A 267,320-nucleotide genomic window follows, 5' to 3' on the forward strand; every position below is an offset into this window, starting at 1 on the left:
TGTGTTACTTGTTCCAATTTGGAATCCATCTGTTGTGTCATGGAATTCATTTGCTGTCCTAGCTGTCGTAAAAGATTAATTACATCCGTTGAAGTTTCAATTTCTGGAACATCTTCAACTCCTGTATTGGTATTCATTTTAGGTCTTCGGTATATTTTTCTTTTATTACGTAGTAATAGATAATCCGTGATGCTGAGTGAGATAGTTTACTAATACTTCTTACTAATCTCAAAGTTCCACGGTTTCGGCACCATATAAATATGTAACATTAATTTCTTTTCTTTACGTTACATTCCCTGATTCCAAATGTATATATGAATATTTATACAGTTCACGAGATTATCATGAATCACACAACACAGTTATGCACTTTTAAATATATGTATATATCGTGTTTGTCACTTTAAAATATTATACATTTGGTCTTTACAGGATAGTTTTTCGTTCTATTTTTCTTAGTTACCGTAACAACGATGTCAAACAGATAAACAAGTCGTTATAGCAACGAAATTAAGAAATATTTTGATATGATACAAATATTAAAATTATTTCTTTATATTTTTCTTCTTCTTCTTCTTAATTGTTAGTGCCTTTAAAATAGCACTTTTGCCCGTAAATATTTACAATACTTAATAATTGCATACAAATTATACATCATCGTTGTACAGGAACCGTATTTGCTTGATGATGGTGCATAATAATTCTTCCCACAAAATCCACATGACACTTAATCTTTTAGCAACACCTGGCCTTTGGGATGTTGGTTTAGAAGAAGCAACAGCAGTGAAAGATTTGAACTGTTTAACTGAGTACTGAAGGCGATTGAGACCTGTTTAAGGATGAGTCTGATGACACAGGAGAGGAATTGTTTTCAGCTACTGGCGGATCATGTTCATTCGACAAAAGAAATTTATGTTCCCAAACTTGTTGCGGATCAAATGGGAATATACCAGATGATGTAGCGATTCAGTAGTGTAGAATTTTTGAGCACCTTGTGATTAGCATTTTGTAATTTAGTTATGTTTGTAGATCCTAAGATAATTTTATAGCTTTTTCTGGTGATTCCTCGGAGTCCATTTATGGCTAAAATGAATAGACGCTAGATATAGGCAATAGACCTCACGTACTATTTTACACTCATAAACGTGCAAAGCGAGAGAGGAGAGAGTGTTCTGAATCCTCTTAGTTCATTAATCACATTGTCCCGATTCAGCTTAACCTAATAAACGTGTCCGAATTTACCCTTCTCTAAACGTCCGGATTCGCCCGTTTTGAGCACTGTAAACTTGTGCACGCGTTTAGCAGGTACTAGCAAAGTATAGAATTCTTCCAATATGCAACAAGTAAAGTAGGGTCTTCGCTTCGATATATGTCTTACTTAACCATTTGCTGATAACCACTTCTGAGTAAAAGCTTAACATATTCCACTAAAAAGTTACGCATCAGGTCAAAAAACGTGCATGAACTTTCCTGTTTCTTCTTCTTTCCCCCACCATCCAAATTACGTATAACACTCTTTGCACTTCCTACTCAGCACTGAACTGTAGGAAGGTACGGTGCTTCAAATAGGCATCACAACAAGTCTCCACATTACACATGCGAAGAGCAGTATTATCGTAAGCTTAGGATGTCCGGATTCAGCGACTGTCCAGAATCACCCAAACTTACTATACTAAGAAAAAACGTGAAACTCGTACGTCAGTGGAGGATCTTACCCCCCCCCCCTCTAGACAAATCTGAAATGACGCTTCTGCAAACACATGTTAAATATTTGTGATCTCATTTCAACTTATTTCATTTTTGAAAAAATGGAAATATTCAGTTTTACCTGCGTACGTTTTCACCTGAAAGAAAATGTTCAGACAAGTTGAAGCTGAAATATACTGATTGCAGTTTTAATGGCAAGAATTAAGCCTGGTGAATCTTATGTGATATGATACACACAAAAATTTAGCAGTGAATCTAACCTTTTATTTTATTCATAGAAGAGAAAGGAAGTATCCTCTTGGCCTACTTATTCTAATTTCCCGGGCTACTTATTCCCCCCTCTAGATTTTCTTTAATTCAAGCATTTACCTTTCTTTATAACTAATACTAAAAGATGTAAATATTCCTTTGCTGTAATAACTAAAGTCCCGTTATGTTGATATCTGTGCAAGTTGGTGTGGAACACCAGTTTCGCTTATCAGCTTCTCTTAGTTTTGGTGTTATTGACGAAGGCCGACTTGAATCACAACTAACAATGATCGAAAGTATGATAGGAGAAGTGAAAGACAGTAACAATTTAAAAAAAGAGTAGAGTGCACCAATGGAAGGAAGGAAGAAAGAACGTAGTTCTTACATGGAATGAAATTTAACAAATGAGGCGTCTACGTAGTATCAAAAGCCGCCAAATCAATTTTTTTTTTAACCGAAATTGAGTTATATATCACTTGTTATGTTTGATCTAAAGGAATTCCATGGAAACGGAATTTTGTTTAAAAACTTAATATTTCATACTAAAAAACTAGTTCAAATATGGGACTTTGTACGAGTGTATATGGAGCTTCACTGTACGTTTTGCGAGATTACTCGAAACTAAGAGAAATGGATGTGGTGGATTTTGATACGAGGCGCCTCAAAGACAGTATTATTTCTGAACAAATAGCATAAGAATATGGAAAGTCAATTAAATTCTCAGAAATTGTAAGAAGGATTATTGTTGTAGGTACGTGAAATGCGAAAAACTAACAAATTTATTTCGTGGAGGGGGGGGAGGAGCTTCAGCCAATAGCTCCATAAATACGCCAGTGGTACAGGGGTATTTTCCTACGAGTAAAAGTTTCTTTTGGAATGCGTTGAGAAATTACCGCCTAGTCTGCAAGAATACTCCCCTAGTACAAGTATATTTTAGGCACACACTAACTCCCCCCCCCCTGAAAGAGCTTTAATTTCCACTGGTCCAAATTCGCAAATATATTCCACTTGGTGGGCCCGTAAGTTCGCTCTTACACCAGTGCAGACAAAACACTAATATATTATGTAAAAAGAGTTAGTTCACCTCGCTGCTTAGGTCCTTAGGTTACAATAGATGTTTATTCTCTTCAGCTGGTAGTTTGTGGAAACGTCGTGTTGCTAAGGTTTAGAAGTGTACCGGTATTACTACGTCATTGTTTTGGGAACAAGTTTTGCTATATTAAACAGGACAGCCAGCTGTTTTTCTCTATCACTACTTCCATCAGCATGAAATACTACTTTTTAATAATTTGTATTATATCGTGTGTGGGAAAACAGAAAATATATTCTTAACATTTTTCGAAAACTCACACTAAGATACTATTTTCAAATAAAACTACTCAGAAACCGATTTAATTAGAGACTAGTTGATCGAAATATATTTTTAAAACTTCTATACTTGCTTATATAGAACAATCTAATAGCCAATGTGAAACCATTTTGTTGTTTCAACCTCCATAATATTTTCACCTATCAACTGCAGAGGTCTTCAGTTGTTGCTTAACATAAAGAGGTTTAAAACCTCACTAACTCATAAGAATATTGCAAAAGTAAAAACTATCCCTTTTAATGCAAATTTTATAGTTTGACTGTTTCATTTTTCTTCTTCTAATCCATTAGCGTAAACTCATTCATAGAGTATTTTCTAGTGTCAAGTTCGGTACAATCGCCTAATTACTACATCCTTTTATCAAGACAACTTGGGAATGTATGGATGAATTAAGAGTACTTTTTTTCATAGTAGGAAGGTCGTAAATCTGCGATGCGACATAACAAAATTGTGCTCAACTTGACACATTCATTTTAAAGTGGTTAACAAAATAATGTATAAAACTGAGTTATGCATTTTTACTACTGAGGAACTGTTCACGACATAACAGCGATGCACAGTACAGAGATTACGCAAATCAGCGGTAGCCTATTAGACTAACAGTTCTTAATATCGCGTTGCTGATGCTGAGTATTGTAGTAACATACCGTTGTTGCTTCTGATTGACTCCAATGTTTTGTATGTCCTCTCGTCTCTCTTCTGACATGTAACTCATACCAAGATGCTGGCTTAAAAACTCTCTAACATTTTATACTACAATAATTATGTATTTGCTTTTCAAAAAAGCTTTGTAATACACGTGAAGAAGTTGATACTTTAATATTCTCGTTAACTGAAGAAACGTAATTTAATTTTAATTAATTTCTACAAAACCAAGAATACATCATTAGCTGTAGTATAAGATTGGGGAGTAATACGACAGACATTAGCTACACACACACACACACATATATATATATATATATATATATATATATATATATATATATATATATATATATATATCAGCATTATTAACTAACGTAACTTTATCAAAAGTTGCCCTCCATAATATAGACTTACTAATATAGACTGGACTGACTGTCCAGCTTCCTAAAAATGTAAAAATGAAACGAAATAAAATTTTAGTGAAACGTCGCACGATTATGCCCTTTACGCTAAAAGAGATGAATGATTGATGAAAGTGTATGATTGTGATTTTATTGTGCTATCTAAACTGGAAGCAAACCCGGGACTACGTACACCCTTAGGTCAACGGGGAGTGGAACTATAACTGATTACTTAAAAATACATTATTTTCATTTTAAAAAATATGAAACGTGATTTCTGAAGGAACTATTCTTTTATTGATGACAGTATGTGACTATAAGCTACCCCTATCTATATCAGTGGTGCCCACCCCCCCTCATGTCCATGACGCACCCCCCTCAATTGTCTATCCGTAGGTGTTCTTGCATGAAAAAAAAATCTTTTCGATTAATTTTTACACCCCCTCAAACATATTTATATAGATTTTTAACCCCCCAAATATTTCAATGACGCAGTTTGCGTCATAGCGCCCCTTTGTGGGCACCCCTGTCTATATACAATCTAGAATTTTTTTGCTTCGTTATACGTAACACCTTTGAGAGTTGTCCTATCAACATTTACTCCATAGCTCGAAAACCAAATAGTTTGCGCAAAGATGTAAATTATTGATAATTTTGCCCGGCACTAGAAATACTTTCTAACTATATATATATTTCAATGTACGTAGTATTTCAGTCTTAAAAGTCAGGACACAAGGGGTGCCTATATTCATCGTATTGGGCCATTGGATCTGATGATTTCTTAGGCAATGCACATCCGTAGATGGAAACACAATAATACTCGCACCGGCCTCTTGTGCACGGGTAGTAGGCAGGATAAAACACCCCATCAACAGTATCAATCTTCACATCAATGTTCTCTTGATCAAGGTCATTTTCATCCAGCAGCCGTCGAAGAATCTGCAAAGATAGAAAATTAACATTGTTATATGGAAGCAGTTCTCATCACACATACTCGTATCTTAACATGTATTGGCATACAAGATAAAACACCTCAAATAGCAATGTACGGCTTCCTAATCATTCATAAGAAATATTTGCCAACCAAAATAAACCTGAAAAAACACTCTATGAGCAATGCTTAATGCACATGATTCCAGAGTAAAACAACAAACGACTTAACCGGGGCTTCAAGTTTTTCCTATTCAAGATTCGCCTAATACCTTCTAGCTATGCAAACGTCAATCAATGCGATGACACAGAGTTAATTTTCTTATTAGGTGAAAGTTGAACTTTTTTTTAAAAAAAAAACTTGGTTTAGCTCGCATACGTTGATAGTCCTGCACCCCATTAATAGTTAACATTTCCTCTTGAAACTATTTTCGCGCTCTCATTAAATAGTTCAGTATGTAGCAGAAAATTTTGACAAACCCAAGGAATTAGTAGCTCAATGAAACTTACAGGATAGTTTCCTTTCATCAAGTATAGTAATAGTCAAAAAGGAAGTCACCAAAACATCCCTCTTAAGCTTCATCTAGTATGGCCGCCATCGTCTATAGAACAATCATGTTTTCCTTGATTTCTTACCTTAGTTTCAATTCTACGGTCTTGGAACTTATAACAAAATATTTTGTAAATAAAATTCCCTTTGTTTGATATATAATTCATCTCATCTGTAAGTTAGGAAGATATAAAGTTACAAGTGGTAGAGTAGGCTTATATTGCTTAATCTTGTACCTGTGTTTCTTACAAGCGTATTTTTCTGATTTCCTTGTTTACATATACATTTATTTATACGTAAACAAGGAAATCAAAAAAAGTTTTTCTGTTAATAAACGACAGAAATAATTTATAATACATAAAAGATACAAAAAAAAATTAACCCATCCCTGGCACTGTGCACTGTTATGACATAAACGATACCGTAGGGTTGGATCAGACTCACTGCTACTTAAGATGAAAAAAAGTTGTGAACAAACTGGAAATGAAGACCACAGGAGAAAAAGGAGATAAGTCAAGAAATGATCCAAAATGTGTTAAGAGCTAAATTATGTATCCTGAAAGGTAGTTTCCATGGGCTAAATCAACAGTAGAAAGGTTAGTAACTAAGAAAGTTAATGCCAAAGATTTCGCCTACAAGAAAAGGAGGTAAGTCAGTGAAAAACAGGGAAATTGTGTAAAGATATGAAAGACTGACTTGCCTTCTTTTCCTCCTGTAGTCTTCAAATCTTATCTCACTTTTACTAGTTCTTCAGGATTCGTAGTAGATTTGTTGAATATACTCACAACCTGTTGCAATCGACTGTCTGTCCCTCAAATAGTTTCTAACAAATTTTCCTCCCTTTCTGGAACAGACAAAATCGTATCAATTTCTGAAAAATCATGTAAAAACAGTGTAACATCATCCGTGTTTCTTCCTGTATTTTTATGTATCGGTATTTAAACATTTTGCCTGGTTGATGAAATCTGCCTTCTTTATAAAAGAGTTTTTCAAAAATCAGAAAAATATGCTTTGTTTACAAGTACATGGCTCACTGAGTTTGTTTTATGTTTTAATACTATATTATCGAAAAATCTAAACCTGGTTAACTCAAAAATAAACTTTTAAAAATTGTATTTCTTACCAACAGACTAATATGTGTGATTTTATTGCCCCAAAATCGGAAGTGGGTGAGAGGAAATTCCGGCTTCTTGATGCAACACAGAAATTGTCGCATGCCTATATCTGTGATTTGGTTATGGCTTACGTCAAGCAGCTGGAGCTTGGATGCTGCTATCGTAAAGCTGAAACTCCTACAATACATTAAATAACACTTTTACTAAAATATTCTATAAAATTATGGTAACAAATTCACACATTACAAACACAGAGATTCATTTTAGTTTATAATTTTATAAAATAACATACGCCAGAAAAAGCAATTTAAATATATATAAAAATATTTGTTAACTATAAAATATAGACATATTTTTACCTAATTTTGAAATAATCAACACACTATTTCGAATTACTTAAGTGACAATTTCGTATTCTGCGAAAGTTTAGTAAAGTTTTGCCCTCAAGGTGAGCAATGTTTCATTTCGTCTTGATTGTCGCCTCGAAAGCGAGGAAAGAAGTGCATTATAAATTTGAGGCGAGACGAGACACATAATAGTTCTTGTCTTGTTTCAGAGATGAGAAATTTCTCGAGTCTCGTGGTAGCACTAGTTCATACAAGGCTTAGATTGCATTGTTTTACTGTCATATAATTCATAGAGAAACACTGTAAATTGATAAAGAGAATGTATGACCACAATGAAGATTATTTATCAATATCTAAAGATACGTAAACCATTACACAATATACGATACTCCAATAATAAATATGGTTTAAGTGTTATTATATGACTCCCTTCGTGATCCTCTGGTGACGTGAAACGTCTCTAAAGTTTCAGTGCACACACATATATATATATATATAAGAGAGAGAGATTTATATAGATGTAGATATAAATTTATGTATATCTATATCTATATATTTATAACTACATAATACGAAATGAGAATCAAAATGAAACGAAGCCAGAAAGCATTATTTTTCGTCTCGTCTCATGGGTATAAGTCACACTGTGATTTATTAGTCATAATTTCTAATAATCATATTATTTACATCTACATAATATTCTACTCGTCTGTGGTTCATATTTTAGATTTTTATATTAGGTTTTAGATAGATAGATAGATAGATAGATAGATAGATAGATAGATAGATAGATAGATAGATAGATAGATAGATAGATAGATAGATAGATAGATAGATAGATAGATAGATATAGATATTAATATCCAAATATGTCTAATGCTTACTCAATGCCATCATCCCTTATCTTATTGTGGCTTAGATCCAAAGATCTAATAGCCGGATGAATAACAATAAATTTACTCAAATAATGAGCTCCATCATCAGCAATGTCGTTGCAGCTTAAATCCAACATTTCAAGAGATGTGTTCTGTTTCAAGCCCAACAGGAGGTAATGCACATCAAAATCGGTGAAAGTAAACTTCTGCAGATGAATTTCAGTCAACACGTTATTAAACTGGAAATAAATGAAATTACATTTTTTTAAAATTTTAGATTTCCAATTAATTGTATACTTAAGAAGAAGAAATAATTGTTATTTTGAAAGTAAAGTAGGACGTCGATAATCCGAACGTCAAAAATCCGAACGTGGTCCCTAGAAGTTTCTTACATTTTGTCTTAGCGTTAGCGAAAATAATGATTTTTTTAAAAATGAACTTTTCAGTGTTTTCGTCAATATTACAGTACAGTACACTAATTCAAGATTCTTTGTGTGAAGTCAGTGTTTTTCCAAAAGCTCATTCACATGTAATTGTTTGTCATACATATTTTTATTTTCCCTTAGTTAAGTTTTAAGTGTGAGTTACAAAAACAGTGAAATTTAGTGTACGAACAGGTTCTTCAGAAACATTAAATGTAAGTAGCCTTACGTACGATATAATTACTGTATGCACTATATAACTACTGTATCGATAAAAGATCATACCGTACAGTATATTTAAGCCTAAATGGCATTTTCTTGATCATTTTCGAAAATCCGAACAACTTGAAAATCCGAACTGCCTGTGGTCCCAATTAGTTCGGATTTTCGACTTCCTACTGTACTTAGTGTTCTTAATGCAACTTATCCAAAGCTTCATGACACGTATGTTTGTTTATAGTACTGTATGTAATTGCTTTAGTTCCGTTTGATACATAGCCAAATACCGGTAGATTGAAAATCATTCTAAAATCTGCTGACAACTCTATGATATAATGAGGTCATGTTTATTGTATTAGAGGTTTGTAATAATTCTCTTTATAGTGTGCATAGCATGATACTACATTTCCAGTTTCTTTCTTGCATATCCATGGAAAGTATTTCCATCCGTATCTGGGAGGAACTTTAAATACAAGGAAGATGAAATGTAGAAAATACTAGAAATCTACTTTGAGCACGATCAGAGATATATCTTTGATATGACATCAGACCCGTATCCACGAGGGTCTAGCGGGCCGCCTCCCTAAATTTTTACTGGCCCCAAAAAATTTTCACGGTAGGTTTGCAAATGAACTATAATGTGGTGATAAACTACAATATGGCTGCATCGCCCCCCCCCCCTACATTTTTGGGCTGGCTACGAGCCTCTATGACATGACCCTGGAAGAATTTTTCCTGGGCCAGCTCCTGAAATCATCATCGGTACTTAATATTACAAGAAGCTTCCTCGTGGCTAAGCGGTTAGCGTACGTGTTTTTGGTGTGAGAGACCCGGGTTCGATTATAGGAGGGAGCTCATGTGGTTTGGATCCCACGCTAAACTGTAGGTCCATATCTATAGCCTAGCTGCTGAACAGGATGCTAAACTCAAAATCAAATCAATCAAATTAATATGATAAGACCTGTTTTTTTTTTTTCCTTTACCTGAATGTATGGATATTTTTTGAGTATGATTTATGACAAATGTTGGAAGGATTTATGTCATAGTACCTAATATCACTCTGGGTTTCAGATGCCTAAAGTGAAGTGCTCTAGGAGGGTGAAGTTACTTTTTTTAAGCAGTACTGGCATTTCATCGTTTGCTTTTATAGAGGAGGGGAAGGCATTCCGATGTAAGAGATTTCATTTTTTCATTAGTATATGATTATACCATTGATTAAAATCTCTCTCTCTCTCTCTCTTCCATATAAATGCATGCATATTTTCAAAAATGTTATAGAAATCCGAGTCCTAGTGACCAATATTGAACCCGGCCATATCAATAAACTGACTTTCGTTATCTCTTGTCGTAGGCCTATATGCTCTGACACCTGTCGACAGATGCTTATGGAGAACATAGTTTTGAATTGGGGCGTAATAAAATAACGTCTCTCTCTCTTGTAACACTTATAGCTTATTTATATCCAGAATCAGATGCTGTTCTGAGTCTGAAGAGGCTTCGTCTGTCTGTCAAGCACTACGGCTGTAATGAAATTGGCACGCAAATTAAGGTCAAAAAGAAAAAATCTTTAAGTTCTTTCAGTTTTACGTCCCACAATTATGCCGGCTGAGCTAAAGGAGACGGTGATGATGAGAAATGAATGAAATGGTGGAATGAAGAAAGTGGCAGGAAACGGGAGATCCCCGAGGAAACCCACGCACACGGTGTTTATCTACCACAAAGTTCACTTAATGCGAGCTGAGATCGAACCAGGAACCCATGCACAAGAGGTGAACGCTCTACCCCTAAGCCATCGCGGCCCCGAGGTCAAAAAGAAGTTCCAAAACAATTGATACGCTTTCAAAACGAGGCTTTTCTGTTGATGAGATATTTCTAAATTCGTGGATTTATTTTTTTGAACAGTATCAACTTCCATTTCAAGACGGGCACAAACTAATTACGGTTTCTATCGAGACACCCGCAAGTTTCGCATGTTGCTTGTAAATGTGTTGTCATGCGTTCGTCGTTCAGAACTTATTTGCGTAACACAATGACTAATCAACTCTTTTATCAACTATTTGCTGTCCTTGCTGACATCACCAAGGCCTTGGATGTGGAGAATGTACAACTTCATTTATGGAAGTCGACTCCCTCTTTTGCCACCATAGTGGCGGTGCTTTCTGCTTTGTAACATTTATCAATTATGTTTCCTACAATTTATTTCTAAATAACTATCAATATTAACTGGCAGTTACTGTTTAGATCTAGTAGGCGGTTACCAGTCGTTATAATGTCAAGGGTACCTCAGAGTATATTTAGACTTCATAAAAATATGCAGAGTCTGCTGGCTCTACCATATGTCCAACACGCACATTTGCACATGGCGGCAAAATCTGTCATAAGTATATTACTTAAAAGTGAAAACAAATATTTCCTGTTGGAAACAGACTTCATGATGATTATAGTTAAAATTTACTAAGCTGACCTTCTATTTGAATACTACCTTCATAAATCATGTTTAGGTCACATTAGTTTAAGGTCACATGAACAGTGCTAAAGCAAATGATCAAACAAATCCCAGCATGAATTGCTTGATTGTTGTCAAATACAAGCACTCAATCTTCGAACAGTAGCGAACACCATCTGTAACATTCATTTAGTTATCACAGTTTTGATATGAAAACTAGTCTTGCTTTAGTTATGAAAACAGAAATCAGTATGGAGCATACGTTATCTATATGCTACATACGCACTGCCCTTAGATGTTACATCATGTCGTTTTAGGATATAAGAATTTTCCGTATTTCACATGCATGTACTTATGTTACATTCCTTAGCTATATGTTACATACGTCCATTTGTATGTGAGATCCTGACCGTACAACTGTATCCCTCTAAAAGAGAACATATCTCCATTTTCGTAAAAATCCGCCTGGAACATTTTTAGGGCTAGAAAAATAGGATATATCTGGGTAAAAGAGAATATCTAGTAACCGTACCTCAGATAATTGCGTAAGATGATTACGAACACACCCTCGGATGATTACGAACCAAACAGTTTCAAAGTTAGAACTTGTCATTTTAACACGAAATAATCAAACAACAACAAAAACATTCACTTTGTCCGTCTACAGAACTCGAAGTAGCGTACATATACACACAAACGTGAGTCTATGCAGAAGTTGGCTTCATGAAAAGCACCTGCTACTGATACTGTGCGCGGGCGGGCATCATTGAGAAGGTTTTCATATCAATTATTTGAAGAGAGGAATGGAGTATTATACAGCATTAATTAGTATGAATGTGTGTTGCTATAGATATGTTATATTATCTCTATAACAACATATGATTTTAACTATAACACAAAGCATAATTTCGAAATAAAGATACATCAATAAAAGTGCTATTTAGTTTGATGTTTGAATACTGCAGCGCCCTGGCAATATAGGTGTAACTTCGGCGTTGGTCAACCTTACAATACTTTCAAAAGTTATTACTACAGTAACCCACATTATGCTGTATTTTTCATTTAATTATGCTTTATTTTTTTTTCAAATTATGCTTTATTATTAGTTTCAATCGTTGTTTTTCATTAATCGAGTATAATGTATAATATTTACTATACATTAAATATTGTAAATATTTTGATCTATTTATTAATATTTTATGCAACCAGTTTCTTTCATATTTAACGAACTTTCTACTTAATGCACTGTAAAGAGATACTTTACTCGAGTCAGTTTTTTTTTTTTTTATCACTTGTGTGCGCCTTAGAGGTGCATATATACAGAAAGGGGTAGTAAAAGATGCCACCAAAAAGTACAGAAAGTGCTCAAGTTCAAGAGGTACACCTAACATTATAGTGTGGAGTTCTTGTGTACTATTCATTGTTGGCGGAAAGTTTTCTTCATATTCTTCTTTTTCTCCACATCAAAGGTTTACACCAAAAAATTTACAGAAATAAAAATAAGCTTTTCATTGTGGCATTGTTATGTTCTCAATGATTTTGTATTGTAAATATTGGTTTTAAAAAATATTAGTACAATATGTTAAACTCGTAGTTAAAGACATTTTTTGTAAGAATTGTGCTATATATTTTAAATTATGCTTTATGCTTTATTTTCTAAAATTATGCTTTATTATGCTTTTAAAATTAGTTTCTTCTGGACCTTTAGACAACCACAACCATGTTTAAGGTACCAACCATATGTGTAAACTGCTGTTATGCTTTTTATGCTTTGGGGTTGCTCTAGTTATTACTAATAAAGATTCAGTAAGATAGTTAAAAAAATATTTTGTATATTATTAAAAAAAAAGTCATGTAAATATTTCAGGGAAATGTGTTCATTTTATTTTCGTTATTACATGTTTTTTGGAGGGGAATATAAAGAGTAGAGTGCATCAGTGTTTAGCCTGCTTTCCTGGCTGGTAAGTCTACCCATACCTATGTGAGCTGTATGTATATATGTATAAACACCCCATCTGATATTTGCGCATGCCTTCAGCATCCAGAATTTTCAACATTTTACGATGTCACTGACTATAATAGGAAGGGTAGTGATAACGAGGATTGCGGAATGAAACGTTTAGGTGTCATTCGATAGAAATCTTTGCGGTCTACTTAAAGCTACTTTCAATTTCATCCCGTAAAATTCCATTCGAATTTAAATAGTTTGCTTTGTTGCCCATAGTTTGGACGCCAACTACTTGACAATATATCATGAGTTATGTGCCAATAGTAAATAAATTGATACAAGAGCGGATCAAGAAGGAACACATAACAATTTATGTGAAAGAAAGTGTAATAGATAACATAACAACAATATATACAAAGTAAAGACTCATATCATAGATACCTTTTCGACGAAACCACCAAGTCCCTCAAAACATTTCTCCCACTTTGAAACAAGTTTTAAAACACCCTGTTCATAGCATTTTTTGTTTTTCGAAGAATACATGTAGACATATTCCCACATTCCATAGAGCCGAAAAAGATGTTAGATCAGGTCTGAAGGTGTCAGATCAGAATCGTACAGCGCTTTCTCAAACACTTCCCACCTAAACATATCGAGTTTCTCACAAACAGAAGGAGCAAAATGCGGGAATGCATTGTCATGAAAGAGTTTGGCATTTTCAGCATTATGTTAGAAAATTTATCACTAATCACGACGCAACTTCGTTACTGTTGTTTTATATGATACAACATTTACAGTGGCACCAAGTGAAAATCCACCCGTACAATTCTTTACATGTCCCACAATACATCACTAGCACTTTTTTTTTTTACAGATCGAGTATCCCTGAATTTCTTCTTTAGTAGTGAATCGGTATGGTTCTGTTAAGTCTCCCTATCATTCCTGCTCAGCTTAACAGAAGGAATGTTTTTATATATAAAATGTCGTAATGCTGTCTGAAATTATTGTCTTTGCCTTTCTCTTGAAGGATCGTGAGATTTTTAAGGAAGATCTCATGTGTCTTCAAAGTACTCTCCGACGTGAATGAGTGCTGCAGCCGAAAGGTGGTCTTACCTAATTATATGATACATTTTCTTTTAAAAAAAAAAATGGGGATTCTAGATGCGAATTAAGGCATTCTCAAGAGCTCGAATTATGAGAATTAATTTATTGAATCTAGCTTTAATACTAGGTCAATTAAACTCAGTGCATACCCTCAACATTTCTCCATATATTTCAGCAGCGTGATTCTGGCTTCGCATGTAGTGCAGCAGAGGTTTACTAACATCCAAGCATTTCAACATTTCATTCCTAAACTTTACAATCACAGACACATACACATGGCTTTCAATGCTGGAGTCTGTCTCGGCCAAGTCCAAATGTTCCAATGTCTTGCAATTTTCTAGGAAACGTGCTATGCATTTAACACCCTACAAGAGAAGCAAAATTACAATAGAGTTCAAGTAACTATGTTGTTCGAACGCATTAATAATTGGATTACTGATCGAAAAGTGAATATATTAATAACGAATACTTGTTCAGGTAATGAATATTCGAGAAATTAGAGGAAAATTCATTCAACCGCTTGTTAGATTTAAAAATGCTCTAATAATTAACGTCCAGTTTAGAGTACCATTAAGTTACTTCGAAAACGTTCTATATAACAAAAAATAATTTGAACTTAACTCTGAGATCATGACCTATCTCAGGAAGAAAGGCACTTAGTGTCAGATCAAATTTTGGTGATTTTACTTGATTCTACCTGTCTGAATTTGATATGTAACTAAGGGGAAGGAAACAAAATTAAAAAAGAGTGCCTCAACCAAATTCTACAGATCTCTCCGGATGAACTTAGAAGTTCTACTGAGAGCCTAGGATTGAGGTAAATAGATCATTTCTATCAAAGGACATTTATCGATAGATTTATCGTAATCTAGCTAGATTTATCGATAGAAAGTGAAACAAAGAAGATAGGAAAGGGAGACAAGAGTTTTACTTTGAGAAAGACGACAAACCCGTTTGAAGAAGTAAACAGTAACTACCCTTATAGGAACACGCCAAAAGAAGCTGATAAACAGACACGATTAGCTTTCAAGTCAGGCAGGTAAGAGTGGAAGTATATTTTCATGCAACGCTGTGGCCATAAAAGATGACCCCGAATTGGACGACCAAAAATCTGTCGCTACAATAGACATTATTAAAGAAAAGAATAGGGCCTACATAGTACGGCATTTCAGAATTTCTGATTAAAGATAAGTGATATTCCAGAAGACCTAGGCATTTCAGGTAATTGAAGATTGTGTGTGCTGCTTTTGTAGGACGGTGGTGCCAACTGCCTATACAACTACTATCTTGTCTCCTGTTTTTGCCCAGAAAATAGAGCATCGCCTCCCCAGACCCACAGACAATTACAACCCAAAAAGCTGTTCCTTCTCTATGTATCGTTATTTGATGCTTTCTTCTAGTACCGTATTTAAAGATAAAAGATCTTGTGATCTGAAATGGGTCAAACAATAACTAATTTTATGCAATATGGAGCCCGGAGTTCAATGCCGCATTCAGAAAAACTCTCCATTGACTTCTGTCCTTAGCCAACTGGATCCAGTTTCCATTTTGTATTCCTATTTCTGCGAGATCAACCTTAATATCGTTCTTCTATTCGCTCCTAGGTCTTGCTAATGGTAACTTTTCGATTGGATTTCCGGTTAAAATTTTGAAAGCGTTCCTACTTTTTTTCATTCTGGCCCTCTGCCCACCTGAGCCTCCTAGACTTAATGACCCTAACCAGGCACGTAGCCAGGATTTCGTGAAGGGGGGGGGGTCCGTGACATGAAATACTGTGGTCATCACGAAAGGTGCTCGATCACTCTAAACTATTTTACTGTAACATATATTGGTTCGTTTAGCCAGGATTTCGTAACGGGGGGGGGGGGGGGGATTGACATGAAATTGTGAAGGCCCAGGAGCTCGATCAATCTAAACTACTTTACTATCAGCATATATTGGTTTGTTAGGACAATAAAATGAGGATATGTTGGCAAGTATTTTAATAACAAACTATGAAGAAATTTCGAGCATAATAATGATAAAAAACAATAATGAGCATAATAATGATTATTATTATGAATAATAATAAGTATTGAGAAAGATTTTGCAATATTTACGTCCTTCTCCTGTTTGTTCAAATATAACAATTTTCCTTTCGTTATGACCTCAATTATTATAAAAAGTACATACTGAATACTGTCTTGTAAACTATCTTCTAATATAAATAAAATAAAGAGTTTGTTTGTGTGTTTGTCTGTCTGTGTGCGGCCTGGGGACCAGACGAGTGGACCGAGAGTTACCAAATTTTGGTCAGGGGTACCTTGGCCCAGGCCCCAGATCAAGACGAAGCGGTTTTTTTTTTCAAATTTCGAAACAGTGGGGTCTCAGGGGGTCGTTTACGGGAACCGGCTTGGGAACCAGACAAATTGACCGAGAGTTACCAAATTTTAGTCACGAATACCTTGGTCCAGGCTCCAGACCAGAGTGAAACGTTTTTGTCGAAATTCGAACCAGGGGAGTCTCAAGGGGGGCGTTTACCGAGATATGTAAAAGTAGTAGAAAATGACCGATATTTATTTATTTAACAATCGCCAGATACAGCTCAGAGGCCATTTTACATTGGATATCCAACAACATTAACAATGGAAAGGATTTGGAAGGTATCGGCCAGAGTCTGTTTAGTAGGTGCCATCCCGGCATTTGCCTGGTAGGACTGAGGGAAACCCAGGAAAACCTCAGTCAGGATGGTAGGCAGCGGGATTCGAAGCCACGACCTCCCGAATGCGAAGCCAACGCTCTACCACTTGAGCTATTAGTGTCGAATCCATATTTTCGCGGTCGCTGAAATCAATGGTGACACTTAGATTAGCGATGACTTGCAAGCATGCGGGCCGGGAGTCAGCGGGGGGTGGATACCGGGACATGTAAAAATAGCCCAAAATGACCGATATTAATATTAAATCCATAGTTTTCGCGGTCCCTGAGATCAATGGTGAAACTCCCACAGGCGTTGACTTCCAAATACAGCCCCTGTGCGAAGCATGTGTATATTCAACTAGTTTTACAATATATACGTTCCTTTCTCTGTTGAATCAAATGCTAACAGAACTTTCTTTCAACATATTTGTTTTTTTGTTTTTATTATTCCGTCAACTACTGTCGGTTCGAAATGACAGGTTAAAGGAGCAACAGAAAATTGTCCTTGAAATAACATATTTGATACTGCAAGGATGCGATGACGAAAAGTTATGATTAAAAATGTCCACGCTGTTAGAAGCTTATGCTTTCGAAAGCTTGAAATCTCCCTGACTAGTAGCAGGAATTCTGAGAATTCCATAACTTTTCTTGAAATTTCAAATTCCCTGACTCTTCCAGAATACCCGCTTACCTCGCCACCATATTGCAAGTAATACAAATCTCCTCATAAGAAAGAGTAAGCAAAAGCTTCCTGTAGTTTCCTTTTTAATTTTTAACGCTGATCCTTCTTTTTGTCATTTCATTTTGTTTTATCCTTCCTTAATTTTTTCATTTCTGGTCTCGAAGGGGGGGGGTCCGGACCCCCCGGACCCCCCCCCCTTGGCTACGTGCCTGCCCTAACAATGTATGGTAAACGCTATAAATTCTGCAGTTCCTCATTATAAAGTTTCCGCTATTATCTATTCTCGTTCCTTTTGGGTCCGAATATTCGTCTCAGGATTTTATTCTCAAATACTTTCAGTCTGCGTTCTTTCTTCATGACCATGTTTCACAACCATACAACACAACATGCATAATTATCGTTTTATATATTTTAAGCTTCAAATTCCTAGACAGAATTCGCGAAGACAAAAGAGTTTGAACTGTATGATAATAATAATAATAATAATAATAATAATAATAATAATAATAATAATAATAATAATAATAATAATAATAATAATAATAATAATAATAATAATAATAACAAAAAATTATACTTTTAACATGAAGTTAAAGAAAGCAATTTGAAAAGGAAATAATGATGAAAACAAAACCGAGAATATTCTATACTTTCGGCATTTTCTTCATGTCATCAGAGCATAAGAGAACACTATATAGTATTCATTTCATTCTATTTCTGCCCTGCTAAGGCTAACCTTATCTAATTCTAATGTTGTATTTATTTTTTTTTTTTTTCAAGAAGGGCATTAATTCTCTAACATGTTTTTCTTTTTGGCTCCTATATGTAACCTTGAAATAAAGAACGAAAATAAAGAAAATCTTTGAAGTCTCTTGAGCACACTCACCCTCAACGCAAGCGGGACTAAGGAGAGCCATACAAGGTATATACTTTTCCTTTCAGGTTCTTATTCTTATATATATATATATATATATATGTTGGGAGCAATGTTCGAAAACGGCCATTGGCCGAAGAAAGTGATCAATTCTAAGTTTGGACAGATGCAATTATCCAAAGTACGAAGAAGTCTATCATTTCGGGGTTTGGTCGCTTAATAGTATCCAAAGCTAGGTTTGGATAATTACAGTTCATCCAAAGCTCAATTTAGTTATTTCCAGTTGTTCTTGCGAGATGTCATTGCAATTTTTTATTCGTGGCGCATGCGCATTCGGAGAATATAGGGAGGGTAAAGCAGAAGTCAGTCTTCAGTCAGGCGGTAGCTTTATGTGTTAACGTGTATGCTTTCTTTGCCACTCACAATTGTTTATTCGTTGAAGTGAAATTGAAGACCGTGCACAACAATGAGTATGGTTGCAGCAGAAGACTTCAAAGCAAAACTAGACGACTACGTTCGAGCTAGTACAGCAGATAATACGTTCTTGTTATCTCCAGAGAAGTACAATGAATTGCTGTTGGAGGTGAAGGCTTCGCAAGAGAAAAAGAAAAGAGGTGAGTCACTGACGTCACTGGACTATCGTCGCCTGAAGAGATATGATGTTTTAAGTATTGGTGGGGTTGAGAAACTTATCGAAAAACGTAAAGATGGTGATAGTGTTATTAGGTATTTCTGTCACACCGGAGAATTATACAGTGTCATTCATAAAGCTCACATTGACACTGGCCACAAACGTTTGAGATGCTTGGACAAAGAACTTAAGCTAAAGTACTGTAATGTAACACGAGAGATCATCAATATTTATCTCAAATTGTGTGGGCAGTGTCTGTTGAAAAAGAAGCAAAAGTGCAAAGGACTGACTGTTAAACCTATTCTCAGTAATCTGCTTAATTCTAGGGGTCAGGTTGATCTTATCGACATGCAGAGTGAACCGGACAAAGGATACAAGTTCATATTAAATTATCAGGATCATCTCACAAAGTTTCTGTTTTTGCGCCCATTAAAGACAAAAAGAGCATCAGAAGTTGCTTATCATCTGATGGATATATTTTGCATTATTGGTGCACCTTGTATTCTTCAAAGTGATAACGGACGTGAGTTCGCAGCTGAAGTTACAAGTGAGCTGGCCTCAGTGTTTGGGTCGAAAATAGTGCACGGCAAGCCGCGCCACTCTCAGTCTCAAGGAAGTGTTGAGAGAGCGAACCAAGATGTTCGAGACATTCTTATTACATGGATGGCAGAAAATAGCTGTTCGTCTTGGGCTGAGGGTCTTCGTTTTGTCCAGATGAAGAAAAACAGGTCCTTCCATAGGGGCATTAACCGGAGCCCCTACGAGGCTTTGTTTGGCGTTCCCATGAGAAATGGACTTTCGGATTCATCTCTTCCATGTGATTTATTACGAGACTTGACCAATGAGGAAGATCTACAAGAAATATTGGCTCGTGATCCACATTGTGACACCATGCAGGAAGGGGAAGGCTCAGGACAGGATGTACAGAATTCATTGACTCGTGATCCACACTGTGACACCATGCAGGAAGAGGAAGGTTCAGGACAGGATGTACAGAATTTATTGACTCGTGATCCACACTGTGACACCATGCAGGAAGAGGAAGGCTCAGGACAGGATGTACAGTATTCATTGACTCGTGATGTACAAGAAGACACTTCAGGACAGGACGCACAGCATTCATTCGTTCGTGATTCCCTTAATAATCTTCGGCAGGAAAGAGAGACTTTTCCAGAATTTCCAGCTTCTTTAGAGACCATCAACACTGCAATTGTGGAAGCAAATGAATCTCCATGTCCGTGCGCAAATCAAGAAAAAAGATGCAACATCTGCACAAGAAGTGAGAGTATACGAGAGGCACGTGAGGGATCCAAAATACATTTAAAGCGACAAGCAAATGAAATGTTAATGGCGTCAAGTAAAAAATTCCCTCGTGCAGACGTAGGACAAACTGTTCTAATCAAAATCCCAGAATTGGACAGAGGCAGAGCTGCTCCGAGGAACGTCATGGCTGTGGTTATGGGGAGAAACGATAACGATCTCTACCAGTTGGGGACTTCTTCGGGAATTATTAGAAAGCTGTACGCGCGCAATGAGTTCCAGTTCGCAGATGAACAGTTTCTTCAGATCAGTGATGTTCCGCAGAGAGACATTTCACTTAGAAGTGTAGCTGAAGCAGAAACACACTCCAGGCAGGGGTTTATTAAGTGCGGCTGCAGGAACTTCTGTTTGAACAAAAAATGTAATTGTGTAAAGAAGGGTGTAAAGTGTAACTCAAAGTGTCATTCCTCAAGTGCGTGTAGGAACAAGTAACTGGACAGTTGACCTATTACAATGTACTTGAAGAGCCTGTATATGTGGCGAATCTGCATTTCAGTTATTCCATTTTATAACTGTAAGTTCATTATATTTTTTCGCACTTACAGCTTAAATTTTCAGCACACGTTTTTCAAATTCTTCACTGTTTCATTGTGTTAATAACTGAACTTAAAACATTTAACGCACTTTGCTGTTAATGCTTAATTAATTATTGTACTTATTTTTATATGGTGCATATTTTCTAAAAGTCTTCTAAAAAAGAAAGTAAGCTGAATTAGAAGGAATTAATACGAAGAACTATTTTTATTCATATACGAATTTCATACTTCTTATTTGACAGAATTTTGTGATATACATTTTCATTTCTTAAACATTGAAAAATAAAAATCTTGTAAAATGTGTAAAATGTGAAAAAATTAATAAATTTTTTTCTTATTTTCCTTTCTAAATTGAGCTTTGGATGAACTGTAATTATCCAAACCTAGCTTTGGATACTATTAAGCGACCAAACCCCGAAATGATAGACTTCTTCGTACTTTGGATAATTGCATCTGTCCAAACTTAGAATTGATCACTTTCTTCGGCCAATGGCCGTTTTCGAACATTGCTCCCAACATATATATATATATATATATATATATATATATATATATATATATATATATATATATATATGTATGTATATATATATATATATATGACGTTCTACACCAGCATGTCAAAAAGAGCGTAAAATATTTATTTTCTTGGGATAAATGCGCTTCAACTATATTCATGGTGAATAATAAGAAAAAAAATCACACCGTGGATATGAATCTCTTCACTCTTACCCAACCAGTTATCTCAAATTTTACGAATTTTCTTCCGGTTGTAGCTTTTAAGTGTGTTGGTAAGTAATAATCAAATTACTGTATAAATCTTCACTATTAGCAGTTCAAAGGAGATATTATTTTGCAGAACTATTGTACAATTTTGCAAATGCATTTTGTTATTTATGTTGTTACACCCAATTTGTAAATACGCAATATACTGAAAATATATGGCATTTTCTGGATATGCATGATACGGAACATTTTGTGCTACTTCCTCAGAAAAATAAATAAGATAAATATGTACTTTTTAATTGAAATAAGTTTCATTCTTTATTAAATTTTGGGAGCTCCTTCGTGGCTGAGGGCTTACAGTATGTGTCTTTGGCGTGGGAGACCCAGGTTCGATTCTCGGCGGAGCTCATGTAGTTCGGATTTAACGTTAAGCTCTAGCCGCACGTCTCACACAGCTTCGCTGCTAAAGAAACACAAAATCAAATCAAATCAAAACACATCGTCGTTTCCAGTGACATTTTGAAACACAGTGAAATGCGCTTACGCTTCGTAAACAAGAGTTAACTAGATGAATTGTGCGCACTTTTCTCTATAGTCAATTTTTAGTTCAATAAAAGTTAATAAAAATATAACAAAATGCCATTTTTCTTCATTACAAAATGCAATTAAATTAATTTTATAGAAAGAAAATTGACGTGGGCTTTGTGATGGGCAAACACTGTGTGCATGTGTTTTCTCGGGGTTCTCGTGTTTTCTCCCACTCTCGTCATTTCACCAATATCACCTATTTCATCATAATCTTCTCCATTAGCCTTGGTGCCTAATAATGGGAGGTTAAATTCAAAAAGAAGAAAATTAATCATGAATATACATTATAATAGAATTATATAAATAAGTTGAGTTACCTCAGTCCCACATTTGTTACCGTTTACCCGCAAAGACTTCAAGGAGCATTCACCAGCAACTTCCTCAAGGTACGCCATTCCAGCTGCACCTATATTATTACACATTATGTTCAATTTTTCAAGTTGTTTATTGTCCTGTAAACATCAAAGAAAGACGCATTTCAAATAGTCAATTGTTACCTCATCTCATAACCACTTAATGTATCATTCAGAGAACAATATTAGTTCCAAAATTTAAGAAAAATTTATCCTCCTAGAGTTGGAACTAAGGTTGAGTGTTAGTTGCCTGAACTCACGAGTTCACAGTCGCCTCACTAAGTTGAGCATTGTTGGTAGGAGGAAATCTGACGTATTGAATGAATAAAGCATTTCAAAATAACTCTATGGAATAAACTTTATATGTCTTTTAACTTGTTTAATAATAGAACTTGATACATGTTAATTTAATAAAACTTGCCATGTACCACATTTCACTATACCATACTATAAGTTTCATTCTTTATTAAATCTTGGAAGTTTCCTTGTGGCTATGTAGGTGGCGTATGCGCCTTGGGTGCGGGAGACCTGGGTTCGATTTTCGGTGGGAGCTCATGTGGTTCGGTTCCCACGTTAAGATGTAGGTCCAAGTCTCATGTGGCCTCGCTACTGAAAGAGACACTAAGCTCAAACCAAATCAAATATATTCTGCTCTAATTTTCCTTAAAAATTTCGACAGATTCGTTTGCCATCATCGGTAAGTTGGAGTCATCTTAATCTCAGATCAAAAAAATTAAATGGCATCTTGCACTTTTGTATCTACAGAATTGAGGAATAAGGACGTGGCAAATAACCTTCAACATATTGGTAATCAACGTTGTCTGGAATAATTTATTCATAAATTTTATTAAAGTAAAATTTACGGCAACGATTGTGTACTAGGAGTATTAGAAATCTCAAAGAGAAGTAATGTTAGGTTTCGTTTTCAAGATTTTACGGGAAGACGTATTCCACTTCGTTTTTTTTTTTTTTTTTTTTTAAGAACAATATTAATGATTATTAAGATTTGATATCTTTCATAATCAAATCCGTACATAAAAAGTGCAAGGTATCATTTCAATTTGTAATGTGAGATTATTTTCCAGTTAAAGATACCAACCTACCGATGATGATAGGCGAATTTGTCGAAACTCTTTAAGAATATAATAACAAGACGCGTGAGTTCAACTAATTATTAGTTTTTATTATGATTATTATTATTTTAATGCTGTCTACTTCTAAGGGAAGTCGTGAGGCAAAATGTCTGTTAGAGGGGTTGAGAAGAAAATAATGGAAAAGTTTAAAGCAATTGGTAACTAAAAATGTGTACACAAAAGCATATAAGTAAAACAAGAAAACACATTTCAGTCTGGACTACAGTTGAGGGAGAGGAAGAGAGACTTAACGAAGGTCAGAACAAAAAGATTTAAAAGTAAAAATTACCTTTTCGGAGTTTAGGCGTGTCAAGAGAATTTGGAGGGGAAGTGTCTGGACTACGGGGAATGAGCACCGCTGCTTAAAGCACATACCTAGGTACACATAATCAGTGGTAATTTCAGGAGATATTCACCAGAAGGGGGCTTTCAATACAAAGGAACTGAAAAGTAGTACTGCGCAAATACTGGTAACCCCATTGAACATGGGGATATGGCGCTGGGGGGGGGGATTTCGTAGCTCCTAGCGCATTTCTCCAAGATCACCCCTGAAATTATTACTATAACAACAAGAGCTACTACTACTACTGTAACTATTACTATTGCTACTACTACTACTACTACTATTTGGTCTAGGAATTAATTCGTGCGGGTGGACAAGAGATGGCGCAACGAACGGAGCGTCCCACAGTTCCGTGTATCCACACATGTGTTGCAAACCCCTGTCATCGCGTATCGTTCGTAGTATAGGGCAGTGGATTAAAGCGTCAACAACACCAGTTTGTAGTTAAGTGAACATGGCACAATTTGTGCCTGATAAAGTGTTTTTGCGGGGTGTCCTGCTGCATTACTTTAACATGCAGAAAAGTGCGACTGAAAGTCATCGTATTTTGGTGGAAGTGTATGGTGACCATGCTCTAGTTGAGCGAACGTGTCAGAAGTGGTTTGCACGGTTTAGAAGTGGTGATTTCGGCTTGGCAGACCAAGAGCGAGCTGGACAGCCAAAAACATTTCAAGACGAAGAATTGACAGCATTGCTCGAGCAGGATTCGTGTCAAACGCAGGAACAACTTGCAGCAGCATTAGGCGTTGATCAAACAACAGTCTCCAAACGCTTGAAAGCCATGGGAATGATTCAAAAGATGTCACATTGGGTTCCACATGAATTGAAAGACAGAGACGTTGAAAGACGAAAAACCATTTGCGAATTGCTGCTTCAACGACAGAGCAGAAAGGGGTTTCTGCATCGAATTATTACGGGTGATGAGAAGTGGATCCATTATGAGAACCCTAAACGAAAAAAGGCCTGGGTGAAACCAGGTGAACCAGGTCCATCACAACCAAAACGAGATATTCACTGTGCAAAGGTTATGCTGTGCATATGGTGGGATATGAAAGGTGTGGTGTACTATGAGCTGCTGCAACCGGGTGAAATTATGAATGGAGAACGTTATCGACGACAATTAATGCGTTTGAAGCAAGCTCTGGCCAGAACACGACCAGAATGGGAGAACAGACATGATAAACTTATTGTTCAACATGATAACGCTCGCCCACATGTCGCAAAACCGGTCAAAACCTATTTAGAAAATGTCGGATGGGAAGTTTTACCCCAGCCGCCGTATTCACCAGACGTTGCTCCTTCGGACTACTACTTGTTCGATTGCATGAACAACGATTTGATTGGACAGCGGTTTACTTCTTCAAAAGATATCGAAACATGGGTCTCTGACTGGATCGCTTCCAAGGATGAGGACTTCTTTCGCCACGGAATCCGTACATTGCCTGACAGATGGGCGAAAGTGGCGGCTAGCGATGGACAATATTTTTCTTAAGGTATTTATGTATTTTGTGTTTGTACTACAGCTTCAATGTGTGCGTACCAACCGCACGAATTAATTCCTAGAACAAATACTATTAATAATAATAATAATAATAATAATAATAATAATAATAATAATAATAATAATAATAATAATAATAATAATAATAATAATAATAATAATAATAATAATAATAATAATAATAATAATAGAAAATTATGACCGTTATTGATAATAGAAAATTTACACAAGAAATAATAATCAAATTTCTACATTTTCTATATCAATTCTCATTTCTATTCCATATCAATTTTCATGCCGGTACCACCCATGCAAAATATGAGCTTTCTCTCAAAAAATATTATTCAGAATTGTAAACTTGATTTTCTTTGTTTATTTTTACTATTTTTAAAATAGAAAACCAGATCGTATATCAAAATTAAGGTTTTATTGCGGTCTAATTCTTAGAAATTGCTATAAAACGTTGTAATCGGCGCTTTTATTGTCAAATTACGCATTAAAAGAAGTATTTTAAAGATGCAAGTCCTAACCCCAACTTTCAATCCATCCGTCCATTCAGTTCCTTCAGTGTTAGGTATGGACATTATCGTGAATCCAGGGATAACAAAAGGCAACCTTGCTGTTTCCCTGGTTTAGACGTTGTAAGTTTTCAAAAGAAAATTTTCCACTGACAACACAAATTTCTCTTTTTTAAAAGTTATATTTCTCCTAGTTTTCAAACGGCGGCCTTCTTGTACTTTTAACGACACTGGTTTGCTTCATTGTTTCTTGATTGGAAGAGATTATTGAATTTGAGGAGGAGAGCAACGTTCAATATTAGGTAACTTCTGTGATCTAATATCCTTTCTCAATAAGAGATACAATTCTAAAGTTCACTCGTAGGAGAACGGAGACAAGAAACACAATTTAGTAAATTTATTAACATCTCAAAGAGATTTTGAAGGGAACTGAAGGAGACTTATTCGATTGTTCTTAATACAAGGTAGGGGAAAAATAGGACCATAAAATCCCATCGTCAGTTCAATCCCACTACGACTTTGGCATTTTTCTTAAAATTTCCTTTTTTGCCTATTTGCTAAATTTGCTATCAAATTTTTCTACAGTAGGGAAATTTCCCTCAATCCATTAATGATATGAGACGTACGTCCAGTGGTAACTTCAGATGATTTTTCCCGGAGGATACTTTCAATACGTACACAGGAGATGAAAAGTAATACCGGTACTGCAAAAATTCTAGTAATCCATATTAAGTATGATCGGAGAAAAGATCCCGGGGAAAAAATCCATTGCTCAGGAAGGAAATTTTCTTCTGGCCCACCGTCTGCCGTCTTTGTTTTTCTTTAGCTCATTGGTTTATTAGGATCACGCTAGAAGGCCTTTGGAGATCGTAATGTTAGGCTGTTTGTCCATCGGTCCATTACTCTACACAATAACTCGAACGGAAGCGAATTTTTTTAACTTTTTTTGTAATAGATCTCTATAGTTCTTTAATAGGGTACATCCGTTAACATCTTAACGAATAACGGTAACTTTAACGGTGAATATCCATATCCCATACATGTAAGTTTAGAGTGGTCCTATTTACTGTCTTTAGCAGATTTTATTTTCTCCGTTTTCTTTGAAATGAACGAAATTTTAGTTATGTATTTTTTTGATTTGTTCTTTTAAGTCTAGTTAATTAATTGTTCTTTGCTTTTACAAAATGAATTTGCATTACATATAAATTTAATATCACTTAAACTACGTTTAATTACACAGCCACACACAAAAAAATCAAAGTTCTGTTTACCGAATCCCAGGGTATGAATTCGATGTATTTTGTTACACAGAATCCAAATTTCAAAACCCTAGGACAATCGACAATGTCAATTTTTTGTTATGGGCGAAAAGCTTGAGCAATATTGGATAAAGAGGATATACGAGGTGTGATTGGAAAGTTTTAAGACTGGGCTTGTAATTTAAAAATGGCAGTACTTACAGGCTATTATGATGGATCTCCTTCAAAGTAGTCCCCTGCAGAATGAACACACCGATTCCAACGATGTTTCGACTTCTGAAAGCATTCCTGAAAATTATTTTCCGTGATGGTGTGAAGCACTCTCTCCGTATTTGCTTGAATGTCCTCAATTCAGTCAAATCTCTTCCCTTTCAATGACAAGAGGTAGAAGTCGGCCGGGACCAAATCTGGGGAATTCAGGGGTTGCGGAAGCACAGGAATGTTGAATTTGGCCAAAAATTCCTGGATCGAGAACTCACAATGCGCTGGTGCATTGTCGTGGTGGAGAATCCAATTCTTTTCTTTCCAGAGGGCAGGCCTTTTCCGACGCACATTTTCACGCAGAGGCTGAAGGACACTTTTGTAGTATTCCTGGTTGACTGTCTGCCTCCTAGGTTCAAATTCATGATGCACGATACCCTTACAATCGAAAAAAAAATACCAACATTGTCTTCACATTCGACCGAATTTGTCCCACTTTCTTTGGTCTTGGTGAATCTGGGCTCTTCCACTGAGAAGATTGGGCCTTTGTTTCTGGGTCATGCCCATAAACCCATGATTCATCACCTGTTATTACCTATTCAAGAAATCTGAGTCCATTTTGGCTCGATTAAACAGTCCTTGGGACACTTCAAGTCTGTGTTGTTTCTGCTTGTGTGACAACACTTTTAGAATGAATTTCGCGGACATTCGACGCATGTTCAAATCATCAGGTAAAATTGACTGAACCGCATAGAAACTTAAATTAGGGTCTTCAGCCATCTCCCTAATTGTAAGTCTACGGTTCGAGTGCACTAAATCGCCAGCTTTCGCAATGTTTTCGTTAGTTTTTGATGTTGAAGGCCGTCCAGTACGGGGGTCATCCTCTACTAACTCGCGGCCATCTTTGAATCTGTGAAACCAGATAAACACGTTTGACCGGCTCAGACATTTGTCTCCAAAAGCTGTTTTTAAGAATTCGTAAGTCTCCGAAGCAGGTTTCCCAGTTTTAAAACAAAATTTCACACAAACGCGTTGTTCCAATTTTTCATCCATTTTGCGCACTTAAAAATCCGCCAAGACACACACACACACACGCCGGCACTCAACTGGTTGCTACCCCGTACTGAATGAACATACAGTATCTCGGTGCGTGTTTCAACATGTCTCAAGGATACACCAAGCCACCGCTTCCATTCTAACGGGTGATTATATCTACTCCTCCTGAGCAGTGTTGCCAACTGTCTTAAAACTTTCCAATCACACCACGTACGTAACAGAGCTATACGAAAAAAAAAAAAAAAAAGTTCTGTGCACCGAATCCCAAGATACGGATTCGATGTATTTTGCCGCAGATAGTCCCAATTTCGAAACCTCAGGACGTTTGACCGTACCAATTTTTTAGCCGAAAAATTTGAGTGATTTTGGATATGGATAAAACAAAATTGACACGGTGAATCGTTCTGGGGTTTCGAAATTGGGACTATTGTAACAAAATACATGAAGTCCGTATCTTGAGGTTCGCTGCACAGAACTTTTTTTTTTGGGGGGGGTATAGCTGTGTTACGTATTTACCCTATTCTCCCTATCCAAAATTGCTCTAGTTATTAGCCCAACAAACTGAAATGGTCAATCGTCCTGGGGTTTTGAAATTTGGATTCTGTGTAACAAAATACATCGAATTCTTACCCTGGAGTCCGATGAACAGAACTTTCGTCTTTTGTGTGTGGTTGTGTTATTAAGTATTGCATGAACAAAATGTATTTCTCATGAAGCAAGGGATATTTGAATAAGTTTAAAGAAGAAATCAGTAAAGTTAAACCATTATTATTCAACTTAATTTCAAAGAAAGCAGAAAAGTAATTTCTCATGTAGAATAATGGGACTAAAAATAAAGATGTTGCAGGTATTCAACATCGTTAATGGTAAGTATATTACTCTATCGTTGTCATGTAGCTGTATGCACTTAATAATATTCTACTCTTGTTAATTGTTTAGAACATACCGCAAGAAGCTGAGCAATTTCCGCTGCGCCATTGTCCCTTATTTCGTTATAGGATAAATCCAGGGTAGTTATGTCAGGATTATTCTGCAGAAAGGTGTTAATAGCTGGTATATCATATGCCTTCAGACGACGCCTAAAGTAAGGAATAAATGCAGAACTAGTAAAATTTTTGTCTGATTTATTATTGGGTTAGTCCAGTGGTTCCCAACTTTTTAACTGGCGACACGCTTTACTGTATGCCTACGACATCGCGACACATTTGTTTGATTTTTATTAAAATAATATAAACTATAATATTCATTATTGTACACAACAATCAAGCTGGTCAAGAATTTAACCTCATATCCTTTCAGTACACTCATGATAACATATATTAAGTAGCATTCTTTCAGACTTTTTTAGTCTCCATCAATATACCGGTACTAAATTTCAGGTCGACCGGCTGAATACTTTTTGCTACAGAGAAGCTACATTTGTCATTCCCTGGAAAGAGTCTCATTGCGCTTGTGTCAATCGTGTCGTACTGTAGTTATTAATGAAATACTTTCTTCTGAAAGACGGAACGTTTTGGAAAATAAGATGTTTTGTGAAAATTTTGCCCTAAGAAAATTCACAACCAAAAGTAAACTGCGCCTGTAGATTTTTTATAAGACTGATGCTATATATTAGGGTGATTAATCAACATATTTATGAAACATGGACAAAATCATGTGAATGATTTTTGAAAAATCGTTCGAAAAACCTCACCCCTAAGACTAAATAAACCCTCGTCGATTTTTCAGGAAGACTTCTGCCATATTGCCGGGTTACAGGCCCGTATCCAGGGGGGTCTAGGGGGCCGGGCCCTCCCTAAATTTTTACTGCCCCCCCTAAAATTTTCACGGTAAGCATGCAAATGAACTATAATATAGTGATGAACTATAGGCCTAATATTGTTGGATCGGGCCCCGCTAACTTCACCCGCCCCCGCCCCTACATTTTGTGCCACCAACGTATAAGTTATATATATATATATATATATATATATATATATATATATATATATATATATATATATATATATATATATTTGTGATTTATTAACAATCTCTTCAATTTAACGTCTCTTCAATCTCTTCAATTTCCGTAACGTCCTCTAGCCCTAACATTTTTAAGTCTCCATCTGTGTACTAAATTTCAGCTCGGTCGGCTCAATATACGTATTTTGCTGCCGCGAAGCATAATTGTCACATTCATCATTCTCTGAGAAGATTCTCCTTGCAGTCGAATCAATTAATATAGTAAATGTTATTTTTCCATAACATCTTGCTCAAGTGGAATAAACCCGAAACTCCCTTGCGTACACCATTGATAATAATGTAAGCGTATACATTTCTATAAAGTAGTGGCTCTATGCATAGTGGGCATTGTTGCTACAGATAAAGGTATTGACTGGTCAGGCCTATAGTCAGAACACTAAGACAGGAGGGCGTCAACATCATTTTGGGGGGTCTCACATGAGAGAGTCTTACCGTCTCTTGGTACCCTCTAGCTATGAACCTCTGACTGGCACAATCTGTCCCAAAATTAATTCTAACTAATTACTCCATTAAATTCTAAAATTTCGAGATACACCGGTTGGGAACAACTGGGTTAATCTACTGTATGTAATCAAGTATCTACATTCTTAAAACAATCTCTAGTCTTAAAATATTCTTAAAATAATCTTTTAAATTCATTCTTCTCAGTGTAAAAGGACATGAAGTATAATTATTTAATATCAATAACATTATCAGTCAGTATCCGCTATCTCAATGTCAATAAATTTGCTCTACAATTTGTTAGAAAAATGGGATATTTAGTTAGCGTAAAGTCTGTAGCATAAAGTAAATTGTAAAATGAAAATGAGAATAATGACGTAAGAATTCTGAAATGAAAATTATGGGAAGGAAAACCTGGAGAAAACTCACGATACGTTGTTATTCACCACAACTCACATGGCTTGGGATCATACCAGAGATCTTCGTAGTGAGAGCTCTTCACTGAGCTATAGTGCCCATTAACTTGTTGAAGTTATATTATAGTAAGTTATTATTCCTTATTACAAAGATAATTAGAGCTTATATATCCATATTAACCTTTCCATAAATAAAACCGTATTAACGAAATAAAACATATTTATATTGTTATTAGTAATAGTAGTATCACGTATTATCCAAATAGATAAACATTACCACAGAAAACTATTGACCATTACCCATTTCAGCGGTTGTCCACTAAGTATGGTTACTTTATAGTAACATCAAGAGGTGGCTAGCACGAAATCTATCTGATTTCCAACTCACAATCAGTCGTTCTGTGATTCTTCGATACTAATTTAGTACGATGGAATTTATCTCAGTTTGTGGAATTTGTAAATAAGAAAAAAGAAATTCAAAATATTTACAAGAATTTAGAAAAGATACGTTAAATAACTCAATGCATAAGTAGTATATATTCTAGATGGAATTTGAACACTCAGTTTTCCGACCTTGTGAGCTGAGGCAACATGCAAAGGATGAAGGAAAGAAAGAAAGAAAAAGAAGTCGCTAAACCTTTGAGATAGGGGGAGCCATCTACATTCAGTAAAGATAAATATTGCAATAATAGCTTGCACGGTCAAGCGATCTAAGGCCATGCAACATCGGCTATCTAATCCGACTCATACCAAGAGTTGTTGGTTAGATTTGGAGTTTAGCGTTCCAAAATAAAATATTTTATCTTTTACCTTCCTATGGTTTTTCCTTTGAGGCTAAACGGAGATGAATGATTAATAGAAGTAAATGACTGTTAAATGAAACTCCACCAGGAATCGATCCCGGGATCATGTGCATCAAATGCGCACATACATAGCAACGAAACCAGCGGGAAGGGCTTGCTTGGCATCCTGTTCAGCACCGAAGCTTTATAACACATGGACCTATAGATTAATTTGGGATCCGAACCACATGAACTTCCACCGGAAATCGAACTCAGATATACCAGTCCAATTAAACTGTGAGCATTACGTATTATTCTTTCACGATTCATTCATTACTATTGCTCATTTTTCATCGTCTCCTTCACCAGCAAAAAGCAGAAACGTGGCACGCAAAAATTAAAAATTATTATTATTTTTTTTTTTAAGTTTAACGTCTTACAGTTATACCCTTTGTGCCCAATCAATGAATTTCAAACATCAAGATCAAAATATCATCAAATTTTTGTTCCATCAAGGGAAGCCACCGAAGCAAATTCAGGAAGAAATCAGTGAAACACCGCGGGACTTTCCTTCGTCATATGCGGAGATGAAGAAGTAGGTGTGTAACGATACACGATGTACAAATGTGTAAATGCTGTTATGGACAATGGTCTGGCACAGAAAATATTATATTCTTTTATGGCCAGACTTGCATATTTATGTAGTTAGTTTGTGTGGACACACAGATTTCTAGGCAGTTAAGATATAATCCAAAAAGCGTCATGGTGAAGACATGTATGTTCAATTTAAAAGGAAGAAATATTGTAAAAATATAAGGTAAAAGTGAATAAGTCTTCGGAAAATACATACACAAGTTTAAATTTATTTTATTTTGTGTTATCATTGAACATTCGTAGGGTGATTTACATCATAAGTAGTTAAATAATCTTTATATACAGTGTGTTTCAAAACAACACTGACAACGTTTGGGAGGTGATTCCTGACACCAAGATAAGACAAAAAGTATAGACCAACCTGGGTGCACAAATGCTTCCTTTCGGAGTTATAGGCTGCCGAAAACATGAAAATATGAATTTTAAAGGTCCATAGCTCCAAAACTGTGGGACATACCATAGTCGGGCCAAGACTTCACGTAGAAACTAGTATGTGTCCTATCCAAATATTCATGTTTCAGGATCCTAAGGTACTCAAGCAACATTTTCTATAGAGGTAGTTGGGCTATGGGCATATAATTTGAAGTAGTTACCAGCTACCTCTATAAAAATTGTTGCGGATGTACCGCAGGATTCTGCAACATGGAATTTGGATAGGGTACATAGTAGTTCCTATGTGAAGTCTTGACCTGACTACGGTAGGTTCCATAGTTTTGGAGCTATAGACCTTTAAAGTTTATTTTTCTCATGTTTTAGGCAGCCTATAACCCCGAAAGCAAGCATTTGTGCACCCAGATTAGTCTATATACTTTTTGTCTTATCTTGGTGTCAGGAATCATCTCCCAAACGTTGTCGTTGTCAGTGTTGTTTTGAAACACCTTGTACATTATATATACAGGGTGTGGCAGCGTTCATAGCAGGATATTAAAAACACACCATCAGGCAGTAATTTATTTATTACCTCTTATGTCAATTAATAGTTAAAGGTATGCCATTTACTGTATAAGTCTTTGTCCATTGCTTGGATTACTTTTTGAATATGACTCCTGTCAAATGATGCCCCCTCTGCACAACACATTCATGTAGGCCGTATTGGAAGCTTTCCATAACTCGGTGTAACTTATTCCCTAGGACACTGCCGACGACAGTTCTGATGCCATCCTTCAACTCAGGAATGATGCCACAACGTGTTCGGAACACTTCTTGCTTCAGGTAGCCCCAAAGGAAAAAGTCTGCACATGAAAGATCAGGTGAGCGAGGCGGCCAGGAAATGTCACCAAAACGGGAAATTACTCTACCTGGAAATGTTTGTCGCAAGAAATCCATGCAAATTCTGGCTGTATGCGAGGTCGCTCCATCTCGTTGAAACCGTAAATGCCCCACATCCACATCGACCATACCTAATTGGGGAAGAACGAAGTCTTGCAGCATCTTTAGGTAGCGTTCAATGGTGACAGTTACAGCCACACCGCTATCATCCTCAAAGAAGTAAGGGCCGATAATCCCAAAGGAAGCAACTCCACACCACACTGTGACACGAGAACTGTACAAGGGTTTGATGTGCAGTTCATGCGGGGTTACATCACTCCAATAACGCATATTCTGTTTATTCAATGAACCACATAACTCGAAATGAGCTTCATCTGACATCAGGATGGTGCGCAACATTTGTGTGGATTTTGGCGAAGAAGATCACGCATGGTTAAGCAGAATGTTTCTCGTGAAACCAATCGCGAGGCCTAATTTCCTTAACAATCTGCAGCTTATATGGGTGAAAATGGAGATCTTCGTGCAATATTCTCCTGAATGAGTGATCGGATATATGCACAGTTTGCGAATGACGACGAGCAGATCTTTTTGGGCTACGCAATATTGCAGTACGAACATTTTCCACGGCTTCTGGTGTCCGCACAGTTCTTTCCCTTCTTCCCGGTTTGCCATTGCAAACAGAACTTTTTGTTGTTCGAAATGCGCGTACCCACCTCACAATGGTCCGTCAATCTGGAACTTTTCCATGACGTCCCAAGTTGAAATGTTCTGAAATAGACGCTGGGGAGCAATAACAGTTGTTATTCTTGAAATAACTTTCAACAGCAAAGGCACGATGCTGTGCACTCCACCGCTCCATATCACTGTCACATTCGAAGTGGCAGCTCGTTAGTACACGAAGCGGCACGAGCACGTCATTGTACTACGCAAGTCAAATTACGCTATGAACGCTGACAAACTGTAAGAGGTGATTCCTCACATCAAAATAAGAGAAAAAGTTCATATGGACCTATGGCGAAAAGTGCATAGTTTCAGAACTAGGGCTGTCCAAAATCAAGAAAAAGCCAAATTTCAAGAGGCCCTCTTTCGAATTCATAAATGAAGAAAACGTGGAATATACCGTGACGAAATACATCGCACCACGTTATTCCAAACACATAAAACATGGAGCTGCCGGTTCCTAACACTTCCGACTTCCCTCCGAAGCATTGGATGTCCATTGTTGTCAAGACTTACCTCCTGCCTACTTTGGATTGGACCCTCCTTGAGATCAAGGTATATCTGAAGATTCTATTGAGAGCATATCTGAGAATTACAGCCTGTAGAGAATACCCTGTACATCTATTGAAAATTGACGAAATATGCAATTTTGGATTGTGTATGCGCGGTTTCCTTTACGCTGATACGGAGCACCATCCACCAGTAAGTACGCCAGATATTTTTACTTGGTGGGTGTTCAAAACAAAGGGAGGGTGCTCTCAGAATAGTGATACACATTTTTAAACAAACTCAAAGAAAACAGTATATTTTGTTACGCAACTATTGCAATATTAGTACTACTATTACTATTACTACTACTACTACTGCTACTACTACTACTACTACTACTACTACTACTACTACTACTACTAATAATAATAATAATAATAATAATAATAATAATAATAATAATAATAATAATAATAATAATAATAATAATAATAATAATAATAATAATAATATCAGCTCTTCGCAGTGATAAGTTCAATATAGGAAGTTCACACATTTGAGCACCTATTATTATTATTAAACTAAGTAATACAGTGAAACCTCTCAAAATGGACATGGCTGGAACACGATTATTTGTCCGTAAATGAGAGGTGTCCCTAAAAGGAAGGGTTCTCTCTCATAACACCACACCACACATATATATGACATGGAAGAATAAGAAAGTTTGTCCTCTTATGAAGGTGTCCACTATTGTGAGATGCCCGTTAAGAGAGGTTTCACTGTATTAGGGATTAACCACCACTATTTTACCCAGTAATTACATATGCATTGACTGCATACGGATCATTGTAATTATTTGCAAAATTCTGCCATTATTTCAATTTATTCACCCCCAGCAAATTTTAGTGGGTGATTTTTTTCCAAAATATTAATTGGGAGAAAATTCCCTCGTCCCATGCTGAAATCACATTCGTTTAGTAATTAATACTGTACATAGTTGGAATTTCATTATGTTAATATTCTAACCCAGATGTTGACGATAATTGTTGTAATATTATTTGATCTCTTTAATCTCCGCTCCTGCCCCTTCCTGGTTACGTGATCTTTCATAAGAAAATTATTCATTGATTTAATTGTTTTCCAGAAATCCAGTTTTTCAATTTACAAATATTTTGTATCTTTCTGTTTTGACTTTTTAAATGTAATTTTAATAATCCGCTCAATGAATTTACGTGAATAAAAATATACTTTACAAAAAAAATTAGGCTAGCGACAAATGCGTTCCTGCATAACCCTAGACTCAGTCTTAAATATATATATATAATTCTTACCTCGAGCAATCTCTTCATTTCTAAAAAACGTTTTGACTACATCCTTCTAACTTCCGTCCGTTGATACACCCCTTTCAGAGTAGCACTTACCAACTGAATCTGGTGGTATAGGCTTATTACTATATTGTCACATTTTTCCTTGACCGAGCGAAGTAGCTGAAGTGGTAGAGCGTTGGCTTCGCATTCGGGAGGTCGCGGGTTCGATTCCCGCTGCCGACCATCCTGACTGGGATTTTCCAGGGTTTTCCTCAGTCCTACCAAGCAAATGCCGGGATGGTACCTACTAAACAGGCATAATTCATAATGACTTGTCATGTGTAAGTTCTCAACAAAATAGGTTCCAAAAAAAATCTGGCAGCAGATAAAATGTGTGAAAAGGTGAGGGAATCAAGTAAATTCCTCTCCCATTTTGACCTCAATTCCAATTAACTTCTGTCACGAATATTAACATTGGACAAACATGGTTGTACCACTACGAGTTGATGGAGTGGTGGCACTCGGGCTTCCCTCGCCCCAAGAAGTTCAAGAGACAGAAGTCGGCTGGGAAAATGTTCGCAACATTTTGTAGGGTAAGCATGGAGTCGTACTCATAGATTACCTCCCCAAGGGGCAGCATTAATACTCAAAGACAAATTATAAGTGCAACGCTGAGGATTTTTTTTTTTTTTTTTTTAAGAAAATCTTTTCCTTCAGGACAATGATCCTGTCCATTGAGCATTGCAAACAGAAGTGGTGTTGCATGACCTAGGATTTCAGTGTCTTGATAATCCTCTTTATCAAGCACCACCAGACTATTACTTATACCCCAAACTCAAACAATACTTGAAAGGATGCCATTTTGGATCTGATAACCGACCAGCCGGACACAGAATTCTGTACAGATGATCATGAATAATGCTGTTCATAATAGTTAACTAAATTTTGAAATTGTTGGTAAATATTTACTCTGTTAGCAATACTAAGCATTTAAGGTGAATCCAGTATATTGAATATTGAGAATTCGGTCACAACAAAAATACAAAAGTGAATTATTAATATATTTACTGAATTCTTGGTTCCAGATCACTTCCTCGTAGAATTAACTCCTTCGCTCCTTCCTTGCCAAGTTCAACAAATTGGAGTAGAAATATCTTTGTAACTTTGAACCCCGGCCTAAACATGATCCTCTTATAAATTTATTCCAAAGAGAAAAATTCACGGTATGAAGAATAACTGCATATTCGAATAAATTTAAATATCGACTTTTATACGTGCTTACACTCTATTTTATGTAGCAAGGTCATTAACTTTGTCGATTAACATTTGTTTTGTCTTGTCTTCTTCACTATGAATAGTGCTGTTTTTTGTTTTTCATCAGGTTTTTTCCACCCATGTATGCTTCTAATGCTTGTTACTGATTATTTCGTATTAGCTGTATCTCAATATCTATTTTATTGATTAAGTTTTTGAAGCTATATGAAGTAACCATTTTTTTTTAACTGTATAGTTCAATAATAGTTTTGTCATATTTTTTATATGTATATAAATATATGTATATTTATTTTATGAATGTTTGAGTCTTCCTGAGTCATATAGCTTCTTGAATGTTGATGAATAATTTGTATTTAACAATATATACATATGACGAGTTAAGTTAATAATTGTTATAGATTTATTTTCTTCTATCTGTTAGTATTGATCTTCTGTGTGCGTAAAAATATTTTTATTTATTATTATTTTTTTTAAAATATTAATTCCAGTAGCTATCAAAAATTGGATGATAAGTCGTATCGAAGTCCAATTATTAGTGGGCAATATATATTTGTATGATAAAGGAGTATATCCATGAATTTTAATTAATTGTTTTAGTAGGTCCATCCTTAAGTCTTGATATGAATCGCATTGAAATAATATATGATTAATTGTGCCGACTCCTTTGTCGCACCAGCAATGATACGTTTCCTTTTTTTAATTTGAAATAATTTGTAGGGAGTTAAAGCCGTTCCAAAAATTAACCTATAATATGTTATGACCTCTCTCCTGTTCCATGTTTTAAGAATTTGTTCTTTTTCATTTTTATTAGTATGAATATTCTAGTATAATTTTCCTGGAAGATTTGGTTGATGATTTTTCCATTCATTTAAATCTATTTCTGATATTTTAGATAACTCTGGATAGAAATTTTTTGGATTCAGTTTTACTAAAGTTTTGTTTCCTTCTTTACATGCACTCTTTGCAGCTCGGTCTATGATGTCGCTATTTTTATTGTTTACATGAGCTCTCATAAAACCAAGTATTATTGAGTAGTTTTGTTTCTTCATAGTAGCGTAAAGATATTTGATGTTAAGTATTGTCCAAGAAACTTTGTTGTTCCAATGCGTGGTTGATAGGGCGGTGATTACACTTAGAGAATCTGTGCATATTATTGCTTTTTTGATTTCATGTTTTTTAATGTATAAGAAAGCTTGTCTTATTGTGAATGCTTCACCATCAAAAATAGACATATTTTTTGGTAATTGGTATTTGATGGTGGTATTTGTCTCGGCTATGTAGATAGCTGCTCCAACATTGATATTGGGGTATTTTGATGCATCTGTATATATTAAAGAATGATCTTGAACAAATTTTTCTATGTTGTACTGCCAAATGTTTTGAAATAATTGTTTTTTTCAGACCTGTGTTTTTGATATTGATATAAGAAGGAATCAATGCTTCTATTTGTACCATGTTTACTGAATATTTCCATGCATAACAAGCAATAGATGGTAATTTATGTATATATTGATAGTATTTATTTAATTTAATGTAAGCTTCCACAATCCATGGTTTATTTTTCGAATATGGCGTTTTCTAGTAAGATGGTTATTTTCTGTAATTTAGTAATTAATGTTGAGTTGGCTTTGCTGAAGCTATTTAAGATAAACTTGTTGGTTATCTTTGAGATTTCCAATTGGATTGGTGAACATTTGGATTCATTTAATAAAGCTATTTTCGGACAGAATTCTGGTTGTGAAAAAATAATTTTGGCAATTTTGTATAAAGTTTGTTCTATTGTGTTGTAATATTTGTTGCCTTTATTGTAAAATAAGCTTCCATATAGAAGTTTTGCTTAACTTACTAGTTTTAATATTTTGATTAAGGTAAGCGGATTGATACCCCACTTTTTTGCAGCTAAACATCTTAGAAGTTGTGCATGGTTTTCTAAGCTCCTTAATAGGTTTTGCATTTGTTCATTCCAATTGAGTCTCTTATCTAAATAAATGCCTAAATATTTGATATATGGTTCCGGTTGTAATTTAATATTATTATAAGTTAAGTGATGTTTAGGATTGTTTTTTCGTGAAAAAAAATCGGTATTTGGTTTTGTTCCAGTTCAGTTCAAATCCATTGCTGTGCATTCAGGAAACCACAGCATCGTATTTAAATTGTATTCTGCAATTTTAATTCCTTTTTCTATGTTAGAAGCAGTGGTACTAAGTAGGACATCATCAGCGAATGATATTATTGAGCTGTCCTTCCATTTTGTATTTATTAAGTCAAGAATATATATATTGAATAATACTGGACTAAGTTTGCTTCCTTGTAATAATCCTAATGATGTTTCTCGAGGTTGCGTGTATGTATTGTTTATCTTTATAAATATCTTTCGATTAATTAGTGTGTTGTGTACAATTCTTATAATTTTTCCTGGAATTTTTAGGTTTGCCATTTTTCTGATTAATATATCCAAAATTACGTTATCATATGCTCCTTTTATATCGAATGAGATTGCTAACATTAATTTCCTTGTGATGAAAGTTTTATATATGTCTAAAGTTAACAATCCTAAAGCATCGTATGTTGATTGTTTTTTTTTTTTTTTTTTTTTTTTTGAATCCAGTAATGTTGTATGGGAAAATTTGATGGTATTCTAAAAACCAATTTAGTCGATTTAGTACTAGATTTTCAAAGATTTTGTATGTGCATGGTAGCAATGCTATTGGTCTAGAATTTTCAGCTGGATTTAATGAGTTTTTTGATTTCGGAATTGGTATTATGAGTACCTTTTTCCATTCCTTCGGGATATTTCCAATATTCCATATTTGATTGTAATATCTTAGTAATATCTGAAGTCCATTTAAAGGTAAGTTTTTATAGTGTTTATACCCAATACCGTCAATTCCAGGAGTTGAATTCCGGTGTATATTATTAAAACTAGCTGTAATTCTTTCATATTGAATTCTGAATCTAATTCTGTATAGTTATTGCTGAATAAGCAATCTTTCACTAGGAGCCGATTGTTATTCACTGAACAAGGAATGAATTTTTGATGGAATATTTCTATCCAGGTTGAGTCTTGTAAATGTAATTGGTTTTCTTGATTATATGGGTAGTTTTTAAATTTCTTTCAGAATGACCAAACCTTGTAAGAAGAAGTACGGACCGTTAGAGTGTCGCAAAAGGTTTGCCAGCTTCATAGTTTAGTTTGATTGACTATCTTTTTAATTCTGCTTTTTTCTTTTGATATTCAAAAAATAATTTTGGATTTTGGTTGTTAATAAAGGCCTTGAATGAAGCTTGACAGGCATTAGGGCTTTGTTGACAAATTTTATTCCACCATATAGGTTTTCTGTTGGTTTTTGAATTGTATTTAAATGTTTTGTTACTTTCTTTTTTCCTCTGATTATTTATTTGGGTTGATGTAGATTTTATAATTTTCAATATATCTGACGCTGTAGTTGATAATGTGATTTTGTCATCAAACATTTTCTGATATTCCTTTTGTTTAAAATAGGAATGAACGTGTTGAAGTTTTGATCCCGAATTTTTGATTATTTGTTGTGAAGTCTTGTCCATGTTTTTAAAATAATGGGTTTTAAATATTATAGGAAGATGGTCGCTAGTGCATGGGTGATAATAGGTGGACCACTCCGACTCTATATAGTGAGTATATTTTGTCAGTGTTAAATCAGGAGCACTGTATGAATTAATGCTTATATGAGTAGGAGAACCGTCATTCAAATATATAAAGTTGGAATTTATAAGTGTTTTCATTAATGCTTTTCCAGATTTATCGTTTCTGTTTGATCCCCAAATGATTAACATTTAATTTGATATTAACAAATTTTATTATTGTTTTCTTTCTTTAAATACTTTATGTTAAGGTTTCTCTTATTTTCAAGTATCACATTCAAGTACTACATTCTCATATGATGCCATTCATTTTCTTTGAATGGACCACAGAGAATTCGGTGGAAGAGGATCTTGGGCCCTACTCCCTAACAGTTTGCGTCAAAAGAACGCAAAAGCTGCGTTTTGTTTGCGACAGTAGGCCTAGCAGTCATAATTAATTTTTGCCAGTGTTACGTTCCGCTCTGCAACTTTTGCGAAGGCTGATAAGGAATAAGACCCTTTGATATGTTGATCCTTATTTGTTCTTATGCGTTCACGAACCGTTTGGTTCACCGCTGAAAAATCCTCACGTGTTAATCTAAGCAATATTTTTTCTTCTTCCTTTTATACCTTTCATAGACCTACAAAAACAAGTCTGGTATGGGCATCTTAAGGAAGCACTACTACACCTTTTTCTTCCATTGTAGGTGAAACATGTATTATTATAAACTCTTAAAACACAAATTATTTTAGGTAAGAAGTATAAATGTCAAAGTTTATGCCTCTTGCAACCCTTACTCCTCATTCTCCCTGTCACATTTCTTTCCTTCCTGGACAAATATAAAAAATTACTAAAATAAGTATCTAATTATTTTAAATGAAGGGCTCAAATCCCAAATTTTATAACTGAAACACGTATCATTATTTTAAATTTAAAAAAAAAAATCAGAATACCAAATTTCGAGCTGTAAAGACAGACTATTATACTGTAATCCCCTACCACTTTCCCTTCCCATTAATTTTCTTCCTTTCTAAATCATATTATAAACACTGAAACACGGTCTTGCTATTTTAAAGACTCTCCGCCTTATGCAGAGTAGTTTTGACGTATTTTTAGCGTCATACTAAAGGCATGACTACTGCAGGAAACATGTTAGTAGAACATTTTAATATGAAACTAATCACTCGCCAGAACGACTCTGCATAAGGCCCATGTATTTTAAGTCCATATACGAAGTTTCATGTCTGTAATCTTCTGGAATTCCCAGATCTTACTTGCCATTCCTATTTTATCCCATTTTCTGTCGAATTTCCAAAAAAATCTTCCTTAGTAATACGTGATAAATCCTATGTCCTGTCTGAATTTGAAATTTCTAACTTAACTACTTTCGCCTAGGCTTTGATCAGCCAGTCACTCAGAACTTCTGGGTATTACGCAGTCTTTTTTAGCGTTGTATTAAGAGCTTGACTAACGCCTGATGCTAACTTCCGTATTTAGTACCGTAACACGTAAGCGAAGTTAACGATTTATATCGTAAAAGGCCGCCTTTTTCGCAGGGTTGTCCAAAATACATTAGGAAAAATGAATATAGGAAAGAATAGGACTAACAGTACTTAGTGACACTGGGCCATATGCAGAATAGTTTTGACGCATGATTAGCGTCATACTAAAGGCTTGACTACTGCAGGAAATGTTAGTTAAACTCTTTCGTTTGGCACTAATCACGCGTCAGAACGACTCTGCATAAGGCCCACTATTACTTGTTTCCACTTACCTTCCTTTATCAACTGAAGATTTAAACTATCCGCTCCTTAAGTATGGGTTTGATGTAATTGAAATGTCCAACTTGACTCGCTTTCTACAGCCATAAACAATGAAAACCACAATACATAATTAATCGTAGTAATCTCTGGCTATGGCCAATCTCTTGCAATCGCTTAACACACGATTGGAGTCCATAATGAACGAAGTCTCTTATGCGACTTCCGTCCCCGACCTTAAGTTTCATTGCCTGGTCATCTGGAACCAAGAAGTGATCAAGATTTCAGAGGTGGTGTAATCATAATGAGAGACGTAAGGAGAATATGGTGAGGTGAAGGTTAAATACTGCAACTGAATAGTACAGTGCCTCAGTGGTCGAGCGCTTACCTCTGGTGCGTGGGGTCCCTGATTCGATCCCCGTCTAAGTTACTTTGTAGTGAACATCATCATGTTCGTGGGTTTTCTCGGGGTACTTCCGTTTCCCCCACATTTTACTTCGCAAATTATCAATTATCATTCACTTGCCTTAGTAATCCTTTTCCCTTAGCCAAAAGGGCATAACGTGGAACGTTAACTGAAATATTTTTAATACTGCAATTTGTGGAAAAGTTTGAATCGTCCTTTGGGCAACACCTGCATGTGCATTGCTGTGCATATCATGTTTGTTGACTAGTGCTGGATGTTTTCAAGTCAAGTCTCCGGTAATTTCATGGAGTTCAACACTATAACTATCCCCAAGAGAGATTTTGACTATGGAGAAAGACAGGATGGATTACTCCCAACATATACGAGCATCACCTTTTGCAAACCAGCCTGGACGTTTATTACTATCCAACCACTGCCATGGCCATCTATGGTGGTTGTACCAGATTAACTTTTCATCAGATGTGATAGTGAAGAAAACCTTATCGGTTATTTCATGCATTCAATCAACTGCAACCTGTCAACGGCGATCCTTGTTGACCGGTTTCAACTCGTGTAGCACACAAAAGAATACAACCTTTTAACCTTATTGATTTCGAGAGCCTTGGTATGGTGTATGACTAATTCGTCTGCTATTGTACGAATACTTCCGAGGATCTGCTTCGATGATGTTGCTGAGCAGATCATCCAAACATTCCAGTTGTTCTCGCTGGTCTAGTGGATAGTGCATATGCCTTTGATCGTGGTCTCGGGTTCTATAATCGATAGCAGCATAAAAATTTCACAATCATTCACTGATCATCCGTCACTTCAACCTAAAGCGTATTACTGTAGGACGTTAAACTACATTTGGATGGTCATATGCCAGAGGCCCTGCCCTGTCTATCTACCTTTTTCACCAATTTTGAGTTACTGAATGCTTGTTACATTTAAAAAATGCGTTTTTTCTTATGCCAGAATGAGCCAGGCAATATCAGCATTAATTTCAAAATAAAAGGGCCACTGGCTCATTCTGGCACAAGAAAAAGCGCATTTTTTTTATGTAACAAGCATTCATTAACTCAGAATTGGTGAAAAAGGTAGATAGACTACTCTGGCATATGACCATCCATTTTTTCTTCATTTCATCAGAATATCCTGTTGGTTGGTGGCCACAGGGCTAATTTTTATGTCAACAACACAAAATTTCACAAAGTAACGGTGTATGGTGCACTCATTCACCACTCCTGGCTCAAACACGCAGTTGATTTTCATGGCTAGATATGCAAAATGTCCCAGTTAGAACTCGTGTGCAATTGTTATCTATAGTGCACTTTCACACGATCCTGTTCAACACACTGTCTCCTGACTGACTGGCTACTCCAGCCTGTTTTCTGAACATGTACAAAGTTTGTAACATCATACGCGCAACCTCAGTCTATTAATTGGATATGGGTTTTGCTATCCTAAATGACACTAAAGCAAACGCCAAAAATATAGGCGGGTTGCGCGCGCACCTTACAGCTCGCTGTTGTCAACTCTCCCTTGTCATGTGCCACCTCCTTCCCCTCCTGTTGTAGGAGTAAGCAGACGACAGCCGTTTACCTAGCCACAGCTCAAAGCCTACGTTCTGCCATAACCAATCTTCGAGACGCGCGCGAAACATGAAACCTTGACAGTGACTGAGCAAGACAAATGTAAATGTGGCAAGTGCGTAGGTTGCTAGTTGGCTGTTGCTTTCTTCACCCACTTTTTGTTGCGCGCGCAACCCGCCTATATTTTTGGCGTTTGCTTTAGAAATACAAATCACTGAACAACGCAATGTTTATTTAAAAAAAAAAAAAACTATGGAACAGTTTCTTTGCCAACTAACTGAACATATTGGCTTCATCACACATGGTCGGTGGACAGTGTCTCATGAAGCCAATATGCTTGCTTGAACTTAGTTTCTATTTGTTCGAGATACGTTATATGACGAGTTGAGTTGATTTTGATTTCAGCAGCGAGGCTATATGAGACGTGGACCTACTAATTAACATGGAATCCGAATCACATAAGCTCCCGTCGGGAATCGAACCCGAGTCTTCCGCGCCAAAGACACGTACGCTAATCGCTTAGCCACGAAGGAGCTCACATTATATGACGAATGTAGCATTTGACACTAAGGTACTTTGAATGTATGTTACTTCGTCCTTGCTACTTGCGTAATTACTGTTGTACAACCATCCAAAATTTGGTTGTTTTCCAATATTTGTGATACTGGCATGTACAATTTTAAGCTTTCATTCTACATGTAAATTTGAAATATGTAATAACCTAACGTAGTGTCATTTGGAAAAATACTTTTATTTTTGGTTGGCAACATTCTTAGTCAGATGGTATTTAAGAGTATATCAGACAATATCCTCCCGTGAATATTTACATGGAACAAAATTTCAGCTTTTTGTATTTATTAGTTTAAATATAAGAAGAGCGTATCAAAATATAAACTGAAACTGTATGGAAAAATGAATGAATGGGACCGTGCTGAAGATATCTCTTTGCGTCAAGCATGGATATGCTGAACCACACGAAAATAAAAACTAAGTATACCGATTTGTGAGTAATTATTATAATGATGTACCGTAATATATAACAAATATTAAGATAATTACTCTTTTTAATACATTAGTTTGCTATACATATGTACAAGATTACTTACATATCTCAAATGACAGTTTCTCTGCAACCTGCGACAGTTTTCAGGAAGGTGTATTTCACCGAAAATAGCCTTTATTTTATACAATCATCTAAGTCTAAAGATCAATGAATGGCTGAACTGGTAGACATAACAATGAAACTTTCCATTACCACTACAGGTATACTTATAAACTAATATATTCAGAGAATGAAACTAGTCGAATTAAAAATACTGAATTCAAATAAATATATACCTGATGAGATGTATCTATTGAAAATATTTTTTTAACAGTACTATGTTAAGTACGGACATAGAGCTAGATTTGTAACTTATCACGCTGATAAAGGCACAGAGCTTACAACCATCAACCAGAAATAATTTTAAATTTTACATACATGTAAGTGCTGTTGGGTAGATAGGAAATAAAATAAATCTCAGAGCTAAAATTAATTAGCACTGGACAATACATAAGTAGCACAACAGCACCTGTTAAAGCGCATTGCATTAGCAATGAGCTAAACAAAAGCACAAAACATGTCTTAACATGCAAGAAAGGTCTTTCCTACCTTTCAATATATATTTGTATGATTATCTAAACCACACTTTAGAACTGCAACAAATATTCTTACATTGGATCTACAAAAAGAAAAGTTCAATCTCGTACCTATTACCAGATACCATGTTTTATACAGCAACATAAAAAAATACTGTCTTCCTCGATCCACTAGATTACTGGACTAAGGAATACCACTATCTTGCGCTACTATACAATGAAAGTGGTTGCATTTAGTTAAGTAAACAAAAGTAATAACAGTAGATTTTTCAGTGCCACAATACATATTCATGTACGTACATAAACAATGCAAGGAACAAAAGATTGGTATTTGTTTCTATTAAAGAACAAACGTCAAATGAGATTGTTAATACTTGTAGTGCATCCAATAAAGAGCATCTCTGACTTGATACAACTTGATTCTTCGCAAGAAACTTGCAATCAGCTGATATTCCGGATAGGTTCTTCGTCCTCCCAGTTGTTGTTCAGCCAATCTTCCCTCGCACAAGACTTTCGTTGTCAAACACAGAATCCACTGAAGAATCTAATAGCAAAGTAAATAAACATATAACAAATTAAAACAAACATTTTCGATTGCATTAGATCATGACTTCTTGCTAATATTGATATGACGCAGTTTCATTTCAAGGAAGATAAGTTTGTTTTTGTTTGGAGTTTAACATTCCTTAATCATATATACACCAAAAATCAGCATGAAATCCATAAAGATTAACTACACAATTTCAATGAATTCACAAGTTACTAACTTTTTTCCTCTGTACTCAACTGTATATTGTTCGAAAATATGTAAAACGTCGAATTTCCGCTGACAATTGACGGCATTGTCATGGTATATGTAGGAAAAGTTTTTACGGGAGATTCAGAAATTCACATACCTATTTATCTAACATTAAATTGCAACAAAAGTCATTGGGTCTTGAAATAAAATTACATGGTTCAATACGGTAAAAACTTATTTAATTGGCCAACTTATTTTCAATATATCTGTGATGTGATGCAGTGTTAAAAACTGAGAAATAAGTGTGAGAGTTGTGGGTCTTCTGTGTTTATCCAGGGTAAAAAAAAAAAAAAAAAAAAAAAAAAAAGTGAAGGTCGATTTTCCTGACTTTCCCTAACACAAATTTTTGTTTTCCCTGACAAATTCTTGAATGTAAATGGAAAAATACTGGGTAACTTATTTTTTTTAACGGCCTCCTCCATCCTCGTGCCCGTCCAACACACTTCTTTAATTACCATTTACATATTTGTCATGTTCAATATGAGTAATGGTTATTTACACAAAATTTATCATGTAAGTATTTAATAATATATGTATGATACAGTATCACACATCTTGACATTACAAATTAAACATTTTTGCTTGAAAATATATATATATATAGTATAACATGAAGTCAAAATATATTACCAACTCTCCCTGCGACTTATTACTATCAGTCCTAAAATGAAATTAAATGCAATCTAAATTTTACGTTCCACGGTTAAACCGTCTAGGCTAAAGGAGACGGTGATGATGAGAAATGAATGAAATAGTGGAATGAAGAAAGTGGGAGGAAACAGGACAACCCCGAGAAAACCCACGCACACGGTGTTTGTCCATCACAAAGTTCAACTAGCGCGAGCAGGGATCGAACCAAGGACCCCACGAATCAGAGGTTTACCACTGGGCCACCGTGGCCCACTACCAGTCCTAATATTGCGAATTCTGAGACATGTTAATCCTCACATTTATATTTTTAAACAGAATTCTGTTTTGCTTTCAGTTCTTGAATTTGTTCTACAAGAGCGTCTTATTCTTGTTTGTAACATAATTCCATATATTTCTTCGTTGCTTCCAATTTCTTGACTTCAGCATTTAGTTTTCTTTTTTCATCTCTGATTTTACTTTCTTTTGCACTTTTGATTCGTTTCTGTTTAAGATATTCATCATAGCGTTTCCAAGCTGAACACATTGAGAGAAGCATTCTTCGATAAACAGGAACAGATTCTACACCTCCATAGTACATAATAGCATCAGAGAATGCTACCAGAGAATTTTCGGTTTGGTTTTCTAGTAAGTGTCTTATTGACTAAGAACCCGCCCTCCACTGACGAGGGAAGTTCGGGAGAGAGTACAAGCCTGCAGAGAAACTAAGCATTACATTTAAAAGAAGCAATTCATGCTTATTACAACAAGTTAATAAAATTCCTGTATGATTGAGAACTTTTCGAGAGATTCAACGTTAAATGCACGATTGTGCCTCCTAGTGACCTATCGTATTCTTTCCCATGGCGAAGCCTGATGGTTTGAGCTTGCTACTGCTTGATCACTGGGGTCCATTCACAGACAAATTGTCCATTGGAAGTTGGATGACGGATGGCAAAGATTTAATCGTTGAGAATATGCCGAAGAACTGCACACGATTTGCACAATCATTTGAAGTATTTGGATTCCGACCAATCAAACGTTATGGCAGGAGATGTGTACACAGTATGAAACTTCTTCATTCGCGTTATGATGTACCAACGAAATAACCAAATAAAGTTCGTGTCCATGCTAATGAATCAGTTCCAATCACATACATTGGATTGTTTCAGTTTGCGTTCCACAAGGCAGGTTACCGAACAAATTATATACTTTTTGAATCATCTCTTTTTTAATTTCTCTCACTCACTCACTCACTTTCTCTCTCTCCCTTAGCACGAAATAGCAACACTATATCACTGTCATCATGGAAATGCTGTATCATCTTGGCTCTCTTCTACATGTCAATCTGTACAACTAATCGAGAGGAACAATGTTGAACTGAAAAAGAGAATGCTATACTTGCACATTTACGTTCCCTGACTTTCCATGGCATTTTACCCAAAAGGCATGATTCCCCTGACATGTTTTCATTTCCCTGATTTTCCAGAATGTGGGAACCCTGTTATCTTCATCAAGTGATTGGAGAACAGAGTAGGAACAATATCACATTCTTAAATACTCATGCACAATAAAGTTAGTCATAACATTACGTTATGAAAGGAACAGACTTCAAAAATAAATTACCATCAATGGATAAAAGTTACCCCTGACTGAACATGAAAAACTCATGTACCATAAGTATTTTTCATTTTATTGATGATCTAATTACATTTTATTGTTATGTAAGTTTTTGTAATATTTTGTCCGTTTTAAATTCTTAACTCCCGAACAATTTTCTACTGGATGAATACAATTTTCCGGAAACTTTTGAAAATACTTTACCTCCGTACTGGACGGCAACTGTACTGCAGGACTCAGCCACGAACTTGGAGCCCAGAGGAACAACTGACAGATCGTTGCTGCAAGTTCTGCACTCAAACGCTGAAAATAAATCGAAACAATTTCACAATGCGGAGTCTCCAGCAAAAGAACATATTCAACTTATACATGCTCCTTTGTTAACATATTTGAAATGAGTGAACAAAAAAAGTTGGTGTTCTTTGAAGTTAAACTATTTTCTGTACTATAAGAAAAATATACCATAAAACTCTGCTCCATCTGAATAAACCAAGAACATGCACTGGGTAATATATACATAGCGATTGTAAAGTCCCCGAACTCGAATTGAAATTATCTAGATAGCCAAAGAAAATAGTGATGCACAAAATTTGAACCTACTTTTTCATGAATACACTTTACTTTTATTTTGACTACAAAGGCCACATATTTCTTTCGCAAAAGATGCTCCAAATAACCTCAAGGCTCAAACTGACCCGGCGATACACGTTGGCGCAACCCTTTTCTGTTAGCTCGGATATCACTCGGTCTGATTATGTACTACTGCAAATCTTGTATGATTGTGGAATTTCTGTGGTATACCGTATTCTTCAAATAACCGCATAAATAAACATCTGGTGAACCTAAATCATGTGAGCAAGAGGGCACAAACCTTTTGGTATCAGTCATTCTTGCAAGAATTCGCAAAGCAGCTCCATGATTGTATTCGATGTAGCCTATGGATATTCGTGTCGTCTTACTGGAACCAACACGTCCATTCAACTCTCTCAAGGATAGGCATGATCTGAGTGATCAGCAAATATATATGAATTTAATGTCGAGCAAAATTGATCCCACAGAATTTGGCGCGTAGAAATTGTGGATGGTCTGGTGCTTCTAAGCCTATCTCGCGTTTTACATTACACTATACATTGTTTAGCCCCGGATAGAAATATCAGGTGACAGCTGCTAAGAGATATACAAAGGTTGATTCATTTGTATAGAGCCGAAGTCAATGTGCAACTATACCGTGCATATGCAATCTATCGCCGTGAGACTGGCACGACGGAAGCAACAGTATCTCATTAGTCACGTAGTAGAGCAGTGTGGCTGAACGTAGTCTGATGCCGCTGAAACTGAACAGATTCAGGGAAGGGTCCACTTGGTCCTTTCCGACGCTAAGTTCACGGTGTTGCGCATCATAGAAATGTGTAAAGTGCGTAATTTTCGTGTGGGTTGTGCCATGGTGAACTGTATTATACAGAAATATGCGGTATAGATACTGGGCTCCCTACATCGACAAGAGCAGCTAGAAACCAGCCTCCCGTGACAAGCACCCTGCCACTATTGCGTGTGATTCGGTGTATGGCAACTTCCGAAAATACTTCTACACAGCATGCGATGGCCAACAAATGCTGCACATCGCAGGCAACGATCAACCACATCTTCACAGGGATTTACGCCCCATGGTCATTAGCAAGAGCATGTGAATGCTCTAAAACCGTGTCATGTGGCTGAGCGAAAAAGGAACTGCACAAAGCTGTATGAACGTCATCTTGCAGGTGCTCGGTGGAAGTTTGTTGTTACCTTTGATGAAGCGTGGATTTACCTCACAGACTGTGGTGCTATTACATACAGATCTGTTGACGTTAAGAGCGGAAGCATGTTCTTTCACCAGTGCGCAGAGAGTTTCCCGAAACCAAATTGCGTCTCTGAAAAGTGAAACGAAACGTCGAAATCAATGCTGTGTACTACCAGGCCTGTGTCCTGACTAAAATATACTAGCATGAAATCCCAACCCTGTACGGACAAGCTATAAACCACGATGAAGTGGCACATTTAAATTCAGCTCATCGTAAATGAATCACTCTTTCTATAGGTAATGTTCATACTATTTTGTTCAAAATGCCCTTCTACGAAAAATAACTGTTCTTGCAAAAGTCTCATGGCAGACTGATTTTTTTTCCTTGTCCTTAATTTATTGTCAACTCTAGAACAACCGTTGCACTTAACACTACTACTGTCTGGTGATGGAAAAGGGTTTTACAAGATCCATAACAAATATCGCAAGCAACAGTGCTCGCAAATATTTTCGCGTTTTAAATTATTACTTTTTTAAACTGAGAGTTCGGCGACTTCTGAATCGCACTATAATTAGCAATTTAAACCTTAATACACAATTCAATTTAAATATAAAAGATGATGTAAAATCAGCTCAAAAATTAGTATTTTTATTAAGAATTAAACAGATTTGAGATAATTTAACTACTTTCGTACTCAGGAACAACACAAACTTCTATCATTGAAATGACAGAACTCAGATCTCAATTTTCGCTTGACAGATGGATCTACCAGACACAATTTTCCGTTTCTGATGCTTTATTCCTCAATCACGAGTACTCAGGCATAATTAGGAATAATACACTACAGTAGATATTTCGATAGAGGTGCCTAGAACAACCAGTATCAGTGAATATTTATTTATATACATTCAAACATCAGTTGGTATGAAACTGAAGTGGAGGGGGAAAATATCTGAGTCTGGACTGACGGGAACTCTAATTTCATCGGACACATGTTCTAACAGTGTCACGACCCAACTTGTGATTTTGATTATTTCTCAAGTCACTAACCAGCACAGAAAACTGGCAGCTGAATTAATGACGCATGGGACAGTAAGCAGGAGGTTGGGGCCGAGTCTGCTCTCTTTCCTGACTCTCGCGATCTGATTTTTTTTTTTTTCTGTTACTCTAATGTAGAGTTCACATTCAATGAATGTAAAAAAAAAAAAAGAAGAAGAAAAGAAAAAAAATTTTTTTCGTAACTGAGTTTTAAAAAATAGTTATTTATCGAACCACGAACGTGTACTCTCGTCCATACCTGAAATTACGTCAAAGCAGAACTTCTCGCTTTCACAGATCTTTACTACAAGCATTAAAATATTTTATTTTGGTAATAAGAAAAGATTTTAAAAGTACGACTAATTAATAATCATGGCTGTACATACTGCATTAGTGGAATACGTATAGCAATACATCTACTTTTGAGCAACTATTAAATTTTCTTGTCCTAGAGATTTATCTATAGTTAAATTTATATCAGATTGAAATGGCAAATGTTTCAACAGTAGTAGAAATAAATTCGGAATCTTGTATGTTTCATTAAATATACTTGATGAAGACTGCAGTTGGTGAGCCCAAGATAACATTGATAAAGCTCAAATTTACCTTTAATAAAGTCAACAGGAAGAAGATTCATCAAAAGAAGAGAATTCTTCAAGTATTTTACTTCAAGCAATGCAGGACTTCATGAAAGAATATACACCAGAAGGCAAGAATTTATCGCTGAAACGTTTGCGGTAAATGTAAGATATGAATGTTTTTACGTACCTTTGTACTGTCGAAGTTGCTACTGGATTTAATAGGATATACATTCATTACACAAATAAAAAATTTAAAAAAAAAAGTTTTGGTGTAATGGTGTTTGAACTTTATTATTATTATTATTTATATGCATGTTATTGTTCCATTAAAAATACTATTTTCTATTTTAGAAAAGAAACAACTAAACAATTACACTGTTCTTATGTTCAAAATAATCAGGGTACCATTCTTTGTTAACATGGTAATAAAAGATGTCTCAAAAAGAATGCCAAATTTGAAAATTTTTTTTTTTTCTACATTGTTTTTGCATATTTTGCTATCAGTGATCATTGAGGTCATATGTTTCTTGATATTGTGCTTTTGTTTTTCAGGTCAGTGTTTGTGGAGTATCGTCATGGCAAGATACAATACGGAACAGCGAGTACTTGTAGTGCTACTCTGGCGACTTCTAGCTGTAGTCGCCATTTTACTGTAGTGCATCAACTTGTATGTACTACATCAGAGTGTGTGTACATCCTAGTAATTTATTAGAATTATTATTGTTAGGATATATTCTTCTCAGATAGACGCATCTCGTTGTTATTTAGGAATTATAATATCGCAACAATAATATTTAAATGGTAGTCTAAACGTTGGAATCGTTTGAAGTGTTGGCCCATTGCGCAGTCGCCATTCTACTTGCGGGAAAATTCCTGAAGGTCTAAGGTGAAAGGTGACATGAGAAACAACGTCCTGAAGAATTTGTGCCTAATCACAATGCAAGGTAAGAAAAGAAACCAACCTTAATATCAATTTATTACATAAAGTAGCACACAGATTTTAATAATTTCAATTATGCTGAAATCTAAAATTCTCATTAATTTCAAAACATGTTATACAAAATCACATACAATATTAAACCATATAAAATCTTATTTATTATAGTTTATGTGAATACAGCTGGTTATATATTCTGCAACTACTGCAGATTATATATTTAAAATATCTTATGATTTAAGTATCATTTTCTCTCTCCCTTTTGAATCACATTTTCAGAAAATCATTAAGAAACATTAAAATAGCTTGCATACAAGAAACATCATTGTATGGCATTTTGTACAGCAAAAGTAATAATCTCACCTTTCAACATTAAATTCAGTTGTAATAATAATCCTAAACTTAATTTGTAAATGGCTATTTAAGGTCCTGAAGAGTTGAAGTGTTGAACAGGTTTCTCTGTAAACATAGAATTTTGAATTGCTTGAACATTGCTTAATTTTATATTTTACCTTTTATATTATTACTAACTCTCAAATCACATGCACAGAGGGTTAATTAACTTTACTTTGAAGATATTTCATTATTTCAAATCAATCTTTTCAACTTATAACTTCCAAGACTTGTTTGTTTTAACGATTCGAAAAATTTATACTATTCTAAATTTATATCACGTGATGCAGACCAGTAAGCTTATCGCCAATTTAAATATCATGCAATGCGCTATGGTGCAGATAAAAATAGCGGTGCATTACATACTGATAGTAAAACTCACTACAAGATGGTGAAAGTTTCGCGGAAACTGTTCGGGTACTTCGTCAAGATTCTTGAACAACAGTGCACCAAATGAATCCATTGTTCGTAGGTTGATCGAGAAATTTGAACAAATCGGTTTACCAGTAGATATCAAACGCTTTGGACGCCCTCGAATTGGCCGGAATGAGGCAAATGTTGCTGTGCGTGATTCTGTTATTGTGAGTCCGGGAAAATCATGTTACCGTCGTGTTCAAGAAACGCACACGTATCCAGCAACAATGCACAGAATCTTAACAAAAGATCTCAACTTATACCCGTACAGAGTTCAATTAGCACAGGAACTTAAACCAATGGATCATGGAAAATGATGGCAATTTGTGCCATGGATCCTGGAAAGGGAACGAGAGTCATAGTTTCACAAAGCCCATGATTTTCTCAGATCAAGCTCACTTCCATTTAAACTGCTTTGTGAACAAGCGTAATTGCCGAATACGGCGATCAGAGAACCCAAGAGAAATTTACGAAAAAGGCATGCATCCTCAGCGAGTTACGGTTTGGTGTGAGAGGTTTAATCGGTCCTTACTATTTTGAAGATAAACAAGGAAGGGCTGTCACGGTGAATGAAGTTCGTTATCGTGCAATGCTCACTGCTTTCCTTTGGCTCAGTTTGAATCAAGTGAACATCAACAATTTATGGTTCCAACAAGTCCGCGCAACTTGCCACACTTCAGAAGACACAATCGCTCTGCTGCGTGAGAAGTTCCCGGACAGACTAATCCAAATACGAGGAGACCAAATCTACCCACTTCGATCTTGTGACTTTTTCCTATGGGGTTACGCTAAGTCACAAGTTTACCAGAACAAACCCCGTAATCTGTTAGAACTCGAACAAGAAGTTAGACGTACTCTCGACGAAATTGATGGGGAAATGTGTGAGCGTGTGATGGTTAATTTCATAGACCGAGCGTTCGCGTGTAGAGTTAGCAGAGGATCATCTAACCGATATTGTGTTTCACGTTTAAACATCAACATCTGAAGAGAATGGTATGTTTCGTTTGCTTCTTTCAAATAAATAAATTCGATTTATAGTAGCGGCAAATCCGGCGTTCTTTCTGAGACATCCTTTATTTGCAGTACAGCTGGTACAATGATTGATCTGGATCTATTAGAAAACTGTCAAATTTCAAGTACACCTTACCCTTGAAGGATTTCTCTGCAACAGATCAGCTACTAGCCTCTTGAAAAGCTGTGGAACTTCATCTGGAAGAGAGGGAAGTTGATCCTCCTGGTAAGTTCTATTACTCAGTCTTTCACTCTCTGCAGCATTGTAGAAAGGATTTTTCATACCAAAAATCTCATATGCTATCGCTCCAGCGGCCCATGCGTCTGCGTTGTGGTAATTAATGCTGGTAAATGGTCCTGGTTCAGCACAAACCACCTATATGAAACGGTTAAATTAGAAACTAATTACAGTTCATATTTTGTTCTACCTCTTACATAATAATCCACTTTACGAAACGTCTGCATTCCTAATTTACAACTAACAATCTCTCTGTTTTAATTTTAATTCACTGCTTCTAAACACAACAGAATCATGTTATTTACGAAGTAAAAAACACATGGTAATAGGTGTCAAAGTCAGAATAGCTCACACCAAGAAGCCATTCGAAGAAAAACAAAAGCTTCTAACTGGAAACATTGACATAAAACTCAAGAAGAAACTTACGAAAACATATGTATGGAGTGTGGTATTCTATGAATGTGAGGTATGGACTCTCTAGAGAAGAGGGAAAGCAGAACGGAAGCCGTCGAAATGTGGTGAAATAGAATGATGCTAAATTATATGGGTAGATAAGGTATCAAATGAAAGAGGATTGGAAATTGTAAGAGAAAATAGGAATATACTGAAGAATTTCGAGAAAAAAAGATAAGATGATGGACATTCATCCTATTAGCTATGGAGAGAGTTTCAGAAGGAAAGTTACCTAGAGAAATGCTGCGATAAAAATATGCGGACCACATGAAGCAGATGATGTACCAGAAGCAGGGAAGAAAAAGTAGATGGGAATAAGTCTGGTTCAGGATAGGGAAGAGTGGAAAACGGCATCAGACCAACAAAATGACTGCTGATTTACGAAGAAGAAACAGAACTATTACTACGGTAGACAGTCTTCCGTTTTTAATTTGCGATTTTTCTTAACATATTTGCAGTCATTAGTTTCAGTTGCATTTTTTAGTAACTGTACACTAACCTTGATCCTTTCTTTTGATTTTGATTTTTTTCTTTCTTTGCAAGTATTAGCTTTTTCACTGTTCTGTACATCGCATTCTTAATATTTTTAGAAACAAACGGTGAAATTTACTCTAGGTATTAGAACGTTTAAAGCAGGTGCGAGGATCAACATTTCTCTTCCAGCAAGTTGAAAACATAGCAACATATTTAAGAAAAAAGTATGAAGAGTTATGGCTTATTGCGGGTTCAGCACGAGGAAATTTGTCCCTATTACAAAGAAGAAAGTAATAATAATGTATATTTCGTTTTCTTTACATTTTTTTTCTTTTTGTAATATTACCCCTATATCTATTAGCCAGCTATGAAGCTACACTTACCTTAGAATTTAAAAAGATATTTCACCATTGTGAACACTCTTTCATGCTTAATTTAAACAGCGATATCTATATGTTACAGATTCTTCAAAAGAATCTGTAGTTTTAAACTATAAACTACCCTGAATTTCAAAGAACTGCGTTCCAATCATTACAGTATATTTCGCTATGATAACCTTCTTGAGAATTTTCTGCCTTGTCTTAATATTCTGCACAGTGGGAAAATCCATATTTTGTAACAGTTGCTTATAGAATTCGTAGTAATTTAGAATACGGAACTAAGAAAATATTATGTTTCACTACAGACTCGAAACCACCACAAAGCATTACGAATATCATATACATTGAGAAATAATATATAAATTTTTTATGTTGAGAGTTAAGTAATAAATAATATATTCGCTTACAAAGTAATCAAACTGGATTTTTTTCTTCTTTTTTGCTTACTTTAATTTCACAGAATATAGACATATATCAGACTTACCTTTTTTCAAAAGGTTTCTTTATATCTATTTAAAGATAAGTTTCGCATAGACTTGAAACTATATTAAACCAAAGCAAGAAATTTGGTAAAAAATCATTTTACCTCTGGCGCCATTAACGCTGTATTTCCTCCTCTGTCTGTATCAGGTGAATGATATGGAAGTGAAAGCCCATGTACTCTGTCCGCAAGACAGCAACCGAAGTCTGTTATTACTAGCATAGGACAGTCATCTCCTTCAGATAAATCTAGCACGATGTTATCACTCTTTAAATCCCTGGGAAAATAATTCATAGTTTTGAGAAGTGTATTTTAAAATTTGTAAAACAAAGCGTATATTTTGTAAAACCACCTGGAGTAAAATTAAATTCCATGTTTCTTCGCTGTTGTATTACTAATAATTATGCATTAACAAAAGAACAGACAGTACACACCCAAACAAAATGTACCAGTTTCTTATAATCTATTAATGCTTAGAAGTAACATAAATGTAATTCCTTTAAAATATATAGTTGAAACACACGAATCTCATAGCAGGAATATACACACAGTGAAACTTTTTGTTGGGCACTTTCAGTTCCACTGTAAATTGGCCAAATTACAGAGAATGATATATTATTATTTTAAAACAAACAAAACAAAACAAAGCAAAAAAAAAAAAAAAAACTGGTAGTCCACATCTCATTATCTTATTAAACAAACATAGAATTCTATAAAGCGTCCATAACAAGTAAAAAAGTTATAAAAATAATAGCTTTTTTTTTAAAATATATGAAATGTATATAGTATAAAACTTCTTTATATTCTTAACTTATTGTCATGAATTCAACACATAAATAATTGTTTATTTTATCCTATCTGCTTAGACCAATTGATAAATGAATTTTGCAACTTACAATTATCAACCGTTAAAGACTAGTTGCAACTGTTCTTCAACAGAATGCTATGAAAGCCAATAGCTACAGCCATCCATGCTTTTATTTGGTAAAATATACTTTTGGGAATTGCGAATCTAGATGCTCAATCACAATAAACGTCAATCTGAAACTTCCCGATGATAAACATACACAAAGTAAACTGCCTTCTGTATTTCTCAACACTGGCCACTTTGTACCAACATCAGGATCCTTTGTCAATACATCTCTTAAAGTTTCATAGAAATCACTATACGTACGTATATGTATTTTACAATGTCACTTTAAGTGGCTAAGCTACAGCAACGAACTTAACATTAGAAGTATAAAATAAAGTTTTTATAATATGTATACATATGAACTTCCTATAAGCATGAAATTTCCTCTTTCATCCATTATCCTTGACTTATTTCAACCCCAAGCAATGGAGTTTTTTTTTTTTTTTTATTTTATTTTTTTTTTTGTTGAAAACTGCTAATATCTACGAAAGGTACGCAACTTCTTTTCTTCAAGATGAGGTGTATTCACCACTTTCTGTAATTTCCAGGGGTAATTCTTGAGTTTCAAACAAAGTATGTTGCTTCATAAAAACTACAGACATTTTACGAAATTTATCATGGACACATTTTTTTAAATTGGGGTAAATTCACCCCTTTATTCTCACCCGACTTTAACTTTCAAGTAGTAGAGATGATTGAAACGGCAAAGAGAAAATATCGCCCCATTGCATCAATATAACATACATTTTGCGGTAGTTACCATTGAATATTACATCACCTAAGTTCGAGTGACTTTGTAACGCACCCTTTCCCCAAGTTACGTTGCAAGTTGAATTTGCTTGTACTAGTTTATTGAAATCTGAAGATCTGTCACATCTATCATGAATTACCATAGATTAAATTATGAAAGTAGAAAAATGATTCCCCAAATTGCAGATACGCAACCTGAAAACCCGATCCCTTTGATACTTGTATGATACATCTTCACACTGAGCTTAAACTAAAATGAAATTCATCAAATTTTCGTCCACTGTTTCATTATTTCACCACTTCCAAGTTATAAAGGCGAAACAAAAGTTCCAGCCACATATCTATACTGTGCATTGCAATAAACTGATTACCGACTGAGCTCAGCTGACTGATTCGAGAGTACATAACATAATTACACTTTACTCACTGCAATTCCTTCCATATTTTATATATATTTTATGCAAAAGTATACTGTTTGGAACCAGTTTTGCCAACTGAATCATTCCAAGAACTTATTCAATCGCCCTCGTATATCTAATAATGAACACTCATTCTCTTATGTAAAAACCTTTTATTTACATGTGACGTTCTTACTATAGAAAAATAAACAAGAGGAAAATTTGTTATTGTAACTCTTCTCGAGCGTTCAGCGAAAGCTTGCTCAAAGAAAAACATAATGGGATTAAAACTTTGGTACAGAATAGAGAAGACTCCACTTCAAGCATAATCGTAAATATTTCATAAATACAGACATCGGAGCGTCTAATGGCATTGAAAATAGCTTCTTTGTAGACCAAATGGAGCACAAAAGGAGACTTCGTAGACTAAATAAAGCAAAAAAGGAGACTTTGTAGACCAACCCGCCTCGAATTCAACTTTCAGTCATAAGTTACAAAATGTAACATTTTTTATAGTGATTTACCCCTACCAAGATGCCGGTTAAGATCAGAAATAAAAAGTATATTTATCTATTTTCCACAATCTTCACAAATGATTAAACACATTTTTAGTTTTCGAACATATATAAAGAAAGCTTAGGGACAACTCAGCTGTAAAGTCTTTAATAGAACAAAGCTTTTATTTCTGGTGCTGGATGGGGATTGGCTTTTTTCAAAGATACAACATCTTTATGATTTGACTTCTCAGAAGCAGTAATATATATATAAACCTTTGCACTTGGAAAAATTTCAGTTCTTCTTTGACTGCATTGAAAAACGATGTAATTAGAGCATTTCTCTTCTTTTCACCACTTTTCTGAAGAGCTTGAATGTCCTTGTGCTTTTTGCATTCCCCTTCTTTCAATGACATGACACCTTCCAACAGGGTTTGAAAAAACTCGGGCTTTTTTTGAAAAAGCCCAACCCACCTGGGCCCATATGGGTTTTTTCGGGTTTAACGGGTTTTTTCGAAATATTTCAATGTCTTTGGGGTAAAAGTGTTAAAATGTGATTTATATTTCAAGATTATCATCGTCACAACTTGCAACAATTTTTTATTCACTGCTGTTTAGGAAAAATGGCCGCCATTTTGAAATTTTACATTGGATCGTCGAGAAAATCTATATAGCAAATTTGGCTTATCTCGTGCTTCCACCGTCAAAATTTCAACTTAAAACACTGAAAATTGCGCTATGTAGCGTGGATACTCGCTATTTTGAAAAACTTTCCGGCATTTTGAAATTTTACGCTGGTATGCCGCCAAAATCTATACAGGAAATTTAGTGTGTCTTGTGCTTGTACTCTGAAAATTTTAACTTACAAGACCGATAGTTGCACCCTGTAGTGTGTGTAGCAGAGGCAAACAAACGAGTTGAGTTGATTTTGTGTTTAACGTCCCTTTCAGCAGCGAGGCTATATGAGGCGGGACCTACTGATTAACGTGTAATCCGAACCACGAGCTGCCGCCGGGAATCAAACCCGCGTCGCCCACGCCGAAGACGCGTACGCTAACCGCTTAGCCATGAAGGAGCTCGGAAGCAAACGAACAAATGTAGATCAAGTCATTCAGAAGCCTGACTGACGTTCCCCAAATATGAATACCGAAAGGGGTCTATTAATTTAAAATAAAGATACAATTCATATTATTATTATTATTATTATTAATAATAATAATAATAATAATAATAGTAATAATAATAATAATAATAATAATACTAAACATCGAAACTTCCACTAGTACGGAAATTTGAATTCAGCACTTGAAATAGTAAGCGTTACGTAGTTTTCGCAACTCCGAGCATTAAGCTTCTTAAATTTGAGAAGAATTTTTAGGCTATTACTTGTGTTGACTCTACAGAATGCTTATTTGGAGAGTAGCAACAAATGACTGAACTAAACTGTTGTTGGAAAACCAAATTTTACTGAAGAATACTTCTGTTTTACATCAAAGGTAAGAAATAATACTAATAGTTTTACTAATGTATTTATATATTTACTATTAGTACTGGCACCTATGGCCTTAAACCCGTCAAACGTATGAGTGATAACGTCCCTAGGTGTCCCCGAGTCCACGAGCACACTATTTACGGAGAGTATTTTCTACAGTACAAAATTGCATATTTTACTTCGAATCAGGGTTTGAAAAAACCCGGGGTTTTTTGAAAAAGCCCAACCCACCTGGGCCCATATGGGTTTTTTCGGGTTTAATTGGGTTTTTTCGGGTTTAATCGGGTTTTTTCGAAATATTTCAATGTATTTGGGGTAAAACTGTTAAAATATATTTCAAGGTTGTCATTGACACAATTTGTAACAATTTTCTACTCACTGCTGTTTTGAAAAAAATGGCCGTTATTTTGAAATTTTACATTCGATCGCCGAGAAAATCTATACAGCATATTTCGTGCTTCCACCGTCAAAATTTCAACTTAAAAGACTGAAAATTGCTCTTCGTAGCGTGGATACTCGCTGGTTTGAAAAAATGGCCGCCATTTGGATATTTTACGTTGGTATGCCGCCAAATTCTATGCAGGAGATTTACAGTGTCTCGTGCTTGTACTCTGAAAATGTTGGACGAAAGTAGTACCATGTAGTGTGTGTGGTAGAGGCAGACAAATGAATTGAGCTGATTGTGTGTTTAACGTCCCTTTCAGTAGCGAGGCTATATGAGACGGGACGTACTGATTAACGTGGAATCCGAACCACATGATCTCCCTCCGAGAAGCAAACCCGGGTCCCACGCCGAAAACGCATACACTAACAGCATAGCCATAAAGGAGCTCGGCAGACAAACGAACAAATGTAGATGAAGTCATCCAGAAGCCTGACTGACGTTCGCCAAATATGAATACCAAAAGGGGTCTATTAATTTAAAACAAAGATACAATTCATGTTGTATGAAATAAATAAATGTTTTAAAATGTCTTATATGAAATTAACATCTTCCAACGTAAATAAACCTGCCATATTTTCTCCATGAGAATACGGGATCGGGACACCTCAGATTCTCCCCCCCCCCCTTAACTTTCCAACACAATGCAATGAACTGTAGTCTGGTTATGAACAAGAGTATAATAGGCCGCGGTGGCTCAGTGGTAGAGCGTTCACCTCTAGTGCATGGGGTTCCTAGTTCGATCCCAGCTCGCGCCAAGTGAGCTTTGTGGTGGACAAACATCTTGTGCGTGGGTTTTCTCGGGATTCTCACATTTCCTCCCACTTTCTTCATTCCATCATTTCATTCATTTCTCATCATTACCGTCACCTTGAGTATAGCAGATATAACCGTGAGATTAAAACTAAAGGATTTCATTTTATTTATTTATTTTTTTTTTTTTTTTCAAGAATATAATAGGCGAAAGTTCACTAAGCAGCAGCTGCTTTTCTCTGTTCGTACCCTGCATTTAATTGTACAGACTGAAGATGCCTAAAAACTTCAGATGTACTATAAAAATGCTTTACAGGAAAATATGCAAATTATTTAAATCAGTGCACAGTGGTTCAGGACGAGCAAAAAGCTGGCCAAAACCCAATTTTTGAAAATTGCGTTAGAAGGACACTGATTTAGTATATGGGTTACGAAATATCCATAGTTTCCTATATACAAATAATGAACACGAGTAACATGTAACGTGTGAGTTAGAAAGAGTGAAAATTAACCATTGTGGACATATCTGTGAAATAGCTGCCAAATTGAGTATTTGTCATTCAAATTCATGGCTTGGTATCTGAGAACATGTGCTTACAAGAAACGTTTGTTGTATATGGCACCAACATACCTCTCAAGCACTGCAAGTGTCCAAAGTGGCTACGCAGTATCTTTCATATCTACGTTCCCTCGAACAAAATATGTTAATGTGACAAAATCTAATTTGCTTTACCAAAAGGTCCACAAAACTACAGGGATTTAGTATAGTGCCCAGCGTTCCCCAGCAGGGTTATTGAAATGGCTGAAAGAATAATCCATGATGAATTGTTTTTCAGGAAGTTTAGGTGCGAATATGTGCGAATTCGTGAAATACGTGTTCCTTTGTAATTGTGTGTGGTGACAGGACACTGAAATTAATCATTCCTACTTTTTAAGTGCAGGACATCTATAGTTCATAATGATGCTGAGACGCATCCAGGTCAATGCTAAAATGAGAGAAATGTAAGGACGTTGTCAAAGGGAACAAACGCGGCATGTCCAGACCTGGGTTTTGACGTAATTGGACTTTGGTGATCACCCAGCCCATGTTAGTGAAGACATTCGACGAATTGTTTCCACGTTTTGCAGCCAAGTGTACCAAAACTGTATAAGAGTAGCAGAAATCATGACATCTTCCTAAAGACACATATAGAATGGCTTGATGAATAACTGACATTTAAATTCCGGAGACAGATGGAACATCGATCAAATCCTGGCGGTTGTTCATCGAAGGATTTCAGAGAATCTATTGACAGAACTAAACGGAGGAAAGCGGAAGATTTACGTACATCTGCAAGTACGTCGGAACTGACTTTTGCTGCCAAAATGAGGCTTCGGGCATCAGAACAACAAGATGCAGAAAAAGTACATCGTGAGGCAACAGAAACAACTTCGGCTAGAGTTCGTAAGATGAGACAAGCGTTTAGAAGCGCAAAGGACCAGAGCATTTTACCCAAACCGTGCACCAAAGAAGAGGCGCTTGCATTGCTTCTCGATCGTAACTTAACCAAAAGCCAATACACCTGTCTACATATTCGTGCCAAAACACGCAACGCAGACATTTATCCAAGTTATCACCAATTACTCGAGGCTAAGAAAGTTGTTACCCGTCAGATGAGAGTATTACTGTTTCAGATATCAGTGCAGAAATTAAATCGCATGCTTTATTGTAGAAAAAAGTTGAATGAGTCCAGTGCATCGAACAGCAGATTTAAGATCACCTATCAACTGTGAATGTCAGTGGATTACAATTTACTGTGCATCACGAGCTCATTCTCACTATGGTAGATGTGAAAGTTGTAATACACTTCTGAAGAACAAATCTCTTCAAAACTGTTATTTTTGCAAAGCATCTCCCAAAGAAATGGACGATTTAGAGGGAGTTTCTATGAAAGACGTAGACACATCCACATTTCTCTTTGGATTGTCAGTCTTACATGCGTACATACGATTTTTTCAGTACCTCCTTTATATTGTATATAGACTAGATTTCAAGACATGGCAAGTTCGAAAGAAGCACAAGGAACTATTGAAATCACGAAAACATGAGTTTCGGAATCAGTTTAGAGAAAATATAGGCCTTAATGTGATAGACCCAAAGCAGAAGGCAGTGGAACAAGCAAGGATGGGAACACTGCTAGAAGATGTTTTGCGGACTCACACCGATCTTCGCAAATAATGAGGATTTCTAAACAACTGATTACACGTTTTTCGGTGGTACTATCTGTAATTAATTCTGGATTTGATATTGATCCCAACGCCTTTGACAGTTATGCACTGGAGACAAACTCGTTGTTCATCTTTACAGTTGGTTCTATGTGTCTGCTAGTGTCCATAAAATTCTTGTTCATGGATCGGCTACAGAATGCCATTTTACCAATAGGTCAGTTTTCTGAAGAGGCACAATAGGGACGGAATAAAGACTTACGAACATTTCGGAAAGGTCACTCACGCAAATTCTCTCGCACTATTACGAATCAGGATATGCTGTATATGCTCCTTATTACTTCTGATCCCTTTCTTTCGCGTATTAGGCACATGGCTACTGGGAAGAAAAGACGTTGCTTGTCACCTAAAGGATGACTGCTGTTAAAGACGTCGGAGCGTGGAGCAGAAGGGGCCAACGCGGCATCCAGCAACCAAAAGAATGAAGGTATTCCATTTTCATTCAGCGATACTGACAGTGATGATTGACATACAAATGTGGTTGACAAAATCAATTCTCGTTTTTCATTTATGTGTGTGAGTGTAATAAAGACTTGTATGTGTGAGTGTAGTGCAGATTTTTATGTGTGAATGTACTGACGTAATGCATACCAAAACGCAGTACTTTATCAGTATTTACAAAAATTTCCTACTAACTCTCTCCTCCAGATAAGGCTAGTGCAACCGAACGATGAACGTGTTCGTTAATTCTTAGTACTATAAATATACAATTTTCACATATTTGAGGCATTAGAAGCATTTTGTACATTGTTATAAACGGTTATAGGTTTTGGCCAGGTTTTTGATCGTTCTGAACCACTGTGCAGTGGTACAATCTACCTTCAATATTCTTCGCGCGTTTAGCAATTTTTATTTACATGGCTGTATTTGTCAAAATTACGTTCGTCAGTTTAATCTGATGAAAAGCTGATTTTTCTCCTTGTGTCGTGTGTAATTGTCAGGACCAGATTTACACTTGTCTAAAACCTGGACCAAAGCACAATTCTGTGCCCCTAGCCTCTGAAAAAGATTATAATTCTTGTTAACTTATCTAATGTGTTGTTGGAGAAAAGGTCAGTCATCTTCCCTGTGTTTGTAAATGTAGAAACACTCAAAGCCATCCCGATCCTTTTTTTTTTATTATTATTATTATTATTAATGTTCCGGAGAGTATCTGAGTTTCCATCAAGTGCAATGGAAAAAGTAGCATTGCAAATTTCGCTCGCTATCAAGTCGAACAGGGTGGTGTAATAACATCCTCGAAACTGTTACATGCAACAGCGTACTTACTGTTCATTCACTAATTAGAGGATTCCCAGCCAATGTCAGAATTTTTTGTTTTTCACTTTTCGAATCAGCTGATATTGATAGCAGAAATGGAACGGAGTTAAAATACGGGACATTTCCCTGTCCCGACTAAATTTACGGGGTCGCGGGACACTCGGGCCCCAAAAACGGGACTGTCCCGCTTTTTACGAGACGTATGGCAGACGTAAGCGTAAAATAAATGGTTTTATTGTTAAAATATTAATTTCCGATCCTTCTGCGTTTAATTCGGGAATTCCCCGAGCATTTCTTTCACGGCGTGTACGTCAAAACTTCCGCTAGTACGGAAATTTGAACTCAGCACTTGAATAGTAAGCGTTACATAGTCTTCGGAACCCCGAGCATTAAGCTTCTTAAATTTGACAAAATTTTTTACGCTATTGCTGGTGTTGATTCTACAGAATGCTTATTTGAAGAGTAGCAACAAACAACTGAACTAAACTGTTATTGCTGGAAAATCAAATTTTAGTTGAAGAAACTTGTGTTTTACATTACAGGTAAGAAATAATAATAATAGTTTTACTAATGTATTTACATATGTACTATTAGTACCGTCACTTATGACCTTAAACCCGTCAAACGTATGAGTGATAATGTGTCGGTGTCGCCAAGTCGACGAGCACACTATTCACGGAAAATATTTTCTAAAGTACAAAATTGCTTATTTTACTTCAAATAGGCTATAAGCATAATCCATACATTAATTTGTTCTATAGATATCTCAAACTAAGGTTTTTTTTTTTTTTTTTTTTTTTTTTTTTTTTTTTTTTTAATTCATTTAGTGCATTCAGAACTTTATAAAGGTCTTATGTTGAATGTTGTTGTATACCTTAACGTGAAAGCCTCTAATTCGCCCAAGGAAAGTCTAAAATCTAATAAAAATCACTTTCAATGTGATCGCCTTAGTTGTACCAATAATATACTAACAAATAGCTCAAAAACCCAGGTGGGTTTTAAAGTGGGTTTTTTAGGTGGGTCCAACCCGAAAAAACCCACCGGGTTTTTTCGGGCTGGGCCCACTTGGGCAAACCCTGCTTCGAATACGCTATAAGCATAATCCATACATTAATTTGTTCTATAACTATCTAAGGCTGTTTTTTTCTTCTTTTCTTTCTTTTAATTCATTCAGTGCATTCAGAACTTTATAAAGGTTGCTGTATACCTTAACGTGAAAGCACCTGATTCTCCCAAGGAAAGTCTAAAATCTGATAAAAAACACTTTCAATGTGATCACCTTAGTTGTACCAATAATACACTTTTTTTTTTTTTAAATAGGTGGGTTTACTTGAGCAAACCCTACCTTCCAACATCCCTTTGCGATTTGTGTCTCCTTCAGGTCCCCTTTTTCAAGAGCCTTCCGAAATCTGTGGCTTCACCAATCAGAGAATTTGCAGATTCTTTGGTCTCACTATACTTTCTCTTCCATTCACTAAGCTGGCTTTTAATTTCTTCTATGTTGTTCTTAGCACTTCTTGCATTTTCCAGTTTCTATTCTGCTTTTTTCAATCCAGTTTTTGTTCTGTTTTTTTCAACTTCTCTGAATGTGGCACTTCTTTCCTGGGCTAGTCGCTGTTCCTCCAGAAACTGTTGGTAATGCTTATGAGCATTTTGACCCAAGGTAATCATCTTTTTAGAAACTGGAACGAGATGAGGCTTGTCATAAAATTTTAAGGTATCTTTCACAATCAAAATACTGTTTAAGGTTCTACAAGACATCTGAGTTTTTTCCTCTGTCATAGCATTTTTTTTATACTGAAAATCTCCTTTCAATATCTGCAGTACCATGGGACGGGCAGAGTGCAGATTTTATTACTTTACTTACTAGAGGAAATTTTGGTGAACTATCCGCCTTCTTAAGTCCCATAAAAAGAGAGAGTGCTCTTGCTACAGTTCTGATATATCTGCAGCTACTGTGATTTTCTAGCCTCAGGATTGAGAAATGTCCTCCAACTTCCCACACAAACACACACATACACACACACACTGACTATATTTATTACCTTGTATTTATGTGATTTTCTATTCATCATCATTATTTTCTTTTATTTAATTACTGACATTTTCTAGTACACTGGCTACAATCCAAACAATATGACTAAGTAAGGATTAAAAAAAAAAAAAAAGACTCAATAGACTGTATCAGACTTTGGCAAAAAAAAATATTATATATATATATATATATATATATATATATATATATATATATATATATATATATATATATATATATATATATATATATATATATATATATATATATATATATATATATATACACTTTTAGATGAAAAAGAGACTCGCTCCGATGCCTGTAAATATGAGTTTCCATTTTGACTAAGTTCCCTTTTTGTATAAGATTTTAAATCCTGAGTTTTTTTTTTTTCTTTCTTTCCTTCATCACGTTATTTAAAATTATAACTCACCTGTGGGCAATACCATGTGCATTCATATGAGCAATTCCTTCAAGTAGTTGTGTAAGTAATAAGATTGAAACACGTACAGGGAGCTGATTATCTTCCAGAAACTGCTTGAGAGATTTGTCATATCTACAAAAATTAAAAAATGAAAAATCAGTTGGAGCTTATTTTAAAAAAAAAAAAAAAAAAAATACACATTTTACGAGACAATGTTGCCAAATCGGTATGGTAGCGCAGAATATCTTCCCGCAACAAATAGATTTCAAACTAGTATAAAATTTAAAACTACGCGATTCAAGTAAGTAACTACATCAGTAATTCCTACAAACTGGAGCTTTCTCACTAAATACTTGACTCTTATAAGATTAACTGTAATAGAAAAATATATTTAATAGTTAAAAAGCAGGTCATTACTCTGAATATAACTGCTACCAGGAATGATAAAAACCAAACCATTTTTGAAGATAAAATATCTACGATTTCTATTTGGCTTCCGACTTCCATAAGATGGAGCAATATTTATAAACGTAAGACCGTCTGAAAAATGCTCGTAAGGTAAAACCTCAAGTTGGAATTGCAGATTTTCGTTTACATAACTTTTAGGCGATTTTACAAACACACAGAATGAGGGTACAAACAAAAATTTTTTCATAAATTCTCGTAATTTACCAGAGGGAGGGATCGATTCGTTTGTGAGCTCATGCCACAAGTCGCACATTATCATACCTAGAAGAAATGTTTCCAAGAATAAAGGAACTTACCAGAGACATTAAACACGCTGAATCTTCAACTTCAGGCTTCTCTAAACATTTGAGCCAAATATAACGTATGACTGAAAATTCTGAGATATATAAGTAACTTGTTTTATTGAAAATAAAGTTTTCGAACTTTTCTTCATTAAAATTAGGAAAACAAAACTAAATTCTAAGACAAGCGGATTAGACAGAAGACGTCCCCGTCGTAACTAAGAAAACGAGATAAGATTAGGTCTTTCAGTAATATAACATATCCACACAGACGAAGATACTGGGAGATTTTAAATTGTGTTTACAGTTGAGTTCAAGCAACTGTAGTTTTTTACGAGGACTATGCTAAGGATAGCAACTGAAACTAATCTGCTGAAACATATCACAGTAGTATAAATAAAAGATACTTTTGGGTAAGAAAGAAAGAAGAAAAAAATACGTTTATAAGTATCACAACAATATCTACACCTCTGTATTCAATCTTCCTGTATCTTGTATTTATCTTTTTGTCATCGACAATGCTCGACGTTTCCCAGCGAAAATTTGGAAACTATATATTGTTTCGTCTTGTAAAAGTCAAAGAGAAACCAGATAAGCGCTTCTAGCTTTTAGCATTAACGATAATTTTACAATTATTTCTGTCATTGGTATACCATTCACTGTCTTTCTTTTTACTACGTTTCATTAACTACAATAAATTTAGTAAGCACTAAAACGTTTTGATCATTGTACTCTATCAATTTCCTAGGTGTTCCTTGTACTGTACATAAATCATGCATCAGTTCCCTCGCCTTACATTAAACTCTGAGAAAATAATACCTAATTGAAAAAATGTTAAACTCATCATTCTGACGTGCAAGTTGCAGCTTCGCGACATTCAGAGCTAATTGGGCTCTACCGCCAAGTGAAGGGATTAAAAGGAAGACTAAATCGAATAGTAAAAGCATAGAATGCAGATAATTTTAAAATAGTCTATTTACAAAACTATGTTGGAATTCACATTACATTCTTCGCGCATTTTTCTTCTCTATAGTTCAGAAACGTAGTGAAATTGTAACTTGCATATCTAAATGTCGAGGGACATTTCTCCAAATATCTAGTGAAGAGCCACTCTAAGGTTAACTCCACTTCTGAAAAAAAGGATTTTAAGAAGGCTGCAGTAGTATCGCTGTGGGCTGTACGTCGGATATAAAATTGAACACGTCCATAACGGCACTTCCAACAATTTTCTGGTACATGTGACGGAAAGAAAGAAAGAAGAAAAAGAGAGAGAGAGAGGGAGAGAGAGAGTTCATTTTGAGTTTAACGTCCCGTTCAGCAACGAGGCTATATGAGACGTGGACCTACTGATTAACGTGGAATCCGAACCACATGAGCTCCCGCCGGGAATCGAACTGAGAGAGAGAGAGAGAGAGAGAGAGAGAGAGAGAGAGAGAGAGAGAGAAAGCGAATGAAGTCTTTTCATTCTGAGGCGAAACAATTACAGTCATTCATCTTGTAACAGAAATCAATATATAGCTAACTGAACACATAAACACATTTCAAAATCTTGACACAATACTGATTTATAATATGAATAGCCATCTTCACAGTTTAGTTTATTGAACATCCTGACTAGGGTATTAGTTAAGGCATTCGAATAACATGTCAGAAATATAAATGGGAAGTTAAAAATTGTTGATCTACAGGAACACACAAAAGTCAGTGTTGTGTCAAAGGTCAAAACTATTTTAACCATTCGTCCCGTATAGGTAATTCACATGTAATTTCCCTGCTTGCATTAAACAGTACTATTCAAATGTAGATACATTCTTAAAAATACTTACCTTTTCATTACCAGGAAAAGACTCATGTTTCTTCCAGAACCATCGGGATTAATTCGAGCGGGGAGTGCGTCGGGGTATAACGAGAAGGATTCTGGGAGAGCAGGTACCCGGTCAGCAAAAGCACAATACATTTCGACAATGTTCGAGTGTGGCGGGAGTCGTTTCTTTCTGTCCTGCATACTGAGAAAAGATCAAAATATGTATCTATAAAGTACAGCTATAAATCATTTAACACACTTACAGAAAACAAAAAGTTAGAGGTGAGAGTTGGCTAATAGATGATCGCCACTTACTTAGAATTCTGATTCTTAGAAATTCCTTGCATTTCCAAGCTTTCGGTCTGGAGCCTTGTTCACCGTGGACAAAAATAGGAGTTGAAATAATAATAATAATAATGTTATCAATCATGCTTACTGCAACTCAGTAATTCTGATGTCATTGAAATTGAAAAGAATTCGATAATTGTAAATTACAGTAAGAAACCTTAAAGACAACAGTTGTTCCCCGGACATAAATACCTTCACTTTCTGTTCATTGCAACTACTTTATTTCTTCACTTATTACATCACATGAATTCAGTTTTTTCTGCATCATTTTCTGCATCAGTTTTTTCTGCATGATTTAATTTTGTGCTCTCCAACAGTTTGTTCTTTGCTTGTGTGTTTAACAAGTCATGCAATGTCAAAGTTTAGGGGGATATTTTCACTGCTTTTCCCCGACGAGTCCATCCCTTTGTATTTTACATTCTGTGAACAAAGATCGAGGGAAGAGTCGAAACCTTGGAAGTGTAAGGAATTTAAGAATCAGAATTTCAACTGATATATATATATATATATATATATATATATATATATATATATATATATATATATATATATATATATATATATATACAGAAAGAAAGAAAAAAACTTGTAACTATGGATGTTAAAGATAGTAAACATTAAGTTAAAGTTACACTTAGGCACTAGTCAATAATTAGTGTCACACCCATCTCTAATATAATTAAGGATGTCTAGTATTCTGAATTTACATACAATTTAAAGAAGAACACTAATATATAATTGTTCACCACGTACAGAACGTTATAAAAACTATAAAAATAGTCAATTTTGAACCACTTGTCTGGCTAGTAAATCCTCTTTTTCCACACCGATTATGTTCGATGTGACGGCTTCAGCCCCGAACAATCGCCCAGTAGCGTCGTTTCCACTACTGCAAACTTCCGCGTAGAATGAGAAAGGAAATGTCTCGCCATACCACTTTGGCAACTTTCCGAAGACCCTGCAAGGCACAAGGACGGCGTGGAGAGTCCAAACCCAGTAATTCACCGATGAGGCGTTCGGGGATTTCACAGGGATGGATGAAAATAAGATCACTAGAATTTCGTTTCTTCTGCCTTATGTAGAACAACTGGGATAACAAGCGGTATATCTGAACAGGGCTCATAGTGGTCTGGTCTCTTGTAAATAGTTAAAAAGTGACCAAAAGCACACGAAAAAGTTACCAAAATCTCATCATGCCCCTTTTTTCCTTTGTCAATTTCTCCATCACCCTTCTGTTTGTTGTTTTGTTTCATCTTTTCTTCTTTAATTCTTGTTTTTGAGCTTCCTCCTTTCTTAGGTTTTCTAAGTATGCTTTGTAGTTACGGTAAGGAGACTTAGCAGATGTAAAAAGCTTCTGAGTAAGTGGAACCAGTTCTGGCCTATTTCCGAATTTCTTCATCTCAGACATTATATTTAACTTAGCTGAGAATTCTCAAAGCCATGAAATATTCAAATTCATCACCTACTCTTAAGAACTTACAAGAAGCATAACACAAGACGAACATGATGAACCACACACACACACACACACACACACACAACGTTGATCGGAGCGTTAACTATTACGAGAGAAAACTAAAAGACTATTATGATAGAAGAAAGAAGACACATAAGGGTTCTCAACCCCACCTTGAGAGCTTAAGCATCCCACCTACCATCCACTGTGCTTTAGAAAGAATAAAACCTGAAGTGAGAATAAAGCCGACTGTTTCACATGTGCCAGCAAGTACTGAAGCTTTCAGAAGAGTAATGAGTAACAAGTTTCTGTCTTTTACCATTTATTTTTATATTTTTCTTAGAAAACTGCCAATGCAGAACACAAATCACACGAAAATGTCACTTTACCTCCCAAAAAGTAACTTTTAGTGACAAATTTGAAAAAAAACAAAAGTAACTTTTAGTGACCAACTTGAAAAAAGTAAATTTTAGTTTAAAAAAAAAATGACTCGCTATGAGCCCTGTCTGAATATGGATTCATATATTCGATGTCTCATTACCGTACAATTAGGGGAGTAAGTGTCCATGACATTCTCCTGGGAATAAGCTGCCTTGACTTTGGTGCTGGAAGGAACTTCCACAAAAGGCAGCGTTTCTCGACTGCAATATTCCATCATCACCACACATCCCTTGGAAAATATTTTCTTGTACTGTAGCATGAAGTCAGAGCGGCTCTTGTAGTCTGTTTGACGATACTAAATGAATCGAACTAGCACGAGAAACTTCTCATCCAGTGTACACACCTAGTTCATTTGTTTCTGAGGCATGTTTCGTATAATTTTCTAGCTTTGTGAATCTTTCCTGGACGTGGCGCTCTGTGAGGCGATGTCCGCGCGCTTCCATGTGTAAGATTCTTCCGAGTGATATTAGAAACTGTGCCTTTTGAGATATCGTGTCGTACGGCCAAACTTATCTGCAATGAATCTTTTCTAATGACGTGCACTGTACTGGAGGTTAAAGCAGGCTGAGGTCGTGTGGCCTCACTATTTTCGACCGACCACATATCACAAGAACTTGTTGGGCACATCGACAGATGAGACGCCACACCAGCTTTGCTGACGATTAAATCATCTTTGCACAGTTTCAGAATCGCTGAGTGGTTATAATGAGCGGTGGAGAGTTATAAGTAAACCTCTCCCAGAAAATTATCCTTTTTACTTTTATCGTTCCACGGATCGACTAAGTCTAAGTCTAATGTACCCAGCAATGTATCAGAATACAACAGAGCGGTTAAATGTCATTTGGCAGGAGAGTAAAGCATCTTATTTTCATCGTGGGCAACCTTCTATAAGTATACAGATACATAGTATTCCTTCATGGCCGACTGTTTTGCAAGATATCAGTCAATGCAAAAATTCGGTCTTGATAACTTTCTCAATACACTGCCGAGTTACGGTATTATATTATGCACGTAAAATAAATTGCGCTAAATACTTATTACGATTTTCAAATTCTGCTAGCATAACAGATTTTAGGTATAACATAATCCCTTCACAGTTATATTTTGCGTAAGGCTTAGTATGTAACGCTTTTGGCAATGACGACCTTTGGTAAGCATAACTACAGAGGAAGTTAATGTACGAAGGAAATGCGTAAGTACAGATAACCCCTTGATATGCCAGCTAAAATAAATACAAATTTATAATTAAAATATTTTAGGCATTACAAAATTAATGGTAGTAAAGGGACACTGTGGCAGTTTTATATTTGTGAAATATATACAAAACATACAAATGTTAAAACTACTAAGAATCAATAACGTTTACTGACTAATGCAACATAGTATTAAGCAGAATTGCAGAAACAGCGCAGAGAACAATATTTGAGATGACATGAAATGAAATCTTTCAGTTTAACGTCCCACGACTATGACTTTTAGGCTAAGGGGGACGGACGATTAAGCCAAGTGAATGATGGAAGAATTAAAGAAATTAAATTGTGGGAAGAAACAGGAGTATCCAACGAAAACCCACGGACCCGATGTTGTCCACCATAAACTTATTTGGCCGGGGATCAAACCAGGGGCCCCATGCACCACAGGTAAGCGCTCTACCACTAAGCCACCGTGGCCCCAACAAATATTTATACTTCTCCAATCGGCATTTACTCCACTGTAACTACAAGCAAGAATTTTAAATGGAAATACTTGTAAACTTGATAAAAAGGTCATGCTACTGTATAGCATAAGCACTACGGGCTGTACTAGCTGAAATTACATAGTACTCTACCATTACTTTGCACTGAAACAGATGGTCTATAAATGCTATTTACAATTTTCCCTCCTAGCAACCTTGTTGCAGTGCATTGAATGTATATGGTTCCGCTTATTTTTGTTACTCATAGGAGAGTGATCTAATTTACTTACATTCAGATTACATTACTAACTTAAACCCTACTATAAAATAGTATTACCTTCTTTCCCATGAACTGATCTCCGCATTAGTAATATGACACTGTGCAGGAACAGTTTCTCGATACATTGCCCTCAAAATGGACATCGCATTTGACTCTGCATCGTAATTAAACATCATTTTGACAGCTAAGGGAAATGACTGGATGTCGTTATCTGGTGTAACTGCTTCATCAGAGCTACCTGGAAGGGGGAAAAAAAGTTACCATAAAATGCCAGCGTTAATACTGTTATGTCAACTGCGTAATTAGCATGTTAATTACGATTAATCAAGATAATTAATCTTCCAGTGCTCATGTGTTTATCCCAGCGGAATCATTTCAACAGCCGCTGCTACTCTCTTTCTCCATCGCTCCAAGTACATAAAAGACGAATTCACTGAACTCACATTTACTTGTCCATGACAAACATTAAATACAACATAAATTATTTGTTGGTTTAACTATCTATTCTACCACTCAACCGCACCGAAAAATTATCACAAAAAATACCTAACCGAAACACAAAACTTTCAGTCTATACATTGTCAAATCATAGCTTGGACTAGTAAATGTGTGTGTGTGCATCGATTTTCGTATTTAAAGCGACTGAGGATAAAGGCGGGAGCAGCGGTTTGCGAAATTATTTCACTGGGACAAACCTACTGGCACTGTAACGTTAGTCGTATCATTTATTTAAGGAAAATATACCAGAATTTCTATCATCCATATTAAGCAAAATACTTATTAGTACTGTAATATAAAAGATTATCAAAATAACAGAAATGCCTAGAACTGGAAACAACAACAATATCTGGGTTCGCAACGATCAGGCGGTGACCGCAGCGCCGGGCTGTTGGTAATGGTGAGTTAGGGCAAACTCCGTGCTACATGAGGAGCTGTAGAACTGTAGTGTGCAGTGAACTGAGCAGGCTGTGATAGGTGGGCCACCTCTCGGATTTCCTATGACGACAAACAGTTGGCACTCGGGTACAAAGTGCGAGCGTGATAAAAGTGGCAGGTATGATAACCGTGTTAAGAAAGACAGCGTCATGAGTGATGACGTACCACAAAACTCGTGGGAAACTTACATCGGCGAAGAGGAACAGTGGTCGGACGAAAATCCTTTGTGATAGATCCCGTCGCACATTAAAGCAGATTTTCACTCAGAACCGTCGTACGATTGCACAATAAGTGACGGAGAAACTTAAGCAGCACCTCTTCCTCACTACGTCGGGAATCACAGGCAGCCGCAATTTACAATACCTAATATACGTGGTCGGTTGCACGGATGAAACCGCTAATAAAGGTCCATCACGCTTTAGTACAACAGCAATTGTGCAGCGAAATATAACATGGACCAATGATGACTAGAATCGTGTGATATGGTCGCATGAGTCATCGTTTACCTTATTTCAAACCATGAGTAGTGTGTGTGGCGGACGCCTAAAAAAGCGTGTAATCCTCAATGTCTCCGCCCAAACGTAAAGCATGGTGGCAGCTTTGTTATGTGAGCCGCAACATCCTTGTTTTCAATGGATTTTAAGCTAACATTTATTGGACGCGTCACTGCTCGTAATTATGTCGACATTTTATGGGACCATGTGGATTCTATGATCCAAATGTTTCTGGGCAATGACGGCATATTTCTGGATGATGATGAGCCAATTCATTCACAAAGGGAGTTGTTGCAGGGTAGTTGGAGGAACACTTACTTCCCTGACCCAATTCAATCCCCGGACAACATAACTGAGCATCTATTTTCAAGACACGAATCCAAGTCCATAATACACTTCTTACAAAAACTGACCACAGTTCTCTTTTAAAACTTTCAAAACTAACAATTACTAATATATAAATTCGGAACTTAAAAAATACTAAAGCATAATAAAAATACAAGATGTATTCTGATTGGTAATGATCTCATTTATACAATAAGAGAAAAAAATATATAAAATTCAAAACGCACTGACACTATGGCAGGAGATAATCCCCAATATTTGGAACCGTGATCTGAAACCGGGTATCCATCTTGTGGCTTCCAGTGCCCAAGCGTCAACCACTACGCTATAGATTCTTCTACACTTGATATCAATGGTAAGCCACTCAGACTTAATCAGACTACATGAACTTGTGCTTGGACGATCCACACATCACATTACAGCACACCTTCCGATGAGTTAATTTATACATGGTACGCGACAAAACATAACCAATTTTTTCCTCGAAGGTCAAAATCTAAGGGTTTACTTGTTCCTACCATAAATTAGCAGCCGTCAAGCCACGACTTAAAAGTGGATGACGGAGGCTGATTCCGCCATATTGTGTTCGAGAGCCCGAGGAGATAGGGTACGCTCAGCGCGCGGCAGCTATCATTGATTTGACTACGAGTTATCGGTCAGTCTGGCTTCAAGTCGCCCCGGCTCCCCTTCGTCTGACGACGGCCTCTTTTGTTCCTGTCTATCGGACCATCATATTGCTACGTGTCCAGTGGCCACTCCGGTCCAGCCATCACCTAGCACCTTAGCAGCAGCTTCCGCACTTTCGTCGTTAAGTCGCCCGGTAGGCTCTACACCACCTGTTGCCCGGCGTTCACTTTTACCATTTTTCCTTCGGCCTGTTCCAGCTCAGCCTCCAGTAGCAGAACCCAGGTCTCAACATGATTCCGACGATCAGTCCAAGGATCCTGATCCGGCCGTGGAACTGGTCAATGGCGTTCGTGCCCTGGCGGACGCTGTCCGGCAGCTTCAGCAACAACAGCAGCACTTCCAGCAGCAGGCGCCTCAACAGCCCAACCCAGCAGCGGACTTCAACCTGCCTGCAGCCATTGCCTTCTTGCAGTCTCGCTTGGACGTCAACACACTTGGCCGCCGAGACTACGCAGAAGCCCGGGAACTCACCATGCTGTATCCCTTCTATAACCAGCTTCAAGCAGCAGATCAATCCTTTTTCAAGGAACGTGTACGCCTCTTGGTCATCGCCATTCAATTTGATTGGCGCACCGCAGCCGCCAATGCGAACTACGTTCCCGTTCCCGGTCTTGTGGTGCACCATCCCCCAGCTCTTTTCCGACAACCAGCCTCCACCACGACGCATGACTTACTTTGTACCGTAGTACAGCAGCTTCAGCAGCTACCTTGGAAGATTAATCAGCAGAAATCAGTGCTTCAGCCAACAAAAGCCCTTACTTTTCTTGGCGTAGATGTGAACCTCAATACTAACACCATGTCAGTGCAACCAAAATATCTTAACATTGTGCGTTCTGTGCCGTGGCCCATAATTAGTGCCTCCAAACATGCAAGACAAGTGCTCGCGGGATACATCACCTGGATTGCCCCGGTATCATCCCTCACCAATCCCGTAGCTCACTCGGTGCTACATCAAGGCGCTTCAATTTTTGCTCGTAACACAGTGTCTACGGTTTGTTCTCGCCCACGTTATATTTGGTGTGACAACTCCTCAAAGTGTGAATTATATGTTGATGCTACACCTCATTCTATAGCAATAGTCGATTCTTTGTGTACGCCTCTTTTTGCAGTGACTATTGACCATGAATACCCCATCTTCGTGATGGAATACCTTGCAGTAGCAATTGCCATTCTGTTATATGCGGAGTACACGCCGCACATATATTGTGACAATTTAGCAGTGGTCCACTGCTTCAACAAACGAACATGTCGTGTACCATATCTGTATGCAATAGCACATGTTATGTACAACAATTTCATGTATAATGTAACCTATGTACCGTCTTTACAAAATAAAGCTGATAGCTTGTCGCGGGCTGGCGCCCGATTCTTCTCATGCCCTCGACCAATCAGGGATCAGCAGCCGTCAAGCCACGACTTAAAAGTGGATGACGGAGGCTGATTCCGCCATATTGTGTTCGAGAGCCCGAGGAGATAGGGTACGCTCAGCGCGCGGCAGCTATCATTGATTGATTCTATCTACTTACTTTGTAACTAGATTCATGCGTTGCCGCTCCAACTCAGGTAGAACTATATTCATCTCTCAGTATGGCTAACTATTACTGTTATCATAGTAGCATTGTACAGCGTTTGTTCCGTCTGGCATCCGTAGCTTTTGTAGCGTGATTGAAGAAGGTACATTTCGGTTGCTAGGTTTTGCAATCAGTCCACGTCATGTGATAATTTATGAAAGCTATTTTATTCTACTTTGTTCAGCTTAAAACACAAATTACTTTGATGTAAATTATGTCGGGAGGTATGTAAATGTTATCGAATAGAGCAAAATTTCTCTACTTCTGATCCAAGCCTTTGCATTATGTTTTCTCCATAAATGACGTAAAGGCAATGCTCTAAATAGAAGAGGGGGAGTATGCGGGTCATACTTCCTTAGATCATCCACTTCGAGCACTGCGCAAAGGAATAGCAACACAGTTTAAAAACCGAGATCTCCCTATCTCGAATATTTTCAGTGGGTAGTTGGTGCTTATATTGTGACATTGGGCAGGCATAGCCCCTCACGGACCGTAGCTCCAGGGAGTCAGTTTAGTACTTATCTATATTTCCTAGTTAATTTCATCACTATTTCAATATGAATTTGGAATATCACTCCCCGTGAGACCAGCGAAGTCAAGCAGTCCTGGGTCTGGTCAGAGGAAAGATAGGTGTGACCATTCGTATTCACCAGACGGTGTTGGCGTTGCGGCGTCCACCCAGCGTCGTGAGGACAATTGGGAAGCTACTTGAAAAAAGTAGCGAACTGCAGTCTAGGAAGCCAGCATTAACGGCGAGGGTAGCCGATCTACTAACAACACAACACCCCACAGGAATGAGTGCCATTAAGTCTAGGCGTCCTAAGAGCTGTTGCGCCAGGAATTTAGTTATTATTATTATTATTGATAATAATAATAATAATAATAATAATAATAATAATAATAATAATAATAATAATAATAATAATAATATCAGCAATAGGCATAGTAAAGATTCTGCCTGTTTACTCTGCTTGTACCTAAGTACATTATTTCTAACTTTATGATATAGTTAGGCAGGTCAATACAGAGGCTGTTCAGCCTATGTTTGGCCGATTTCGTTCCCCCTGCCGGGCAGAATAAACTCCACCGACCTGGCTCGTGGCGTCCTGCAGTGTTGTGCAGTGGCTTCCTGGGAACGGAGTTGTTTTTCCGCGCGGACGACAATAACGCACAAAACAGCATCATTGTTGTGAGTGTTGTGTTAAATTTGTTTCCAAGTGTGTGAGTTTACGCTCTGTGACCAAAATGCCACCCAAACTAAGCCGGGTTTGGGAAGGCTATGTTGCGGTTCTTTATGACGCCCACTTTAGTGTTTCTGTCATTAGGAAACAGTGCAAGGACAATGGTTGAAACACCAGTTTAAGTGGAATAAAAAATGTTATTAAAAAGTACAACGGCAACGAAGCTCCACCATTTGGATAACCAACGAAGTTGCCTAGGAAGCGGGAATGCACCAAGGCCACCTCCACCATGCAGAGGAAACTTCGTAAAATGGCAATGCAAGAAAATCCGCCAACACAAAGATGTATGGCTAGTCGTTTTGACGTGTCTTTGGGGACTATGAGCCGGACATTACACCATCAACTCAAGCTGGGAAAAGTCAAGAAAGCTCGCGGCCATCTTCTCACGGATGTTCACCAAAAGGAACGAAGTGTAACGCCTGGAAGCTGTACGAACGGCATCTGGCAAAACAAAGGTGGATGTACGTCGTAACGCTCGATGAAGCATGGATTTACCTCTCCGACTGCGGTAAACCGAGAGCCATCATGTACCGAGAAAAAGGCGCCAAGAACTTCAGAAGGTGGGTCCGTGTCTGTAAAGAATCCTTCCCAAAAGGGTTCATGGTCGTTACTGGCTACTGTTACCGAGGTAAATGAAGATTCGTAGGGTGGCGAAGAAATGCAAAATAAATTCGCAGTATTTTCGGGAGCAGATCATGCGGCCGATCTACGAGCATGAGATTCCAACAATGTACGGAAATGACGCCAATCTGGTACGCATTCACATGGACAAGGCTTCATCACATACCTCACGATCGTCCCTCGCATTCTACAGGGAGATGGAGGAGGCAAGTGGTATACAGGTGATACCTTTCAATTAGGTACCTGTTAAATCTCCAGATGCAAGTCCTATGGACTATTGTGGATTTGGATTGCTGAAGCGGGCTTTTGGTAAGACAAAAGCATGTAGGAACAATAGTTTTAAGAATTCTAAAGTGTAACTGGGCAGAAAGCCAAACGAACGGTAACACATTCAGGATTATCAATTTATTATTTTTTGAATTGCTTTTAGTGTATCGTTAACCGAAAACATTTAGTCAACTCGTTACATTTTCCGCCGAAGTCAGTTGGAAATATTTATATGAGACGGTGAACTGTAAAAAATACCATTTGGCCCTATTCAAGAAATCAAAAGCGTGTAGTGACTCAGTGCTTCTCGAACCTAGCATATATCAGCCTAAATGAAATCATCGCACATTAATCTATAGACTGTCATACACTATCACTACCAGATGCACTAGTAACATCTTAGAGTATTACCAACATAAGGAACTTTCAGTTTTACAGATAACGTCCACACCCAACGCTTCCCTCCCCCCCCCCTGAGGATGGTGCATTCGTGTAACCTATTATAGAAACCTGGGCAGGAGTTGTCTGTGTTTAGCTCGTCCAGCTACCCATTCTCAAGCCGCTTGGAGTGGAGTAAATTATCATGGCAAGAATGGAATTGATCACAGTCTTGGATAATCACCAATTTCATCTACGCCAGTGATTTTCTGAATCATATTCCCTTTCACTTATGAAGCGGAATATCAGTACGCTTAAGTGATACCAATTCGAAGTGTAAGAATACTAGCGAAAGAGCAGAATAAGAGTGATAAAATCTTAAATGTTTTAATCATTCGTGCATCTTAATATTGCGCTTCAGAGGCCTCATCCCGGCAAAATTAAAATGCCGCTAATTTTACAGTAATTATGTCATATCTTCAAATAGATAAAAGATAATCGAAATGTGGAACAAGAGCGCCCTAGACAATATCATTTTACATGGAATACCGTTGTCACGACTCACTTATCTACTTTCGATTTCGAGCCATTTTGAAAATCTATTTATTTTCGCGTTTCTAAACGGCTGAAAACGGAAAGCCACTATGTGACTTGTGATAACGGTACCTCACGCAAAATAATATTGTCTAGGGCGCTCTTGTTCCATATTTCTATTATCTTTTATCTATTTGACGATATCACATAATTACTATAAACTTAGCGGTATTTTAATTTCGCCGGGATGAGACCTCTTAATGCGAGAAAGTGTTATTTGTATTTTCATATATTGTTTTCTAGAAATATACAATAATATTCAGTGTCACAGTAACGTATTCGAATTTCTTTTATATGGTAGCTGACATTTCATGCACCTCCTACACTGCTGGATGTATGACATTTACCAGTTCGGAGAGAAAAGAATCTTAGCCCCTCCATTTTTAAGATTTATACCTACAGTCTCTTTCCATGCACTACAAGTATTGAAAATGTTCAATTCTCCAACCACTCAGGTTATTTTTCGATTCTTTTCTATCTTTTGAATCTACTAGGTTCCCGAACAGAGATTACCTTGACCGAGGTATGTAATAATTACTACTCAGATAGCAATTTTATTCAATGCCAGATGGCAATTTTAAGGTTATCAGGGGTAACTGACTTCGATGCTTTTCGTGTTTACATTGGAGGTTGCTTTTTTTTTTTAAACCCCGATTGCTTTTTTTTTAATTTTTTTTTTTATTTTACAACTGCAGGTCGTGTTCATCCCTCCCATGTCTTTCCTTTCTTTATGTTCAAGTCAATGTGTTTCGCTGAGAGCTCGTTAAGTGGACTACAAAATATTATGTTACATCCAACTTGTTCCTTGTTGCGTTTCGGTTTCTTATCTCCCATGTTCGTTTCGGTTTATTTTGGCCCCCTGTTAGTGGTTCACCGATATAAAGAGTGGAAAAATGTACGATTGTTCAGGAAGCGGATTGGGTAGCGTAATGATCGAATAGACCTGGTAATCCGAAGACATGGGTTTGAATCCAGGATTAGACGTGCAGTTTTCATTACTATAAACATTCCAAACCTTCGCATATTACTGTAAACATTACTTTTAACATCTAAATAATTCAATTTTCATAATGAATGTTATGTTTCACAGTCCACAGGCAAAGTAGTACCACCTGTGACAATTTTAAAAATCACTTCAAAGCTGCATACCAGTAATCCAAGTAACCGCTGCTTGTAGCTAATCTATGCTACTTCGTTTCACTACTTACTTTCTTTCCATTTGGCTCTATACACAACAGCACTACATCCTTTCGCAATTACAGGGCCCAGTATCAAGTTTTCAAGACCAACTTCATTTTCTTCTTCCACTGCGGGGGCCTCCAACTCACTATTTCTCTTCGGCAACTTGTATCTCGAGACAGCATCCTACAAATATATTAACAATTAACTTATTTTTGGTCATGAAGTATTTTTATTAAGTGCAAAATGTACTTTTCGCTCTGCCAGAATAAAAAAGCAGTTTTCCGTAATATTTCGATTTTCCCTTCAAGTTTTCCTGCGTGTAAAAATTTGATGGGCGAGGTCACGAAGTTATCCTGAGAATTACATTTATGTTGTTTATTAGAAAGAATATAACTCTGTTCTTAATTGTGATGATTCTTTGGAAATTTTAGGGTCACAATTTGTTTTTAAAACTCCAATGGAAGACCTTATCATTCATCAAATTTTTCGATAGAGGAATACTCAAGGAAAAGTCGAAGTATCCCGAAAACCTGCTCCTTCCTATAGAGTGCTTTCTCTTCTTAGTAAAACCGCCCATAATCGAAGTAACAAAATACGCACCAAAGATTTTTGAATTTGCACTTCTATATTAAATAGGAAATGGATTACCGTACCGTAATAATATTTCTTATGCACATATAGCAACTATTCCATTAAGCATATAAACGACTCAAGGGGAAACAGAAATATTTATTTAAAAAAACTTTTAAATACTTGATCATACCGAAAGTAACTTTAAATAAGGTATTAAAAATACTAAATGACTATTACATTATAGAAAACTATTTACTCACTGAGGAATTCGGATGGTAAAATTGGTAATGCTGATCGTGGACGTTTCAGCGACGTCGTGACACTCCCTATCAGCAACACGGATCAATTAAGAAATCAACGTTCTTTGAGAAATTATGTTATCGGTAAGATTCCTGCATCATAGAAACAAACCAAACTGACCTAACTTTTTATCAATGTACTTCTTTCTGTAGAAATAGTACTTGAGGGATTGTGAAACAATGTTCTGGGTTTCCTTTGATTTCACATTACCGGTAGTGCATTCTTCTTATCTGTATTCAAACTCTGTGATATGATACAGATGTGTTTCTATGCAAAAAAAACTCCAAAACTTACCAGAAAGTGTAGTTCAGATTATGCTTATCTTTGTATTTCTTCTGACATAAATGCAAGTTGTTTTGGTTTCGTATCATAGTTTGATATCATATGTTGGTTTCATATCATACAAGTAAGAAGGCAGCGCTAACGTAAAATGAAAGAAAAGCCAAAACGATGAATCACAATTCCTCAAGTATTACTTCTACAGTAAAGAAGTACATTCATAATCAAATTGATTTGATTCTACACGATGGGCACGAAGTCCCGTCACCTCTCAAAGTAAATATTCAAACCAGAGTGGAAAAAAATCATGATTTTTTAAATAAAAATCATTTTTGATTTTTTTTTATTTAAATCGATTTTTTTGATTTACATCGATTTTTTTTATTTAAATCAAATCTTTCTCCTCGTATAATACAAGTCGCGAACTGGAGAAAAAACATTAGGAATCAATATTAAATGACAATTATGCCATTTAAGTGAAAGTATTTTGGTTTAATTTCGAATTAATCCTCAATCGTTAACCTATTTCAATCCGAAACAATATTTCTGAAGCATTAAGGAAAAAACGTATAGCAACGTTTATCAACATGACACTTTTCTTTTCACGAAAGTTCCTGATATTTGGCAGGAGTATATTTTTAAAAAATCGAAACTAGCCAGCGGCACGAAATACATGTAAAGTACATAAATTTCGCCTAAAATTAACTAATTATCTCTATGGCCTATGAAACCCGGAGGTTCAATGCCGCGTTCACGGAACCTCTCCACTGACTTCTATCCATAGCCAACTGGATCCAGTTTCTATTTTGTATTCCTATTTCTGCGAGATTCATCTTAATATTGTCATCCCATCTGCGCCTAGATCTTCCTAATGATCATTTTCCGATTGGCCTTCCAGTTAAGAACTTGAAAGTGTTCCTATTTTCTTCCATCCTGGCTACATGACCTGCTCACCTGAGACCCTAGCAATGTTTGGTAAACCGTATAAATTATGTAGTTCCTCGTTATGAAGTTTCCCCCATTCCCACTCCTCTTGGGTCTGAATATTCGTCTCAGGATCTTGTTCTCAAATACTTTCAGTCTACGTTCTTCCCTCATAGTAAGCGACCATGTTTCGCAACCATACAGAAGCAGGGTGTCTACCAGTCAGGGAAAGTCAGGGAATTTCATTGTGTGTCAGGGAAAAATCTTTCCCAGGTTGTGAGGGGTGAAGGAATGCCACTAAAATAGTCATAAATTACAGGTAAATGAATTGGTTCGTTTGTACGTTTGTAGAATATTGTATAAGCATATAAACAATGGTGAAAACACAGTTCACTTTAAATATAAGTTGGGGGCGCGGTGGCTCACTGGTAGAGCGTTCACCTCCGGTGCTTGGGTTCCCTGGTTCGATCTCAGCTCGCGCCGTGTGGACTTCATGATGGACAAACACCGTGGTCGTGGGTTTTCTCGGGGTTCTCCCATTTCCTCCCACTTTCTTCATTTCATTCATTACTCATCATCACCGTCTCCTTTAGCCTAACCGGCATAACCGTGGGACGTAAAACTGAAAGATTTCATTTTCATGATTTAAATATAAGTTACTTTTCAAGAGTTACTAAGGAAAAAAGAATGACAGAGTCAGGGAAAATTATAATTTTGTCAGGGAAAGTCAGAGAATTTGATTATGCTTGCTTGCTAGACACCCTGAGAACAACAGGCATATATATTTTAATCTTCAAATTCCTGGACAGAATTCGTAAAAATGAAATGAAATTTTTGAGTTTTACGTCCCACGATTATGCCGGTTAGGCTAAAGGAGACGGTGATGATGAGTAATGAATGAAATGGTGGAATGAAGAAAGTGGGAGGAAACGGGAGAACCCCGAGAAAACCCACGCACACGGTGTTTGTTCACTACAAAGTTCACTTGGCGGGGGCTGGGATCGAACCCGGGACCCCAAGCACCAGAGGTGAACGCTCTACCACTGAACCACCGCGGCTCCTGGACAGAATTCGTGACAACAAGAGATTTTGAACTGAATAATAACACGAATTCCCTGCTTTTAGTCGACATTTAATTTCTTCCTAAATATTGTTTTCGTCTGTTAATTTTGATCCTAGATATTTGAAAGAATCCACTTTATCAAAAGTATTATTCGATATTTTAACGCATCCAAAATTTGCCGTATTACGATCCCGAGGAAATTCTATGTATTTAGTACATAAATTTCGCCTAAAGTTTTAACTTTTTTTTTTTTTTTTTGTTTCGGAAAGGGGATCTGGCCCCTCTAAATACGCTCCTATTATCTGGAAACAGACGTGGACATAAAAGAATTTTTGTCTTAAATGTCGATGGTGATTTCTCCGTTGGAATAGTTAACGATTTAAAAACCCTATGTTACGAAGAGAAGAAAGCAGGATTCTCCCGTTACCCGTTCAAAACGGGATTTTCCCTAATCATCCTCTGCTACTACTGTGCTGTACATACATTTGAGTCTCATTGTATTATGATTATTATCTTCCATAATCGAAATAACAGAACAGAAACGGGAGTTTACTTATTTTTACTTTAAATTAATTTATTTCAAAATTTGATTTAAATCAACGATTTTTATTAAAAAAATCAAGTGATTAAAATCGTGATTTAAATCAGACTGATTTAAATCAATCCACCCTGATTCAAACTATGCAAACTTTAATTATTATCCTTTGTATCAGTTTTCGTAATATTTGAAACGTACTATAGTAACACAAAACGGAACTTTAACTGCTATGCCGACTATCACAAACTAAAAAGCAAATTCGCCCTCCACAGCTGGATTACAAGACCACCTCACCGACCGCAATTTTTATCAGATAATACATTACCTAGAGTGCAATAATGATCCCTGAAAAATTATTACACTAACAAATAAGAATAGGTCTACCAATATTTATAATGAGTGAATGTGTTTCATTCAGTGGAGACTCTTGAATGAAATCACAGTTAGAAGTTAAAACCGTACAGATTTACTTTTGGCGCAGCACTAGAAAGAACTATTGAAAAATTATAATTCTTTCAATAATTTCCTTCTTATTGTCTCTTACAAGGTTTCCACTGAACATCAAATACCTCACTTCGCATAGACAAAATTCAAGGTGGCCACCAGAATTGATGAAAAATCACAATTCTTTTACGTCTTGCGTATAAATATGGCTTCAGGATGTGTAGCATAAAAACTACACTGCAAAAAACACAAACCAACCTGTGTTAGGTGGCGACAAAAAAAAAATCACGAATGCTATATAACCGAGACATGGCAGAGCGAAGCTGGTGTGCCCGAGAGTTAGCGCGGGGGTGCGTCCGAAGGAAGAAGGTGCATCAGCGATGATGGGTATGGGCAAGAGAGGGAAGTGGAAAGAAGTGGGATTTGGCAATCATATGAGTTTTTCAATGGCACTTGTCAAGGTTTCATACTAGTAACGATCCACTTGTAAACATAAAATACAGGTTCTGTGCACTGTGCAGAAATACGCCACCGGTGGAAAATAGCATCTAATACAGCCATTCCTCATATACTCACTTATTTTATCCATCGTAAAGAACTTGTAATGACTTTACACTAATAACCCTATAATTGTAAACCTAAGATACAGCTCTATTACTTTGAATTTAATTGTCGCCTGCAGAAATGTGTTCCTTATAAACATGTATTTTCATGCAAAGTATTGAAATCTACCTGTAAATCAGCGCTGCCAACCTGATCAGAAATTATTATCGTACGTAACACTTAATCGTTTTTGTCGTAAAATAGCATTTTATTTTTTATTTTTTTTTTTTTGTTTCTAGTTTCAAAATCAAGCTTTTTTATTGTTAATTATTATTATTGACATGAAACTAACAAGAACGTTTACGGCTAAAACTATATTCAACAATCTGCATAGGAAACAAGATTAAGGTTTAATTCCATACCAGTCTATCGAGAAAAAAAAAAAGTATGATTTGCCTTAAACACTTTATACGTTTACTTGTGAAAACTTACCTACATTAAGTAGCAAGCAATCACCCTTCCTTGATCGCTTTCCTGTGTGCGTGGTCGTGGTCACCGGTTTGATTAGAAGTGGGATTATGTATCTGTAGTACAAATACTGGTAGTGGTTTCGATTAATTTTACGTTATGTTTCATCTCATACAGTATCGGTATTCAAAATGTGTGTTAAACTACAATGATCCAATTATCTCGTGGTAATTAACATGTGTAAGCACGTGAATTGATTTTATGAATTTGGACTACGATAAACATGGGGGGCGTGGTGGCTCAGTAGTAGAGCGTTCACCTCCGATGCTTGGGTCCCTGGTTCGATCCCAGCTCACGCCGTGTGGACTTTGCGGTAGACAAACACCGTGCTCGTGGGTTTTCTCGGGGTCCTCCCACTATCTTCATTCCACCATTTCACTCATCTCTCATCATCACCGTCACCTTTAGCCTAACCAGCATAAGCCTGGTACGTAAAACTAAAAGATTTCATTTTACGATAAACATGAAATATACCCAACAGTATTATTTCCCTCTCTAGACATATGTCGTTTTTGTTATATTTTGAGTGATCTTGTCGTATATGTTCCAAAATTCATACTCCTTTTCACGTAATGAATGAAATTTATTTCGAATTTCAAATATTCAGACCTTCAGAACTGTCTTTGCTTCTTACCAGGAATTGTTAAATTATCGCATATTTTCCTACTATCGTACGGAAGCTTACGTACTTCGTCCAGGCATCAAAATTATCGTACATGTTGGCAATGCAACGACGATTTTTAAGACTGTTTTCGTCGGCGTTAGGTAGTTAGCATACTGAATTCTCACGTAGCAGACTGGGGTTCAAACCTTACCTACTCAGTTTTTATAATGCTGAAGTCACTATTCTGGAGAACATTTTCTGTCTATAACAAATTATGTGGAATAAATGATGAAATTCATATATGTATAATTTCCTGTAAAGCACTAAAAAAAATGTAAAAGTAGGCTATATTCTAATATTTCAACACTGGGCATATGTCTAATGTGTTTATTGAATAAAGTTTCACTGGCGGAACACTTCTGCACACTGTAGGAAACAAGTAAAGTATTTCATGTTCACAAGAGTCAAACCACTACAAATGCATCCTACGGTCAGCCTAAAAGGAGTGAGTGCACTTGAAAGACGACTGTGGATATTAGTTTCGGTAAGTCTTTACTTTGACTCCAACTGTGACTTTAATCGGTTCTTATAGGTTCAGTTACTTCCTGGAACTGTTTGTGCGTGAGTCACTTGTTAGAACTGTTCGTGCCTTTGGTGTGACGTCTTAGTTCATATTTTTCCCACTAGGTGTTTGTGTAGTCATATGGTAGTTGGTTAGTAGTCACATGTTCTGTGTGCATGTATGTGTGTGCTGCTGTTTGTGGCATGCGGGAGCGCGTAATTGAATTGGTTGAATTGAGTTAGAGAAAACCTATCATAGTTGTGGTCTAAACTGAAGATATTTTCGACGTATTCTAAAAGTGGACGTTTATTGGTTTCTTGTTTGTAATAATAGCAAGTGTGCTCGGTTTAATAAAACGACGTGTGTGCGGAAAGGAACATTTTTCAGTAATGTTGAGTATTGTGCATGTGTTCTTGGTATCTTATTTTTTCGTGTGTGGAATCAGCAGTTATGAGTTCATTATTCATGAGATTTCTCCTATGGCGAAATGGTGAGTATTTTCTTTTTTTAATTCATATTATTTTTATTCTTGATTTGTTTTGCATTTGAGTATTAGGCAAAGTATTTGGTTTGCTGCTGCTTGTCCTATTGTCTTGTTGAGATGTAATTTTTTTTTCTTTGTCATGCACTGATTTATGATTAGAGACGAGTGTTTTCTTTTTTAATTTTTCCCTTCTTATCTTAGCTTTATAGTAATGGTGTGATTATTTATTATTATTTTGGATGTTTTTATGGTACTTGAGCGGGGGGGTTGGGGGCGGTAGCCCCCCATTTAGATCTCAAAATTCATAGTCACCGCTTCACCTGAATTGATGTTTAGTAACATTGTGGCCCTTGTACTTATAGTATAATTCTTAACTTCGTATAGTAACATTGTGGCTCTTGTACTTATAGTATAATTCTTAACATCGTATAGTAACATTGTGGCCCTTGTACTTATAGTATAATTCTTAACATCGTACATTACTTTCACTGTGTTAGTAATTGTAATCGATTCATGTGATCCGGTTCCGGGAGCAGTTTAGGAATGATTCCTAAACTGCTCCGGGAACCGGATCACATGAATCGGTTGAAGTCACAGTTGGAGTCAAAGTAAAAATTTGCCTTAGTTTCCACCGGCGGGTGTTTCTGCACAATGTAGGGAATGTGTAGTTTAAGTTTACTAGTATGAAACCATGACAAGTGCTGTTTATTATACAAGTATGCTGTTTTCACGCGATATAAAGTTATTTTTTTTCACTATCGTCTGTGCATACCCTTCATCATTAACGCGCATACTCCCTAGGAACGCACCTCCGGACGAATCCCCCTGCTATACCCGCTAGCACAGAGAAGAGAATTATAAAAGTTGGGAAAAAATCGCCGAAAAAACAATTAAAGAGAAGGCACAGGAAAAGTGGTATGAAGAAGTTATCAAGAAGAGCAGTTTGAAAGGAATATACACATATAAAAAGCGTTATGAGAAAATAAATTATATGGACAATTATTTACGGAGCATTTTACTTTTCAAAGCCAGATCAGGGAGCCTTGAAACAGGGGTAAGATTGAAAAAAAAATTAAAGTGAACGAAAAATGTCAACTATGTTTTAAAGAAGATGAAACACAAACACTTATTGTTAAAATGTGAAGAAACCCTAAAAATAAGGGGAACATGGAAATGGAACGATGACATGGAAAAGGAAGGAAATTTGGTAAAATTAGCTTGGAGGCTAGGCTTTAATGTAAATGGAAGGGAACTAAGAAAGAAAGAAATAAAAAACTGCTTGAATTTTGGTGGAAAAAGAAATTGGAAAATTTTAAATGAAAAAAGAGCAGTACATGTTGTTTTTCTTTTCTCACGATTTTTAAAAATTCCTTTCAGGAACCAAACTTCCGAAGAGAAGGAAGAAAAATACCTTGAACCTGAACTGAACGCTATGACTTGGCTAGGTAGCATTCTCGCTTTGTAATAACAACCTAGCTCAAAATCTTTCTTTTTACACAAGTTTTTATGGCACTCATCTGGACGCGTAATTTACGTGTGTCACACACATCAGTTTGCACGCATATTATTAATCCGCACTCAATTCTTTGGACAAGTGATACGGAAATAAGGGTGCAGAATGTCTTAGGGAATCATTTAGAACGCATATATATATACATATACAGGCTAGTTTTAATGACAACGTATTGTAAATTTACATGAGATGTAATCGTGCAACACTGCACCAGTTATAGTATAACCTAGTGCAAGTACATTGGGTTTATTGTAAAAACAACTTGAAAGCATCTGACTTACCCTGACTTCCCAACAAACTCCTTCCAATTCATCATCCTTGGTTAAAATGCCAGTTCCAGAGGCAAGACTAACACCTACTAAGGCGAAAAATGGTGCAGAATCGCCAAATAGTAACCGTCTTGCAGCCTTTCGCCTTAAATCAGCTGCTAGTGAATTGGTAACTCGATTGAGTATACTATCAACAAACAGTCGTCGAGCGTGGGAATGAATCTGTAGCCCAACATCTCGAACAGCACTTCCGGACCTTGTAAATGTGCTCTCTACTTTTGCTCCCCAAGGGAGATCGTTTCCTTTGGCTCCGTCCACCACGTCTTTAGGATTTCTATGTAATCTGAAGTTTCTCCAGAGGAAACGTCCATTTTGTAGTAGCCTACTAGCCACTGCTCGTAACGACATTTCGCAGTCGTCTAAACAGAGCACCCGTACGGGTGCGAACGTTCCTCTCAATACTCTCAGTTTGATGTTTCTTTCGTATTGCCTCAGAAACTAATTAACCGAACTGTCAACAACTGTCAAACAAGAACGTCTTATCTACTTATTGCAAGTTCCAGATAATGTTACAGTAGCTCATCCTCCCATCTGACCTTCCCATTCCCAATTACGCAGGGAAGTGACGTCACAACACGAAAATAAATTCGGTATTATTTTATCTTCATTGAAGAAAATTTATGTTACAAGTTCGTTACTCAACTTTAGAATTCGATTTTTTGACATACAAGTGAATTATAGTTTTGTCAAGTTATGATATACAACTCGCCTGGAAATATCAAATAATAAGATCAACATTGAACTAAGAGTATAACTTCCGGTTGTGAAGGTTTGGTAGACTGCTCTGCTGAGCTTTTCATTTTATTATTCATAGTGTAAACGTGTGATTTTTTTCAAAAGTGTTAAAATTTCCAACAACCAAACGTACGCATACTAGATCTATAATTACTATAAGTAAACAATTACATATTAATACGTTTTGGAGTAATATGATTCAAAATGGGACTGTCATAGCTTAATGACACATTCGATATCCAGTTTCTGTTAGATATGTGTTGGTGATTCAATAATAAAGACGATTCACGTATAAGGAACTAAAAACTCTATTAAAGGTAAGCCTAATAATTAAATAGATGTACTACTAATAATTACATAGTGTGTAGAAAGTTCAATACCGCGATACATTTACTGAGTGCTTACGTTGCATTTGGTCAGGGACGCCGTCAATACAAGTTAAGGAAGTTTAACTTGAATTGGGAGAATATATTCCCATTTCTGTTGCTACATTCATTGAGGCAAGCAAAAGACAGTGAAAATGTTTTAGAAAGAAAGTGTTATATAAAAGTACGGTGCCACTTTACTTTCTGGATCTGCAGCATTTATAATAAATCATAACTTAAAGTACTAAAATAGTTCTATAAATTATAGTTATTTAAAGACAAAAATATGAGATTGCAATTAGTGTTAATTAAAAAAGAAAATTACAGTTACAGCTAACCAGGGTGGATTGATTTAAATCACTTGATTTGCCTTAAGTTTAGAGTTGCCCCTCCAGTCTGAAGGTGCCCTTGAACTTTGCAACATACAAAAAACAGTGCTTAAAATATTAAAAATTGTTACATTTCACTTAACTTCAGTACTCCGTGGGCTTCATAAAATATTTAAAAGGTTTTCTTCAGTATTTTAGCGCATCCGTTACACCTGTTTACCGTATTTACCGTGCTGCTGAAACCTTCCGCATCCGTCAAATAGTACTAACTTCCACATATCTTTTCTCGTATTAAACATAACTCTCCTGCCGAACTCCTAAACATCAAATAAAAACTTCAAATTATCATTTCCTACCTCATTTCTCCTGTAAATTTTCCTGATTTTTATAAATAGCGGAGGGGCAACAGAAACAGGAATGGCCGAAACTTCATAACGAGGAACTACATTATATACGGTTTAACAAAACACTGTTAGGATCAGGTCTAGTAGACTCAGGTGGGCAGGTCATGTAGCCAGGATGGAAGAAAGTAGCAATGCTTTCAAAGTCTTAACTGGAAGACCAATCGGAAAATAACCATTAGGAAGACCTATAGCTCATCCAGAGTTAAGTCTGTACTGTGGTTGCTTATGGGCTTTTACTTCTGCGTACTTACCCCCTTAAACAGAACAGATTTCACTACTGTAGTTTATCTTAAAGAATGTTAAATATTTACCGACGATACAAAAATAATTTCCGTGACTTCTCTTTTGCTTATAAAGTATTTAATTAGCTTTTAATGGCTAGTTTTTGATTTTTAAACTCAAAGGAGGAAGACAGGATAAGCGTAACGGCTGCTAAAACGTTGCCGGTGCATTTTCACGTGACTAAAACTTTCTGCTCAAAGATACCGTTGCCAACTGACGAGTAATTTCACCGTAGTGTCAACCTACATTCGTGCGCTCATTAGTATTGTCACTTCCACTGATTTCAAGTACGAAAAAAGGAATAAAAGTACGGCCAGAAAGAATTGAATGAAATCTTTCTGATTTTAAGAAAAAGTAAAATTTTACTTCCATCTCCTTTTCTTTCTTTCTTTCTTTTTTTTTTCTCCTCCTTTAACTCCTTGATTTTTTAAATAAAAATCGTTGATTTAAATCAAATTCCGGAGTAAATTAATTTAAAGTAAAAATAACTAAAATCCCGTTTCTGTTCTGTTATTTCGATTATGGAAGATAATAATCATAATACAATGAGACTCAAATATATGTAAGCACAATATGAAAACTAGCATCATGCAGAGGATGATTAGGGAATGATGAAAATCCCGTTTTGAACCGGTATGAGTGAATCCTGCTTTCTTCTTTTCGTAATACATGGTTTTTAAATCGTTAACTATTCCAACGGAGAAGGTACCATTCACATTTAAGACGAAAATTCTTTTGTGTCCACGTCTCTTTGTTTCCAGACAATAGTGGGTTCCAAACCCCTCTCCGAAACAGACAAGATTTTAACACTTAAGTTGAAATTTATGTACGAAATACATAGAAGTTCCTCAGGATCGTAATACGGCAAATTTTGGATGCGTTAAAATATCGAATAATACTTTTGATAAAATGGATACTTTCAAATATCTAACAGACGAAAATTATATTCACGAAGAAATTAATTTTCGACTAAAAACAGAATTCGTGTTATTATTCAGTTCAAAATCTCTTGTCGTCGCATATTCTGTCGATGAATTTGAACCTTCAAATATATAAAATGATAATCATTCCTATTGTTCTGTATAGTTTCGAAAGATGGTCGCTTACTATTAAAGGAAGAGCATAGACTGAAAGTATTTGAGAATAAGATCCTGAGATGAATATTCAGACCCAACAGAAACAGGAATGGCCGAAACTTCATAACGAGGAACTACATTATATACGGTTTAACAAAACACTGTTAGGATCAGGTCTAGTAGACTCAGGTGGGCAGGTCATGTAGCCAGGATGGAAGAAAGTAGCAATGCTTTCAAAGTCTTAACTGGAAGACCAATCGGAAAATAACCATTAGGAAGACCTATAGCTCATCCAGAGTTAAGTCTGTACTGTGGTTGCTTATGGGCTTTTACTTCTGCGTACTTACCCCCTTAAACAGAACAGATTTCACTACTGTAGTTTATCTTAAAGAATGTTAAATATTTACCGACGATACAAAAATAATTTCCGTGACTTCTCTTTTGCTTATAAAGTATTTAATTAGCTTTTAATGGCTAGTTTTTGTTTTTTTAAACTCAAAGGAGGAAGACAGGATAAGCGTAACGGCTGCTAAAACGTTGCCGGTGCATTTTCACGTGACTAAAACTTTCTGCTCAAAGATACCGTTGCCAACTGACGAGTAATTTCACCGTAGTGTCAACCTACATTCGTGCGCTCATTAGTATTGTCACTTCCACTGATTTCAAGTACGAAAAAAGGAATAAAAGTACGGCCAGAAAGAATTGAATGAAATCTTTCTGATTTTAAGAAAAAGTAAAATTTTACTTCCATCTCCTTTTCTTTCTTTCTTTCTTTCTTTTTTTTTTTTTTTTTTCTGTCTCAACCAAAGAAAAATATTTTAATTGCTATTGAGACGTCTGAGCGCAAAGCAGTCCACGAAGAGCTACTTCGGTGTGATTGTTCGTTCTTAACTGGTCATTGATAACTCTGTTATACTGTCATAAAGATTCCATATCCTTATTGGAAATAATACTGCAGCCCAATCGTATCGTTCCTTTACGTTAGATACAGACTGCCTACAGTAAATTTTATTTGATCTGTTCTTCCTATTTCAAATGTATAGCTAGTGCCTATTTTTATGAAATCTGAAGTAACTTTTTATTAATACAATAGAGTATCAACTATCCGGCCTAATGGGAAGATCAAATAACAAAAAAGCGTTCAATAAATACCTTTCTGAATTACCCATATAATTAAAAATACCATTTTTATTCCAAAAACAGCTCTTACTCGTTCCTTCTGTCATCTTGATACTGGCCAGTACTTCATAAACATTTCTTATGTTTTGTACCACGCATTTTAATAATAATTTATTATAGAAAATGAAAATATGTACAGTATTGTACACACTTTAAGATAAATTTAATAATGTCAGACTCAAAAAATCAAGTACACAGTGCAGTATGAATATATAGTCACATTTTTAAAATAACTAAACATTAACGAAATACGTACGTCCTTTAAAAAAAAAAAAAAAAAAAAAACACACAAATTAAATGTCTTTATTACATATGTCTTATTTTCTTAAAAGAAAATATTCTTTTAAAACTAATCCGCATAATACGGATACCGGACAGTCAGTAGTTTGCTACTTCTTTCAACTGATAGAGACAAGTTGTGCATGATATGCAGAAACGTCGCTGTGTTCAGGATGTGTTATTTTTAGTTTTTGCAAAATTATTTGCGAAAGTTTTTCGAAATTTCCAGTGCCTAAACATTAGGGCTCTAGGTATAAAATACATTATTGCCTAAACATATGTAGGTAGATAAACCTATTTGGATGAAAGGTTTTGCGACCAAACGGCCGCGTCCAAATGTCTGCGCCCAAAGTTCCTGGACCCGGCACAGATGCGAAGATGGATCTCGCAAAAATAGGAATACAAAGTAGAATCTGCATCCAGTTGGCTAAGGATAGAAGTCAATGGAGAGCTTTTGAGAAGGAGGCATTGAAGGGTTCCATAGGCTATAAGAGTTAGTTAATTTTAGGCGAAATGTATGTACGTTACATGTATTTCGTGCTACTAGCTAGTTCAATTTTTTTAAAAAATATGCCCCTGCCAAATATCAGTAACTTTCGTGAAAAGAAAAGTGTCACGTTGATAAACGTTGCTGTACTTTTTCCCTAATGTTTAAGAAACATTGTTTGGGATTGAAATAGGTTAATGATTGGGAATTAATTCAAAATTAAACCCCAATACTTTCACTTAAATGGCACAATTAACATTTAATACTAATTCCTAATGTTTTTTCTTCAGTTCGCGACTTATATTATACGAGGAAAAAGATTTGATTTAAATCAAAAAAATCAACGGAAATGATTTTTTCTACCCTGCAGCTAACGGTTAACAATATGGCTGCCCGAGTTTAGAAAATTTACTGCTAAAATGTATTATATCAGAAACTGGTAGTTAAGGATCTGTAAGGGAAGTAGTAGCCAAGAAATAGAATAAAAAATGCGTTTAGTTCGTTAGAGTTTTTGGTTGGTGTGAAGCGTTGTGGTATCACAAATATTTTTCACAATTATTGTAGATCTCGATGAGAGAAACACTATGGTACAACAAATTTTGTGATACCTTACGGAGCTTCAGGTATTCACAGTTCTTTGGTACTTTCACAGCCATAGATCTCGATGAGGGAAACAATCTTTCACTAATTAACTTCTGATTGTGCTTCAAAAGATACCCACCTGTGCGACATGACAATATTCGTCTTAGGATAGAAGTAGTTCAAGGAGGGCTACTTTAAGTAATTGTTGAAAAGTTACAATTCTTTCATGATTTGAGTATTAATACAGCGTCCAGACATGCGATAACACCAGAGTACCAAAAATAAATAACCTTGTGCTAGGTGGCCACAGAAACCACGATGCAATATAGGAACCGGGTCAGGGCAGGGTTGTTTCGTTAGTTGTTGTGAACATTATTTATTATGAATGTTTTTTTGGGGGGAGGGAGGGAGGGAGAGGGTTTTGTGCCATACGTGTGTAGAAATGTTTATTGTTGTCGGAGGTGTTAGGGGGGCTTGCCCCCTATGCTTTGAAGAAGTATTTAACTCTTTTGTAAAATGATAATACTTTAGTTTCTTTTTAAATAGTCGAAAGTTGTTCTTTATAGAAAATTGTGTTGTTGTCGGGTGGGGGGGGGGGAGAACAGCGGGTCAGTGGTATAGGTGACCCGGAGGATCCGAAGAAGTGTATTATTTTCTTCTGGTCATCTATATCAATGCCCCGCATCCAGGAAAGGGGGACCAGTAATCTAGAACCTTGCCCTCTCGAAACATATAATATAGCTTCTCTATGAGGCAGGGTTGGCTGGTTTAAACCAAGGTGGTTTAAACCAGCTGTTTTTTTTTTTTTTCAAAAAAAGAGATTGTACTACAAAAGAACTTTTTTTTTATAACTTTATGAATGTTTCCTTTGTGAATTTTTTTTATAGTTTATTATTGTTATGCAATTGCAATCAAAGAAAAATTCTAAATATTGTTTCGTTTTAATAATAATTACTATTGATAAAATACATCGAAATACCGTACTTTTTTGGGGGGAGGGGTCATACAAACCTCAAGAAAGACATTTACTGAAATCAGAAGTATCTTTGGTATCTATTTATTGTAAATGGGGCAGAGCCAAAGTGGACCCAAATAATTTTTATCTTTATTTACTTCTCTTACTTGTATGCAAATTAAGTCGTTGTATTTCTTTAACTTCGACTAATAAAAGTCGTAGTGAACTAACTTGGACTTCGCGGTGGCTCAGTGGTAGAGCGTTCATCTCCGGTGCTTGGGGTCCTGGTTCGATTCCAGCTCGCGCAGTGTGGACTTTGTGGTGGACAAACACCGTGCTCGTGGGTTTTCTCGTTTCCTCCCACTTTCATTCCACAATTTCACTCATCTCTCATCACCGTCTCCTTTAGCCTAACCGGTATATTCGTGGGACGTAAAACTTAAAGATTTCATTTCATTTACTAACTTGGACTTAATTAGTTCTTCTGTACTCTGCAGTATTTTGAAATTATCCATATGTAATCCTATATAATGGTTTCACTTGTGCAACTGTTTATCTTTTTGTCTTTCTGAAATGACTCTTGACAATTAGACAATTATATTAAAAGTACGTAAAGATCAGTACAGCGTATCAGAAGTCCTTCGTGAGTGAGTCGGCACACGTATCGCATTTATGGCCAACTAGTCCTGTTTTCGAGCTCAAATGGAGGACAATTTGTTTCGGATGTAAGTCGAAAAACGGTTTGGACTCCGTTTTAAGCTTATGTGACCCCTTCCAGCATAGCCCGGTTGTTGCATAATAACACCAAGATGAAACAAACTTATTTCTATCGATATGTGATATAAATACATAGAGCAAATTATTTAAACCAAAAAACCTGGTTTAACCCCCCCCCCAAAAAAAACAGATTTAAACAAACGTTTTTTTTTTTTTTTTTTTTTTTCAATAAATACCAAGGATTTTGCCAACCTTGCTTTGAGGGGAACACAATTATACAAGAAAAAATCCGACTCGACTTCGGAATTTGAGATATTTCCACTTTTTCAATGCTTTCACTACTTCTTTCACTTGAGAAACACTGGAGCATCACAAAAAATTGGCATTTTAAAGTTCTTTATAAAATTTCTGCCTATTTGAAGTAAAATGTGCAATTTTATATTTTAGAAAATAATGTAAAACAAACTGCAATAATAAAATTTGAGAACTTTGTGACCTAGAATATAGAAATTAGTATGTGGCTGGGTTTCCTGTCCACATAAATGTCATTGTAGATGATAATAATAATAATAATAATAATAATAATAATAATAATAATAATAATAATAATAAAAAGCCTAAAACATTGAAAAAATGAAACGTGAAATGTATTTTCTAATTTAGTTTGAAATTATTTTCTATTCTACAATGTTGTACAATGTGAAAGGATCACCGCTCTGTAGAATCTCCCTTACTTCCTGATGTAAATGATTTGCAACAGTAACTAAATGCATTGTTACACGGTGTGAGAGAATCCCATTCCGTATCTCCCTTACTACTTCCTGACCTTGAAATTCTATATCCCTTAACCAATTTCGCAGTCTTTCCTACCCCAAGCCTGTTTCTAATCATATTCCATATCAATCTGAAAGTGCTTGGGAAATCCCTGTAATTGAACGTACAAAGTATCGAAAGTGAACTTCAACAATAAAACCATTTATTTTACGCTGGAAGATATTTATTCATATAAGACATTTTGAAGCATTTATTTTATAAAACATGAATTATATCTTTGTATTAAATTAATATATTTGGTATTCATATTTGATGAACGTCACTGAGGTGAGGTTCATGGGATGACTCGATCTACATTTGTTCGTTTGTTTTCCTGTGCCAGAGACACTACAGAGTGCAATTTTATGTCTTTTAAGTTGAAATTTTCAGGGTGCAAGCACGAGACACTCTAAATTTTCTATATAGGGTAGATTTTGGCAGCGATTGAACGTAAGATTTCCAAATGGCGACTTTTTTTTCCCCTCCAAAATAGCGGGACATCCACGATACAAAGCGCAATTTTCGGTCTTTTAAGGTGAAATTTTCAGAGTGGAGGCATGAGATATTTTAAATTTGCTGTGTATATTTTGGCGCCGATCCAGCGTAAAATTTCAAAATGGCGGCAATTTTTCAGAATAGCGGGTACCCAATTTACATGGTGCAATTTTCAGACTTCCAAGTTGAAATTTAGAGGGTAGAAGCACGAGACATTCTGAATTTGCTGTATAGATTTACTTACGATCCAGTGTAAAATTTCAAAATGGCGGCCATTTTTTCACAAAAAAAAAAAAAAAAAAAAAAAAACAATAGAAAACTGTCGCAAATTGTGAGAATGACAATCTTGAAATATAAATCACATTTTAACACTTTTACTCCAAAGACATTGAAATATTTGAAAGAAACAACGACAATTAAACCCGGGAAAACCCATATAGGTCCAGTTTTTTTTAAAGGGTTATTTCAAACTCTGACACTGGTTGAAATTCTACCACATTGAGCTTTGCAATCAAGTGTCATTCCTGAAAGAAACTCAGGAAATGACAAAATAACATCAATAGAATTCAGTGTTCAGTCTACTTCAGTGTTTAGTGAAGTTTGAGGGACTAGCTACTCTCTTGCTGGCTCCATTGGCTTTTCAAAAAATAATCTGTTTACTCTAAATAAGAAAATACTGGTGGCTGAGCGAGTAATATGAGTAAAAAATACCTAGGTCTCTAGAATACGTATTCAGAAGATAAGGAACCAACCAAGTTAAATAGTGCTAAATAAAGACAGCTCAAATATATAAACATTAAGTTTTAGTTGTAACAGGTGATAGGTAATAATAATTAATGTAAGTTGTTAAGATTACAATGTAATTACTTATTTTGCAATGTGTAATTCCCTTTGTAATTTTCTCTTTCAAACAGGTTACGTACCTCATTATGAAAAGATCGTAAGGTAATCATGAGTCGAAAAACTAACAGTGCTACTGCTCGGTTAAAGCAAGATTACTTGAGACTGAAGAAAGACCCCGTACCGTATGTAGTGGCAGAACCTTTGCCTTCCAATATCTTGGAGTGGTAAGTGATTTTTACCAGTCAAGCAAGAAGTATTTTTACTATGTTGATTTTCATTTTTATATGTTTACTATATCCTTAATTAATCTACTTAATTAGTATACTTTAGCCTCTTATAAACACATTTACATTTCTTACGTAGAAACACTTATCTACTTATAAAAGCTATAAGGCACATGTTCTAAGAGAAGTGACTTACTCTGTACTTCCGTGTTTATTACTTCAGTTGAATATTTATTTCCTCTCTGGGAACGTCATTAGCACCATTTTTATTATCGTACTGTGCCACCAGATTCTTATATCTCGTATTGTAAGCTTTATTTTTTTTTAAAGAACCATAGTGCAGAATATCCCATGCCTTAAATTCGGTTTTTGAGTACCCTTAATAATTTTTCATGTATTTATAGTGAATTCACTGATCTCACGAAAACAATATTCACATTAATAATTTGTATGGAATTTTATAATGTCTTTATTTTATTGCTCTGTATAGTGTAGAACTATCAGAAGACAAATTACACAAGTCAAAATAACTGTTCTATCACCTTAGTTGTAAAATTCACAAAGTTTGCGAAGTATTAAGTCTTCCAGTGAAATTAGTGTTTACAACAGCTAAATATGAATTAAGGAACAAGAACAATAAACTAGACATATTGTGGAATTCTATGGTGAATTTTCCGCTGACTATAGAAAAATCCTTATTTTTTCACCATACTACAAGGAAAACAAACGAGAGTTCCTTCACTGTGGTGTGCATTTTTCACAGGATGTCTGAAATCCCAAAATGAAATTTCGTGACCTTTTTTTTCCTAAACCATAAAATTTAGTAACAATCTCAAGAGCGAATTTGGGTGCGAACTGGGCCGAATTTCCATGTATGCGATAGAAGCGTGCTTTGCTTACGATTTGTTAGCATCTAAGGCCGACCATAGACATTTTTGGTGGTGAATTTTGACGTTTTCTAGAACAAAATTTTCCAATCTATATTTACATTTGTACAGATTTTAAAAAATCGTGACCCAAAAGCTAAATTTCGTGACTTTTTCTTGACTTTCATGACCGTTTTCTAATTTCGTGACTTTTTCATAATTTTTGTGACCGATAGACACCCTGTATAAGACCCATCTTCCTCGTTATCATCGTCCTCAAAGTTTAACTTTGTGCTTCTCCCCCTGTGGAAATTCGAAACGGCAAGTACATTCGTCGAATTTCGTTTATCAATATCACTTATTTCTGTAAAGCTAAGATGTGTGGATAGTTTCTTGTTTCGGTAAATAGATGTATTATCTAAAGACAGAAAGAGAACTTAAAATTTTTAAAAGACAAACTGTAGATTTGTAAATCTTTTCCACTTATCAGTTAAATTATGTGAATGTGCCAGTTTTATTTGGAGTCAAAATTGAAATCAAGAAACTGTATTTATTGAAAATTTGTTTTTCTTTTCAAACAGCCAAGGTAGACAAAAGTTGGATAAACAGCAAATGAGAGACAGTTATTAAATATAAGTATTGGACTATAGCGCAATAAAAGCACCAACATGAGTAGGTAACAGTCACTTGGCAATTAAGAGAATACGCACCCAGGCTTCTCCCATTCTACAGTAAATCACGTTTTCATTCACAAGCAAAACAAGCATTTCATAGAACCGTGTGTGTGTCCTGTTTATAACTTTGATTTATTTTTTTACTACTTTTTGCTTCTGTTTTGATCCTTTGTGATCAAGGCTGAAGGGAGAATCGAAAGTAAGTGGCAGATGCGATGATATTCTATAATTGGAATTAAAAGCTAGTGAGACCACTTATCAGTTTTCACTAAGCCTATATGTATATATGTTCATACAGTTGCTTTTCTGCCCAAATCAGAAATAAGGAATGAATTTAGAATTTACTGTTAAGCTTTTAGACACAATCTTTGACTTTTTTCTTTCTTTACGAAAATTTGTATGCATTAAGAAATTCAAAATTATCATGGAAATGAAATCGATGAAATCAAGAATTCATTACTTGTTCATTTTAATGTTTCCAGAAATTAATCCCAAATTTTATTCTGAACTTTAAATAACAACTGTGCCAAAATTCCTAAGTCACCTTCAGATTATTTAAAGGCAGAGGACCAAAAGTAACTTTAAAATGAAAAATGTTATTTGTTATTAATATTATTTTAAAGTACTAAACTTTTTTTTCCCTAATTGATAGGCATTACGTTGTCAAAGGTCCTGAGGGAACACCATATGAGGGAGGTCTGTACCATGGAAAGCTAGTTTTCCCTCGTGAATTTCCGTTTAAACCACCAAGTATATACATGATTACGCCAAATGGAAGGTGAGCATTGCGTGAATATTTTCAGTTTGATCTTTAGTTCTTGAATGTATCTGCTTTCAAATCTTCATGTTTTACTCATAAATAAGTAAATAAATACAAGCTTGAAAAGTGAATATTTATGTCAGCGTGAAATACTTAACCCATCTCTTCGACAATCACACTTCGAGAAGATGAAAAGGTGCTGTCAGTGAATTCATTTTTTATATAAAGATGAGTTCTCTTCTTACGGTAAGCAGAATCTTAAGATCACTTTTAAACTTGCTTAGCTATACTTGTCGTTAAAAATGCATAAAAGCATAAAAAAATATTAAACAAAAAATATGCTGCATGCAACATAAAATATTCACAGGACTTCACATACAAGGGAGATGTAAATGCTGTAAAAATCCGAAAAGTTGCACTATTAATCTGCAAGAAAGTTACGTTTCTTGTTGGAAGAATGATCAGCAAGTGGCAGCATCATGCAGGAAAACGAAACAAAGTAGTGATCTGATGCTTTTTTTGAGTAATGAAGGTGGTAAACCTATTGAATTCATCGCAAAATGTACATGCAGTGTAGGTGATTCTTTTGCCTCTGCTGCAAGTGTTTGAATGATGTAGAAAGTTTAAAAGTGGCTTATCTTCTGTGTGTGGGAACTTTCAGACAATACGATAAATAATGCTCATCTTCTTCTGAGATGAAAATGTAAATTTTAAACATTGTATCGAAAGATGAGCAACCGTGATACGTATGCAGAACTGCTCCAAACTCATCTTCGCTCTGCAATCAGGAGTACAACGAGGACTTCCGTCTTAAGATGTTTTGTTGCTTCATGACAGTGCCTGACCTCATACTACCCTTGTAATGCTATCTACAGTTCTAGATATCAGATTTTAGTACGCCTCACATATCCACTCTATTCTTGATATCTTATCGCAATGACGTTCATATGTTCGGACTGCTCAAATAGGCGCTGGGAGGCAAGCATTTCCGAAGCGATGAGAAGGTGAAAACCGCGGTACACAAATGGCTACAGGCACATCCAAACTAATTTTTCTCAGGATGTGCCCGCTCACTTACAAAGCGTTGGGGTTGATCGAGTTGACTTTTGAGTTTAGCGTCCCTTTCAGCAGCGAGGCTATATGATACGTGGACCTACTGATTAACTTGAAATCCGAAGTACATGAGCTCCCTTCAGGAATCGACTTCGGGTCTCGTGCGCCTTCCACGAAAGAGCTTACCAAAGCGTTGGAGTACGTATATTGCACGTCATAGGGAGTACGTCAAAAAATGAGATGTGTTTAATTTTCTAAATTTGCCATTAAAAAAATCAAGGTTTTCATTTGAATCACCCTAGTGTAAACGAAGCATATTTGAAATTTCATAGAATAATTGTTGTCAAGTCTTCAATTTTTAAAAGCATAGAATAAGTCAGTGAGGTCCAAAGTTTTGAATGAAGCTGTTAGTGATACAATCCTAGTTCTTACTGAGTTTGCCCTAATCCAAATGTAACGTTGGATTGTTGGTTCTGATGTAATATGAATGAAAAACGTTTATCACATACAAGTAACTGATTCCTTTTGAAAAATGTGCTATATGAATTCTTACTACGTTGTTTAAATTTTGACTGTAACTCTGTTTTCATTATCAGTACGGAGGTTTGAGATGGACGTATAGTCGACGGAGTTAGACAATCTGAACTGTTTACTCTACTGATGAAAAGATTAAGGCTCTTGTGTAAGAAATGTTATTTTTATTAAGTGTAGTGCCCGTGTAGAGGTCTTCGGTAGTTGATCTCTCTGCCGAGCAAAAGTATATTGGTTCCTTGCTTACGCTTAAAAAGGCTTCGGCTTCTTGTCTCTGTAAGTGAGCTGCAGTAGGAGAAATATAATGGTGCAACTATGGACGAAACATGATAATTAAAAAGAAAACAAGTAGTAGAGACATCATGTTTTCGTTATGTACCCAAATTATATGCAAAGTGTGTTACGTAACCATGATGAATAAGCATTTTTAGCCATATTTTTTCTTACGAAAACTGTCAATTTTCAGGTTCAAGACCAACACTCGACTGTGTCTATCCATTAGTGATTTTCATCCTGACACATGGAATCCTGCATGGAGTGTGTCCACGATCCTTACCGGACTCCTAAGTTTTATGGTAAGAAAACGCGTGTTGAAATGCGTATCGTAAGAATTTGTCAATTTTCTGTTTTGTGATATTTTCAGGGTTACAAAGAAAGGTGTGGAAGAACTCACGGACCTATATTTAACGAGTATCGGAAGCAACGGATAAAATATGGAGTAGTCTATTCACCCTAAAAATCTTTATTTTAAACTTAAAATGTTGAGTTTATTATATTATAGGGTATATTTACAGGTAGTGTATGTTAAAAGTACAGTACTGTATTATTCCCGTTTGTTTCAGCCACAAGACTTAGTGTGAGAACTTCCGGATAACCTGCAACATCTGACCGATGTTTCGCCTTTTTATCCGTTAAAACGAGGGATGAGTGTACTTGTTTCTTTCTTTGAGAGAAAATGGTAGAGTCTAAGAATGTTAGTATTCCTGGATAATAGTTCGATGAAAGAAAAATGTTCGTCGATTTATATCAATTAATTTGATTCTGTTGTATCTTTTATATTAAGCCGTGACTGGTAGCGTTATTTTGTAATCTAGCTCCGTCGGAGGCGAGATAATGTTGTGGGGAACGGCTTATATTGGTCTTTGCCCCCGCCAACCACACCATATTAAAGTCCTGGTCGTGGTTCGGTCGGAACACAGGTTAATAGTAGGTCCTGTCGTGCTTAACTTTGGTTTACAAAGGACATATAACAAGAACTCAAACTCCTTTAGGACATATAACAAGTTTACGTTAGAATTAAGAATTTTCAATTTAAGTTTCATTCAGAAGCTGTTCCGTGTATATTAACAAATTGTAGTTACCAAAAAGTTAAAAAAAAATTTATGATGCCAGATGTGACAGTGCCCAATGCGTCTTCCCTGGTTCCGAACAAGAGCCTGGCAACGTAGAGCCGTTGGAGAATTATGTGAAGGAGCTTGTTCCATTCCTCTTATACAGCTTCCGAGAGTCGACTACCTGGTCATATACCTGTTGCCCAAAGCTCTTTTAAGCAGTCCAAATCAGTTTGACTTGCTTTTCGAGATTTCACGAATATGTCTATGAAAGATATGGCCTGTATTTCAGTAATCATCTTCACATCCAGGTAGAATGCGAAAGACTATCTTAATATGTGTGACGAAGCATTTTCTTGATGGATACGGACCATATCGATTTCGTTTTCGTACATTTTTGGTAGTACTGAGAGTTGAATATGCACCGTGCGATAAGAATCTGTGCAGTTTGTATCGGTGAAACTAGCCGGCAACCATCTTGAACCTTACGAGAAAGCCTTTATACGATGCTCTTGGTTTGCCGCAGTCTGAAAGTTACACCCATGCTTTATCCAATGTAGCGTTGTGCCGTCATCGTTGGTTTGCCAGATGTCGCTCGTACAACTTTCGAGCGTTACACTTAAGTTCCCGTTGGTGGAGTTTCACCTACATGCTACTGGTAACTTGAATGCATGGCCGTGTTCTCATCCCCTTTGTTGGAGAACAGCCGAACGCTGGTGCCATGGAGTTCTTATACTTGAATATCACATTCTTGATTAAAGTCAAGCTAATAACAGAGCCCTCGCTGTTACACTACACCCTGATCATTGAAATTGTAAACTTTGCGTCGGAAAGGTCTGCAGGATAATCCTCTCAAAAGTGGTACTCGTTTAGGCAGTATGTTCCGCCCGTCAAGAAAACAAACATTTGCAAAATTTATATAAGTTATTTCTCCCAAAAGTGACTCAATTTGGGCGGAATTTTCGAGCTAGCGAGAAAACTCTCACACACTACACTGACAGACCAAGGTCGCGTGAGTTTATTCTGCGCGCGGAGATCATGGAATCGCGTTTGGTCAAACATAGATGGAACAGCTTTCTGTATTCTGCTGCTGATTTATATATTGCACCGTAACACCATAGATAACGGAATGTTCTGTGTGTGAAGACTTATTGACAGGGTTGTGAGTACTGAGAAAATAAAATGATATGCTGAACAAAGCACAACAGAGCTAATATTATATATTTTCAAATTCTAATACTCTTCTTCACCAGACGTTAGATTATAACAGGCTCTCCAGTGCTCCTATATTTCCTATTTTTCCTATATGCGTCTCTTCCTATAAACTCCTATATTTCCTACATTTTAACGAAACCGTATATTTTTGTGACATTACTACTTCCACTTGTGAAAATAAGGATTTTCAGCTTCATAAGACGAAGTTGTCATACTCAATATTGTCTGGGCTTGGCTCCTATTTACATTAAAAATTGTTGTACGATGTTATAACTCCTGGTGGCTTCTTCAATCTTGCTGTAGATGAAATAACAAACTCAGCAACTGATAAACAGTTTGATACATTCGATATTTTTCTTCAACCAATTGTGTTGTTACTCAGTACCTGGACAGTGCATTTTTGGGGCATGCTACATCTTAAGATCTTTTTCAAGCTATTGTGAAAACTATTAACAGATCTAAACTGTCTCATGACAAGTTCCTCATGCTGGAAAATGAATGTGAACGTGTCTCTTCGGCGAATGTTAAATGATTGGTGCCAAGATCTAAAGGGTTACCAAAGCTTCTGGATATTGGTTCTTGTACTTTGCACACAGTTTTTAATACGTTTCATGATGGAGTAAAATCATTGTCATGAGGTATTGAAGATTTTTGTGTGGATGTATTTCGGTGGTTCAGAATGTCTGCGGGTCGACGAGAGGACTATGCTCTTGTCCAGTCAGTATTGGATTTAGAAAGCCATTTCTTTGTGCGCTTTGAGCCGATGGTTAACTTTATCTCCTGTGTGCAAACGCATCGCGGAACAACTTCCAGGGCTACGTAAGTACTTTGTGGAGAATCTGCCAGCACAAGATAAAGCATTTCATGAAAATAATCGTTACAGAAGGATTAAACAATTTCTGAGAGACGTATACTTCTTACAAACACTGATTTTCTGATGCAGATCCTTTTTACACTTTCCTTATGGTCGTTGCTTAGTACTGGTGAGTTACGTATGAAAACACAGAAACTCGTATAAAATTTTGCAATGAGATAATTACCTATTTAGTTATACTTAGAGTAGAATATATGTTCATATAACAATTGGTGTAATTTCCATGCGATTTTTTCTTTTTTGTTTCTACCTATTGGACAATGTTGAAATGTTCCTTTTTCACAGTGTCACGAAACTTCCCATATTTTTTCGTCGTGATTTCCTATATTTTCTTTCATTAGCATTGGAATGCCTGTTATAAACGTCCTTGTATCTCCTTAAATTCAATGCTAGAGGAAAGCGAATCCCCTTATCCAATCGTTAATCTGAAATGGCAGCGAACTATAACCCACAGTTGGCTACTGATTGCAAATTACCTAGTCACATATATACATGCTGCATCACTCATAAAACACGTTGAATATGAGCATTTGGCTCATATCAGGTTAAAGTCTTAAGCCTTTGAAGATCAAAATTGAGAATACGTTTATTGTGATTTGAAAATAACATATGAAACCACATATGCATCATTTTGTTCGATTGCGACCTGCCTTTTTTTTCTGGTAACGCCATAATCCAGTCACTATAAAATTTGTGACTTCTAGTCATAAAAATGTGACACGCGGTTTCCACAGGTCTCTTTCGAAACTAACTTAACACCAGGTCAGGAAGTTGTGCAAAGAACGAAACAAATGATAGTCTGACGGTGCCAGGCCAAGGCTATACGATGGATGCATTGAAACCTCTCAGCCAAGTTCTCTCAATTTTTGACGGGTCGTTAAATTGTATGTAGTCTGGCGTTGTCAGTTTGGTATACGATATCCTTTCTGTAGACTAGTTCCGGCAGTTTTTGAATTGCGTGATGCACTCGCGCTAATTGTTGACAGTACAGGTCCGAGTCTATCGTTCTGCCCGGCGGCAGCAGCAGCTCGTAATGCACGATACCCTTCTAGTCCCACCAAACCCACAGTATAACAGTCTTGGACGTCAGTGTAGGCTTTCCCATAGACTGTAAAGCTTGTACTCGCTTCGATCACAATCTTTTTCGCACATTGTTGTGGTAGGTTATCCATTTTTTCATCACTCCTGATCAAAGGCTTGAGTTTGTTACTTTTTGATAGAGATTCGTAGATAGAAATGACATCGAGTAAATGCCTCTGAATGAGTTCATGTGACACCTAAACATTAAGCTTCTTTTTGTAATCAGCTTTCTTCAAATGATTTAACAGTGTTTGGTAATGGATGTGTAAGTCATTGTTGACGTCGTTATAATTCTTACATGACGGTCTTGCTTCTTTTACTAGAATATCATCTACTTTCTCTGTGATTAATCGCCCACTGCAAGGAGCATCTGGGATATCGAAATTTCCAGAACCATTTTTTGACTGTTGCTTTCGATAATGTATCTTAAACATATACAACTCAAATTTCTTTACGAGCTTGCGCAGCAATTGATACTTTATCGAAATGAAATTGTAAAATGTAGCGCAGAGTAGCGGAAAGCTTCATAGCGCAATATCTTACGTCTGATTATAAATTTTTTTCACATCTATTTCAGTTGTCTGCTGACGTTAGCCCTGACCCGCTACAACTCGTATCCCGCTGCGATTTGGGACACTAACGTCGTGTTGTGTGCAAAAGGCACACTACCTGATATTTTAGAAAAGGTTATCAATAACAAAATTAATTTAATAAATAATCAGAAGTATACAGTAAAATTACGTAATACAGTATAATGGAATGCCGTGTTCACAATACCTCTCCACTGATTTCTGTCCTTAGCCAGCTGGATGCAGTTTTTACTTTGTACTCTGCGAGATCTTTTTTAATATCGTTTTCCGGTTGAATTCCCAGTTAAAACTTTGAAAGCATTTCTACTTTCTTCAGTTCAGGCTACATAATCTGCCCACCTGAGCCTCCTAGACTTGATGACTCTAACAATATTTAGTAAACAGTATAAATTATGCAGTTTCTCGTTATGAAGTTTCCGCCTTTTTCCATTCCCGTTCTTCTTGAGTCGGAATATTCGTTCAAGATTTTCTCAAATACTTTCATACTGTGCATTCATCATATCGATATATTTTAGCATACTATATTTTTCGTTTACAATGTATGAAGTTGATGGCTTTTGTTTTGAAAGAACATATTGCGTTGTAGAATGAATATTATAAGGGATAGTGGTGGTTTAATAGACAAAAGTAAAAAAATAAAAAGTAGTTCGTGTCGAAATCAATAATGGCGTCGTATCAAATTTTCTTTATTTAATTTTCAGTTCATGTGTTATGCTTTTTCCCTTAGGGAGTGGAGACACCTTCCGCTTGGAATTGAAACCGGAACCAACTACATTAAAGGCCCATCAGTAAGTTTTGTCCACAGTGTACGACGACTACAAGAAAATAAAAATGATTTAGTAACATTGCTTAATTTCGGCACATTGTCTCTCATCTCATTCTTTTTCCCCTCTGTTTTTCAGATAGAGAAAAGCCCTACTCTAGGAAGTATTGAAACATCAGACTATGAGAAAAGGCAATTTGCAGCTTTAAGTCTTGAATACAACTTGAAGGACAAGATATTTTGCGAACTTTTTCCAGATCTAGTTGATGTAAGTTCCTTTATAATGAATGTAAGTTCCTTTAAAATGAGTGTAAGTTCCTTTATATGTATTTTAGGAATTCAGTCACTATAGGAACTGTGTAAGAATAAAGATTAGAAAAAAAATATAAATATTACGATTCCATTTGGAAAAACGCAGGTTGTGTAGTGGTCGGGAAAGTGTCAGGAAGCAACAGACGTGATCATTTTATTATTATTATTATTATTATTCCTTAAGTATTTTTTTTTTATCTGTTGTAACTATTAAAAAATACTTCGCATATCATGCAGCCGTTCAGCACTTTGAACACAGTACCATTGCTGATGGGAATCCTATCCGGATGATGCTGGTTAAAATTGTCTGCAATCACCCTGCTGTTTCATTCTGTAGAGATCAGCAGGATTTCAGTCTGTTCTGCAGGCGTCAAGGCTATGTTCTGTAAGTCACCTGCAACGATACAAACAGCAATAACTTCATAATGCTTAGCGCTAGAACTAAAAGTCCCACTGGATTTCTACGAAAATTTGCTGTTAAAAGGACATATCACGGTTTTCATTTAAGACAATTGCGTAAAATTCAAGATGACTGAGGTCATTGTGATGTATCCTCAAACATTTCTCTCATGTGGTTCGGATTCCACGTTAATCAGCAGGTCCACGTCTCATATAGCCTCGCTGCTGAACGGGACAGATAAACTCAAAATCAACTCAACTCAAACATTACTTCTATCCCTATTATCCACCTACATTGTTACTTCGATTATATCTTGCAGCGTATATCACTTATGAGGATGTTCCCACACTTTGAGACCACCCTATATATATATATATATATATATATATATATATATATAATACTAATTTGAAGAAGCATGAAAATTCACGCAAATAGGAATAGATTCTTTTATTAAAGTTGTATGTTTTGTTGTTCGTTTTTTAAAATGTTATATTTAGAATATACATATTGAATTCTAGGATTTTACATCTGAATATGTGTGAAGCTAGTTGTATAATAATGTGTGTGAGGAGGAGGGGGAGTAGTAGTAGTAGTTGTTGTTGTTGTTGTTGTTGTTGAAGAAGAAGAAGGTCGTGAGCAACATTTTTTCACAACCGTAATCTTTATTTGTAAGAGAAACCAAATATATTACCTCAATCTACGGACCTTTCTTTCACTTCCACATAGTTTCCGTTTTTTTGCACACATTTTCCCCATCGTTCTGCACGCTTGAAAATACCCTTGCGAAAGAATTTCGTTCCAACTGCCCGTAGACACTGACACACTGCTTGCCGAATATCCTCCAGTGTCTCGTAGCAATGGCCTCGCATCTGTTCCTTCACAAAACCGAAAAGATGGTAGTTGGAAGGTGCCTGTCGGGGCTGTATAGAGGATGTGGAAGTGTTTCCCACCCAAATCTCCTGATCTGCTCCCTAGTGGCACGTGCAGTAGGCGAACGCGCATTATCCTGTTGAAGGATGATCTTTTCAGGACGTTTATCACGCAAGGCACGACGGAGCTTCAAAAGTGTCTGGATGTAGCGGGCAGAATTTATAGTATGTACAGACTCAAGGAAGTAAACCAAAATGCAACCCTGTGCATTCCAAAAGACGCTCCCCATAACTTTCGCTACCGATTGCACCGTCTTCGCTTTCTTCTTCGGTGGCGAATTCAAGTGGTACCATTCCACACTTTGTAGTTTTGTTTCAGGTTCATAGTGATGGAACCAGCTTGCATCACAATACTTGTCGAAAAGTCACCCCTTCGTGCAACGAACAGCGTCAACGTCCGGAAAGAAAGGAAGGTTTGTAGATTGAGATGATATACTTGGCTTCACTTACAACTAAAGGTTACAATTGTGAAAAAATGTTGCTCACGGCTTTGTTATGCCCCTCGTATTATTATTATTATTATTATTATTGAAATAAAACATTCCAAATATCACTTAATTTCAAGCCGTCTTCTGTTAAACCTGCTATCATATAATTTTATTTGCATTGCCTCTGTTAATAACATTTTTATGTCCATGAGTGGATCTGCATGTAATTGATGCATTTTCAAACAAAAATTTATACAATTTTTCTAGTGCATGTTGTACTAATACTGACTTTTCTGGTTGCTTTAATCATATATACAACTTGTGTCCAGAAAGTTCGATGAATGTGTGTATATATTTCGAATGGATTGTTACTTGAAACAGTAGGTACTGCCCTTTGAAGTAACCCCCATTGATGGAATGCACTTCGCGGAACGACTGTACAAGTCCTAGAATCTCCTGATGTACTTGACTTTAGGCATTGCCTTCAGCTGGATCGAAGCATTACATTGGATATCACAAATGTCCGAAAACCTCTGGCCCTTCATGGCTGATTTCAATTTGGGAAACAAGAAAAAGTCCGGGAGGAGAAGTCTAAGGATTGAGTGATACAGTTTCCTTGTTGACCAGGAACTCCTACACCAGAAAGACAGTGTCTGTGTGATGGAGTAGCGTCCAGTCGCCTTGCTTGCTGTACTGGAGGTGTACCCGCTTGATCCGTTTCAGTATTTCCACGTACGTAGCGGCACTTAACGTGGTGCCTTCAGGGAGGAATTCTTTATGGATGATAACCTCAAGTTGAAGAACACCACAAGCATTATCTTGGTGCGGAATCTCTCATTTCGCACCTTCTTGCCTTTCGGCGACCCTGGATCCCGTGCCACTCCATACTTTGACGCTTACCGTCGGGGTCGTATCTCAGGTACCAGATCTCGTCGCTCGACGATGATTTTCGGGAAATTATTTTCAATCCGTCATGTCGATGAGCTCTCCGCAGGCCGAAGTTACATTTGTTCCGGCGTCAATGTATGGGGAACGAGTCGGGAGCAGAGTTTACATTTACCCAAATCCTGGTCACTGTGAGGTGGGCCGTCTCACAACTAATTCCTATGTCCTCCGCGATCATTTACACTGTCACACGACAATCCTAGACCAAAAGTTCCTTTACTTTCTCTACGTTGTCCGGGGTGCGTGCATTTGCAGCTCGGCCAGTTCGGGGAGCGTTTCCCACGGTGATATCACGTTCTTCGTAAACTGTTAAAAGCATTTCTTGATTTGATTGTCGTGATTCCGGAGAAGTTCAGATTTCAGATTTTCATAGGATGCACCCCAGATTTCAAAACCCTCCACGTAGCAGTTCACATTTTACATGATGGGGAAACGTTTAATGACACACGATTTCAGCATAGTAAGACCCCAGCTTCCATAACTCTTCAGAACAACCTTCAATCACATTAAATGGGTATCGGTAAACTAGTGGTCTTAAATTTTCTTTGTTCACCTCGTCGAAGAACATAATTCTTTTTCAGAAAGCTGAATTTCTTTAAATTTGGAATAAGAACCATTCCTACACTTAAACTCTTCTGGTCGGAGCCTACTTCAATAAATGATACACCAAAATCAATTTCTGTTCTTGTTGTTTGTTGATTCCGTACGATTGGCATAAAGCTTGAAATCATTACAGTTCTGGTTTGTTCACTTAGCTACGGTCTGCTCTAACGTTGTATGTCGTGAACGGACCCTGTTTCGGTGTTATTTTTAACAGCTTTTCAACTGCACTATAGTTTATTCAGCATTCTGGTGTCTGTTCTTGAAAACTAGCCGTTACTTCCCTGCAACCATTTCTTCAACATAAAATAATTATTTCCACTGTATCATCTTCCCTTATTGCAAGACGTCATTTGTTACAAAATAATGGTTTCAGGTCTTTTAGCCACATATTTATGGGAGAATGTGTAATACAAAAATTCTTGCATGAAACCTTGTTATTTATTTATATTAAATTAAATCTGTATTTCTAAAATTCCAGATAATCAAGAAAGAACTCGAAAGAAGAGCCGAAGCTGAGAATGCGGCTAGAAATAATCCTCAGTCCATTCCTTCAAACGATGTCCAGTCAGTTTTACGAAATCAGTTTGCACAAAATCAGGACCAAAGCCCATTACAGAGCGCACTTACTAATATTTTCGTCATCATTGGATTTGCAGCTTTTGCGTATACTGTAAAATACGTGTTACGAAGCATAGCAACGGACTGATTCTCTTAAATCTGTTTTTAAAAACAAGAAAATCGATAGAATGTGATGTTTGCTATGATGCAGATATTGTTTACTCTTTTTAATTAAAATAAAATAATCGAGAGATTTGAATCCTTGTGTTCTCTCTGAATAGTTTCATTCCAAGAAACGAGAATCGAATAAAATTCCATGAAAGAACTTCGCTTTGCGTTTCTATATTGTATCATTTCTTTCTTTTAAACTTTATGTATATATATTTTTCAGTTCTTGGCTACAGAGAGTTTAGTCAGTGCTATAGTTCACACGCTGTGTTTTTGTCGAAACAAAGATAAAAATTGATAGTTACAGATGTTTTTGCGTACAAGGAAACAAAAGGAAATTTAATAGTGGTTTTCTGGTGTGCCTTAATTAATTGAACTTAAAAAAAAATAGAAAAAAGAAGGATGAAAATTGGTTGACTTGACGTCTTTTCTTTACAGTGGTGAGAATACTAGAAAACTTCATTTTGAAGTAGCCCCTTTCTTTCATAGTCATTCATTTTGCAATTAATTACATAGGAAATTAACATTGTCCGCCACAAGGAATGTTCTGAACTATATTAAAATTGAAGAAATAAAAGAATAGGGTTCTTTGCGTATTAACTGTCAATTTAGTTTGCATTTTTTTAAAATATTATATATAACGCCACGTCAAATTAGTACCGTTCGAAATGTTTTATTATATAGTTTGAAAGCCTTTTCTCTCTCTCTCTCTCTCTCTCTCACTCTCGTTACATACATTATTTTAAACGTGTCATCTTTAATTTCGTTTGAAATATGAGTTTGTAACTTCAAAATAGGTTGTGAACAATAGCTTTTACGAGGTAGTAAACTTTTATGTAAAAGAATATGACAACTTGAGAGCAAGAAGATATTTTTGCAAAATCTGAAGAACTTTCAGTATATATTAAAAGATAAGCCGTAACTTTAGAACGTTGTTACTTTATATTTGCTTCCAGTCAAGTAGTGTATTTAATATAATTACTTGAGCTAATTGCAGAAATATAAAAAAGTCTTATTTTCAAGTGTTCAGTCTTTTTTAAGAGAGTTTAGTGTGTACTTCAAAATTTCACACCATATTTTTATGTTCTCTGTTCGTTAATTGTCAGTATATCTAGGGATTTTTATCTTTTATGAAGAAATACATAGCATTACGTATGTTTTTAAATAGAAGAGTATATCATAAAACAGTATAATGGTACTGAAACCGTCGTAACACGTTTGTGTTCCGCAGTCCTATGTAAAAGTAAACATTTTCTTGTAACAGATCTTGAATATTAAAATCCACGAACAACTGTTGCCATAAGTGTATAATTAAATAAAAAAAAAAGGTAACTGTTTTTAATGTATAGTTTATGTATACTGTATACTGAATAATAAAAAGAATTTCAAACGTAAGCAACTGTGATTTAGTGAATTTAAAATGTATTACTTTCGCCCACAAATTTGTAACAGATTGAATTATTCTTCATGTTAGAATGTGGCTTACATACCAGTAATGCCTGTAATGTAATATTCCTAACTCAATGTTGTAAATTTGCGTATGATTTTATTCATTTTGGCTATTAGAAGGGTGTAAAGCTACATGTTTTTGTTGTGGTTTGCTAGTTAATCGGAACATTCTAGAGTTTAAACGCGCTTGATGTGAATAATATATGGTTAACTTATGGTTAATATTATATATGGTTAACTTATACAAGGGATCAGCTCACGGGCCCCTGATATATTTTCCGCGGCGGATGAGCAGGAGTATGTTTGTGTGCGTTCCGGGCAAGAAGTTAGCATTGCCAACCAACTACAAGTAAGCTATTTACAGTTTAAAGTTTTAGTGGCACATGGCTGAAGATAAAGGTTTTTGTCATGTGGAATGTTCTGTTCGTGCTCCCTCTGCGTTTTCTTGGTTGAAACTAGATGGTCAAGTAAGCTGTTGTATACACAGTATTCCAGTACCATTAATGCGTGTACAATGATTAACCCAGAAAGAAAAAGAATGACTAATTAGTCCATAGGAAAAGATATCATGTAACTTATTTAAACTGTACACATGTGCTGATAATAAATTATGAAAATCAGATATTTAACATACGGGCGCCATTTTAGCAGCTGTTAGGAATATTTCCACAAATGCTAAAAACGAAATTTTACTTAAAGTAAAAATTATTGTTCTTTTGCAACATAAAATCTGACATATCGTAAATGTATCAAAAATGTAATTCAGAAGATATATTCCACGTTCGTCTATTACTTATCTGCTATTGCTTTTAAAAAATCTAATGGGAAATACATTGAAGAATTCTTGCGACAAGTCTTTTAAAATGCAAGGAAATTATCTAGCTAAGTACAGAAATAAATTCATGTATTAATTAGATTAATCTTTATTTGTTGTATGTATATGTGAGGTGCAAGTGATAACAAATAGAAAAGTGCTGTTTGTTTTAAAATACGCGATTACTCGTCAATGCGTGACAGAAATGGCAACATCGTACGACACACAAAACTAGCGGCGAGGTGTTTTCATTACAAGAACAGCATGTAATTATTCGTTTTCTCCATTTGCGTGGTGTAAAGCACCGCTCGAAATTCATCGCCAGTTGAATTATGTGATGATGGTTTCATAGATGTATCTTGTGTGCGTTCTTGGGTACGACAGTTCAAAGAAGGCAGAACATTGTGTGACAACAAACCAAGACAATCTCGGCCTCGCACAAGCCGACCTGACGACAGTGTGCACAGATCCCACGGAAAGGCCAACTTTGGAAGTAATGGATTCTCTCGGCGATCCTTCAAAACAACTTTCTCCACATGTTCGATCATGTCGCCAGACCGCCCTGTGGGGGGCTGTGATGATCTTGGTTTGTTGTCACACGACGTTCTGCCTTCTTTGAACTGTCGCACCCATGAACGCACATTAGACACATCCATGACACCATCATCACATGTCTCACTCAACTGGCGATAAATTTCAAGCGGTATGAGATCACGCAAGTGGAGAAAATTACGATTATCGTAAGTATCAAAATCAATCGTCCCTCTCACCGTTGCCGCTAGAGTTGTGTGCGCCGTACGGTTTTGCCATCTTTGTCACGCATTGACAACGAGTGTTCGGGTTTTTAAACAGCACATTTCTATCTGTTACTAGTCTTGAGAGAAGAAAGTTGGAAAAAATTTGAATGTATCTCGTATATATACATATGATCACTTTAATAGGGAAATTTAAAAAATCTGTAATAAACATTTTAGTGACAGCTGATCTGAAATAATTCACAATTGACTTAATAGTTGTCGCTGTAATTGTTTTCCAATAATCACGTAGCTCTCAAACTTTTAATAAAATAATTTCAAATGTTCTTACAATGTGCTTAGGTGTTTACATGCATAGTTTATGAAATACGAAATCGCTATTTTCGATACATGCAATGACAAGATGTATGTATCAAATCATAGTATTGCGTGTTTTCTACACATATACATTACTTCCTTACTTTAATATTGGCCCGTGCATAAATAGAAATTTTGTGTGTTATTCGTATTCCATACTTCACATTTCACTATTCATAATTAAACACAAGTATTATCAAAACATAATTTAAGGTTGGTTTAAAGGTACAAGTTTTGCCGATAGATGTTACTACAGTCTTCATATCTTTCATGTATTTTTTTTTACCTTTCACGAAAATTCACGATTTCACTTACAAATTTCAAATTACAGACTTCAAATTTTTAGAAAAACAGCTTCATAACCTATCGAAGTCAACAATCTGTGCCGATTTTTTATTTAGAATTTTCTGCATTGTTGAAATGGCTTAATTGTTGAAATTGGATATCCACATCTTGAACAATATACTGTTTCAACAATGAAGAAAATTCGAAATAAAAAATCTGCACGGATTGTTGCCTTCGATAGGTTATGAAGTTCCTTCTCTAAAAATTTGAAGTCTGTAGTTTGAAATTTGTAAGAATAATCGTGAATTTTTGTGAATGATAAAAAATACATGAGAGATACGAAGACTGTAGTGACATCTAACGGTAAAACTGTGCCTTTAAACCAACCTTAACCAAGTTTTTCTAGACCACGGAGTATGCATCTGTACCAGAATTAAAATAGAAAGGTAATTAAATCTAAATATCTCTGATAATTGTGTAAACACCAGAAAAGAATCATTTAAAATGAATTAAAAGTATCCGTTAAACTACTTGTTCCATTAATATAATTTGTTGAGACTGTACGATAATGAATAATCTACAGAACAAAACTGAGGTGAATTCTGTCGCTACTATAAATTTAGTCACTGATTTAAAAACCAAAACTACATTTTTGTTCACAAAGAGACTTTTATATTGCAATAATAATAATAATAATAATAATAATAATAATAATAATAATAATTTCGTTAAGTAGTAAAATATTGTGTGCTTGCTCGGAAATAAGTCATTTTGCTTTGCTGAAGGAGGGAGTAAGACAACACTAGCCACAAATTTGTTAGTTGGCTTTCTCATGCTTTCAAATCTTCAAGTTCTGCCAGTAAAAGTAATTTGCAGTGTAATATTGAAACTAACAAAACGTTATACAGAGTAGTCCAAAAGTATGGAAACAATCAAATAAAATTCAAACCGTTCAGAATTGCAAAAAAGGGGAGGAGTGATGATAACAAACGAAGAAGAAATCTTTTGAGATATATGGCACCATCGGCCGTCGTATTGAAATGGCGTGAACTTTTGAAATATGAACCCCATCATGTAATGCATTAAATAATGCATTGCTTTTGGCTCTACGACCAACCGTTGCAAAGTTTAAACCGTCTTTCTTTTGTTTCAGGTAGCGTAACAAGGGATGAGCGGTTAGAAATCGTGTTGATCTCAGGAAAGCTATGGTGGAGAATAGAAAATATAGGGAAAGATACTGAGATAATCAAGAGAGCTCTAAAGAAAATAGGGAACATTTCAACATACAGGAAAGGGAGTACGAGACTATTGGACGTGTTACGCATGAAGAAAAAGGAGAAAGAGGAGGAGGAGGAAAACCGAGAGGAGCTGATGGAAAGAAGCGGAGTGGTTTATATGATAAGGTGCAGTGATTGTAATGGTTATTATATTGATGAAACGGGTAAAAAACTAAAAGAACGGTTAAGACAACACCAAGATGATGAGAGATTGGAAAGAGAAAGAAATATCATTTTTAAACATATAAGGGACACGGGGCATAATATTAATTGGTGCGAGATTGTAGTGTTAGCACGGGAACAAAGGACGCTAATAAGAAAGTGGAAGGAGGCCAGGTTCATTGAAAAGGAGAAAAGATGTGTTATGAACTGGGACACAGGACAAAATTGACGAACAGTGGACAAGTAATTGGAGAATCTTAATTTGTAGCATAGATTTCCACTGGACCAGGGAGGGAAATGGATCTGCACGGTTTAGTTTCATTTTTGTCAACTTTTGTTATGATTGGCTGAATCTGTTTTGATCAGCCAATCAGTGTTCAGAACCATTTTCTGTGATTCTGTTATATTTAGATACAACTCTCTCTTGATTTTACAGTGTCTGATGAAGCAAATTTGTTCAGTTACTTGGAAAAACTGTCACATTTATTATTTTATATTAAACGTTACATTGCTCAGCAATTTGTATTTTAGTGTAAGGTATGCAATATAGCAAAACTAGTATGAATCAATTATTCATGCAACATATAGTACCAACCGCCGCTGACGATTACTAATATACGTGTAATAACAATACAAGAAATTTTAATATTATATGAGCTACACTAGAAATCAGGGAATACCAGCTTCAACATTAGCATGTTAGAAATTTAGTTCACCAATGAGAAAGGAAGTACATATATTGAAAAATATTTGGAAATATCCGTGCACAATATCAAACATGAACAAATTATATATCTACTAGTACAATTTTTCATGGTACTTCTCCAGTATATTACTAAAGTGGGAGCATATTTATTCTCTGTTTAAACAGGCATTCTATCATGACATTGGCTGGTGAACTGAATATAACCTCATATGGGCTGCATTTTATGCCTTGATGAGAGATTGCACAGATCTTAAATAATCAGCCCAATAGATTCTAACCACGTACTTGGCATATTTTCCATGTTTGGATTCGCACACATATATACAATAGTTTTCCTGGCCTTTCACCGACTCTGCTCCATTTGCAACGTACATTTCATTTCCCTGCTTTATCCATTCTTATAACGTTTTCCCAATTCATTATTACAATTTCGTCCCCTCCATGTTACTATCCCTGCCTTTTAACATGACTTCCATTTTCGTACTCTTCCTTACCATCCAAGCAATATATATTTGTATTGTGATGGTTCTGGTCAGTACTTGAACTTGGGTTCTTCTTTCCATTGTGGTATTATCCAATGTATCAGCTTTAAATTACCTAGTTGTGTTTCCAATTTTCTTGCTAAAGCTAATGCCATCTTTGCTTCCCTTCTTCACTTTTTCTAGCAAAAGTTTCTGCCCGACTGCATAGTCACAAATTCTAAATCTTAACTTCAATCCTTACAATCCTCCCCTTATACTTCGAAATCCTCGTGGATTCTCTCTTAAATTATACTACTTCTGTCGTACCTTCCTATGTGATATTATTTGCCTAATCTGGTCCAAGTGGCACATAGGTATTCTTGGCAACTTCTTCGCCGATTGCGGCGCGCGATATTGATCTCTCGCATCTCCGATAGATTTTCCCCGTTCCTCATTACACTTCATTTATAAGACTTCTAACGCTCCCTGTACTATGGCGCGCTAGTATTGGTACCATCCTCGTTCTCTCTTATCCTCATTTTGGTCCATTCAATTCAACTTACCTCTCTCTTGCCTCCGTTTTCTACTCCATGATAGACTTAATCTTCTTTCTACTCCTCCATGGTTATTTCTACTTCGCAAATGCATTACTCCTATCTGTGATTTTGGTCACGATACTGACACTGTCAATAATTTCATTTTCTTCTATACTCATTGCCATCAACACTGTCCTCATTATCTCTAAATACTTAATAAATATCTTGCTTTTTCCCCTTGTAATGTGGATTCTGTGATTTTCCCCCCTTATCTCCATACATTCTTAAAGCTTACTATCTACATTCATGACAATGTGTTTCATTTCGCATCTCAAAACAATTTCTAATGATTTATCTTATTTATTCATCTTTGTGTTTCGAAAAGTTACCAATTATATTTGCAGGGATAACGATTTTGATTTTTACTGAACATAAGGAGTTAAAAATAGAACTTATACCATGCCTTTAACAAAGCGCAACCTTAATTCTACCTTTTAACAATTCCGGGACCATAGTATATATATATATATATATATATATATATATATATATATATATATATATATATAAAACTAAAAGTGTACCATATTAATAATAAGAAAAAATTGAGTTCGACAGTGACCGTTAGAGCGAGTGCACCTTGAGTTGTGTGCTCTGTGAAGAAGAGAATTGAGTGGGACCTCCTATACAGTATACCTACCAAGGATCTTATAAAGTAGAGGATGTGCCCTTACAACAAAATCCTGAATCCATACGTCACAGTTTCGCCACCCCTACTCTGCCCACTCCGCCCAATAGGATCGCAATGTTTTGAGCCAACAATCATGGCGGAAACTAAAGTAGCCAATCAGACGATGGTAGAAATGAGAGTAGCCAATCAGACGTGCCGATGCTCGATTGCTTTTTGGCTTCACCGATTTAATAGGATGAAGATACATATGGGCAGATCCTCTATTTATAACATCCTTGATACCTACACTACACTGATACTCTCTTCATTACATTTACACGCTCATACATCCCCTTCTTCTTCTTCTTTTTTACATTTTTTCTTCATTTTACATTTCCCACTTTTCTCTTTTATCCTGGTCCAACTAGACCTTCAGCCCTCTTTTACTGTCTAAACTTCTCACAATCTTTTGACCTTTTCCCGACTTTGACCTTCCTATCCTGATTGTGACTTTCACCTTAGTGTTTTTTTTTTAACAAAAATTCTCCTTGTGAGATATACAAAAGACAATTTAATTTTTGCATTAATTTAATCAGAAACATACAATTCGGTTCGTCCATGCGAACTTTTTTTTTTTCAATTTACTGCTAATTACATATTTTAATCAATTTTTATTCATAATCCATTCTACTATGACAAATTTAGTGATTTTGCCGACTTGTTTCTATAATTCGCGGCACTAGTGTTATTTGGCTCCTACACTTTTTTGTATGTCAAATAATAATAAGAAAGAGGACAGAGGAATTTTCTCACAGGCAAGAAGTCAGTGATGCCAATTGAAGGGAAATTTCCCTTGGCGCAGGGAAATTTTGAGTGAATTTTGGAGAAAAGGGAAATTGCTTTTAATCTCTCAATATTGCAGGGAAAAATTTGAACCTCTCTTCAAACATTTATAGATTGAATGTATTTACATATCTGATTAATCTCATTAAAATTCAGTATAAATTCAACATTCTATTTGTTCCAAACATAATCTGTTGCACATATTTCACATAAATTCTCACAAGTTATCTTGCTTTGCATTCGTTAATATTTATCAACATTACACATCGATCAACATATTCAATTAAATTCGAAACATTACATCAATGCTTATTTGAAATCTTTTATCAAAATTAATCTTCACATTGTTGAATTAAATACAATGCAATAAGATGAAATATTTCTCAATTAAATCAATCAATCTCAGGGTCTATTATTCCAACTATTATAACAGTTTGGTTTGGAGTCGTGTTCGGGACGTGTTGTTTTGGTGCGTTTGCAGTTTAGTCCGTAGCTCTGGCTTACGTTTCTTGCAACTGTTAAAACAGGCCGGTAGCCAGGAGAAAAATATAGGGGAGGCCCGGCTGAAGTTATGGGGGGCGATACAACCATATTATAGTTTATCACCATATTATAGTTCATTTGCAAGCCAACCGTGAAAATTTTATAGGGGACAGCAAAAATTTAGGGGGGCAGGCCCCCTAGAACCCCCTTGGATACGGTGCTGTGTTAAAACGATCTGAAGTGTTATATCACCAGTATACCATACTGTTAAGTGGTAACAGAATGAAAGGCAGCAGTCGTTCGCGTGAATCTGCAGGAACTACAGTGAAAAACGGGCAAAAAGAAATGAACTCTCCGCGGAGGAAAAAGTTCCTCGTAAGCAGTTTTAAAAATTTAGGCCTGAATGGATGCAAGACCCGCAATTTCAAAATTGGCTGCAGCCAGTGAGGGATTGTGATCTGAAGTGCCGGTGTGTTGCTTGCAATGTTGTGCTAAATTGTGGGAAAAGTGATCTTAAAAAACATTCTCGGGGACAAAAACATGCATCTAATATGAAAAGTTTGCGCTCCGTGCAATCGTTGAAAGATTTTATGCGAACATTAAAGGCAAACGATACATCTGAAGCTGTGAAAAGTGCGGAAATTAAAATTGCAACATTCTTCGCTGAGCACAACGTTGCCTTCCAGGTGGTTGCCCATCTTGTATCACTTCTGAAGGATGTATTTCATTACTCCGGAATTGCGAAAAACATTAAATTAAGGAGGTCAAAATGTACTGCGATAGTAAAAAATGGGTTGACCAGGGCTAAAATTGAACGGATTGCTGATAACTTAAAGCAAGTCCCCTTTTCTATTCTCGTGGATGAAAGCACTGATATTTCGTGCCAAAAAACGTTGTGTGTTATGGCCCAATACATTTCACCATTTAATGGTTGGGTCCAAACCCAGTTACTGGAGTTAGTGAAGTTGGGCGCTAAAGATTGTTCAGCAAATGCCATTTATTCCGCTTTCTGTGAATATTTGCGGGAGAAAGACATCCCACTGAAGAACATTATCGGCTTGGCGTGCGATGGTGCAAACGTGATGGTGGGTACAAACAATTCGTTTTCCTCATTGTTAAAGAATGACTGCCCGAAGTTAATAATGATGAAGTGCATTTGTCACTCTGCTGCGCTAGTTGCTAGCAGGGCAGGCGAAAAATTACCGTGACCTCGGAGGAATTGCTTGCGAAGAAAATCTGCGTGTCGTGAATGTAAATATGTATATATGGGCGAATACTGGGTCATTAGTGTATGTGTGTTTGTGTAAGTTTACAAATGTTTCTGGTGACTGTGCGCATAGAACTATAAATTCTTAAGAATTCCGCATCTCTAAACTTTGATTTTGTTTGTATTGTGTTACGAACATTTCTCGTGTACAGCCAAAGACAGTAGCAACTCGAGTTTTTTTTTGTAACTGTTCGTATTCGGTTCAGTAAATATGGGAGTACTGTTCTTAAGTAAGTACATACCAAATATAAGCTTAATATTTTCTTTGTACCTTAGATTACATTAATATTAAAATCTATCATGATATCTAGGATAAAAATTAAATTTACATAATATTTATTTTATGTTTTTAATGATTTATTTAGGTTGTCCGTCCTGACCGAGGTATTTATAGGGTTTTTCCTCAGTCACACCAGGCAAATGCAGAGATTGCACCTTTAACATAGGTCCTGACCTACACCTTTCCATATCCTTTCCCCTCCTCTTCGCGACGCCTTAGATACCTAAACAACAAATCAATTTCAAATTCTGCTTAAGCTCAAAGGAAGGCTGTCAGGCATCTGCTTGTATGTGGTTATAAGATTGGGGTGAGGGGGTGGAAGCGAAAACGATTAAAAATACGTTTACTAAATACAGTACTTGAACGGTTTGGATGAAGGGAAATTTTGTCGGAAAAGGGAAATTCTGAAGCATGTGAAGGGAAAACGGCTCTGAATGAATTTGCATCACTGCAAGAAGTTATCGAAGAAGAAGAAGAAGAAGAAGTATTAGACTTACTGTGGATTTTGTATCAAGCAGAAGTAATATTTATGCTGAATTTCTGAAGTGTTAAGAGAAGGTAACTGCACATTTGGTTTATGCTTGATATTATGGGAAAAAAGTAGAAAGTGTATTTGTTACAGACTTTAAAAAATTGGAAGTATTAATAAATACGGTTGCGTAAGAGGAGAGTGGTAATACTTGAAATTTACTTAGAAATATTCTGTAATGGGTCCATACTTAATAGAAATGCATCCCTTCATTGGGTGTAGGTTATATTTAGGGGAGTAAGACGTAAACATACTGATTGCACTACAATTAATACGGGGTGGCCCAAAAGTAGGTATACAATCCCGTACGGATATAGTATACATGAAGCTGCATCAGTTCCCGAAGGAGCAGCACGCTCATACTTTTAGGGATTATTCATTGAGTATGTTCGAACTTACAAAGGGGGTAACAAAGCGACTTTTATTTACTTATCGACTGATACGAAAAGAAAAAAGAACGTACCTGTACTTTATATCTGCATGTGTAGTGCCCTTGTACTTTATCTATGACCATATGTGTGGGGGGGAGGAGATTTAACGCATATCGCATGTCTTGTGCACATGGATACTTCTTACTATTGCACTACGTAGAAAATTTATGGTATTTCATGTAAAAGTGGTAATAGAACACAGAAGAAACGTAGATCAGGGGGTTCTCATGTATACTATTACCATTAATTGATGCTGGTATGTATACCTACTTTTGGGCCACTCTGTATATCTTCTGCACGTTAAGATTAGGTGCTATCCTAGTTTATAGGATCAAAAATTAGTAAAATTATGAAAGAAATACGTTAGGCTACTTGATAAAGCATGTATTTTATGCTATATCAAGTGTTTTTCCACTATCGTCGCTTATATATATACACCGTCGTTTAAGCGCCTGGTTCCCATGGATGCGCTCCTGCCTTAATACGTACATTTTAGTGGCCACCTAGTACAAGTTGGTTTCTAAGTTCGTAGGTTTTTTTATGTACCGTATAGGTTTTATGTCATATCTAAGTACTAATGTATCTCCATCTTTAAACACTTTTTAAGGTAGTAATAATGAAATTTCTACATTATAGACGGTTCTATCAAATTTTGATACATTCATTACGTGTTCAGATGAGGTTAGAGCTTTGTATTTCCTTCAGCCAAGCATATACTAAATAAGGAGTTCCATTACTACTTGTAGATTGACTTCAGGAGGGTTCAGCAATGAAAATAAAGAATGGGCGTATGATATAAAAAACTATTCACAAAACACGAACCGACTTGTGCTAGATGGCCACAAAAAAAATAACGAATGCTATCTAACCGAGTCGGGGCAGGAACGCAGCTGGGGGAGCGGTAGTAAGGGTTGATTCCGCAGGGAGCATGTGCGTCAGCGACGGTATGTGTACGCATAAACGAGGATAGTGAAAGAGCACATTTACCCATGCGACTACCATTCGAAATTCATTATAATATTCTGTGCACTGACCGTCTTTAGTTACATTCACACCCTCATTCCTTCACATAAAATTTTTCACATCGTATATTTTACCTATAAATTTTCAGTTTGGTAGAACCGTCTGCTCAACTAATCCTTAATTTCCTTCTAATAAGTATGCTCCTGTAAAATGAGATGGCACGTAAGATTATACAACAAACATTGCACTTTCTCTTACATTAATTCTTATTATCATGAATGCCTGCGTTTTAATGGAGACGTCAGCAGGGAGAGTGTGGAAAGCAGGGTTGGCAAAAACCATAGTTTTTATTGAAAAAAATTAAAAACAGTTTTTTTTTGTGGGGGTTTAAACTTTTTTAAAAGACTTTTTTTTTTTTTTTTTTAATAATTTAGTCTATGTATTTATATCACATATGGACAGAAATAAGTTTGTTTCACCTTGGTGTTACTATTCAACAACCGGGTTATGCTGGAATGAGTCACATAAGCTTAAAGCAGAGTCCAAACCATTTCTCGACTTACATCCGAAACAAATTGTCCTCCATTTGAACTCGAAACCGGGACTAATTGACCACAAAAGCGATACGTCTGCTGACTAACGCACAAAGGACTCCTGATACGTTATAATGATCTTTACGTACTTTTAATATAATTGTCTAACTGTCAAGAGCCATTTGAGAAGGACAAAGAGATAAACAGTTGCATATGTGAAACCATTATGCAGAATTATATCTGGACAATTTCAAAATACTGCAGAGTACAGAAGAACTAATTAAGTCGAAGTTAGTTCACTATGACTTTTATTGGTCCAAGTTAAAAAAATACAACGATTTAATTTGCATATCGGTAAGAAAAGTGAATAAAGATAAGAGTTATTTCAGTCCACTTTGGCTCTGACCCATTTATACATAATAGATACCACAGATACATCTGATTTCAGTAAATGTCTCTCGTGGGGTTTGTGTGACACCCCACCCCCCCGCCAAAAAAAGAATATTAAACATTGTTAAAATGAAACAATATTTAGAATTTTTCTTTGATTACAATTGCATAACAATAATAACACAACTATAAAAAAATCACAAAAGAAGCATTCATAAACTTACAAAAAAAATGCTTTTGTAGTATAATCTCTTTGAGTAATGAATGGGAAATTTAGGTCTGAATATAATACGAATAGTATGCGGGAGTGACACGCGATAACCCACAAATGTGTGTTCATCAAGATTTTACGAACACTTAAACTTTTACAAACATTTTTCGTTTTTTGGTTTAAACCAGTTCGTTTTTTTGAAAAAAAAAAAAAAGCTGGTTTAAACTACCTTGGTTTAAACCAGCCAACCGTGGTGAAAAGCTATTTCGAAGGCGCTGTTTTACTTTTGGCACACCACATTCTGGAAGATTTACATGTAAACTTCAATACTTTGCGTGAAAAGACTTATTTATAAAGGACATATTTCTGCAGGCGATAGAATTAAATAGGAACTAATACAGTTGTATTTTAGGTGTACAAATGTAGGGTTACTGGTGTAAAATCGTTACAAGCGCATTACGACGAATAAAATAAGTGAGTGCATATGAAAGATGACTAGAAAACAGACAAATTCTGACCAAAGCATATATTAACTAATAATAATAGCGTTACAGTTTCGGCAAATTAACTTTGCCTTCATCAGCTAATGTGTTTTTATACAAGAAGTTCCAAAGCTAGAATGAGTGGTTTTCAGAAAGATAACTGTATTAGATACTATTTTCCACCAGCAGTGTATTTCTGCGCAGTATACAGAAGCTGTATTATATATTTACAAATGGATCGTACTAATATGAAACCATGACAAGTGCTAATGAAAATCGTATCATTGCCAAAACTCAATTGCTTTCCCTGTCCTCGCTTACGCGTATACCCATCGTCGCTGACAGTTCTGCTCGTTTCGGACGCACCCCCTGGCTACCGCTTGGACACCTGGCACAGGGTGGTTTGTTTTCACTGTACTTTTTTGCCATACATCCGGATGCTGTATTTATACGCAAATTGTAAAATTATTGTAATTTTTAAACGATTACTTCTAATCGCCCGCGTTAAATTTTATCTGTCCCAAGTGAGATATTTTCATGTCACCCAGCGCATATAATTTAGAAGGAAATAAGAAACAAATTACTGAAAGAATTATAATTTTTAACAATCATTTGGGCTGGTGTGCCCAAAGCAAACTTGTACAATTTCGAATACTACATTATATTCCATAGGATGGCTTTAGAAGAGTATGGGGTAAGTTGCTATAAATATAATGTTTCCACGCAAGCTACATCTCGTAATGCCGGAAAGATTTTACTTTTACCAGTGATTCGTCGGTGTGTGAGAGCATCATTGAATAATGACATACATTGTTCTTATGTAGTTTGTTCCGTACTTTTTTTTGTGTCAAGCACCTCTTGTCCTGTATTTCTTTTCAAAATAGCACATTAAGCCATTGATTCAGACACTTACTATCGCTTTTCTGGTAGCTCAGTTTCGATAGATATATTTAAGTTTTACGTACGTCCCACGCTTATGCCGGCTAGGCAAAAGGTGGCGTTGATAATGAGAAATGAATGCAATGGTGGAATGAATAAAGTGACAGGAAAACCTACGAACACGGTGTTTGTCCACCACAAAGTCCAGTTGCCGCGAGCTGGGATCAAACCAGGGATCCCACGTACCAGAGGCGAACGCTCTGTCACTGTTTAAAAGATATTTTGTCTATCAGGATGAAATAAAAAAAATCAATGTCCACTTTGTGATCTTTTATGCCCTTCCCAATGGTCTAGTGGCAAGTGCGCGTGCACCTTTAGTGCACTGGGCCCCGAGTTCGATTCCCAATGGGAGAGCCTTGAAAAATTTGAACTCAGTGAAGTAATTCGGATTGCACTTCGAATTATAGAAGCAGGTTACATATGTTGGTGCTGAAAAGAAGTGTTAAACTTAAAAGTAAGAAAGAAAGAAAAGTCCATGTCGGAATTTTTACACTGTCTTTAGTTTCCACTAGTACTGGATACAAGTATTATTACGGTGTAGGGAAATTCTGTCTTTTTTAAACCCATATTCCGTTTCGACAATCTATGTATTAGATTACCATCAGAGAATAAGCCTTTGTCCTACTATCCACTTAAGAATGCTTTATCCGCAAGTTAATATACTGTTTCGTACAAGTACAAAGGATTTTCGAACATTTATTCTTTTTTTCTTTTCACGATACCACATTCAACCTTCGATTCGGACACGTATGTACTGTCTTTCATTTCGTGCTGCCAAAGGTATGTATCCAAAAATAGGACCCATACACTATAATGTTTTATACTGATACGAAACATTTTATGTATACAACTTCCAAATCTTCGCAGTTCTATTCTGAATCGTTACTTCTGTCTAGTCCATAGTGTGGCGTTTTTACTCAGGAAAATGAAAATCTGCTGAATGCGTATTGATCAGCTTAAGTGAGACAAGTCTTAGAAACTTCATACTATATTACATGTGTGTGATGGTTACTGTTCATTACAATATCTTCGTGTAGTTCGAATGTGGGCAATCCTCCTGTGTTTTCGTTCATTTTCACTGAAAATATCAAAGTATAATTTTATTAGAAATCGGTTATGAAATAGACAAAGTTTTCTTTGTCTCCGTCTTTTTTCCTTGTTTATATGGGGTCGGCATTCCCGTCTTTAATTCTTTTTCCCCTACTGTCCTGGGCGCCTTCCATGTCATTTTAAGTTTTCCCTTCTTCCATGTTTCTCTAGCTTTCCAATTCTCTTTCAAACATAGTCATCGTTTCTTCTTACTACATGTCCTAGCCATCTAAGCTTCTATTTTGAAAACTTCTTTTCAGGAGTTTTACTTCGACAGTGTCTCTTATGTAACCGTTCCTTATTCTGTCCTTCCTCGTCACATCCTTCAATTAACATCCTCATTGGTCCTTGTGATTGGCCACGTTTCACTATTTACATCATGACCGGTTTTATTACTGTTTTATATATACGGCTTTTTAATCTGCGACTTCCTTTCTTGTTACACAGCACTCTGCTCATTCTTCTCCAGTGTAGCCAGCCGGATTGTATTCTGTGATGGGTTTCTGTATTAATCTTCTATCCTGAGATATGATCCAAGATACTTACACCGAAGCAGGTATTTCCTTCATCTCTTTCTTTCCACTTACATTTCCTTGTTCCGCCACCAGCTCTTCTTTCCTTGTAGTCCTTTCCCTGTTGTTTTCCCCAGCACTTCTCCGATTTTCCTCACGGTATGACTATTCAACGTCCATCATTGTTGTACATCTTTTACCAACTTTGTTTGTTGTAGAACCTTTTCCTTGATTCCTTAGTTTTTCATCTTGTTATCCTTTGGTCTCTCTGTATTGGTTTCTCGTATTTGACCACTGTAAACGCACAATTGACTGGAAGCAATCTATGCTGTGAGGACACACTTTCTCCATTTGTCACCTTTCTGTCCTTCATTTTCTTAAGGCATTTCCTGCTGCACAGTATACAGTTGATGGGATTTGATCTGCCCCCTCTCTTGTAAGTTATAAACTGGCTATTTACTTCTCGAAATAGGTGTTAGATAAAGCGGGTCGAATGCAATTGCTTGGCCTATTATTCTTCCACCTTCTGCATTCCTTTTTCCAAACTTCCACTTCCCTAGCACTCTTTCTTCCTCTTCTTTGCTCTTCCCTGTGTGTCCATTTAGGTCACCTCCAACAATTAACCTGTCAATATCAAGTACTTCCATTAAAATTTGATCTAACTCTAACCAAAAGCTTTCTTTTTATTCTTCCTTGCATCCTACTTGAAGGGTATAGGCTGCTCTAAACTGTGAAACTTTTAGTGTTCAGCTATTTTATTAGTTTCAGATCTGCACTAGTTTATCATTACTTGCTTTAACTCACCAAAATTATTCTTATAGTCAGGTAGATCAGGCCTACAGTATTGCATTGACTCTTCTTAAGCACTAAATCCAACCACTAAAAGTTTTCAGGTATTTGAGCCAGAAAATATGGCTGTTTAAATCTTTCTATATAAGACAGTATCTAATTTGTTTCTACATGGAAGAGTTCGAAAATAGAAAAATTAGTTATCTTTCGCTTCTACCGATTGCGCCATTTGAAGATATATATTAAGTTATCAAAAACCAATTGAAATTAATAGTTACGGTACCAGAAATAATAGTGTTAAATTACACAACTTTAAATAATCTATACTCTATATAACAAGTCACTTTTACTGGAACAATTCCGTTATAGACTATCTAGTGATACCTCTATATCTTCTTGAGTGAAACATCAAACTTTACAGTGATTTCTGATGTAATGAATAAATCTATACCCAATTATAAAATCATTTCACCCGTATTCTTCCAACTATCCTACATCAACACACATAGACTCTTCATTTAACTACACACATTTCCATTCCGTAGGGATACGACTCCTTCAGTGTAGGGCATTTCGACGAAAGAACGTTTGAGTAGTTCGGTGTAAACATTCCAATCGTCACACCAAAATATTCGCTTTTCCTAAAGAAAATTATTAATTAGAAAGAAGTAAATTCTTGAGAAAATAAAAGGTCAACTAATAACTAAAATCAGGGTTGGCTGGTTTAAGCCAAGGTGGTTTAAACCAGCTATTTCTTTCCAAAAAAATAAGTTTAAACCAAAAACCTAAAACTGTTCATAAAAGTGTAAGTATTCGTAAAATCTTGATGAACACACATTTGTGGGTTATCACGTTTCACTCCCGTATATTATTCGTATTATATTCAGATCTAAATTCCCATTCATTACTCAAAGAGATTAAATTGCAAAAGCAACTTTTTTATATGAGTTTATGAATCTTTTTTTTTATAAAGTTATTATTATTATGTAATTTCAATCAAAAGAATAATTCTAAATATTGTTTCGTTTTAATAATGTTTACTATTGATAAAATACATCGAAATGTCGTATGGGTGTCTCAGGAACGTTGCGAAATAGATTTATTTATTGACGCTGAATACTTTGCAGTAAATAATGTATATATTGCACATAAACAGAATAGAGTAATAGTAGAATTGTAATGTGTTTCTCGGGAACGTTGTGGAGTAGATTTATTTATTGAAATTGTTTTTTTATATTTTGCTGTATAAACATATTTACAGGTAAATAATGTACAAATCATATATTTTATGTAGAGCACATTTGCAAATTAGAGTTTTGACTTAAAGCATTTTATTGCACAGATTGCTAATTTCGTCGTAAATCAAAAATTTATCACGAAAGCATTTTATTTTATCATAAACGCATTGTTATCAGTCTAATTACCTCAATGTTACAGTATGGCACAGTATCTTCTCTATGGCATAGCAACTACACTATGGCACTTCGAGTGTCAGATTGCAAAGTTCAAATATATATATATATTTTAAGATCTCAAGTTTTATTTTATATAATGTGTGAACTAATTCTCCCTTTTTGTTTCTATGAATATTCAGTATGAGAACCTAATTAATGCTCTCTTCATATTGCTATCGTTACTACTCTGTTTGTTACTTGCTATAAAACACAGAGAATGTATATCTCATGAGAATTCCAGAGCTGTTTTAAAGATATAATGGAGCCCCACCCTCACCCTCTTAAGAAATATTTTATTTACCGGAGGCGCTTGTATACGAATTTTCCAAAGAGCTCCTTCGTGGCTAAGCGGTTAACATACGCGCCTTTGGCGTGTGAGACCCGTGTTCGATTCTCGGCGGGAGCACATTTGGTTCGGATTCCGTTAACAACTAATTTTCCGAAGATAAAACCTAGGCAAATCGCTTCGTCCTACCCGGAAAATCATTACACCAAATTTCATGAGTCATTAGAGTTGTTTCCGATTTTATTTATTTATTTATTTATTTATTTATTTTTTATAATGCTGGTATTAGATTAATCTATGCAATGCACACATATTACGTAAGTACGTCGAAAGTAATGCCAGCAAATATTTTATACACCGAAACATCCTTTACAGGCAAACGTGCTCACACCAAACGTTCACTGAAACGTCCTAGATCTCATTCCATATGCTCGGTAATTCTTAAACAAGACACTTATTTCGCGGCAAAAGCAAAAATAGGTCCTTGTTGGAGCTTAATATTTTGTTAATCTGTCGTTAATTGCTTCATATGGTATTTATATAATTGAGCGTGTCTAATTTACTTATAATTTTCTCTGTTGTTTTAGGGCCGTAGTAGCACTGCAATAATGGCTCCTCCTATTTTTCCATATCTTCGCCTCCCATTAACAGATTTGACAGGCAACTTGGTGACTCATCAAACAGATGGGAAATGTGCAAAATTTGAGATGCGAATGATGGAGTGCTTAGAGGCTTACGGCATGTATCGAGGGAAACAGAAGTGCAAAGATTATATAGATGACTTCTATGAGTGTGCTTTTCGTCGAAAGGAGGTGAGAAAGATTTTAGACTTCCAAATTATGTTATGCGTATGTATCGAGAGTGTTATAGAAAGGCTATGTATGTCTGTGTGTCTTCGGTAAGTAGGTGTCCCAAGGGTCAGAGCAAAAAAGATGAGGGATACCAAGATTTTTTTTTTTTTTTAATTGATTCAGCATCTCAACAACAGCAATTATCGACAGTTCAGGTCAAGTTTATTGGGTGTCTAATAGTCTGGAAAACATGGAAAAGTCAGGGAATTTTATAATTTCTGGAAAAGTCAGGAAAAAATCATGGAATTTTCTGTATATTCTGGAAATTTTTGGTAAAGTTTGGGAAACAACTTTTTGCTACAGCAAAAGTCATCATACAATGAAGAACTTCAGAAAGGAGTTGGTAACCGTTGCGTCTGGAGCTCGTGGTGTCTGATTTCCACGTTAAAAAGTGATTCTCATGTTCAGAGGTGTAGCTAGGCTGTTGCAACTAATGATCCCCAATAAAGTCCTAAATAACATTTATGTAGGATTAACTCTAATTTATAATATAATGCATATCTACAATAGTTAGATTTAAAACTCATATTCAATTTCCTCCATATTCCATTTTCAGCGCAGTTTGGCGTTCCTCGTGTCTTTTGTGATGTTTATTTATTATTTTGCAGGTAGTTTTTGTGAATATTTTTGGTATGCTTGTAACTTTTTAATAAGATCATTTTCTCTAACAACTGCTCATATTTTTTACAGAAAATGTGAATGTAGTAGTTAGGGCTTAGCGATTACTACCATACTTGAAGAAGTATGTCGATTCAGTTTCAGGTAGTAATCGAGAACCATCTTGTGACAGCTTTGAAATCATGTCTGAAAGATTCTTTGCTTGGAGCTAAATTAGCTTTCTTCCAAACCGCTGCTGCAGACATTCAACCTTTTCTTACGAAATTTCAGTCAACTCATCAATGCTTCCTTTTCTTCATGGTGAAATACTTAAACTTCTGAAGTCCCCTATAACTAGATTTGTTAAATAAATAAATTAATTAAAAAAAAGAAAGTCCATTGTGATTGAAGTAGCAAGTTCTGAAGACCTGATGGAAATTTGCCTAGAAGATGGTAGTAAGGATCTGTGTTCAGCTGAGCAGGTTGATGTCGGATTTACAACACGTACATTAAAATCAGAGAAGTTATCTGAACTGGATATCCGTCGTTTTCGGAGGGATTATTTGCATATTTTAACACTTTTTGTAAGAAAATTCTGTATAAATTGTCTTTGACGGACTTACGATGCTACATGCCTGTCTCCCAATTCAGTTTTAAACAAGAGATTTGGGGAGGAACAAATAACCGTAGCATTGGAAGTGCTTGTAGAGAATCATCATTTGTCTGGCCCTGCTGGTGATGAAGTAAAACGACTCTACAGTGAAGTTTGTAATTAAGATTCAGTTATCACAAGAAGGAAGAATTTTGACGTGACTAAAGATCGTTTAGATCACTTGTGATTCATCATTCTTGACAACACTAACACCAGCAACAAATTTTCAGCGTTCGTTAAGAAAATTCTAGTGTTATCACGGAAACGCTTCCGTTGAACGCAGTTTCCCATTGAATAAGGAGTTTCTTGTAGATAATCTACTCGAAGAGTCTTTAGTTTTGCAGAGAATAGTACATGACGCTGTCACGTTCCACGGAGGTGTTCAGGTAATGCCAGTCTCAAAACAATTAATTCATGCAGCAAGCAATGCAAATGCAAAATGGAAAGAGGCTCTCAGAAGGAAGCAGACAGCAACTGACGTGAGGCAGAGAAAAATCGTTCGAAAGAAAGAGAGGATCGGCAGAGTTGGAAGAACTGAAGAAAAAGAAGGAAAAAATCCTTGAGAAAGCAGCAATAGAAATCAACGAAGTTGATGAGTACATGAAAAATCTTAAGAGAAAGATCCAGTAACGTGATCATATGGAAATCACATGTAGATTTTAGTGTTCCAGATTATAAAAATATTCTGTATTTAGTATTCTACACAGAAATACTAAATATAGAATACTTTTATCTAGTATACTATATTTAGTAATCTAGAATACTAAAATCCACAATGTTTGTCATTCGTGTTAGTATCCATATATTTGTGTGTATTGTCGTGTATGTATTAGCCCTACTTCATGTCCTGGAATAATAAAAAAATTCTAACAAGTAAATCACTTGAAGAGTCTAGTTTATGTAACTGAGTATACCTAACAAGTATGTGGTATGAAATGTTAAATCTTCTGCATTCTGTTCTTAATGCATTTTTGTGTATTATTATGTATGTTCTGTCATTCACACTTTTTGTATTTGAACTATATATATATATATATATATATATATATATTAGTTGTACTGATAAAAGGAGCGGAGAGAGGTAGCTGTAAGGGGAGATGGGAGGCCATCAAGAATACATTGTATTTAACAATATTGTTTTTGCCGGAATAAAAGATACTTAAGCGTTGTTCAAATTTTCATAACAACTATTGCAACTAAGGGAACAGAAAGAACAGATATTACAAAACTACAAATGTTACGAAACGTCAGGGAATTTTATTTGTCTGAAATAGGAGACACCCTGGTTTAACGTTCTGCCAGACGGCAGCAGTTCGTGATACACGATGCTCTTCCAATCCCAACAAACGCACAGCATAACCTTCCTGGGCGTCAGTATGAGCTGTGTCACAAACTGTGGAGCTTTTTCTCACTTTGACCACGATATTTTTCGATATTATTGTCGGAAGTATCCACTTTCCATCGCTTGACATCAACTGCTTGAGCAATGGCTCGAGTTTCTTACGTTCCAGTAGATTCACAGATAGACGTTCGATCGAGTAAATGTTTTTTTAGTCAGATCGTAAGGGACCCAAACGTCGCGCTTCTTCTTGTAGCCGAAATAAAACTGTAAAATGTAGAGCAGTTTTGCGGAAAATTCAGCCATCATCTTCACGGCGCAAGCCAGACTGGGTGACTCACTGTTTGTGCATCTTTTTATATTATCTTTGTAGTAGTAAAAGTATTAGTATGTTTTTATATAACCGATTTACATGTAAATACCAGATTTATTGAATTGCCAGCAAGCTTCAGGCAATATAGAAACACACGAATAATACCACTCATCTCCCTTCAAATTTTTAATTCCTGAATAATACATGCATTTCTACTAAGATAGTTCCCTTTTGATTATTATAAAGGTTTTTCTTTTCGTATCTTTCTTTTTTGGAGCGAGGAAGTATAAGGATATGGTGAAAATTGGCGTGGGGTTTAGATGAAAAATATCTTCAATTTCTTTCCACTTCCATCGGAGGTCTGTCTCTCTTAATAGTGCCTCGGGTTTCTGTAAACGAAATACAGGAATCAAATTACGCGAACATAGCGTCCTAGAATGCAGGAATTACTGATTTGAACCATTTTTGACACAAGGCTAGACCTGCGAATGTTTCTTTATATGTATTTATTATGGCGCGGTGAACAACAGGAAATCCGCAATGGAAGAGAACCGAAATTCGAAAGGTTTGATCAATTTGAGGAATTTTTGCCATGAGAGTAGTTCTTTAACTTTGAAAAAATTACCTTTTTTTCACTCGCGCGAGAATAGGTGACGAACAAAAGGATATGTGAGGGGCAAATTTCAAATGATATGATATACAGGGTATGATGAACTATACCGATAAAGTGTAAGGAGTGACTACTCACATCAAAACAAGAGAAATAGTTCATATGATCTGTGGGGTGCTAGTTCCAGCGCTAAGGGTCCAAAATCCTGCAAAAGTTAAATTTCTACATGCACTATTTCGACACGAAACATAGTCGAGTAGCGGTTCATATCAGCACAAAGGTAATCATACATACACAATCCAAAAATCCTGCTTTTGGATTGTGTATGTATGACTTCCTTTGTATGGAATGTAGCTAATTCCAATGTGCAATAGTTGTGTAAGGGATTCCCTACAGATATAATTCCCAGACATACTCTTTAACAGAATTCTCAGATATGCTCTGACTTAAGGTGACTCAAATGTAGGCAAAAGGTAAATCTTGACATCGTGAACATGGAATGCTTCGGAGGGAAATCGAAAATGTTAGGGATCGGCAGTTAACGGTTTCTCGTGATCGAAATAACGTGTGCTGCGATGATTTGTTTCGTGCTTATTCGTGAAAAAAGAGAAAAACACGAAATACACCGTGACAAAATACATCGCCGCACACATTATTCCGAACACGAGAAACCGTGGAGCTGGTGGTCCCTAACACTTCTGACTTGCCGTCGAAGCTTGTGTTCTCTGCTGTCAAGACTTAACTCTTTTCTACTTCGGGTCATCCTTAAAATCAAAGCATATCTTAAAAATTCTGTTGAAAGCATGTCTGGGTAATATACCCTGTAGGGAATCCATTGCACGTTGATGATATATGCACTTTTGGATTGCGTATGTATGACTTCGTTTACGCTGATATGGACCGCCACTCCCCGGTTTCTCGAATTCGAAATAGCGCGTGTTGAGATTTAGTTTTTCATGATTTTGAACAGCGCTAGCTCTGAGACTATGCACTTTTTTCCCCACTGGTTCATATTGTAATGTATCACATGTTCCTGTATACAAACAATGCCATATACTCTTGTTTGTAAACATCACCATATGGATTTACTACACACCACGTGGGATTACTAATTACGAGCAGCAGACTACGAACCTCCAGCATCTACAAATCACATGGTGACAGGACAGCGCCAAGGCCGCTCTGGACACTTATAAATTCGGCAGCAACCAGCGGTCCAGTACCAGTTCTCTGCTGTTCCTCCTACTCCTTGCCTTGGAGCATTAGGAGTAACCTACCCCCAAAGCCTGTAGTCTTCTTCGGGACTCTTGGCTATTCCTTTCCTCCTGGCTTAGCCTGCTTCGGGGCTCTGTGACTTCTAACCCTCTCACTGCTTGCTTCGGAGCATTGGGATTTCCTACTTCACTCTACTTAGCCTGCTTCGGGGCTCTGTGAAGATCTTGTCCGCGACCTTACGGCCATTGACTACCTAATTTATTCCTGACAAATTAGAGAAATCATTTTGTAGTATATTCTGTAAATAAACCGGTAATAGAAGTCGATTCTGAACCTTGATGTTATTAAACCTAGCTCTATCTACCAAGAAATTTTACAATATGAACTTTTTCTCTTGTTTTGTTGTGAGGAATTACCTCTTACGGTTTGTCAATATAATTCATTATCAGTCTGTGTGTAAGTGTTCGAGACACGCGACTAAGGCGGTCTAAAGCTCAGATTCAACAGTATTTTGCAAAAGCTTCGCGCGTTTTTGAAATTCGTAATACAAGAGTAGACCTTTAGCTGTGAAAATCCAAATTCACCGTTATCACATAAAACCGACTAAGACGATATGCTTTGATCGCGTGTTCGTACATTTTCCTCGCTGAAAACTTGAAAAAAAAAAAGAAAAAAGAAAAAGAAATGACGATCGTATTCATGTTGCAAAGTGTAAATAAGAAAACCACCACAGCTAGTACCCACTGTGTGGTGATCAAAATTCTGAACGGGATGAATCTGAATTCAAAACTAAGAGCCAGAGGGACGAGAGGGAATGGATATTCCGGTTTTTAGTGGAACTGACGAGTTTATTTGTATCTGTTGTCACAGATGGAAGGAAGAGAAGATTAAAGAATGTGCCGTAGTGTTTTGTAGATAATTAGCATGTTAAAGTTACAACATTTAAATCAGGGTATTACAACTCGGGTATTTATTACTTCTATTTTTTATATTGCAGAAATAATATTTACTATTTATTATTTGGTTGATTGGTTTGGAGCTGAGTATCTCTTAGCACCTAGACTATAGGGACGTGCTTATCGCTAAATCAGAACACTTGAACTCTAACGGGGAATCGAACCTGGGTCTTCCACGCCCCAGTTGCGTACGCTAACCACATAGTCATGAGGGAGTACTGGTATATATTTATACAATATAAACTGGTAAGCAGATAATAACTACGTACTGAATTAGAAATGTGCATGATATGATCTGTAATAGCTATTGCTTCAAAATGTACATATTTTCTGTAAGTTGGCCATTTTCAATGAAACCGATGATGGTAAACATAAACAGATTTCACTTATATTGTCAAATAAAAACAACTTCACTGTTTTTATCGTTCCTGAATATAGTTTTATCTTCAGCCATGGAAATTTCGCGAAACACCCGGGTTTGATTCCTGGTGAGGGCATGTGGTTCTGTTTCCACGTTTAGCACGTCTCATGTAGCCTAAGTGCAGCAAGAGATATTAAATTCAAAACTAGCCAAATAACGTGTAATAAATATTATTTCTGAGTTTGCCATTCGCATAGTATGATGTAAGTGTTATAATTTTAACGTTTAACTAGCTGAACCTAGCGCATCGTTCTGTTATGACCATGAATCTCCTTCCCGCTGTACATGTCTCCGTACTCACACAAGTAAAGGATAGGAGACTCACAAAGGAAGTGAATTACTATGTATAAATGTTGGAGTGAGTTTGTAGCAAATTTGTAGAAGTAACACGATATCAAGTGGAAATATTTTCAACGAACTTTCGTTACTGAATTCTCTGTGTCTATCGTTCCCGAGATATTGGCTAAAAAATGGCCAATTTCCAGAGATTTAAGGAGCCATATCTCGGGAACCGTAAGTCATAGAGAAATCATATTGGTGTTGATCAATATCTAAGAGGACGGTAAATATCTTGGTACCACATAGTAACCGGTGGCCACTGCCCAATTGGCCAGTGGCGACCAATTAATATCGGTACCAAAATGTTTACCATCCTCTTAGGTATTGATTAACACCAATCTCATCTCTCTATGACATACCGTTCTCGTGATTTTGGCCAAAAAATGGCCGATTTCCAAATATTTAAGGAGCCATGTCTCGGGAAACATAAGTTATAGAGAAATGATATTGGTGTTGATCAATACCTAAGAGGATGGTAAATATTTTGGTACCAAATAGTAACCAGTGGCCACTGTCCAACTGGATACTGGTTTGGCCAGTAGCTACCAATTAATATCGGTACGAAAATATTTACCATCCTTTTAGGTATTGATTAACACCAATATCATCTCTCTACAGGTGTCTACTGATACTAGAAATACTGGAAATACTTGAATTATACTGGAATTTAATTTTGGTACTGGAAATATACTGTAATTTAGATTCACATACTGGAAAAATCATGAAACTGGTAATTTGTCAATAATGTTTTTTTTTTTTTTTTCTTATTTATTTTAATAGTCTTAGAAACAATTTTGTTTCCATTGAGATTGTAAATTTTTTCAAAGCAAGATCTGTATACATTTTGTAATTAGACAATTTAAACCAATGAGTGGAGTGGAGGGCTGTGAGGGTACTTGGGAGGCTCTTTAAAAATGTTTTAAAAAAATCATTTGTATTTCAAAAAATCAGGGCTAACTAAATTTATTAAAAATGAAATATTCAGTTACAAATCTGAAATAATCAAGTGTGTGATTATTCCGAAATAACTTTTAAAAAATGATTGTATTAGGTAAAGAAATTTTACTGATAGTTACACTGAATATACTGGAAATTTGAAAATGAAAGTCAGTAGACACCCTGCTCGATGACTTACCGTTCCCGTGATATTGGCCAAAATAGTTCCGATTTTGGGAGATTTAGAGCCATATTTCGGGAACCGTAAGTCACAGAGAAATCATATTGGTGTTGATCAGTACCTAAGAGGATGGTAAACATTTTGGTACCAAATAGTAACTGGTGGCCTTGATCAACTGGCCACCGTTCCCCAGGTATTGACCCAAAAAGTTCGAATTTTGGGAGATTTAAGGAGCCATATCTCGGGAACTGTAAGTCATAGAGAGATGATATTTTGTGAATTTTTGCGAGGAACAAAACAAGGTGCGGACAAGAAGGTTTACTTTTACATGTAGGAACAATCACAGTTATCCTTCTCGCTCCATCTCTCCATTCTTTTTAAGTTCGTTCCGGCAGTGCTCTTGGAGCATTCTCAACTGGTTTTCTAATAAATCCATATCTGTCCGAGTACGCCTCATTGCGTCTCTTGAAGCCTTTGAAGTTGCCAGCATGTAATAGGTTTTGCCATTCAGCTTTAAGCAAAGCGCCTGGAATGACCGTCAATCCACCATACGTAACTTCTCTGCTGGTTGCCTAACACCGTAGTTTCGGTCTGCAACAATGTTAATCTAATGGGCTCAAAACGGCTCCTAAAATGTTGAATAGATCAATAATGACACACTTTTTTAACATTTGAATGAGAACTGGACAATCTACACAAAAGTTGGAATCGACCAGTGAAAACGGCACGTTTCTAGCACTTGTGGTTTTCGAGATCTTATTGTCGAAAGGATTGCGGACAAACATATAAACATAGCATTTTAATATATAGACTAGCTGAACCTGCGCTCTCTACACAGCGCATCATTCACATATGAACATGAATCTCCTTGCAATTCCTCACAACATCTGTACATGTCCCTTTACAGGCAAAAGTTAAAGACATCGTGACAAAAATTGGCAAAGGATACTGTAAAAGGGATATTTTTTCAATATCTCGTACCGTTTGCAAGATTTGAGCGCACTTCCTGTTGAAGTTTCTAATTCATGTATGATCAGTGTTTTCTTTCTTCTTGCATGCAGTATGTAATAAGCAAATACATTACATACGTAATTAATTATAATGCCAGTTATATATGGTGTTCATTGTGCAAAACACTCGAAACAATAAAAATTCATCTTAGACTGGAATTATTATTTGTCCATGAAACAAACGTCTGAGACATATAAAACCCCTATATACAACTATGTAGTGTTGGAATGTATAATGCGTAGGATATGACGATGCTTTTTTTTTTTTTTTCAATACTTCCAGTGTATCCGTAAAAATGTAATAAAGAATAATGGCCATATTTTTTTTAAATATTCAATTAGAACTGGACAATCTACGCAAAATTTGCAATCGATTAGTGAAAACGTAATCTTTCTAGAGCCTGTAGTTTCCGAGATCTCATTGTTGAAAGGATTGACCACAAACATATAAACGTCCACAAACATATACTTGAATAAACTACGGAGACGGCAGCACAATTCATTTACATTGATATTGAAGAAGGCTTATTAAAATGCAAAGGCTTTGAACAACAATTTTAAAATATAAACTTTATAAAAAAAACGTATTTAAATTATTTAAAGTACACATACTTTAAAATATTTGTCTTTGTTAAACGTGAAATAACAAATAACCGTAAATAAAAGGTTTGAAATCCTTGTTAGAGGTTGGAGTTCAGCCGTTTTTACTGCTATTGTAGCACTTTAATAGATAGATAATAATTTGTAAACGTAATCTTTTATTTTTTAATTTTCTTAAGGTTGCTATGTAAATAATATAGCAATTTTTTCCGTATGGTCGTTGAATAATTTTCGCTTTTATTTCAGTTCGAACGGTTGATTCAGATGAGATGGGAACGTCATCGCCAATACTACCAAGGTGAGCGTGAAGAACATTATGCGCAGGCACCAAAACTGGACAGTTTCTAGAGAATGCTTGTAAATAGGTCTTTTCAATTGAGTACCGTGTGGAAGTAATTATAGTGAATTTTCGTACAGAATGTATTATACCTTGTTAAAATAAATATGTTACTATTATCCAAGCGCCTTTTTATTTAATATTTTATAAAGTTTTGTCTTCTGTCAATGATTTGAGTTGTTCTCCATGTGAAAGTCTATATTATAAGTCGGCCTTGTTCTTCAGCCCGTCCAGTGGTATGGAATTTTGTGATGTGCGTTTGGAAGGCAGAGGAGACATATCACGGCAGCTCACTGAGTGCCGGAGTAGCATACGGCTGGCCGGATTAGAGTGTCTTCCGTGTTTGGATGTCGAGAGTTTATTTTGTTGTTTATTGTAATAAAAATATGTATTGTACAACTAGTGAAAATTCTTGTGGAACGCCACAAGGACATGAGAACGTACTGCGCTTACGTGACTAGCTAACATACCTCTTTCACCAAGATCACAATCTCAGTTATCACTACACTACGTCTTGCAAAGCAGCGCATTTGCTGGTATCTAGTTAAGCAGTGTTGATGAAAGCTATCTTCTAATGGAAGAAGGCACGATAGCTCAGTGGTAGAGCGCTCACCTCTAGTCCGGAAGGTCTCTGGATCAATTTCCGGCTATGGACACCATGCATTTTCTCATGTTTCTTCCGTTTCCTCGCACATTCTTATTCCACCAGTTAATTCAGTTTATTTCGTTTCCTATGATAGATAACCCATTTCTTTCTCATGTATGATCTTCCATTTTCCAGTAATGTTTCTGTAGCTACCTACACTTAGAGTTATGTCACATGATACCCTCCTTTTTTTTCCAGCACCTATGTATTTTATGTGAACACTGTTTTCACAACTGTTGCTGATAAGCATTCCCGTCTGATGAAGTTGTCTTCAGATATCAGACAAGTGTACGCACATTAATTTTTATATATATAAAACAACACAAAGAATTGAAAGAGATTTACGACGCAACTACACTTCTGCAGGACGAATTATTTCCAAAATTATGAAGATTTATATTAGTAAGTTTGGTTGATTTGAGTGAATTCTAATATTAAGAGATCGAGCAGCATAGTTCCAGTCATCAGACATTAACCCTTTCCGGATCCTGGCTTTTTGGGCTATTTTTTAGACTTTCAGTCAAGCAGCTACTGTATCGTCACTATTTATCCTAGGATCATGGTTCATACCTCATTCTCTTCAGAATAGAGCTGGCTTTCGAATGGTACCACCTGCATGCTCATACCATATACCAGAAGCGGGAAAAAAATGTCAAAGTGAAAATTTTGGAGGGAATTTTTTTTCTCGAACTTTGCCCCCCCCCTGTGTGATCGTAGCCATCAAAAAAAAAAAAAAAATCTGATAAATAGTACTTGGTATACTGAATGTGTGTGCCAAATTTCAAGTTTCTATCTTGAATAGTAAGGGCGGGAGAATTTTTATCAAAAATTCCCACAATGCCCCAAAGTACCATAAAACACTATGATCTCAGGGAAAAAAAATTCCTGAGACATTCCTAATTACCCTAGGACTATAATTCGCCAATCATTCTCTTCAGAATAGAACTGTCTTTCAGGCGGTACCATTCACATGTCTCCATTATGTATCTAAGGCGGGAAATTCCTGATGAAAGGGATTTTTGGGGGCAAATTTTCCCTTTTTTCAACTTTTGCTCCTCTGCACCCCCATGTTTTTACGCAGAAATCGGAAAAAAACTTCTGGTAAATACTACTCGGTGGACTGAATGTTTGTGCAAAATTTCAATCTTCTACGTGAAAAAATAGGCCCGCCAGAAAAATTTCCCTACCATGCCCCACTTTTACCCTATACAGAAGTATATTTGGATAAAAATTCACTGAGACGGCCCTAATTACCCTAGAATAATAATTCGACCGTCGTTCTCTTCAGAATGGAACTGCCTTTCAGACGGTATGACTCACGTGGTCCTATCATGTATGTAAGGCGGGAAAATGACGAAAAACGGGATTTTGGGGGTAAAAAATCCCTATTTTTACTCCTTTGCCCCTCTGGTTCCTCCCTGTTTTAGCACTGACATCGGAACAAAAAATCTGGTAAATACTACTCCGTGGACTGAATGTTTGTGCAAAATTTCAATCTTCTACGTTCAAAAATAAGCCCGCCAAAAAATATATACACCGACAATGCCCCATATTACCCTATATAGAAGTATATTTTTTAAAAATTCCCTGAGACATCCCTAATTACCCTAGGATAATAATTCGGCCGTCGTTCTCTTCAGGATGGAACTGCCTTTCAGACGGTATGACTCACGTGGTCCTATCATGTATGTAAGGCGGGAAAATGACGAAAAACGGAATTTTTGGGGTTAAAAAATCCCTATTTTTACCCCTTTGCCCCTCTGGTTCCCCCCTGTTTTAGCACTGACATCGGAACAAAAAATCTGGTACATACTACTCCGTGGACTGAATGTTTGTGCAAAATTTCAATCTTCTACGTAGAAAAATAAGCCCGTCAAAAAATATTGAACATACGCTTAGAACATGAGAAAAGAAATTTTTGACTTATGACGTCATCACCTCCTATGTCTGGACGCAGGACGGTCTGAAACCATACGTAATGTCTTCTGCAAAGCCTCTGGACTTGAAAAACAAAACAAAACAAAAAAAAAAAAAAAAAAAAACGGACGAAAAAGCTCAAATGGAAGAGAAATAACGCAATGTACCATGAAAAGTGCATATGGTACAAATTGTACCATAGGATCCCGAAGGGGTTAATTTAAAATCCTGCTATGGTCTCAGATAATGGGTGACAAGGCCAGGGCCGGCTCTACCATACATATGTTCAACACGTACATTTGCAAGGGGCGGCAAAATTTGCCATGATTGTAGTTAAATTTACTAAGCTGACCTATTTGAATACTACATTCATAAATCATGTTACGTCGCATTAGTTAAGGTCACATGGATTTTACAACAATCAAGCAATCAGCATGAATTGCTTGATTATTGTCAAATCCAAGAACTCAATTCTCGAACAGTAGCGAACACCTATTCCATTGGTTATTACAGTTTTGATATGAAAACTAGTCTTGTCTTTGTCACAAGGAAGTTCCTTATCATTGAAGGTGGAAATACTTTTTTTTTTTTTTTTTTTTTTAATTTTTAACAGATGTAGAAGGAAAATCAAGAAATAAAGATAAAAGAGCTAGTTGCACTGGAATTGCAAACTGATATAGGCTATTGAGATTGAAGCTCGATATTGAATTCTATAAAAAGGATTACCATTTTTTCTCTGCACGTGTGTTTGCTTTATCTTTCACTAACATAATTATTATTTAAAGAAAAAATAGACACAACGAGAGTGTATTTGTAGTGTTTAGGCCTTTCTAAGTGCGAGTGCATTTCCCCTCCACTTCGTTGTTCATGATGGGGTAGCATACTTAAGATTTGTTCTTTCTGTAAAAATGGCCTTCGGTAGTAATTTGCCTAGGGCTGGTCCTGATGACGGCATTGCCGAAAGAGGACTTCATAGAGATAATCGTCAATAAGATCTGCAGTAGCAGAGGTCGCGGAATACAAGGAGCATCCTCCGCATATGGAAGCGATTACATGTGACGTCGTGAGCTACCACGTTGGTCACAAAATTCAAGAAAACAAGGAAGTGTGAAAAATCAAGATAAGCAAGAAGTGGAATACTTCGCAAGGCAATAGATGAGGCAACATCGATAGTACAGCAGCATATTTGTACGAGTTTACAGAAGAGTACCCACTGATTATCAGAAGCGCATGGTTTCACTCAGGATCTATCATTCACATTATGCAATATTACAAGTAATATTCATACAAATTGCACCACCTGAGAGATCATAAAATACGTGAATGGGCACAGCGGCAATCTCGTGACGATCCCTTTTATTTGTGATATTCCAATGGATTATCTGATGGAAAGTGGGAATGAACACATTTTACGCACTGCTATGAAGAAACATACAGTATAATTTACCCTTTATTGGGCAGCTTAAAAATTATGAATACATATGTATACCACACATCATATTAAAATACATAAATTAATCTTTATGACGTGAATAGCGTTCTCGTCTATCTGATTGTTTATAATTTCGAGAAATCTTTGAAAAATCACTTTTCTCTTCCCTTGAATCCATCATAATAGGTTTCCTGAAGGGACGATCTCTTCCTCCAAACCTTAGTTGACCGGATTCTTTCCTACCACAAAATCCCCCACCTGTCAATAAAATGAAATATGTGAAATTAGTATTACATGTATTAATTTCATATATTATGTGTTTTTTTTTTCAACACATATATACACAGAACTTATCAATTTAATGGAAACAGCTAAAAGAGAAAGTCCAACTTACCAGATTAGTATTGCATTGGACCACCTTTCACCCTTTAATGCGACGTAGAATTGAGTCATGTAGATCATGAATGGTAGCAAGTGGTATACACCACCATTCCGCGCCAAGTACATCACTCAGTTCCGTGAAAAAGGATGGGGAAGGAAATTTGCGCCAGATTCGTGTCTCCAAAATGAAACACAAGTGTTTACTTATTTTCAGATCCTGGGACTTATGGTCCATTTGAGGTGTTCTACTTCATCGCGATCTTCCTCAAAGCACGCCGCAACAGCTCCAATTGTGTACATTATCGCCACATAATACGACGACATAATCATGGGCAGTAACGCGACCAGTAAGCGTCATCACAGGTCCCACTGAAAACCAGAATAATGCTGTCTGCAGCATCACAAGAGTCGCTGCTGTATTTCACGGCTGGATCATAAGCTTATTTGCACGTCCGCTACACAAAGATCGTAGTTTGATATAAAGTGAACAATCTGTTACCTCACCATTTTACACATTTTCATTCATCAGCAGTGTATGTTATATGTCCGCAGCATCACTGATGTGCTAAAGCTTTATGATACATTATTAGCGGTTTCACCCCTGCAACTCGATCCCGTATGCCCGTGTCACGTAACTTGCGGCGGATTGTTACTATCGACACAAACTATGAGAAGTGCAGCCTGAGTTCCTCCATCACTTGCACCACAATTGCATGGTGGTTCTCAGTGACAATCCGCTTTAATGTTCGGCAAAGTCTGTCACTGAATGTTTTCTTCCGACCACTGTTTCTACTCGCCGGTATGGTTTTACCGTGAATTTTGTAGGTCATCACCACCAAAAAATCGTCCGGAAATAACTCACCTATAAGAATAAACGAGCTCTTCTCGATTTTCCCAGAGAAATTATTTATACCACAGTACGAGGTTGTCAATGAAATATTGATTTATGAAATATAAACAAAATCATATAGATCAGTTTTTGATTTTTACTCTTTAGTAAACTACTCTTACTTCTGAGGGTACAAGGAAAATTTGACTCCCCTCCCCCTTCGAGAATCACATAGAATTTCAGAATTTGGTTCAGATACGTTAAACGGTATGGCCTCTGGCGAGTGTACACCAGAACGAACATATAGACAGATGTATTCTAGGGGGCGCGGTGGCTCAGTGGTAGTGTTCAACTCCGGTGCTTGGGGTCCCTGTTCGATCCCAGTGCGCGTCGTGTGGACTTTGTGGTGGACAAACACTGTGTTCGTGGGTTCTCAGAGTTCTCCCGTTTCCTCCCACTTTCTTCATTCCACCATTTCATTCATTTCTCATCATAACCGTCTCCTTTAGCCTAGCTGGCATAATCGTGGGACGTAAAATTTAAAAGATTTAATTTAATTTCATTTTTCAGATATATTCTAATGTAGATGTATAATAATGTCTTCCAAAGATACTACTCAGAGAAATTGTATCACGGATTACGCTTTCAAGCCAGGAACATCACCGTCCCGCATTTGTGGAAACTTACGTGTTATAATCACAGATTTTCGATAGTGATGACATCCATCTTCCACATAAAATACTAATAATCATACATTTATGAGTTCTTAAGTTCTTACACATTTGGTTCCTTGGAACTCACGTCAATAACAGTTATGAAAGATCTATTGGAGTGGATTTTAGTTTAGCGTCGCTTTCAGCAGCAAGGCTATATGAGACGTGGACCTACTGATTCATGTGGAATCCGAACCACATGAGCTCCCGCTGGGAATCGAACCCGGGTCTCCCACACCAAAGGCGCGTATGCTAACCGCTTAGCCACGGATGAGCTCTATGAAAGATCTATTTACTGCATTGGAAGCATATATATATCTGTGTATATAGTTGGAGAAGTCATTTGGAATTGTGAGTTACCTAAGCACTTCGTACAAGACAATCATAACGGATGATTTTTCCCATGTTGCTTCAATCGCAATATCTTTATCCCACGTATAACGTGAATAATTTTTAGGACGACAGGATTTAAATTAAAATAAGCATTAACAAAGTACAAAATTGATACAAAATCTAACAGTAAGTATTTCATTTTTCTCTTAATTTATTGGTAGCATCAGAAAAAGAATGTCCTCATCGAATATATATATATATATATATTTTTTAAGGAGATATTTTCACAAATAATGTACAGCTTTTGGTACTCGGATGAAACTGTAAGATCTCATGTACGTAGTGCACAATACGAAAGATTTCAAACATAATGACAATGAGAGTTCAGTGCTGATTACACAACACCCAACTAAAAGGAAGTGTAGATAGCCATAGCTCCTCATAGGGTGTAAGACCAGTGAACTTAATTCTCTATAAAAATCTGGGAATTATCCAGAATATGCAATGTCGAGTCGCATTTTACACTCCCCGATCCCAGGTTGTGTGGATTTTCCGATTCGAAAACTCGTCTGAACTAGTTTTCTCCAAGTACTGCTGCTTCCTCCAATTTTAATACAATTCCCCTAATTACATGTAGTATGTGTGTGTGTGTCACTCTTAGGACTATATGTGTCACTGTTAAGAGTGTGTGTGTTATTGTTAGAAGAAAATCAAACAACAATAGAAACAAGTTGCTACTTAACAGTGTACGAGGATAAGTAAAATATTATACGCAATTCTTACATATTCCATACTGACCTCTGTCCTCGTTTATTTTATTGTTTACGCTGTTGTGGTCATGCTACGAAAGTTTCTTCACAATGCCTCCATTTGTCTTCTTTCTGTTCCAGATAGATCATGGCCACTCCATTAGAAGTTTGCACCAATGAGGAGCAACGAGCAGAGATCCGGTTTTGTGGTCGGAAGGTGTATCAGGGACTGCTATCCATCAGACTTTGAGCACAATACGGAAGCAATGTCTTGTCGCAACGGAGTGTCTACGAATGAATTGAAAGATTAAAAAACGATCGAATAAGTGTTACGCACGAGGAAGGAGCCGGACGACCATCTACGGCCACAAAATGACGAGGGTAAGTCAAAACGAGACCATTTTTGAATTTTTCAATCCATTCGCAAACACTCCGTTCCGGTAAGACATTGTTTCTGTATTCTGTTGAAAGTCTTTGATGGATTGCGGACCCTAATACACCTTCCGGCTACAAAAACCGGATCACTGCTTGTTGTTCCTCTTTGGTGCAAACTTCTAATGGAGCGGCCATGATCTATCTGCAACAAAAGAAAGACAAATGGAAGAATTAGGATCAAACATTCATAGCATGACCACAACAGCATAACAATAATAATAATAAAGACGACAGAGGTCAATATGAACAATGTAAGAAAAGGAAATGAAATGAAATCTTTGAGTTTTACGTCCCACGGTTATGCCGCTTAGGCTAAAGGAGACGGTGATAATGAGAGATGAATGAAATGGTGGAATGAAGAAAGTGGGAGGAAACGGGAGAACCCCGGGAAAACCCACGCACACGGTGTTTGTCCACCACAAATTCACTTGGCGGGGGCTGGGATCGAACCCGGGACCCCAAGCACCAGAGGTGAACGCTCTACCACTGAGGCACCGCGGCCCCAATGTAAGAAAAGTTATAGCTACATTGCGTTTTTTTTTTTTTTTTTTTTTTTTTTTTTTTTTAGCTTACTCTCGGATATTTTTCATACACAACACATAAGCAAAGAAATCTATCCTAGAAGAATGAAAATTAAAATATATCAGACCTTCACCCCCGAAATATAATATTTTCTCAAATACTACGCACAAGAATTTACACTCAAGCATGTCGTTTTGTTCAGTTAAATGTAGTCTATCGATTGATCTCTCTTATTTTTGAATACTGTTACAATTAATCGAAAAGTAAAATTTTGGACCACAAAGTTAAACACAATTTTGGACCATATCTCAGGTAACCATATTGTATAGTGTCGTCCAGCCTGTGTGATTATAAAAGCGTGATTAATGTGTGCTCGAGGATCAGTTTTATCTTAATAATACAGCATCAATTTTTAGGTTAACAAAAAATTATTTTTTGTGGATTTTCTCGAGAGGCTTTTCACATTTTTTTTCTTTCTTTCCGATAAACGCTACTAGTATTTTATAATTTAATCATCACGCATTGAGTTACTTTTATATCGAACTACTTTGCCTATAAATGGCATAGCTATATGACGTTTCCTTTATTCGTTGTAATTAAATAAGTGAACTCTGAATATGCATACCTAATCTTCGCGGAATCCATCCAGGCAACACTCGTTCCAACTCATAATCCACGAAAATCTGTTTACTATCAATTGTGATCTTATACGCTGTTTCTACAGCCCTTCTGGCGTCTTCTGCGTTTTCATATTCTATAAAGGCATATCCTTTGGAAAACCCAGTTACAATGTCTTTTACCAGGCGGCATCTCTTTATGTTACCATATTCTGAAAAGAACTGGAACAGTAGCATAAATTGAAATTTATTATTGCTTGAATATTGGCATCACATTTATATTTGTATCTTTAAATTTAATCTGAAAGTACATAATTTAATAGACTAGCGTTAATATAGACTAATCCTAGTATCATCTTTAAATGGCTGAAAAAAATATATAAAACCTATGGCCGTAAGCAATTATAATCACAAATTGCACATTGAAAAGATTAAGTTTATTTATATGGTACAATACTCTTGTCATGAAAAGAAAGAATAATACACAACACACGTTGTATTTATCATTATATAGTTCATACATATAATAGTTTTAACCTCGCCCAAAAACAGAAAAAACGAAATGTTACAATTCAATACAATTTATCTTAATTTACTACCTAAAATGCAACGATTTTGCAATAATATAATAAACTTTTTTTAAAGACACCTTTTGTAACAACTTGCCTATTTTCTTTGATGCAATATTCCTATGTCTGAGTTAAAATACCATAAAGTGCACGGAGCACCCTCCATTTCTACTGTTCAATATATGAGAGCGCAGCCTTAAGATTAAAAGAGCTCATTACATGAAAAATTTTGCGTAGGATTTTCTATGCTGTCCTCAATGTCACCGTCGTCATTTTCTTTTCTACAGTTTCATACTTGCAAGAATTTTACGTCACGCAATGCGATTTTTTTTTAACATTCAGAATTCCTAATGCACTTGCGAACAGCATATTTTTCAATAAATAGTTTTGTAATAGAAATTGTGTATGAACCGTAGGTTAAGGCTTCAATTTAACATTAATCTACAGTAATAAAGGAAAAAATACAATTGCGACTACAGATAATGTACAGCTCTATAAAAACATTACCAATTGAATAGAGTTCAACTAGAAATTACGAAGTGGTGTTGAGGAAAATATGCTCTATCTCGTCCAAATCCTTGAAGCATGGTCTCTAACTCACAGCATTAAAAAGTGAAACAAAGAATTTTCGAAATATTTCGAAGAAAATACATGAGATGAAAAAGGTAGATACAAACAAGTAAACTGTACGGATGCATCCAAAACTTAGTAATATTTATAGGCGAGGCACGTCACTTGCATGGGAAATATTTGTAGAGAGGAAAAAGAGACCTTTAACTATATCAGAAAGTGATAGAATCAGGTCTACACAAAACAATATCGGAGTCTTAAATCTGTATTATTTATCTTACATGTGAGATGAACTATATCCTAACACACGGAGCAGTGATACTTACTATACACAGTACAAGGCTCACTATGTATTACAGCTTGCTACACGCTCTTTCCACACTTTACTTAGCATCTCCAGTTTAATAAATGCAACAGCTAATAATCGTGTGTCTCAAGTCAGACAGACTCTGAGGTAATAGTGATAAATATCTTTGCTATACCCTTTTAAAAAAAGGGGGGAGGGGAATCTGAATCAAGGAAGTCACAGGAACACACTAATGTCGGTGGACCTGTGACAATCGATTTACGATTAGAAGAAACTACATGGAGGAAAGGCACCGAATTTTTGTCAAATTATCCCGTCCATCCAGCAGCTGAGGAAGGAGCGAGCTCTAGAGTACAGGATAGGCATGTCTCGTAACAGTTTCTTCTTGGGTAAATAAGGGTCCTCCGAGGCTCCCAATCGAAACTGCAGATAACTTTAACTTTTGGAGAGTCCATTTCATGTAGATTCTCCCCACCATCACCACCACCCCCAATACGGACGTTCCGTGGAGTCACTTTACCATAAAGTAAACTTGATTTATCTTAAAAATGATCATGATTAAGGAATATTTCATCAATCGCTGTTCACTGCTACAACTCAATCGTGAAACTGGCCTGAAGCATGCCTGAAGAAAATATTTCCCATTTTCATGGACGACATTGCTAGGCAACAATAGTTTTTTAAATGGCTTGAATGTGAGGGAGAAGCTCTGATTTCCACTTTTCGCTTTACACATACATCCCAGCGTCTGTAACTGTTTATACTACCTCTTAACGTTGTTGTCAGAGGAGGAAGTGATATACGAATTTGTGCTACTATGGCTACTGAAGAAAGAGCTTTCTGTTCAAAAGTCATTGTCAAACAAGGGCATTACTACGCGACAAAGTTTAAAAAAAAAAAAAAAAAAAAAAAGTCTCTTAGTGCTATCCATCAAAATTACTAATACCGATGTTCAGGGCCAGAGAGAGGGGGCAGGAGGGGCCAGAGCCCTGGGGCCCGGCGGCCGAGGATAAAGAATTGCTAAATGTTGTATATTCTTACTCAGTTCGCTTCCAATCAGTGCGATCTTTGTGTAACAATTTTTGTGTACTGTGATCTTGCAAAGAAATGACAGGTGACCAGATCCAAGAACAAGCAACTACACTAGTCCAGCGATAACCAAAAGATTTAGGAGATGATCTTTCTGATGAACTGCATAGCCTGAAATTGATATATTCGGCCAATTTTGGTGAGAAAACGCTTTCACCATGGGATCTCCTAAATAACATCAAAACTTTGAATCTAGAAACTTTATTTCCAAATCTGACAATGGCCCTTCGTATATTCGCCGCAATCCCTGCACCGTTGCTAGTGCAAAGCGCTCTTTCTCTGTGTTAAATAGAGTAAAAAATGTTACGCTCTACAATGTGTCAAGACAGATTATCAAGCTTAGGCATGTTGGCAGTGGAAACAGAACTTGTCAAGTGTACCAACATGGATGCTATCATTGATGAATTCGCCCTGAAAAAGGCCAGAAAGGGAATTTTGTTGTAACTATATGTAGAAAAGAAAATGGTACATCGTAACTGTAACAGTTGTCTAGTAGTAATACATATAATAAATTTCTCCTACAGACAATTACTATTAATATCACATTATTAATCACACTATAATTAATTTGAGCAAAATTTCATTGAAATAACTAAATTAGGCCTAATGCCTCATGTCTCTAGTTAAGGAAGACTAACTGCATAGCTTACTTCTATATAATTATTTATAGCAACAATTTGTGCAAAGATATGCATAGTACAGGGTAGGTTGGATGGTTGAGAACATTTACTTTCTCAACGTTTATTAACTATTTAATACGTTCTCTTTGCATTTCCTTCACAAATTATTTTGTTTTGAGCATTTGATTGAGCATTGGGGGAGAACTTTTGTTATTACAAATATATAAGTTACTTTTTTTTTTTTTTTTTTGGTATTTTGATACTATTGTATTAAATATATTATTTTTTTATTCATTTTAGTTTTGAAACCTTCAAAAATCTTAGAACCAACAAGTATAGGATCTAAACAAAATCATAAATAGTGAATTAATGAAGTTTTTTTCTTCTTTTTTTTTCAGCGAACAGTGAACAGAGGCTAGGTTCAGAGTTCTTATTATTCACTTACTTGGAGATATAGCAATACTGTTTAACATGTAAATTAAACGCACTAATGGTCTAATAAAGAGTTCAAAATAAGCCTTAATGTTCATTTTAGTTTACCTTCGTCCTAAGTGGTAAGTACTTAAAAAGTCATAAGGGAACATGTAAGGGGCCTGGGATTGCTCAGCCGCGAGGCCCGCGACCGCTCTCGCCGGCCCTGCCGATGTTCTTTTGTATAATGCGATATAAAGCAGAATCTTTGAGAAATGCGTATCCTGAGTGAATTGGCTTTGCACAGCATAGGGATACGAAGCGAGCTATTGTTTTTGCAGTTAACAACTTTGCTCGAAGATCAAACCTGCGATCTTTCGTACCAGAAGATAACGTTCTACCGCTAGGACATCATGCCAGCCCGCTCATCCTATATACGTTTTAGTATAGCTATAACTAACAGATTTTCTAATGCCTTGAAACTGTTATGAGGTTATTAGTTTAACATTGTAATGCATTGCTAACAGAATATACGAATATATACCTTTACAAGCGTATTCTTCGTCGTTTTCAAATTCAGCCGAGCCACGAACACTGTACATTCAGGTTTTCCAGTAATGCTTGGGTCCGGGACATATTTCGCTGACAGCGCTCGGATAACTGCACGATCATGTGGTTCTGTATCGGTTCCATCGATGCTTCCAGCTTTTAATGGGTCATAGACACGAGCATAAGGAGACCATCCGCTACTACGTCCTGACATCTCCTATAGTACTGCAATACAGAAAAGAAACACAAAATTATCAACAATATAACTACAATCCTTGATTCAACAGTAAAATAATAGTTCTTTATAAAGGCGGTCCGCATAAAGAAATGAGTGACAATTAAATCACTTGCGCAATGTACAGAGTGGACAATTTATCTTGATATGCCCGTTTGATTTTTAAACTAATACATACAAAACGCTGGAATTTCGTACCATGCAAATATTAACAGGGGGTCATTGTTTAGCACTCTTCAATATCATCGGATTAACAGTGTGTCAACTCAATATAAAGCTATACTTTTTCAAATAATATTACTTCAGGGTGTTACATATTTCAAATTTACATGTAAAACGAAAACTTATAATTCCACATTTATTATTCAGTGTTCCAAACTAAAGACGTTACAGTATCACTAAACATAAACATCGAAAAGCAACTAAATTTTGGAGAGTTCTACAACAGTAATTATGCAAGTGACATGCACGGGGTAAGGCATATCCAAAGTACCTTTATATCGAACACTATGGTGACCACATACAATGTACTTCGAACAAGCAGAAGTAAAGTTAAAAGGAATTGAATATTTGACTTTCTCTCAAAAGGACTTAAGTATCACATCCAATTACACAGATGGTTTACAGTAAACTTAAAGATGATAATGCCGTTTACAGAAATTTGATATCTAAAGCCGTTCGAGAGATATGAATAAAAATGTTAAAATTGATTTATTGCTTAAAATGGCATATTTGTGGGAAGTTTTAAAAATACTTTATTGATTTACTTTGTTTCTGTAACATTACAACAATACTTTTTAGTAGGTGCAATTCCAAGTTCTCGCAATTACGTAATTTTAAGTAATATTGCTAACTTTAACAGTATTTACCGTATCTCCAGAACGATTTGAGATATCAAGTTGCTGTAAATGGTATTACCATCTTCGCATCTATTGAAAGCCATCTATGCAATTGGATCTAAGCAATTTTTCAAAATAAAAGCTTTTGAAAAAAAAAAGTAAATTTTTGATTCCTTTTGTCTTTGTTCTTATTCATTCGAAACTCGATATATCATGACCATAGGATTATACACTAAAGTACTTTTAATGCGCACTGACCCGTCAGTGTTACTTGCGTTGTTATTGCTGCAGAGGCCACCCTAATTTGGATGTTTGTGATATTATAGCGTCCTTAAGTTTGTTAACAATGAATAAGTCTGATATTATAAGTTTTTGTTTAACATGTAGATTTGAAATATGCAATAACCCGACGTAGTGCTATTTGAAATAATATAGCTTTAGATTGGGTTGGAACACTGTTAACCTGGTGGTATAACAGAGTATGTTAAACAATGTCCCTTTGCTGATATTTGCATGGTATAAAATTTCAGCGTTTTTTGTCTGTTAGTTTAAAAGTTATACAGGCGTGTTAAGATAAATAGTCCATCCTGTATATGTGGCACAGAAAACCAAAAAAAGAATTAAGTCATACACGACACTGGACTAAAATTAATGTTTCAATACGTATCTGATTTCTTTTTCGAGTCAAGAAGTACAAAAAGGAAGTTAAGGAAAGTTAGTACTGGGAAGGATGGAGTAAATGAAAACAAAAGCAAGAATGAACATGCAGCAGATTTCTTCGTCTATATTAGGTCTCACATAGAATTACTTCATTGTTCTCACTTCCTCAGTCCCAATTACTTCTTGGATAGAAAAAGGAACAAGGATCCAAACGGGACAGGACGTTTGGGCGCAAAGCTGTTTGGGCGCGAGGTAAATAGTAAAATCACAATTTACGACATATAAAGTAAACTAGGCACTGAAAACTAAGTGTGAATCAAGATATATATATACATTTTCTACACTTCTATCATTATCTCACTCATTTACCTGTATATTTTCTATCTCTATCTTATTTATTCATCTAAATTAAATAGTTTAATGCGTTTGTGACATTTGTTGCCTAACCTCGTCATGGTATGATTCTTCGCTTGTTCACGATTCTTGTTTTTCAACATGTTGATCTAATTTTTGTATTATATGAGGAAGCTAGGAAATGAAGGAATCAGACGAACTGTTAATAATTTTCTTAATGTTAATTAAAACATATTGATTCAATTTTTGTATTTTTTTTAAAAAAAAGTTAATAATTACATATTTATGAATATTAAAATTTGTTTTATTTCGTATTACGTTTGCCAAACTCTTCTCTTCCTTAAATCCAATAAAGAACTACCAATAAAAGATTTCCGCGCACTCGAGTTGAGGGAAGTGGCCCCGCGTAGCGTAGTCTCTAACATCTCGTCTTCGGTGCGAGCGGTCTCGGGTTCGACTCGGTCGAAAAAGTGTAACACGCTCTTTCAGGCCAGCCATCCTGAATGAGGTTTTCCTCATTCACACCAGCAAATGCCGAGGTGGTACCTAATTTATAGGTCCAGGCCGTTTCCTTCCCTTTCCCCGGATAGTGTGCTCCCTCAAACGTGATGGGCTAAATGGCCTTAGATGCCGAGAGCCCAGAAATCTAAAAATCCTAAATCCAAATCGAGTTGAGGGAAAGATATTTCGCATACAGGGTGTCTACTGGAATACCAGAAAGTAAATTCATGACTTTTTCATGACCTTTTTGTTCAAATTTTCATGACCATGGCGATAAAAATTTGCCATTAGTAATAATAAACCCCTACCATCAGTGGTGCATCGGAACTATGCGGGTTGCTAGTCTTAAATATCACTTATTGTGAATCTTAAAGAAAGAATCTAAAATTCTGCCGCCTTGTGCTCGAGCACAGAATAGCACTTACCTAAATACGGGCCTACTCTTACCAGTGAATCACTCTATACTGTATTTGAAGTTTTAATTATCCATCTAGCAGAAATTTGTCTGAAATTAAGCACTCAGAGAACTGCCCAAAGACAAAACAAATTATAAAAGAAATTCGTTTTAAAAAATAGATCATCAAATTTAAAATCTGCAAACTCAAACGAATAATATTATTTGCATAAGTCTAAAGGCCCAAAAATACACAATTTACATTTCTTAGAAGTAAAGAAATAGCAGATCAGAAAGTTGGACAGTAAAAAGTTGTTACTATATTACAGAGACTAGAAGATCAAATGGGGAGCAGCTAGGAAGACAGTAAAGTACCAGTTAGCCAGCACTAACTGGTGGGGGAAATTCTCACAATTACTGACCTGATACAACTGTTTCAGTACATGCAGTATGAGGTATAAAAGTATGAAGTATAAAAATATACTCTGAGATTTCAGATTTTCATGACCAGTTGGGTAAATAAAGGACTTTTTCATGGCTTTCATGACCACTAAGCAAAATATATGACTTTTTCATGACTTTCATGACTTTCATGACCAGTAGACACCCTGACATATTTCACATACAGGGTGCCTAAGACATTGAGTTTAGGAATTGCAGTATGCCCTATTTCTGGTATCACTTTTTTTTTATTAACATTCCAATGTAAAAATCAAAACTTAACACATTTTTTCGTCCCATTGTAAGCATTAATCTGTATTAAAGAAAGTGGCGAAAGAAAGAAAAAAAAAAAAACGATTTCAAAGTGAAAAATAATAGTTAAGTATACATATATTGGTCATTTAGCGACTAGAAATGTGTTTGACATTCACACTTATTGCATAACTACAGTAGAAGGCCTGCTTTAAGTTTTTTTAAAATGGAATAGGCTCACTATGTACGTAATGCAGTCAATCATATCTAGTCTGGTCTACTTACCTTTGGCTTGAAAAGTTATCAAATATAAAGTACACTTAACTTTGGTTGAAACTTAAATTTACAAAATTTAATTGTTAATTCAGTTTTTAGAATTTTGAAATTCCAGTATTTCTAGTATGTAAAAGAAAATCCAGTATAATTCAAGGACTTCCACTACAGTAGACACCTTGTGATATCTTGATTCGAACTTAGTACTCAGCGCCTAACATAACGACTTTTTATTTAACTCGCGCCCAAACGGCGGGGTCCAAACGTCACGTATCGGATCCAAAATATCGCCGAAAACAACGGATTTGAAAGCATCTATCCAAACAATAACAAGAGGTATGTCACTTATTTCATATCGGATCCAAAATATCGCCGAAAACAATGGATTTGAAAGCATCTATCCAAACAATAACAAGAGGTATGTCACTTATTTCATACTTACAAATACAAGTATATATACAGGGTGTTTCAAAAGTCCCCTGACATAGGGTAACTCTGTTATTATGAGAGTTACGAGAAAATGTAAGAGGGAAACCGTCTCCAAATATGACGTTTTCAATTTAAAGTGAAGGAATTTTTTAAATCGGACGAGTGGCTTGGGCTGTACACTCTTTATGCTCCTTCACTTTAGATTGAAAACATTATATTTGGAGTACATTTTGTCGTAACTCTCATAATAACAGAGTTACCTTATGTCAATGGGATTTTTGAGACGTCCTGTATTATATGGTTTGTGTAACCAAAATAACCGAATGTAATATTAAAAAAATATTTTCATATGTCCAGGAACTATACATACACACTAACCCATATGATTATTGCAATATTCATGTTCTAGTGCAGAAAAGAGTTAATTATACAGCTGAAAATTATCCAAGTCGCAAGTTTACTCTTAATTTGTGGGTTTTTCTGTATATAAATAGAATAAGCTCGGTATCAGTCAATTAAATTTTATGATCTGAATCAAATATACGACAATACCTTTGTTGAAAGCTACGCAATTAATTCTACACAAATAATGTCTGACGTTTCATACTTTAATTTCAAATGATGTGTGTTCACAATTAAGCTCCCAATGTTTCAGTACCGGCACTCCTAGCACACTGATGTTTTTTAAAAAAGTGAATGAAGGCGATGGGATGAAATTGATAAAATTACAATATTAGCAAGACAGGAAATCTGAAAGGAGGACTATGTTGAAACCGTTATCCTTTCACATACGTGGTATGTAACACTAATGGCCAATATTACGCTGGAAGTTAGTTTTCATTTTTTACATTTTCTAAAGCTCATTTAATATCCACCTTTCCCCATTAGTTGGGGATCTCAATATTTTTCAAGAATACACTTAGCAAAAGAACACAGTAGCTTTCAAAAATTAGTTATCACAATAATAACACAGGGTATCCTACACTACAAGTATCATCACAATTGATCGGAAATAATAGCATCACGGGCTTTTCAAAATGTATAAATCATCATAGCTTGTTTGTCATTAATGAAAATGTGAGTTATTAGCGAAAAACGTGTCATTAATGAACCTCAATGTGAGCTCCTTTCGTTACTTGTAGGATGTTAACGTGATATTCTACCTCCGCCCATACACGATGAGGTATGTCAACATCAATAATGCGTACCGTTCGTTAGGGGCTGGTAGATATAACCCTTAACATACCTCCAAACGTTAACCCTAGACAGTATACGTGGGGTCTATAGGACCCCACAAAGATTTACAGACGGCGCAAGCGCTCCCGTGGAGGTAATACGTTATGCACTTGCGCCTATTCATTTCTCTTTGAGTTGTTGCTGGTTTATATTTCTCTCCGTTTAACCAAAGGACATTATTTTGAGTAAGAAAATGAAGCGTTCGTATAGGCAATTTTGAGAAGAAAATGTGAGGCAAATGTTGTATTATGTATGGTTGTTGTAAATATTAAAAAAAAAAAAAAAATCAAAACTGAGTGTTATAAATTGTATAAATATGAAGAAAATAAAGTAATTTCAACTCAGAAACTATTGAAAATCATAGAAATAAGGCGGAGTATACCAGACCTCATATATACTGTGTTGTTTCCTTGGCCTCATATATTCTGTTAAGGGTTAAAAATACAATAGTGATAACAAGAGATCGAAAGGGACAAAACTGTCAGCTACTGCTTATCAATTTCCAAGACACAGATCCAGAACATCATGCAATCTTAAAGAAACAGTCCGTTGCACAGTGTTTCTAACAGGCCTAAAACCCAAACGAAATCGTAATTTTAGAAGTTCGAATCTCCTCACTTTCCTTGTATATATTTTCTCTAGGATGTGTGGTCGTAATAAAGATGAAGGCCATGGAGAGATAAGCCTCTCGTCAGAGGGCGCTGACCACTTTAACTGGTAGGTTGGATGTGTGTGTGTGTGAGGTTTCAATACAAGATACTGTCCTTTGCGGTGATTATTTTTGGTGAGTAATGCTGTACGTACGGTATGTGAATAGTTATGTATATTTTTTTAGTTAAATCCAGAAAGTAATACATTTCATGGCACACAGCTAGTTCTTCATGAGTTAATACATAACAATGTGACTCATTTAATTTAGGATTTAGATCTCTGGGTTTTCGGCAACTATCCCATCACGTTTGAAGGATGACGTCCCTCGGCGAGCACATTATCCGAGGAAAGGGAAGGAAGGAAGCGACTCGAGACCTATAAGAATAAGAATTATTTATTGTCGTTAAACAACATGATGTTGTAATAGACAACGTCAAAATTTAAGTTTGCGTACATGTAATATTTACAATTTTAATTAATCAATACAATACTTTATATTTTACCTAGTACCACTTTTCTATTCTAATCCGAAATTTCTTCCTGAAATTCTGAAATATTATATATACACCTTTCTAAGAGCCACTTTTTATAAAAACATTTAAAATTTTTAATCTCCATTTCTCTCACTCTAAGTGGCAATAGGTTATACAATTTCACCCCTATATATTTATAACTATTTTGCGTTTTGCACAGCCGCACATGGGGAATATTTATTTCATTTTTGCGCCTTGTATTATGTGAGTGAACACTACTTCGAGTAACATAATTTGTACAGTTTTCTTTGATATACATAAGGAAAGATAATATGTACAAGGACGGGATGGTCATTATTTCAAAATCTTTGAAAAAATGTCTACAAGATTCTCTCTCTGGAATTCCTGTTATCTTTCTTATCGCTCTTTTTTGCCACTTAAATACTGTTTGTGCCTCGGAAGAATTACCCCATAATAGTATGCCATACGACAGATGAGAGTGAGAGAGAAAGCATAATATGCAGTGATTAATAGACTTTTACTTACAAATATTTTTAATTTACGTAACATATACTGCCCTTGATAATTTTTTACAAAGTTGCATAGTATGCACATTCCAGTTTAATTTCATATCTAAGTATATCCCTAATAGATTAACTGAGCATTCTTTTGTATCAGTTGTGGAGCTGCTGAGATGAAAGTATAACTTCTCTGTTTTATTATGATTCAAATGTAATTTATTGTGGAACAGCCAAATAGTAGATTTATCTATTGCTTTATTATTTTTCGTGTGTATTGCGTTGATATTATTATCTTTCTTTATAAATGTAGTGTCATCGGCATACATAACAGTGGTTTCTAATAAGTAGTCAGGTAAATTGTTAATATATACCAGAAATAGAAAAGGTCCAATGACACTTCCCTGTGGCACTCCTGTTAATATTTCAAGTATATTTGACTGTTTATTTTGTACATACACAACTTGTTTCCTACTTTCTAGATAAGACTTGATCAATGACAGCTCAGTTCCTCTGACCCCATAATACTGTAATTTCTGAATCAATATTTCATGTGAAACAGTATCCAAAGCCTTAGTGCCGTACGACCCGACATTTGCATGGTGTGAATAAGGAAAATCTAGGAAAACCTCATTCAGTATGGTTGGTCTGAAAAAGCTTTTTCGACCGAGTGCCCCCATCGCGAATCGAACCCGGGATCACTCGCATCGAAGGCGAGAGCGTTAGCAACTACGCTACGGGGGTCACATGACTCATTTAATTTTAAGGCCTATTAATTGTAAATATGTAGACCTGTAAAATTTTTCGGGTATATCTAGAAGCTAAAATCTACTGTAATATGTTATGTGATTCTTCTGTATTTACCTCCTTAAAACAAATCACAGCGAATGTGGGTTTAGAAGATACTGTACCTAGTATCTGCCTATGCCAAATGAAACAGAAAGCGACATGAATCCTGCGAAGCTGAATTAATTGTAATGATTTTATTTCTTTTACTGTTAGTTTTACAATAAGTTTATGTTTCTCTATTTATTTCTAACATAGGTTTATAATATTCTCCTGTGATATCCATCCACTAAAGAAAGAAATGAAATAAAAGACGAATGGTTATTGTTAGAGTCTTAGAGATATATCAATACTGAAGCTGATTTTTTTCTTTTTTATATATATATATATATAACTATTAGGAGTATCAAAGGTAAGATCCACATATATATTGCTCTTGCGAAATAACATTCGATAGGTATTTCTTTTGTAAGTCTTACAAACCTATGGGTACCTAAAGTACGATTAGGTGCTAGTGTAGTTTTGCGCACCATGTTTTGGAAGATTTACAGCTAAAATTCAATATTTGGCATGAAAATACATGTTTATAAGGAACTCAAATTCTGCAAGCGACAAAATTAAATACAAAGGGACTATGTTTAGCAGAAGCGCTCCAGTTCTTTATTCTAAAACAAGTTACAATTGTGGTAATTTCTTTTCACATTAGGTTAATTTAGGCAAGTTCATGTTATATTATGTTAGTGTATGAGTCCAGCATAATTTTTTTTTTTTTTAAAAAAAGGCCTATGTTTAGCAGAAGGGGTCCAGGTCTTTTCTCTAAAAAATACTACAATTTTGGTAATTTCTGTTCACATTTGGTTAGTTTAGGGTAGGTTAGGTTAGTTTAGGATAGGTTAGGTTAGTTTAGTTTATGTTATATTAGTGTAGGGGTCCCGCATAATTTTCCAAAAAAATACAGAATTTCGCTTATTTCTACTAATATTAGGTTAGTTTATGTTAGCTCACGTTAGCTTAGGTTAGCTTGTTAGGTTAGGTTAGATTTGGTTACGTTATGTTACGTCTAAGTACTTGCATCATTAATTTCTCCTGTAAATTTTGTGTATTTTACGTGCTTCTGGACCCCTTGTACTAAACATACTCAAAAAAAAAAAAAAATCGCTTACTTATACTAGTATTAGGTTAGTTCAGGTTAGCTTAAGTTACGTTAGTTTAATTACGTAAAGATACGTCTAAGTACTTGCATCATCCATTTCTCCTATAATTTTTTTTTTCGTGCTTTTGAACCCCTTCTGTTAATCAGTCCGTACAAAGTATTTTAGATTTACAAGTGTAGCGTTACTAGTATGAAATCACTACAAGTACTTTACGACGGATAAAATAAGTGCGGTCATAGGAAAGATGACTCTATTGGATGCTATTTTCCACAGGCGGTATATTTCTGCACAGTGCACATAGATTTCTTTCATCTTTACAAGTGGAGCGTTACTAATACGAAATCACGAGAAGTCATATCATTGTAAAAAAAAATGTTCTTTTCACTACCCTCCCATACGCGCATACCCACCATCGCTGACGCGTCTGCTTCCCTCGGACGCAGCCCCACGCAGGCCTACCACCTTCGCCCTGTCCTGACTCAAATAGAATTCGTGCTTTACAGTGGACACCTAGCACAGGTTGGTTTTTCTTGCACTGTATTTTTATGCCACACATCCGGAAGCCGTATTTATACTCAAAAATAATCATAAAAGATAAATTTTCAACAATTACTTCTGCTGGCCTCTTGAATATTATCTATGCCAAGTGATGTATTTTCATATCGTCCAGCGGAAACCTTTTAAAAGGCAATAAGAAGAAAATTAGTGACAGAATTATAATTTTTTAACCATTCTTTCTACTGGTGCACTAAAAGTGAAACAATACGTAAGATTGCACCAAACTTTGACTTTTTACCTTAGCTTAATTATACAATGACATCCTTGCACTTGTATATATTGTCAATTGATTTAGCTTGTCGTACTACATACTCCCACTTAAATGTATATTTCTAACATTTCCAACGTAAGTACCGAAGTCCAATACGGAATAAATAAATTTCTAAAATCAAAACAACGCTACTCTGGTCCAATAGTGCAAAATTTATTTGTTCTTTTTCTTCTTCTTATATTAAAAAGAAAATTACACCATTGTCCTACACAAAATGTGTTGGCAATGTACTAGAATGACAATAGGGTCGCGCCTCCATTGCTTCCAAATACGATTGCTAATGAAAATGCGAATGCGAACTGCGAATTCTTGTGCTTCAACTAGATTCCAAGTTTTACGAACGCTTCGTAAGCTTCAATGTGAAATATTGTTACTTGAAAATTCGTACTTTAAAGGCATGAGACCCTAAATAATAATAATAATATCTATTAATTTCCTTTGTGTGCAATATAGAGTGAATGTCGCTCCCGTTATTGTTATGCTTCCGTGGTAACCGCTATTTTCACTTTAAAATAAAATTAGAATTTACAGAATCAACCTACTTTCTAAGAAAATTTTCTCCATGAGTGAAGAAACCCGTTTTTGCTATTTCAAACATATTTGCCAATAACTATATATATGTATAGTTATTTATACTCAAACGATAGTTTATACAGAAACGATGGGAGTTTTTAGCAAAGAAGCCAGTGAATTTTTGAATGAGTTAGGAACAACTTTAATTAAGAAGTCAGGCGACCCAAGAAGCAAACACTATTTAATACAACGAATAAGCCTAGCAATACAGAGAGGAAATGCAGTCAGCATTTTAAAATCCTTCCCATCAGCACAAGAGCTGGATGAAATTTTTTACTTAAAATAAGCAGTATAAACATGGTGATGGACAGCGATTTGCTTTCTAAGTTTATCTAGTAAATCCATTCTATTTCCCTTTATATTTATTCGCTGGGATGATATTCTTATTTCAATTTTTTTTGACTAATTCTGAAAAGATTTGCCTAAGATATTGAACTTAGACGGAATTCTTTCTTTTTTTTAAAAAAAAAATTATAGTGCTAAACTGTGGTCTCCAGTTCCTGTTCTGTGTTCTGGTAACATTGAATGTGTTTGTCATTGTCGAAAATGGAGTGCTAGGTGTAGAAGTGTGTGATGAAATAGGTTTTTTTACGTTTAAAAATAAAAAAAATAATTAAAAAGTAAAAAAAAATTGTAAATTAAATCACGATTTGTAACAGTTCACTGTAAAATTGAATGATATTCACTATGAAAAGATAATAATAATAATATATATGTATTCATATAATCATTATTTGAGGAACAAAAAGGAAATATAAATTGAATAAAAAGTTGCGGTTCGTGTATCAAATAAATCTTCATATTTTAAAGACAAAACAAAGAAAAATAAACTTACCTTCCACTCCAAGTTCCTTGCTTACATTTGCCCATAATTTGTTCACGGCGTGTCGTTTGTGGTATTCTGGATGATTTTGGTTCCACAATGGAACTTTATCAAAAACACAATTTATTAAAGCATCAACATCTATTTCATCTTTATTTTTATTTTATTTGTTTTTATCTCCGCACCTCGCAACGTCGTCTGCTTTCGCGCAAAACAAACTTTCTTCTCTCACATAGCCCTCAATTTCTCTGCAGACGAGCCTCCATCCGCATGAATTCGGACGAACAATCCCAGCAGGTTGGGATCGTTCGCATTCTCATCTTTTCGTCGGTTTTCGCAATTCGCAGGTCGGAACTATTCGAGGCGCTCAATTTATTTACCCATACTGGGAAATTCGCATACGCATTCGCAATCGGATTCGGAAGCAATAGAGGCTCGGCCTTAATGAAGAAAGAGCAAATTGGGTAGAAGATAATCTCAGGGAAAATTAAGAGAAGTGCATCATATAAAAGGAAAGAAAACTAAGCACTGCAAGAGAACATTTTATTTGTAGAAAATTAAAAGAGAAAAAATCGAGGCCGTGAAAAGAATGGTATCCAAGTTAAAAGCTCCAGGTCCATAGGGAGTAACGAGGACATGCGAAAACACAGTGATTACCTGTACCGAGGTCAGCTCCACAATCAGAGCGGGGAGAGAGACGTTGATGGAGACGACAAAGACGAGCAGGAGTTGGTGCAACATCAAGGCGAAGTTGAAGTAATAAACGGATTTGAAGGGTAGAGACGGAGATGGAAAGAAACCAAGGAGAGAAAGTAAGAGGGGAAGATGGTGCCAGTACCAAGTAGCTTTAGAACTTTGAGAGACTTGATGTTCGCAAAGCTATAAATGATGGGAGATGAAGGAAAGGGGGAGGTAGGCAGAAGGAGAAAGTTTGACTGAATCTAAATGTGGAGGACCGATCCTAATATTCACTTCCATGAGTGACATTACAATCAATTTACTGGAATTTTAATAGGTATCATCTAAAATCACAATTATTTTCTTTGTACTAAAATATTACACTATCACGTGAACGTGGAAGGGAAAAGGGTCAACAGGCAAAGAATCCAGAAATTTAAAATCCCGGAAGCACATCTACTAAATGCCAATTCGAAGAAATATTCGTGTAATCAAACTTCAGTATCAGGAAAGTACTTGCACCGTACAGGATTGATCAACGAAACTTATTACATTTATTAATCTACTCTTAGAGTGGACATTTCAAACTACCCAACACAAAATAAAGAAAATCCAATTTAATTGAATATATGATCTATTACCGAAATAAAACACCTTTAACCTCCCTAAGTGTCGTTAGAAACGATGAACTACATTTATATTGGTTGCCCACACAAGGATTCATATGTTAGAATCCTGAAGGACGCATGGTGAAAATTTGAAAGTACATTATTTTGGGGAAAAAGTATAATTAAGCTTATTAATAAACATTGTTGCACATTGACTGAAACTGATTTAGAAAAAGAAAAGTACTTTAAGAGGTCGCTTTTCGATATACTTGCGCATGAGAGCGATGATTAAAATAAATAAGGTATGATTACATTAATTTTACTCATCACCGAACGAAGTCACATAATAAGTTCGTAAAACAAAATGAATTTTCATTAAGATTATATTGATTCGCTATGGTTATGCATTCTAGCTTCAGTCAGGTTGAAATAATAAAAAAATCAAACCGAATATTCATTATTCAATTAGCTCTAAAGGCAAAGTGGTTTATTGTGGAGGGAGTCTGGCTCTGGAACAAGTAAACTAGAAAGAACAAAGAGGAGAACATTCAGAAAAGAGAAAGTACCACATAAATTTCCATAAATCTTTATTTACAATCAAAAAATACGGGAAGGAAAAAAGAAGTGCATTGTTTTGCTCGACTTTGATAACTGAGTTCACCTCACTATCAAGTTGAAACGGTATTGTACATAAACAAACATACATACCCCAATTTTATTTCAAATATAAATTTAAAATCTCGAAAGGAGTTATTAGTTTTACGTAGCATGAGAAAAAATAAGTATTACACACCAGGAATTATAATTGTTCTATTTTAATATTAAAACATCCAAATATAAGAACGTCTAGGTTCGAACCCAAAACATGACAGTGACTCACTAATGTTCTACTATTTAACCATACAAGAAATAATCAAAACCGGGAATGTATAAGCATCAATAAGAATACTACTATATATAACCGATTGAATCCAGTTAAACGATAAAACATAAAACGAGTAGTAATCGCCCCACTTGAGGCCTTTTTACCGCCCCCTGGAGTGAGGCGCCCGCCGCCGCCAAAATTTTGCGCCCCGGGCCCCCGGCGCCCATTTTTGGGTTACGTGGCCAGGGGTCAATGACCTAGGGGGCGCCCGCCGCCGCCAAAATTTTGCGCCCCTGGCGCCCGGCGCCCATTTTTTGGCTTACGTGGCCCGGGGTCAATGACCTAGGGGTACCTTGGCCCACCCCTAAATTTTGGCAGGGGTACATAGGACCACCCCCCTTAAATTTTGAAAATTGCCAAATCTAAAAATTGGGTGTGGTAGCCTAGGACCATAGTATGTACCTCTATTAGTATTGGGTGTCTATGTCGTTCCCTTTTATGGGTAAAAAATTGCCAAAAATTCAAATTTCGGAGGTTTTTGACCTAATTTATCCCCTTTGATGAGGTGTTAATACCTTATATAGTTATATGGGCGTATACAGGGGTTAATTCTCTTTCATAATATATGGGTATATTAATGCACCCCTTGAAAAATTTGGGAAGGGTACCTTGGCCCACCCCTTAAATTTTGGAAATTGACCAATTTAAACATTGGATATTATAGTATAGGACCCTAATATGTATTATAATAAATTTGGGTGGTCCACCTCGTTCCCTTTTAGGGGTACAAAATTGCCAAAAATATAAACGTAAGCAATACGTTGTACCACAAGCAATACGTTGTACCACGTGTTTGCTTTTTGGTCCATTTTATCCCCCTTTGATTAGGTCCTATTACCTTATATAGTTATATGGTCATGTATAGGGGTCCATTACCTATCATAAGACATGGGTATATTGGTGCACCCCTTTAAAATTTTGGGAGAAGTACCTTGACCCACCCCTTAAATTTTGGAAATCGCCCAATTTAAACATTTGGTATAATAGTATAAAACCCTAATATAGATTACTATAAATTTGGGTGGTCTACCTCGTTCCCTTTTAGGGGTATAAAATTGCCAAAATATAAACGTAAGCAATACGTTGTATCACGTGTTTGGTTTTTGACCTAATTTATTCCAATGGATGAGGTCCTATTACCTTATATGGTTATATGGTCATGTATAGGGGTCCATCCCCTATTATAAGACATAGGTACATTTGTGCACCCCTTGAAAAAAAATTTTTTTTGGGAATGATACCTTGGCCCACCTCTTAAGTTTTAGAAATTGCCAAATTTAAACATTTGGTATCATAGTACTGGACCCTAATATATATTACTATAAATTTGGGTGGTCCACCTCGTTCCCTTTTAGGGGCCATTTTGTTCCGCTTTAGGGGTGAACATGGATACAGTGGTTTACCTCGTTCCCTTTTAGGGGGCATTTTGTTCCGCTTTAGGGGTGAACATGGATACCTTGGAATCGTCCCGAGTTTGATTCTTGGAAATGTTGAATTTAACGTCCCCGCGAAAACGGTGAGAAATGATAGGACGAAACATAAACTTACTTGACTGAGGATTGAAGCAGGGACCTCATACAGTAGAGGCAAACGCTGAGCCATCGTACACGTGTGTTGATTACTATGCAATGGTCCCGAGTTTGATTCTTGGTGTTAGTTTTAGGAAATGTTAACGTCCCCTTGAAAACGATGATGAGAAATGATAGGAGGAAACATGAACTTACTTGCTTGCGGATTGAAGCAGAGACCTCACACATCGGAAAAAAAAAACAAAAAAACGCTGAGCCATCGTACTCCATTCAATGCGAGCAGTTTTGCGTATGAAAAAGAACATGATCAGATTATGTTACATTACACATTTCTGCTCGTTGTTAAGCATAGAAGTTTGTTATTGTGAAATTGCAGAATGTGCTTTTACGAAGAGTACTACATCAGCATTTTTCTCAGCTGACGGACTTTTAAAGCTCAACTTTACATTTATGTCAAAGACAGTTTCATAACATATCGATGAGTGTTACATTTTTCAATCAAGTTTAAGGAAAATGAATCACATTTTAGATGTGGTAATTTGAATGTCGTATTAAACTAACGAGTCAACGGTATGATGTCATGATCAAAATTGCGATACTAGATGTCGTAACGATTGATGTGTAAGGAGAAAAAACGTGAATAATGTCACAACCAATCAGATTGCTTCTTACATCACGTTTCGGCTCATGATACATGATGAAAGCTGTGTTTTCATTGGTTCTCCGTGATGTCATTTATTCATTTTCCTCGTTTCTGATTGGCTGATAGTGATGTCACTTTATAGTTGAACACGTTTCAGACCTAAATAAAATTCTTAATTTCATTTTTTGAAGTTCTACTTCCACGAAGATCGTGAATGAACGTAGGTGTACCTCTTGTGTCAGCGTGACTTTACTCCGTTCCTTGAATTTGAGGTAAGTATCAACCGCGTTTTCTTAATATCAATGGAGTGCTTTTGCATGAGGATAACATTGTTATCGCTGTTTTTTATTTTAGCATGAAATATTTAGCAAATGGAAGAATAACCCTCACTTACTTGACCGGGGATCGAATTAGGAATCCCACACATTAGAAGTAAGCGCGAGAAATTTGTTGATTTTGGTTTAGCGTCCCTTCAGTAGTGGGGTGCTAGGAATACAGCTTAATGTTGAATTTGAGCGCATACTGGGTGTTGAACCCGGGCCACATCCACACATTAGAAGTAAGCACGAGAAAATGATATCATTTGTTGATTTTGGTTTAGCGTCCTTTCAGTAGTGGGGGGCTAGGAATACAGCTTAATGTTGAATCTGATCGCATACTGGGTGTTGAACCCGGGCCAGATGTGCGTAACGCTAACCACTTAGCTCAGTTTCTGAAAGTTACGATTAACGTAAACAAAGAAACTACGCACGATTTTGTTCCCTACAACGTGAGACGTGGACCTACAGTTTAATGTGGGATCTGATCTCCCGCCGAGAAACGAATTCTAGTCTTTCTTGCCTTAGCTCGAGAAAAGCAAGCGCATGAGATTTTGTTTTCGTTTCATGTTCGTCATACATTTTAAAGTTCAGTGTCAGAGGAAAAATGCTTACTACAATGATTCTCTCAACACAGTTAGAAAAACAATTTCATTCATTCTTTTTATCACTACAGAAAGTTAGGTCAGTTACATGTTGGTCCCGGGTTTGATTTCCAGTATGACGACAATAAAAATTTTAACAGTAGAACTGTTTGAGATATGATAATTCTTTTAGGATTGATCGTGTAGTCATTTTGATAACGTAGTGATCTCTGAATTCAATTTTAATTCGTGCTTTTTTTTCTCTTCTCGTTTTAGATATTTGTTTTCTTTGCCTATTCCTTTTTGCTTACCTTACCTTTTTCCTATTTGAATATGGCTACTTCTGGCTTTACTGTCTTGCGAGAAATCAATAGACCTTATCGGCGTTTTAATCTTGAAGGACGAATGCTGGAAATTCAAATTAATGCTCCGGCCAGTGACACCGATATTGTTGAGTGGGTTCAGGCCTCCTTTCAACAGATGTTAGATTACTTATTGGAAAATGTTGACGAATCATCGATGGTTGGATTATCGATTTTATCTCATGATGAAAAGAACAAACCGTTTTATTTATCTTTTCGGCGTGCAAGTAATTTGACACTGGAGACTTTATGGGCTTCCTTTGATCGCATCCTTCAAAGTAACGATAGTTTTCTCATGAACGAACCGTTCATTGTACATTTTTATCATGTGGATGTGCCCCGTGGATTTGGATTGGTGCGTCGAGGTCTTTTATCAAACGACGAATTATTAAAATGCAAGAAAGGCATTCTACGAGTAAAAAACACCGACAAGAAATGCTTGGCTTATGCAATTGTGATTGCTATTGGATTGAAAAAATATAAAGATACAAATCAGCAACTGTACAATTAATATCGGAAACAGCGCAAGTTTGTTGTTATTCCAGACGTACATGAACTTTTGTCTCGATCCTCAGTGAATTTAGATCATGGGGGATCCGTGGAAGAATTGCGACAATTGCAACGCTACTTGACAAATTATAAACTTACCGTATACACCAGCTTTTCCGGAGAAGATATTCTGTATGAAGGACCGGGTGGTGAAGACAAGATTCCAATCAATTTAATGTGCATCAATTCTCATTATGACATCATCACGTCATTAACGTCGGTTTTTTCTACTAAGTACTACTGTGCTGCATGCCACAAAAAATATGATCATCGTATTGCACACGTCAAGAACTGTTCGGCCATGTGTGAGAAATGTTTGCAGAAACCACCATGCAGTAAAACCAATACGGAGAAGCAGTGTCCAGAATGCAATCGTGAATTTTATGGTGAAACATGCTATACAAATCATCTGACTGTACCATACCATAAAGGTCAACCAATATGCAAGATGGTGAAACAGTGTTCCAAATGTCTACGCATTTATTCGTTTGTCCATACAGGGGAAAGAAAACATGGTTGTACAGATTATTTTTGTAATGTGTGCCATAAACACGTTACGTCTACCCACCAATGCTACATGAAGCCTGATACGACTCAATTAAAACCTGGAGTCCCATCAGTGTTACATGCCAAGAAGGCTATGATTGTTTTCTATGATATCGAAGCCACACAGGATACTTTCTTCGATGAAGACACGTTTATTCATAAGCCCAATTTACTGGTGGCCCAACAAGTATGTTACAACTGTGTTCAAGATGAAGATATACATCATCCATGTGAAGTTTGTGGACAGCGGGAACATATTTTTCAAGATGATCCGATCAATGCCTTTCTTGCGTATTTACGTCAACCACGACCCAACATCAAACTTATTGTATCTTTGGCACATAACTTTAAGGGATATGATGGTCATTTTATTCTTAAATCTTTAGTGGAAGAACATGAATTGAAACCTACCTTGATCTTGAACGGAGCAAAAATTTTAAGCATGAAAGTGAATCACTTATCGTTTATTGACTCCTTAAATTTCATGCCAATGGCTTTAAGTAAATTATCCAAGGCATTTCATTTACCAGCGACCAAAGGATATTTTCCACACTTTTTTAATACTGCTGCAAATCAAGCGTATATGGGAAAATTACCGGACATCCATTATTATGGTGCAGATGAAATGAAAGTGGATGAACGAGAAAAATTCATGACATGGTACAACGAACACCAGAACGATACGTTTATTTTCCAAGAAGAATTGGTGAACTATTGTGTCCAGGACGTCAACGTACTTCGAATGGCTTGTATATCTTTCATGACCACTTTTGAACAAGAAACTCACGTCAATCCTTTCCTGGAGGCTATCACTTTGGCGAGTGCGTGCAATTTAGTATTTCGACGAAATTTCTTAAAGCCCAATACTATTAGCATTCTTCCTGCACGAGGATACCGTCACAGAAACAATCAGTCACGGATTGCTTTGCAGTGGCTTGCCTACATGGAGGAAAAAGAGGGCCATCCAATTCTACATGCTGCGAGAGGAAAAGAAGTTTATGTTGCTGGTTTTCATCTGGACGGTTACTACAAAGATCCCGACACTAAAGAGGAACACGTGTATGAGCATGCCGGCTGTTTTTATCATGGCTGTCCTCTATGTGTCCCTACAGGCCGTGATCAGCCCATTTATGAGAACTCCGAAGAAACGATGAACTATCGCTACGAGAGAACACAACGTAAAATGAAGTTATTACGATCCATGGGATATAAAGTACATGAAATGTGGGAATGTGAATTTCGTCAAGTGTTAAAATCCAATCCAGCATTGGCCTCTTCTTTAAGCACACATCCTTATACTAATAAGACACCATTAAATCCAAGAGACAGCTTCTATGGTGGTCGTGTTAATGCCATTAAATTGTACCACGTCGCAAATGAAAATGAAGGCGAAGAAATAAAATTCTTGGATATCGTTTCCCTGTATCCTTATGTGAATAAATGTGGACGGTATCCAATAGGGCATCCACGAATATATCTACAGGGAGATCCAGAAATGCCCGACATTTAAGATGTCAACGGATTAGTCAAGTTGAAGATTTTGCCTAGCAGAAATGTGTTTCATCCAGTACTGCCATTTCGCTCAAATAAGAAGTTGTTGTTTCCACTTTGTGCTGCCTGTGCCACAGCATTAAATCAAGATTCTGAATGTACACATTCGGACAGTGAACGAAGTCTAACAGGAACGTGGGTGTCCTATGAAATTCAAAAAGCCATTGAACTTGGGTATCAAGTCATTGAAATTTACGAAATTTGGGATTACGACATCACCGTATATGATCCAGAAACCAAGACTGGTGGATTATTCAGCGAATACATTAACACATTTTTGAAATCTAAGCTGGAAGCTTCTGGATGGCCTGCCAATTGCGTCACCGAAGAAGAAAAGCAGCAGTATATTCAAGTGGTACAACAACGTGAAGGCATAACTTTGGATGCAGCAAATATAATGACAAATTCAGCACGTCGTAGTCTTGCAAAACTCTGTTTGAATGCCTTCTGGGGACGACTCGCTATAAGAGACAATTTCAGCCAAACGACCATCATTAACGACCCCAAAGAACTGTATCAGAAATTAACTGCTCCAGATATAAAAGTCAACCAAATTTTACCTGTTAATGATTCGTTGTTATACCTTTATTGGCAGTATGAAGATGATGTTCCAGTACAAAATCACAATGCTAATGTTGTCCTTGGAGCATTTACAACGTGTCAAGCTCGTCTGGAACTCTACAAATATTTAGAATTGCTGCAAGAAAGAGTACTATATTTCGATACAGATTCCGTGATATTCACGCAGCGACCATCACAGCCCACAATAGAACCAGAAGTATTTCTTGGTTCAATGTCAAATGAACTGGAATCAATTGGACCAAAAGCATACATTAAAAAATTCGTGTCTGGTGGCCCAAAACAATACGCCTTGGAAATCTACGACCCCGACACGAAATCAACCAGTTATGTATGCAAAATTCGTGGGTTCATACTCAATTATACTGCAAGTCAAAAGTTAAATTTCAATAGTCTGGAGCAAATGATCATAAATCAATCGAGTGAAAAAATCTCCATTAGTACGCCGCACAAAATTTACAGAACCCACGATCATCATCTTGTCACAAAACCTGAAGAAAAGAAGTACAGTTTCAACTATAAAAAACGCCGATTAGTACCAGACACATACGAGACATTGCCCTATGGGTATAAAAAAGCCAGAACAGAATAACAGCCATATTTTTCCCTAATTCCACCAACATCACTTCCCAAAGACGGGGCAAAGAATCAAGACCGTGCACGGGACATGCTTCAACGATGCACGAGCGGAGACAAACTCAGATGACATCACCTTGCAGAAACCAGTGGAAAAAAAAAAGGAATTCAGGTACGTCACATTTGCTTTTCTTTTCTCACCTCACTCTCTCTTGGTAGTTGGTTCGATGTTAATAATCTGTTTTTCTTCTTTCACAGGAAACAAAATAAATATTACCATGCATATTCATATGTTTTATTTTCTCTTTACAGAACTTGTACCTGTCACGGACTCGTCTTCCTTTGAAGAAAAAGAAATTCTGTATTCTATTTCACTTGCTAAAAATAAATGTACAGAAACATGATTCTGTGTTTTATTTCACATCCTAAATCAAATTCTTTTTCCTGTACTGCGATTTCAATTTCTTTTTTCTGAATCAGTTTACCGGTAAAATAAATTTTCTAAAAATGTTTTACGAAAAAATAAATCAAACTAAATTTTTTGTTTGAGAACTTTTTTTTCGTGTACGAAATAAAAAAAAATTATGTACAAAATAAAATTATGTTTTCAGAAAATTTTTAGTGCACGAAACAAAAACTGATTCAGAAAATTTTTTGGTGTACAAAAAATGTTTACAGAAAAAAATTTTTGTGTACGAAAACAAAATTCTGTTTCAGAATTTTTTTGTGTACAAAACAAAAACTGTTTAAGAAAAATTTTTATGTACAAACAAAATTCTGTTTCAGAAAAAATTTTGTGTACAAAACAAAAATCAGTTTTCGTCACGAAACTGCTCCGACTAAAAGAATCGATTCATCCTGATAGTGTTGGCAACACTGGAAAATTTCGGTAAGTATCGCTCAGGCACTGAGTTACAGCGAACACAACTAGATTCGAACCAACAACCTTAAATGTCTGATTCATCTCTAAATACAGCCAACTAAACAATAAGATTATGTGTATACGCCAATGCTTAGCACTGAGTCAGCAAGGTTTTTCTTCAAGGTCAAAGTCGCACACGAAGTAAAAAGATGACAACACAGATCTTCTATCTTTCTATATGAAACATAAACCTAGTGTAAACTGCTCGCACTGAAATGTGTAATGTAACATAATCTGCTCGTCTTCTTTTCATACGCGAAACTGTTCGCACTGAATGGAGTACGATGGCTCAGAGCTTGTCTCTAATGTGTGATGCTCCTGCTTCAATCCACAACGAAGTAAGTTCATGTTTCCTCCTATCATTTTTTCATCATCGTTTCAAGGGGACGATAAACTCAACATTTCCTGAAACTAACACCAAAAATCAAACTCGGGACCATTACATAGTAATCAACAAACTCAACTTCTCAATGGGGCATGGTGACTCAGCTCTTATATCTGATGTGTGAGGTCTCTGCTTCAATTCGCAAGCAAGTAAGTTTATGATGTTTTCTCATCTCTCATCATCGTTTCAAGTGGGACGTTAAATTTTTCTAACACTAGCACCAAGAATCAAACTCGGGACCATTGCATAGTAATCAACACACGTGTACGATGGCTCAGCGTTTGCCTCTACTGTATGAGGTCCCTGCTTCAATCCTCAGTCAAGTAAGTTTATGTTTCGTCCTATCATTTCTCACCGTTTTCGCGGGGACGTTAAATTCAACATTTCCAAGAATCAAACTCGGGACGATTCCAAGGTATCCATGTTCACCCCTAAAGCGGAACAAAATGCCCCCTAAAAGGGAACGAGGTAAACCACTGTATCCATGTTCACCCCTAAAGCGGAACAAAATGGCCCCTAAAAGGGAGCGAGGTGGACCACCCAAATTTATAGTAATATATATTAGGGTCCAGTACTATGATACCAAATGTTTAAATTTGGCAATTTCTAAAACTTAAGGGGTAGGCCAAGGTACCATTCCCAAAAATTTTCAAGGGGTGCACAAATGTACCTATGTCTTATAATAGGGGATGGACCCCTATACATGACCATATAACCATATAAGGTAATAGGACCTCATCCATTGGAATAAATTAGGTCAAAAACCAAACACGTAATACAACGTATTGCTTACGTTTATATTTTGGCAATTTTATACCCCTAAAAGGGAACGAGGTAGACCACCCAAATTTATAGTAATCTATATTAGGGTTTTATACTATTATACCAAATGTTTAAATTGGGCGATTTCCAAAATTTAAGGGGTGGGCCAAGGTACTTCTCCCAAAATTTTAAAGGGGTGCACCAATATACCCATGTCTTATGATAGGTAATGGACCCCTATACATGACCATATAACTATATAAGGTAATAGGACCTCATCAAAGGGGGATAAAATGGACCAAAAAGCAAACACGTGGTACAACGTATTGCTTGTGGTACAACGTATTGCTTACGTTTATATTTTTGGCAATTTTGTACCCCTAAAAGGGAACGAGGTGGACCACCCAAATTTATTATAATACATATTAGGGTCCTATACTATAATATCCAATGTTTAAATTGGTCAATTTCCAAAATTTAAGGGGTGGGCCAAGGTACCCTTCCCAAATTTTTCAAGGGGTGCATTAATATACCCATATATTATGAAAGGGAATTAACCGCTGTATACGCCCATATAACTATATAAGGTATTAACACCTCATCAAAGGGGATAAATTAGGTCAAAAACCTCCGAAATTTGAATTTTTGGCAATTTTTTACCCATAAAAGGGAACGACATAGACACCCAATACTAATAGAGGTACATACTATGGTCCTAGGCTACCACACCCAATTTTTAGATTTGGCAATTTTCAAAATTTAAGGGGGGTGGTCCTATGTACCCCTGCCAAAATTTAGGGGTGGGCCAAGGTACCCCTAGGTCATTAACCCCGGGCCACGTAAGCCAAAAAATGGGCGCCGGGCGCCAGGGGCGCAAAATTTTGGCGGCGGCGGGCGCCCCCTAGGTCATTGACCCCTGGCCACGTAACCCAAAAATGGGCGCCGGGGGCCCGGGGCGCAAAATTTTGGCGGCGGTGGCGGGCGCCTCGCTCCAGGGGCGGTAAAAATGGCCTCAAGTGGGGCGATTACTACTAAACGGTACCAGTCGGCATCGAACTCAAACCCCTTGCTTAATTATTACGTAGAAAATTGATAATGCCTTCACAAATTCACTAATCTCATACTTAAATTGATTGTTCACTATTGATATATTAAGATTATATGTCACCTACCCCTTGTATTGTAGAGAAACTATAAATCACTATTACTAACGTCGAGAGTCGAACTCCGGTAAATGAACCCATTAAGCAATGTTGATGTAATTACTAACTCACATTGAGGTTAAGTGATGAAACTGCAACTACAACAAAAGAATACACCGAAACCGAATTGTAACATAACGATCCAAATACCATCCTTTCTACTATTTTATAATGTCCAAAAGGAAAAAACGCCAAACATATTAAGTAAAAGCTTTCGTTAAGTAACCATATACTGTCAACGTTCAACATTTTCTCTCGCCAAAGATGGAAGAGAATGACTCCGATTGCCATCATACGTACGTGAATTCGTTGGATGTACGTAGACAAACCAGAAAAATTAAACAATTACTTCTAAGTGTGATTGTGTGTCTATACATGTGTGTTAGGCCAGTTTTAGACGAAAGCATTTATCGTAGCATTTCTCGTAGCAGATGTGCTGCCAAAAATCTCGTATAATATTCTATGGCATCAAAAGTATATTGTTCTTTTACACGGTAGCATTTTGATAAGCATTTTGTCGTGACGTAGCAAACAAATCACTGGAGAACAGCGCAATTATGGCTCCAAAACTAAAAACATATTTCAGTCACTATTTCTTCTAAAGCTCTTTTTCGCATATGCTTATTATGATACAAAGGACTTTTAACAGTGCAGGTATACTATACAGATCAATAGATTTTAAAATTTACAGAAGAAATTTCTAATATTTTAATAGAGTAGTGTATAACTAATGGAAATACGGTGTGATCTGAGATGCGTATTTACGTGGAAATATAGAAATTAAAGTCGAACCTGAAATGCACGTAATCTTCAATAAGCTGCCATAAAATTTTGGCAAGTCTGTAATTTCCCCATTTTGCATCGAGAACAGAACCCAACCAACCCCTTCGGGGCTTCTAACCCATCCCACTGTTATTATTATTATTATTATTCTACTAATACGCCTACTGCTACTTCTCCTCCTCCTTCTCCTACTACTACTTATACTATGGATCCGTATAGTAAAATTACACGTTGCCACCTGTTAAAGTGAACCTGCACCGGTATAGTGAATGCAAGATCACACCTCAGAAATGACTGCTGAAGGTACAATAAATGAAACGATAAAGTTTTGTTTTTAATGAATTTCTGTGTGGATCCGTATAGTGAAACTGCACTCTTTTAACTTTGTACAAACAAGGATGTTCTTCATATTTTTTAATCAACATAATAATAGTATCCCTACTCCAACTCATTTTTCTTTACTACAATTCAATTTCCCATACAAAACAAACTTGACACAAAATCTTTTGCTTCCTTTAAACACACCACGGCGCTGCAATCGGAGCAGAAATGCTGGCGAAAATGCTACGAAATAGAGCACGTTCTATCGACAAGAAATGCCATAGGATATGCCATGGCATGGGAAATGCTATAGCATATGCTACTTTACACGGTAAGATATCGATGATACGATTTTTGCTACGAGAAATGCTACGATAAATGCTTCCGTCTAAAACTAGCCTTAGGCCGCACATCCATTGCTTCCGAATGCGATTGCGAATGCAAATGCGAATTTACAGCACGTGTAAATAAATTGGAGTGCCTCCACCAGTTCCTATCTGCGAATTGCGAAAACCGACGAAAAGATGAGAATGCGAACGATCCCAACATGCTGGGACCGTTCGTCCGAATTTGTGCAAATGGAGAGTCGTCTGCAGAGGATTGAGCGCTACGGGAGAGGAGGAAGTTTGTTGTGCGTGAAAGCACACGACGTTACGAGGAGCGGAGATAAAAATAAAAATAAACATGGAAATAGATGTTGATGTGTCAATAAATTGTGTTTTTGATAAAAGTTCCATTGTGGAACCAAGTGCATCCACATTACCACAAACGACACATTGTAAACAAATTATGGGCAGATGAAAGCAAGGAACTTGGAGTGGAAGGTATGTATATTTTTCTTTGTTTTCAAAATATAAAGATTTAATTAATACACGAACCGCAAGTTTTTATTCAATTTATATGTCCTTTTTGTTCCGTGACTCAGTGGTAGAGTGTTCATCTCTGATGCTTGGGGTTCCTGGTTCAATCCCAGCTCGCGTCAAGTGAACATTGTGGTGGATAAACACCCTGTGCGTGGGTTTTCTCGGGGTTCTCCCGTTTCTTCCCACTTTCTTCATTCCACCATTTCCTTCATTTCTCATCATCACCGTCTCCTCTAGCCTAACCAGCATATCTGTGGGACGTAAAACCGAAATATTTCATTTTATTTCATTTCAAATAATGATTTTACGAATACATGTACTGTAATTATTGACAAATATGTTTGAAATATCGAAAACGGGTTTCTTTTGCTCATGGAGAAATGTTTCTTAGAAAGTTGGTTGATTCAGGGGCGGATCCCTTCTCCCCCCTAAGAAGAGGAAACTTTCTTATTTCATATATTAATAAAACCCATCCAAGAGTTTGGAGCTCTAAGCAGTAGTATTACAACCTACCGTTCCCCTGGATTCGTCCCTGGGTTGATTCTGTAATCTGTAATTTTATTTAGTTAATTTATTTTAAAGTGAAAATAGTAGCTGTTACCACGGAAGGATAATAATAACGGGAGTGACATTGACTCTATTTTGCACACAAAGCAATTTTATTTTATTTTATGTAAATTGTTATTTCTTAAGAATCAAAAAGAGTACTAAAATACAAGTTAATAGATAGTATTATTATTTAGGTCCCCAAGAACTTCTTAAAACACACTCTCATACAGTTTCAGATTTATTGAAGACTCAAGTATGGTGCCAATTTTACACACTTGAGTAAGTGCATCCTAAAGCATTTGTATAATGTAAGTTCAATGACTCGAAATATTATGGTATATTGGTTTCCCCTATGTATAACCCCTATTCCTTTGCTGGAAGTCAGTATTAATTAAGATTATGCCCGGGGCAGGGATGTACGCAGGGAGTGGACCCTGGGGATCCGGATCCCTCGAAATCCCGACTTTTCTTGAAGTTTTGCCTAATTTTATACATTTATATACAATTTGTTCACATACTGAATTTGGACCCCTTCCGAAATAAATTTCTGCGTTCATCCCTGCCCGGAGGGATGCAGATTTTAAAAAAATGTTTCTACCTTTCTAAAAAAAGAGTGATAAACTTATGAAATGAAAATATTAACTATAATTCCTCTTTACAGTTGTGAAAAAGTGCGATACTCCTTGACAACAGTCCTTATTCTTATTTAATGTTGAAACTAAAATTCACATTCATTTCAAAATTTAATAAGTACTAATTGATTACAAAAAAGGTACGTCGTCTTGTAGAAAATTTAAAAACAAATCAAAGCATTGAATATCTGGAAGGGGCAAGCACCCATTCGGCCCCCGTTACGTCCACCCTGAACACTATAATTGTAACAGTTATAGATTTGGTTTGTATGTTATGATTTTATACCGAACTTCGAATTTATTCAACACTCATTAGCTGGGGTATCCTTCCCTGATTATTGAAATAAATTGTAATGGCTTCTCAAATGTTGTATGCTGCAATAGTTCTTCTGTTTTGGCCAATTGAATCCTGTTGAACTCGAGACTGCTCTGGTCTAGGAGCTTGTCTTGATACTTCGTCTTGCACATGAAGAAGAGTAGCAGGGTGAACACCTTCTTTATCAATTATAATATTGTGAAGTACACAAACACATTTCACAATATAATCTGCATGTTCCGGTGTTGTTTCCATTGTTGTTGCCTTTGTTAAGATTCTTCATTTGCTTGTCATGATGCCAAAGGCACACTCGACAACACGTCTTGCGCGTGACAAACGATAGTTGTAAATTGTTTGCTCACGTTGTAAATTTCTGTTTGGGTAAGGTTTCATCAAGTAAGTTTTCAGAGGGTAGTCTTCATCACCCGAAAAGAAATACGGCAAGGTAGTATTTGTTCCGAGTAGCTCTTTTTCCTTCCTAATACAAAAAACACCACCTTCTAACAAGTGATAAAGATTGGAATTACAGAATATTCCAACATCGCTTTCTTTACCATAATGGAAAACATTGATAAATAAAAATCTGTAATCAGCGTCAGCTACGGCTTGAAGGACAATGGAATAGAAACGCTTATAATTGTAATACATGCTTCCAGAATTTGATGGACATTGTAAGCGGATGCGCTTCTTATCAATGGAACCTTAACAATTAGAAAACTTCCACCTTATAAGGAAATTGTTCGACACCTCTTCCAAATAATCTATAGATGGGAAGGGTAAATGATCCTTTTCGAAGTAATTATAAATAACTTTTCATGTTTCATGAACAACTCTTCCTAGTGCGGTATTGGAAACTCGAAAAGAAAATGACAATGCACGAAATGACATTCCAGTAGCCAAGTACTTGAAATGAAAAGAAAGAGGGAATAAGGATATATAGAATACTTTTTACTACATTAAAATATGTTTACTTAAAAACGAAATGAAATATTTGTTAAGTTTTATGTCCTACTTTATGTCCTGTAGGCTAAATGAGACAGAAGATTAGTTAATTATTATGAAAGGAATTGACGGAATAAGAATATGAGAGGAATTTGGAGAACCCTCAGAAAACCAACGGATAACATGATGCTAACCACTAACCAGGCCCGTAGCCAGCCCAAAAATTTAGGGGGGGGGGGGAGCGACCCAATCACGTTATACTTCATCACCATATTATAGTTCATTTGCAAGCCTACAGTGAAATATAATGGGGGCCGCCCCCCTTTGCCGCCCCCGTGGATACGGGACTGCCACTAACTGACATGGCCTTGGATCAAACTAGAAACTCCTAGACCCATAGTTGAGCACTTTACCAGGAAATCACCGTATTTCCTTATTTTCCCTTAAATGTGATAACTAACGTTGTGGATATATCCCTTGCATAACAAAAAAAGGATATGTTTATACTGCCATCAGTTGGTACAAGTTTACATTAAATAAGGGAAACGCTTGCAAGTTCGACTAACTTCTCTGTAACGGCCTGTTCACTAGTTTTGGTTTATTTTTAAATATTTTTAATCGCTCATACATGGTTACATTTTTTTCTGGTCTTAAAATACTGTTACAATTTTTTTAAAATATGGGGAAATATCCCCAAGTCCCTCCTTTTTAGCTGACGCCTCTATTATTACCGGTACATAGTACTCATACATATGAATATTCTATAATTTGCGAGCAGAGGAAATGGTAATGGAAATCAAAATAACGCAAGAAAATTTATACATGGCATCATGTTTAAAAATTAAACATTTGAACAGGAAACTGCGAGTCAGGAACAGTGCTAGGCCGTGGATTTAACCACCTTCGAGGATTGCCTTTTAAGAAGGAGAAAGAGAGAGAAAGAAAAGAAAATTCCATTAGCTCCGTCAACAAATTCTACTAGCATGAATGGTATGGTGACATCATATTGACTGCGTACTTGTATTTTGTTTTGTCTATGCTCACGTTCCTTCGTTGAATTATGATGTAAGCACGACACTCTGAGGTGATATACGCACAATAATTAGAACAGTGAACTTAAATGTTCTGTTGCGTTTTTCTAATCATTTTGGCACTTCTTTCAATAATGGAGAATAGCTTCAGAATGTAAATAATATTTTATTGTATCTAGATTCCAGTTGTTGAATTCTTAAAGGGGTGTGGGGGTTGCTATAGACATAGATTAATTACATTAATTAATCTATGCTAATTAGAGCGCTAACCTCTGGGGTTCCTGGTTTGATTCCAGACCATGTGTTTGTGAAGACAACATCGTGGGGGATTTCTTAAGATTTTGCTGTTTCCTCTCACATTGTTATTCCACCAGTTCATTCCCTTCCATTATTCATCCAGCTCCTTTGGTCTAAAGGGCATAATGTGGGACGTAAAACTATAAAAAAGCGATTCCCGAACAGTGAATTAATAAATCTAAAACTACTTTTAAAAAAATGTTGAAAAACCCTTACTGTACTTAATAGTTTGTGGATATGCCTGTACGCATGATCCCGAGTTCGATGTCTGGAGGAGGAGCAAAATTTTCGTTGAACGTTCGGCATCTGGTTCGCCATACCCCTGCCTGCTATATGAGACTCAATTCATATCTGTACGCGTACGGAAAGGTATGGTATCCCAAATTTAAGTACCAATATAGATATAAATGGGTTTGTAGCCCAAGGCCAATGTTTCAAATGTTGTGGCGCACCATACAAAATTAATATATAACATATGAACAGGACTAACCCCTGATTTTATCTTATGTGTTAAAAAACAATCTTACGTGGCACTTATGCCCAGCCAGACTTGCAAACAATATATTTAATAGACCGATTGCTTTTACCAGTGCCGACGCTAGAGAGGAAGAAAGACTCCCCGAGTGCTTCCCCAGTATTGTTGTATTATCATATAGCTGAAGTAATGTAAAAATATTTTCGCTATACAAAGAAACAACTGCCCCACCCTTAAAAAGTCTCTACCCGTCCATTTTCCCCAAGAAAGTAAAGCTGGCGCCGTCACTGGTTTTTAATCTTTCTTTCCGGATACAAATTAGAGATTAAACAAAGTTTATAAATTTACTAGAGTGTTATGCTTCATTATTTGCGAGACTAAAAATACACATGGCTAATATTTTGAAATCGTTAGTAAATATAAGCATAACACTCAAATTAGTTTTTGACTTTTCTCTCCCTATCTCTCTCTCTCTCTTCTTTTTATCTTTCTCTCTCTCTCTGTCACTCATTTAATACATTCATCCCAGCTTTGCTACGGCAAAATCACAATTCCATCCGCACCTACATTTTATCGTGAGCTGAACCTGGGAAAGAACGGTAGATAAAACATAGGTACCGTAAAAAATAGAAATATGTGTAGGTGATTAACTGAAGCACAGATATTAACGAATAAAAGTTATCCTGCGATACAAATCACAAAAACCTGATTAAACTGTGCAAACAATATAATGATACTGAATATGATTTACACAAATTAAAAGGACATTAAAAGATTACAACTGAGCATACAACTTTTACTGAATATCTTTTATAAATGTGTTAACATCTTATTTCACTTTTATTTATTTTCTTTCAATGAAAGGTGGTTAGGTGGCTCAATCAATAAATTAAGGTTTCACTTACTCACAATCCGCCTTCGACCGGTCAGTTGGTTCGCTGCTGATACCACTCGGGTCCTGACGTTGAGTCCAAACTGTATGTAAAGAGGTCTATAGAAAATTCCTGTACTGGAGCCAGAGTGGTTTTAGGAGGGCGTTCGTTAATTCCAAGAATCTGCTATAATTTTCTATTGATAGTCCTCAACGATTATCCACACTGACGTAATTCTTTTATGATTCAACGACCTGGGACTCGCTTGTTTCATAAAACTAAGAGCTTCATTACACTAATAATATAGCATTTGACTACGGCTCACTCCGATATAATTATAAAGTTATTTTTAATGCTCGAGCCAAAAAGAGTGAGGAGAGCCAACTTTGGATAATACAAGTGCGCGAATTGACTTAAATAGCACACCCGGCTTACACTCAAGGGTGGCGGACTCAACTGAGTTCGTGCGTTCTCGTAGACGCTGGCACGACTGGAGTTTCCCTTGCCGAAACAGAGTTTACAAGTTGCTGGTTTTTCTTCAGGAGCAGAGTCATTGACCAATCAGCATTCATTTACCACAGTGCATAGGTGGAAATGCAAGGGTCCCGGATGTTAGGGCGAAGGAAAGTCTCCGAGCATGCTACTATCACGTGAACAAAGGCCCTGCTTCTCGACCATATATGGCCGTAGAATCGAAGTGAGGCTCACCAACACAAATGTACAAAATACCAAACTAATGCAGAAGACTTCGAGATTGTTCCTCTATATACGAGGATAGGTTAATAAAGTTTGAAATCAACACTGTCTTTTCCAATTTCTTTTTAAATTGGAAAAAATGAGCTTCGGGTCGGTGATAAGTTTCAGAGGAGAAGCTAGGAGCCAGATGGAGAGGATTACGAGACACATTTAGGAAGGAATTAACGAGAGAGAAGTCAGGTTGTTCGGGTGACGCAGCTAGTTCACAATCGGCACCGACTTCAGTGAAAAACTATTGTCGTTGGAAGAAAAAAGATTATGTATCCCGAAGATAATGCTATGCACAATGACAGTGATTACCAGTTTTTAATGACTTAGCACCCATTTTTAAAATCCGTCCCAACACATAGGAAGCTCGCCGTACGCTCTAAACTTCAACAAGTTTTTATTGATGAACAACAATTGGAGGAAACAGTTTCTTCAATACCGCCATCACGTTCTACATCTGCATCGCCAAGCGAGTTATCTCATACATCAGAAGGACAGATCTATCAAACTGATGAGACAGGTTCAACATATTATGTAACATTGCACTAGTGGTTTCAGAATACAAAATATCAAATATTATCACTCGGAATTATTCCAAATTACCATGTTTAAATATAAATTTCAGAAAAAGTGAAAAAATTACATTGTTATTCTATTGTCTATTACTTCATCTTAGGTTGCTGATAAATTTGTATGCATTTTTAAGGTGAATTAAATTCCAGGAAGAAATGGTTTCAAAAGTACAAAACAGCCAATATAATAATTATATAAATTGATATAGACCCCTTGCAGATTATATTAGATTATATTCAGAGTTAGCACCTAAGGGGTCATATCGACAAAAATTAAAGTTTTATCGCTTCAAACAAAGGAAAAGAAGATAGTTTGCCGTACTAACTCTATACGAATGACTGTAGTATGTAAGTCTTCTTCCTTCTAGTTCGAAGCAATAAAACATTATTTTTTGCGACTTGACTTCCCTCCCGAGCCGCTCTGATTACATCATATGTTCATGTATACTTACAAATCGAGGGAATGAATAGTGTGTAGTTGGCAATTTATGAACATTTAAAAATTGCTGCAATTTGTAACATCTACATAATTTGATTTAAATTGTATGCTTCCATATATGAATCTTAATGTATATCCAGAAGATCTATAATTAATTATATATTCACTTAACAAAGAAAACTGATGGTATATTAATAGATACAAGAAAAATATCGCTTCTTACCTTTAAGGTCAAAAGCAAACGATTTTTCGCAGGGAGACACTCTCGAAAATTGGAATGTTTTTCAAGTGCAGGTGAGATTTTGTGAAATATGTAATAGAATGTTGAAGGTGTCATTCTAAAATACTCGAAAAACTTTTCTTCTTGTTGCCCTAGCTGAGGAAATAAGTTAAATTCTCCCTCCTCATTTCTTGATAAAAAATATGTCATTTATCCACATTCGTCTCCTTCACGCTCTGAAGACTTTAAGGTACGAATTTTCAAGCAAAAATATTTCACATTGAAACTTTGAAAGAGACATTGCAACCTGATTCGCATTCGCAAAACTTCGGATCTAGTAGAAGTACATGAATTCGCAGTTCGCTTTCGGAAGCATTGGAGTCGCGGCCTTAGTATGTGTACCAGTCTGCATATGTTTGTATGTGACATTTGAAATCGCAAAACAAGTGAGTCCTGAAAATCTTAAACCGATCAGGGTATGAAACTAACATAAAACTCTAACAATACAACAAACTATTTCCTGTTATATTACTCAAGAAAGAAACAAAGAAGGACGGTAAAGGAATTCAAACTATATACGCACTTTGCCACTCCCTTTAAAAAAAAAAAAAAATATGCTTTAGGAGATCAATCACTATTCGTGCCGTAATCATTTTCCTGATAAATATGTCAGATCAGGACTAGTAAGTAAGGTGGTATCGTCAGCATATATCATAGAGTAAGCAGATAAAAAGTAAGGTAGATCATTTATCATTAATAAAAATAGAAGTATCGCAAGTACTGAACCTTGAGTTAGTCCGTACTTAAAGGAGCAGTTCGAGTTAAAAACAAGTTTGGTGCAATAGAAAGAGAAACAAAAAATAAGAGACCCGTATTTTTTTATATCTTGATAGGCCGTCTCGTTCAGCTTCTATAGGCATTTGTTTTTGATGAATCGTAAATGATGACGTCATTGGTGGGACGCGAGAAACTCAATTTGAGTCAGCAACCACTCACTCCCTTGTACGCAGGTGATAAACCTTTAATAGTGCATTGGATTTAATAGATTGTGTTTTGGATTTGTTAGTAGTCTTGCTCTGTGTTGAATTTTTGAGGGAAGTTTTTGTTAGTTGTTTTTCCTATAGCATTAGTAGAGAGAGACCAGAAATTACGTTTGTTGTGCGAAACAGTGTTTCTTCCAGACATGTTTTTAGGGTGGCACTGTCTTCCGGAGCTCTGAGAGATTCCCCCGGAGGAGACCAAAATAATACGTCTATAATATAATAAATATAATAGTACTGTGTAAAAATAATGATTTTTTTTTTCTGAAAGAAACACTAGTGTGAAGTAGAAAACACGTGTTAGTACAGCGCGTGCTGTGTCTGTGAAGTGAAGTAGAAATGCCTAACACCTGCTGTGTTTTCGATTGTAATTCTTGTGCAATTGAAGCTGAGGACGTAAAGTATCTTTTCTTACGTTTCTAAGTCGTGAGAAATCACCAGATCGATATAAATTATGGCCCAAGAAAATCAATGGGGAAAAAATGTACCAAATAAAATCACTCGTGTTCCAAACATCTTGAAGAGCCTGCCTTCGAGAAGTCAAGTTTACTGAAAGAAAAGTTAATGCCAGTGGCGGCTGAGGCCGGGGACCTAGGCCCCCCCAGTTTTTGAGTGACAAATTTGATTTAAGCTATTATTTAGATATTTTTGAAAGTTTTTAGTAAAAATGATATACATATCATAGTCTGGGTTCTGACCCCCCCCCCTGAGTTTTTACCGTCTAGATCCACTTCTGGCAAATGCCAGAATTATTTACACGCAAACTGAGAAAGAATGCTGTTCCAAGTATATTATTGAAAGGTTTAAAATCCGAGCCATTAAACAAGCACCGATCTATGTCCAGTTACCAACGTACAAATATCGTGCAAGACGCAATTGATGGTTGTAGTCAAGACGAGGCATTAGAGGGTAATAAAGACGATGTCACTCATGATTCTGAAGATGCTGCTTTAGAAATAAGCTATACAATGTGAATTAGGGAGTGAAATATACCGGCTTGTAGAAGGAATCAGTGACGATGACTGTTCCTCAAGACATTGGTCCATCGTTTAATTTCTCTGTATCATGTGACAATGATGATGAAACGGGTGATGAGAGTTGTTCCGCGGACAGCTATGAGATTAAAAGAAATTTAACCGGTGAAGTGTTTTTCGTATTCTGGCAAACTTTACAGATGTTATTTCATTTTTGTCTCATATGTTACGCTCCTGTACATACCTTGAAGCACAAAATTATAGGGTCAGCGTTAAAAATTGCAACAAAACGTGAAAATGAACATACTTATGTTTGGGAATCGGAAGAATGATTAAAAAAAAGGTACTTAGGTGTTGCAGCAATCTCGTCCACCATCTATTTACATATTGGTTTCAGTTTTTTTTTTTTTTTTTTTTGTTTTGGAAACGCTAAACTCATGCTTTATAGGATACGTTTTATAATATTATAAAAACGGTTGTACAGACCACCATCAGATATCATTTTCTACTTGCAGATGATATTTGTAAGTCTTTGCAATCAGTTCTGGAAAAGGAAACCGCACTTAAAACGTGCCACCGCACCTCTCACAAACGAAATGCATGGCACTGTGTAGTATGTAAGCCTGCTCTCGCTCCTTGCCCACCTATGACGTCATAACAAAATCTTTCTTCCTCTTTTACTCGCTAACGACTGAACGTATCGCGATCAAACAAACACCATTCCTTTTAGAATTTTCAACTCTACAAGTGGAAATAAATTGTAAAAAATGCATTTCTAAGTCGAACTGCTCCTTTAACTGATGCAATATCGGATTTATTGTTATTTACAAGAACAAATGGTTTACAGTTTTCTAACAAGCAACGTACAGAACAAGGCAGAATCAGATCCGACTCACACTTCGCCCAGAGAACACATAATTAATATAAAAGAAGAAAAATGCCAAATTTTAGCTGAACATATCAAGAAACACCGGAGATATGCTCCGCAACATAACGCATTACGCGACAGTATGATATAAGGTAAACGTCGCAAGATGCCCATTTATGTCGAAAACGAAAAGGATGGGCAGCACCAAAATGATATCAAGATATTTGATATACTACAACACTGACTTGGCAGCCATCTTGAAAACCGCGATGTTGGATATAGCGTAACGTATTGAAATGAGAAGCGGGATGTGTGATATATCAATGTAAGGTAAAATGTACAAGGAAAACTAATGATGTAACGCGACAAGTAACTGTAACAGTGTCTGTGCATGAAAGTGCATCCGCCTTGACAGATTATGCTTTTCGAGGATATTGGGATTCTGTTTGGGACAGTGGAAACCACAGTTGCAACCTGCGATACGAGCGTTCGTTTGGCGACTACATAAACTACAAAGGATTATCTCTTATGGAAAAGTAATTCGGCAACTCGCTCCGGAGCGTAGGAGATATCATCTTGGATTGGTGATCAAAAGCACGACCTACCTGGGATTGAAGCCCACTCCTAGACAACGTTTTGTATGTTTTTTTATTCAATTTTCTTGCTGTTTCGTGTAAACAAAGGACATTTCGATCCACATATGTTTAAACAACACTATCTCAAGCAAAGTGTGTACGGATGAGGAAGCCCAGCAATGTTCTAGCTTACATTTCTTTACGAATATTTCTTTTCCTTTACGCGGTTTGCTACACTATTTCGCGACGGTCCCAAACTGTCACAATATCAGGGAAAGGCAGCGTTCTACATTGACTCGATGAGTTCTATGAGTTGTTGCAGTCTCCCACTAGAAGGCTAGTTTAACACAAAATGAAACGACTCGAATTGTGTCTACTGGTTTTGAGAGTCTCATCCACATTCACTTTTGTTACATCGTGATTGTTCAAAATCTCCAGCATGTGTTCAGTTGCTTGTCGTCCGTCCACTGTCGGTTCTGTCGATTGGACTTACACTTGTTTTGAAAGCACACTTTGCATCAGTAATACCAGATTGAGAGGGTTCGCCATTGCAGCTCTACATTGGTGTTTGTAGATGAACGATACTGCGGACACATTCATTACATAGAATATTGAGCGTTTTGGCTTGGGTATGCCACAAACACACTATCACTTCTCACTGTCCGGCCCCTGCTGTTACGTTCACTTCGTTCCATATGTGCAAGTGAAACCAGTAGACACAATTCGAGTCGTCTCATTATGTGGTAAACTAGCCTTCTAGTTGGAGACTGCAACAACTCATGGAATTCATCGAGTCAATGCAGAACGCTGCCTTTCCCTGATATTGGGATTGTTTGGGACCGTCGCGAAATAGTGTAGCAAACCGCGCAAAGAAAAAGAAATATTCGTAAAGAAATGTAAGCTAGAATATGTCTGGGCTTTCTCATCCGTACGCACTTTGCTCCAAATAGTGTTGTTTAAACATATGTGGGCCGAAATGTCTTTTGTTTACACGAAACAGTAAGAAAATTGAACAAGAAACGTACAAAACGTTGTCTAGGAGTTGGCTTCAATCCCAGGTGGGTGTGCTTTTGATCACCAATCCAAGATGATATCTTCTACACTCTGGAGCGAGTTGCCGAATTACTGTTCCATAAGAGATAGTCCTTTGTAATTTATGTTGTCTCCAAACGAGCGCTCGTATCGCGAGTTGTAACTGTGGATTTCACTGTCCCAAAGAGAATCCCAATATCCTCGAAAAGCATAATCTGTCAAGGCGGATGCACTTTCATGCACAGACACTGTTACACTTACTTGTTGCGTATCATTCTCGTGGGGGTTTTGCCCTTTCATTCTGTCCTTCGATAACACGTTTGCTTGCCCGAGTCTTCCACACTTCGTCCCGTCCACACCATTATACATACGTTTTTCGCGGTTACATCATTGGTTTTCCTTGTACATTTTACCTTACATTGATATATCACACATCCTGCTTCTCATTTCAATACGTTACGCTATATTCAACATCGCGGTTTTCAAGATGGCTGCCAAGTCAGTGTTGTAGTATATCAAATATCTTGATATCATTTTGGTGCTGCCCATCCTTTTCGTTTTCGACATAAATGGGTATCTTGCGACGTTTACCTTATATCATATTGTCGCGTGATGCGTTATGTTGCGGAGCATATCTCCGGTGTTTCTGGATATGTTCAGCTAAAATTTGGCATTTTTCTTCGTTTAAGTAGTACTCCCCCGCGTATATTGAGCCGAGTCAGCAAAAATTTTTGTGACGTCATAGGTCAAAGGTCAATGACCTTGGCCCGGGGTCAATGACCTAGGGGTACCTAGGACCACCCCCTCTAAATTTTGGCAGGTGTACCTTGGCCCACCCCCTAAATTTTGGCAGGGGTACCTAGGACCACCCCCCTTAAATTTTGGAAATTGCCAAATCTAAAAATTTGGTATGGTAGCCTAGGACCATAGTATGTACCTCTATCAGTATTGGGTGTCTATGTCGTTCCCTTTCATGGGTAAAAAATTGCCAAAATTCAAATTTCGGAGGTTTTTGACCTAATTTATCCCCTTGGATGAGGTGTTATTACCCTATATAGTTATATGGGCGTATACAGGGGTCCATTACCTTTCATAAGACATGGGTATATTAATGCACCCCTTTAAAAATTTGGGAGGGGTACCTTGGCCCACCCCTTCATTTTTAGAAATTGCCCAATTTAAACATTGGGTATTATAGTACAGGACCCTAATATGGATCACTATAAATTTGGGTGGTCCACCTCGTTCCCTTTTAGGGGTACAAAATTGCCAAAATATAAACGTAAGCAATACGTTGTACCACGTGTTTGGTTTTCGACCTAATTTATCTCCTTGGATGAGGTCCTATTACCTTATATGATTATATGGTCATGTATAGAGGTCCATTCCTTTCATAAGACATAGGTACATTAATGCACCCCTTGAAAATTTTGGCAGGGGTACATAGGACCACCCCCCTTAAATTTTGGAAATTGCCAAATCTAAAAATTTGGTATGGTAGCCTAGGACCTTAGTATGTACCTCTATCAGTATTGGGTGTCTATGTCGTTCCCTTTCATGGGTAAAAAATTGCCAAAAATTCAAATTTCGGGGTTTTTTGACCTAATTTATCCCCTTGGATGAGGTGTTATTACCTTATATAGTTATATGGGCGTATACAGGGGTCCATTACCTTTCATAAGATATGGGTATATTTGTGCACTCCTTTAAAAATTTGGGAGGGGTACCTTGGCCCACCCCTTCAATTTTGGAAATTGACCAATTTAAACATTGGGTATTATAGTACAGGACCCTAACATGTATTATGATAAATTTGGGTGGTCCACCTCGTTTCCTTTTAGGGGTACAAAATTGCCAAAATATAAACGTAAGCAATACGTTATACCACGTGTTTGGTTTTTGGTCGATTTTATCCCCTTTGATGAGGTGTTATTACCTTATATGGTTATATGGTCATGTATAGGGGTCCATTACCTTTCATAAGACATGGGTATAATAATGCACCCCTTGAAAAATTTGGGAGGGGTACTTTGGCCCACCCCTTAAATTTTGGAAATTGCCCAATTTAAACATTTGGTATTATAGTACCGGATCCTAACATGTATTATGATAAATTTGGATGGTCCACCTCGTTCCCTTTTAGAGGTACAAAATTGTCAAAATATAAACGTAAGCAATACGTTGTACCACGTGTTTGGTCTTTTGGCCCAATTTATTCTCTTGGATGAGGTTCTATTACCTTATATGGTTATGTATAGGGGTCCATTACCTTTCATAAGATATGGGTATATTCGTGCACTCCTTTAAAAATTTGGGAGGGTACTTTGGCCCACCCCTTAAATTTTGGAAATTGCCCAATTTAAACATTTGGTATTATAGTACCGGATCCTAACATGTATTATGATAAATTTGGATGGTCCACCTCGTTCCCTTTTAGAGGTACAAAATTGTCAAAATATAAACGTAAGCAATACGTTGTACCACGTGTTTGGTCTTTTGGCCCAATTTATCCTCTTGGATGAGGTTCTATTACCTTATATTGTTATGTATAGGGGTCTATTCCCTATCATAAGACATAGGTACATTTGTGCACCCCGGGAGGGGTACTTTGGCCCACCCCTTAAATTTTAGAAATTGCTCATTTTATATATTTGGTATTATAGTACTGGACCCTAACATGTATTATGATAAATTTGGGTGGTCCACCTCGTTCCCTTTTAGGGGGTACAAATTGCCAAAATATAAACGTAAGCAATACGTTGTACCACGTGTTTGGTTTTACCTAAGTTATCCCCTTGGATGAGGTTCTATTACCTTATATGGTTATGTATAGGGGTTTATTCCCTATCATAAGACATAGGTACATTTGTGCACCCGGGAGGGGTACTTTGGCCCACCCCCTTTAATTTTGGAAATTGCCCCTTTTTACATGTTTCGTATTATAGTATAGAACCCTAATATATATTACTATAAATTTGGGTGGTTTACCACGTTTCCTTTGATGGGTACGAAATTGCCAAATTTTAGTACAACCACGTGTTTGGTTTTGGCTCAATTTATCCCTTGGATGAGGTCCTATTACCTTATATGGTTATATGATCATGTATAGGGGTCCATTCCATATCCCCTTAAATTTTGGAAATTTTCCAATTTAAGCATTCGGTATCATAGTACATGACCTCAACATGTATCATGATAAATTTGGGTGGTCCATCTTGTTCCCTTTCGTGGGTAAAAATTACTAAAATATAAACATAAGCAATATGTTGTACCATGCGTTTGGTTTTTGGCCCAATTTCTTCCCTTTGATGGGGTTCTATTACCTTATATGGTTATATGGTCATGTATATGGGTTCATTTCCTATCATAAGACATGGGTACATTGACGCACCCCTTGAAAAATTTGGGAGGGGTATCTTGGCTCATCCACTCGGTTTTAGAAATTGTTTTAATATAAGCATTTGGTATCATAGTACAGGACTTCAATATGTACCACTATAAATTTGGATGGTCCACATCGTTCCCTTTCATGGGTAAAGAACTACCAAAAATCGAATTTCGGAGGTTATTGACACCTATTTAGCACGTTATATGGTTTATTACCTTTATATGTTTATGTTCCCTTTTAAATTTGGGAATTATCAAATAACAAAATTCGGTAAACGTTTTCTAGGACCCATTGGTGTTCCTCTTATGGCCAAATATTCAAAATTTAAATGTTATTGACCGGCTTTATTATTGAATAAGTACAGGATTTATTACTTTTTCATAAGACACAGGTGTATTTGTGTACCAATCTTTAATTTTGGGAGGGGTACATTTCTTATTGTCATATCAATAATTGGTAATTGTTCTTTGGGTAAATCATTATGATCACGTGATCAGTTATTGACCTATGATGGGATTAGGAGTCCAGGACATTGGTACATTGAAACTTTGTAGGATAATTTGAGAATGCGTCATTGGTATTGATTATTACAGCCAGATATAAACGTAAGCAATACGATGTACCACGTGATTGACCTTGATGAGGTAGTGTACAGGGATACATAGCTAACCTTATTGAATCTTATGACTCATAGTCTTAAGGGAATACATGCTACAACACTGGCAAAGTTATTGTAGATGCAATTTGATTGGTTGATCACTATCTTTCGTGCAATCTGATTGGCTGATCACTATCTTTCGTGCAATCTGATTGGTTGCTGATTTTCAAATCTTTGCTGCATTCAGTTTTTAAGTTTTGTTTAACATTTAAAAATCTTGGTTTCGTTCAACATTTTGGACTCACTGATAAATATAATCAAAACCGTTTATTTGTTAATCGAATAGTTAAAAACCGGATAAAGTTTGACGGTTAACCGTGAAACGTAAAATTTTTTTAGTTTGAAATTTTTTGTTTTAATTTTTTTTGTTTCAGAATTTTGTTTGAAATTTGTTTCAAAATTTTTTGTTTGAAAATTTTTTTGTTTGAAATTTTTTGTTGCAAAATTTTGTTTGAAATTTTTTTGTTTAAAATTTTTTGTTCGAAATTTTTGTTTTGAAATTTTTTGTTTCAGAATTTTGTTTGAAAATTTTTTTTGTAAATTTTTTGTTTAAAATTTTTTTGTTTGAAATTTTTTTCGTTTGAAAATTTTGTTTGAAATTTTTCGTTTCCAAATTTTGTTTGAAATTTTTTTTCAAAATTTTGTTTGAAATTTTTTTTGTTTCAAAATTTTGTTTGAATTTCTTTCGTTTGAAATTTTTTTTCGTTTCAAAATTTTGTTTCAAAGATTTTTGTTTGAAATTTTTTGTTTCAAAGTTTGGTTTGACATTTTTAAAGTTTGTGCACTTATTAGTAAAGAACCGGAACTGTTTAGAACTAAAACCTCTGGCAACATTGTGGTGCAATAGTACACGTTACAACATGATGCAATAGTACACGTCAGAATATGGGGTTGTACTTGAAATGAAAAAAACACAATTCATTGAAATGGATCATTTTATTACACTCCACATACATCCATACCAGATAGTGGTTCTGGATATTGTCGATACAATGTATTTTGAACTTCTTGCACTAGTTTGTCTTTAGCATATAATTTTAATTCCAATTGAAGTCTTTTAAGGTCTATTGCAATATCAATTGGTGGAAACTCAATGTTCATTTGATCACAAATAAACTGTTTATCAATACAGGTATGCACCCACGAACGATGTTGACAATATCTAGATACATGTTGTACAATATGCATAACACATTTTGAAGGAATATACTTGTTTTGTTGCACACTTCCACTGCATGTTTCACACACTGAAATACGCTGATGAATTTGTTCCATTCTGTTTGTGTTAGATACACCATGTTGCGTGGGACATGGAATGTACTCTTTTTACGTAACAGCACCATCTTCTCTTCGAGCACCACTTCATGATTTGAGCCTAATGATTTGACTATGGTCACATTTAGCTCATCATTCATTTGGTCGATTCGTGACATTCTTCACAGGTCAGTTGTACACCAAATTGCTCTGCTTTGCCCAATCGAATCACTGGTTCAAATGTTCTAGCACTGATACCAATCATCACATGTTTTGTTTATTAGATAATAGCTTGCGAAAATGAATTCTTTATCGTTAGAAGTACACATCTTTCCTCCTGAAAAGCACTTGCTCAAATGATTTCACGGTATTGGTTGATTTATAGAACTACGGCTGACGTCATGTGCTGACGTTTGAATTCATGATTTCATCACAGTTGCTGAAGTCATGCCGACCAACCAAATTCATACAACTATGTCTGATGTGTTGATGTTTGAATTCATAATTTTGCTGACGAATCTGGCTGTGTACTAAATTCAAGTTGATGACTTCGACCCAAGAATCCTTTGTAACATAAAGATACAGATCCAGTATTTAAGAAACGCAGCAGTTCTTCTTGTTTTGATGCTTCCATGGGTAAATATCTTGCTGGTAAAATTATATACTTATCATTTTCAAGCTTCACTACGATTCTTAATCCAAACTCTGTAGGGATCATTTGGCTAGCTAAGATTCTATAAGGTACATTCTGTTGTAAATCAGTAATCTTGGTAAATGATTTCATCACATCACGCGTGTTTAGAAACTGCAGACAAGTAGCCATGATAATGTTATCATGAATACTAACGCGAACGATGATGCAAAACTGATGACGTTTCATTATCATGTTCTGACGTGTACTATTGCATCATGTTCTAACGTGTACTATTGCACCACAATGTTGCCAGAGGTTTTAGTTCTAAACAGTTCCGGTTCTTTACTAATAAGTGCACAAACTTTAAAAATGTCAAACCAAACTTTGAAACAAAAAATTTCAAACAAAAATCTTTGAAACAAAATTTTGAAACGAAAAAAAATTTCAAACGAAAGAAATTCAAACAAAATTTTGAAACAAAAAAAATTTCAAACAAAATTTTGAAAAAAAATTTCAAACAAAATTTGGAAACGAAAAATTTCAAACAAAATTTTCAAACGAAAAAAATTTCAAACAAAAAAATTTTAAACAAAAAATTTACAAAAAAATTTTCAAACAAAATTCTGAAACAAAAAATTTCAAAACAAAAATTTCGAACAAAAAATTTTAAACAAAAAAATTTCAAACAAAATTTTGCAACAAAAAATTTCAAACAAAAAAATTTTCAAACAAAAAATTTTGAAACAAATTTCAAACAAAATTCTGAAACAAAAAAAATTAAAACAAAAAATTTCAAACTAAAAAAATTTTACGTTTCACGGTTAACCGTCAAACTTTATCCGGTTTTTAACTATTCGATTAACAAATAAACGGTTTTGATTATATTTATCAGTGAGTCCAAAATGTTGAACGAAACCAAGATTTTTAAATGTTAAACAAAACTTAAAAACTGAATGCAGCAAAGATTTGAAAATCAGCAACCAATCAGATTGCACGAAAGATAGTGATCAGCCAATCAGATTGCACGAAAGATAGTGATCAACCAATCAAATTGCATCTACAATAACTTTGCCAGTGTTGTAGCATGTATTCCCTTAAGACTATGAGTCATAAGATTCAATAAGGTTAGCTATGTATCCCTGTACACTACCTCATCAAGGTCAATCACGTGGTACATCGTATTGCTTACGTTTATATCTGGCTGTAATAATCAATACCAATGACGCATTCTCAAATTATCCTACAAAGTTTCAATGTACCAATGTCCTGGACTCCTAATCCCATCATAGGTCAATAACTGATCACGTGATCATAATGATTTACCCAAAGAACAATTACCAATTATTGATATGACAATAAGAAATGTACCCCTCCCAAAATTAAAGATTGGTACACAAATACACCTGTGTCTTATGAAAAAGTAATAAATCCTGTACTTATTCAATAATAAAGCCGGTCAATAACATTTAAATTTTGAATATTTGGCCATAAGAGGAACACCAATGGGTCCTAGAAAACGTTTACCGAATTTTGTTATTTGATAATTCCCAAATTTAAAAGGGAACATAAACATATAAAGGTAATAAACCATATAACGTGCTAAATAGGTGTCAATAACCTCCGAAATTCGATTTTTGGTAGTTCTTTACCCATGAAAGGGAACGATGTGGACCATCCAAATTTATAGTGGTACATATTGAAGTCCTGTACTATGATACCAAATGCTTATATTAAAACAATTTCTAAAACCGAGTGGATGAGCCAAGATACCCCTCCCAAATTTTTCAAGGGGTGCGTCAATGTACCCATGTCTTATGATAGGAAATGAACCCATATACATGACCATATAACCATATAAGGTAATAGAACCCCATCAAAGGGAAGAAATTGGGCCAAAAACCAAACGCATGGTACAACATATTGCTTATGTTTATATTTTAGTAATTTTTACCCATGAAAGGGAACAAGATGGACCACCCAAATTTATCATGATACATGTTGAGGTCATGTACTATGATACCGAATGCTTAAATTGGAAAATTTCCAAAATTTAAGGGGATATGGAATGGACCCCTATACATGATCATATAACCATATAAGGTAATAGGACCTCATCCAAGGGATAAATTGAGCCAAAACCAAACACGTGGTTGTACTAAAATTTGGCAATTTCGTACCCATCAAAGGAAACGTGGTAAACCACCCAAATTTATAGTAATATATATTAGGGTTCTATACTATAATACGAAACATGTAAAAAGGGGCAATTTCCAAAATTAAAGGGGGTGGGCCAAAGTACCCCTCCCGGGTGCACAAATGTACCTATGTCTTATGATAGGGAATAAACCCCTATACATAACCATATAAGGTAATAGAACCTCATCCAAGGGGATAACTTAGGTAAAACCAAACACGTGGTACAACGTATTGCTTACGTTTATATTTTGGCAATTTGTACCCCCTAAAAGGGAACGAGGTGGACCACCCAAATTTATCATAATACATGTTAGGGTCCAGTACTATAATACCAAATATATAAAATGAGCAATTTCTAAAATTTAAGGGGTGGGCCAAAGTACCCCTCCCGGGGTGCACAAATGTACCTATGTCTTATGATAGGGAATAGACCCCTATACATAACAATATAAGGTAATAGAACCTCATCCAAGAGGATAAATTGGGCCAAAAGACCAAACACGTGGTACAACGTATTGCTTACGTTTATATTTTGACAATTTTGTACCTCTAAAAGGGAACGAGGTGGACCATCCAAATTTATCATAATACATGTTAGGATCCGGTACTATAATACCAAATGTTTAAATTGGGCAATTTCCAAAATTTAAGGGGTGGGCCAAAGTACCCTCCCAAATTTTTAAAGGAGTGCACGAATATACCCATATCTTATGAAAGGTAATGGACCCCTATACATAACCATATAAGGTAATAGAACCTCATCCAAGAGGATAAATTGGGCCAAAAGACCAAACACGTGGTACAACGTATTGCTTACGTTTATATTTTGACAATTTTGTACCTCTAAAAGGGAACGAGGTGGACCATCCAAATTTATCATAATACATGTTAGGATCCGGTACTATAATACCAAATGTTTAAATTGGGCAATTTCCAAAATTTAAGGGGTGGGCCAAAGTACCCCTCCCAAATTTTTCAAGGGGTGCATTATTATACCCATGTCTTATGAAAGGTAATGGACCCCTATACATGACCATATAACCATATAAGGTAATAACACCTCATCAAAGGGGATAAAATCGACCAAAAACCAAACACGTGGTATAACGTATTGCTTACGTTTATATTTTGGCAATTTTGTACCCCTAAAAGGAAACGAGGTGGACCACCCAAATTTATCATAATACATGTTAGGGTCCTGTACTATAATACCCAATGTTTAAATTGGTCAATTTCCAAAATTGAAGGGGTGGGCCAAGGTACCCCTCCCAAATTTTTAAAGGAGTGCACAAATATACCCATATCTTATGAAAGGTAATGGACCCCTGTATACGCCCATATAACTATATAAGGTAATAACACCTCATCCAAGGGGATAAATTAGGTCAAAAAACCCCGAAATTTGAATTTTTGGCAATTTTTTACCCATGAAAGGGAACGACATAGACACCCAATACTGATAGAGGTACATACTAAGGTCCTAGGCTACCATACCAAATTTTTAGATTTGGCAATTTCCAAAATTTAAGGGGGGTGGTCCTATGTACCCCTGCCAAAATTTTCAAGGGGTGCATTAATGTACCTATGTCTTATGAAAGGAATGGACCTCTATACATGACCATATAATCATATAAGGTAATAGGACCTCATCCAAGGAGATAAATTAGGTCGAAAACCAAACACGTGGTACAACGTATTGCTTACGTTTATATTTTGGCAATTTTGTACCCCTAAAAGGGAACGAGGTGGACCACCCAAATTTATAGTGATCCATATTAGGGTCCTGTACTATAATACCCAATGTTTAAATTGGGCAATTTCTAAAAATGAAGGGGTGGGCCAAGGTACCCCTCCCAAATTTTTAAAGGGGTGCATTAATATACCCATGTCTTATGAAAGGTAATGGACCCCTGTATACGCCCATATAACTATATAGGGTAATAACACCTCATCCAAGGGGATAAATTAGGTCAAAAACCTCCGAAATTTGAATTTTGGCAATTTTTTACCCATGAAAGGGAACGACATAGACACCCAATACTGATAGAGGTACATACTATGGTCCTAGGCTACCATACCAAATTTTTAGATTTGGCAATTTCCAAAATTTAAGGGGGGTGGTCCTAGGTACCCCTGCCAAAATTTAGGGGGTGGGCCAAGGTACACCTGCCAAAATTTAGAGGGGGTGGTCCTAGGTACCCCTAGGTCATTGACCCCGGGCCAAGGTCATTGACCTTTGACCTATGACGTCACAAAAATTTTTGCTGACTCGGCTCAATATACGCGGGGGAGTACTACTGTTTATATTATGTGTCCTCTGGGCGAAGTTTGAGTCGGATCTGATCCTGCCTTGTTCTGTACGTTGCTTGCAAGTAAGATTTGAGTAATCTAAAACTTGAACCCTTGATACCGTAGTACGCAATTTATTTTGCGAATTGTGCGTTCAACACAATAACTCATAAATAAAGTTCAAAAATATATTTTATTATAAATATTATAGTTAATTTCTGATTTTTCCAATCAAAAGTAAATCAATTGTTTAAATAAATATCTTCAATATGAGTGAAACAAATGTATTATCACAATGTAATTTCAGATATGTACACATATATTGCTTTCTAAAAGTAATAAAAAGGTATGAGAAAAATCTTCGTGTCTCATCCTAAACGAAGGGAAAATCCTAACCTACACCTCCTCGCGGGAGAAAGCGGGCAACATCTTTGGCGGCTAACGTAGGTGGGGACTGACCGACTCCCGGAATAAAGAGTCAGCTTCTACCAAGTGCCAATGGCCTTCTCTGAGGGCGGATGAGAGGGTGGAGTTCAGGGCACATTCTTGTCCTTCGGAGGGGAAACTGTCCTAAAAGGCGAATGAACCACTAGATGGTCAACGGCATGGAGATGTGGAAAGGAAATGGGAATACTACCACATTATCATTTTCTCACGAGGAAGGTCCATAAACCGTGAGAGTTGAATTTTGATGAAAATTTGTGATAAGATTCAGTTCGAGTTGCTAAGTAACGTAGTAATAGTCACTCGATGCGCAAATGCTTCGTTGAGCTGCTACACCGACGCCATCTTGAAATCCTGTAAGCAATGTCCAAGAATACCCTTTTAGCACAACAATGAAAAAGCTTTTGATATATCTGACTTCAGTATTGTAAACCAAGGTAGATCATCTATATGCGAGAGTACTTCCAGTGCATGACCGCCATCTTGAAAGGCGCCATATTGAATCGCCGTCAAATATGATAAATGGCAAGTGGGTCATGTGGGGTATCAAATAGAACTTAAATTTACTCCTGTATTCATTTCCGTAACCAAATTTTAGATATCTGTTTTCACTTTAGAATTAAGAACCCTCTTACCCACAGGAACATATAAAAACTGTGCGAGTTAAACTTGTGTCATAAGACACGGTCGTGCGAGCACTTGCATGATTTTAACTAATGCAGTAGTTAATGAAGTACAATCGCAAATATACCAATCAGAGCTTGAGACTAGTAAGAGAAATAGTTAATTAAATTGAAATTTCTGTAGTGAAAAATGGAATATCAGCATGCTACAAGTTATACCTATTTCAAAGTGCGATGGAATATACTGTTGGTCGATGAAACACATGCCTAATAGTACTGACAAGCAGAGAATACCAAAGGGATTGTTCGAATATATATTAGAAAAATTATATAAACTGGTACATATTAGTTGAACGGCCAAAATGGTTCGGATTCCACTATAATCAGTAGGTCCACGTCTCCTTTAGCGTAGCAGGCGTGTGGGACGTTGAATTGTATCAAACCAAAAATCTCTTTTAGGCAATTTTACGTGGTCCATTATAGTGTGATAAGTTTTATTCTCCAATCTAGAAACCTTACGCAAAGACCATCATTGTTGCAGAATATTGCGTTCCTTTCCAATACTCATATTTGACGACCTATAATTTACCGTGCATATTACGAAGTTAAAATACTTTAATGTATTTATTGACAGTTTCTCTAAATACAATCGATTTATTGCTGCCACATTGAACAATGAAGGAGATTTAAATTATCAGTTCACAGCCAATTCTTAGAAGATACACCTGGAAACTTAGAATTCACTTTTCTTGTGTCTGTTCTGCTATTAGTGATAAGAGAATGCATGTACAACTACTAAGAATATGTGGCAGTAAAGATTATTACAAGATTAAATTCCAAGTTGCAATCAATAAAACAAGCTCTTTCTTCCTTTTCCCTTCAATATAAAATAATTAAATATCTGTATCTCTCCACCTTTAACGATAAAACACTTGCTTATGATAAGGGCAAGACTAGTTTTCATATCAAAACTGTGATAAATAATTGATTGTAGCAGGTGTTCACTTGTTGGGTGTACAAGTTATATGGCAGAATTTTCATAAAGAAAATGCATTCTGTTGTGTATCATCAATTTTGTGCGCCAGTCCTAAAGGACATGCTTGCATATGCATGGCAGAAATGTGAGTACGTAACAGGAGCAATAGTTGGTTCATTTACAAATGTTCCGAAGACTAGTAGAAAATAGTGTCTGTGGCCATGAAGATTGTGACGAAAGTGCATTTGTTAAGTGTTTGCACTGCTCCATGATGTTGTGTGCTAATCACTACGTTTTGGATCTCCATCATCACAATTGAAGAGCAAAAGGTTAGTAGGTTAATATTTGCTTATGTGCAATAGTTTATATTATTTTTCTAATATTTTTTCTATTAATTTTCTAATAACTTCAAGACAGATTCTTTAAAACCATATGTGCCGTTCCACCTAACTTATATTACAGTATTTAAATGCTATGCATAATCGCAACATACACAGACTCATATATATAGCGATTTTGAAATAGGTATAATTTGTTACAGTGCTGCTATTCCATTTTTCATTACAGGCATTTCAATTTAATTAACGATATATCTCACTAGTTTCAAGATCTGATTGGTATAGTGGCTATTGTAGATCAAATAACTACTATTGCATTAGTTAAAATCATGCAAGTGTTTGCACGACCGCATTTCATATCACAGATTTTACTTGCTCAGTTTTTGTATGTTCCTTTGAGCGAGAGAGCTCTTAACTCTGAAGTGAAAACAGATATCTAAACTTTGGTTACGGAAATGAATTCAGGAGTAAATTTAAGTTCTATTTGATACCCCACATGACCCCCTTGCCATTTATCATATTTGACGGCGATTCAACATGGCGCCTTTCAAGATGGCGGTCATGCACTGGAAGTACTCTCACATATAGATGATTTACCTTGGTTTACAATACTGAAGTCAAATATATCAAAAGCTTTTTCATTGTTGTGCTAAAAGGGTATTCTTGGACATTGCTTACAGGATTTCAAGATGGCGTCGATGTAGCAGCTCAACGAAGCATTTGCGCATCGAGTGACTATTACTACGTTACTTAGCAACTCGAACTGAATCTTGTCACAAATTTTCCTCAAAATTCAACTCTCACGGTTTATGGACCTTCCTCGTCAGAAGGGACGAAAGAGGAGAATAAATAAATATGATGGTTCTTCCTGAGGAAAAAATCCGGAGGTAAAATAGTCTCCAGTTCGGATCTCCGGCTGGGGACTACTCCGGGAAGAATCATCAGAGGAGAAAATAATAACTGTTATTTCAGCATGGGGTTTTACAAAAAAAGTCATAAAATAAATTGTAACAGCCCGATTATCGGTTGGTTACATTCTGTTCAAGTTGGCTCCCGTATTGTAATGTTTACCGGTTGAAGTTGGTTCCCGTATAGTATTGCTGTGCCCAGTTTTGTTATGTGTAGGTTTATATTAGTTTTAATGTTAATTCGTTCTTATTGTTAGTAAAAGAAATGGCACAGAAGAATAAATGTACTCAATCTTAATATGAGATACGCACGTAAACACATCCGGAAATTTAATCTGAAAGTTCGAACATTTTCTTTAAACCCAGTTATTACCGATTTATTTAAAATCATGCAACAGTTTCTTTACAGTCTGTACAGTATTCTCAGAACAACTAGCATAAATAAAACTAAATAATACTAGATGTTAGTCTAAAATTTTTACCTAATATACTGCGTGTGATGAGGCTGCTTCTAGTTTGTTTACATTCTATAAACTGTCATGGCGATCCTTCTGATTATTCCCGCGAGAGGGCATTCGAATCACTATTTTGACGAAAACGAAATGCTAAAAGATGAACATAGCGGATCGAAACGCAGTCAAAATGCTTCGTTGTCAGGGTGAGGATAAATAATTACCAGAAAGGAGTAAGTGCATATTTCTAAATTATTAAATGTGGTTCTCGGTAATTTAGGAATTATATATATATATATATATATATATATATATATATATATATATATATATATATATATATATATATATATATATATATATATATATATATATATAATCATCCTGCTTAATGCTAGGCTCTGGTATTGCCATATAGTTGTGATAAAAGTGTGCTAATTATAGTCGAAGATATATTATTTAAAAACGCGTTTATTAAGGTCTGGTGACGCGAGTGAAATGACGCAGTTAATCACCATGTTTTAATATACGTAAAGGTGGCCTGGGTTGGAGCTCCTCTAAATTCGGAAATTTCATTGCTAAAACAATCTTTCGGAAGTGAACCTTGTTTAAATTGATATTTCGATCAACGTAAGTTATGATTTAGAAGAAAAGAACCGAGGAGCCTGACTGCAAAATTAATTATCAACACTTTAGGCAGAAGGCCACCGAATACTATCTCCGCCATTGCTAGTCAGATAGAGTAATGGAGTGGGAGATATAGTTATCGAAGTTGGTTGCGGCGGTATACAGGAACGACATCCTACAACCGTAGGATGTGGAGCTAGTATTCCGGAGACATCAACTCTCGATTTTTAAAGAAGCAGGTAGATGAAGCCTACCCTGGGGATTTGAAGGTTTGACAACCTAGTCTAACCTGTGGACTATTCTGTGGGAACTTCTACGAAACGGGTAATATCCATTTCTTATTTTCATAAACAGTATAACAGTCTATCAAATGGAATTCTTCAAGATTAATATGTGTAGCTAAACCGAAGGGCGTTACGCGTCTCCGTACTCATCACGTTTATCCACTCATATACATATACTGCATGCCATAAGCATATGTGATTGAATTATTAAATTTTGTGTCTGATACGTGAACTTGAAAATTTGTATGTAGATATTATGGCGAACCTTTACTTTGAACGCACCTCTCAATATTAATGTACTCTGAGATTTTGAATGTTTAGGTTAGGTAGGATTACTTTAAACACATTGCTAAATTATGTTCCATAACGGTGTTTTTGTGAAATATTTGTTGTAGGTTAGGTGAGATTTAATTTTGAATGTGTGTCCCATAATATACCATGTTTTCTTTATATCGGTTAGGTTAGATAATTTAATTTTGACCGTGCTTCTAAATGTAATATGTGCCTTTTTGTATTGTTGTGTGATATATGTTGCTTTCGTTAGGGAAAACTTTACTTTGAACGTACCTTTGAATATTTCGTCTATGAATGATACGGTAAATGTTGTTTTGAGCGGACCGCTAGTGTGCTTTCAGTATATTATTTAAGAAGATAATTTGATGGTTAGGTTAGAATTTTAAGTGCTTCATAATACATTTCGTCTGATTTAATATTGCTCCGTAATATGTGTCGTTTGTAAATGTTATGATTAAATTTCTTTGAGAGTGCTTTTATATCAATGTGTCCTTTTAACATCGTATTTGTAATACCTTTATGTCGGTTAGGGAAAAGTTCCATTTCGTATGTGTAGAGTCGGTAAAATTGTACTTTAAACGTGCTTTTCCATATTTTGTCGTGTGCCCTTTGATACTATTTTGTGATATATTTCTGTATGCTCGATACGTGTAGAGTCGGTAAAATTGTACTTTGATCGTGCCTTTTAATATCTTGTCGTGTGTCCTTTCATAGTGTCTCGTAATTTAGGTTAGTAATTTGAAATTTTTCTTTCGTGTGTCTTTTCATGTTGCCTTGTAATATATTTGTGTAGGTTAGGAAAATTTTTAAACTAATGTGTCCTTCGCTATTGATACGGCGTCACGATATAGGTGTGAATAATCGGTCTGTGCCGATTCGGTAGAACTTTACTTTGGACATATCTCCGGATTTCAATATTATTATTTCTAAAAATACCACTTCGTGCTATGTTTTGTCTTTATAGTTTAGGTAGAAGTTTACTTTAAACGTGTCATGATTACGTTGTGAAATTAAATATTCGTGCCTATTTACCAAACATATATTTGCTTCGTCGGAAACCGATACAGTTGAAATATCACTCAACTTGCTGCTCTTAAATAGAGTAGGGTTTATTATGTGTATCCATCGCTCTTCAAGTTTAACGAGTTGTGAACTAAAATAATAAGTTAAAATGGTAATATTTCTTAAAAAGGCGTTCTAGTATTTGGACTCTGTCGTGTAGATGTAGATTTTTTTCGGTAAACATTTGTAAATATCTCATTTTCCATTAACATTAGTGTTTTTCGTATTAGAGGTAGTATATGAAAGATGCATAGGCTGACTTGAAGTAATATATGATGCTACTTACTTACTTTTAAATTAAAATGAAATGTAGTAGCAATGATACGACTTATGTTTGCATTTTATTTGACAAAGTACAGGGAGATTATAAGCAATGAACGCCCGAATAATTTTCTTTTATAAATACATAAGTAGAGAGGATGGATCGCCAATTCTTTGAGTGGTAATTAATTTCTATGTGTATTAACGAAAGTTTGTTTGAGAATCTAGACAAATGTGTCATGTTAGACCGCTGTAGTAACAGAATTTTATAAAATGTCGATAAATTGTCTTTAACATACCACGATGGAGACAAATGTTTAACAACAACTATTTTTTATCTTCTATGATGTAATTGTTTCACGATTGGCACGAATAAAATAGTCATGAAAATTTTACTCTATGATTTCGAATACAATTTGTAACTTAAACTTATACGGTTCTAACTGTTCGTTTTTTTAATGTACCATTTAAGTTGAATAATGTTGATTCTTATTAATGTTAATTCTTCTATCATTCTTGGTTGGTCACAAAACAAGGATTTGAAATCTTCTGATGATAGATAATAACTTCATTTTTTCTTTTCTTTTCTAAAGCTAATATAACCTGATTTTTTAATACCCTGAAATGGTATTGCTTTAGCGTTAAGACATAATGAATTTAAAAACGATTTGTTATAAAATAAAAAAATGAAAAATAAAATAAATAATAAAATGATAATGATGATACTGATGTGTTTTGGATGATGTTCACTTTCCTTAAGACTATGGTTGCGTGAATGTGTCACTGATTGGTGACCGCGAACCCACTGGGTCCAGACGGGTAAGATGTCAACACTCACTGACACATCCACCAAACCAATCATCTCCGGAAAATAGAACTCAAATTGACCCAAAATGTGAAGATTTCTAAGCCTCCTTCATTCTCACTCGCAGTCCAGTATCCCGATCTGCAGTTCATCGTCTGCATCCCATCACGAAACAGGTCGCAAACCACAATCCGACAAAACAAGACACTGAACCAAGAGTGAAACTGACGGTGAGTGCTTCAAAAATCTGAATGTTTGTATTTACTAACCCAGATAAAAAAATCTCAAACTGAATCTAAATCGCGCAACGAGATGGAATTTCGTAAAACTGAATGCCTAAAATGAATATTGTTGATCTTATTAACGAAGTGAAATTTCCTGGCAGGTCTCTGATTCCAACCCCGGTCACACTAAGTGAGATCAATTCTGTGTGTTTTCAAGACGCTATAATTTACTTTCGTTACACTGTTCACGTACTGCTTTTCAAACTCGACATTCTAAGTACTAACAATACCACTGAAGTTAATTTACTACATAGTTCTAAATAATTAGTTTTACACTGGATAAGAAAAGATTGTGTTTCGACTCGTACCTTTTATTCACACTAGTTTATTGTATGACAAGAAAATAACAGAATAAAATTTAAAAAGTCGCAAAGGTTGGAAATTGAGAAAATCCTTAACATAGCTGAATGAATAAGCTTGTTTGGATACAAATTAATTAGAATGACATTTTCTCTCCACATCTCGTGGGTAACCTTCATGTGTTTTTCAATTTCTATCGACTATAAACAATCATATGTCCACATTTTGTTACGAGAAAAAAAACTGATTACAAAACACTATACGATACACACGTACTACTTTCCATGGCTGTGTGCATACTGATTTTCTTTTGTATTTTTTCTCGATCAAGGTTGTGTAAGTGAGGCTGGCACAGAGGATTTATACCAGTAAGGTGACCTCTTGTATAAGCTCAGACCTATTCACATTTTCTTCCACAACAATGAATCATTCTCTTGACACTGAAGAAAATACACATTTGAAAATTCAAATCAAAATTATACTTAACCTAATCCCTATCCTAACTATCAAAAACTAACTTAGCCTAACACATAGAAAATTCACTTTGTCAGACATATTCGTAGAGTAGTATGCACATCCGGTTCCAAGGACGTACAGAACACTTTTCATTCAGCTTTCAAATTCTTTTAAATAATAAAAAAATCTGCATATGGTTTCAAATCTGAACTTTTGTTTTGCTAATTGAGGAAATTTCAAAATACAAATCGGATATTTCACTGCTGATGAACATCTCCCATTATCAATAGTCGTACTAGCACCCTTGTCATTAATGTGAGCCGAAACTTTTGTAAACATTTGTCTCATCGTATCCAACCTAAAGTGAAGGTGAGCAAAAAACCAGAGAATGGATTTAATTCTGTAACACTTAGCAGTACGGAAAATTTTGATGTTTCATATTCAAAATAAATATAAATACTGGGACGAATGTGTGAACTCGAAAGTACACAATTCATGGACTGTTTCCGACAATCGTCCACACTGAAACTCAAAGAAAGAATACTCCCCCCATTGAACGGGCGGTTCCTATCATCTCCTTAGTTTATACATTATGCAACTTAGGAAAAACGACGCGAAGTTAGCACATTATGTCAAATAACACAACACCAAAATAATACATCTTCATCCAAAACGATAAGATTTAGTAGGTTTTAGTTCAGCCAAAACAATAATTTGGAATTACCCTTCTACTACACTTACTTGCTGAGTTTTTCCATGGGAAAATAGATACCTCCCTGGTCTGTCCGTCCTAGCCAGACTTTCTTGAAGAAAAGATTATTTTCGCTCCCACTCAAGTGAGTGGGTTAATAGCGATCACAAAACATAAAATGCATTTGCTGGCCTTCACGTTCGATTCCCGACACGGCTTCACCCAAAAGGCTGGCGTCAGTCCTGCACGCTCTGATGTATTTGTTAGTTTTCACTTCCACAACTTTACAGTCCATTGAGCACAGCAACCAACTCACTGCCTTCCATATTATGTCCAGATATGGAAAACTTCAGCTATTAGGTAGTTATTTTAGAATTTCTGGATTTTCTACGTTTTTTGGCCACGAAGATTACGTCCACCCCTTAAGGTTGCTTCCGATGAAAGACAATGGCAATGGGAAGAAGATCCCTAATTGGAGGATGATTGTGACGTAGGTTTATCTCTCAAGATCAAAGAAAGCCGAAAATCTCAACCACAACTGTGATTGCGGAAGATCCAATCACAGATAATTTAGATTAAACAAAGAGATGCTTCAAGAAGCTATTATGGCTGACTTTACAAATGTGAAATTTTAGAGATCTTTGAGATAAAAATTTTGATTTCTTTTGAGGATCCTCTAAGCCGAAAATATTCATGAAAATTGACTGGAAAGGATTCAAAACGTCCAGATATAACCTTATTTCCTAAAATAACATTATATTTTAGCTAAATATACGAATATTGTTCAATGTAAATATATATTACCATATATTTCCCTCTAAATATACTAAAATAATCATTTCAAGGAACTTAACGCAAATTTTGCGATCTACCTAAAATTGAGTAGACAACTAATTATATTTTTTACAGAAGTTCAATGAATATTAAATTCATATATATATATATATATATATATATATATATATATATACTGGTTGCCTAAAACTTCCGGACCATGTTACATTATACCATGTATAAGGTAACATCCTCCAACATTTTAGTTACAAAATACTCTAATGAAATACATAGATCAATATAGGAAATGTTTTTGAAAATTTTGCAGAGACCTTAATCCTAACAAAGAATTTATAACTACTCTATATGAAAGAAAAGAAAATTGGACACACAAAAGAGACACAAAACAAACAAAAATTATCTCAATCTAAATTTAACCTACGATTCTCTCTCTCTCTCTTTTTTTTTTCGACATGTTTATTTCGGTTCAACCTCCCAACAGCTCTCTCCTCTTTTCTTCAGAGCATCGAAATAATTTGAGATTGTCGAAACTCTGAGTACCAATATTTTCTCCTTTTAAACTTTGTAATCTAGCTGAATTTCTAGTTAAAGAAGAAACAATGTATGGACCCACATAGGTATCCATAAACTTTGCAAATACTTTCTTTGGTATGGACGACACGTGATGTGTTTTTACCATTACCAATGAGCCTTCAGTAATGGTGTCCTGATGTTTCTGCTGTTTTCGTTCTTTCTTGGGCACAGTTGCTGGACTAGATATGACGAGCTTCTTGTTTTCACTGACAGGGAGTGATTCTTTTGGCCAGATAAAATTCTCTTTGAAACTCTTGAACGCTGAGAAGCATAGGAAACGCTCTGCCGGCGTGCATCCAAGTGCATCACACCAGGAATAGTTACACAAATCTTGGGCGGCTTTTAGAAAGGTACTCCATTTGGATTGATTTTCGCTACAATAGAGGCGGAGAATACGGTGGAGGTCACGATGACTGCGCTCGATAATGCCATGGGAGGAAGGATGGTATGGCGTGGTAAGTATGTGTTTGATTCGATGTTTTTGACAAAATTCTCGCCAGACGCGCGACAAGAATTGCGGACCTTGGTCACTCACTAAGTACTTAGGATAAGGTAGCTGATAGTAATATCTTTTCTCAAGGACAGCCACAATCTCCCTCGTGTGGGCCGTTCTGCGGGGGAAGAAACACACGAAGCGACTGTAGACGTCCAAGATAGACAAGATATACTTGTAACCCTGACTCCTAGGAAGGGGCCCAACCAGATCTAGGCATTGCTTTTCGAAGGAAGCCGAGGTCTCAACATGGCAGGGTTCCTTTCTGATCACCCTGTACGAGTACTTAGTTCGTGCACAAAGAAGGCATTCTTGAATATACTTAGTAAAAGTCTCACGCATACTTTTCCAGTGAAACATGGCCTTAGCAAACGACAAACATCGCTTCACACCAAAATGGCCTTTGTTGTGAATCGCCGAAACAATATTTTTCACCAAGCTGGCAGGAATGACCAGCAACCAAACAGAATTTTGAGAATTTCTAACATAAACTAAATGATTCTCCACACGTATCCTGTCATTGTCTCGAGAACCCTTCCAAATGGCGTGTAGCTTTCTACAATACGGATCTTTCCGCTGTTCTCGCTTCAGATCCGCGACATCCAAGTGGTCAGCGTCCTCCGCGATCAAAAATTTATAAAATGATCCTCTTCTGCCTCAGGAATCTCTGGAGGATATCGACTGAATAGGTCGGCGATTTCATTGTCAGAGCCCTTGATGTGAACAAATTGCAGATCGAACGTTGCTGTTTGAGCAGAAGACGAGTAGTTCGAGCATCGAGATTTCTAAGACTAAAAGCATATGTGACTGCAGCATTGTCAGAGTGGACCGTAGTCCGTCGACCCAAAATGAAGTAGGAGAACTTCTCGCAGAGGAAAAGAAGAGCTGCCAACTCTAACTGAAAGACTGACAAGGAGGCCTCATGCAGCTTTATTCGCCGACTCGAGTACGCAATAACCTTCGGGTCATCCTGTCCCCGGGGAAATTGAGCCACGTAGCCAGCCAATGATTCCGCAGAGCCATCACTGAACAGGTGAAAATCAAATTGAAGTCAGGTTGAGCAAGAGCAGGAGGACTACTTAGAAGTTCTTTCAGATGATCGAACCTTTCTAATAACTCCGAAGAGTACTCTATCTTCCGGTCCTTCTTGAGAAGATCGTAGAACGGAGCAGTTAAACCTGCGAAGTTTGGAAAATGTCGCTTTCGCCATCCCATGAGACCAAGAAATCTCCGTAGATCCTTCTTAGTTCGTGGAAGGGGAAAGTGACGGATGACTCATTACTTTTAGGATTTATTTTTACAGAAGATCCTGAAACAAGATGACCGAGAAAAGGAATTTCGAATTTGAAGAAGTTGCATTTTCGAAAATTGAGAGAAAGATTTGCCAAACGGAGAGTGTTGAAAACCTTTTCTAAATGCTGGAAATTTTCGTCTATGGAAGATGAAAAACAAAGAACGTCGTCAAGGTAGACTATGAGAAAATTATTGAAGGTTTCTAATCCAAAGAAGGTGTGCATGACAGACTGAAAAATCGCTGGTGATGATTTCAAGCCCATTGTTAAACGAGTCATCTGATACTGACGTCCTTTGTAGACAAAACTAACATATTTGTAAGAGTCTGGATGGATCGGGACACTATGATATGATTGCGTACAGTCCAACGAGGTGAAGATGGTTGCACCACTGACTCGTGCGATTAGATCGAAGATCGGCTCGACCTGAATCTTTGGTGCAATCACACGCTCGTTGATACCACGCAAATCCATCACGGGCCTTAGCTCTCCAGACGCCTTACGCACATGTACAGGGCATCTGTAAGGTGAAGGACCTTCAACAATAATTCCATGTTTTACCCACTTATCTAAGACTTCCTAGAACTCTTTCTGAAGATGACTGGGTACAGGATATAACTTTCCTACCACCGGGACGTCGTCGGAAAGCTGTATTCTATACGGCTCGACCTTTATGACACGTGGATTCTCTGTGAAGAGACACCTGAATCGTACTAACAAAGAAAATAACCTCTCCTGAGAATCCGAATCGAGATCGGTTCTCTGAGAAACAAAGTCCCGAAGTTCCTCCTTCGTAACAGATGGCTGAAATAAAGAGTCGTCCTCTTTATCTGATGATATTTCTGCGACAGTAACCTGGCAACAATGCTGCAGTTCCATGCCAATAGAAATGATCTGTCCCGAGTCTGATTCAAGCGAAATTTCTTTAGATTTACAATTTAGAGAGAGGTTATATCGAACGAAAAATGGAAATCCTAAAATACAGTGTGTTTTTAATTTCTGAACAACGTAGACTGGGACTTCAAAAACACAACCTTGGATAGTGAAGTTTAAAATCTGAAAACCTTTAACCTGGAATGATTCGCCTTCTGCAAAACCTTTTAGAGAAATATTAGATTTCGGTCGGAGTTTGGCAGAAGGATAGATCTCTTTTATTCGTCTCCAAACATCTCCCGAGAGCAAATTCGTATCCGCTCCAGAATCTAGGATACAAACCAAAGATAACTCTCCTACCGAACAAGTTAGAGTGGGTGAGGGATAGGATAAAAGAACACCCTTTTCCGCACTGGAGTCACACTCCCTCTCGTTTATCACGAAACGAACCGAGAACAGAGGCATGCCCGATTTGTTTCCCCGAATTCCGGACGTTACCAAAACATTTAATTTTGAATTTTGAGGTTCGAGATTAACTTCCGGACATGTTGATGCCAAACAAAAATTTTGATGTTCCGTTATCGAACTTTCTTACTTTTGGGGAGTCGAGGAATTCATATCGCAGTCCACAGTCTCCCCTAATGAGGACTGCGACATGCATTTCCCGAACTATTCCCATTCGCTTCAGATGACTGCGCCATCGGCGGCATGAACGTCGTATACGGCGAAGGCCAACCAGTGGACATAGCCATGTTCACCGCTGGGGAAGAAATGGATGTGGGAGTTTTCACTCCTCCTCCAGGAGGCAAATTCGGCATGTATTCCTGATAGGCTTGCGCTCCCGGTATGTGGGTCGAATTCGGCGCGCACTGTTGGGATGCACCTCGATGACATCCAAAGTTTATCGCTCCCGATTGGTAGTTAGGGTTGGAAACATGGAGCATTCTGGTTTCCGTTCCCCCAGTTTTGCCTTCGGTTGTTGTACCAGGGTCTTCTGGTCTGAAAATTTCTTCTTCGACCTCGGTTTCCCAAGAATCGATTGCCATTTCCATTTCCCGTGGAATCACCATTCTTCTTTACTTCATCCTCCTCCGTCTGCGACGAAGTGTCTTTAGTCTGTTGTGACTTCCCGTTCTTTTCGGTCCTTTTTCCCATCTTGGCCTGCCGAATATGTAAACGCTTAAATTTCTTATCCGTCACTGGTTCCATAGGTTCCGGATGACCTTCTATTTCGGCTATCTTGACGATTAGATGCTGGATATTCTTGGGCTCCACGGCTCGCAACAACTTAGCATCTCCCGCTGGCAGACAATCTAGGACAATCTCAATGAGCTCTGTCTCGTCTGGATGTTGTGCCACAGCATAATACTCGGCTATGACCTTCCAGGCAAAGTCTGTTAGCCGGTTGTACTTGGACCGGTCAAACTTCATCCCTTGGATGAATTTCTTCTGTAGGCGTTCCATCCTGGCCGAGAAATAGTGCTCCTTAAACAGACGCACAAAGTCAGCATAACTATTGATGTCTTTGCAGACCGTTTGGTACCAAGTCTTGGCCTCAGCCGACAAACAACACGGTACCAAAACCATGCGTTCGTATTCCGACGCGGAGATTATCTTGAATGCCTGTTCTAAGTTCTCTAGAAAATATCTGGCCAAACCATATTCTCCAGCAAAGTTCGGTAAGTGATTTAGTTCCGACAGCCTTAGATTTACGATCTATTTCCAGAACATCCCTCATATCTGCTGGGATTCAGGGGAGAGTTGCAGCCAATCACAGGGCTCTTTGCATTAGAATAATTTTGTCCAAGATTTGAATAAGATGTATAATTTAGTCCAAAAGGTAAATTGCCTGGCATCGATACCACTGTGTGACTACATACTCCCTCCGGAATTCCAACAAACGAAGGAGTCCTGTCTGCGGCAGTACTGGACACTACATTACTTAATCTATATATATTGGAAGTCGAGACCGAAGCCTGAGACCACATCAATAATGGATTTAAAACCCTAGAGACAACCTGACCACTCATGATATCCCCACAGGTGGGACTGGAATTGTTCGTGACCAAAGAATGTGAATTTATGTCAAACGGCCAGACATTCTTAGTGTGAACGTTGGTCGGCTGACAGACAGAGACTATCACCGTTGGGACAGTACGAGTCTCCCCAACCGAAGAGACTGGTACATCCACTCGGGTGTCAGAGTCTGTTCCGTCAGTCAACCCCTTCACAACCAACAAAGTCACGTGACAGCTTGCGACCGACCCGACCTGGTTTTCTTTGCTCCTGGTCCTTCACCAGAGTTTGGATCTTAGCCTCGAGTACGTCATAGGATTTCTGAGTGCTCAACTCGAGATGCGATAGCTCTTTGGCGAGCTGATCACACCTGCGATTTTTTTTTTCCACTGACAACCGGACATTCTCCTCAACGGTGTCTACCCGCGTTGTCATCGTATCTTGGTATTCCCCCACCGAAGTGTACAAGTCGCGAACTTCGTTACGGAGGTCCGATACATCCTTGTTTACATTTTCGACCTTTTCATTTACAATCTGCAACATTTCTGATTTTAAAGTATCGAATTTTTCATGAATAATTTGGAAATTATTTTTACACATATCAAATTTTTGGTTCATGACACAATCAACCTTTTCAAACTTTTGATCCAAAGTTAGAGTCAAAGTTCGACTGAAACGTTCTAGCATTTCCGCGAGGTCTACTACGGGTGCAGTTGAACCTGCAGTTACCGTACTTTCTCCACCATCGTGCAAAAGTTTCTCTCCCGAGTCGTGTGTTATGGTGTTCCGTTCATTTCCACTTTCCTGTGACTTTGGAAGCGATCGCACAGTCAGCTATTTGGCCACACACCTTACAAAACTATGGCTCACTACACTTATTTAATTCTTCTACCTGCTCATCTGTTATATTGTAGCACTATGCATGCACCCATCCAGAGCAACCGTCACAATACACACTAAAGCGCTGTATTTCCTCACTACAACATACATATTCATCCGGGCTACGGGATTCAGTACTTGACCTGCTACCAGCAGACATCTCCATTTCATAAAATTGTTTTCCCTAAGTTACACATATATAAACTGAAGAGTGACTACGCATCGTTCAAGGAGTCGATTGTCATAACAGTCCCCACTACATTACACTGCTCTTTCAATGTGATTCACTTAGCACTCGCGAAAGATTGAAATAACAGATCCTGGCTGTGGAACGCCAATTTTACAAAAAAAAGTCATAAAATAAATAAAAAAAATAAAAAATAAAAATAATAAAATGATAATGATGATACTGATGTGTTTTGTATGATGTTCACTTTCCTTAAGACTATTGTTGCGTGAATGTGTCACTGATTGGTGACCGCGAACCCACCGGGCCCAGACGGGTAAGATGTCAACACTCACTGACACATCCACCAAACCAATCATCTCCGGAAAATAGAACTCAAATTGACCCAAAATGTGAAGATTTCTAAGCCTCCTTCATTCTCACTCGCAGTCCAGTATCCCGATCTGCAGTTCATCGTCTGCATCCCATCACGAAACAGGTCGCAAACCACAATCCGACAAAACAAGACACTGACCCAAGAGTGAAACTGACGGTGAGTGCTTCAAAAATCTGAATGTTTGTATTTACTAACCCAGATAAATAAAATCTCAAACTGGATCTAAATCGCGCAACGAGATAGAATTTCGTAAAACTGAATGCCTAAAATGAATTTTGTTGATCTTATTAACGAAGTGAAATTTCCTGGCAGGTCTCTGGTTCCAACCCCGGTCACACTAAGTGAGATCAATTCTGTGTGTTTTCAAGACGCTATAAGTTACTTTCGTTACACTGTTCACCAGGGTTGAAAAAAACACGTTTTTTTTAAAAAAAAACGTTTTTTTGTTTAAAACCTGTTTTTTATGTTTAAAACGTTTTTAATGTTTAAAACAAATTACTTAGTTTTAAACAAAAAAAACACGTTTAAAATTTTTTTTGTTTAAAACAATAATATATAATTACATTTTACACGCTCACAGGTATTGCTTGCATTACCAACCTTCCTTAACTTCTCTAATCTCGATCCGTTCAAGTGTTCAAGTCCAGAGAAAGAACTCGGGAGTTTCCCGATCTCCGTTCACGGAATCTGTAGTTGTTTTTTTGTGTGTGTGTGTTTGTGTGTTACGTTCTGTTGGACGTTTGCGTTTGCAGAATTTATGGGCTAGTGTGGGTGTGACTCGTGCTTCGTCAAGAAGGAATGCTCGTTTTTGTCGTCGAATATTTTTATTCTTATATTGTGCGTGTGTTAATTTGGAATATTTAAGTTGCTATGAGTTCTACTGGTAGAAAGAAAGACACAATATGGACACATTTTACTGAAATTCCTCCTTCTACGAAAAACAAAGCAACAAGAGCAAAGTGTAGAAAATGCAAGACAGAGATAACAGGCCTCGTGGCTAGAATGAAAACTCATTTCCAAAAGTGCAGTTCATCTACTCCACCTCTACCTGGCAATGACATTACAGAAATTGAAGGGGAAAGTGATTATGGTGATGATATTACTCTTACCTCTGATGATCCTTTCAAGAGTAACTTGGAGAAGAGTGGGAAAAAAGAAGTCTACAGGAAGAGCTTGGACACCAATGAAGCTGCAGGTGAGTCAAACAGATTTTTAATAACATTATTTTTTTCTGGACAACAGTGACGGCTTTAGCAGGTAGGCCGGGTAGGCACGGGCCTACCCCAAAAATTTTGAAAAATATATAAACGCTGCAAGATACGATAAAGAGTAAATATATTTTCCACTATTTATATTAATGGTAGATAATTATTTAACAAATAGCATCACCACTATCGTAAAAATAATTTCCTACTGTCATTAAGCAAGCAAATGTGTATACGTATCCATAAGCGAGGGAGCAGGCCTACCGAAAATTAAAATCCTGAAGCCGCTCCTGCTGGAGAATGTAAAATAAATGATTGGATCTGGAAATTCTAGCTAAATAATACTACGTGGCACAGTAGTAAAGTGTTGACTCCGCATTCAGAATTTGGGAGGTCTATAATATCCCGTGCTCGCTGGCCATCCTACCCAAGATGTTCACCTCCTACTGTTCTAGGCGAATACCGGGATGGTACCTTACATTCAACGTCAGAGTCGCGTCCTTTCTCTGTTGATAAATACAAAGAATGACTCATGACGGGCTGTCTAGCCCAGAAATAATAATTTGAACAAGGTTCTGATTTGGTCTTGCCTTCTTGAGATGTACGGCGGTAATAAGGATGATTCTCCAACCAACTTCATGGCCCAGGCGGCATCCTGGAGGACTTTGAACAAAAATAATTGTTAGGCACATTGGTTTCAACCCCACGGCCCATCATCCTGACTGAGGTTTTCCAGAGCTTTCCTTTTTTATAAAAAATGCCGGAATGGTACCTTGGGAAAAGTCCTAGTCGATAGCTTCGTATCCTTGCCTTATGTATCTCGATAAATAAATTTCAAAGTTCCTAGTTTCGTTAGAAATAGTTAATATGTATGTAAAAAATAAATAGCTATTGGCGTAGCCACTGTGGCACGTGTCAACAACCCCTTCCAAATCAAGTTAATAAATCAAAGGTCTTGAGGTGCTGTTGCAGAGCAGAAATAACCACGTTTCTTACTTGTTTTTTTTTCTTTCTTAAAAAACTGTTCATGAGTATAAGAAAGAAATAACCATAAACGTAGCCGCCGTAGCAAGGGGCACCTACATCCAAATCAAGTGAATAAATCAAAGGTCTTTAGGTACTGTTGTACAGCAGAAATAATCAAGTTTCCTAGTTGTTTAAAGTGATAATGTGTATAAGAAATAACCATGAGCGTAGCTGCTGGGGCAGATACCCCGCCCCCCACAAAATAAATTAAAATCAAGTTAATAAATGAAAGGTCTTGAGGTAGTGTTGTTACATTCACTTTCTGATTTCTGGGTGCTTGTTTTTGGGCCGAGGAGGTGTTGTGTGGCGCCATTCATTGAACTGTCTTTTCAATTCTCATAGGGACAAGAACTATACCTCGTTGTAAAGCTTATGAAATACTGATTCTAATGTACTAACTTCTGTGCCTCCCATGCTAAACCCGTAAAAGAAGAAAATTAATAAATGTTTTAAAATATGAGAAGTTTTTATTTCTGGAAATTTATTAGGCTGACAAAACCGTTACTTGTCTTACACAGGAAAAAATATTTGTACGTGTACACCAGACATTGTAAGAAAATGAAGGGCGAGAGTTCAATAGAAAGTTCCGAACGTGTTTCCTATGAGAATCATTCTGTACATATTTTTCGAAATGTATTTTGCTCTACCCTGACGGTGGCAGCCCTAGCGACGCCCCTAATTCTCAGAGAGAGATATAAACCATACCTCATTGGAAATCTTATGGGATGCAGATTTCAACGAGGTAACTTTAGTGCCCCGTTTCCAAGCCGTGCCCAACCCGTAAAAGAAGAAAATAATAAATGAAAGATGCATTTTTTCGAAGTTTGTGAAACTATGGCAACACTGCTATTTGTCGTATGCAAGGAAAAAAGTTCTCACATATTCGCGAAACACTGATGACCATCATACAAAAAAAAATGAAGGGCGTATAGTAACGGAGCAAAAAATTAGGAACATCGTACCTTCGTGAACCATCCTGTATATTTTTTGATGGACTGTCGTTTACCTTGACGTTGCCAGCTCTTGCGACGCCCCTAATTGTCACAGAGATATGACCCATATCCCATTGGAAAGCTCAAATGACATACATTCTAACAAAGTAACATTTGTGCCTCCTCTTGCGTATGACAAATAACAGTGTTGCCATAGCCCCACAAATTTCGATAAAGTGTATTTTTCCTCGACTTTTTTTTACTTTTCTTCTTCTTTTAGTTGTTGGGCACGGGGGCCACAAAAGTTACCTCGTTGGAATCTGTGTCCCATAAACTTTCCAATGATGTATGGCTTACATCTCTGCAACAATTGGAGACAAGTCCCCCCCCAAATGCTGAGGGGCGGAGGAACTAAAACATCCAATTTCTACCCCTACCCTTCCGCTGAGGGACCTTCGATGTGGATGAATTGCACACCGTTGGAAAGTTTTATCCTTCTTGAGGAGATAGACACCTAAATCATCTCTATAGGTTAATTAGGAGCCGAGCTACGGAGGTTTAAACTGCTGGCTTAACCCCTGAACCGTTAGTCCTGGAAAGGTACCCAATTTAACAAAAACTGAAGATCCCCTCCTTAGAATCTCGGGAATTCATTTAAGACGTTAATAATATTTCAATCAATCAGCAGGAATATCCTCTCGTGTTTATATTCGATGCGGCCACAGTGTTGCCAGTAATTTATTTCCAACTCTTGTACACTGTATTGTAATTATGATGAACTCGCTGAACTAAATTATGTAATTATGATGTATATTATGATGAATTATGATGAACTATAATTATGATGAATAAGAACTGAATTCAGGGTTAAGTATGCAATTTACGAAGTTGTGTTTCTATCATTTTCAGGCCCATCTGGTACTAACACATCAGGGTCATTGCCAATTGTGTCTGAAGGTAATAGCAGTAGCCAAGCAGAAGCACAACAACCGATTGCTAAGAACGTAAATCCTCTGAGCAATCTACATCAGTGACTTCTGGAGCAGCACTAAAAGGCTCAATACTAGACAAATTTGTAATCCGAACCTCATCAACTGAAAAAAAGCAACTTGATCTTCAAATTGCGAGATTTATTTATGGTACCAACTCAGCATTTCGACATGTGGAACATCCAGAGTTTATTAAAATGGTAGAGATGTTGCGTCCAGGATACAAGCCACCAAATCGAAGTCAGATAGCGAATGAGTTACTCAATGATGTTTATAACTCAGTTATCAACAATTTGAAAACAAATTTGACTGGTGGGGTCGTATGTATGGCGTTGGACGGCTGGAGCAATATTCATAACGAAGCTATCGTTTGTGTATCATTAACAGATGTGTTGGAAGAATCTGTATACTTGATTGATTCTATAGACACTGCTGACAACAGCCACAACGCAGATTACTTATTGCATCTCGCCGAAAGTGCCATTAAACGATGTCAAAAATTTCGGTGCTCAGTTCGCAGTTTTGTTACAGATAACGCATCCAACATCCGAATATATTCAAAATGAGACAGGAATTGGCGAAATCTGAAGAACTTCAAGAACTTGGTTTACCAGACGTAATAACTTATGGGTGTAGTGCACACATACTGAATTTGCTTGCTCATGACCTAGAAATTCCTGGGGTTAAAGATGACGTAAAGCAGATTATCAAGTACTTCAGGAACTGCCATTTTCCAGCTGCAAAATACAAGCAAGCAGGAGGAAAAGCGTTAATATTACCTCAAGATGTACGTTGGAACACATTAGCAGACTGTCTGGAATCATATATTCAAAACTGGCACATCATGTCAAAAGTATGTAGTGAAAACAGAGTTGCTATCGACAAAAACATATCTTTAAAAGTTCTCAACATTGATGTAAAGGTGAGAGCAGAAGATTACTTAAAGAAGTTAAAGAAGGTAGCTGTTGCTCTGGATAAGGTTCAAAAGGATAATTGCACAATTGGGGAGGCAGCAGAAATATGGCTGCAGTTATTGAATGAATTCTAAGAAGATTCCCAACCTGAGGACCTACAGCACTGCGAAAAAAATTTTGAAATGGCTATGACTCCGGCTCACTTTCTGGCTAATTTGCTAGACCCTCGCTACCGAGGAAACCGTTTATCACAGGAACAACTTGACAGTGCGATGGAATATGTGGCGTCCTACCACCCATCAATTATGCCTGAAATCATCTGCTATCGAGCAAAGTCTGCACCTTTTCGGGAATATTTATTTTCAGATCATGCAGTTCAATCAGTAAAACCTCTCACATGGTGGATGGCACCTTAAGTAATGAAATGACAGATGTAATTCTTCAGCTCCACAGCGCAGTTGCATCGTCAGCAGGTATCGAGCGACTTTTCTCATCATTTGGGTTCGTGCATTCGAAAATCAGAAATAGGCTTGGATCAGAGAAAGCATCAAAGCTCGTGTCTGTTTTTAAAGCATTGAACAAAACATTAAAATGAAAATTTTAAGCATTTCTAAAGAGAAAAACTAAAAAAAAAAAATGTTTCAAAGTTATATTACATAGAAAAGGTAGAGTAGTTTTAAAATTTTGTTATGCAGATTTTTATCTTAAAATAGAAGAACTATACTAAAACTCGATTTGTATTTTGTATGTGCGACTAGATCTTATCTTGTAAATCTATTCTATTTTTGTAAATAACGTTTGATTATTTTGTTCTTAGGAAGTTCTGAATTTTGAATATACATACCATTTTTCCAGTCTCAATTAAATTTATTTTGTAAGTTGGAAATTAATAATAATTATTTTAGTATTGTGTTTTCGGTTAGAGATATACTTTGAAAACTGTTTACATGTTGTTGGTTCCTTGTGGATTAATTGTATTGTCAAAGGACATTTCTCGAAGCTTATGATGGGATCATCATCGGCAAAGCTAGGGGCACTTTTCAAAAAATTAAACAAAAGTAGTGTAACAAAGTATCAAAATGAATTTTTAGACTTTCTTAATTAAAACCATTAAGTTTTATAAGGGGCTCTTTGAAATGTTTTTTTTCTTAAGAAATACAATATATAATACATTTTGTTCTCTATTAAATTTTCATCTTCAAATAAACCTATTATTCGAAAACTTTTTATTTTGTAAATGCAGCTTAACATTATTTGTATTTTTATGCCTGTAGTATTAAAAATAATTTATAACCTGCAGTCGTTCTTTTTACTAATAACACCAGACAGAGATAGACATTGATGACAATATATTGCGTATTTAGCTTAAAAAAAGAAAGAAAAAACAAGATTAAAGCATTATTCTTACTGATCTCGGTCTGTTATTATTAGTACAATGACTGCAAGTTATAATTTATTTTGACTATTGCCATTTCATTTATGTAACTGTTGTTTGCTTGCAGGCTGTTTCTAGAACATTCTTAATTGTGTTTTTTATCCCGTAGACACTAATAATTGTTACAGATACAGATGTATTTTGAAAACTGTTTAGTAGCTTGTAAATTTGTTTGTGAATTTAGTTAAAATGTCGTTTGCTTCTTGTACGCTGGTCACTGCTGTTTTGCTTGAGTTGTATTGTATTTTTCATAGTATTTCTTATAACTTATGGTGTGATATTGTCCCATGAAAAGCAGAGGAACGTAACTCCAAAAGTGCGTTTTTTTTTCGTTTTCTTCATGTTTGGACATAATTTTGAAAGTCTCAGTTGGTGCAAATGGACGTAATGCCATCTGTTCTCCTTGTCGATAGTCTCTCGTAACGTAATTCATTTACCATCTTATTAAAAACACATTTAAAAAAATATTTTTGTTCTTTCGCTTGTAAACGTACGAAAATGGAGTTATGTTCTAACGTTTAAAACAAACTGAATAAAACAACAGCCCTCGTTTTAAACATGTTTTAAACACTTGTTTTATACATTTTGTTTTAAACATATCAACCCTGCTGTTCACCTACTGCTTTTCAAACTCGACATTCTAAGTACTAACAATACCACTGAAGTTAATTTACTACATAGTTCTAAATAATTAGTTCTGCACTGGATAAGAAAAGTTTGTGTTTCGACTCGTACCTTTTATTCACACTAGTTTACTGTATGACAAGAAAATAACAGAATAAAATTTTTAAAAAATCGCAAAGGTTGGAAATTGAGAAAATTCTTAACATAGCTGAATAAATAAGCTTGTTTGGATACAAATTAATTAGAATGACATTTTCTCTCCACATCTCGTGGGTAACCTTCATGTGTTTTTCAATTTCTATCGACTATAAACAATCATATGTCCACATTTTGTTACGAGAAAAAAAACTGATTACAAAACACTATACGATACACACGTACTACTTTCCATGGCTGTGTGCATACTGATTTTCTTTTGTATTTTCTCTCGGTCAAGGTTGTGTAAGTGAGGCTGGCACAGAGAATTTATACCAGTAGGGTGACCTCTTGTATAAGCTCAGACCTATTCACATTTTCTTCCACAACAATGAATCATTCTCTTGACACTGAAGAAAATACACATTTGAAAATTCAAATCAAAATTATACTTAACCTAATCCCTATCCTAACTATCAAAAACTAACTTAGCCTAACACATAGAAAATTCACTTTGTCAGACATATTCGTAGAGTAGTATGCACAGCCGGTTCCAAGGACGTACAGAACACTTTTCATTCAGCTTTCAAATTCTTTTAAATAATAAAAAAATCTGCATATGGTTTCAAATCTGAACTTTTGTTTTGCTAATTGAGGAAATTTCAAAATACAAATCGGATATTTCACTGCTGATGAACATCTCCCATTATCAATAGTCGTACTAGCACCCTTGTCATTAATGTGAGCCGAAACTTTTGTAAACATTTGTCTCATCGTATCCAACCTAAAGTGAAGGTGAGCACAAAACCAGAGAATGGATTTAATTCTGTAACATTTAGCAGTACGGAAAATTTTGATGTTTCATATTCAAAATAAATATAAATACTGGGACGAATGTGTGAACTCGAAAGTACACATTTATTGGACTGTTTCTGACAATCGTCCACACTGAAACTCAAAGAAAGAATACTCCCCCCATTGAACGAGCGGTTCCTATCATCTCCTTAGTTTATACATTATGCAACTTAGGAAAAACGACGCGAAGTTAGCACATTATGTCAAATATCACAACACCAAAATAATACATCTTCATCCAAAACGATAAGATTTAGTAGGTTTTAGTTCAGCCAAAACAATAATTTGGAATTACCCTTCTACTACACTTACTTGCTGAGTTTTTCCATGGGAAAATAGATACCTCCCTGGTCTGTCCGTCCTAGCCAGACTTTCTTGAAGAAAAGATTATTTTCGCTCCCACTCAAGTGAGTGGGTTAATAGCGATCACAAAACATAAAATGCATTTGCTGGCCTTCACGTTCGATTCCCGACACGGCTTCACCCAAAAGGCTGGCGTCAGTCCTGCACGCTCTGATGTATTTGTTAGTTTTCACTTCCACAACTTTACAGTCCATTGAGCACAGCAACCAACTCACTGCCTTCCATATTATGTCCACAGATATGGAAAACTTCAGCTTTTAGGTAGTTATTTTAGAATTTCTGGGTTTTCTACGTTTTTTGGCGACGGAGATTACTTTACGTCCACCCCTTAACGTTGCTTCCGATGAAAGACAATGGCAATGGGAAGAAGATCCCTAATTGGAGGATCATTGTGACGTAACTATATGATGATAGGTTTATCTCTCAAGATCAAAGAAAGCCGAAAATTTCAACCACAACTGTAATTGCGGAAGATCCAATCACAGATAATTTAGATTAAACAAAGAGATGCTTCAAGAAGCTATTATGGCTGACTTTACAAATGTGAAATTTTAGAGATCTTTGAGATAAAAATTTTGATTTCTTTCGAGGATCCCCTAAGCCAAAAATATTCATGAAAATTGACTGGAAAGGATTCAAAACGACCAGATATAACCTTATTTCCTAAAATAACATTATATTTTAGCTAAATATACGAATATTGTTCAATGTAAATATATATTACCATATATTTCCCTCTAAATATACTAAAATAATCATTTCAAGGAACTTAACGCAAATTTTGCGATCTACCTAAAATTGAGTAGACAACTAATTATATTTTTTTTTTACAAAAGTCCAATAAATATTAAATTCATATATATAATGGTTGCCCAAAACTTCCGTTCCATGTTACATTATACCATGTATAAGGTAACATCCTCCGGGAGCTTCGAAAAAAATCTAACTTAGAAGTTCTAATTTAAGCTCCTTTTTTCTCTCTAACCTAACATTTATTCACAAAATACTCTAATGAAATACATAGATCAATATAGGAAATGTTTTTGAAAATTTTGCAGAGACCTTAATCCTAACAAAGAATTTATAACTACTCTATATGAACTACTCTAACTACTCTCTGAGATGCTTCAAGAAGCTATTATGGCTGACTTTACAAATGTGAAATTTTAGAGATCTTTGAGATAAAAATTTTGATTTCTTTCGAGGATCCCCTAAGCCAAAAATATTCATGAAAATTGACTGGGAAGGATTCAAAACGTCCAGATATAACCTTATTTCCTAAAATAACATTATATTTTAGCTAAATATACGAATATTGTTCAATGTAAATATATATTACCATATATTTCCCTCTAAATATACTAAAATAATCATTTCAAATAATCACTTAACGCAAATTTTGCGATCTACCTAAAATTGAGTAGACAACTAATTATATTTTTTTACAGAAGTTCAATGAATATTAAATTATATATATATATATATACATATATATATATACTGGTTGCCTAAAACTTCCGGGCCATGTTACATTATACCATGTATAAGGTAACATCCTCCGGGAGCTTCGAAAAAAATCTAACTTAGAAGTTCTAAGTTAAGCTCCTTTTTTCCTCTCTAACCTAACATTTTAGTTACAAAATACTCTAATGAAATACATAGATCAATATAGGAAATGTTTTTGAAAATTTTGCAGAGACCTTAATCCTAACAAAGAATTTATAACTACTCTATATGAAAGAAAAGAAAATTGGACACACAAAAGAGACACAAAACAAACAAAAATTATCTCAATCTAAATTTAACCTACGATTCTCTCTCTCTCTCTTTTTTTTCGACATGTTTATTTCGGTTCAACCTCCCAACAGCTCTCTCCTCTTTTCTTCAGAGCATCGAAATAATTTGAGATTGTCGAAACTCTGAGTACCAATATTTTCTCCTTTTAAACTTTGTAATCTAGCTAAATTTCTAGTTAAAGAAGAAACAATGTATGGACCCACATAGGTATCCATAAACTTTGCAAATACTTTCTTTGGTATGGACGACACGTGATCTGTTTTTACCATTACCAATGAGCCTTCAGTAATGGTGTCCTGATGTTTCTGCTGTTTTCGTTCTTTCTTGGGCACAGTTGCTGGACTAGATATGACGAGCTTCTTGTTTTCACTGACAGGGAGTGATTCTTTTGGCCAGATAAAATTCTCTTTGAAACTCTTGAACGCTGAGAAGCATAGGAAACGCTCTACCGGCGTGCATCCAAGTGCATCACACCAGGAATGGTTACACAAATCTTGGGCGGCTTTTAGAAAGGTACTCCATTTGGATTGATTTTCGCTACAATAGAGGCGGAGAATACGGTGGAGGTCACGATGACTGCGCTCGATAATGCCATGGGAGGAAGGATGGTATGGCGTGGTAAGTATGTGTTTGATTCGATGTTTTTGATAAAATTCTCGCCAGACGCGCGACAAGAATTGCGGACCTTGGTCACTCACTAAGTACTTAGGATAAGGTAGCTGATAGTAATATCTTTTCTCAAGGACAGCCACAATCTCCCTCGTGTGGGCCGTTCTGCGGGGGAAGAAACACACGAAGCGACTGTAGACGTCCACGATAGACAAGATATACTTGTAACCCTGACTCCTAGGAAGGGGCCAGACCAGATCTAGGCATTGCTTTTCGAAGGAAGCCGAGGCCTCAACATGGCAGGGTTCCTTTCTGATCACCCTGTACGAGTACTTAGTTCGTGCACAAAGAAGGCATTCTTGAATATATTTAGTAAAAGTCTCACGCATACTTTTCCAGTGAAACATGGCCTTAGCAAACGACAAACATCGCTTCACACCAAAATGGCCTTTGTTATGAATCGCTGAAACAATATTTTTCAGCAAGCTGGCAGGAATGACCAGCAACCAAACAGAATTTTGAGAATTTCTAACATAAACTAAATGATTCTCCACACGTATCCTGTCATTGTCTCGAGAACCCTTCCAAATGGCGTGTGGCTTTCTACAATACGGATCTTTCCGCTGTTCTCGCTTCAGATCCGCGACATCCAAGAGGTCAGCGTCCTCTGCGGTCAAAAATTTATAAAATGATTCTCTTCTGCCTCAGGAATCTCTGGAGGATATCGACTCGATAGGTCGGCGATTTCATTGTCAGAGCCCTTGATGTGAACAAATTGCATATCGAAACGTTGCAGTTTGAGCAGAAGACGAGTAGTTCGAGCATCGAGATTTCTAAAAGCATATGTAACTGCAGCATTGTCACATTGGACCGTAGTCCGTCGACCCAAAATGAAGTAGGAGAACTTCTCGCAGAGGAAAAGAACAGCTGCCAACTCTAACTGAAAGACTGACAAGGAGGCCTCATGCAGCTTTATTCGCCGATTCGCGTACGCAATAACCTCCGGGTCATCCTGTCCCCGGGGGAAATTGAGCCACGTAGGCAGCCAATGATTCCGCAGAGCCATCACTGAACAGGTGAAAAGCAGGAGGACTACTTAGAAGTTCTGTCAGATGATCGAACCTTTCTAATAACTCCGAAAAGTACTCCTGCGAGGTTTGGAAAATGTCGCTTTCGCCATCCCACGAGACCAAGAAATCTCCGTAGAGCCTACTTAGTTCGTGGAAGGGGAAAGTGACGGATGGCTCATTACTTTTAGGATTTATTTTTACAGAAGATCCTGAAACAAGATGACCGAGAAAAGGAATTTCGAATTTGAAGAAGTTGCATTTTCGAAAATTGAGAAAGATTTGCCAAACGGAGAGTGTTGAAAACCTTTTCTAAATGCTGGAAATGTTCGTCTATGGAAGATGAAAAACAAAGAACGTCATCAAGGTAGACTATGAGAAAATTTTTGAAGGTTTCTAATCCAAAGAAGGTGTGCATGACAGACTGAAAAATCGCTGGTGATGATTTCAAGCCCATTGTTAAACGAGTCATCTGATACTGACGTCCTTTGTAGACAAAACTAACATATTTGTAAGAGTCTGGATGGATCGGGACACTATGATATGATTGCGTACAGTCCAACGAGGTGAAGATGGTTGCACCACTGATTCGTGCGATTAGATCGGAGATCGGCTCGACCTGAATCTTTGGTGCAATCACGCGCTCGTTGATACCACGCAAATCCATCACGGGCCTTAGCTCTCCAGACGCCTTACGCTCAACATGTACAAAGCATCTGTAAGGTGAAGGACCTTCAACAATAATTCCATGTTTTACCCATTTATCTAAGACTTTCCAGAACTCTTTCTGAAGGTGAATGGGTACAGGATACCACCGGGACGTCGTCGGAAGGCTGTATTCTATACGGCTCGACCTTTATGACACGTGGATTCTCTGTGAAGAGACACCTGAATCGTACTAACAAAGAAAATAACCTCTCCTGAGAATCCGAATCGAGATCTGTTCTCTGAGAAACAAAGTCCCGAAGTTCCTCCTTCGTAACAGATGGCTGAAATAAAGAGTCGTCCTCTTTATCTGATGATAGTTCTGCGACAGTAACCTGGCAACAATGCTGCTGTTCCATGTCAATAGAAGTGATCTGTCCCGAGTCTGATTCAAGCGAAATTTCTTTAGATTTACAATTTAGAGAGAGGTTATATCGAACGAAATATAAAAATCCTAAAATACAGTGTGTTTTTAATTTCTGAACAGCGTAGACTGGGACTTCAAACACACAACCATGGATAGTGAAGTTTAAAATCTGAAAACCTTTAACCTGGAATGATTCGTCTTCTGCAAAACCTTTTAGAGAAATATTAGATTTCGGTCGGAGTTTGGCAGAAGAATAGATCTCTTTTATTCGTCTCCAAACATCTCCCGAGAGCAAATTCGTATCCGCTCCAGAATCTAGGATACAAACCAAAGATAACTCTCCTACCGAACAAGTTAGAGTGGGTGAGGGATAGGATAAAAGAACACCCTTTTCCGCACTGGAGTCACACTCCCTCTCGTTTATCACGAAACGAACCGAGAACAGAGGCGTGCCCGATTTTTTTCCCCAAATTCCGGACGTTACCAAAACATTTAATTTTGAATTTTGAGGTTCGAGATTAACTTCCGGACATGTTGATGCCAAACAAAAATTTTGATGTTCCGTTATCGAACTTTCTTTCTTTTGGGGAGTCGAGGAATTCATATCGCAGTCCACAGTCTCCCCTAATGAGGACTGCAACATGCATTTCCCGAACTATTTTCATTCGCTTGAGATGACTGCGCCATCGGCGGCATGAACGTCGTATACGGCGAAGGCCAACCAGTGGACATAGCCATGTTCACCGTTGGGGAAGGAGTGGATGTGGGAGTTGCCACTCCTCCTCCAGGAGGCAAATTCGGCATGTATCCCTGATAAGCTTGCGCTCCCGGTATGTGGATCGAATTCGGCGCGCACTGTTGGGATGCACCTCGATGACATCCAAAGTTTATCGCTCCCGATTGGTAGTTAGGGTTGGAAACATGGAGCATTCTGGTTTCCGTTCCCCCAGTTTTGCCTTCGGTTGTTGTACCAGGGTCTTCTGGTCTGAAAATTTCTTCTTCGACCTCGGTTTCCCAAGAATCGATTGCCATTTCCATTTCCCTTGGAATCACCATTCTTCTTTCCTTCATCCTCCTCCGTCTGCGACGAAGTGTCTTTAGTCTGTTGTGACTTCCCGTTCTTTTCGGTCCTTTTTCCCATCTTGGCCTGCCGAATATGTAAACGCTTAAATTTCTTATCCGTCACTGGTTCCATAGGTTCCGGATGACCTTCTATTTCGGCTATCTTGACGATTAGATGCTGGATATTCTTGGGCTCCACGGCTCGCAACAACTTAGCATCTCCCGCTGGCAGACAATCTAGGACAATCTCAATGAGCTCTGTCTCGTCTGGATGTTGTGCCACAGCATAATACTCGGCTATGACCTTCCAGGCAAAGTCTGTTAGCCGGTTGTACTTGGACCGGTCAAACTTCATCCCTTGGATGAATTTCTTCTGTAGGCGTTCCATCCTGGCCGAGAAATAGTGCTCCTTAAACAGACGCACAAAGTCAGCATAACTATTGATGTCTTTGCAGACCGTTTGGTACCAAGTCTTGGCCTCAGCCGACAAACAACACGGTACCAAAACCATGCGTTCGTATTCCGACGCGGAGATTATCTTGAATGCCTGTTCTAAGTTCTCTAGAAAATATCTGGCCAAACCATATTCTCCAGCAAAGTTCGGTAAGTGATTTAGTTCCGACTGCCTTAGATTTAACGATCTATTTCCAGAACATCCCTCGTATCTGCTGGGATTCAGGGGAGAGTTGCAGCCAATCACAGGACTCTTTGCATTAGAATAATTTTGTCCAAGATTTGAATAAGATGTATAATTTAGTCCAAAAGGTAAATTGCCTGGCATCGATACCACTGTGTGACTGCATACTCCCTCCGGAATTCCAACAAACGAAGGAGTCCTGTCTGCGGCAGTACTGGACACTACATTACTTAATCTACATATATTGGAAGTCGAGACCGAAGCCTGAGATCACGTCAATAATGGATTTAAAACCCTAGAGACAACCTGACCACTCATGATATCCCCACAGGTGGGACTGGAATTGTTCGTGACCAAAGAATGTGAATTTATGTCAAACGGCCAGACATTCTTAGTGTGAACGTTGGTCGGCTGACAGACAGAGACTATCACCGTTGGGACAGTACGAGTCTCCCCAACCGAAGAGACTGGTACATCCACTCGGGTGTCAGAGTCTGTTCCGTCAGTCAACCCCTTCACAACCAACAAAGTCACGTGAAAGCTTGCGACCGACCCGACCTGGTTTTCTTTGCTCCTGGTCCTTCACCAGAGTTTGGATCTTAGCCTCGAGTACGTCATAGGATTTCTGAGTGCTCAACTCGAGATGCGATAGCTCTTTGGCGAGCTGATCACACCTGCGATTTTGTTTTTCCACTGACAACCGGACATTCTCCTCAACGGTGTCTACCCGCGTTGTCATCGTATCTTGGTATTCCCCCACCGAAGTGTACAAGTCGCGAACTTCGTTACGGAGGTCCGATACATCCTTGTTTACATTTTCGACCTTTTCATTTACAATCTGCAACATTTCTGATTTTAAAGTATCGAATTTTTCATGAATAATTTGGAGATTATTTTTACACATATCAAATTTTTGGTTCATGACACAATCAACCTTTTCAAACTTTTGATCCAAAGTTAGAGTCAAAGTTCGACTGAAACGTTCTAGCATTTCCGCGAGGTCTACTACGGGTGCAGTTGAACCTGCAGTTACCGTACTTTCTCCACCATCGTGCAAAAGTTTCTCTCCCGAGTCGTGTGTTGTGGTGTTCCGTTCATTTCCACTTTCCTGTGACTTTGGAAGCGATCGCAGTCAGCTATTTGGCCACACACCTTACAAAACTATGGCTCACTACACTTATTTAATTCTTCTACCTGCTCATCTGTTATATTGTAGCACTATGCATGCACCCATCCAGAGCAACCGTCACAATACACACTAAAGCGCTGTATTTCCTCACTACAACATACATATTCATCCGGGCTACGGGATTCAGTACTTGACCTGCTACCAGCAGACATCTCCATTTCATAAAATTGTTTTCCCTAAGTTACACATATATAAACTGAAGAGTGACTACGCATCGTTCAAGGAGTCGATTGTCATAACAGTCCCCACTACATTACACTGCTCTTTCAATGTGATTCACTTAGCACTCGCGAAAGATTGAAATAACAGATCCTGGCTGTGGAACGCCAATTTTACAAAAAAAAAGTCATAAAATAAGTAAAAAATAAAAAATAAAATAAATAATAAAATGATAATGATGATACTGATGTGTTTTGTATGATGTTCACTTTCCTTAAGACTATTGTTGCGTGAATGTGTCACTGATTGGTGGCCGCGAACCCACCGGGCCCAGACGGGTAAGCTGTCAACACTAACTGACACATCCACCAAACCAATCATCTCCGGAAAATAGAACTCAAATTGACCCAAAATGTGAAGATTTCTAAGCCTCCTTCATTCTCACTCGCAGTCCAGTATCCCGATCTGCAGTTCATCGTCTGCATCCCATCACGAAACAGGTCGCAAACAACAATCCGACAAAACAAGACACTGACCCAAGAGTGAAACTGACGGTGAGTGCTTCAAAAATCTGAATGTTTGTATTTACTAACCCAGATAAATAAAATCTCAAACTGGATCTAAATCGCGCAACGAGATGGAATTTCGTAAAACTGAATGCCTAAAATGAATTTTGTTGATCTTATTAACGAAGTGAAATTTCCTGGCGGGTCTCCGATTCCAACCCCGGTCACACTAAGTGAGATCAATTCTGTGTGTTCTCAAGACGGTATAATTTACTTTCGTTACACTGTTCACGTACTGCTTTTCAAACTCGACATTCTAAGTACTAACAATACTACTGAAGTTAAATTACTACATAGTTCTAAATAATTAGTTTTGCACTGGAGAAGAAAAGATTGTGTTTCGACTCGTACCTTTTATTCACACTAGTTTATTGTATGACAAGAAAATAACAGAATAAAATTTTTAAAAAATCGCAAAGGTTGGAAATTGAGAAAATTCTTAACATAGCTGAATAAATAAGCTTGTTTGGATACAAATTAATTAGAATGACATTTTCTCTCCACATCTCGTGGGTAACCTTCATGTGTTTTTCAATTTCTATCGACTATAAATAATCATATGTCATCACATTTTGTTACGAGAAAAAAATGATTACAAAACACTATACGATACACACGTACTACTTTTCATGCCTGTGTGCATACTGATTTTCTTTTGTATTTTCTCTCGGTCAAGGTTGTGTAAGTGAGGCTGGCACAGAGGATTTATACCAGTAGGGTGACCTCTTGTATAAGCTCAGACCTATTCACATTTTCTTCCACAACAATGAATCATTTTCTTGACACTGAAGAAAATACACATTTGAAAATTCAAATCAAAATTATACTTAACCTAATCCCTATCCTAACTATCAAAAACTAACTTAGCCTAACACATAGAAAATTCACTTTGTCAGACATATTCGTAGAGTAGTATGCACATCCGGTTCCAAGGACGTACAGAACACTTTTCATTCAGCTTTCAAATTCTTTTAAATAATAAAAAAATCTGCATATGGTTTCAAATCTGAACTTTTGTTTTGCTAATTGAGGAAATTTCAAGTTATTTTAGTTATTTTAGAATTTCTGGGTTTTCTACGTTTTTTGGCGACGAAGATTACTTTACGTCCACCCCTTAACGTCTTCCGATGAAAGACAATGGCAATGGGAAGAAGATCCCTAATTGGAGGATCATTGTGACGTAACTTTATCTCTCAAGATCAAAGAAAGCCGAAAATCTCAACCACAACTGTAATTGCGGAAGATCCAATCACAGATAATTTAGATTAAACAAAGAGATGCTTCAAGAAGCTATTATGGCTGACTTTACAAATGTGAAATTTTAGAGATCTTTGAGATAAAAATTTTGATTTCTTTCGAGGATCCCCTAAGCCAAAAATATTCATGAAAATTGACTGGAAAGAATTCAAAACGACCAGATATAACCTTATTTCCTAAAATAACATTATATTTTAGCTAAATATACGAATATTGTTCAATCCAAATATATATTACCATATATTTCCCTCTAAATATACTAAAATAATCATTTCAAGGAACTTAACGCAAATTTTGCGATCTACCTAAAATTGAGTAGACAACTAATTATATTTTTTTTTTACAAAAGTTCAATAAATATTAAATTCATATATATATACTGGTTGCCCAAAACTTCCGGGCCATGTTACATTATACCATGTATAAGGTAACAGGGGACTTGGAATGTACGAACTTTACGACGTGAGTGAAAATGGAAGATTTAAAGGGGGAAATGGACAAATGGAAAGTGGACATACTGGGCTTGAGTGAAGTGAGAGGGCCAGGGAAAGATGAGATAATGTCGGAAATTACAGAAAGTACTATTCGGGTGGCGATAAGGCCGAGAATGGTATAGCGATATCAATGAAGAACGAAGTAGCAAGAAGAGTAACTAAAGTGGAATACTGCAGTGAGTGCTTGATATTTCTAGAACTACATGCAAAACCAGTGGATATTGTGTTAATACTAGTGTATATGCCAACAACCGAGCATGATGATAATGAAGTAGAAGTACTGTATGATCAGATTAGTGACATATTGCATCAGGAAGGAAGAGGTAAGTTCAACGCTATTGTAATGGAAGACTTCAACAGCGTAGTAGGAGAAGGAGCTGCGAATAAGGTAGTGGGACCATTTGCACTAGGTAGAAGAAACGAAGGAGATCAAATGCTTATCGATTTCTCTAGGCAACATGATCTGGTGGTGATGAACACGTGGTTTAAGAAAAGAAAAACCAAGCTGTACACGTGGAAAAGTCCAGGAGATAAGAAACGCTACCAAATCGATTACATTCTTAGGAAACAACGTTTCAGGAATAGTGTACGAGACGTGAAGAAACTGCCAGGAGCGGACATTGATTCGGATCACAATTTTCTGGTGGCGGAAGTGCAAACATGGTTAAAGCCGATCAAGAAAAATGGGAGGAGACTACGAAAATTGAAATTAGAGCGACTACGAAATATCGACAATGATGTGAAAGACGAGATTGAAGAAAAATTCTGCGCAATGGGAAATATGGCTGACAATATAGAGAATAGTTGGGGAAAATAGTTGGGTACGTTGTCTACCTTGTATAAGACATTTTATACTTTAGAAGAGAAACAATGTCAATAGTTACTAGTGTGTTTGTTTTCTTCGTATGTGGATGAACGTTCATGTAATTTGGACTATGAGGAAGAATAATTGAGTTGTATTAAGAAAAACATTCCTGTGTTGTGTTTCAAACCATTTTATTGTGAACTGGTTTGTTCTAAGTTCATTTTAATTCAGTGTAACAATTTGTTACTCAAGCTTGTAACAGCCCGTTTAACGGTTGTTTACATTTCGGTGAGGTTGGCTCCCGTATTGTAATGTTTACCGGTTGTTTATGTTGCGTTAAAGTTGGTTCTCGTATTGTGATACTGTGCCCTAGTGTTAGGTGTAGATTCGTTCTAATGTTAATTTGTTCTCGTTGCTAGTAAGAGAAATGATACAGAATAAGGAATAAATGTACTCAAGTTTATATGAGATACGTACGTACGTAAACGCATACCCAGAAATTTTACTTGAAAATTTGAATATTTTCTCAACCACTGTTATTATATATATATTTATTTCGAGTCATACCAACTTCTTAGTTATGTTGTATAGTGTTGTATAGTCTATTCTTAAAACAATTAATATAAATGATACTAAACTTTGAGTAAAATTACCTGATTCTGCATAGTTGATGATGTATGTACCGAGGTTTGGCTTGTGTTTTACATTTGTTACTGTCAAGGCGGTCATTCCCACTATTACCGCAAGAAGGCATTCGGATCACTGTTAGAGAAAACGAAATGTTAAAAAATTTAAGATGGAGATTCCGTCTCAAGTACATTTCTTCGTTTCTAAGGTAATTTATAAACAACCTCCAGACAAGAGTAAGGGGACATCCTTAAATTAGTAAATGTGGTTCTCGGTAAGTTAGAAATTGGAAATATATATATATATATATATATATATATATATATATATATATATATATATATATATATATATATATATATATATATTGTTGTGTGACTAAATTTATTTGTTCAGGAAAAAAAAAAAAAAAGTAAAGAAGTTCCAACAGAAGTAAGCCTCTGAGATAGGTAACTATCCCAGAAGCTTACGAGTTGGCTATCCTGTCTCATGACTGTTTTGTGGAAGGTGGTGCCCTCTACGAGTTTTCGTGGTTGTGCATCTAACCTCCCCTCTTCACTTATGAAGACAGGGTACGTATCGAAACACCTACTTTTCTTTTGTAGGCATAATTTATCGAATGGAAGCATGTTATTTGTTAATTTAGGCATAATTTTGGCATACAGTGAATCTCTAAAAGTGAAAAGAAATTGCTATTAGTTATGTGTAAATTGTTTCAATGTTTAGTTGTGTGAAAAGTGAATATATAAAAGGAAAGTTTATTTCGTACCAGTTTGACCTAAGAAAAGTTACTTTGAATTGGACTATTAGATGTTAATACAAGAAGACTTTTGGTATGTATGTCTTTTTCTATATTTGGCATGCCGACTGGAAAGGAACATTAATTTGAAACTTAATTTGTACATTCAGATAACATGCTATCTAATAAACTTTTTGTTAAATTGCTATTTTGTGCAGTTCGCGGATAGTCGATATTACTTGACATTTCGTTTACATTCATTTGAATTAAATATTTCTTTTTTAAGAAGTTATTTTTACATTTGTTTCCGCATTTGGCTTATTAATAAAATTTGTTATATTTGTTTAGTTGAAATCCAAATCTTTAATTCTATATTTAACCTGAGAAAACACCACAAAACGTTCTATCCGAGCGGTTTAGTATTAATTTACTTAGATACCGCAACAATATATATATATATATATATATATATATATATATATATTCGTGATCTCTAAGGTTAGGTTCTTGTATTGATATGTATTTGTGATAAAACTGTGTTAATTATAGTCGAAGATATAATATTTAAAAACGCGTTTATTAAGGTCTGGTGACGCGAGAAAAATGACGCAGTGAATCGCCGTTTTCCAGTGTATAAAGACGATGGCTTAGGTCAGCTCCTCAAAATTTAGAAATTTCGTAACCAAAAGTATTAATTTGGAAGTCAACCTAGTCTAAAGTATTAATTGGGGCAACCTAAGATATTATTTGGAAGAAAAGAGACACTGAGGAGCCTGACGGAAGTAAAAATTTATCAGTAACAATTTTGGCTAAAGGCCATCGAGTATTACTTCCGCCATTACTAGTGATATAAAGTAATGGGCCAGGAAGTATAGTCGTTGGAGTTAATCTCGTCGGATTGCAGAACCAGAGTCCTATATTCATAGGACGTGGAGCTAGTAACCCGGGGATATCAGTTTCAACGTTTTTAAATAAACAGTTTTAACCACCCAGTCTATCCTGTGAAGCCAGAGATCCAGATTACGAGGACCGAGAGGACTCTTTTCTAGGAACTTCTGCTAAATTGGTAACATCCGCTTTGTTTTGTTTTCTTCTTGTTTTCAATTATAAACAGAATCACGAATTTATCGAATGGAGTGCTTCGAGATAAATATGTGTAGTTAAGACAAAATGCATTACGCGTTTAGGCAACTCATCGTGTTTTTCCACTCATAAAATATGTTATAAGCATATGTGATCAACTAACTAAATTTTATGTGCTTGATACGTGCACTTGGAAATTATTAGTAATTGTTATGGTGAACTTTACTTTGATCCTACCTCTTGATATTAATGTGCCTTTAATGTTTTCCCTGTAAGATATTTTAGTTGTTTAGGTTAGGTAGGATTTCAATTTAAGATGTCATTTTTGAACGTGTACCCCATAAAATAACGTGTTTTGATTGTTTAGGTTAGGTAAGATTTAATTTAAGCTTTTTAAGTAACGTATATAGGTTAGGAAATTATATTCTGAACGTGATTTCTTTAATGATTTCGTCTATGCAACTTGTATTTTGAATGTCAAATGTGTGCCCTTTTATGTTACCGTGTAATATATATATATATATGTCTCATTTTGGTAGGTTAGGAAAATTTAGCTGATGTGCCTCTTTCCATTGATGTTGTCTCATGATATGCGAGTACATACTCGGTCTATGCAGATTTCGGCTAACCTCAAGTTGTAGTTTTTTTTAAAAAATATTTTGTTTGAATATGCTTTCGTGCGATACTTTGTGTTTGGGCACACATTTAGTTTAAATGTGCCATTAATGCGGTATGAAATTTAGTACATATTTGCCTCATCGGAAGTGAATATAGCTGACTGCTATCCAATTTTTTAACGTATCTTAGTTATGGTCACTCAAGTTGTCGTTCTTAAACAAAATGGAAATCCATTTTGTGTATCCATCGCTCATGAGAATTAATGACATTGTGGAATTGAAATGATAATAATTTCGATAATGACGTTCTAGTTTCTCTTAAGATATGTAAACCCTGTCGTAGAGATGTAGAAGTAGAATTTTTTTCTTTCATTGATCATTTGTAAATATCTCATATTATTAATAGTAGATTGTTTTTGTAGTAGATGTATTATGTACTGACGCATAAGCCAAAAGTAAATTAATATATGCTACTTACTTATCTTAAATTGCAATGAAAATGTAGTAGCAGTAACGTATGCTTATGTTGTCGCCTTACTTAAACGAATAACAGGGTTATAAATAATGAGCGTCGAATTAGTAATAATAATATTAATAATAATAATGTCAATCTGTTAAATGAGTAAGTAGAGTGGATGGACCATTAGTTCTTGAGTGATTACGAACCGAACATGTATCATTGAAGATATTAAACTTTGAGAATTTATACAATGTTATGCTAAGTCAATGGATAGCAGAATCTCATAAGTGGATTGAACATGCTGCGATGTAGGCAAATATTTAACAAATATTATTTTGTTTCTTCTGATACTTGTTACAATGTAACTGTTTAATGATTGGCACAAATAAACAATCACGATACATTCGATTCTATAATTTCAAATACTGCTCATAGATTTAAGCATATACAATTCTGATCATATTTTTGAATCTTCTTTCATTTTCGGTTGGCCACTGAACAAGAATTTGAAATGTTTTGATAAATTCGTTGCGCATATGTGAATTGATTTTGTTCGGTTAGATTGGCCCTGAATAATAACTTCATTTTTTTCTAAGTATAAACGCATCATGTGTTTTATAGTTGAGGAATCTAAAGCTAATATAACCTGAAAATTTTCTCTTTTTCTCAATACCCTAAAATGGGATTTGGCTGATCTCAGCCAGGATTCCATTTACTTTAGCGTTAAAACATAATAAAAAAAGCGATTGTTATAATTGGCGACTTCAGCTTCAGGATATTTGTTTACTTGATAATGTATATTTTGTTTTGTGTGCTAACTGAGATGAAATGTAAATAATGAGTGGATATAATGATGATGAGTTGTTAAACGCGTGACCCAATTAATATGATATAAAATGAGTGAAAGAGATATGATGCATGAGACTGAAGAGTATAGTTGTTGTAACGGTGCTAACAGTGTTGAGAACGCTGTTGTAATTTGTCGTGAGAGTTGTGAGAAATGGTACCACATGAACTGTTTAAATATACCGGAATAGGAACAAGAAGTGTTAAAACATTCGGAGGAAAATTGGTTTCGTGCAATCTGTGTAGGTAAACAGTCTGTAGAATCAGATGGGGAGGAAGTGAGACGTACACAAAAACGAAAGAGAGTTGCTCCGGAAATCGAAATTGGTGGAGGTCCACTTTTAGAAAAGTTAGTGGACATAATTAAAGAACTAAAGTCTGAGGTTTCTGAGGTACGGAAGGAATTAAAGTCTAGGTCTCGGCTGTAAGAGTAGAACTGATCAATCAGATGACTGTTAATAAGAATGATTTAAAGGCAGAAATGAAAAATGAATTAAATAGGATGAGTAGTGAAATTTTGTCTTTAAAATAATCTTTTGCATCAGTAAAAGGGGAATTAAAAACTGAGGTATCTAAGTTAAGAACTGAAATTGATGAAACGAAAACTAATTTAGGACCAACTGTAGAAAATGAACGCGATAGTTGTATGATGGAAGTAAACAATGTAAAACAGGATATGAATAGTATTAGGTTAGATTTAGATAAAGTAACAGGAAATTTCAGTGAATTTAATGAAAATGTAAACTGTAAGTTAGAAACTACTACTAAAGAAGTGTCAGTGTTGAAAACCCAATTCGGGAATATAACCTCAAAATTTGAATCTGAATTGAAAAGTGTCAAAGAGCGACAAGTTGATGGCTACAGGAAATTTCGGGACGTAAACGAACAGACCGTGAGCATGATAAAGATATTAGAGCGTGATGTGATTGACGCATATCGTCAGAATCGGGAACGATGTGAGCGGAACACCGATACTTTGAAAAAGATACTCGAATCGGGTGATATAAATGCAAATAATGAAAACTTTTCTCCTGAAGAGAAATTAGCTGATAGTAACCGAAGTTATCAAGATGATAGGGAACCTTCAGTTCCAAAATTAGATAAAAGTCGACTTGAGGAAATTATAAATATGACCGAGGTGTCTTCCTCGTCTGATGTGGAAGAACTTAGGAATAAACCCTCGCACAAACACAAGAAAGTGAGACAAAGAAGGAAAGAGAAAGAATCGCGTTGTGAATCGTGCACTGAGCGGTGTCATCCATTAGATCTTGTTGTTAATAATTATGAAACCGAGGATATGCCTAAATTAGATCGTGAAAGTAGAAACGGTGACAACAGTCCTTCATATAAAAGGGGTGCAGGAACCTATTTGAAGGAACTGCATCACTTTCCGAAATTCGATGGACAACTAACCCAGGGAAGGGCGAAAATCTTCTTAGACGATCTCTTACAAACGATGAACATGTATGTACTCACTGATAAGGGATCAAATGTATATAGTGGGACGAGTTCTAAAGAAATCTGCAAAGATCTGTATCGTAGTGTTGCTTCCCAGATAAAATCTTTCCCTGACTTCTTGCGGCTTTTCAAACTACAATACATATCAGAACGGTTAGAGAGGGCACAAAAGCGCCACCTCTACTCGTTACGATATGATAAATCAAAACATTCTTCCTTGCTAGGATTTGTGCGGCACATTGTCGAGAAATACAATAGTAACGCTGCCTTCGGATCAAGAGTTGAAAGATCTGATCTTAGACTGTCTTCCTGAGGAAGAAGCAAAAATATTGAAATTAGGATCGGTTAGCACAGTGCAAGACTTAATGTTAAGACTCGCCGAGTTAGAATGTAGTCCAACTCCCACGTTAGGAAATCAAGGCAGTTCAAAATTTCAAACTAGGAAACCACAAGTTAGGAAAACATTCTTTTTATCAAACAACTCGAATCGAACTGACAATGCGGTAGAAACCGAGCCCATTCACAATGAAAGTGGGGGGAGAGAAATAACTCTAATTCTCCATTTAGGAATAACAATTCTCAAAATTTCAATGGGAAGCCATACCACAATAATTGGAAAAGAAATCGAAATCCGAAGAAAAGATGGGATAAGAATAGAAATAGTAACTTTAGACCCATAAATGGTATGCAGCCAGTTCCTATGTATGGGGGTGTACCAGTACCAGTACCTTACACGGTACCTGGGATGTATAATTTTAGTAACATGAAACCAGTTATGATGCCAGGTCCTTCCGTTACTATGGTAACTTCTTCTTTTCCCCAAAGCGTACCTGTTGTAACTACTGTTACTTTCGCTTTGCGTTCACCATATCCTTCGGTAACTGTGGAACCGACAAATAGCAATATCGGTTCCCAATTTATTAGTCAACCGGTGTCGGAAAACATGATGAGCAGTCGTCACTGAGGGGAGACGATGGCTGCTCTAACCAACTTCTCTCCCCGACTCAAAATGTTAGTGAAATTTATTCTCTTGAAAACGAAATTGTGTCGATTGGAAGTGAGTCCTCTTTGAAATTATTAACCTATTTTGTTCTGAAAGAAGAAGGGAATGTGTCTAAACAAAATTTCGAGATTTTCCTTCCCCTTCTATAGACTGCAAGGTGGGGGAAATGCAAATTAAGTGTATCCTTGATACTGGGGCTGAGTTGAATCTCCTAAATCATAACATTTGGCAGAACCTACAAAATTCCTTTCGTTCGGCAAAACTCAAACCAGTACCAAGTGTACATTTGACTGCTTTCGCAGGCAAAGATAATTTTCCTGTGAAGGGATTACTTGAATTGACTTTAAATATACAAGATAATCTTTTTAACGTCCCAGTCTTTGTTGTAAAGGACATGAAGGCTGGACTGTTGTTAGGATCACCATTCTTCGCCAAGTTTCGAGTCACATTGGACAGTCATAATAGAAAATTAATTTTGAGAAATAATAGCGATGAAGAAGTGACTTTGTATATTTCCTATCCAAAGATACTCCTTGTCCATTTAGATACTAATTCCGAATCTTAGAACCGAATCAAATTCTTTCTTCTTCTAACGAACAATGTAGGGACTATGGTGAGATTTCGGAATTGGAAATTAAAGAATATATCAAAAGTCGCGATGATTTAGATAATAATACAAAATCAAAGTTAGAAAATTTGCTCCTTAAATTCAAACACTTATTTTGCGAGTATCCGAAGCCTATCCGATGCGAACCTTATAAGATAGAATTGACAGACCAAGAACCTGTGGTCGGAGAGATTTATCCCATCCCTCAAGCTATGCAACAAGAGTTTGCGGAAGAGTTGAAGAAGTGGATAAGTTTGGGGATAGCTAAAGAACATCCTAGCAGTTACCGCAATCCAATTCATTGCGTGAGAAAGTCTTCCGGGGGTGTAAGACCTGTAATCGACCTCAGATTACTGAACCTGAAAGTTATAAGTCCCAATATACAGGTCGAGCCTATAAATGAAATTCTTACTCGCATCTCTGGAGCTAAAATCTTTAGCTCCAAGGATGCTACGATGGGCTATTATGGTATTAACTTACATTCTGATACCTTCTCATACACAAGTTTTATCTATTTAGGTTGGCAATATGTATTATGTGTTTTTCCGATTGTTCTAAAATCTAGTCCTAGTATTTTCCAAAATGTGATGAACTCATATTTTGGATTAGATACTGGGAAGTTCATTATAGTGTATCTTGACGATTTGATATGCTTTAGTTCTAATTTAGACGAACATTTTATTCATTTGGAACCAATCTTCGAAATTTTAACCTTCGGAAATTTTGCACTAAATTTCAACAAATGTCAGTTCGTCAAGTCTGAAATTTTATTTTTGGGACACATTGTGAATGGGAAGGAAATAAAACCGAATCCCAAGCAAAATGAAGCGATCAAGTATTTTCCAATACCTAAGACCAAAAAGAAACTTCGATCCTTTTTAGGCATTCTTTCTTGGCGAAGGAAATTCATTCCTCAGTTTGCCGCTCTAACGGCGCCATTTTTCGATCTCTTAAAGAAAGACAAAAAATATTGTCTAACTGAGGAGTTGTTGAATAGATTCCAACAATTGAGAGAATTGTTAAGTGAGCTTCCAGCGCTCAGTCAACCCAATTTCGACCAACCGTTCCATTTACTCTTGGACGCGTCGTTAGAAAATCTAGCTGGCTATCTGGTTCAGTATGATGATACTGGAGAACTTCTGGTTATCAGGTATGCGAGCAGAAAATTAAAACTGTATGAACTTTCTTACTCGATTTTTCAATTAGAGTCGCCAGCAGTAATGTTTCTATGCGACCATTTCTCGTATTATATTTTGGGTAGAAAAGTTACGGTCCATTGTGATAACAGCGCGGTGACGTACGCTTTTACGTTACAAAACTTAGATCCCCGAACCACGAAAATTTTGTTAAAGTTACAAAGATTCGATCTTCGGTTCGAGCACATTAAGGGAGTGGATAACAAAATAGCCGACATATTAAGTCGCAATACTCCGGAACTCCCTGCCGAACCTGAAGAGTATCATGTGAATTTTATTAGTTACGATGAAGATACGTGGTTCAAAGTAGATGAGTTGATACAAATGCAAGCGGGAGATAAGTATTGTAATGAATTAAAAGCGAAAATGTCGGACAATATGGAACCTCGAATTCGGCTAGTAAATAATGTGGTTTATATTCAAAATTTAAAAACTAAACATTGGTTGCTAGTAATTCCAGAGTTATTAACTGAAACAACGATTAAGAAAGTCCATGAAACGGGGCATTTTGGCGTTAGCAAATGTTTGAAATTAGTTCAAAAATTATTTTTCTGGAAAGGACAAAAACGTACGTTCCATCAATAATTGCAAATTGTGTGCGCGAACGAAGTTCTCCAACAGAATCATCGCTCGTGAGGATCTCCATATTGAGACAGATAAGCCACACTCCAAATTATGTATCGATCTCGTGGGGAAATTGCCATGTAGCTATGGGTTCTACTACATCCTTTCAATTGTCGACGTCTATTCAAGATTTCTATGCTACTTACCGTTAAGGACTGCCACAACTACTGAGATTATTCGGACACTAGAAAAGGAATATTTCTACCTTTTCCCTTATCCAAATTTTATCATATCCGACCAGGGCCCACAGTTCCTTTCGAACACGTGGAAGACCTACTGCCATGATCACCAAATTCAGCACGTTTTGGTCTCGCCATATAACCCGCCAGGAAATGGCATAGTTGAACGTTCGCATCGAGAACTCAATCGAATTATTCGATTATTGTGCAGCCATAACCATACAAAGTGGAAAACAGTGCTAAAGCTGGCACAAGATCTACTAAACTATTCCTACAATCGTACCATTGGATCTACGCCTGCTGAGGTGTTCATTTCTTTTTCGGCTGCCGATAGATTCAGAAAAAAATTTCCATGGCCTTCCGAATTGAAAACAATCGAGAATTCGAAACGACACATTCAAGTGGAACCCCGTTTGTTATCTAAGCGGAAAAGAAAATCGTAAATAGTGTGGTTGAGATTAAGGAAATGGACTTGGTTATGGCCAAAACCCATTTTCAATCTGACGCATTTAAAAAGATCACACATAAGTACATGCCTGTATTTACAGGGCCTTTTGTTGTCACAAAAGTACAACACAACTCCGTTTCCTTAAAAGATTTAGAGGGGAGAGAAGTGCCGACTCAAAATTTATCAAGTGTAAAATTGTTCAATTGCTCTCCAGAAAAGAGAAGAATTGTTAAAAGACTTTGAGTAGTAAAAAAATTGTTAAAGATGTTTCAATGTTTTAAGTAGTAAAAAATATTTTTTTTCTAAAGCCGCCGGGAAAAAATGTAACAGCCTGTTTAACGGTTGTTTATATTTCGGTAAGTTTGGCTCCCGTATTGTAATTTTTACCGGTTGTTTATGTTGCGTTAAAGTTGGTTCTCGTATTGTGATACTGGGCCCTAGTGTTAGGTGTAGATTCGTTCTAATGTTAATTTGTTCTCGTTGCTAGTAAGAGAAATGGCACAGAAGAAGGAATAAATGTACTAAGTTCATATGAGATACGTACGTACGTAAACACATACCCAGAAATTTTACTTGAAAATTTGAATATTTTCTCAACCACTGTTATTATATATATATTTATTTCGAGTCATACCAACGGCTTAGTTATGTTGTATAGTGTTGTATAGTCTATTCTTAAAACAATTATTATAAATGATATTAAATTTTGCGTAAAATTACCTGATTCTGCATAGTCGATGATGTATGTACCGATGTTTGGCTTGTGTTTTACTTTTGTTACTGTCAAGGCGGACATTCCCACTATTACCGCAAGAGGGCATTCGGATCACTGTTAGAGAAAACGAAATGTTAAAAAATTAAGATGGAGATTCCGTCTCTAGTACATTTCTTCGTTTCTAAGGTAGTTTATAAACAACCTCCAGACAAAAGTAAGGGGACATCCTTAAATTAGTAAATGTGGTTCTCGGTAAGTTAGAAATTGGAAATTGATGTTGTCTCATGATATGCGGTCTGTGCAGATTTTGGCTAACCTCAAGTTGTAGTTTCTTTAAAAAATATTTTTTTTGAATATGCTTTTTTGCGATACTTTGTGTTTGGGCACACATTTAGTTTAAATGTGCCATTAATGCGGTATGAAATTTAGTACATATTTGCCTCATCGGAAGTGAATATAGCTGACTGCTATCCAATTTTTATTAACGTATCTTAGTTATGGTCACTCAAGTTGTCGTTCTTAAACAAAATGGAAATCCAGTATATGTATCCATCGCTCATGAGAATTAATGACATTGTGGAATTAAAATGATAATAATTTCGATGACGTTCTAGTTTCTCTTAAGATATGTAAACCCTGTCGTAGAGATGTAGAAGTAGAATTTTTTTCTTTCATTGATCATTTGTAAATATCTCATATCATTAATAGTAGATTGTTTTTGTAGTAGATGTATTATGTACTGACGCATAAGCCAAAAGTAAATTAACATATGCTACTTACTTATCTTAAATTGCAATGAAAATGTAGTAGCAGTAACGTATGCTTATGTTGTCGCCTTATTTAAACGAATGACAGAGTTATAAATAATGAGCGTCTAATTAGTAATAATAATATTAATAACAATAATGTCATTCTGTTAAATGAGTAAGTAGAGTGGATGAACCATTAGTTCTTGAGTGATTACGAACCGAACATGTATCATTGAAGATATTAAACTTTGAGAATTTATACAATGTTATGCTAAGTCAATGTAATAGCAGAATCTCATAAGTGGATTGAACATGCTGCGATGTAGGCAAATATTTAACAAATATTATTTTGTTTCTTCTGATACTTGTTACAATGTAACTGTTTAATGATTGGCACAAATAAACAATCACGATACATTCGATTCTATAATTTCAAAAACTGCTCATAGATTTAAGTATATACAATTCTGATCATATTTTTTGTTTATCCAAGTTAAGTTAACAACGTTGAATCTTCTTTCATTTTCGGTTGGCCACTGAACAAGAATTTTAAATCTTTTGATAAATTCGTTGCGCATATGTGAATTGATTTTGTTCGGTTAGATTGGCCCTAAATAATAACGTCATTTTTTCAATAACTTCATAAATATAAACGCATCATATGTTTTATAGTTGAGGAATCTAAAGCTAATATAACCTGAAAATTTCTCTTTTTCTCAATATCCTAAAATGGGATTTGGCTGATCTCAGCCAGGATTCCATTTACTTTAGCGTTAAAACAATAAAAAAAACGATTGTTATAAGCTAGCTTATTTGCAATAAAAAACGAGAAGTAATACCGGTGTTAGTTAATTGAGGGATAACGTAATTTTACACTACATTTCCTTAGCATTTAGTTTGGTATTTACTCCGTTAATCCCCGCCAGCTTTTTCATGCAGTTATTATATGAATAGGATAAGTAGGTTTCGCTTATATTGTAGATTGGTTTGATGTGTTATTGGATTAGAGGCTAAAAACTAAGAAACCTAGTAAAACCATCAATTACTGATAATATATATCTATATCCTTTACTCTTCGGCAACTTTCCCACAAGATCTAAACATAACTTCTCGTATGGATAACTAGCTTCGATGTGATAACACTCTCCACTGACAGCTTGACTTCTAAATTTTGTGCGTGTGCATTCCAGACATTCCCGGATGTATTGGGTGAAATCTCTCTTTTTCCACGCCAATAAAACAAAGATCGAGTAAATGCCATGCAATTTTTGACACCAAAATGTCCCTTTTGATGGATCTTTGCTACAATTTCAGGGACGAGAGATCTAGGAATTACCAACAGCCATCGGTTGTTAGATCTATCTTTGACAAATGTTAAGTCTTCCACTATAGTTACTTCCTCTGAACGATGTCTCGAATCCATCAAATTTATCATCTTCTGACGATAGGTGTCCAGCCGCTATTCCTTCCTTAGTACTTCAGGTGTAAAAACATCTGGATCTTCAGTGAAAATAAAATTAGAGTACACTACCGTATCTTGATTGGGAATCAAATTAATATAGACTTGCTTGATTTCTTCATCTAACTCCGAAGGATAACGACTTAACGTATCAGCGACGAAATTTTCTTTCCCAGATATATGTTCGAAGTATAAATCATAGCGCTGTAACTTAAGTACCAGTTTTGTGGTTCGTGCATCTAAATTTTTTAAGGTAAAAGCATGAGTAGCCGCGCTATTATCACAGTGGACAATAGTTTTTCTACCTAAAGTATAACTAGAGAAATAGTCACAAAGATATAGGATAGAAGCCAATTCAATTTGAAATATTGACATGGATAATTCATGAAGCTTCAGGCGTCTGCTGGCATACGCAATAACTGTCAAATCATCAGAATCATCCTGAAATTGCGCTAGGAAACCTGCCAAATTTTCAAAGCATGCGTCACTATAAATGAAATTCTTTATCAAAATCAGGCTGACCTAAAGCAGGAGGATTGGTAGCCAAGTTTCTTAAAGTGTTAAAAGCTTTAATGGCACTTTCATCAAAAACAAACGGGTGGTCTTTCTTTAATAGCTCAAATAAGGGTGATGCTAATTTAGAGAAATTCTTTGTATGCGTGTGTCGCCACCCAACGAGCCCGAGGAAAGATCTAAGTTGCTTCCTAGTTTTCGGGATTGGAAAGCATCTTATAGACTCGTTTGACTTCGGATTTATCCTAATCTCAGAGGCGTTCACTACATGTCCTAGGAATGTGACCTCTTGTAGTAAAAATTTACATTTTTTGAAATTGAGTGAGAAATTCGCTTCATCAAATATATGGAAAACAGACTCTAAATGACGAAAATGTTCTTCCCAAGACGTTGAGAAACATAAAACGTCCTAAAGATAAACAATGACGTAAGATCGAGTGTTCTTCTTAAAGAACCGATTCATTGTTTCCTGGAAAATGGCGGGAGCAGATCGAAGACCCATTGGAAGAACGAGGATACAGTATTGCCTGCCAAGATATACGGAACTTGTACATTGATAAGACGAGGGATGAAAAAGTATTCCATAATATCCAGAGACACAGTCAAACGAGGAAAAGACGCTGGAACCAGATAAACGCGCTAACAGTTCAGTAATTGGTTCTACTTGCACCTTCGGTGAGATAACCTTGCGATTTAAACCTCTCAAATCTAACACTGGGCGAACTCCTCCGCTGGATTTTCGGACACAGTGCATTGGGTTTCTGTATGGTGAAGGCATCTCTAGCGATTCCATGTTGCACCCATTTCTCCAATTCTTTTTCAAACTCCGTTCTCATCGCTTGCTGCACTCCGTATAAATTTCCAAGTACCGGTTCATTATCTGTAAGTTTAATTTTATATAAATCGGTTTTAATACCCCTAGGATATTCTGTAAATAGGTGCCGGTATTTACAAAGGAGTTGAAACAATCGTGATTTGTTTTCTGGTGAAATATCTTCTCTTTCATAGACAACCTTTCGAATTTCTTCCTCGGTAACATTCGGTTCAGGCACAGAATAGTTCAATGTCGCTTCACCCTCATCACTTGCGGTACTAATAAAATTGGTATGCATTAGTTTGTCATCCTCATTGATGGATAAATGAATAGGAGTAGGTTGTGTTAATTTTAATATTACTACATTTCCATCCTTATCCGTTAATTGAAGTTTTGTTACCACTATCTACAATACCATTACATTTCAAAAACGGGCTTCCAAGAAGTCAATCCGGTTTCATTCCTTGAATGACAAAAATAGGTACTTCAAACAAATGGTCTTCTATACAAAGGTTTAGCATTTGCATTCCCATTATTTGAAACTTATCATTATCAACAAATGTCTTGATTTTAAAGTGAGAATATTTTCTGAGATTGGCAGACGGAAAGTTTGATTTAATTTGGTTCCATATTCTATCGCTAAGTAGGTTAAGTTCAGCGCCAGAATCAATTATACCGGTTAAATTTATTGTAGCTACACTGCAAGACACTGTAGGTGACGGATAACAAAAGCAATAATCACTTCTTCCTAGTAGTACCTCTTGATCTAAGTCTTCCTCTATAATAAATGAGATTGTGTAATTTAGTCCTTTCATAATTTCGTTGTCTTCCATTGCTCCAGCAGGAAATATCATCTGCGCGCAACCCTCCTTCCCTGCTATACTCGGGTGCGCGGTCCGTTTTCCGACGCGGACATTGCTACAACTTGCTCGGCAGAACAAATTTGTACATCAGATTCCGTCGTCTGACAACCCTGATCTGTACCGTATCGCCTACGATAGTTGGCGCGATACCATGCATTTCGTCTTTGATAGTTGTTAGCACCATTTTTGTCCCTTCGTGAATACGGTTGGTTTCCAGAATCAGGAGAGTTAACTTGAGTCGAAGATTCACTAGTGCGAGGTTTCCAGTTTACTTTAGCCAATCTCACATACGGTTTACCTGAATTTATATTATTATTTCGCTGAGTAGGGTTAACCTCAACCGAGTTCAGTTCAGTTAGTCGCAGTATCAGTTCGTCTACTGATTTCAAAGGCACAATTCTAACTAGACGAGATTTATCGGGTGGAATACACGCTAACAAGATGTCCAGCAATTCTTTTTCATCATAGGTTTCCACTATTCCGTGATATCGCTCTATTAACGACCACGCAAACTCCACTGTCGAGGAATATTTGGATTTATCGGATCTTGTGGAAGGTAAGTGTCGTTTTTGCGCTCTCTCCATATTCTCGGACATATATTGAGCTTTGAATTTATCCTCAAATTCAGTGTAAGTTTTAACTTCTTTTATCTTTGTGCGGTACCACGCACTAGCTGCTCTAGTCAGACACTGGTCCACTAAAATTAATTTCTGTTCCTCTGTTAAATTGAAAAGTCGCGAGAGTCTGTTGAACTCCTCCAGAAATTGTCGGGCAGCACCAGGAGTTGACTGTCCTCCAAATCGCGGGGCGTCCCTAGGTTTTAGAGATGGTTCAACTACTTTAGAGTCATTCGACTGTGTTTGCAATCTACATTCATGAGGTAAGGTCGATAAACCATTCCCGATATGAACCGGACTATCTACACTGGTCCTATTTGGGTTAGAACTAGATACAATATCTCGCGTTGTGCTATTCAATTCTGGAGTAACATATGTGTAAGGCATTTGGCAAGATTTAGAAATTTCACTTGGTCTATACATACTACTAACTCTACACGTATTAACAGAACTAACAACATTAGTTATGGTTGATGTTACAGTTGCGCTAGATGTTACTGTTGGAATAATAATATTTTCATTCCCTGAAACAAAATTGATGTTAGAAGTTACCAAATCCGAAACATTTCCCTGCTTGTTCATCTTCCAGTCTTCCACTTCCTGTCTCAGCTGTGCAAGCTTCCGATCCATACATTCATGTCTGTTTTTACAATCGACCTCAATTTCGTTTGTTTTATTCACAATAGCTTCCGTAACCAATTTGTAGTCCGCCAGTTCTTTCTTGAGTTCATCCGTTTTCTGGACCTCTTCGGAAATTGTATCTGTCAATTGCCTCATCTTTTCTTCTTGTAAGCTCACTTTCAGATTCGCACGTTCAACCACAGCTTCAATTTTTGAAATTTCTCGGCCTAAATCAGCTTACCACTCATCCTTCATGGCTTCCATCTGGTCCTTTATTTCTTTGAACTGTTGCTCCCATGTTAACTGATTCCTGTCCATTTTCTCCCTCATATTCTTATTTTCTTCTTTCGACATATTGACAACACCAAGAGTCGCACTTGATTGCTGCACCAAGCACATTAACTGCTCCATCTCATTTTTAAGAGTCATTTGGTCTCGGTCTCCTTGAAAATGTGTTGTCTCAGTCCGTGAGGAGTTTGGACTTACATCGTGGTTCGTAATTAACTGAACAGCACTCAGTTCATTACTGTATGTCTCCCCATTGTTAAGTTCTTGATTCGCCGTTTCTGTACGACTCAAATTTTCTTTACAGATGTCACAATACCATTCCACTTCTGAATTACTCAATTCATCATACAGTGAATCATCCAGATTAATACAGCGAAAATGATACCAGCGATTACATGATCCACACATCACCGAGTTCAATATTTCATTATTAGTTTCATCAAGTTCTGTTACGCCCATACAACAAGCGTTACTCTCGCTCTCACTCTGTCCACTAACTTCTTGTTGAACTCTCATTATCTCATTTACATAGGCCCCATTCCCAATGAGTCACTAGTAATTGTTTTCCTTTCCTATCTTCTGCTTCTCACTTGTCCTCTATCACTTCATTCTCTACGTAGCTACGCTGATATTCTACGTCGTCTACGTTATCCTGGAAATACGGTCGACAAATTTTGTCGTGTCCCCATCTATCATTAAACGGGTACGTTGTCACTATTCGTTCCTCGAGGTCCTGTCACACTGCTACGCATCTGCAGCTACGTTGCAGTAGAGCAAGGCATCGGATCGAAGACACAGATAAGGAGATGTTATAGAAGTGATATACAGGAAGAGAGATGTTGAAACAACTGACTGTAATCGATGTCATTCTTTTGCATTTGAATCAAATGAATACCAGATTTCAAAATCCTCAGTGCATTTATTATGCTATTCATTTTTCGTTTATTGTTGCACAAAATTTATCAGTTTGAATATCTATAACTTTAATCTAGTATTCGAACGGTCAGTTGAACATGATTTGCTAAAGGAATATACAATTTCTAGCTCATCAAAGAGAATGAGCCCAAAGAACTTAGCTGAAGTTGATCATTTTACTAGATATGTCAACAACTAATAATACAAAATAACCTTAGTTTCAAGATATTTTAAAGAAAAAATGATGTAAGCACAATTAATTATTATTTTTCAATGTTATGTACTTTAAATAATCAAAATAGACAACGGTAATTATACCGAAACAAAATATTTTTGGAAATATTATTTGATGATCTTTGAGTACGCTTATTATACAAATCAGTTAAAAAGAAGAACAAAATTGGCATTAAATTCATAGTCTATAGAGTCCAATTCTTATTATGTCGTACAGATAGAGAAAATAACAGCACACTAGAAATATGAAATTAATTATTAAATGTTGGAAAATTATAACACCATTTAACTGATCAGGAAATAATCAAGCAAAATAAAATAAAATAAACGAAAACCAACTGTAACGAAATCAGGTCGTTACAATCATGTGGTCACTGACCACCAAGGAATCCTTATAATTTGGGAGGAATACATAAAAGATCTGTATGGTCTAAGAACCACCCCATAGATATTGCGATCGAAGCAAATGAAGAGGTGGATGGTGATGAAAAAGGACCCAGTATATTGTAAAGTGCAGTAGTACAAGCAATCAAAGAGATACAAAGGAGAAAGGAAACTGGAGACGAAGACATACGAGTAGATTTGCTCAAGGGATTAGGAGGCAACGCAATGAACTCACTGACGTCACTTATTAATAAGATCTACCTGGGTGGAGAATGGCCAAAAGATTTTCTTGATGTTACAATGATTGCATTGCCCACGAAAAAGCAAGTAAAGAAGTGCAGTGATCACAGAACCATTAGCCTGATTTCCCACAATGGAAAGATCATTGCACCCATTCTGAACAGGCGGCTGGAAAGTAAGATAGATGAGTGATTAGAAGATCAATTTGAATTCCGGAAAGAAAAACGCACCAGAAATGCTATTGGATTGATGATAATTATATCTGAAAGAATTCTTGATGTAAAGAAAGAGTTGTGTTTGTGGTTCACCGACTGGCGAAAAGCTTTCGACCGAGTCGATTGGATAAAACTTCTGAAAATACTTAAAGAAATCGGTCAACTGGAGAGATCGACGACTCATTCAAATCCTGTACATAGGACAACGAGTGAAGTTGCGCTTGAATGAAGGAGATACGAATAGTGTGGAGGTTGGAAGAGGAGTCAGACAAAGATGTAGTTTGTCGCCCCAATTATTCAACATTTACAGTGAATGTTTAATGAAGGAAGTATTAATGGGAATTGGAGATTTCAAGATTGGAGATTGGATCATTAACAAGATCAAGTATGCAGATGATACGGTTATAATATCTAAAACCGAAGGAGGACTACAGGAGATGATTGACAAACTAGTTGACACTGGAAAATTGTATGGAATGGAAATTAACATCAAAAGTCGTGAGAATATCCCGTGGAAACTCGACCTTACGGATCAGAGTAGAACAAAGAGAACTTGAAGAGGTAGATAGTTTCAAGTATCTGGGAAGTATTTTGAGGAGACGTTTACTGCACCAAAGAGATCTAGTCAAGAATTGCCATAGCTAAAGAAACACTCAACAAGAAAATATCACTCTTAACTAGCAGACTCAATATTAAACTTAAGAAGAAGTTGGTCAAGTGCTATATATGGGGCATTGGACTGTATGGTTCATAGACTTGGATATTACGGAAGTTAGAGAAGAAATATTTAGAGAGTTTCAAAATATGGTGTTGGAGGAAGATAGAGAAGATAAAAAGGACAGAGAGAGATACAAACGAAGATGTTTTGAAATTGATAGGAGAGAAGAGGACGCTTCTAGCCACCATCCTTCGTAGAAAGGCCAATTGGATTGCACACATCTTGCGAAGAAGTTGTTTTCTTCACACCGCCATACAAGAAAAGATGGAAGGGTAGCGAGGAATAGGAAGAAGAACACAGCTAATCGATAATTTGAAAGATAGGAGAAAATATTGGGAGTTAAAATAGGAAGCTGAAGATCGAGAAAAGTGGAAGAAACCAAAGAAAAGTGGTTGAAAATAAAAATAAAATAACCTGATTAGTCCCAGGAATACTTAATAATAATAATAATAATAATAATAATAATAATAATAATAATAATAATAATAATAATAATAATAATAATAATAATATAGTATACATATATTGCTAGTTATTTGTAGATTTACTTGAATACTATTTTATATTGAAATGTAGTTTACATCTCTTTGATATATAAACTCGATGTATTTTTAATTGTACATTTTGATACTTTCCATTCTATCTCAGAAATAGGCCTATAAAATCATTGATTTCTGAAATGAAATGAAATTCTTTTTTTTTTTTTTTTAAATTTAATGCTTGATGGTTTGTTTATTAGGCTAAAGGAGATGGATGATTAATCAAAGTTGGTGATTGTGATATTACTTGTGTTTTCCCACAGGGAATCTAGCCTGAGATTTCTTTTATACTAAATCAGAGAGGATGGTAGTTATTAGAACTGCAGGGAACTCAATAATATGCATATAATTTTCTTCCTTGCTAATCTACACTCTTTTACACACCTTGTATGTTGTGAGATAACGGGCCTCACAACTCTTAAGTCTGGCCCGCAAAAGCGTCTTACTCATAATAGTTTGGTAAACGCTTTGCAAAATATACGTTTCAGTTTGCTAAATCATTATTACTATTTACAATTGCTTGCTTCAGCTTGTACATTGCGTTGCGATCCATTATTTAGTGAGTATTTTGGTACAGAATGTGGCCCACGGAACGATTATGTTAATTAATTGAGTATATTAAATTTTAAAAGCTTCCAACTCTGAAGTACGCAGCGTTGCCATTTCTAGCATAATTATGCCAAACCTAGCATCTTTTCGAACGCTCTAGCACCTAGCATCTTGCTATTAGCATAATTTTAAAATCTAGCATATTTCAGCTACCATTGTTATTTCCTTGCGTTGGAGCGTTGATAGTTGAATGACCGAAGGCGATTTACTCTAGTGTCAAAGCTTCCTACAGTAGAAGAAACTTTAAAAATTAATTTGCGAAAAGGAAGCAATAAAACGATAAAAGATAACAAACGCATCTTTCTTATTGCAACCAGAAGGGTCCCTACTCTACGAGCTTCTAAGGGCTGCTTGCGAAAAAAAAATCTTCCTCATTCTATGTGACGGTCACTTTCTATGAGACTCCCTGACGCCTCCCAAGTCGTGTTGTTTGAGAGGAATCTTGTTAGCCCCTTACTTTTCAATTGGACCTTTACAGTTAAATGAAAGACATAGTTACAGTCTTATTGAGGCCACATCCTGTTGATGGTTGAAATATCTCCTACCCCAATCCCACATTTAGTTTTGGGATGCGGTAGGGGAAAGTGGTCGAATTCTGCGCACTTAAGGAAAAATCGTTATTTCTCCGCTGTTTTTGTACGTATCACGAAGTAACTTTGCAGAGCCATTGTTTGCTGTGTAGTAGACAAGGTAAAGACGTAGTTTGAGTAAAAGCTGTCACCAGTACTCGATAATAGACAAAAAACCTGAACTATACATTTGCGCAGAATTACCCAACTGGGTGGGCAATTCTGCGCATAATATGGGGTAATTCTGCGCGAAGCAAATATATATGTTTAAAGCAAGGAAACATTTTCATAACATATAACATATTTATATATATAGATGGAATGGGTTCAGGAAACGAACGACAATGTGGGCTACAAGTTTTACTATATACTTTATTCTCTACTTGTTTTATAACTGAACAAAAATATTACATATTTTTGAGTGTATTGAAAACATAAGCGTGCGATAAGGGAGAACAATGTCATTCTGAGATGTGACATCTAAACTATGTTTTGTTGAAGTATGGATTCCACAATCACGGCTAGTTTCCTCGACGTTTTGTACCAACCTGTCCTCATCATCTCCAGAAGTAATGACTATGTTAGGTGCCTCCATAATGACATTGTGAAGGTCTGATTCTGAATATTTGTCAGGGTTTTATGGTATTATTCCCACAGCCCTAAATCCAGCTATGGCTTTTTCTATAGTGGTAACTTTGACGTATGCTTCGTCGAAAATACTGGCGAGATCGTACATGCGACGCCGTGGGAATATAAACATGGAAGGGACGAAGATTCCAAATGCACTACAAGCACACACAACAGTGACTATCTTTCCACGCTCGCACAACATAGCAGTTCCTACCTGTTTCTGACCTTTAGGTGCTAAAATCCTCACAAGTTTTTGTACGTTCGAAATACCTCTTTCGTCCACGTTGAAAATTCTACTTAGGGGAAAATGGTGCTTTTTCATTACTGTTTCCAAGTTATTGAATAATAGTGTCACCGCTTTTTCATTGAATCAATTTATCCTATTCAAACTTACTCCCTCAGGTTTCTTTAGGCTTGTTCTTAAATTTCTTTAAAGAAATAGTCTCAACCAGTCCCTTCCAGCAAGTTTGGTAGTTCAATCAAAATTATGGGCAATTCGACTTGCTTCAGCAAATTCGTATGCCAAACTCCGATGGTCTATAGGTGTGATACCAAGAAAATAAATTTGCAAAGCTTATCACATACTCCATCAATTCGTGTTTTGTACTCGCGAGAACACTTCCGAGAGTAGGATGTTCCATTTTTCCAGTTTTCATCCGTAGACGAATAGTAGATTCTGCTATTCCGTACAATCTTCCAACTTCTCGAATCTCACTCTCACTTTTAACAGCACTGATAGCTTCTCTTAGTTGTTCCTCTGCATAACTACCTCTCGTAGTTGCTCTTTCTATTCTTCCCGACATCTTAAATCAGAGAGTGACGATATTTTGCAAATCTATTACGTACGCTTGTTATTAACATAAAACTTCTTGAGGTGCAATTCTACGCACTGTGCAGAAATTCCCATCGATTTTGCGCAGAATAACCCCACTCCGCCATTTAATAAAAATCACAAAACTACGACATATTAAAAATTGATTAGAACTACGAATTGCCGTGATTATAATGTCCACTGTACAATATAAATGGAACATAAAAGTAACGATCTAAAAATATATAAAATATAGAACATATCTCTTATTTTTTTAAAGTGAATTTAACATCAACAGAGAAGAAATAATTCAACTGCCACTTACAGTCTGAACATTTGACATAATGGTTTCCCTCCTTTAATGTTAGTTACTAGTAACGGTAGCTTCATGGCAGCAACAACTAATGTGTCGTAAAGAATCTCCAAGTTGAAGAAACACGTGTGCGCAGAATTATCCACCGCGCAGAATTCGACTACCTTCCCCTACTCTTTTTAAAATTCCTCTTAACTGAAATGGACAAAGTTGTTGTTTCTTTCCATCTTCTCACTCCCTCCCACTCTTTCTCTTTTATTACTATTGAGGTCTTATATTCAATGTCTTCAATTTCAAAGTTAGTTTGTGTTAGGTTAGTGCTGGCTGAAAGAAGTTGTTCGTGTGCTCTTTGCGGTTGTTATTTCATCGTGTGTTAGTTTTACGTGTGTTAATTATCATATTCTCACGTTCACAGTTTGTGAGTTAACGTTACGACACAATGAGTGATGAACGGAAAAGGAAAGCGTGTGATGGTACTCCAGAGAAGCGAAAAAAAGCGCGAGGAGATTCAAACCGAAAGTGGGAAACATTCGATCAAAAATATAGATCGGAGTGGGAAAGTGACTTAAAATTTAAGGGGTGGTTACGTCCTGTAAAGGAAAACCCGGGGAAAGCATTCTGTGTTGCCTGTAATGCGGAGTTAGCAGCAAAACGTAGTGTGCTTGAAAAACATTCTGAATCTGCAAAACACACAAATCGTGTTAAAACAGTAGGGCATAAACAGAAATCTATAACCCAATGTTTTGCACGTGCGGAATCAAATCCTGACGCAAAAGTAAAGAGAGCAGAAATATTGTGGGCAGCTTTCATGGCAGAACACAATATTCCTATGCGGGTTGGAGAGCATCTCGTAAAAGTGGCAGCGGCTGCATGTAAATGTAAGACAGCCGAATCCGTAAAGTTTGGAAGAATAAAAGCCACTAATATAATTAAAAACGTCATTGGGAAATGCCACTTTGATGACATAGCATAACAACTACGGAAATCGAAGTTTAGTGTAATAATTGATGAATCTACGGACATTGGTAGCATTAAAACTTTAGCGGTGTGCGTAAGGTTCTTTGACGAGGAGCTAAAACGGGTGGACACAAAGTTCTGGATACTTGTCCAGGTTTTCACTGGAAGTGATCCCGCTTCTGCACTCGTAGGAGCAACGGCTGACCGTCTATTTGAAGAGCTCATGCAAACCTTTAGTGATGCTCAGATCCCGGAAGAGAACATAGTTGGATTTGCGAGCGATGGCTGCAACGTAATGTTTGGTAGGGGAAATTCCGTTGCAAGCAAACTCAAAGAACGTCTTCCAGGACTGATCACAATGAAGTGTATTTGCCATTCTTTGCATTTGTGCGCGAACGAAGCTACTAAAAAGCTGCCATTTTCTTGTGAACAGTTAGGTCGTGACGTTTACAATTATTTTAAGCATAGTAGTAAACGGCAAGCCCAACTTCAAGAATTTCAAGAATTTTTAAACTTAGACCCGCACAAAATGTTAAGGCCATCTCAAACAAGATGGCTATCTCTGATTCAAGTGATAGAAAGACTTTTGGAGCAGTGGGAAGCACTTCGGTCATTTTTTATTGAACGCTCATTCGAAGGAGATGAAAAGGCGGACTTTATTCTACATCAAATGAACTCTCCTGAAACAAAACTCTTTCTGTTGTTTTTGAAATTTACATTGCCCAAGTTTACAAATGCTAACAGGCTCTTTCAAAGCGAAAAAGTTGTTGTGAGTGCTCTTCATAATAAAATGTCCGATTTATATTTATCGATACTTTCGATGTATATGGATCCCATTAAATTGAAGCGACTTGATCTTCAGCAAATTGATCCTATGGATGAAAGACTTTTTCAACCCTTAATGAACGTTTATGTTGA

General features: G+C 36.4%; 5 protein-coding genes across 7 annotated transcripts; 2 read left to right on the forward strand and 3 right to left on the reverse strand.

Annotated features, from left to right (window-relative positions):
- Positions 1 to 4,771: 4,771 nt before the first annotated feature.
- On the reverse strand, positions 4,772 to 38,163 carry LOC145668792 (leucine-rich repeat-containing protein 34-like). The gene is made up of 7 exons (XM_081736956.1): positions 37,902 to 38,163; positions 29,677 to 29,809; positions 22,684 to 22,818; positions 14,480 to 14,695; positions 8,201 to 8,430; positions 6,978 to 7,146; positions 4,772 to 5,313 (listed from the first exon to the last, which is right to left on the reverse strand). Exons 1-7 carry the CDS (start codon positions 38,015 to 38,017, stop codon positions 5,092 to 5,094), a joined length of 1,221 nt encoding a protein of 406 aa, XP_081593082.1. The 5' UTR covers positions 38,018 to 38,163; the 3' UTR covers positions 4,772 to 5,091.
- An 8,350-nt stretch (positions 38,164 to 46,513) lies between these two features.
- Pink1 (PTEN-induced putative kinase 1) lies at positions 46,514 to 93,874 on the reverse strand. The gene is made up of 9 exons (XM_081736957.1): positions 93,264 to 93,874; positions 84,654 to 84,810; positions 76,369 to 76,549; positions 72,134 to 72,313; positions 69,568 to 69,690; positions 58,438 to 58,609; positions 56,443 to 56,682; positions 50,356 to 50,454; positions 46,514 to 47,649 (listed from the first exon to the last, which is right to left on the reverse strand). Exons 1-9 carry the CDS (start codon positions 93,657 to 93,659, stop codon positions 47,473 to 47,475), a joined length of 1,725 nt encoding a protein of 574 aa, XP_081593083.1. The 5' UTR covers positions 93,660 to 93,874; the 3' UTR covers positions 46,514 to 47,472.
- Positions 93,875 to 94,040: 166 nt separating this feature from the next.
- Positions 94,041 to 117,559, forward strand: LOC145668795 (ubiquitin-conjugating enzyme E2 J2). 2 transcript variants are annotated; one of them, XM_081736958.1, is made up of 6 exons: positions 94,041 to 94,363; positions 102,924 to 103,076; positions 105,269 to 105,394; positions 107,427 to 107,535; positions 112,953 to 113,102; positions 116,912 to 117,559. In XM_081736958.1, the coding sequence occupies exons 2-6, from the start codon at positions 102,961 to 102,963 to the stop codon at positions 117,137 to 117,139; spliced, it is 729 nt and encodes a 242-aa protein (XP_081593084.1). In that variant the 5' UTR covers positions 94,041 to 94,363; positions 102,924 to 102,960; the 3' UTR covers positions 117,140 to 117,559. The 2 variants fall into 2 exon arrangements, with proteins under 2 accessions (XP_081593084.1, XP_081593085.1); XM_081736959.1 differs by having other exon boundaries at positions 94,043 to 94,363; positions 112,953 to 113,081.
- Positions 117,560 to 127,918: 10,359 nt separating this feature from the next.
- Positions 127,919 to 146,588, forward strand: ND-15 (NADH dehydrogenase (ubiquinone) 15 kDa subunit). The gene is made up of 3 exons (XM_081736960.1): positions 127,919 to 128,062; positions 136,700 to 136,924; positions 146,379 to 146,588. The coding sequence occupies exons 2-3, from the start codon at positions 136,721 to 136,723 to the stop codon at positions 146,478 to 146,480; spliced, it is 306 nt and encodes a 101-aa protein (XP_081593086.1). The 5' UTR covers positions 127,919 to 128,062; positions 136,700 to 136,720; the 3' UTR covers positions 146,481 to 146,588.
- A 3,876-nt stretch (positions 146,589 to 150,464) lies between these two features.
- On the reverse strand, positions 150,465 to 170,753 carry LOC145668797 (U11/U12 small nuclear ribonucleoprotein 35 kDa protein-like). Of its 2 annotated transcripts, none has more exons than XM_081736962.1 (4): positions 170,592 to 170,753; positions 159,154 to 159,383; positions 155,052 to 155,265; positions 150,465 to 150,722 (listed from the first exon to the last, which is right to left on the reverse strand). In XM_081736962.1, the coding sequence occupies exons 2-4, from the start codon at positions 159,370 to 159,372 to the stop codon at positions 150,547 to 150,549; spliced, it is 609 nt and encodes a 202-aa protein (XP_081593088.1). In that variant the 5' UTR covers positions 159,373 to 159,383; positions 170,592 to 170,753; the 3' UTR covers positions 150,465 to 150,546. The 2 variants fall into 2 exon arrangements, with proteins under 2 accessions (XP_081593088.1, XP_081593087.1); XM_081736961.1 differs by lacking the exon at positions 170,592 to 170,753 and adding an exon at positions 169,151 to 169,416.
- Between the last annotated feature and the right edge of the window lie 96,567 nt (positions 170,754 to 267,320).

The sequence above is a fragment of the Thermobia domestica genome, chromosome 13 (assembly GCF_964235325.1).
Source record: "Thermobia domestica chromosome 13, izTheDome1.hap1.1, whole genome shotgun sequence".
NCBI classification, from domain to species: domain Eukaryota; kingdom Metazoa; phylum Arthropoda; class Insecta; order Zygentoma; family Lepismatidae; genus Thermobia; species Thermobia domestica.

Coding starts and splice junctions, on each gene's coding strand:
- LOC145668792 (XM_081736956.1), bottom strand. CDS start 38,017: ATGTTTAGGCCGGGGTTCAAAGTTACAAAGATATTTCTACTCCAATTT. Junction 29,810..37,901: donor GATCTGGAACCAAGAATTCA/GTAAATATATTA, acceptor TCCTTACTTTAG/GCGTCGTCTGAAGGCATATG. Junction 5,314..6,977: donor TCACACATATTAGTCTGTTG/GTAAGAAATACA, acceptor CTATCTTTGCAG/ATTCTTCGACGGCTGCTGGA.
- Pink1 (XM_081736957.1), bottom strand. CDS start 93,659: ATGTCGTTACGAGCAGTGGCTAGTAGGCTACTACAAAATGGACGTTTC. Junction 76,550..84,653: donor TAGAGCCAAATGGAAAGAAA/GTAAGTAGTGAA, acceptor TCCCCCTTCCAG/GTAGCTCTGATGAAGCAGTT. Junction 58,610..69,567: donor GCACATGGTATTGCCCACAG/GTGAGTTATAAT, acceptor TTATTTTCCCAG/GGATTTAAAGAGTGATAACA.
- LOC145668795 (XM_081736958.1), top strand. CDS start 102,961: ATGAGTCGAAAAACTAACAGTGCTACTGCTCGGTTAAAGCAAGATTAC. Junction 107,536..112,952: donor CCGGACTCCTAAGTTTTATG/GTAAGAAAACGC, acceptor TCTGTTTTTCAG/ATAGAGAAAAGCCCTACTCT. Junction 113,103..116,911: donor TAAGTTCCTTTATAATGAAT/GTAAGTTCCTTT, acceptor CTAAAATTCCAG/ATAATCAAGAAAGAACTCGA.
- ND-15 (XM_081736960.1), top strand. CDS start 136,721: ATGGCTCCTCCTATTTTTCCATATCTTCGCCTCCCATTAACAGATTTG. Junction 136,925..146,378: donor GTGCTTTTCGTCGAAAGGAG/GTGAGAAAGATT, acceptor CTTTTATTTCAG/TTCGAACGGTTGATTCAGAT.
- LOC145668797 (XM_081736962.1), bottom strand. CDS start 159,372: ATGTCAGGACGTAGTAGCGGATGGTCTCCTTATGCTCGTGTCTATGAC. Junction 155,266..159,153: donor CGAAGAATACGCTTGTAAAG/GTATATATTCGT, acceptor CTACTGTTCCAG/TTCTTTTCAGAATATGGTAA. Junction 150,723..155,051: donor ATGGATTCCGCGAAGATTAG/GTATGCATATTC, acceptor TTTTATTGACAG/GTGGGGGATTTTGTGGTAGG.